Genomic DNA, 243793 nt, shown 5'->3' on the forward strand with positions numbered 1-243793 from the left:
TCTTCTATACTGACAGAGGGTGAGGGGCCTGCCATCTGAATGGGACGTGCCAGGTAAAGACAGCCCGATGCGGCATCCTTTCAGAGGGCTGGGATCTGAGGGTCCACTGGCCAGGCCCACACCTGGGTTGCTGCCACTGATTCCACCTGCCTCTGCCACCACGGCGGGCAGTCCTTCAAATGCAGGTTCCCCTCCCTGACTGGTTTCTATCAAGTGTGGCCTGGGGCTGTCCCGGAGCTATTCTTTCTCCTTAAAGCGGAGGTTGTAAATCAGTGGTCTTTGAGCAGAATTCAGTTCAAGGTCATAGCCTGTTTGGCCCACACATTAAAAAGAATAAAATTGAATTAGTTGCCCACATTCAAAAATCAGGAAATTTCAAATAAATATCCAGACTTCCCCGGTGGTCCAGTGGTTAAGACTTTGCCTTCCAATGCAGGAGGCGTGGGTTCGAACCCTGGTTGGGGAACTAAGATCCCACATGCCGTGGGGTGCGGCCAAAAACTTTAAAAAAACATCAAATAAATATCACAAGTGCATCAAGAGTCTGCCCAAGCTGCTGGCTGGCTGGGGACGTCTGGGATTCCCAGGTGGGGAAGGTGGGCAGCCTCCCACCCCCTTAGCAGGAGGCTTGGGTAATAGGGGAAGGGGCGCTCTGCAGTCTGCCTGCAGCTCCACCTGGGGCTTTGCTCCCTTGTTTTCTACTTGTAGGATCAGGGGTGTCTACGGCAGAGTTGAACCACGGGCAATCATACTTCCTTATTCCAGAGCCCCCCAAGAACCCACATCCACTTTCTAAAAGGATCGTAGTCATGTTAACAAAACACACACTACACATCGTGATAAAAGACTCTAATTTTTTAAAAAGATGTTTTTAATACCTCAAAAGGCATGCTGTCCTATTCAGTGGACACATAAAATATTGAGCACAAAGCATTGAGATTCTAGTTTGAAAGGGCTTAGCACAGTGCCTGGCTCCTAGTAAGCATTCTACGGATGCTCACCCAAAATTTTAAATGTGGTAACAAGCATTTGAACATGTGTGGCTTATAAGAGGTTTGAGGGGTGTGGGGAAGTGAGCTGAAAGCCTGGTGCTTCAAGGACGGGGAGGACTAAAGCCCGTGGGATCTCCCTCTGCCTTAAAGGGGCAGGAACCTCATGGGGGAAGTGAACCGGTGATAAAGAACTAGTCTGTGTGCCTGGACTACCCAAGTCTGCCTGCCGCTGTGAATCATGTTGTGGACCACGTGCGCTCTGGGTTCCTCTCCAAACTCCCGGGCCCAGCCTGCTTTCTTTCACTAGGGGCCAACTGTGTCTGCCACAGCAGGGAAGTCACACGTAGCCAGGAGATGCCAGCAGTCATAGGTGGGCTTCCAGGGGCCCAAGAACCCCCGAGATTGTGGGTAAAATGTGTCTGTGTGCAATCTGGGGAGATCATAGCTTTCATTAGATTGTCAAAGGACTCTGACACAAATAACCACTGGTCTCAAGGACTGTAGTAACTCTGCCAGGCTTCTGTCCAAGGGATGTCCCATTGGGAGCCCGGCCCCCAAGCCCACAAAGGAATCACTGTCTATTACGTGAAGCAAGGACTGGGCCCCATTCGTCTATTGGAGGATGGCCAGTGATGCTTACGTGTTGCTTCTAATTTATATTATGTGCAGGTTTCTAACAAGTATGTTTTATTTAAGTATTCCACCCTCTTAAGCAATGCCTAGGCAGGTGAGTGTTCAGGACGGCGCAGGTGACCGAGGGCAGCCAGGGAAGAAGGCTGAGACCCAGGTCACACGTCCTCTGAGTCCCTCAGGCCAGGCCATGCTCACGAGGCTCCTTCCACTGCCATGAGCAAGTCCCTGGTACCGTCTGCCTCCACCCCTGAATCCCTTTCCCAGCTCTCAGTTGGGAGGGAAGTTTCCAAGGGAATCTCTGTCTTGTGAGGAGAAGGGCCAGGAGGAAAGCGCTGTTTCTGGAGGGGTGGTCAGGGCAGAGGCGCTGTGTGAGCTTCCCAGGGCTGCTGGAGCAAACTAGCCCAGCCTGAGTGGCTTTGAGCAAGGGAAACCCCTTGTCTTCCTGTTCTGGAGGCCAGAGGTCTGAAATCACGGGGTCTCAGGGCCCTGCTTCCTCTGAAAGCCATCCGGGAGAATCCTTCCTTTCCTCTCCCAGCTTCCAGTGGTGGCCCTCAGTCCTTGGTGGTCCTTGGTTTGCAGCGGCACCACTCCTATCTCTGCCCAAATTTCCCTCTTCTTATAAGGATGTCAGTCACATTGGATTAGGGCCCACCCCAATGACCTTACCTTCCTTGATCACATCTGCAAAGACCTTATTTCCAGATAAGGTCACATTCACAAGTTAGGACTTGAAGGGTTAAGAGGATCTTTTGGGGGGGTCACAATCCAACCACGATGGGCACATTACCTCAGAAGGCCCTGCCACCTCAGTCCCGTGTGTTGCCCCTTTGCCCACACCCACGCCTTCCCCTGAGCTCTTGAGGTGGTGGATGCAACCCTCCCTCCTGCCACGAAAACTGAGTACTTTCCCCTTGGTACACATTCTGAAGCAGGAGTTTTTTCCTTCTGCATCTCAACTGCGCTACGTGAGTAAGTAGTGTGTGTGTCCTTGAGTATCTGTGTGTGTTTCTCTGTATGTTTCTGTGTGCACGTGTGTGCCTCTGGGTATGAGCGTGTGTTTGGGGGGTGTGTGTGTGAAGGGTGGGCATGGGGGGGAAGAGGAGGCAGGAGAGGAAGGGGAGGATAGAGCCACCATGGTGAGGGTACGAGTGAAAAGGGCGGAGTAAGTCTTGTCCCGTAGCAAGTGGGGAAGTGTGCTTGCAACGAATATGGAAACATTATGTCTTGGGTCTCAGTCCCATAAGGAAGGCGTATTCCTTAGGATTTTGATTCTGTTACTTTAACAAAAAACAAAATCACACTGGCCCAAGGAAGATCGGAGTTAGTTTCCCTTTCCTCTAAAGTCTGAGCTGGTGATTGACCAGACCCTGCCCCATGCCATGGCCCAGGGGCGCAGACTCTTATTGCTGTACCATCTGTGAATACACTGTCCGTTTCCAGAGTCAAAACTGGCTCACCACCTGATCCATGTCCCAGCCGCGGGGAAGGGGGAGAGGGGAGTGGAGGACACATCCTTTCCTTTTCAAGGCTCACTGGGAAATTGCCCTCATCATTCCCACTTCAACTGGCCATAACTTCATACAGAGGACGTTGCTAGCTGCAAGGAAGTCAGGGAAAGACAGCTGTTATTCTCAGAGCCCGTGATCTCAGGGATTTTGCTGAAATTAACGAGGCAGGCACACACACTGGGGAGTGGCTCACAGCCTATTATAGAAGGAAAGTGATTTTAGAAATATAGTGTTACTAATCCACCTTTCACCCCTTATGATAGAAAAAAAAAACCGAATCATACTCATGCAGGAAAGAATATAAGGAACATGTAATTGGAAAAATCAGATCATCAGGGAGGCTTTGTCCAATTCTGACCAGTCTCGGGGTCAGGATGACAGCTTCATCTCAGGAAGGTATGCAGTGGGTCGTTCTACAGCCAGCTGGTTTTCAATGACATAACACGCCCTGCAGCTCTCCAGAATCCGGGCCTGGAAGTACGCCTTGTCCTGCCCCTGCCAGGTGTCAGACTCGATGTACACGTTGTACGGGTCATGGGAGTGCTCCAGTTTCTTGGAGCGGATGTAACTTAGCATGATGCCCAGGGTGAAGAAGCCGAAAAAGCCAAGCACCATGAGGATGTACAGTGCCGCCAGCTTGCCGTCATCATGGCCCAGGGACCTGCGGGCCAGGTTGGATGTGTTGTTGCCCGGTTGAACAGTCCCCTGCCACAGCTTGGTCAGCAAGGGTGTCACAGCTGTGGCGTTAGACAGGATCATCCTGGGAGTCAAGGTTTCACTGTGGGAGGGTGAACTTCCCAGGCAAACTTTCTAAAAGAAAAGTGCAACCTGAAATCAAAAAATATGTATTGGCCCAACCCCCACCCCCACCCCAACAAACACACCACACAGTTTTTAAAAATCTCAGTAAGAGGGGTGCCCTACCAGAGTATGATGGGGGAGTACCCGGTCATGGTGTGTGCCACCTGGGATCTACATAATGCCCTCTCTTGACTGATCAAGTGATAAATTGATTCACTTTTATTTCTATTCACCACCCCCACTCCCTGCCTCCATAGGTGAGCGCCAGAACGAGTTCCCTTAATACACACATTGTGTCGTACGTGTGCCTTTTAATTTATACGCCATGGGCCAAATTGTTCTCTCCAGCAAGTCATATGTTCAAGCCCTAACCCCTAATGCAGTTGAACCTGGAGGTAGGGTCTTTCAGAGGTAACTAAGTTAGATGAGGTCATAAAGGTAAGGTCCTAATCTGATAGGACGGTGGCCTTATAAGAGGAGGAAGACAGACCTTGCTCTGGGTTCCTGTCTGGCATTGGGACTTTTCAAATCTTCTCAGGTGATCCTACTTTGCACTCAAGCTTGAGAACCACTGAGCTATGATGTGGGTCCTTAGCAAATTAACCAATCAGTCTTTTGTGCTACAGAGTACCCGGAAGAATTATATAAGAAGAGAAATAATAACTTCATAGCATAATTTTCCAGTCCTGTTTGTTTTTCAGATTTTCTTTTTCGGTCTTGCATGTCCCTGAGAAAATCTGAAGAGGAATTGCGGAAAGAAATTCTCAAGTCATCACCATGACCTCAGCTGTCCCTGTCCTAACTCACGATGGCACCTCAACATTATGGTAAGCCAGTCGTAACTTTATGCTGGACCAGAAAAGCCAAGTTACTTAACTGCCTTTCAAATAACAACTCTGCATTTTTAACAAAAAATCTTTTGCTGACTTTACACTTAATTTATTGTATCGCTTTTACTAAATGCCTTCTATGCCCCCAAGGCCTGCATGCTGGGTCATGTGGTGTTTTTGCGTATTGAGTCACAAAATGAGTTTGGCAACGTCCTCTAATAATCAGCATGGTGTAAACGACACAGAACCCAATCCGCACAACAGCTGTGGGTTCGTGTCCCATTCTCCAAGTTCACATCCATTATAATGCCAAAGCACTGCCCAGTGGCCACAGTTAGGACTGTTGGACTCAAATGGATGTGGAGACCGGCTGATCCAACGGTCTTAACTTCATAGAAAACTGGTTTCCACAGAGGTGAGCTGACTTGCCCAAGGTCACGTCTCCGATCAAAAATACATCTAAACTTTAATCTTTTAGCCATGGACACACATTTTATTAGCATAGAAAAAGGAGTTCTCAGGACCTTGCAGAGAGAAGGCAGATCTGTATTTAAGCTCAAAGGGACCAAGGAGCCGGCTACTTTTATCAGGTAAAACTGAGTCTACCTAATTGGGAACTGGCTTCTGACCTACATATGCCATCAGAAGAGCTCTCTGCCCCACCGGCGAGAACCACAGCTTTTTGTAGCTCGCACAGGGAATAGGGGGCTGGAGGAGGAAGAAGCAGCAGGAACCAGGGAGGTCCAGCTCCAAACACAACCAGTTTGATGCTCAGCCTGGGCTAAACATTCTCAAACTGGCTTTACTGGGCCCAGAAAGAAGGAAGTGGGGTGGGGGTCTAGAAGTTTCTGCTTCTGCCTGGGTTTGAGACTCTTCAGTAGGCATAGACACTGCCCCCAATGAAGGTTAGTGCAATTTTTTTCCGTCAAAGCTGAGTCCCAGAGCTGCTGGTCTACTGAGAATCACTCAGGATTCGGGACTGTGGACAGCCGAGCTGAGCTGCAAATGGTCAGCAAGCATGCCTCCAGCACCCCGGGATCCTGCGAACGCTCCAACTGTACCCAGGGGAGAGGGGGAAGTAGGTGATGTCACGCTGTTCCCGGCACACACGGACCCTTCTGCCTTTCTCCCAGGAGTTCCAGATCCGTCTCATATCAGCACCCATAACAGGCTTTTAGAACAGATTTCCTAGTACCGCACCTCTCATTCTTTCTTACGCATTTACTAAAAGGGCAAGGCTTTCGTGGCTGACTCCAAGCTCTCTACTGAGAGGGACAGATTCTGGGGGCAAGTCAGGGGAAGAGGAATGTCAGGGTTCCCGAGTTCCAGCCCTGGCTCAGTCCTAGCTACTCCTCGCGGCTCCCAGACGGTACCGTAGCTTGCTTATCTAGGTGGGATGGGGATGACATTCCTGCCATTCTTGTCAGCATTTCCTCGGAAGAGCATCCAGTTTTGAAATCAGCACTTTTTGTTTCAGGAAGCAGAATTAGGGTAGAAACAATTACGGATAAGCTTAATTTGGGGGAATATGATCTTACTGAGTCACGAATTCTGTGAGCCAATTTTCCTTGGAAATACCTGTCAACTGTCTTCATCTTTATCGAAACACAATGTCCAAATTCTGGAGATATATTTACCTCCTAGCAGCAAAGAGGGGCCCAGACTCTTCCAGGCAGTCAGCGGGCTTTGTCTTGGGCTTCTCACCTTCCTCTCTCCCGGGAGAGGAATAACTAAGGTGGCCAAGGTCTCAAACAGTCAGGGTGTAACCTGTACAGAGGCACCGCATTTGACTGTCCTCAAAGATCTGTAAAGGGCTTTCTGCCACCTCCCTGCTGGATGTGCAGTGTGGTTCTTGAGTCTGGTCACAGGGCTAAGAGCGTCCCAGACCTCTCCGTGGGTGGCAGAGAGGAGCTCTGGGGTGTGAAGGGTGGAAATGTGAACCAGGGAGCTGATGAGAGGGACCCGGTCAAACTCAACATGGGAAAAAGGATGAGCATTTTGGCATGGAGAATGGATGGCAGCAGGATTCCCAGACTCTGGGAAGGGAGCTGAAGTCACATAGAAGGAAGAATCTCACCCTCAGCAAATTAAATGAATTTGGGGAGCCCCAGTTTCCTCATCTGAAAACTGGGGATGATGGGATGACTGGGGAGGCATGAAACAAGCCCACAACCTTCCTATCTCTTGCTTTTGCTGCTCTCTCTGCAAAGAGAGTCATGACCACCATGTCTGCCTGCCAAAATTCTACTGGTCCTCCAAAAGCGCCCTCCTGTGCCAACCTGTGAAGCCGCTTCCAGATGTCCCGTCCCCTCCTTTGAGCCCTCATAGTACCCAGTCTGTACCGCGCAGATTCTAAGCTGTGTTGTAATCATTTATGGGCTCGTCTATGCATTTCCAGGAGCTCAGGAGGATCAGAGACCGTATCGTTCGCCTTGTCCTCACTCCAGCCCCCAGAATGGGTCCATATGGGTTTGCTGAATTAAACGGGCATGAAAAGTATTAAATTCAATACAGCTACAATGTGAATGTGAGAGCAAATAATCAACAAAGTAGAATACACTCTGGAAAGAGCTTGGTGTAACCAAATGAAAACCTCTTTCAATGTAGTCTGTTTTGATATAATAAAATTTAAATTATTTTTATGTATATTTATTTTATTAGCATTATTTATTTTGTGTATTAAATTTTATATTATTAATATAGTTATGTATAACTATATTAATAACTATATATGTCTGCAACCCACCTTATTCCTAAAAAGGTTCAAAGCCATCAATAATTGTCAATAATACAGCATAATTTTCACTCATCCTCCCCAATTCCCGTAACTCTTATCTTGCCCTCCTTTTTATCCATAGTACTTGATCACCTGCACCTAGTATAGTTTTTCTTATTTATTCTGTGCATTGTCTATTGTTTGTCTTCCCTATCAAAATGTAAGCTTTTGAGGGCAGGGATCTTTGCCTGTGTTGTTCCCACGTATCCCGAAGACCAGAACAGTGTCTGGCATGTGGCGGGAGCACAGTAAATATTCACAGATACAGGCATGCATGCATGGATGCATGAGTGAGTAAATGTCCCACTCAACTACGGGAAAGCCCGAACCACACAGAAACTGTCTCACCAGCTCTGCCTTCAGAGACTTAAGATGACAGGAGTGAATCCCTCTGATGTCTTCACAGGGTACTTTATTTTCAAAACAATCCACTTTTGAATAACCTGTCAAAAGCAAGACATACCTGAATATTCTGGAAACTGAGAATGCCTTCCTCAGACCCATCCTCAGCTCATCTCTGATGAGCAGCAGGAAACAGAGCAGAGCCAGCGGAGGGGTTTTGCCCCCTGGTTAGAAACCCATAGATCAGAGTCAACAGCGCCTTCTAGCAATTCACTCATCACATGAATTAAAGCAACGGTGTGATCACAGCAAAGTTCCCCACCATGGTGACCGTAAGTGACAACTGTGGTTATTGACAAGGCCCTTCCTCAATGGAGCTGGAAGCTCCTTCTTAACCTAAAAGTGGACTCAAACAGTTCACATACAGCAGTCTGAAAAATTGAGGGTCGGGGGCAGGGGGCGGGGATGGGGCGGGGCGGAGTAACGTGATATACTCAGCACATAACACGTGACGGCTACTGGGTCAACTTCTGAAAGTTCCACATTTTCCCCAGTTACTACAATCAAGATCAGATACCAGTAACGTTCTGCGTGTCCCATGCCTTTTCCCTGGGGAGATGCCAAGGCCCAAGAAACTTTACTGGTCCAAAGAAAACCCACAAAAGATTCCCTTTGAGGCCGGGTGCGTTTGCAAATACTGCCCCATCTGGAGGTCTTTGAAACCAAGCGGGGGGCTGGGATCATGGGCGGTTTTAGTTTTCTTTGGATGCTTTTAAGTATTTTCCCAATTTTCTCCAGGAACGACTGTAATTTAATAATAATGGGAAAATGTTGTCGTTGTTTGGTGCTGAGATGATTTTCTAGGCATGCGTTCTAGAAGTGTAGAAGGCAGAAGGGGAAGGAGGCGTGAGGCCGAGCCGCCTATTCTGTCTCCCACTAAGGGGGTCGCGGCTCCTCCTGCCTGGGGGCGCCCGCTGTGGCCCAGGGGCTGAGACTGGGTGCCTGGAGCCCGCTCAGGGTCGCCGGCCTGGGGCATCGCGCGCCGGTCGAGGAGCCGGGAGGCAGGAGCCCTTGACTTACCAGGTCTGGGGCGCGGAGAGAGCCGGGAGCGCAGCGGGGTCCAGGGCAGCCAAGCGCAGGGCACCGACAGCCGCGCCCCAGGCGGCGCGCTCCGCGGGCAAGTGCGCGGCGGGGCGGGCGGGGCCTCCGGAGCCAGAGGGCGCCCCGCCCCGTCCCCGCGCGTCCCCGCAGAGCCCGCGGCCCCCGGGCCACCCCAGGCCATCCCGGGGCGCCCCCCGGATGCTCCGCACCCTGCGTCTCCAGCAAGCGCTCTGTCACGCGGGGTAAGCGCAGAGCCGGCAGAGAGTCTGTATAAGAACTGCCAGCCAGCCAGCCAGATATACCTTCCTGAGGAGCTCGGCACTGGCAGGCGAGAAGCCTCAGTGGCCAAAAGAAGTCCGTCCCGGAGAACCCCACTGTCGGCCAAGCACTCGCCAAACACCCCTTCACACATCTCCAAACAAGAACTTCAAATCAGCTCAAAACCACAGCAGACTCCTTTTAGCTGCGTCCTGAACCCCAGCAGTGACCATGCATCTATCGGCAAGCATTTATTGAGCACCTACTGACAGGTGTCCTGTCCTGAGCTGGGGGTGCAGCTGTGGACCAGATAGACAGGGGTCCCCGTGTGCAGGTGTCAGTGGTTGGAGCCACCCATGCGTTGGCACCCCAGCTCCGAAGTTCCTGGGGCAGTGGGAACAGCCTTTCAGGCCGCCAGGAGCAAACTGAGCCTCGGCCCCAGGAACCTCCAGGGAAATTTCACAGCTGCTGCCTACCAGCTTGGGGGGGGTTGGTAGGGGGGTGGCGAGCGTGAGACGGGCAGTTCCCAAACAACAGTCCTGTGAAAGCGCTGGGCAATAAGGTCCAGGCTTGCGGTCTACAGGCAAGCAACAGAGAAATTAGATTCCTGACCTAGAGATAGAAGACATTTTCTCGGACCCCCCTAGTCTTCCTGGGCCAGTCACTTCTGCTTGAGCCTCCGCCTGGGGGTTCTCTTGGGGAGGAGGCCACTGAAGGCTCTGGGAAGGGGTCCATTGGATGTGGCACTTTAGGACGCAGCCCAGCTAGCACAGGCAGAGCTGGCACTCCCCTGCACTACGGGTGCTAGTCTAAATAAACCCACACAGCAACTCTGGAAAGTTCTAAAATGTCCATAGCCTTGATGTGTACTTATACTGTGTGACATCTATTCTATGGAGGGGATCTGAACTGTAGAAAAGCTTTATGCATAGAAAAGTTCTTTGTAGTTTTACTTAAAATAACTAGAATCTGAATGTCTCAAAATAGAAAAGTGGTTACATTATGTTACGTATGATAGAATATTATTCTACATACTGGAATGTTTTATGTGGTCATTAAGATAATGTTTACAAATAGTTTGTAATGTTAAGTGAAAAATACAAAACCCTAAATTGTACATACAAGATGCTATGCATTATTTCAAAAGACTAAGAAAACACACCATGATGTTAATACTGTGTGCTAGCGATGGGCTTACATGGTATTTATTTTCTTATTTATACATTCTATGTTTTCCTTTCCTTTTTTTGTAATAACTATATTCTTTAACATTTAGGAAAAAATACATAAACTTTATCTGAAAATTCTCTGGATTCTACCCCATCAAGGCCATGCTGTATGTATTTAGTATCTTTTTGCTCACCTTTCCACAAAAGGACTCCACCAGGAAGGAAAAAATGGATCATTGAAGCAAAAATGTTTGTCCTGTAGAATTTATGTGCTACCCTTTCAATAATAACCCATGGGCCAGGTAAACATGCATGGACAGTGTGCTCCAGACCAACTGCAGAGACCCCCCTGTCAGGGGATGGGGTGGTCGATGTCTGCCCACCTGTCACCCAGTTACTTTGCAGACTGTGTGTTTGGAAGTGTCTTCAAAAAGGTAAAGTAGGGGGCTTCCCTGGTGGCGCAGTGGTTGAGAGTTTGCCTGCCAATGCAGGGGACATGGGTTCGTGCCCCAGTCCGGGAGGATCCCACATGCCGCGGAGCGGCTGGGCTCGTGAACCATGGCCGCTGAGCCTGCACGTCCGGAGCCTGTGTTCCGCAACGGGAGAGGCCACAACAGTGAGAGGCCCCTGTACCGCAAAAAAAAAAAAAAAAAAAAAAAAAGGTAAAGTAGGGCCTTCCCTGGTGGTGCAGTGGTTAAGAATCTGCCTGCCAATGCAGGGGACACCAGTTCGAGCTCTGGTCCGGGAAGATCCCACAAGCCGCGGAGCACCTAAGCCCGTGCGTCACAACTACTGAGCCTGTGCTCCAGAGCCCGTGCTCCAGAGCCCGTGGGCCACAACTACTGAGCCCACATGCCACAACTACTGAAGCCCATGCACCTAGAGCCCGTGCTCTGCAACAAGAGAAGCCCCTGCTCATCGCAACTAGAGAAAGCCCACGTGCAGCAACGAAGACCCAACGCAGCCCCCCCACACACACAAAAAAAAGTAAAGTATTCTGGGAGTGGTGATTTGCGGCATGCGGGATCATAGTTCCCCCACCAGGGATCAAACCCATGCCCCCTGCAGTGGAAGCAAGCACAGAGTCCTAATGAGTGGTGATATTCTTATTTCTCTCCCTGGTTCTCTCCATCCCACATGTGATGAATTATTTTATTGCAGTGATACCGTTGTTGTCATTCCCTATTCGTAATGATAAAACACAATTACAGATAAGAGAGTGTATTTTGTTGCCTTTGGCGAACTTGAAATGGCTTCTTTTCTCTTTCTCTTCCTTCTCCTTTTACTCTTTCATTCTCACCTCTTCCCATCATACAGGTGTGATTGGTCTTAAACAAACATAACAACAGAGCGACAAAGTCCTTGGGTCATTTCCCTTTTTTCTCTGGCTCCTCCACCTTCTCCATTCCTCTTGGTCCCTTCACTGGGAACTGTCCCTTGGGAGAGGGGACGGCAAATGTGGGCTCTGCTCCTCTTGGTGGGTTTATCGTCATCTTCCATGAGCTCCCACCTCAATGCAGGTGACATCCAAAGCCAGAGCTCCAGCCGCTTCTCGTTCTTTCTTAGGAAGATCCCAAATCTCAACTCGCAGCTTGGAGTTCCTGCTCATGTTTCTAACCCTTTCCACACGCTGCCAGAGAAATAGCGTCCCCGTCACCAGAGAGGACTGTCTTCATTGTAACCCACCCAGGACGCACATACGGAACCCAGGATCGTGCAGATAGCTCTTTGCCGTTTTCTCTGGCTGCTGTTCCATTGGCATCCAGATGCCCCTGTGTTAGCCTGGGGAACATGCCTTTCCCTTAGGACCCCTTCCTTCTTTCTTGTTGACCCTTACTGCACAGCTTCTGGTATCCCTGGGGGCAGCCCTCACCTGTCAGTGAGAAACACCTGGAAAGCCAGCAACTTTTTCGAGCAGCCACAGAGCATAACCTGGGTGCCGTAGTGCGCGAAAATTGCAATACTTCCTCCTCATGAGACAGACAAAGAGGAGGAAGGTCATTGAAGTCCCCATCCTGCCCCCAGTGACGGGTGAGGAGGTACAGAATGATGGAAGAGAGCCCGGCCCTGCTGCCTCAGCTGTGGTCCCCCCAGTGCCGCCGCAGCTCCATCCCCATGCCACACAGATGGCTGGACATGTTTGTGTCTTCTCTACTGGCCATTCAATGCTCGCATCTTTTCTGTCCCCCTTCCTTAGCCAACAGCTCCCACCTGATTCACTTGGTCACAGGAGGCCAGCTTCAGTTTGCTCCCAGGGCTCCTCTTTAGGTGGGAGTCCTGCACACAAGATGCATCCTTCCCAAACACGGCATTCTCCTAAAACCCTCTTGAGGGCTGATCCTGTTCCAAAAAGAAACCACTCCCAGCCTGCTTGGGGCCCTACAGGCCATTCCAGCTCCCAACCTCATTTCCCGGTGCTCTGCCCCTCTGAGCTCCCGGACCAGCCAACGAGACACCTCCATCCCCTGGTCACTGCCCATCTTTTCCCCCTGCTCCAGGCCCTTATTCATGGGGTCAGCCCTCTGCTTCCAGATTAACAAACCAGAGGTTGATGACTGTCCTGCAGCTGGAGCTCAGGACTTTTTCAAATCCCAGATCTTCAGCAAAGGTCTAAGACTAGGGAATGCTAGTCTTAGACTAGCTGCACCGCACAGGATGTGGGATCTTAGTTCCCTGACCAGAGATCAAACCCGTGCCCCCTGCAGTGGAAGTGCGGCGTCTTAACCACTGGACCGCCAGAGAAGTCCCTGTTAGCTCTAATTTTGAATTGGTTTTTAGATTAAAAAAATTAAGAGCTCTTATACTAAATACCTAGACTTTGGCTTCTCTCACAAAACCCAGTGGATTTAGAAACTTATGTCCATATTTGGCAGAACAAGTGGCAGGAGCTGAGGGCACCAGCCCCTTTCCAGACAAATGCAGACTCCACATTCTCCCTGACAAGGACACTCAGCAGGCCCCGCTTACGGAATGCCCTGCCTGGTTCTGCAGTTACTGAGTTTGTCACTTTAATTCTAGGCCCTTCCCTTGCAGGAAAAAGTTCCTGCAATGCCCTTTCTCTGGCTGTTCCTTCACTTTGCACACCTGGGAACTCACTTCCTCACTGACTTGTTTTGGCCTTGCTCAGATGTCGTGTTGCACGTGCTTTTTGGCTGTTTCAGATGTGTATGTTCTGTTTGTCCTTTTAGAGCAATGGTTCTGGATTCTTCAGGATTCCTTTGGGAATCTGAGAAAAGCTATGGCTCTCCCCAACCCTTACCCCAAATGCACACGTGTGCAACGTTTGAGCTACAATTGCGCAGACTTATGGACCCCTGATGTGCTAGATGATTCTTGGCTGCTGTGTTAGGAACTGCTGATTTAGGGCAAGGACTGTCTTTCCCATAAAACAAATTCAACTCTGTGGCATCAATTCTATGGGGCTCTACAGTGCACGGTGCCACTGAGTGTTGCCTGGTGGGCGGATGGCAAGATTATCCATTAAAATAGTCATTTAAGCTGCCTCTGCCCAGGTCTCGGGGGCACTTGCACTAATTTTTGTCACCCTCGAGTCATTCAAAGAAGACGATGCAGCTGGCTATAGACCCATGGATTCAGGCATCCCAGCTGCCCTTGCATTTGACAAATAACCACAGCCTTCACCTTGTTATGAAAAGAGCACAAATCCAATTAAGAAAGTTTTTCCAAAAGAAATAACAGTGTTGATTTCTGCCCCCACGCCCCGCCTCTCTCCACCCCTTTATGTCCTGGAATAATGCTGTGCTGATAAGAACATGGATATATTAATTACAGCTTGGAATGTTATTTATGGCTAAGAAAGAACACTAAATCTACACATACAGTGTTTGACATTTGACTACAAGCACAGCCCTTATGTTTAAAAAAAAAACCCTCAATCCGTCCAGTTTACACTGACATATGTCTAATCCTTTTAAATGCTGTGGATTTGAAAATCACAAAGGTAACAATATGTTGGCTGTTCTACTCAGCCAAAGAACAAGGAGACGCAGGAGTGAGATTAGCATCTCTTCAGTTCTTTGCATGTCTGAGACTATTTCAGTGTACCTCCAATTCCTGATAACACAGAAGCACTCTTGTGGCCAAAGTGCCTGAAATGGAAATGCATTGGCAAGCCTGAATTTAAAACTAGTGCAGGCAGGCTTTCTGGGAATGTGTGTGAAGGTCACTTTTTTTTAGAAACGGACTGTCCACAGCCATTGTCATGGTTTCTGTGTTATTTCAACCAGGACCTCAGCCTGGAAGTCTGGATTCATGTGGGTTTCTGCAGGTCCTCCACGGGGATTGAAGGAAAAAGTGAAGAAATCAGGGGTGGTGTCCAGCATGACTCAAAAGGGGATGAGAGGAAAAATATTCAAAGGAAATCTTTAGAAAAGCAAATTCCAAAATACTGGGTTGGCCAAAAAGTTCGTTTTTAAGTGCAAAATTTGTTAACAGTGAGAAGATTTTGATAACAGTCTATTGTTTGTTAATTTTTAAAATTGTCGTTTATTTTATTTAAAAATTTTTTATTGAAGTAAAGTTGATTTATAATATCATGTTAGTTTCAGGTGTACAGCACACTGATTCAGTTATATTTATATGTTCTTTTTCAGATTCTTTTCCCTTATAGGTTATTACAAAATACTGAGTATAGTCCCCTGTGCTAGACAGTAGGTCCTTGTTGGTTGATAACAATCTTGATTTTTCAAACTGAATCCTTATTCTAAGTAGTGCCCTAGTTTAAACTCGGATCCCTTTCTTTACAATTTTTCCCAATAAATAAATCTTTTCCGTGGATGACTAGTCAGTTCAATTCAGTATTTATTGAGTTCCTCTATGGGTAGGTTGTAGAGCACCCAATCAAATGTATGTTCAAATTCACCCATCTTGCAGATTAGAGCTAAAATATCCTTTCTCTTGCTAACCTCCCCCATGTCCCAACCAACACACACAAAGACTTTCTGGCAGAAGTGATTTTCTCTCTCTGCTGGGGACCGCTGTGCAGGTTCCAACAGCACCAGGGTGTCACCTATGACTCTGCCCTCCACCCCCAACAGTGATCTCAGGACTTCTTTTCATTTCTGAAGCCCCTACCAAAGGCCAGTCTGTACCGACTTTTACCAGGAATCTCACAAGAGTTTCAGGGCTGATCTCCTGGCCCAGTCCCACCCTCTTCATCCATCCTTGCATGGTCCACTTCACCACTCTTAATTTTCTGCCTCACATGTCAGTAATCAATGACCGTGTCGGCTGTCCTCCAGCAGTAAGCTCTACCAAGGGACAGGCTTTACCAAGGGACTTGCCTTTCAGTCATCTACTGTGACCAGCAAGGAGCTTGGCATGTGGAAAGAGATTCCTAGATATTTCTTGAGTGGAAAACGAGTTGCTCATCTAGGCGTGATTTGGGGGACGCCCCTTCCTGGACCAGTCATGGACCAGACCATACCACCTGATGGTGTCTGAGCACGACAGAGCCTCAGTGAACATTTGCTGAATTGAACTGAATTGAATTGAATTTTGGAGCATGGAAATTTGTACTAGAAAGGTAAATGGGAGGAATAAGTGGGAATGACACTACCTAAATTAAAATCCAGTGCTGTGACAGCAGATCGGACATTTTCTCCTCTGATACTATTCTTGAAATTACAAAATGCTCAAGGTATCAAAAGCATTGAAAAATTGGTCAAGGGAATTGTCTTTAATGAATGCCATGATCATTCAGTGTTCTATTTCTCTTGGCAGCAAGAATGAGTAAAAAGTAAAATTGGGATGGGCTCTGGGGGAACAGGCTCTGCAGGTAACCAGCTATTCTCTAAACCTGAACTAAAGCAATTGAACTCTCTGTTTCTTGTTTTGCTCATTTGTCACTCGGGGTGATAGGAATACCTGCTCCATCTGACTCATTGCATTGGCATCATAAAGTAAAATAGTTTCTTTAAATCCCTGTGAGATAAGGCAGTAAATTGAAAATAAGAAAGATAGGGAAGAGTGTTTTGAACAAGGCAGCTCAATGAGTTCTTGCTTTGATCCATCCTTTAGCCTGAACACAAAGCCATGACAGATAAGGTATAAAAATAGAAAGCTAAAAAGAGATATCTGGCTCAACAGAGGCAGAAGAAAACTCCTGAAAGCCTCTGACCCAGGGGGCTCTTTGTTTAAAATCAGCGGGGAGTTTGGCTCCTATGGGATAAACCCAAGACACAAACACCCAAGATGGCAGACAAGAACTAAGTACATTGCTTAAGTCAAGAACTGGGATGGGAGCCCCATGGCTTTCCATTGCCTGGAGACCAATATTTTAGAAGAATGAGAGTCTAGGAATGTGGGGCTGGAGACCAAAGCCCCAGCGAAAAACTGAGCCTAGTCACATGCTGGTCTCATGATGGCATGGACGTCCCCACAATCACTATGGGACAGAAGCCCCAAACTGCCTTTATAAAATCTGGTCCAGGATGAGGTCACAGAGCCCAGGTGAAAGCTACCACAAAATGATCATCAGGGAAAATCTCATTGGGTGGGGTGGAGGCAGGTGAGCAGAAAAACGAAAAGAATAAAAACAAAACCCCACTCAAATTGAGCCTAAAAATCAAAACTCTAAAACATGTGAAGAAATATAATATGAAGGACAGTCAAAAATCCTTGACTCATTTTATGAAGCTAGAACACTCATACCAAACTGGATAAAAAAGGACAAAAAAGGAAAATCACAAGAAAATATCACTTCTGAAAATAGATGCAGAAATGCTAGATACATGGTATATCTCTCCATCTATTTGTATCATCTTTAATTTCTTTCATCAGTGTCTTATAATTTTCTGCATACAGGTCTTTTGTCTCCTTAGGTAGGTTTATTCCTAGATATTTTATTCTTTTTGTTGCAATGGTAAATGGGAGTGTTTTCTTGATTTCACTTTCAGATTTTTCATCATTAGTGTATAGGAATGCCAGAGATTTCTGTGCATTAATTTTGTATCCTGCTACTTTATCAAATTCATTTATTAGCTCTAGTAGTTTTCTGGTAGCATCTTTAGGATTCTCTATGTATAGTATCATGTCATCTGCAAACAGTGACAGCTTTACTTCTTTTTTTCCGATTTATATTCCTTTTATTTCTTTTCCTTCTCTGATTGCTGTGGCTAAAACTTCCACAACTATGTTGAATAAGAGTGGTGAGAGTGGGCAACCTTGTCTTGTTCCTGATCTTAGTGGAAATGCTTTCAGTTTTTCACCATTGAGGATGATGTTGGCTTGTCATATATGGCCTTTATTATGTTGAGGAAAGTTCCCTCTATGCCTACTTTCTGGAAGGTTTTTATCACAAATGGGTGTTGAATTTTATCGAAAGCTTTCTCTGCATCTAATGAGATGACCATATGGTTTTTCTCCTTCAATTTGTTAATATGCTGTATCACATTGATTGATTTGTGTATATTGAAGAATCCTTGCATTCCTGGAATAAACCCCACTTGATAATGGTGTATGATCCTTTTAATGTGCTCTTGGATTCTGTTTGCTAGTATTGTGTCGAGGATTTTTGCATCCATGTTCATCAGTGATATTGGCGTGTAGTTTTCTTTCCTTGTGATATCTTTGTCTGGTTTTGGTATCAGGGTGATGGTGGTCTCGTAGAATGAGTTTGGGAGTGTTCCTCCCTCTGCTATATTTTGGAAGAGTTTGAGAAGGATAGGTGTTAGCTCTTCTCTAAATGTTTGATAGAATTTGCCTGTGAAGCCATCTGGTCCTGGGCTTTTGTTTGTTGGAAGATTTTTAATCACAGTTTCAATTTCAGTGCTTGTGATTGGTCTGTTCATATTTTCTATTTCTTGCTGATTCAGTCTTGGCAGGTTGTGCTTTCTAAGAATTTGTCCATTTCTTCCAAGTTGTCCATTTTATTGGCATAAAGTTGCTTGTAGTAATCTCTCATGATCTTTTGTATTTCTGCAGTGACAGTTTTTACTTCTCCTTTTGCATTTCTAATTCTATGGATTTGAGTCTTCTCCCTTTTTTTCTTGATGAGTCTGGCTAATGGTTTATCAATTTTGTTTATCTTCTCAAGGAACTAGCTTTTAGTTTTGTTGATCTTTGTTATCATTTCCTTTATTTCTTTTTCATTTATTTCTGATCTGATCTTTATGATTTCTTTCCTTCTGCTAACTTTGGGGCTTTTTTGTTCTTCTTTCTCTAATTGCTTTAGGTGCAAGATTAGGTTGTTTATTCAAGATGTTTCCTGTTTCTTAAGGTAGGATTGTATTGCTATAAACTTCCCTCTTAGAACTGCTTTTGCTGCATCCCATAGGTTTTGGGTCATCGTGTCTCCATTGTCATTTGTTTCTAGGGATTTTTTTATTTCCTCTCTGATTTCTTCAGTGATCACTTCGTTATTAAGTAGTGTATTGTTTAGCCTCCATGTGTTTGTATATTTTACAGGTCTTTTCCTGTAATTGATATCTAGTCTCATAGCATTGTGGTTGGAAAAGATACTTGATACAATTTCAATTTTCTTAACTTTACCAAGGCTTGATTTGTGACCCAAGATATGATCTATCCTGGAGAATGTTCCAGGAACACTTGAGAAAAATGTGTATTCTGTTGTTTTTGGATGGAATGTCCTATAAATATCAATTAAGTCCCTCTTGTTTAATGTATCATCATTTAAAGCTTGTGTTTCCTTATTTATTTTCATTTTGGATGACGTGTCCATTGGTGAAAGTGGGGTTAAAATCCCCTACCATGAATGTGTTACTGTCCATATCCCCTTTTATGGCTGTTAGTATTTGCCTTATGTATTGAGGTGCTCCTATGTTGGGTGCATAAATCCTTACAATTGTTATATCTTCCTCCTGGATTGATCCATTGATCATTATGTAGTTTCCTTCTCTGTCTCTTCTAATTCTAGTCTTTCTTTTAAAGTCTATTTTGTCTGATATGAGAATTGTTACTCCAGTTTTCTTTTGGTTTCCATTTGCATGGAATATCTTTTTCCATCCCCTCATTTTCAGTCTGTATGTGTCTCTAGGTCTGAAGTGCGTCTCTTGTAGACAGCATATATATGGGTCTTGTTTTTGTATCCATCCAGTCAGTCTGTGTCTTTTGGTGGGAGCATTTAATCCATTCACATTTAAAGTAATTATCGATATGCATGTTCCTATTCCCATTATCTTAATATACCATGTTCTTGGATTGGAAGAGTCAACATTGTGAAAGTGACTCTACTACCCAAAGCAATCTACAGATTCAATGCAATCCCTATCAAACTACCACTGGCATTTTTCACAGAACTAGAACAAAAAATTTCACAATTTGTATGGAAGCACAAAAGACCCCGAATAGCCAAAGCAATCTTGAGAATGAAAAACGGAGCTAGAGGAATCAGGCTCCCAGACTTCAGACTATACTACAAAGCTACAGTAATCAAGACAGTATGGTACTGACACAAAAACAGAAATATAGATCAATGGAACAGGATAGAAAGCCCAGAGATAAGCCCATGCACATATGGTCACCTTATCTTTGATAAAAGAGGCAGGAATGTAGAGTGGAGAAAGGACAGCCTCTTCAATAAGTGGTGCTGGGAAAACTGGACAGGTACATGTAAAAGTATGAGATTAGATCACTCCCTAACACTATACACAAAAATAAACTCAAAATGGATTAAAGACCTAAATGTAAGGCCAGAAACTATAAAACTCTTAGAGAAAAACATAGGCAGAACACTCTATGACATAAATCACAGCAAGGTCCTTTTTGACCCACCTCCTAGAGTAATGGAAATAAAAACAAAAATAAACAAATGGGACCTAATGAAACTGCAAAGCTTTTGCACAGCAAAGGAAACCATAAACAAGACCAAAAGACAACCCTCAGAATGGGAGATAGTATTTGCAAATGAAGCAACTGACAAAGGATTAATCTCCAAAATTTACAAGCAGCTCATGCAGCTCAATAACAAGAAAACAAACAACCGAATCCAAAAATGGACAGAAGATCTAAATAGACATTTCTCCAAAGAAGATATACAGACTGCCAACAAACACATGAAAGAATGCTCAATATCATTAATCATTAGAGAAATGTAAATCAAAACTACAATGAGATATCATCTCACACCAGTCAGAATGGCTATCATCAAAAATCTACAAACAATAAATGCTGGAGAGGGTGTGGAGAAAAGGGAACACTCTTGCACTGCTGGTGGGAATGTGAACTGGTACAGCCACTATGGAGAACAGTATGGAGGTTCCTTAAAAAACTACAAATAGAACTACCATATGACCCAGCAATCCCACTACTGGTCATATACCCTGAGTAAACCATAATTCAAAAAGAGTCATGTACCAAAATGTTCATTGCAGCTCTATTTACAACAGCCCGGAGATGGAAACAACCTAAGTGTCCAGCATCGGTTGAATGGATAAAGAAGATGTGGCACATATATAGAATTGAATATTACTCAGCCATAAAAAGAAACGAAATTGAGCTATTTGTAATGAGGTGGATGGACCTAGACTCTGTCATAAAGAGTGAAGTAAGTCAGAAAGAGAAAGACAAATACCGTATGCTAACACATATATATGGAATTTAAGAAAAAAAAATGTCATGAAGAACCTAGGGGTAAGACAGGAATAAAGACACAGACCTACTAGAGAATGGACTTGAGGATATGGGGAGGGGGAAGGGTAAGCTGTGACAAAGTGAGAGAGTGGCATGGAAATATATACACTACCAAACGTAAAATAGATAGCTAGTGGGAAGCAGCCACATAGTACAGGGAGATCGGCTTGGTGCTTTGTGACCACCTAGAGGGATGGGATAGGGAGGGTGGGAGGAAGGGAGACCCAAGAGGGAAAAGATATGGGAACATATGTATATGTATAACTGATTCACTTTGTTATAAAGCAGAAACTAACACACCATTGTAAAGCAATTATACTCCAATAAAGATGTAAAAAAAATTCTTGCAATTCAATAATAAAAAGGTAAACAACCCCCCCCGCTCCAAAAAAGAAATGCTAGATACAGTATTTGCAAACTGAATCCAGTAGTTCTAAAATAAGCACTATATCACAATAGAGGTAGGTTTATCCAGGAATGCCAGGCTGGTTTAACACAGGATAATATGAGAAAATCAGTGTGTGTAATTAACATGTTAGTAGTATTAATAATAATATTATGATGTGATGGTTAATTTTATGTGTCAACTTGACTGGGCCACATGGTGTACAGATAATTGTTCAAACACTATTCTGGGTGTTTCTGTGAGTGTGTTTTGCGATGAGATTAACATTTAAATCTTTAGACTGAATAAAACAGATTGCCTTTCCCCAAGTTGGGTGGGCTTTACCCAATCAGTTGAAGACCTGAATAGAACAAAAGACTGACTCTCCCATAAGTAAGAGTAAGTGAGAATACGTCTGCCTGACAGCCTTTGAACTACGATGTCGGGTCTTCCTGGTTCTATTGCTCTTGGTTCTTCCATGGCAGCATCTGTCAGAAGAGAGCACAGCATCCATTCCCAGGGCCTGAGATCCACACCTACCAAAAGTAATCTAAGCAGAGGAGAAATTGGTTCCCTCGACTCCTAGAAAACATCCTCCTGCCACTTCAGAGGAAAACTCCTCTCCCGGCACCGTTTATGTTTCTCAGAACCAGCAGAATCACTTCCTTGTGATTTAAGAGTAGGCAGTCAAAAAAGGTCTGAAGACTTTAATTCAGAACTTTCCAGTTGCTCTTGGGGCATTATAAAGTGAAATCATACCATGGTTCCAGGCTACCAAACTATGGAGTGACATGGAGATAGGAGCGTTAGTGCAGCGACGTGGAGATAGGAGCGTTAGTGCAGCTGCAGAGCAATGATCCATGCCTCCTCTGTGCAGAATTGACAGCAGGGAGGGAACAATTGAGTACATAAACGAAGAGAGCACAGACCCATGTAATATGTGAACTTTTTCATCTGCACAAAAACATCTAGAATATTCTTTAAAAGAAAAAAATGCTGCCCTGTGCGCTCCGCGGCGGCATGGGCACCCTCCCCTTCCAGGCGTGAGGCGCTGTGAAGAAAGCAGAAGCGAGCGGACTCCACGGGTAGCGAGGCGCTGCCCCAGCCCAGCCTCCCTCGCCTTCGGCGCTCCCGTCGTGTGGGCCTGGGTTCCTCAGCACACCCAGCTCCAGCAGCCCCAGAGCCTGTCCTCAGTCCTTCGGAAGCCCCGGCGCCAGCCCCGGCCCTTGGCGGGGAGGATGACGGAGCTGCAGTCTGCACTGCTACTGCAAAGACAGCTGGCAGAACTCAACAAAAATCCAGTGGAAGGCTTTTCAGCAGGTTGAATAAATGACAACGATCTCTATCGATGGAAAGTCATTATTGGTCCTCCAGATACATTTTATGAAGGCGATGTTTTTCAGGCTCATCTCACTTTCCCAAAAGATTATCCCCTTAGGCCTCCTAAAATGAAATTCGTTACAGAAATCTGGCACCCAAATGTTGATAAAAATGGTGATGCATGCATTTCTATTCTTCATGAGCCAGGGGAAGATAAATATGGCTATGAAAAGCCAGAGGAACACTGGCTGCCTATTCACACCGTGGAAACCATCACGATTAGTGTCATTTCTATGCTTCCAGATCCTAATGGAGACTCACCTGCTAATGTTGATGCTGCAAAAGAATGGAGGGAAGACAGAAATGGAGAATTCAAAAGGAAGGTTGCCCGCTGTGTAAGAAAAAGCAAGAGACTGCTTTTGAGTGACATTTATTCAACAGCTGTAACTTCACTCATTTCAGGGTCTCCGATTGAGAAACATGGCACTGTTTTTCCTGCACTCTACCCACCTATTGCTGGACTTCTGTTGTAACAATTTGGCAAACACTGGCTGGAACTGGGCTGCAATAAAACATGTCAGTATCAATGCTGACAGGAGCCTAACAAGTGCCAACTTACAGATGATTATGCATTTTGAATTCTAAAGAACTGTTTTAACCTTCAGGAAGAATTGTAAAGACCTGTACATAGCACAACATGATCCAGAAAATATAATATACTGTTCATGTACATCCACAAACACACCTTGTACCCAATAATGCTTTCTTGTAGTAAAATAAGAATCATGTAAATTCTAAAAAGATTTTAGCAGGTTTTCTTTCCCTATTCATTGTTCTTATCAGTTTTAAAAGACTCCTTAAAGCATGTCAGATAAAAAGCAATTAGGATTAAAAGTTTCCATTTAACTTCCTTTAAACTATTGAAGCTTCATTAGATACAGTATTCATGTATCTAATGAAGATACACTTACTAAACTTTGTATCTTCTTTGTTTTGACACACTTCCCTTTGCTTTAATCTCCTCTACCAGGAAGTTTTCAAATCATTTAGTGCAAATACTGAAACACTCAATAAGCAGCTACTTGATTTTTAAAGATGACTTCAGAGGAATGGTTGTCACTAGTTGCTTTGTCCCTTTTGTATTATATTTGCATCCATCTCTTGGATTGGATATTTCAATAACATGTTTTCGTTGTTGAGAGCTCTTGAATTCAGTCATTATCCCCATGAACTAAAAAGAGTTGGTTCTGAATTCAATTCAGATTTAACATTATTGAAATGTACCCCAAACAGTAAAAAATTCTGATTTGGTTTTATTTTTGCCCTCAGTTACCTAATGTGAATATTGGATGAATTAATCATGCACAGCTATAGGTTTTCTACTTAACTTCTGGGTTTGCTATTTAAAATGCTGTTTACCCACATAACCTTTTCCTCAGCCCTTCATATTTCTTTGCCTGTATTCTCTATACTGCAGATTTTTCTCACCTATTGTACAAAGAAATTATGATGTATATTTTCATGTAATTTGATTTTGGAATTCTGTCACCTTATGTAGTGAGTTCTTCCGAAACACAATTTTTTTCCAACTAAAAAAAAAGAAAAAAATGCTTTTTTTTTTTTTTTTTTTTTTTTTGCCCTGTAGAAAGTTACAATTGTTTTTACCAAGAGTCTACATGGGGCTTGATTTACACTCCATGCATTGGCTGGAACATGGATTAGAGATTAGATAGAAAAATAAATCCTGTTTGTTATTTTTTTAAAAAGTTATGCATCCATAATAAATACATAGTCAATAAACCTTCTTATATCTGAGAACCAAAAAACCAATATATGTCTACTTAACTCATTGATTGAAGAAGTAAACACAGTGGAAACAATAAGATATTAAATGACATAGAGTGCTATATATGAAAACTTCTGGGTTCATAAAGTGTTTCTTAGAGGTAAATTTATAGCATTAAATACATTTTTAAAAAGAAAAATAATATGAATAAATGAAACTAAACTCAAAAAGCAAAAGAAGAGGGACTTCCCTGGTGGTCCAGTGGTTAAGACCCCATGCTCCCAATGCCAGCGGGACATGGGTTTGATCCTTGGTCAGGGAACTAACCCGGGGCACAGGCTTGATCCCTGTTCAGCATCCTGAATGCTGCACAGTGTGGAAAAAAAAAAACAAAAAAAACTATGCGATAAACTAAAGAAAGTAGAATAAATTAAAATTTAAGCCAAGAACAGAAATTAACAAAAAAGAGAACAAAGAAAAATAGAAAGGATCAACTAAATGAAAAGCCACTCAATAAATAAAATTTGAATATTTAGATGAAATATTTCTCCAGCAAAAAATAAATTACCAAAGTTAATTCATAAATAAATACAATTTCAGCAGAAAGCTAGAATCTATTAAAAGATATCAATTCAGTGAATACGTTTAGTAGTAGATTAGACACAGCTAAAGAAAGAGTTCATGAATTAGAAGAAGTAGGTTAAAAATACCTAGAGTGAAGCACAAGGAAAAAAAATAATGGAAAGTGCAAAAAAGGAGTATAAGAAATATAGGGAAAAGGACTAACACAAGTGCAACTGGTGTCCTAGAAGTAGAGAAGAAAGTAAATGGAGCAGAAGAAATATTTGGAGAGGTAGAGATTGAGAATTTCCCAAAACTGATTTCAAAACATCAAGCCACAGATTAAAAAAATATTAAAAATGTCAGGCAGAATTACTTCAAAGAAAGTCACCTGTAGGCACATCGTAATACAAATGCAGCAAACAAAAGACAGAGAACCTCTTAAACTGAGATGGGGGAAGAAAAAGATACATAACTTAAAGAATCACCAATAAAATATATGTCTTATTTCTCAAAAGGAATGATAGAATCTCCCCCTCCAAAAAAAAAAAGAAATGACATTTTCAAAGTGCTGAAAGAAAATAACTGCCAACCTAGAATTCTATACCCGGTGAAAATATCCTTTAAAATTGAAAGCAAAATAAAGATCTTAATAATTCAAGGAGCATGTTGTAATCTCTGGTGTTGTCACTAAAATAACAATGAAAGAATGCATAGATAATAAATTAATTATGGGGAGCATGTTGTAATCTCTGGTGTTGTCACTAAAATAATAATGAAAGAATGCATAGATAATATATTAATTATGGGGAAATATGAAATAAAAACTTCAGTAATCCAAAAAAGGAAAGAAAGTAAAGGAACATAGACAAGTGAAACTAACAGAAAATAATTATTTAGATGGTAGATTTAAACCCAAATTCATCAGTAATTATATTATACATAAAAGACAGAATACTTCAATTAAAAGGCAAGGATTATCAGGCAGGATAAAAACATAAAGCCTGCTATATGGGCTTTATAAGAGACACCTTTTAAATATAAGGGTACAGAAATGCTAAAAGCAGAAGAACAGAAAACAATATACCATGCAAACACTAAACAAAATAAAGTTGGCATAAGGATGCTAATAACTGACAAAATAGAAGAAGCGTACTAGAGATAAGGAGGAGAATTTCATAATGACAAGACTCAATTCATCAGAGAGATATAAAAATTCTATATTTGTATGTACTAAATATATCATCAGTTTATAAAGCAAAAAGTGTAGAAAAAAAAAGAAGAAAAAGACAAATCTACAAACAGGGTGGAATTTTAACACACTTTTAGCAGGAACTGATTAAACAAACAAATAAACCAAATGTGGTGCCTCCATACAATGGAATATTATTCAGCAATAAAAAGAATGACTATCAAACCATGAAAAGACATGAAGGAAACTTAAATGCATATTGCCAAGTAAAGGAAGTCTGTATGAAAAGGGTACATATAGTATGATTCCACTTATATGACACTGTGGAAAATGTAAAACTGTAGACACAGTAAAGTGATCAGTGGTTTCCAGGGTTCAGGAGGAAGGGGGGAAGGATGAATAACACAGGGGATTTTTAGGGCAGTAAAACTGTTGTAATGTAAGCTTTTAGGGCAGTAAAATTACAATAATGATGGATACAAGATACTATGCATCTGTCAAAATCTATAGAACAAAGAGTGAAATCTGATGACTGCAATTTTTTTAAAAAATCATTTAAGAAGTTGGGGGAACACAGGAAGGAATGCAGACTGTGACAAGAGAAGTTAACTAGTTAACTTTTTTTTAAATTTTATTTTTGGCTGCATTGAGTCTTTGCTGCTGCACGCAGACTTTCTCTAGTTGTGGCGAGCAGGGGCTACTCTTCGTTGCGGTGCGCGGGCTTCTCATTGCGGTGGCTTCTCTTGTTGCAGAACATGGGCTCTAGGCGTGTGGGCTTCAGTAGTTGCAGCACGCGGGCTCTACAGCGCAGGCTCAGTAGTTGTGGCACACGGGCTTAGGTGCTCCGCGGCACGTGGGATCTTCCCGGACCACGGCTCAAACCCATGTCCCCTGAATTGGCAGGCGGATTCTTAACCACTGTGCCACCAGGGAAGCCCTAACTTGTTAACTATTGCAGTTCTCAAGTTAACTATTACAAGAAACAACCTCACTGAAGGGGATGGGTAGGTGGGGTGGGGAGAGGTGTTGACCTAAGTGTCTTTGGAAATGAGTGAGATCTCTAAGACTAAAGGCAAAAGGAACTGCATACGAGCTCTGTACACTAGTGGATAAAGCTGTTTTCCTCGGGGTACTGGTTAACAATTCTGATACAGCTATATATGTATACTAGACTGGAACAATCACATCAACGTATGGCCAGTGGTGGAGCCAGGTTTCTCAGTATTAGAATGGGAGTTTATGGATAAACAAGGGTAGGATCCATGTAGTAATGGATTTGAGATATCAATACGAACTCATGCTTTGCTTAATATAGATACAGATGGTTACATATACAAGGGTTTATAGTTACACTACATACACACCACTTAGTACACATATATTTTTTGCTCTGTCATCAGAGAAGTCTAACAAGAAATGACACCCCAGGGACTTCCCTGGTGGTCCAGTGGTTGAGAATTCGCCTTCCGGTGCAGGCTGCGCGGGTTTGAGCCCTGGCCAGGGAACTAAGATCCCACATGCCGCGGGGCAACTAAGCCCGCGTGCTCTAGAGCCTGCGCGCCACACTATAGAGAAGACTGCGTGGCAATGAAGATCCCGCGTGCTGCAACTAAAGACCTGGCGCAGCCAAATAAATAAATAAAATTTAAAAAAAAAAAAAAAAAAAAAAAAAAAGAAATGACACCCCAGTATCAAGCATGGCTTAGTACCCAAATTTTGGTTTCTAACACTGCTCTCCAATAAGATGAACCAGGGCTCCTTGGAGAAATGGCTGATTCTAAGACTAGGCAGGACATATACAAGATGAGCCTGGATAACTTGGTAGTCCCTGAAAGTGAGGAAGAGCTCAACACAAAACAAAATAAAACATTGACCAGTATGTCAAAGGACAAAGGACCACAGTAGCCCATTGAAAGAGTTCCAGGGGTCAGAGGATTACAACCCAGAAAATAAAGTAAATATCCACAAGTCCATACTGATGTAAATAGATGACTGAATAAATTAGTAAACGAGGAAGAAGAGACGAATCTCCCATACAGAAGAATTCCGAGGAACTTATGTAGATACTCTGCCTCCAAGGAGAGGGAGTAAAACTGCTCACTCTGTAAGTGAGGGCTGTGCAGAATGACCTCCTTCCAAACTGTACAACACGGAAAGGGAGAGAAAAGGAGTCACTTTACAGGGGATAAACCGGACAAAGGCTACCTCCGGCAGGTGACTAAGGCCACCGTCAACAGTCATCAATAACGTTGGCAGTACATATGCTTGCTATGGTGTCATGAAAAAAGCACTTCACCTTTGTGGTCTGGCTCCCACCAACCTAAACCCAGTCTTATCATGAGAAAAACACCAGGCAGGGCTTCCCTGGTGGCACAGTGGTCGGGAGTCCGCCTGCTGATGCAGGGGACACGGGTTCGTGTCCTGGTCCAGGAAGATCCCACATGCCGCGGAGCAGCTGGGCCCGTGAGCCATGGCTGCTGAGCCTGCGCGTCCGGAGCCTGCGCTCCGCAGCGGGAGAGGCCACAGCAGTGAGAGGCCCGCGTACCGCAAAAATAAAATAAAATAAAATAAAACCCAGGCAAATCCCAATATTGGGGTACCGTACAAAATACCTGACCGGACCTCACAGAAACTCTCAAGGGCATCAAAAGAGGGAAAGTCTGAGAAGCTGCTACAGCCACCAGGAGCATAAAGAGACCTGACAACTAATGTCACGTGGGAGCCTGGAACAGAAAAAAAGAGCATTAGGTAAAGATTAAGAAAATCGAAATGAATTATGAACTTTTGATAATAAGGTATCGATATTAGTTACATTAGTATGTACCATACTAACGTAAGAGGTTAGTAATAGGGGAAACTGGATGAGGTATATAGGAACTCTCTGTACTATCTTCCCAATTTTTCTGACAGTCTACAATGGTTCTAAAAGTAAAGTCTATTAAAGGGAAAATTTTAAATGAACAGACTACCTCTATGCATAAAACATAGATGAACCTCTCGAATATAAAGTTGAGCAGGAGAAGTCAGACACAAGTCTACAAACTCTGATTCCTCCATACAGAGTTCTTGAACTGGCAACTATGGCCTGAGAAGTTAGGAAAATGTTTTCTCTGGGGTAGTGGAGCAGATGATGGCCAGGTGATGTCATGTGAGGGCTTCTGGGGTGTAATTAATATTCAATATCTTAACCCAGTTTGTGGTCACGTGGAATATATTCACTTTATGAAAATCGATCGAGCTGATGCTCATTATTTGTCTACTTTTCTGTACAACTCAATAAACCTCAGTGATGGAAAGAAAACAAGGATGCATGAAGAATGAATCAGAATGTTTCCACATGGGTAAACATAAAAAACAATGTTGAATTTTAAAAGTAATTTGCCAAATAATGCCTAAACTATACCAACTTAAAAAACATACCATCAGTAAAACAAACTATATCTTAGTTACAGACTTATAAAATTCAGTCTAAGTACAAAAACACACATGAGATTATAAATAGTGAACTCATGATAAAGTTGCCTCTGCAGAGGGAAGAACCGAAATGGAATGAAGGAGTGGGGTGTGGAGGGTCTTTATAATGTTTTATAAATATGAAATATCTGGAATACATGTTACAAGATGTCAAGTTGTGATATAGTTGGGTTCAGCTACGTGGGTAATCATGATTTTAACCTCTGCTCTTTTTCCTAGTACACTTGCATATATTTGTACATATGTATACAGAGAGAGAGAGAGAGAGAGAGAGAGAGAAAGGGGTATAAGAACATGCAACCAATACCATATAGAACAATAACAACCTAGGAGAATTAATAAGTATTTTGTGATCAATACTTGGCCTCAGTGTTTCTGAGGATGAATGGATACGTAAATCTTTTGCAATATGGAAACTTTTGGCTTTTTTTTTATGAAGAGCCTAACTCAAAGATTAATTACCTTTACATTTCACCACCCCCTTGTTAATAACATATCTTTCATGAAATGTAATTCAAATTTTCCTGGAAGATAAATTACATCTGCTGACAAGGCTCTTTAGAACCACTGGGAACAGTCAGATATTGGAGGCTGATGAGAAAGCAACCCAGCTGCTTGTTCATTCACTCTGCAGCACGGACCATGTGAGATATGATGGGGTCTGAACTCGGCTGGTAGCAGAGGAGTGGGGGAGGGGAGAACAACAAACAAATAGAAACGTTTTGAGACTGAGCTCTCAGAAGTCGCTGAATGGCTCTGAATAACGTGGCAGAGCCCAGGACTCCAACAGATTTGAAGAGGAATCTAGGACGTCAGCTAGGGTTGACAGCAAAGTTTGAGTGGCTGCATGGAGGTTGGTGTCATGAACTGAGATGGTGAAGATGAGGGAGAAATTTAGGAAGTTTTTCTTTTGAACATGGGAAATTTGGGATGCCTTTCAAAGTCCAGGTCTAGAAGTGGGCGCTTGTATATTGAATCTGAAGCTCAGAGAGGAATCAGGGAGGAGATATACACTTAGTTGTCATCAGTATACTGATGGCACTTCATGCCAGGGGACTTGATGAGACCCCCGTGGAGAAAGGGTAGCTAGGGAAGAGAGGTCTGAGGTTCAAGTCTGGAGACGCTCCAGGGATTCGAGCTTCACAGAGGAGTGTGGAACCAAAAGAGAAAAACAAAGGCTGTTCCAGAGCTTTCTGCAGCAAGGGAGTTGGCCACCATCACTTGCATTTTGGCAGAGACTCAAAGGCAGGCAGAAGAGCGGGAAAACCTCGTAGTGGAAGAAAGGGACGGCTTCAGTGTCCCTGATTCGAGGCTGTGGGCCTGGGGAAGCCGGAGGTAGGGTAATTAGAGCGGGGCATCCTACGTGAATGCTTAGGGTGCATATTTGGCTTTCTCTGTTGGCCTTAAGTTAGAAGCGGGGACAAAAATTGGGAAGCTGTCAGTTATTAAGTCCTGGCCATTTGGGGTCAGTTGCTGCAGAACTTATTGATGAACTTCCTGTATTGTTACTGGAGATGGCAGTCTAGCTGCCTACACGTCGGACTGACAGCAGGCTGGCTTCCTGGGCTGGTTACTGGAGTCAAGGGGTTGCTTTCCTGGACAGGTTGCTGCAGATTGTCGGTCAGAGTTCTCGTTTTATATATGATCTGACTATTGTCCATTTGTACATTCAGTCTCTCCGGAGAGGAAAGCAGAAGAGGAGACTAAGAGGGAACAGCACGAGGTAGGAGGAAGAGCAAAGAAAAACACCACCCTGGGAGTCAGGAAAATAAAGCGCCTCCAGAAGGAGGGAGTGGTTAACTGGCAAGGGTCGCCGAAATGTCTGGTAAGAGGAAGATGCAAAAGTAGATCGAGGTTTTCCAGATGAAAAAGAGATGCAACCATCATTCTTGCTGAATTCTCACACAGGAGAAACATTTTCCCGTGGCAATGGTTGGAAACAGGAACAAACAGGATGAATTAGGAAGAGAAGATACCAGTCAGTCCCTGCAGGTGGCACCTTACATCATTGTGGAGGACTGAGCTGCAAACACTGCCCCCTACTGGGAAGAAATACTGGCTGATTAGATCACACCTGAGATTTCCGTGAACCTCAGCCCGCTCCCAGGACTTAAGCTCCACACTAAAGGCTCTATTATTCCATTTTAGGGAATACTACTGCCAAGTAGATTGGGACCCTGGTCATTCTCCTTCACAGACTGTTAGAAACAAGGCAAAGAAAACTGAAGACAGCAGTCCCGGTTTAATCTCCAGCATTCCATCCCAGGAACTTCAAATCTGTCACAAGAATGTTAACCACGAGAAGAAATTGTTTAATGATGTTTTTCACTATCATGAATTTGGTTTTCCTATACCTACGTAATGTAACCATGTTCAAAAACACGTACAACTGAGAACAGATAAAATTATCCAGAATCTCTCTCCCTTATCATTGCTCTGTTAGAATTACCTTACACTTGAATTTGATGGGTGACATAAGCAGATGTTTCTGCCCCTTCATGAGGGGACATTTGCCTCACTTCTAGATGTGAACGCTAACTCCTGTTCTTCTGGAAACTGACTTAGAGGCTGCGGAAACCTAAGAGCAGAGAGACAGGGAAAGGACGACCTTGAGGGTCTTCTTCTTTGTCCTGCTGCCTCCACTCCAGCCCAGGCTCTCATCTGGATCACCCAACAGTCTCCTACCTGGTTCCCTGGGCTTGTTCCTCTCCTGTGCACCCTTCACACGGCTGCCAGAGCATCTTTCAAAATCCCCAATCTATCAGTACTATCCTTCTCCCTACAAAAATTCAAAGGTCTTCCCTTTCTCAAAAGGCTCCAGTCTGGACTCCCTAATAATACACAAAAGATCCCTTCACGTTCTGCCCCTGCCAGGAGTTTTCAACCTTGGCTACACTTTAGAATCCTTTAAAGATTTAGGAGCTTTAAAACCCACCCAGTTGGGACTTCCCTCCTGGTCCAGTGGTTAAGACTCTGCACTCCCAATGCAGGGGGCCTGGGTTTGATCCCTGGTCAGGGAACTAGATCCCACATCCCGCAACTAAGACCCGGCACAGCCAAATAAATAAATATTTTTAAAAAACCAAAAAACAAAATCTGCCCAGTGGTTCTGGTTTAATCAGTCTGGGGAGGGTCCCAGGTATCCAGAGTTTTAGTTCACTTCCCCAAGACCTGGTGACACCTTCTTGAACTATTTGCAGATTCCAGCAGCTCAAAAAGAAGAAAAATTGTCGTGTTTCCAAGGTCACTCCATGCAGCATATGGTAGGTTTCAGACAGAGAAATGGGGATGGGGATGCGGAAGGGAAATGTGGGAACCCGGACTTGGGAGGGTGCTTGTGAGACCTCGATAGACAGCAGCCCCAGGACTGACCAGTGGCCCGAGAAGTGAAGCAGCCAGTGAACAGGAAAAGGAGGGCCAATCCTCCTGGACTACAGGGGCACTTCCACTGGGGGGACCATCCTCCCAGGCAGCTCGGCCCCTCAGCAGATCTTCACCTGCTCCTTTTTCCCTAGGCAGTGTAAGGGTAACTACAAATAAAAAGAAAAGATTTTCCCTGGTGCCAGAAGGGAAAGAGAACTCCCTCCCTCCCTTTCTTAGGGTGTTTCCTTTACAATCCTTTCTCTGTCTCTTTGAGATGTGTGTAAGCCTTTCAATAAAACCTAATAACCCTTTACCAGTTTGACTCCCCAGAGACGTCTTTCTTGGGGGCCTTGGAGCTGTCTCTTTGAAATGTGAACATCAAGGAGGATGGTATCCTGACTCCCTGTCTCTCTGGCTCCAAGTTGTAACTTCCTGCTTTGACAAAGGCATGAGAATTTTAATTTTTCTTAACATTAGGTGTTACCTGCCAAATTCTGCTTGGGAGTGGGTGAGGGAGGTGAGAGTTTTGGGGGCATCGCTCTAGACTCAGGCACCCTCGACCCAAAGCTATAGGACTGGTTCTGGTTTGCCACTGCTGTCTCCTGCTCTAGCAAAGTGGTATAAGCTTATGTAAAGGCCAGGTAGGACCTGCACTGCCATGGAAGTTGGATTGTCCAATAAGCACACATGAGCTGACCAGTGGAGGCCAGCCCAAATCTCATGGAAGGGGGATCAGGAACTCATATACATATCACAGCAGAGAGTAAGACCAGGCAAGTCAGGGTTACCCGCTATAGTAAGTTACCGCCCAAATTAAAAGCGATGGAAAAAGGTCCCCTACATTCTTTTTTTTTTTTCTTTTTTTTTTTAAACATCTTTATTGGGGTATAATTGCTTTACAATGGTGTGTTAGTTTCTGATTTACAACAAAGTGAATCAGCTATACATATACATATGTTCCCATATGTCTTCCCTCTTGCGTCTCCCTCCCTCCCACTCTCCCCATCCCACCCTTCCAGGCTGTCACAAAGCACCGAGCTAATATCCCTGTGCCTTGCGGCTGCTTCCCCCCAGCTATCTACCTTACTACGTTTGTTAGTGTGTATATGTCCATGACTCTCTCTCGCCCTGTCAAAACTCACCCTTCCCCCTCCCCATATCCTTAAGTCCGTTCTCCAGTAGGTCTGCGTCTTTATTCCTATCTTACCCCTAGGTTCTTCATGACATTTTTTTCCCTTAAATTCCATATATATGTGTTAGCATACGGTATTTGTCTTTTTCTTTCTGACTTACTTCACTCTGTATGACAGATTCTAGGTCTATCCATCTCATTACAAATAGCTCAATTTCATTTCTTTTTAAGGCTGAGTAATATTCCATTGTGTATATGTGCCACATCTTCTTTATCCATTCATCCGATGATGGGCGCTTAGGTTGTTTCCATGTCCTGGCTATTGTAAATAGAGCTGCAATGAACATTTTGGTACATGACTCTCTTTGAATTTTGGTTTTCTCAGGGTATATGCCAAGTAGTGGGATTGCTGGGTCATATGGTAATTCTATTTGTAGTTTTTTAAGGAACCTCCATACTGTTCTCCATAGTGGCTGAACCAATTCACATTCCCACCAGCAGTGCAAGAGTGTCCCCTTTTCTCCACACCCTCTCCAGCATTTATTGTTTCTTGATTTTTTGATGATGGCCATTCTGACTGGTGTGAGATGATATCTCATTGTAGTTTTGATTTGCATTTCTCTAATGATTAATGATGTTGAGCATTCTTTCATGTGTTTGTTGGCATTCTGTATATCTTCTTTGGAGAAATGTCTATTTAGGTCTTCTGCCCATTTTTGGATGGGGTTGTTTGTATTTTTGTTATTGAGCTGCTTGTAAATTTTGGAGATTAATCCTTTGTCAGTTGCTTCATTTGCAAATGTTTTCTCCCATTCTGAGGGTTGTCTTTTGGTCTTGGTTATGGTTTCCTTTGCTGTGCAAAATCTTTGAAGTTTCATTAGGTCCCGTTTGTTTATTTTTGTTTTTATTTCCATTACTCTAGGAGGTGGGTCAGAAAGGATCTTGCTGTGATTTATGTCATAGAGTGTTCTTCCTATGTTTTCTTCTAAGAGTTTGATAGTTTCTGGCCTTACATTTAGGTCTTTAATCCATTTTGAGCTTATTTTTGTGTATGGTGTTAGGGAGTGATCTAATCTCATACTTTTACATGTACCTGTCCAGTTTTCCCAGCACCATTTATTGAAGAGGCTGTCCTTTCTCCACTGTACATTCCTGCCTCCTTTATCAAAGATAAGGTGTCCATATGTGCGTGGGTTTATCTCTGGGCTTTCTATCCTGTTCCACTGATCTATCTTTCTGTTTTTGTGCCAGTACCATACTGTCTTGATTACTGTTGCTTTGTAATATAGTCTGAAGTCAGGGAGCCTTATTCCTCCAGCTCCTTTTTTCGTTCTCAAGATTGCTCTGGCTATTCGGGGTCTTTTGTGTTTCCATACAAATTGCGAAATTTTTTGTTCTAGTTCTGTGAAAAATGTCAGTGGTAGTTTGATAGGGATTGCATTGAATCTGTAGATTGCTTTGGGTAGTAGAGTCATTTTCACAATGTTGATTCTTCCCATCCAAGAACATGGTATATCTCTCCATCTATTTGTATCATCTTTAATTTCTTTCATCAGTGTCTTATAATTTTCTGCATACAGGTCTTTCATATCCTTAGGTAGGTTTATTCCTAGATATTTTATTCTTTTTGTTGCAATGGTAAATGGGAGTGTTTTCTTGATTTCACTTTCAGATTTTTCATCATTAGTATATAGGAATGCCAGAGATTTCTGTGCATTAATTTTGTATCCTGCTACTTTACCAAATTCATTGATTAGCTCTAGTAGTTTTCTGGTAGCATCTTTAGGATTCTCTATGTATAGTATCATGTCATCTGCAAACAGTGACAGCTTTACTTCTTCTTTTCCAATTTGGATTCCTTTTATTTCCTTTTCTTCTCTGATTGCTGTGGCTAAAACTTCCAAAACTATGTTGAATAAGAGTGGTGAGAGTGGGCAACCTTGTCTTGTTCCTGATGTTAGTGGAAATGCTTTCAGTTTTTCACCATTGAGGATGATGTTTGCTGTGGGCTTGTCATATATGGCTTTTATTATGTTTAGGAAAGTTCCCTCTATGCCTACTTTCTGGAGGGTTTTTATCATAAATGGGTGTTGAATTTTGTCGAAAGCTTTCTCTGCATCTATTGAGATGATCATATGGTTTTTCTCCTTCAATTTGTTAATATAGTTTATCACATTGATAGATTTGCGTATATTGAATAATCCTTGCATTCCTGGAATAAACCCCACTTGATCATGGTGTATGATCCTTTTAATGTGCTGTTGGATTCTGTTTGCTAGTATTTTGTTGAGGATTTTTGCATCTATGTTCATCAGTGATATTGGCCTGTAGTTTTCTTTCTTTGTGACATCCTTGTCTGGTTTTGGTATCAAGGTGATGGTGGCTTCGTAGAAGGAATTTGGGAGTGTTCCTCCCTCTGCTATATTTTGGAAGAGTTTGAGAAGGATAGGTGTTAGCTCTTCTCTAAACGTTTGATAGAATTCACCTGTGAAGCCATCTGGTCCTGGGCTTTTGTTTGTTGGAAGGTTTTTAATCACAGTTTCAATTTCAGTGCTTGTGATTGGTCTGTTCATATTTTCTATTTCTTCCTGATTCAGTCTTGGCAGGTTGTGCATTTCTAAGAATTTGTCCATTTCTTCCAGATTGTCCATTTTATTGGCATAGAGTTGCTTGTAGTAATCTCTCATGATTTTTTTTATTTCTGCAGTGTCAGTTGTTACTTCTCCTTTTTCATTTCTAATTCTATTGATTTGAGTCTTCTCCCTTTTTTTCTTGATGAGTCTGGCTAGTGGTTTATCTATTTTGTTTATCTTCTCAAAGAACCAGCTTTTAGTTTTATTGATCTTTGCTATTGTTTCCTTCATTTCTTTTTCATTTATTTCTGATCTGATTTTTATGATTTCTTTCCTTCTGCTAGCTTTGGGGTTTTTTTGTTCTTCTTTCTCTAATTGCTTGCGGTGCAAGGTTAGGTTGTTTATTCGAGATGTTTCCTGCTTCTTAAGGTGGGCTTGTATTGCTATAAACTTCCCCCTTAGAACTGCTTTTGCTGCATCCCATAGGTTTTGGGTCGTTGTGTCTCCATTGTCATTTGTTTCTAGGTATTTTTTTATTTCCTCTTTGATTTCTTCAGTGATCACTTCATTATTAAGTAGTGTATTGTTTAGCCTCCATGTGTTTGTATTTTTTACAGATCTTTTCCTGTAATTGATATCTAGTCTCATGGCGTTGTGGTCGGAAAAGATACTTGATACAATTTCAGTTTTCTTAAATTTACCAAGGCTTGATTTGTGGCCCAAGATATGATCTATCCTGGAGAATGTTCCATGAGCACTTGAGAAAAATGTGTATTCTGTTGTTTTTGGATGGAGTGTCCTATAAGTATCAATTAAGTCCATCTTGTTTAATGTATCATTTAAAGCTTGTGTTTCCTTATTTATTTTCATTTTGGATGATCTGTCCATGGGTGAAAGTGGGGTGTTAAAGTCCCCTACTATGAATGTGTTACTGTTGATCTCCCCTTTTATGGTTGTTAGTATTTGCCTTATGTATTGAGGTGCTCCTATGTTGGGTGCATAAATATTTACAATTGTTATATCTTCTTCTTGGATCGATCCCTTGATCATTATGTAGTGTCCTTCTTTGTCCCTTTTAATAGTCCTTATTTTAAAGTCTATTTTGTCTGATATGAGAATTGCTACTCCAGCTTTCTTTTGGTTTCCATTTGCATGGAATATCTTTTTCCATCCCCTTACTTTCAGTCTGTATGTGTCTCTAGTTCTGAAGTGGGTCTCTTGTAGACAGCATATATAAGGGTCTTGTTTTTGTATCCATTCAGCCAATCTGTGTCTTTTGGTGGGAGCATTTAGTCCATTTACATTTAAGGTAATTATTGATATGTATGTTCCTATTTCCATTTTATATATTGTTTTGGGTTCGCTACTATAGGTCATTTCCTTCTCTTGTGTTTCGTGTCTAGAGAAGTTCCTTTAGCATTTGTTGTAAAGCTGGTTTGGTGGTGCTGAACTCTCTCAGCTTTTGCTTGTCTGTAAAGGTTTTAATTTCTCCATCAAATGTGAATGAGATCCTTGCTGGGTAGAGTAGTCTTGGTTTCAGGCTATTCTCCTTCATCACTTTCAGTATGTCCTGCCACTCCCTTCTGGCTTGTAGGGTTTCTGCTGAGAGATCCGCTGTTAACCTTATGGGGATTCCCTTGTGTGTTATTTGTTGTTTTTCCCTTGCTGCTTTTAATATGCTTTCTTTGTATTTAATTTTTGACAGTTTGATTAATATGTGTCTTGGCGTGTTTCTCCTTGTATTTATCCTGTATGGGACCCTCTGTGCTTCCTGGACTTGATTAACTATTTCCTTTCCCATATTAGGGAAGTTTTCAACTATAATTTCTTCAAATATTTTCTCAGTCCCTTTCTTTCTTTCTTCTTCTTCTGGAACCCCTATAATTCGAATGTTGGTGCGTTTCATGTTGTCCCAGAGGTCTCTGAGACTGTCCTCAGTTCTTTTCATTCTTTTTTCTTTATTCTGCTCTGCAGTAGTTATTTCCACTACTTTATCTTCCAGGTCACTTATCCGTTCTTCTGCCTCAGTTATTCTGCTATTGATCCTATCTAGAGTGATTTTAATTTCATTTATTGCATTGTTCATCGTTGCTTGTTTCATCTTTAGTTCTTGTAGGTCCTTGTTAACTGTTTCTTGCATTTTGTCCATTCTACTTCCAAGATTTCGGATCATCCTTACTATCATTATTCTGAATTCTTTTTCAGGTAGATTGCCTATTTCCTCTTCATTTGTTAGGTCTGGTGGGTTTTTATCTTGCTCCTTCATCTGCTGTGTGTTTTTCTGTCTTCTCATTTTGCTTATCTTACTGTGTTTGGGGTCTCCTTTTTGCAGGCTGCAGGTTCGTAGTTCCCGTTGTTTTTGATGTCTGTCTCCAGTGGCTAAGGTTGTTTCAGTGGGTTGTGTAGGCTTCCTGGTGGAGGGGACTAGTGCCTGTGTTGTGCTGGATGAGGCTGGATCTTGTCTCTCTAGTGGGCAGGTTCACGTCTGGTGGTGTGTTTTGGGGTGTCTGTGGCCTTATTACTGATTTTAGGCAGCCTCTCTGCTAATGGGTGGGGTTGTGTTCCTGTTTTGCTAGTTGTTTGGCATAGGTTGTCCAGCACTGTGGCTTGCTGGTCGTTGAGTGAAGCTGGGTGCTGGTGTTAAGATGGAGGTCTCTGGGAGATTTCCGCTGTTTAATATTATGTGGAGCTGGGAGGTCTCTTGTTGACCAGTGACCTGAAGTTGGCTCTTCTACCTCAGAGGCAGAGCCCTGACTCCTGGCTGGAGCACCAAGAGCCTTTCATCCACACGGCTCAGAATAAAAGGGAGAAAAAGTAGAGAGAATTAGTAGAAGTATGAGGAAAGAAAGAAGGAAAGGAGGAAAGGAAGGAAGGAAGAAAGAAGCAAAGAAGGAAAGAAAGGAGGGAGGGAGGGAGGGAGGGAGGAAGGAAGGAAGGAGGGAAAGAAGGAAAAAAAGACAGAAAGAAAGATGATACAGTAAAAATAAAATAAAGTATAATATAGTTATTGAATTAAAAAATATTTAGAAAAAAAAAAGGGACGGATAGAATCTTAGGACAAATGTTGGAAGCAAAGCTATACAGAGAAAATCTTACACAGAAGCATACACATACACCTTCACAAAAAGAGGTAAAGGGGGAAAAATCATAAATCCTGCTCCCTGAGACCACCTCCTCAATTTGGGGTGATTCGTTGTCTAAAGGAGGGAGGGAAGGAAGGAAAGAAAGAAAGAACGAAGGTAAAGTATAATAAAGTTATTACAATTAAACTTAATTATTAAGAAAAAGAATTTTTAAAAAAAAGTCATGGACGGATAGAGCCCTAGGACAAATGGTGGAAGCTAGAGTATACAGACTAGATGTCACACAGGAGCATACACGTACACCTTCACAAAAAGAGGAAAAGGGAAAAAAATCATAGATCTCGCTCCTAAATTCCACCTCTTCAATTTGGGATCATTCCTTGTCTATTCAGGTATTCCACAGATGCAGGGTATATCAAGTTGATTGTGGAGCTTTAATCCGCTGCTTCTGTGGCTGCTGGGAGAGATTTCCCTTTCTCTTCTTTGTTTTCACAGCTCACAGGAGCTCAGCTTTGGATTTGGCCCTGCCTCTGCGTGTAGGTCGCTGGAGGGCGTCTGTTTTTTCGCTCAGACAGGACGGGGTTAAAGGAGCCGCTGATTCGGGGCCTCCGGCTCACTCAGGCCGGGGGTTGGGGGATGGGGGAAGGAGGGGCACTGCGTGCGGGGCCGGCCTGCGGCGGCAGAGGCAGCGTGACGTTGCGGCAGAGGCCGGCGTGACGTTGCACCAGCCTGAGGCCCGCCGTGCGCTGTCCCGGGGAAGTTGTCCCTGGATCCCGGGAACCTGGCAGTGGCGGCCTGCACAGGCTCCGCGGAAGAGGGGTGTGGAGAGTGACCTGTGCTCGCACACAGGCCCCTTGGTGGCGGCAGCAGCAGCCTTAGCATCTCCCGCCCGTCTCTGGGGTTTGCGCTTTCAGCCGCGGCTCGCGCCCGTCTCGGGGGTTCGCGCTTTTAGCCGCGGCTCGCGCCCGTCTCTGGAGTTCCTTTAAGCAGCGCTCTTAAACCCCTCTCCTCGCGCACCAGGAAACAAAGAGGGAAGAAAAAGTCTCTTGCCTCTTCGGCCGGTGCAGGCTTTTCCCCGAACTCCCTCCCGGCTAGTCGTGGTGCACTAACCCCTTCAGGCTATGTTCAAGCCGCCAACCCCAGTCCTCTCCCTGAGCTCCGTCCAAAACCAAAACCCGAGCCTCAGCTCGCAGCCCCGCCCGCCCCGGTGGGTGAGCAGCAAGCCTCTCGGGTTGGTGAGTGCTGGTCGGCACCGATCGTCTGTGCAGGAATCTCCCCGCTTTGCCCTCCGCACCCGTCGCTGTGCACTACTCCGTGGTCCCGAAACTCCCCCCTCTGCCTCCCGCAGTCTCCGCCCGCGGAGGGGCTTCCTAGTGTGTGGAAACTTTTCCTCCTTCACAGCTCCCTCCCACTGGTGCAGGTGCCGTCCTTATTCTTTTGTCTCTGTTTTTTCTTTTGCCCTACCCAGTTACGTGGGGAGTTTCTTGCCTTTTGGGAGGTCTGAGGTCTTCTGCCAGCCTTCAGTAGGAGTTCTGTAGGAGTTGTTCCACGTGTGGATGTATTTCTGGTGTATCCGTGGGGAGGAAGGCGATCTCCGCGTCTTACTCTTCCGCCATCTTCAAGGTCCCCCCCCCCTACATTCTTAAACACAGAAGTCGTCTGCTCCAGGAAAAGATGAGAGCAACTTCCCAGGTAGAACTTGAGGATTGCTGCTCACAGCTCTACTGGGAATGGGAAAGGGGTTTCTTAGCATGGAAGTGTGGACAGGCACCCACTGGCCTGGGAGGAAATGCCCATCTCCTGGACTCCACTCTTGTTATTGTCTTAGAGGTTGATACTTAACTGTCTGAGAAAGAAGATGAGATCATGACATCTTGCAGGTTTCAGGGCCTGCAAAATAGGTTTCAGGACCCTGAGGGCCGGGTGGAGATAGATGAGAAGGGTTACAGTCTTTGGGTCTAAGAGGTGCAGTTGGTGAGAACAGGGGAGTCTTAAAGAGCCATTAGAGCCTGGGACCATACAGGTGGGTACAAGAAGAAAGATCTAGGTCCATGGGCTCCATGCTAGTGTGCCAGGATCAAGCCCAGACAGAGAACCCACCCCTGAACTATAACCTCATTCCCACAGGCCCCCACTCTGCAGTTGGAGTGTCCATGACTTCTGCAAGATAATGATGGGCAGCATCTGTTACTCTCCAGTCAAGGTACACCTCAGCTACACTCTGGACTCCAGGAGGAGTGAGCTCAATAATAATCTGGAACCTCTGTAAGCCTTGGGTAGCACTAGATCCCAAGATGGGCTTTGAGCTTGGTGTTATCACCAACCAGTGGGTGTGGACCTGGAAGTCCCATACCTTGGTGAGAGTGGGAACGTTGATGCCCTGGGAGCTGGGGACAGACGAGATAAGCACTCCATTTCTATGAGTTTGCGTTTGCGCCAACCATCTAAAGCACCTTTCCTTTCGTGATCCATGTGGCAGAGTCCTTCCTGTCCGCCAGGAGTCAACACTAGCATCACGTGGATAAGGAACCTTTCTTGGGTCCCCTTAGGTCGAATGGCCCAATCCTTCCTCTTGCATTCAGTCCTTGTTGACGAACCCAAGTTTGCATGTCTGATGCACAGTGAGGCCAAACAAACCCAAACATTAGAGTTTGGAGCTGAGCAAAGTTTACTGGAAGTCCAAGCAAGGAGCACAGGCAGCTCATGTTAAAGAAGCCCAAAGTCCCCAACGATCTGGGGGGAAGAGCTTTCTTTTGTTTTGTTTTGTTTTGGCGGTACGCAGGCCTCTCACTGCTGTGGCCTCTCCTGTTGGGGAGCACAGCCTCCGGACGCGCAGGCTCAGCGGTCATGGCTCACGGGCCCAGCCGCTCCGCAACATGCGGGATTGTCCTGGACCGGGGCACGAACCCGTGTCCCCTGCATCGGCAGGCAGACATTCAACAACTGCGCCACCAGGGAACCCTGGGGGGGAAGAGTTTTTAATGGCAAAATTTGGGGGTGGGCTGCAGTGTATGTGACCTTCCTCTGATTGGCTGGTGGTGAGGTAACAGGCTGGTGTTCAGCCTTCTGTTTCCAACCAGTCTGGGGTCCTCATGGGCGGGGGCCTTGGTTCCAATAGAAGAACCCAGAGGCATACTGCCATGTATATCCCCCAGGAGGAAGCAGGATCCTGCCCCATCCCTGCACTATTGTTTCTTGACTGCCTTTCCTTTGTTTCTGCATTGCCTCATTCCTCTAATTAGTGACTGTTTGAATCTGCCCTTTGGAACTCAGGGAAGGTCTAAGAGGCTGAAACCATTTTCCCCCACACAAGAAATGGGGGACACAGAAAGGCTTTTGTACTCGGGAGGGTCCCACAGGGTCCTGCTTGGTTTCATCCTGTCTGGATTATAAGGACTTTGACTCATCTCTAGCTCCATCATTTTGCCCTGTATTGGGCACCTAGCAGGTACTCAATAACCGTTCAGAGATGAATGAATGAACGAATTCAAGTGCAGAAACTAGTCTGAGGGTGGTTTGCCCATTTGACAAAGTCATCCAGCTTGTTAGTTTCTCATCTCTTTGAACCCACCAGGAATGAAGACCAAAACTCAGATTGGCTTTTTCATTTCAGGGCATGTCCTGTCCTTCATACAGGTGTAGACTTACCATGGAGTTTTTGTTGTTGGTCACACCTAATAATCCCTAGTGGCTACCTGGGTGGAGCTCACATTGTGCGACAATGAGGAAAACTCATGCCCCACCCAACCCCATGCCCTGTACTCACTCACCTGACCCCACCCGAAGACTTGGTCCCTCCATCAATCAACAAGAGTACATTGAGGACATCCTGTCGATTATTCTCGACCCGAGACAAGTGAAGTGCAAAGAGTTGTTAAGGGCACTGGCCTGAGACTGGAACTCAGCCAGGGCTGGTCAGATGACCACGTGATCAGAGGTCACAATACTCCTTATTAAGCCAGGCAGTTTGCCTTAAGAAAGGTGGTTCTGGAATTTCTGAGTTTTCCATACAATCTCACCATGGCTACTGTCAGGCATGGGTGAGGTTCTCATCTTCCAAAGTCTCCTCCTTTAGAAAACCACCTGCTTTACTTTAAGGGAAGTACATCCTTACAAAAAGTGAGCTCTTTGGGCATCCAGAATTTCAACATATGCCACCAAACTCTTTCCTTCGCTCTGAAATTTTGGAGTAGCTCTTCCCCTTGTGAATTTGTAACACTCCAAAGCAGGAAATGCACACATTCAAACACATGTAAATACCAAGAGTTATTTCCTAGTAAGCCCCTCCCATATTCCAGTTACACAGATGCAACAAGATAGAGAAATTTTCATCTAAGCAGCTGGTGTCAGAAGCCCAGCCTTTATCAGGTGAGCCCACGTGTGGCAGACGCTGAGCCCTGGACCTTGTGTTGACTGGTGCAGGGCCTTCAGAGGAAGAGGAAGCCACTCCATGTAGTTTGGACCTAGGTGAGCGTTTGTGGCTGGGTGGGATTCAGGAGGATACAGGGTGAGGAAGAGGGGGAGGGAGAGGGAAATGGTAGAATGTTCTGCAAGATGAGATCAGCTTCTCTCAAATCAAAATGAATGGCCAATTAAGTACAGGAAAAGATGCTCAACATCACTAGCCATCAGGGAAATGCAAACACACACCACGATGAGATGCCACTTCTGCTGCTAGGACGACCGGCGTGAAAAAATCAGATAACAATAAACAATAAGTTTTGGAGAAACAATAAGGATGTGGAGAAATCAGAACCTTCACACACTCCCGGTGGGTGTATAAAAGGGTTCCAACTGCTTTGGAAAACAGAAAGGCAGTTTCTCAAATGCTTAAACATAGAGTTACCCTATGACCCAGCCATTCTACTCTTGGTATCTACCCAAGGGAAACAAAACTTCAATTGTCCATATAGAAACTGCACATCAATGTTTGTAGCAGCATTATTCATAAAAGCCAAAACATGGAAACAGCCCAAATGTCCATCAACTGATGAATGCCCACGGTGTATCTATACAATGAAATATGATTCAACCATAAAAAGGAATGGAGTACTGATCCATGTTACAAATGCATGCTAAGTGAAAGAAGCCAGTCAGAAAAGATCACATATTATAGGATTCTGTCTGTATGAAGTTCCTGAATAGGGAAATCTATAGAAACAGGAAGTAGATTGCTGGTTGCTTAGGGCTGGGCTGGGGGCGGGGGCAGGGGAAGGACGAGGAGATAAGGGAGGTGATAATAAAGGGTTTGGGGCTTCTTTCTGAGGTGATGAAAGTGTTCTAAAATTGACTGTGGTGATGGTTGCCCATATCTGTGAATATATCAAAAACCATTGAATTGTACACATTAATGGGGTGAATGGTATGTCTGTGAATTATATCTCAATAAAGACGTTTAAAACAAACAAACAAAATCAAAGACCTTCTTTCTGTCCTTTGGATTTCTTGTGGCAGCTGGTGACTGAGGCACACTTTGTGACCTGGGAGGTGTGGGTCCCAATAGAGGCAGAGGTAGGTGAGGAGGGAGTGAGGTGGGAAGCAGCAGGCACCATACAAGGCTCAGGGCTTCCTAAGCTACGGACTTGCGGTTTGAACTCACCCAGGTCTTAGAGACCCGAGCAGTACCGGTTGACATCAGGGTGCAAACATGTCCTCTAATCCACACTGCAATCCCTAGGAGCTGGGAATGTGCTGGTTTCTTTGTACTCACTTTGTCAATGTGTCCTGAGTACCACTGAGTATCATCTTGTAGATTTCTCCTTCTCCCCTCTTGTCTGAGAAAAAGTGAAATAACGTGCATGCAAAGACTCCACTGCTTACTCCAGCTCAGAAGAGGCGAGACTACACCCCTGAAAACACCTTGGCTTGGGGTGTCTCCTAGTTACTCCCACCCCCAAGACACCTAGCTTCCACCTCGAAGGTGGTATAAATTCCCATGTGCTGAGCTTAGTGAGACAAGACAGAAGTTTCTGGGAAAAAAAACAAAAGCAAAAACTTTTTAACGGCAGTTTTCTTTTTTTTTTTAAGGAGCATTGTTTAAAAGTAATTTCAACATATACTCTTTGCCAGTGGAGTTGTATAGCACTTGTATGTTAAATGCCTCACATTCGGAGATTATTTTGTTTTCAGACCCAACAGGGATTTCCTCAGGAACGAATCACTATTGTGCATTCAGAATTATGTGGCTGCATTGTTTTTATCTTTATACATACTAGTATCCATAACCTGTTTATTCAATTCTATTTAGATGGCAACAGTAACAAGATTCTTAATGCATATCCCCCCCAACCTGTACTCTTTCCCTATGCTACCATTTTGACACTTACAAAAGAACACCTCAATTCAGCAACCGAGTTTTACAACTATTATTCCTACCCATCAAATGGCGATGCAGAAGGTCGTACTTCTCATGAGTTTTTAATATATTAAGAGTACATTGTTTATCTAGGACCGAAGGACTGTGCCTTACTTTATAAGAAACAAAGATAACCACATCAGTTGAATTCCATATATGTGATGCTACATATTCAATGTATTAAAAATTGAAATAAACATCATAATCAAACTAAGGCTCCAAACTTATGCTCTTCACGTGGGAGACAGTGCAAGAGCAGACACAATAGAGACTGCCTTGCAACAAGAAAAATGGGAAGGTGTTCGGGTCCCCTGTTGATTTTTAAGCCACTGTGTCAGATCTGATCTGCCAGTCTTTGGGCTTCTGCGTATATGTGAACAAATAAACCCTTAGCTATTTAAAATAAATACATAAATAGTTGCTTCTTAAAAAAAAAAAAAGAATTCTGTGGCTGCAGTGGTTCCATATTGCGGGTCCAGGTCAAAAACTCAGGAATGTCCCTTCTGTCCCAGCTCCTTAAGGCGGGCCCTGCAGATCCCAAGGGGACAGCCTTTCAGAAAACTGCTAGTTGTCTAGACTGATCATATCTTTGAAATGTTTTCTCATCACTGTTTTCTCATGCGTGCGTGCCATACTTCCATGTGAGAAATCACATGTTTTCTCATCAGTGATTTCTTGCTTTAGCTTAACTCCGCTGGTTGGATAGATCGGGCAGATCACGATGTGAACACAGCCGGGGGCGTGGAGGTAAGAACCAGCCCCTCTCGGATGCATCTGCGGAAAGCCAGGCCCGCGTTTCCATGTTGGTGCACAGAGTCTGCACCCAGAAAACACCGCGGTGAAATATTTGTGTGCATCCCCTGCCTTAGGTTCTAGCCTCCCACACGGACACGGCCCGCTCAACAGTGCTTGAGGGAGTTACATCCGTACAGTTAAAGAAAAAGGGATCGAGCTGGGTGGTACGCAGTTCATTCAACAAATAGCTATTGAGTGATGATTTCATTCCAAGCCTCTGCTAGGTGCTGAGAAACCAGAGACAAATAAATCAGCTGACGAACTGGCTGGGGGTTGGAAGGGAGGCCAACCACTGGGGTCTAGATCCGTGGGGTGAGAGCTGTGCTGGGAACTCGATGGGTTTGCAGGAGCCGGGGCAGGGACATGTAGTTCCCCGACCAGGGATCAAAGCCACTGCAGGGGGAGCTCGGAGTCTTAACCACTGGACCGCCAGGTAAGTCCCAGGGACACACAGCTCCATTTGATGGGACAGGCAAGTGGCAGGCACGTCATCCCAAAGGACATGATGCCTGAGAAGTTCCCTGAGAACAACTAGAAGCTGGAAAGTCAGAGAAAGGCATCGCAGGTGAAGACAGAGGTGGAAGTATGGCACGCACGTCCAGAGAAGTGCAGACGCCCACTGAGCTTGCTGTCTCTGCGGGAGGCGAGAAAGAATTCCCAGTGTAAATGGATGCACCTTAGGGGACTGAGTTTGGACTTTAGGATGAAGATGAAGGAGGTATGAAGATCAGACCTACGTGTTAGAAAGCTCACTCGAGGTGTTTGTTGTGTGGAGAATGGATGGGCGAGGCTTTGCTTATAATAAAGTGAGAGAGGGTGAGGGTCTGATGGGGTGGGAACACAGGGGGCACATCCTAAAGATAGAACAGAGAGGGACCGGGACTTGCAAGAGTGACTGAAGTCGGGGATAAGGAGACAGAGGCCACCTTCCATGGCCCTAGCTTGAGTCACTGGGTGGACAGGGCTGAGATCTGGAAATGCGGATGGGAAGTCAATGAGCCCTGCCGGACAGGCAATTCTGGAGTTCCTGAGAGAGGGCTGGGTGGAAAAGTGTGCAGGGAACAAGGGCCTGACCCACATAAGCATGTCAAGCCTTCTTTCTGAAAGAAGGAAAGCACACCTCTGATGGTGCGAGACATAAACACACATCAGCGGGTCAGCCCTGAATATCTTTCTTGGGGGGCTTAAATGATGGGGCAGGGGTAGCGTATCCCAGGCTCTCCCTTGCCCATGAGAGGACCTGAGTCGGTGATGAGATGAAACTGAGCAGGTCCTATTCAGTTTAACACAATGCTTGGCCTTAAAACTCCACTGCATCACAAACCATGTAAGAGGTGAGAGGACCACTGGTGGCCAGCAGCTTTAGCATCTGAAAAAATTTAGAGACACTTACTCTGGCTTTTAGAATGTTTTTAGACCAGGGACTGCACAATGACAGCACCATCTAGAACCACAGGCCATCTTTCTTCGGAGGCATACAAAGAGCCTAACTCATCCCCTCAGGTCTAGGTTAGCTAATCGGTTTAACTCACGATTTGGTGTTTTCTGGAAGGACATCTATGAGGTAACTCTCTCTTGAAAGGCTTCAGAATAATCAAACATTAGGACAGAATGTATTTTTTAAAACATGGGAAATATGCAAAGAGTGAGCAAGCAGTCACTGGACACCTTTATAAAAATATCCGTAGAAGTGAATATATATGATAAAAAGTGCAATACAGCTAGAGGTCCTTCTTCACCCTTTTTGTTTTGTTTTGTTTTTTGTTTTGCGGTACGCGGGCCTCTCACTGCTGCAGCCTCTCCCGTTGCGGAGCACAGGCTCCGGACGCGCAGGCTCAGCGGCCATGGCTCACGGGCCCAGCCGCTGCGCGGCATGTGGGATCTTCCCGGACCGGGGCACGAACCCGTGTCCCTGCATCGGCAGGCGGACTCTCAACCACTGCGCCACCAGGGAAGCCCTCTTCACCCTTTTTTATTGATATATGAGTAGATTCACCCAAGTGTTCTTCTCACACAGAGAGAATCAGGTCATATTCCTTACTACAGCACTGGTCTGAAGTATTTATGCTTCACTAATGGTACTGATATAAAGTTAGCTAAGAGAAGATATAAACTGGAATTTTAATTATGTAGAAGTAAAAAATCACCCCAAAACTTAGTGACTTAAAACAGCCACCATTGTATTCTCTCACACTGGGCTGTGGATTGGCTGGTGTGAGCTGGCAGGTCTTCTGCTCCATGAGGTTGGCTAGCAGTACAGTCTCCGAGGGCTCTATTTTGCTAGAACATTCCAAGATGACGTCTCGGCCATCTTGGTTCTCCTCCCTGTGGCCTTTGTCTCCACGGAGGGGGTCTTACCCTCTAGGGTCTCTCTGTGTGGCCTCTCACCACAAGAGGTAGTTGGACTTCTTACACAGCAGCTGGCTGCCAAGAGGGCAGAAGCAGAGGCCGCTAAGCCCTCTCAGGATCTGAAAAGGCACAGTGTCAGTTTCAGCATGTTCTGTTGGTTTAGTCAAGTCTTAGAGGCAATGCAGACTCAGTGCGGGAGCAGATGTCCCCAGGGCACTGATGCTGGCGGGTGTGGCTCCTTGGGGGCCATCTTTGCACACTGGCTGCCACGGTTCACAGTGCAAGAGGGATGAGCAGTGAAGTGGTTAGAACCACAGATCTGGCATCAGACTAATACAGGTTGAAATTTTGACTCAACCACTTCCTGACAATAGATGTGACCATGTGGTGGAAGACATAAAATGAGACTCAAGATTATGTGGTCTTGACATCTGGTGAAATTGGAGGCCCTCTTATGGCCCAACAGCAAGTTTCCCTCCCCACTCTGTTCCTGTGGATAAGGTCCCCCAGCTAAACACCCAGCCCCCTGACCCCTTATCAAACAGATCAGGCTCAGTTCCTGCTTACCCTTGAGTAGTGGGTTTCCGTTCCCTCCCGGCTGGTAGAATTACTCAGACAAGCCGGTCACATTCTCCCGTGGGAACCAGGGGCCACCCCACCCTCTTGTTACTACAGAGCCTGCCTTCCACTGCCCTGCTTGTTCACTCTGTTCTGAGTGTAACCCCCATGTGCCCCTGCATGGTATGCAGTATCCCCCTCTCCCGGGCTGCTTTTTATCTCATCTGTCCTGTGTTGGGTGTTGTGTGTTCATCCATCCCCATAACCCTGGGGTAGGAATCCCTCCTTCATGAAGAGGGTGAAGGGGAGGTGATTAAAACCGATGACAGAAGCAAAGGCTTGGTGTGCAAGGAAGGGGTCATGAGCCAGGGAACACAGGTGGCTTCTGGAAGCTAAAAGAGGCGAGGATTCTCCCCTAGAGCCTCCGGAATGAATGCAGTCCTGAGGGCACCTTACTTTAGAAGTCTGATTTCTAGAGCTGTAAGATAATAAATTTATGTGGTATCAAGGCCCTGCGTTTGTGGTAATCTGCTACCAGCAGCCACAGGGAATGAATGCATCTTCTTTGTCTTCTTCATGGCATCTCTCGCTATCTGAAGTTATCTCATTTATTTATTTGCATGTTGGTTGTCTAGTCCCTCTTACTAAGCTCTGTGAGAGTGGGCTCTGTGTTGGCCTCCATCACCTCATCTCCAGCTGTGCCAACAGTGCCTGGCACATCTGGATGCTGAATAAATACTTCCTGAGTGAGCCTTGAGTGAAACATGACAATAGTGCAGTGGCCTATGTGTGGCACTATCTGGGCTTCTACTCTTCCACTGGTTTTGATAATCATGGGCAGCCTGATTTTTTAAATCATAGTAACCTTACTTTGCACATTTTATTTATTTATTTATTTTGCGGTACGTGGGCCTCTCACCGTTGTGGCGTCTCCCGTTGCGGAGCACAGGCTCCGGACGCGCAGGCTCAACGGCCATGGCTCACGGGCTCAGCCGCTCCGCGGCATGTGGGATCCTCCCGGACCGGGGCACGAACCCGTGTCCCCTGCATCGGCAGGCGGACTCTCAGCCACTGCGCCACCAGGGAAGCCCTGCACATTTTATAACAATGCTTTGTACTAAGAGTATTGTATCCTTGAAAAAAAAACCCCAAAACCCACCCAAATTCAAAGCTGTATTTTGTTGCAAAATTGCTTAGGAAAGAGCTTAATGTGACTATTAAAATATGTTTATAAATGCCGCATTAAAGGGGAGAGGAGAGATCAGTGTTTGAGTCCACATGGCCTGCAGCGTGCAACAAAGGGATGGCCTGAGGAGATATCAGGTTCATTGGGGGCTGACAGCTCACAGGGCCACACGGGCCGCCCCAGAGGAGCTGGCCTTGGACAGGTCATACGGCACTGTGAGTCTGGCCCGATGAAGATGCCACACCTCCCTTCTGAGGTTACACCTTACACCTCTGTATTAGTTTTCTATCACTGCTCAATGAATTACCACCAACTTGGAAGTTTCAGAGAACACATTTATCATCTCACCGTTTCGGTGGGTCAGGATCCAGGTCTGTGATGGCTGCGTCCTCTGCTCAGGGTCTCTCCCCAGGTGAGACCCCCTTGGAGTCAAGGTGTTAGCCAGGGCTGCGATCTCACCTGAGGCTCGGAGTCCTCTTTCAAACTCACGCAGTTGTTAGCAGAAGTCATTTCCTTGCAGCTGTAGAACTGACATCCCCTTTTCTAGCTGGCTGTTGGCCAGGGACTTCTAGAAGCTGCCCCCAGGTGCCTGGCACACGGCCCTCCTCTCACAGCTTGCCTCTTCCCGGCCAGCAGGAAAACCCTGCTACGGCTCTGCTCTCCTTTGAGGACTCGCCTGATTAGGTCAGGCCCACCCAGGAGCATCTTCCTTTGGATTAACTCAAAGTCAACTGAGTCGGGTACTGCGTTCTAACTGCGAAATCCCTTTTCCCACATAAGGTGATATCATCATGGGGGTGATAGCCCGTCACAGTCACAGGGCCTGCCCACACTCAAGGGAGGGGCTTGTTCCCCAGGGATGGCGGTGGGAATCTTGGGGGTCAACCTCGTCAGTCCACCAACCACAACCCCTCGACCCCAATTCACAACTGCATTCTCACCAATCCCATCCTTTCTAACCCCGGGGAGCGCGGCCTCAGCCGGACTTCTGCTAAGCTCTGGGAACTCTCTTACGACTGGGGACAACGGGACTGTCTCATCAGACCAGGAATGGCCTCCTGCTGAGCCCCCTTGCCTGCCCAGGTCACCTGTCTGCCTCACCTCCCGTCCTCCAGAATGTCAGCCTCCACCCCAGAACTTCCGCTCCCCGCTCGCAGCTGCACGTCTCTCCTCCGTACTCCCTGAGTGTGTACAGCTCAAAACGGGCAGCAGAGGGCGCTGCCGGCCTTGGCTGGCGGGCAGTCCCAGAAGGCGGGAGCTCAACCGCATCCCAAGGCCATGCGCCTCTTCCTCGATTCCCGGCTCTCTCCCAGGAGAAGGCGGGCCGTGCCTATGCCTGAGGTCTCCTCCCTCCCAGCCTGCGTCTCTGCGGGGGAGTTAGCCCTGCCGCAGGGGAGTGGCAGTGCAAGGGTAGGGGGCTTCCATGGCCAGGTCCCTGCTGGCGGATGAGCACGCCTCCGCCTCTGCCCGTGGTCTGGCGGTGGCTGCGAGGATGGAGAGTGAAGCGCATGGTCCCTGATTGAAGAGGGGCCTGCGCTGCCTCCTTCTCCTGTCCGTTTTTTGTGTCTGGAGGCCCCCTCCCAGCCACACTGCAGTGTTCGCATCATCGGCGGTAGGTTCTTCTCATTGGGGCCGTCTCAGGCATTCTTTCTAGTCTCTTCCCCCTGAGCACAGCTCCACTGGGTGAGCTCCAGGTCACAATTTTCTGGGTCCTTCACGACAGGCCGAGCGGCTTGTCGTTTTGGTGGTAGAAGAGGGTCCCCGGGCCCTGGCCACCAACTTCCACAGGCCTGCAGGTAAGGCCCTGAGATCTGCGGGCCAGCAATGCGCCGCTGCACGCAGACCTTGCCTGGCGCCATGACCATCCTGTATTCTACCCCTTCTCTTTCCCCCCTCCAGGTCTCCGTCAGCTTCTGCAGTTGGAAGAGGCTGTGAGTGGGGCTCAGACTCACTTGGGTGAACAAAGCACGTCCCTCAAGGTGCCCTTGCCACGTGGCCTGAGTCTAAGACCCTCGGAATCGGGGGGGCGGGGGGGCAGCCCATCACCATATATGGCCTTGTACAGCTCCTGTTCTTGGCCGCCCAAACCCTTACTTTGGAGGCCTTGAGATCTTTGCTGCAGTCACCCAAGACTGGGCATTAGGACCGGGAATGTCCCCATTAATGTCCCCTTAAGCCTGAGCCCTTAAGGACATCTGTCGGTCAGTACCTTCCTGCGACCACCATCCCTGGAACGTGCCAATAGTGTATCCCAGTCAAGATCCAAACACCTTGCTTCCTGGGGAGGAAACTTCATTTCCAGAAAGTACTCTGAATTTTTGGTAATTCGTGATTTCCATTGCTGGCTCGGGGGCCCACCTGCTGCCTAGCCCATGTGGCACAACCGGGGGGGGCAGTATGGGTCATCTCCTGCCCTGGGTGTCCGGCAACATTAGTCTAGGGTGTAACTTTCTTTCGGACAGGAAATCCAGTAGTTGCTGGTATTTGGGGCCCAAGGCAAAGGCCTGAGAATCACCATCCACACTCCTTTCAGTCCTGTCCTGGGAACTTCATGGTAATTAGTGTCTTTGGCAAACTTGAATACAGGGGAGTGTGTTTAGCATGTTGGTGTGACTAGCCAGTGCTGAGCCAGGGAGAGAGTGTAGACAGGGAGGTCAGAGAAGAAGGACAAAGACCTGGATCAAGAGGGTCTCAAAGCCCGGTAAGGATTTTAAATTCTAAATTGGGGAGCGGGGGTATGTATTAGCTTCTTACTCCTGCTATAACCAATTACCACACGCACTGTAGCTTAATATAGCATTTACTCTCCTTAAGTTCTGGGGGCTGAGATCGAAAATCAGTTTCAGGGCTTCCCTGGTGGCGCCATGGTTGAGAGTCTGCCTGCCGATGCAGGGGACGCGGGTTCGTGCCCCGGTCTGGGAAGATCCCACATGCTGCGGAGCGGCTGGGCCCGTGAGCCATGGCCGCTGAGCCTGCGCGTCCGGAGCCTGTGCTCCGCAATGGGAGAGGCCACAACAGTGAGAGGCCCGTGTACTGCAAAAAAACAAAAACAAAACAAAACAAACAAAAACAAACAAACAAAATCAGTTTCACTGGGCTGAAGTCAAGGTGTGGGCAGAGCCACGTGCACCCGGAGGCTCTGGGGGAGAATCATTTTTCTTGCCTGTTCCAGCTTCAAGAGCTGTATTTCTTGCATCCCTTGGTTCATGGTCTCTTTCTCCATCTTCAAAGCCAACAGTGTAGCATCTTCAAATCTCTTTTCTGTCATCACATCTGTCTCTGCTTTTCTCTTATCAGGACTCTTGTGATTACACGTGGGGCCCACCAGGATAATCTCCCCATCTCTAAATCTTTATCTTAATCACACCTGCAAAGTTCCCGTTGCCCTGTAAGGTCACATCCACAGGTCCCAGGAATTAGAACCTGGATATCTTTGGGGTCCACCATCCAGCCCATCACACAGAAAGTCGTGGTGCGGGAGGGGGAGATGGCAGTGATGCAAGGGTGTGGCAGGATCTGATGTACTGTAACAAGGGTCCCTCTGGTTCTGTGGACAAGTGACTGGAAGAGGCGGGGGCAGAGCAGGTGACCACACAGGAAGCTCTGCAGCGCCCCAGGGCAGAGACCTCAGAGGGCTAGGTGACTTTAAGGAGGGAGATTCTGGATGTATTTTGAAGACAGAGGGGACAACATTTGCTAATGGGTTGGAGAGGAGAGTGAGACAAAGGGTTTCTCGGCTGAGCTGGGTGAATGGTGTTACCACTGATGGGAACATGCGAGGATGGGCAGGCCTAAGGGTCCTGCGTGGAAATTAAGATAAAAAAGAAATTTTGGACTTGGGCACATTTTGTCCAAATGAAAAGCAAAATAAAAACAAACAAAAAACCAAACATCCGGAGCACAGGGTAAAATGAAATTTGCTCAGGAACTCGCCTCCCGAGATTGGCCGGCAGTTCAGTGGAGGTCAATGTACGGGGCTCTTTTTATGAACACGGGGAGCCTGGGGCTGTGCCTCCTGAGCCCCCCACCATGGAGGGCCTGGTCCTTGATTGACGGGGGCTGCCTCTGGTCCTTGCTCAGGCCTGCAAGACCCAGGCCAAGAAGATGATCCTTAGTGGGAGATGCCAGTGACTCGAGCCATGCCAAGTTTGGCTTCACGCTTGGTCCTGAAACCCTCACAAGGATGAGTCAATCTCTTCCAAGGTCAGCTCTCTCCTTTTATAGCCCCGCCTTCTGTTTCTCCCACCCCAACCCGAACCTCCCAGCTCTGAGCACAGATTCTTCACTCTGTCTCTTTTCTTAGACATTGGAAGCTTGACTACCCACCAGGAAGACCTTGACCTTTCAGAGAGGGGAGCCCCAGACACCAGGATCCAAGGAGATCTTGCTGACCTCATCTGGAGGCTAATGAAGCCCAGTCTTAGAAGTACAGTATCCTGGTTCAACACTTTGGAAGGGGAAACTCTTCCCATTGTTTTCCTGATGAGCCTACAGGGGTAGAAAGAGGAAAAAAGAAAAGAAAAACATCGGTGCAGAGAATAGCCTCTCAACAGGTTATGACAGTAGACTCGGTAGAGATACTGAGTAACTTCAGGGAGAAGAGTGACACCTGTTTTGGTGAAGCCCCAAGCACTGTGAGGGTTAAATCCATCAAGAGTCTGGAACAGAGCAGCTCTCAACAAAACAGGAAGACAAATCATTTATGAAATTCAGCAGAGAAAACTTGAAGTAACTGATTTGAAGTGGAAGCAGCTCGGGGGCTGAACACTGCACAGTTAGGTTTAGGGAAACAGTAGATTGGCAGCCAGATAACAAATGAAAGCAGGTCACATGGTCTTGTGGTTTTTCTTTCTTTTTTTTTTTTTGCGGTACGCGGGCCTCTCACTGCTGTGGCCTCTCCTGTTGCGGAGCACAGGCTCCGGACGCGCAGGCTCAGCGGCCATGGCTCACGGGCCCAGCCACTCCACGGCATGTGGGATCTTCTCGGACCAGCACATGAACCCGCGTCCCCTGCATCGGCAGGCGGACTCTCAACCACTGTGCCACCAGGGAAGCCCCCTTGTTGTGGTTTTTAAGCCCCTTTTTCCCGTCTGTCTGTCTCCTGGGTCTGGCAGGACTGTGTGTAATCTGTTACATACCTACTTATTAGTACCTCTACTCACCAAAGATCTGCCACAAATACCAAAAACTAAAGCTGGGACTAATTTTACCTTATAAAAAGCATGAATTCAAGTTAACTCAGTTAAAAGAAGTTATTTGGCAACTTATCCTATAATAAAACCACATATAAATATTAGATTTGGAAGGCATAAACATGCAGATTTGATATGTCACTATTTATAATGGTTGTTGAGGATCTTCTATAGCTTCTGTAAGTTATTTGCCCAGTATTCATGGTGCTTAAATTTTTATTTCTATAAGAAAAAGATTGAGGCACATTTTGTACAATTTGCAGGAAAAATGTTTTAGAAGCTTCAGAAATAAAATTGACCTTGCAGAAACATAGTGCAATTTTGTTTGTTTCTTTTTTTTTCTTTTTCTAATAATTCACTAATTTCAAATGCAACATTGCAGATGTATTTTCCTGGTGCAGTACGTCACTGCCGCCTGAGGTCTGATGAGAGTGTGGATTGACATTAAAGAGGTGATAAGATGAATTTCATTTACCACTGATTACATGTGGATGTATATATTCTTATTTATTTATTTATTTTTGGCCACGTTGGATCTTCATTGCTGCGCACGGGCTTTCTCTAGATGCAGCGAGCGGGGGCTACTTTTTGTTGCAGCACATGGGCTTCTCATTGCAGTGCTTTCTCTTGTTGTGGAGCATGGGCTCTAGGCACACAGGCTTCAGTAGTTGTGGCACATGGGCTCAGTAGTCGTGGCTCGCGGGCTCTAGAGCACAGGCTCAGTAGTTGTGGCGCACAGGCTTAGTTGCTCCATGGCATGTGGGATCTTCCCGGACCAGGGATTGAACCCGTGTCCCCTGCATTGGCAGGCGGATTCTTAACCACTGCGCCCCCAGCGAAGTCCCATGGATGAATATATTCTTGAAGTAGTAATTGGTTGGTTCTGAACATATGAAAAATTAGTCATATATTAAACTTTAGGGAAAGAACTATGACCCAAGTTACTTTTTAAAGGTAACAGATTGTCATGGACATATCAAGGTCTTCTAGAAGAGATTAATCAGAATGCTCACACTCTAAGTTGGGAAGCTGCTTTGCCTTGCTGTATAATACTGTGTTCTAAGAATGTTATGAAAGTATTATACACTTGAAAAATGCTTTTACAAGGATAGAGTGAGAATTAAGACCTTCCCTCAACTTTTGTCCATTGTCTAAGATTTAAATTTTTCCTTTATCCTGATTTTAAAAATAAATCAACTTTACTGAGGCATACTTTACATAAAAGAAAATGCATACATTTTAAGTATGCAGACTGATCTGTTTTGGACAAATGTATAAACTTGTTTTACTACTACTGTGTTGTTGTTACTGCTGTTATTACCGTGTTGCTCCATCAAGATATAGAACATTTCCATCATTCTGAAAAATTCCATGATGCTCCTTTCTAGTCACTCATCCTCTAGCCAATCAATCTGTTCTGAAAAGAAAATTTAAAAGCAAAGTGTTTTCTTTTCTCATCTATTGCTTTACTCCAACACAATTATGTCTCCTTTTCTTTCTCTTTCATTCTTTTTTTTTTTTTCCTTATTTTTTTTGCCGTACGCGGGCCTCTCACTGCTGTGGCCTCTCCCGTTGCGGAGCACAGGCTCCGGACGCGCAGGCTCAGCGGCCATGGCTCACGGGCCCAGCCGCTCCGCGGCATGTGGGATCCTCCTGGACCGGGGCACGAAGCCATGTCCCCTGCATCGGCAGGCGGACTCTCAACCACTGCGCCACCAGGGAAGCCCTTCTTTCATTCTTGTTGCTCTAGCAGCCTGGCATTTTGTTGAATTAAAGCACTGAGCTGATTATTGGCTCTACTGACTAAGAAGAGAGAAACATGCCTTATTATTTTTCTATTTTTTCTCAGTGACCTTTTCACTCTTCATCCTCTGAAATCTGCATCCATCATCCATCCCCCACACACACACCTATCCATCCATCCATCCATCTATCCATCCATCCACCCATTTGCCCACACATCCATCCATCCATCCATTCGTCCATCCATTCACCACCCACCTATTCGTCCATCCTTCCATCCATCCATTCCATTCATCTACCAATTCACCCACCCACCTGTCCATCCATCCAACTTCTTTTGAATGTCTGCTCTGAGCCAAAGGCCACCGGGAATCCCATCTCCACTTGATTTATGTTCTAACAGCGAAGACAGACAATTTAACAATTATGCTAAAAAGGCAATGCATACTACAACAGGGAAGTATGGGACACAATGGGTGACATAGCAGGAGTAGCTGGGAGGGATTCTCAGGGGAAGTGACATTAATGGTGGAGACGTAGGACAAATATCAATGAGTCGGCTAATTATTTCAGGAACATTTATTGAGCACTGCAGGCTGGGCACCGTGGTAGCTGCTAGTGATTCAGACAGAGGTGAGTAGGGCAGACATGGGACGTTTCTCATGGTATACACATCATCGTGGAGTTCGCCCAGGCGGGGCTGGGGCAGTGGGATGTTTTAAGGAACATCTCAGTGGAGCACAGGGAAGACAGAACAGAGTGAGTTAGAAACACTGCAAATTCCACATGACCAGAATATGCATGTCAGCCAGGAGGGGCGTTCTTGATAGCCTTGCAAGATACACCTGTGAGCAGGGGCTACAGTAAGCTGTGAGCGGCTTGGCTGTCATTCGCTGTATAGAATGGTCATCGGATCCCTAATCAGAATCTTGAAAGAAGGAGAAACGGTGCATGCAGGCACCGCATCTCAGTCACTTCCAAATAATCTTCTCTGGCTTTCATAAACGTAGTCATGATTAAAATGACCTTTCACGAACAGCGGGAGGGAGTGCTGAAGAAAATGAGATATGTGAGAATAAAATCCATCTACCTGATTGCCGTGTAACTTTTGGTGAGTCACGAGAGTGAGAATTTCAGATATGAATTAGAGATTGCCAAGCGTGGCGGCATACTTGAAAAAAAATTCCCTACATGTCCTACTTTAGAATCAGAAGACACGAGACTTGGAGAAGAAAAACATGTATTTCTTATTATGTCCTAACTTCTTCTCAGATAATTTTAAGGTAAATTCTTTATGTAATTTCCATCTGAATTGTTGACCTTTAGATGAACTTTACTTGATAGGCACTTAATGCAAATATTCCACAGGATTCTTTAAATGCTGTAGAATATGACGTACCCCAACTGCCGATGCACTTTTGGTCATAACATGCCTGTATAGTATATTTAATCCTTTGCAATGGACATTTGAGAAAATCTATTTAGTTGGTAGTGAGTTCTGTACAATTTCACCTAAAATTAAAGCTCTCCAAAAACCCACATCTCCTGCGGGCACTAATTCTCACAAGATTCTGGACATGAAAAATCCTAAATGCTTGCTGACTGCAAGTCAATGTTTATAGCCCGAGTATTAATAGCCGCACGAAATGTTATAGTTCTCTCATCATTTACCTCCCTTTGCTTGGATGTAGCATACATTGAGGGGCTGATTTTCTTTTCTTGGATGGATGGCTCCAAGCTACTTATCATCAGATGAGAAATATAGTCTACGAAAATCTCTTTAAGGAACACACCCAATCAATGGCAAAGGATGCGTCCGTGTGATTCTGCCTGTCTGTGCCTGTCGTTTTGCATTTTACTGAGCCCTCTCGCTAGCAGGGCTAGCGAGATGCTTCAGTCCTGGGCACGTGAGTGATTTGGGGCCCTTCGTAATCGTCTGCCAGGTAACCAGACTGTGAGCATTATTGGCTTTGGAATTTCAGGTGAGGCTGTACCTGCCACAGAACCACTCATCAGTCATCGTCCATCAGGAGTGAGGCTGTTTGTTGACTTGTGATTTCTACTCTAGGGTCTGACGGCTTCCCGGGCAGTGGGACCAGCCACCTGTATTTCCCCAGTTGTGTAAGGGGAACTGTTGGAAATCTGCATTAACTGACAACACAATTCGACTTTATTCCAGGGTTATTAATGTTATGTTTTGTTTTGCCACATCGCATGGCTTGTGGGATCTCAGTTGCCCCACCAGGGATCGAACCTGGGCCCCGGCAGTGAAAGCCTGGAATCCTAGCCACTAGGCCGCCAGGGAACTCCCTCCAGGGTTATTTATGAAACAGGATCCTGGACCAGCGCACTTCCCAATTCAGTTCTGCTCTGCAGGGGCTCCTAGTTATTCAACGTGATGACAAATAACAGCCCTTCCCCCCACCCCCGTGGTTAATTAGTGAATCTCCTCAACAATCAGATTGTTGGAAATGTGGTGGAAATGTGGATTTTCCAACATGTTTAAACCTCAAACATGTATGAATTTAAAATATGCAAATGCTGTTGGGGAATGACAGAAAGAGGCTGCTTGTACAAGGAAAACAGACGAGCCAGTGAATTTTCACGGAAAAATGCCTGATGATTATCTCGATGAAGATTAACACCATTTGCTCTAGTTCGGCAAATAAACATGGGGTTGTTTAGGCCTTTGGGGGCTGGCCAGGAGTTCACCACTATTTGTAGTAAGAATTCCAGGTGAGATTCAAAGAGGAGGCTTACAGACAGATTTTCTGAACGTAACTGGCCTTTGTAACTTAGAATCTTCCATGGGCATCTTTTCTAACAGGAAAGAAAACTCCTTAAATGAACAATCAGAGAGATTGTCGTTTAGTGGATCTGCTGGCGAAAAGGGGTTTCATCAGAGTATCCTCTCCCTGGACAAAGGAAAGACTCAGACTTCTGATTTCAGTTTTCTCCATTTTCCCCTTTCCTAGGTGATGCAGCATTAGTGTGGTTGACCCTCTGTGAATCACAGCAAGGATCTGGGAGTTTCCAAACTCAAACTGATGAAGGGATGCGTCCTTCTGAGACTGCAGAATTCCAAGGGTGCGCAGGTTGACAATTAGAAATAAAATGACAAACAGGTAACTTTTCCGTAAAGAGCATATTGTGTTGATTTATTATAGAATGCAGTTAAAAAAAATATCTTGAGGTTAGCCTCTCCAGTTTAAAAGCACTTAACTAGGGACACTTGAACAGCTATGCAATGGTCTCTCCCTCATCTGCCCCGACCCCCCACCAAGTACTGTAAACAGGGTTTTGAGAACATTCAGTCAATGTCTTGATATGAACAGCCATCTACCTTTGCTTCTTAAAGAAAACCATCTTCCACATTTCCAAAGCATGCATTGTTACTTGGCATTAGGTATTTCAAAAGGACAAACCTTGTTATGGTATTGTAAGGCCAAAATAGAATACCTATTGACCAGACACACACGTGACAACTAGAAAAAAATTACAAACATTTAACCTAGTGTGACAATTCCGTCAGGAATGAATGGGGAAAGGCACTGCATCCTTCTCATACCACCACGCATCTACTGTCCACTTCACATGCTTTGAATTCAGGTCCTGTCAAATAGCTGAAAGGCATTTTCTATAACATACGATTCACAGGGAGGTTAATACATCTTACACTAGTCTTCCACGGCCGTATTTCTCACCCAAGGGCACAACAGGTATGAATATATGCTATCAGCTTTATTTACAAGTTTATCTTGACGTTTCAGTGGGGTTAAAAAAAAAAATCAATGATCTCAACTGAAAGTTCCCCCCCAAAAAGGGTTTTGGCTATGGTTCATATATATAAACCACCACGTAAAAGAAATAAATGAAACCCATTTATTGTCTGACCTAAAACATCTACACTAAACTTTCTCACCCACTAAAAGTTGGCAGTGAAACTGCAATTTTCTGAGTTTTATAAGCGAAACGCTACGTAGGAATTTCAGATCGACTTCTTTTGCAAAAGCACAAGCTCTAGGTGGCATCAAATAGGATGCTGAGTGGGTGTATTACCGGTAGAATTCCCCCTGTGTGTGCTGTTGCAAAGACAGTCATTGAATCTGGAAAGGTGACAGATTTTGCAAATGCTTTCCTATCTTCCCCAAAGATGTAAAACAACAATGGCATAACTCTATATACGACCAAAGGTTAGTTCTGAAAATCAGTAATACACATGCACAAACATTAGAACGTGAGGGGGAAAAATGAGACACTACAATTTCCACATTGCATTGCTGTCTTCGCAGCCTTTCTGCACCAGACACCTTACGGCTTCACGTGGTGCCTTTTCCTACTGGGAGAGAGAGTCTACCTTGTAGGCTGGTTGGAAACAGAAGGCTCTCCCTGGACCCACTGATCAATCTACCCCTGGCAAAAACAGAACCTACCAGAAAACAACGAGTACAAAACACTATCGTTATTGGTTTTCTCGAGACGTTCCCAGAAGTCCTTGTGCGATCACCCCAAACTCAGTGATTGGCTCAGGACATTCCCAGGAGCCATGGACATTGACTGATACGCAGCGTTAGAACCAGAAGACAAAGCCTCGATTCTCTTCTGAGCAACATGGAATTTCTGCCACAGCAATCACAGGCTGCCATCTCCAAAGTTGTGACTGGGCCGCTTCCACAGTAAAAGATTCCTTCTCGTGAGTATGACTCAGAGCACTTCGTCCGGGTGCCAGTTCAGCTTAAGTGGACGGGCGAGTACTCCGGCCTCCTGGTCTGGATAATTTTGGGTTTGGGTCTCTTCATTCTTTCCACCTCGTCTTCTTCCTCGTTCTCCTGGTCGCTCTCACACACGTGGACCACCACACTGGGAGTGGTGTCGGTCGCTGCATGCAATTCATACTTTTCCCCTAGGGAAAGAAAACAATTGCAGGGTAACTCAGGCAAGGACCCGAGGGTCAAAGCAAAAGAGCAAACGGATACGCACGTAGAGGTCAGCTCGGCCAGGCTTCTGTGGGCATCCAATGGGGACTGAGGGCCACAGGCAGCCACACTCTGGACTGGTGCCTCTTTGGTGGCTCATTCTATATCTCGCCACAGTAAATGACTCAGCTTTCAATCAAACACTCTGAGTCCAGGCATATGGAAGGTATGGAAGGAGTGTATTTCTTAATTACACTTAGCATGTTCACCAGGCCCTCTAAGCTACCCAGAGGACTTCCCCGGTGTGGCGCAAGGAGCACCCGTTCAGGAAAAGACGGTGCGTGAATAACGGCGTTAGGAAAGGACCTCTTGAGCCCACGATAGGGACAGGAAGCACGGGGGGGCCCTGCACAGGTGTGCTGGTTGAAACAGGTGCTCTGAAGACATTTTTGACCACACCATATCCTTTTTCACACAACTATCAACCCCTTGAACCAGGAGTGTCCTCCTGCTGTTCTCCGTCAGCCTGCACTTTATCAGGTTCAGTCAAGACGCTTTTACTCATAAAAAAGGTGTTGCCTCTTCCCTACCCCACGCGTGAGACTGGAATGCTATTGTAACTGCGGCTGAAAGGGGGAAATTCTCGGCGTTGGGGGCAACTAAGGTGGAGGGCCAGAGAGATCACTCAAACTGTGGGTCACGATCCCCTTTACAAATCCCTACCTACCTGCTGGGGAGTCGCAATCCAGAAGGCATGGGGACAGGATCATATTTGCAAAATCTTTGCAATCTTTCAACTTTTGAAAGACTATTCAAGCTCACGAGCCCTAAGTAAGGGAAGGGCAAATTGATCTTATGGCTACTTTCCAGAAGGGTTTCTCAAACAAGCCGTCTGTAAAGAAGTGGTAGGTTCTAGAGGGCGAAGAATGCTCGCTAGCATCACTCCCTGCCTCTGGAGCAGTTTGACGCCTCTCCCCAGGTGGACGTCCCCTTCCTCCCTTCTCTAACATCCCGGGAGGTTTCAGTCCTCTGCTACCTAATAATACACCTTGACCTGGAGCTGCCAGGAGGAGCGCTGGCCACTTCCGTCTTGACCTTCATGCCACGATGAGCAGTAAGTAATGTGATTCTTGCTTTCTACCACAGGGGGGATTTCCGTCAGAGCGATGTTTACAGAGATGTCATCTTTTCCATGTGAAACCGCTAATGGTCCAAGAAAATAAACCTTCCCCTCAGAGGAACACCAGATTGCTGGTCAAGGAGAAAGCTGATGGCCTCAGCATTTATTGCACTTGCTCCACGAATAAGGCAGAAGGGGGGCTCAAACCTCTTTACCCCCAAGAACCCCGCTTGCACCTGCCAGCTCACCCAAACCCTATCAGGTAGGACAGGAACCTCCAACACTGTACTGTTTCCAGAACACATGTTGTGAGCGCTGCTCATAAGCTAGGCACTGTATGAGGTGCTTTTCACACGATGATCTCGTGTACTACTCCACCCGGTAATACCCATTTTCTGGATGAGAAGCCTGAGGCCAGAGTACCTTTCTTCCTAAATGCTCACACCTTCGTTCCTTCTGAGGACCGGAACCTCTTCTTCCCTGGCAAGCTCACTAGGGGAGCACCCCTCCCTATTGGGCTTCGTGACTGGGGCTCTTTCTCCACTACGATCTATGGGTCTCTGTTCCCTCACACATTCAAAAGGTCAGGGGAGAAGCAGATCAATAGATGAAATTACCTTGACTAAAAATGAAATGTCTAAAAGTGGGGAAAGCCCGTTTTCCCTTTCCAAAATCCAATCACTCATCCCCACTTGGAGCAACAGGACGTGAGGCCGGGTCTTGAGTCCCTCACACCAGCTGTGCTCAGTGGGTGAGGGGATGGATTCACGTGATGAGGCCCAGAGGGGTCATGGTACTTGGTCCCCTGGACCAGCTCGCATGCTTTCCTAATGGATGAAGTAAGAGGCAGGCGTGCACGCTCCCACCCCAGGGCATGGGTTACTTCGATTCAGAAGAAAGCAAATAGAGACAATTCACAACACACACTGGCACTGATCACGTGAGAAGTGGAAAGAGCAATGGGGTCGTGGCCACTCCTGCTGCAGGCGTGTCTCTGCCTTGACCACAATCTCTCCACGTCTCCTTGCCCCCTCTCCACCCGAGGGCACTGCTTACCTGGCCCCAGCTTGGAGATAGCATATAAAAGGTCATAATTTATGACGGGAGTAGCGTCTTCCACTTGTTTCCAACCGACCGGCGGCGAGGCAGGAGGAGAGATCAGAAACTGCTTGTCTGGGTTTGGTGGAGCCAGGTGTGAACTTCCTATGTGTAAAGTCTGAGGAGAGAGATAAATGCAGGTGGGTGTTCCTCGGGGGAAGAACTGAAGCAGCAATCGCACTTAATGGCAGCCTACGGAAGACAGGTGTGAAGGACAAACCCATGTCCAGACAGCTGAACAGGTGCAGCCCAAGGATGAATCGCAATACGGTTTCTAAGGGCGGGGATGGGAACTTGGATTATGGTGCAAACATGATTAGAGGCCCCTCGCAGGACAGGGACTCACAGGCACTGGGACTGCAAGTAATTACGCTTGAATTAGACTGATTGAAAATATACAGAGATAATTTTAGTAAACATGGGAAAAGTAAAGCACTGTCCCTGAGGTCAAGAGGGATCTCAGCATCAACTGCTTCCAGATCCTCATATTACGGTGGCATCACATCATATCACAGAAGCTCCAAAGGCTAAGCGACATCTCTAAGATGACCCAGGACTCCCGCCCACCACGCTCTCAGGCTTCCTTCCCTCTGGGGCTCTGAATCAGATGCCAAAAGTGAGGAAGGAAAAATACATCTACCTTCCAGGATACATATTTAAAACAATAATGATAAGGAACAATGACCAAAATCCTAGTTTGGGCTTAAAAATTATACCAGTGGTTAGAGGGATGTTTGGAGAGATCTTACATCAAAATGCTACCAGTTTGGATTTTCTTTAGTATCCTCCCCCCCCCGCCAGAAAAATCACAATGAACATGCATTTACTTTAATAAACCAGAAAAAGTCGTGGAGAGACCAAGTAATTACTTATATGGAACCCCACCAAACGTAGAAGGGAATTTGCTAAGGATCCAAGGTTGAAGCCTGCGCCTCGCACTTACCACCAGGGGGCAGGGCATCCCGGCTCTCATTTACCCTGGAAGGGCAAGTTCACTTTCGCGCAAGGTCAGGAAGCCCCTCTACAGGATCTGCTCCCGTACTGGCAAGGGGAACTCAGGGCCCCAATGGGGGTCTCTTTCACCAGGGAGCAGCGTCCGAAGAGCCCCTGCCCCTCCCCCTGCCAAGATGTTAGACTCCGGTAACATCACCAAATGGAACTTTGTGAGCTACCTAGAAGGCAGTTGCTGGGGGAGGCAGGAAGGGTGAGGCAGGAGAAACAGCAAACCCGCCGCACAGCTCCCGGGAATGCCCTGGGGCCAGGACCCCCGCTTACCAGAAGTATTTCTTAGCATTTGCTACCTGCCTGGTGAACCCATTGTTTTCCTTGCAGGCCGGGTCTGGCAGCCCCGTGCTGATGCGCAGGACCGGCTTGCAGATACCAGCTCTCCAGGAGTGAGCGGGCTGCGGGGACCCAGCGCAGAGCCGAACCGCTCTGGCCCGGGGTGGGGTCAAGGGTAGCCACGCCCACGACCCTGCGGTCCTCCACCTTCCTGAGTCAGGAAAGGCTCTCTTTCTCCCCTCATCACTCAACCCGTAAGGTCATCTCTGAGGGCACTTTCAAATACACCCCGATGTCTTCTTAAAATAGGTGACATGAAAAATTTCGAGTATGACTTTTGCCCTTCTCAAGATGATTTCTTGGAGTTTTAAATCAACCTATACGTAATGGATGTCTAAGCTACTTTTAAGGGTGGGAGGGAGGAGGGAGAAGGATGGGTATCAATGAACTCGATTCACCTGAGCAAAATATAATTTCATTTCCTTTCCAAGAAATTCCGTCTTATGTAGCTGGAGTCTGGCATCCGCTGCAGATAATGGGTTGCTGAAGTTTATTCTGACTCGTTTGAAGCTCTTAAAATACTGAAAGGTGATATCTTTGTCATATGTCCTAAAGAGGGATTCAAATTTGGCCTGAAAAATAAAAATAAAAGGAGTTGAAATTTACCTGCATATGACCTTTGACTGGATGACTTCATTACATTTCTTATGGAGGAACCAAATTATTAATCATGTCAAGAACTTCCAACTTTTTTCTTAGAGAAGACAGAGAACCCACCTTTCTCCTCTGGGGAGATTCTGCCCTTTTAATATACGTGATTTTATACAAAAGCAAGAATGTACGATTTACTAAATTCATTTAATCAGCTGAACAATTACCAATACTTCAACACTTCTTACAGTCACGGAAACATTCTTTTTAAAAGTAGAAGGAACATTTTCATTTGGTCATTTGTCACCCTTCTGGCCTGCCAGACCCTATTGTCCTGTGACCTCCCCCAGTCTAGTGAGCTCCAATCCCACCACTCAGCTCAGGGCATTGCTTTGTCCATCAGATATTGCTTTGGAACTTAAAAGCACTGGAGCTAATTTCAAAAAAAAAAAAACAAACATTATTATTGAATTGGTAACCAATGAAGTTAATGAAAAGGCTTGCATTTCTTAATGTAAAGGAAGCAGTTTTTAAAAAATTCCCATTATTATTTTCCCATTCAATCTGTTACGTTTTAACTCTCTAAAATAGTAGTGGTTTCAAAAATTAACATTCTGCCAATGAACCCATTTCTGCACGCTGGCTTTAATATATGTACAGATCTAGCTCTAGTGTTGAAAGAGCTAGTGAACAGTATGAAACAGCATGAGCTCTTAGAACTGAAATGCCCAAGTTCAAGGACGAAAAGCCTAGATTCACGAGAGCGTTCATCAGCTCCTGGGAAAAGCTCTAGGGAGCGACCCCCGGCGGGGTCCTGGGTGCGGGTGCCCTTGGGGGGACCTGGGAGGCCACTGAAACCTTTCTGACCAGAGAGGGAGGTGATGGACAGTCTTGAAACTTCCAGGAAGATTATGCAGGGACTTTTAGTCACTGAACTTTCTGAATCTTTTTTCAGACTAAACTGTGAGGATGGTGAGAGGCAGATGGGGGTGGGATGGCAGACGGTGAGAGCCCAGATGGGGCAGCATGCCCTCCACCCAGGTGACTGGTGAGAAGGGGAGGCCCTGGAGCCCACAAGTACCGTGGAGACCTATGCAGAGCACGGTGCTTCTGCAGAGGGGAGAGAGGATTCCCAACAAGAAGGGAGAACATCTTCGAGGATATTCATGTCTAGAAAGCGGGGGAGGGGAGGGACCCTCCTGTCGGTCAGTGCCTGGTCCACAGGGCAGGGCTGTGGGCAGGTCCTGCATTCCCTGCTGGCTGGTGTCTCCACCGGGCAGGTGGCTCAGGGGGAGTGGGAACAGCTCACAACCGTCCTCTCTTCGAATTCGCCGGCTTCTCTTTAGTTGATGGAAATGTCTGTGACTTTCCCACGAGGGGTGTTGCAGAGGCAAAGAATGAGAAAGAATGCACAGCAGACGTTTCAGCTGCGATTTCATCTGGCTGCACGTGGCTTGTTCTCCACCCCTCCCGAGAACGGGGCAAGTCTGGGGCGTAAGGGTGTCTGCGCAGATCTGGAATTTCACACGGCCTCATCCATAGGCACTGTGACCAACTGCTTAGCTTTAAAGTTATCATTCATAATTTAAGAGAGATAACTTGGCTGAATACTTTTAGAATACAAGTCAGGGCTTAGCACCAGAACCCAAGAGAACCCACACTATCTTGTTAATTTCATATTGCTATTATATTATTAGTATTCTCTTGTAAAATAATCTTATTTGTTCCAATAACCAATACCTAGTAATTATAGTTATTGGATGGCATCTCTACTTAATTAAGTAAATCAGTGATTTTACTCATATAAGGCTAACATTAAATACATAGACTTTGTAGTACTTTTACACGCAGAACATGCTGTAATATCTAGTTCAAAAACTACAGTCCCGGCTCGCAAGCATTGTACACAGTTATGGAGTTAAATTTGATCAGAAAAACAAAAAGAAACCTTCTGATGTCTCAGTAGGGCTTTGGGTATAAAGGTATAACGTGATCACCGCCCCCCAAACAGAACATACAGAATTCATTCACATATAATATTGTTAGAGATCAATTAGATAGCTTCGTAGCTACTGATGAAAATCTTACATTTTAATCAAATGAAGGAGAAAAGCATAGTAATTAAAATTACTAATTATATTAATAACCATCAATGAGAGCTGCTTCCCAGGAGGTATACTCATCCCACACTTAAGTTATGTATCCAGTTTTATTATTTATTTGCTATGGCTGCATTTTCTCCAGCTAGAGAAATCTGGAGACTTGAAGACAGGCCCTTGTAATTCCTGCAGACATTCAAATATCTTTCCAGTACTGATTTCCTGAGAGAAAAATCAATGTATCCTGAACTCTAAATGTCAAAGTGAAACATTCTGTTCACTGTCAGAAAAGTCCTCCCTCCAAAAGTTTACTTATTGATACAACCCACACAGAATGAAAAATCACCACGCCAAACCCTCCCTTACTAACTGGTCAAGGGACACAGATGCTTTTAAATATTGAGAGCTTTAAAAATTCCTTCACAGTTAATTCCTCAGGCAGCACCTTTTGATTTTTAAGGCTCAAAGCATTCTGGATGTATTTCAAAACCCCCAAACCCACAAGACAGCCTCATACCCCACCAAGTATTTCAGCTAATAGTCCCAATTAACATAATAGTTTGAAAACTCTCAAAAATCACATTATATCAGAAGCCTTACCCTGGTTTCACTTTCGCTGAAGATCTCACTGTTTGCCACACAGGCAATCAGGGAGCTAAAACCGTAGTTAAAGTTTCTAAAGTGCATCTTGCTTTCTTACAGAGAAAGCTACAATTCCCGCGGTCAAGCCCCAAGTAAGGTTCCTTTACCAGAGGCTGTAGGTTCTTTCTCGAGCCCTCACTTATAAAGCACCGAGGTCCAGCCCCCACCGGGAAAAAAAAGCACCGCTTCCAGAGCATCCTGTTTGGACACCAAATTCCTGAGTCAAGTCCTACTTGCTCGCAGGCAGGCAGAGACAGAGTGTAAGTTTCTACTGGAAAGAGGTGACGTCAACACCTTAGTCATTTTCCCTATGCTAATTAACTTTGCTTGGGGAGGATGGAAAAAACTGCCGAGGTTTGCTGTGCAGCTGCTTTATCTACCCCTCTTGCAGCATAGTTTCCACTGGTAGTAATTCCATTCAGCCACTCAGTCACCAGGCTCCTCGGCTGAACGGGACGACCCTTCTTAAGATGGAAAATGTGACAGAGGAACAGGAGGAAGGTCTACAGCAGTAAACAGTAATTAGCCTCCAGGGAACTCTCAAGGCTTGGAGAAACCTGGAAACCGAAGTCTTGGCAAGTTGTTTGATCCCTGTAATTTCCTGAACACTTAAATCAAAGTTTCAGATGCTGGGGTATTAGAGAAAACATTTTGAAATCAGTCTTGGTCAATGAACTCTGCTTTTAAAGAAAAAGTGGACTTCATTTTGAAATATGGCCTTTTTTTTTTTTTCTGATTAAACTTTATTGGAGGAATGTCCTAATTCCCACTTGTATTCCACAATGAGAATGTGAGAAGAGATCCTAGGATTTTCATTGGAAAACTTTATTATTGTAATTTGAGAACCAGGAATATGCAGCACGTTGATCATTTTCTAACAGCTGCTAAATTCGGGAAAAAATACAAAAATATTTTAGAGGATCTAGCCTATGAAGTTGAGAAAAGAAACATTCAGAGGTTGTCTGCTTAGAGACTCATAGACTGAAGGTTTTTATTTTTACTTTAATTAGGAAAGGAAGAAGAAATAGGAAGAATGTACACTACAATTGAAAAGTTAGTTCAGTTGGCCTTTTTTCAGGTAAGATGTCTGGTCTTGGAGGAGCACACTGGGTGTCAGGAGGCCCGTTCTTTGAAAAGGCTGCAACTCTTCTTCTGCAACTTTTTACTTTTTAAATTGAAGTATAGTTGATTTACAATGTTGTGTTAGTTTCAGGTGTACAACAAAGTGATTCAGTTCTACATATCTATATCTATTCTTTTTCAGATTCTTTTCCCTTATTGGCTATTACAAGATACTGAGTGTAGTTCCCTGTGCTAAACAGTAGGTCCTTGTTGGTTCTCTCTCTTATATATAGTCGTATGTATTTGTTAATCCCATTAAAAGGCTGAAAGTCTTTGGACTTCCAAGTACTTTGCTAGTTTAGGTCCCTATGGCAGTGTGAGTCCTAGGTCCTTCCTACTCATTATCACCTAAATGCTGTCTCATTATTTATAAAAACATTCTCTAGTCTAGAGGCGGACACCTCTTAAGCTTCCAAAAGTTAAGTGGAATCCTGCTATTCACATTTAAAAATTAACTACAAAGAATCATTAAAGTCAGCCAATAATAAAAAGAATATATGCAGTGGGAAAGAACAAACCAGAGCATTTATCCCTCCATAAAAGGAAATGCGAAGTCTTCTTGCATGAGTGAGCACCGCTTAATCTCCACGGATGGTGCCCTGCTGCCAGCTGTAGGGTTGTGCAAGAGACCAGTTATGGTGTTTGCTTTGCCAAATTACCCGTAACTGCCAACCCAAGACATCTAAGTGCATGTGTTCTAGAAGAGTTTCGAACGCTGTGAGATAGCATGGCATGCATCAAATGCCAAGAGGAAACGGTCCATTGGGTGGCGCTTGGTTCCGGGAACTGTGCCCTGGGATTGGCTGCATTTCGGTGCACAGCTTGCAGCGTACCCTGGAGGCACATGCAGGCTTTGGTGGTGGCCTGGGGGTGGCAGTGGGGGTATGGGAGGCCAAGGGGAAAGGCACGGGAGGTAGAAGGCACAGAAGTGCATTCCACTCCTCCGGAGCGGCTGTCCCTCCTTTTCTCTTTCTCCTGGAGTCCACCTTGGCGAATAAGGGTTAAAAGGAGATCAGAGGAGGAAGAGGAGGTTAATTTCACCATCTCCTCCTCATCCTATTAAAACGCATGACATGAAGCTCCAACTCAGTCATGTGCGCAAATCTGGAACATTTCTGTTCATCTGAGACAACAGCACTGAACTCACCCAGATTTACAATTGTGGTTTCATTAATACAGATGGTACTAAAAAAAAAAAAAAAGAATAGTGAGGTATTTGAAGATGGTTCAACTGTCTTTGCTCCTAGAAATAAATGATAGATCTTTCATTAGGCTGTCCAGAAAGCCTCCCAAAACATGTAATTCTGTACATGCCTTTGAATTGATGGTAAGCTCTATCTGAATCATATTTAGGGAACTTGAGTGCTTCCATTTCTAGATCAGAGATAGGGGCTCAAAGTTGTGGCCGACTGTAGGGAGGCTGGATTGGAAGCTGGCAAAAACCACCGGGTCACAAAGTGTACCTGAGAGAGATGGCACCTAGGGTCCAATAACACAGGCTTCCCACAGAGTGAGAGGTACGGAGCATGGACCCTTCGTGGTGCTGCAAAGCCCCGGCTGGCCAAGGGGACAGACACCTGTCCCTGAACCCAGAGGGCCTTCCTTTTATCGGCTCACCTGACAGTTCTTGCTAGGAATGTCCACTCTTCGACTGCATGTCTATTAGATGTGAACTTGCACTTCTAAACGTCCTATGGTATTTGTCTATCCCTTGTGGTTTGAAAGGCAAGTACTTTTTTGATTCTTGTTTGCAAGTTGGATGTAAGTGATTTGAAGAAAGCAGGGCCCACAGCAACGTCTCATTAGAACTCTTGAAAAGCATACTAAAAATTGCACTTAAAATAGTAAAACAGGGGCTTCCCTGGTGGCGCGGTGGTTGGGAGTCCGCCTGCCGATGCGGGGGACGCGGGTTCGTGCCCCGGTCCGGGAAGATCCCACATGCCGCGGAGCCGCTGGGCCCGTGAGCCATGGCCGCTGAGCCTGCGCGTCCGGAGCCTGTGCTCCGCAACGGGAGAGGCCACAGCAATGAGAGGCCCGCGTACCGCAAAAAAAAAAAAAAAAAAAAGTAAAACAGAAACCAGAAGTTAGAGAAGAAATGAAATGCTTGAGTCCGCTGAAAGCTTTAGATGTTTTGCATTTCTTCCATTCGCACCATTAAAAATCTTAAATGAATCTCTTCAACCTGCATTTGCTTCCTGTGGCTCCAAGCAGTGAGAGAGCATATTTTCATTAAGAAGTTTCTATTTTCAGTGAGGAACAATTGAGGTTTATGTCGAAATCCATCATTCCCATCACAGCACTCTTAAAGCATAGTGAGGATGACCTCAGCACGCCCATTATAAACCCCAAGGAGTTTACAGCTACGCCAAGAATGTGCCACCAGTGAAGCCTTCTACAGAACGACCACAGAGAGAAACCGAGTTCTGACTTTGCTGTGCAAATCAAAGCTGAGCGAAGAAGAAATCTGCAGATCTCCTGGGAGGGAAAATGGCACACCCGATTGAGATCAAAGGTATCAGAGAGTTTATCTTGAATGCCAATTAAACTTGTGTTTTAATGGAGCTTTTAGCTTCTGAGATAATGGGATAGCTTCACTGTTATTTAATATTCGTAACCCTTCCCTTTATAATGTGGAGCATTGTTCCCCCCGACCTAAGTTACTGTACACAGGGGCCTCTGAGTCATCTTTATCACTTCCCAGTCTAAAAGGTGTTATTAACTGAGGGGACACTTCTTTTTTTTGTTTGTTTGTTTGTTTTTTTTGCGGTACGCGGGCCTCTCACTGTTGTGGGCTCTCCCGTTGCAGAGTACAGGCTCGGGACGCGCAGGCTCAGCGGCCATGGCTCACGGGCCCAGCCGCTCCACGGCACGTGGGATCCTCCCTGACCGGGGCACGAACCCATGTCCCCTGCATCGGCAGGCGGACTCTAAACCACTGCGCCACCAGGGAAGCCCGAGGGGACACTTCTTGTTCTCACTTGGAAACCAGGTTAATATCAACTTCCCAGCTGCGGTGGAGATTGAACAATCTGACATAGGCAGAGTGCCCAGTGTAGTGCTTGAAACACAATCAGTGGTTGATGCATGTTAGTTGTGTTTCTAGTTCCCATTTCGTCGGTAAGGATACTGAGGTTCAGAGGGCCTCACTGTGTTGAGGAGTCAGGACTCACCCCGATCCTCTGACTGCAGATTCCATGGAACTATGCTTGCCTCGCAGCAGTGCCCTTTGGTACTTCCCCATCTCCATTCTCTCAGTCCCTCTGGCATCCTGGATGGCTTCCTCTCCTACGTGCCCCACTGGTCAATGGAGGGGTCTCTAGCTTCTCTGTAGCATCCTCCACCTGGCACTCCTGCACACCATTTCAGGCAGCCACAGTACCTTTCTAAGTGGCCAATTTCTTACTGCTCCAAAATAGTGCGTAATTCCCACAACATAAAACTTCCCGAAGCTGAGCTTGATCGCGTTCCTCTCCTACTGTAAAGATTTCAGTGACTTCCCATTGCTCTGTAGGTTAAAGGGGAAGATTTTCACTTGGTATTCATCCATGTGTCGATCCATGCATCTATCTACCCATTTGTTCTTTCACCCAAGCACAGTTCCAGGTGTTGGGGGTTCAGAGATGAAGACAGACAAAACCCTCTGCCCTCGTGGAGCTAAACACACATGGAGTGTGTTTAGATAGTGGTAAGTGCTGGGAATAAGGCAGAGATGAGGGATAGGAAAAGCTGGGAAAAGGAGAAAGAGAGAAAGAAAGACAGAGAGAGAAAGAAAGAAAGAAAAAGGAAGGAAGGAAGGAAGGAAGACTAGCCAGGGAAGGTGTCCCTGAGAAGATGACAGGTGGGTACATCAAGACCCGAAGGAAGTGGCGGAGTGAACCGTGAGATGCTCGGAACAGCATCTCAGGCCAGGGATCAGAAGGCACAAAGGCCCCTCGCATGTCCAGGCCCAGCAGGAGGCTCAGAATGGCTGTAGAGGAAGGACGTGGAGAAAGTGGTTGGGAGCAGGGCCACGCGAGACCTTGAGCCATTGGAAGGTCTCTGGCTTGCATGCTGGTATCAGAGGGTTTTGAGCAGAGGAGAGGCATGAACTAACTTCTATGCAATAGAACCACTCCAGTGTCTGGGTTCAGAAAAGAGGGAAGGGACAGGCTGGGGGCAAGGCACCCCTAAGGCATGAGACCTTCTCTGACTACGGAGCCCATGACTCCTCTAGGCAGCCCTCAGCTCTGCCTGCTTTCCTCAGTTCCGTCAGCCAGCTCCTCCCTAGTCTCTTCTCTGCCTGCCAAACTTCTATTCATCCTTCAAAGCCCATCACCAAACATCCGGTCTCCAGGAGGCACCCCTCCGGACTTTATGTTCTCTCCCTCCTTTAACCCCTGTGACCTCTCCCCCCCACCCCCCAGCTCTCAGTGCAGTCTGCCTGGCATCCTAGTTATATTCTTGCCTGGCAATCTCCCTCCTACAGTGAGAGCTGCTTGAGGGCACCACTGCCACTCCCTGGAGATGCGGATAAATGCTTGTGCAATTCAGGGACTACACCAGGGAGGGTCCATCTGAGACGGGCAAAGAGCCAGCAGCCACCAGCCATCAAAGGGCCAAGGCCATCCGTGTTCCTAACTGGAGGGTTTCCAGTGCCTTTGGTTTGAACAAAGACCTCCTTTTCATTGCAGGGGGTGGTAAAGGTACAAGTTTGCTCAGCGGGTGCTGGTCACATTCGAGGGTGTACTTCCTCTGTCCTTGCTGCATGGTGGCTCGCAGGATGTCCAGGCACGGGACTGCACCACCAGCTCCAGACTCTGAGGCCTCACCCCTTGGACACTCCCAGAGGCCTTGTGACTCTCCTTAGGGGTCTATGGCTGGGGTCTCGACAGCGCTTTGTCATTTGGGCAGAACGTGTTCAATTTAATGTATGTTCACTTGTCTTTTTTAAATGCCTATTTTTTAGGGTGTGTTTTATAAGGTGCACAGTAGGGAGTAGAATTTGTATAGAAGTTACAAATAAAATGCTTTTATTGGCAGATGTACCAAAAATCTTTCATCCATGAGGTTCATGATCAAAAATGTTTGAAGGCCTATTGTCTCAGCAGTGGGGGGATTAAATTCCCAATTTTCTGCTTTTTTGTGACGATCACGTGTAAGAAAGAGAACAGGAAAATATTCTTCTTTCTGATTTCTAAAAGCGTTTCCATTTTTGTTCTCTCTGAAGGGTAATCAGGGAATGGGCTGGGGAGCGGGGCAGAGCCAGATGTGGGCTCGGGAATTTACTGCTCATAGAATTGCTTTATTACTGGTAAGATCTGCTCGGCCACAGGGAGGGGCCTTGTATGAAAGAAAATGTAAAACAAAGCTGATAACCTTTTTTGTGGGACTTGGAAGGTTTTAACCAGAACTCCTTAGACAAGAGAGTGCCCTTGTCTCCCACTACAGAAGGTGATGCCTATGAATTCTAAATCTGAGCTGAGAAAACCATCTTTAATGAAAATCACCTTTATGTTTAATAACCATTAATCTTCTGAATCTGTAGGATAACACAAAAGAAGTGATATTAATACTAAGCTTCAGCCTGGGTCATTTTTGATACTTTGGGGAAAAAAATGGAAAAGCCTGAGATATCATTTGATACTTTACACAGAATAGTACAAGATAGTATACAAATAATTTCTATTTCTGAGATAACGCAGAACTTCCTATTACTTAATTTTTTTTTTTAAGTGGCTTATTGGGCTTCCCTGGTGGCACAGTGGTTGAGAGTCCGCCTGACGATGCAGGGGACACGGGTTCGTGCCCCGGTCCGGGAAGATCCCACATGCCGCGTAGCGGCTGGGCCCGTGAGCCATGGCTGCTGAGCCTGCGCGTCCGGAGCCTGTGCTCCGCAACGGGAGAGGCCACAACAGTGAGAGGCCTGCGTACCGCTAAAAAAAAAAAAAAAAAAAAAAAGTGGCTTGTTGACACCAGTGCCACAAATGATGGAAGCAGTGGTGAAAATGCTAAACGCATGTTTTAGTAGAATGGCAATCATGCTCTGTTAAAGCTTGTGGTGGAAATGAAGGAAAACTGCAATCACCCTCAAAAAAAAAAAAAAAGAAAGAAAGAAATGACATAAAGTAAAATAAAACAACCAACTGATTGGGGAAAAGTAGGGAGGAAAGCATGTTCCAATCGATACCTTAAAAGAGAAGTCACAGTTCATCCAAGATTTCATCTTGTTTGTTAAATTCCGTGTGCACTTGAAATCCCATTAACTCTTTTTTTTAAAATTTATTTTTATGTATTTATTTTTTAACTTTTTAATTTTATTTTATTTTATTTACATCTTTATTGGAGTATAATTGCTTTACAATGGTGTGTTAGTTTCTGCTTTATAACAAAGTGAATCTGTTATACAAATACATATGTTCCCATATCTCTACCCTCTTGCGTCTCCCTCCCTCCCACCCTCCCCGTCCCAGCCCTTTCCTTATTACCTCAATCTTTCCCTAGTACATGAAGGTTAACCGCCCCCTCTGTCACTTCTTGGAAATGCACTATTTGCAATGCTTAAGATGGAGAAATAGCCATAGGCAAATCAAAACTATACTTAATGACTTGAAGACCAGCAGCCCCGGATTAAGGGAGGTAACATTTATTTAAAGCCAGCTGGGGCCAAAGGCCCCCTAATAATCCATCCTCAATTGTTCTCTTTATTCCTTTCCAGACCCACTTTGCTTTAATGATTGATTTTCACTTCTGCTTTGAAGCTGTTCTGAAGCCAGGGCACAATCCTGCAGTGACAAAAATGTGGACAAGAACACTGGTGCAGGGGCTTGGCTTCCCTGGTGGCGCAACGGTTAAGAATCCGCCTGCCAATGCAGGGGACACGGGTTTGAGCCCTGATCCGGGAAGATCCCACATGCCGCGGAGCAACTGAGCCCGCGTGCCACAACTACTGAGCCTGCAAGCCACAACTACTGAAGCCCACGTGCCACAGCTGCTGAAGCCCATGCGCCTAGAGCTTGTGCTCCGCAACAAGAGAAGCCCCTGCAATGAGAGGCCCACCCACACCAACAAAGAGTAGCCCCCGGTCACCACAACTAGAGAAAGCCCGCATGCGGCAACGAAGACCCAACGCAATCAAAAATAAATAAGTAAAATAAATTTATTAAAAAAAGAAAAAAACCACAGTAATGCTAAAGAAACAGAATGTTGGGGGAGACTATGGTCTAATAAAACTCAACTTTAAATTAAAGAAAAGAACACTCACGCAGGGGTGGGCTGGTGACAGGCTGCTTTTGTGTTCATCAGTCACCAGGACCTGGTTCTCTTCCATTCCAGCTACAAACAGCTTTCACAACCCCAGACCGATTCATTCCCACCCAGTAAATCCCTTTACATTCAAAGGATGAGTTCGACACTGTTGTGTGAACGCTGACGGAAAAGCCCTGTTCCTCTCATTCTATGTTCCATACTCATCTCAGAAGAACTGACACAACTAAAACCCTGGGGGGCACATGTGCTGCCTTGAGGCAGGCCCGGATCCTGTTCTGGTTCTGGTAGGTTCTCCCAGGGAACCTGGCACAGCGCTGGGGGCACGCAGACACCCCCTCAATACCAGGTGAGTGACTGGCCAAACCAGAGTCGAAGGTCAAAAAAGAGGAAGGGGAAAAGAATGAGGTCAAACCGAACTCTGTAAATCTTTAGCACCAGATGTGAAACTCAGTTTTCAATAACTTGGCTACGAAGAGTTTGTATCCACACCCAGTCTTCAATCTCAGGATCTCAGCTCAGAAATCGTTGTTTTGCCAAGTTTGGGAGAAGAGAAAAGTATTACGTGTTCTTACCTACTCTTTCCATTACCACCCCCAGGCCCCATTTCCGTGTCTGTTGTTGGGAAGTTACCGACAGCACCACTGCATATGCTGTCTTTTCACACTGACATCGCCTTCATTGAGGATTATTTAAAAGTCGCCTGAGGAACCATCTCCTGTCGCCTCCATGCGGGTAACACAGTGATTCAAAACATACTTAACAAACAATAAACTCTAAACACTGGACAAACAAGGTATCACCACAACTTGGATATCATGCTTTTCACCATGAAAAGCAAGAACAACCATGCCAACTGTGTTCATTAGGAAGATTGGGGTGTTTATGGCAAGTGACTTAAAATTTGCACATCCATCTTTGCACCAGAGCATCTGAGAAGTGAGAGCTGCCTCCTTTCCATCAAGTCTAGAATGGCCAGGTTAGTTTACTGGTTGTGAACTGGCAGCCCCCCTTCCCCCAAATAAAAATATTAGTTGTCAACATTTAAACATTGGGAGGTTTCACATAGAAATAGAATTTCTGGTTTCTTTGGGATTAAAAAAAAAAAAAAAAAAAGGAAGATGTGGCAATAACGGGCCCAGAGGTCTGCTCGGCAACGGCTGAACCCTTGGCTAAGCCCCTGCTTTTCGAATACCAGTGGCCCTGTCGCTCCCGACCCCAAAAGCATCTGAGTTTTTGGCCTCTAGCTTAATTTAGTAAGTCATCAAAAATAGATTAGTCACCTGCTTTGAGCCAGATACTGAGAGGTAGGGACACGCACAAAGCAGCTTACCCATCCATATCCCCGTGGCTCAAAATGTTGTGTGTCACATAATCTACTCCAAATAATACATTGAGAGAGTGTGTCCCTCGCTCCTTACACAGCAATTCTTTATTTTTTTTCTGGTTCAACACATCTCTACGGGTGACTACCCGGGCATTTGCAGGATGTTCTCTCTACTCCTGAAATTATACTCTCATGCAAGTGAATGGTGGGGACGTTATTATAGGGCTGACCTAGATTCCGCTCAAACCACAGTTGGTTTCTTTAGCAATCATTAGGGCGACACGATTGGGCCATACCAGGGAGGCACACAGCACGACTGAGAATCAGAACTTAACGTATTTCTATAAAACTGGCTTACAATGAATGAAGACAGAAGGGTTTTGTTACGACCAATATTCAATGACACGGTTGGAAAGATGATCTAAAAGTAGACTGAGATACAGGTATTCTCAGGGTGTGCCTTCTAAGATAGTTTTTCAAAAGATCATTTTGAGAAGACAGCATTTTAAACTGCTCTTGTAAGACTCTAGGATACAGTTTGATCAATATTCTTATGTTGGACTAACTGTCGGAAGACGGAGGCTGACTTCACCCTTGAGTCTGAGCTGCCCTGGCGCTTCCATCCCGAGGGAGGTCGTGGTGGCACTATTGGCCCTGTGGAGGAGAAATTACGTGGCACATACAGTGATCAACCGTCAGGGTCTGCTGAGCCCCACTTCTGCTCTTATAACCCCCCCAACCAACCAAAAACCCAACAGGTATCCTCTGAGACAGAGCTTCTTGTGCAGGAGGTTTATTAGGGGGTTCTTCTGGGATCAACACCCAGGGAAGGAGAGGAAAGCGGAAGGGAGGGAGGGGAGGGGAGAAAAAGAGGCTGGGTAGAGGGAGAGTAGGGCTACCATGTGGTCCCACTGGCAGCCTCGCTGGTTGGTCCTGTGGGGTGTTCTGAAGACAGGATGACCCTCATTGGAGCAGAAGGGCTGGGTCTTGATCCCCCACATTGGTCAGCTCTGGGATGGGGGCGGTACCTTGAGAAGGAGGGGACTTAGCGGGGTGGCTCTCAGCTGAAGTCATCCCCAAAGGGGGCAAGTGACAGGGCAGCTGGGGGACAAATCCATTATTCTTGAAGGGACCTGGGTGTGTCACTGTGTCCCTCAACCAACCGACCAATGAACCCATGAAACAGATCCAAAGTCAACGAACCAACAAGACCCAAATTCAAAGATCTGCACCCTAAGTCAATCATCTGAAATTTCTGACAAATAAGACAGACTTTAAACTGGACACCATGAAAATACGACTGATTCCACTCCAAATCATTAGCCCATCTCCCCAGGTAAGGAACTTCTAAAGGAATATGGCAGTGAACTGTAGAACACTCGATAGTTTAAACTTTCAGTGTAAACCAGGTCAACTAAAACCTTGAATAATGACTCAACCGTTTCCCTCCTAGGAGTTTATTCTAAGGAAATCCTCAGGGCTGTGGGCAAAGATTTAGATGCAAATACATTCCCTGTTATTTGCATATTCTTTATGCAAATAACACACTAGAACAAGCTAACCATCCTATCAGTGACCAGCTAATAAGTATGCTGAATCAATGACTATAAAGCCACTCACACCTCACAGGAAGGAAGTGAAAACTACTTAACGACATAAAACGACGTTCACAACTTGCTGTTAAGAAAAGAAATGCAGGTTTCAAAGCAGTATTTACTGTTGTGACTCCAATTTGGTGAAAAGAAAAAGCATGCACGTTAGTATTAAAGAAGATTGCAGCGTTTTCCTTCTTCGCTTCTTTGGACTTACTAGAATTTCTACAATGCACATTTATTACTTTTGCAATAACCAAACGGCTATTCTCTTTCCCCTCCCCCCACTATATGTTCTATATCAATGGTCAAGGAAACCATGGTTAACAGATACACTAAGTAAGGTGGAACGTTAGTCAGAGAGGAAATCTACTCCTTTCTTTGCATAGCAGTCTGGTGTCATGAATTTTAATTCCTTATGAAACCATTCCCAAACCTGGTATTTTTAACTCATTAATATTTTGGAGTGCCAACTGTTGGAAAAATCCCATGTCTTACTTAAATACCTGTAAAGACAGGGATTTCACCAGGAAATATTTATTTTGCTTTTCTTTTGACAAGCTCTCCTGCCAGCCATCTTTATCTGGTGAAACGCCCAACTCATCAGCTGTATGTGCTGAAGCGGTCTCCCCGGAGTCGAGGTCAAGCACTGGCCAGCACAGGGTCCCGCGTTCCGTCCGGCTCCACAGTGTGGGTCGCTAGGCTGAGCACTGCCTTAGTGTGAGCAGACCTCACACGGCTCCCGAGTGTGCTCATTGGAGAATATCTGATCTTGGGGGGAAAATCTCCCATCTGGGTCTTTCCAATGTTCCCAAGGGTGATGCCTTCTCAGAGCAAAACTATCAAGTTCTTTCCTGTCACTGCCATGTCACCACATCTACTGCTTCCTCATCTGTGTTTTCTTCCTCTGTTCTTCTGTCCCAGATCGCATCCAGGTCTTTTCTTTTTCCCTCTCCCTGGGACAGTCCTGCCCTCTGCATCTCCCTTCTAACAAGACTGGAACGTACCTAATGAACTTTTCACCGTGACTGCATTAATGATGACAGCTATTTAATGTATAAGACCTCCCAGAGAATTTGTATTTAATCAGCAACTTCTGGAGATCGAAGTCTCAGCCCCAATGGAAGGCATCACTAAGGGGGAAAGTTCCACACAGCAAGTCAGTTATAGGGAAGAATTCCTTGGACAGGTGGGCTCTTCTGGGGCCGGGTGTTGCCTACCTGGAAATGAGACACACATTTTTTGAGCATCTACATTGAGCAGATTCTTGTCTGGGCTGTTTGGAGTTAAGAACAGACTTCCATGCCTAAAGAAAATCACTCATTTGTTTCTTGTTCAACCACCATTTAACAAGGATCTACTCCGTGCCTTCTCGAACTCCACCGCTGGGTCAAATTACACCTATTACATATTCTCATAACACTGGGGACCTCTAGTTCTTAGTATTTATCATATTTTAACTGGTTTCCTCCACTAAACTGAGGGCAGACCAAGTCATGGACCCTGGAACACTTAGGATCCTCCATAAATATTTGTTGAATCAAGCATGCAGCTAAGTACGTGACTCTTCACTGCAGACACAGAGAAGAGAAGGGCATGACTCTTCCTTCAAGAACTCACAGTCAAATCAATCGTGAAATTCTTACTAAGCCATTACCAGGTGTCCCGTACTCTACGAGGGGGTTCAAAAGCCTAAGCCACAGCTCCTGACCTTACAGGGACTTAAGATTGAAGCTTGGGAGATAAGACTGCCACTCCAGTAACGTGATAACATGCATGAGCCCCATCTGTGTTGCAGGCAGTAAGAGCTCAGGATACTGGAGTTGGAGGGCGGTGATCAGTGATGATCCTATCTCAATACCCCATTAGTCCAGTTACAGAAAGTCCTGTGCATTATGGCCTTGAGAATAGGGTTAGATCTTAAATAGGTGGGGAAAGGATATATTCCTGTATTTTCTCATTACTACTTGAATAAAAGGTATTAGGAAAGTTAACATTTTCTTCATCCACTTCATCCGTGCAGAATCAAATAAGGAGCTGCTTTTATTAAAAGACATATACAGTTTGTTCATTTTGAACAAATTTCTTTGACTGCCTGCATTTTGGTGCGGCACTGGTTAAGTGTTGGTATTTGTTAATCTCATGTCCTGGATTTCTTGGGAAATCCTACTTTTGTTACTTTGTTTTATTCCTAAAATACAAACAATTCGTGCAATACATGTGGCTATGTTTTTAACATTTTGGTAAAAATACAAAAATAAATGAACATATTAGACAAAAATCTTCTGTTAGTTCACATAGCCAAACTGGGGCTTGGGGAATAACGTATCCATCAGTGTGCGGGCAGAGGAGGACGCAGGGGGCTACTCTAAAGGCAGTTCTGGTAGATGGTATTTTCTGAAGACAGCTGCCACGAACCTCCTATCCCACATGCTCTTGTAGAACCTTGCCATTCCCCCATCAAGGGGAGGGGTGTGTATCCTCCACCCTTGAACGTGGGAGGGCATTTGTGAGTGTCTCAAAAGACACTGTATGGTGGAAATGACACCATATGACTTCCGAGGCTAGGTCATAAAAAGCCATGCACTTCCGCCTTGTTCTCTTGGAACCTGGTCACCATGTTTGTGGGAAGCCCAGGCAGCCCGTGGAGGGGCCCACGTGGAGGGGAACTGAGGCCCCTGGCCCAAAGCCCTGGCTGAGCTCCCAACCGACCTGCCAACCATGTGAGTGTGACATCTTGAGTGGGTTCCCTGGCGTCCAGTTAAGCAAACCCAGCAGACGCCACATGGAGGAGGGAAGACCCATCTCCGCACGAACTGCAGATTTATGACCAAAATAAAGGATTGTTGCTGTTTTAAGCCTTTAAGTTCTGGGTGGTTTCTTTCCCAGCAATAGTAATTGGAACAACATTTCAGAGATGGCAGAAGTGACAAGGCCTCTGTAACTGATTAGACTTGGAAAGCAAGGAAGGAAAGACCAACGTGACTGACTGCTTTCCCACCCAGAGTAGGATCCTAAACAGGCAGAGTGGGAGTTAGAGGAAGGGTAGGTGAGGGGTGGAGGCTGGGACGGTGACTTTGGCTTCTTGTCATTTATATAAAGTGGCCTGCTTTTCACCCGTCCATCGACGAGAGGTACATAAGAGTGTAGACTCTGGAGCCAGCCTGTCTGGGTTGGAGCCCTGGCATTGCCGTTTCTTAGCTGTGTGACCTTGGGCAAGGTTCTGAACTCCCACGTGCTTCAGTTTCTCTGTCTGTAAAAGGAGGATCACGATAACAGAACCTACCTCATAGCGTGGTTGTGACATTAATGACCTAATGTCTAAAAAGGGCTTGGCACAGAGGAAGTTCTAGGAAAATGTCTGCCGTTGTGATCCGCAGAAATGTGGGCTGAAGAACGGCCTTACGTGGTGAGGTGGGGTGAAGAACAAATAGCCTCTCAGGCGTCCATGTCCTAACCCCTGGAACTTTGAACATGTCACCTCACATGGCAGTGGGGACTTTGCAGGCACAGGGTCCTTAAGGACCCTGAGATGGGAGACGATCCTGGATTGTCTGGGGGCAGGTCCTTATAAGAAGGAGGCAGGAGGGTCATCAGGGTTGGACCCAGACATGATGTTGGAAGCAGAGATCATGGTGATATGGGGCTGTGAAGCAACACTGTAGCCTCTAGAACCTGGAGAAAGGCAAGGAAACAGATTCTTGAGTTTAGCCCACTGAGACTGATTTTGGAGTTCTGACCTCCAGCACTGTGAGATAATAAACCTGTGTGGTTTCAGGCACTAAATCTGTGGTACTTTGCTACAGCAGCAATAGGAAACTAATCCAGATTTTAACCTTGAGGAAGGTGGCTTTATAGAACACGGAGCAGATAGAATGAAAAGAAGATGGGTTTTGGAATCAATACAACATCTCTTTATTCCTCATCTCCTGACTTAGCATTGGTGGGGCATTTTCTCTTTAATCTTAGCTTGTGGAGTAGCCGAAGCCCCGGCTCTGGTATGAGCACTGACTCCAGCCCTTGCTTGCTGGGAATCATCCATCAATGGGTACCAGCCAGCAAGACCACAGTGGTCATACATAGCCAGAATCTGGCCTGATTGGCTTGATATCCCTTCTGATTGGTTGGTGCCCACAAGCTCCTAGTTGCTATGAATTTCAAATATTGCTACCTCTAGGCTTAAAACTCTGAGTGTCTTCTTCTGTAAATTAGGCGCAATCGAAGTCAAAGGTGGTGGAATTAGTGTAGGTAAGTAGTTCTCACAATGTGATTTCCAAAGCAGCAGCATCTCATTACCTGGGAATGTGTTAGAAGTGCAAAATGTTGCCTCACCTACTGTAGCTGGTAGAATTCTAAAATGGCCCATTCCCCCCCTTCCCTGGGGGACACGGCGGGCAGGACCATGGCCCTGACGGATTTTACCCATGATTAGGTTATGTTACACAGCACAGTGTTTTGTTTTAACTTTTTTTTGGGGGGGCGGGGGGAGATGCTGTGCCGGGATCTTTGTTCCCCGACCAGGGATCGAACCCATGCCCCCTGCATTGGGAGCAAGGAGTCTTAACCACTGGACCGCCAGGGAAGCCCCACAAAGTCCCTTTGTGAAAGGGAGATTAGCTAGGCTGAGCCCTTAAAAGCTACCGGGCTCCTTCTGAAGGCAGAGATTTGACGTGTGAGACGAGAGATCCCTTGTCGCTGGCTTGAAGGAGGAGGGGGCCAAGTGGCAAGGATGTGAGTGGCCTCTCGGAGGGAGGGTAGTCCCGGAAGGAAACAGGGATCTGTTCCCAGAAGCAGATTCTTCCCCAGAGCTCCGGAAAGGAAGGCAGCCCAGCCTATGGCTCAGTTCTAGCCTTGTGTGACCCAGAGCAGAGAAGGCAACCACACCACACCCTGAGTCCCGACTACAGACCTGTCGGCTAATAGCTAATAAGCGGGTGTGGCGTTAAGCCACTCAATTTGTGGTATTTCATTATGCAGCTAAGAATTGACTTACTGAATCAGAAGCTCTGTGTTTTAGCAAGCCCTGCAGGTGACTGCCAGGCACACTCAAGTTTGAGCACCTCTGGCGTCCATCAAGGGCCCACACAGCCGGGCCTGGCGCCGTTAGGTAGCGTAAGCAACAGCTGTGGTTGTCCTATCATATAGTCTAAGGATCTTTCCGCTCCTTAGTTGCATTTGAAAAAGTTTTAAAAAGCACGAATGCACAAAATCTTCCAGGTGTGCCCTTTTCAGGTGTAAGATCAGACTGATCCCTGGACATTCTGCAAACACCAGACAAGGGGTCCATGCAAACTTCCCTTCTCCCCTTCAACCTAAGAGTCCAGGGCAGCTGGAGCTAATAGCCATAAAGCAGCGGCAGAAGGAAAGTTCGAAGGGAAGTGGGCCAGGGAAGGCAGGACCACATCCCATCTTCTGAGAAGCTGCAAGCAGGGGCAGGTTGACCAGAGTCTCTGAAACTATAAAAGCACGACCTACCTCCTTGGGTGGTTATGAAGCTGTAAAGCCATGCCCGGGACTCAGCACAGGGCCTGGCACAGGGATGGGGGGTCAGGGGAACTGGTCCTGCCTTTGTCCCCTTTATCATCTTCCTCCATTTCATCCTTCTGCATCCTTCTCACTTCTCCCAGCTTTTTTTTTTTACTCCTTTTTTTTTTTTGCGGTACGCGGACCTCTCACTGCTGTGGCCTCTCCCGTTGCGGAGCAACAGGCTCTGGACGCGCAGGCTCAGTGGCCATGGCTCACGGGCCCGGCCGCTCCGCGGCATGTGGGATCTTCCCGGACCAGGGCACGAACCCGTATCCCCTGCATCGGCAGGCGGACTCTCAACCACTGTGCCACCAGAGAAGCCTTTTGACTCTTTTTTTGATTAGTGTTAGCATGGTTTATTTTTTCTACCCACTTATTTTTAATCTATATGTACCTTTATATTTAAAGTGGGTTTCTTATGGACAATATATGGTTGGCCTTGTTTTTTGATCCACTGTCACAATCTCTGTCTTTTAATTGGTGCATTTGACTATTGACGTTCAAAGTGCTTACTGATTTAGCTGGATTCGTATCTGACATATTTGTTAGGATTTCTCTCTCCTTTTAAAATCCTTGCCAGTTTCTTACCCTGCATCATTCTTTCCATCTCTCTGGTTGGTTCCTGTGTCATCCCCCTCCCCCCACTCCCTCTACTCCTGTGAGGACTCCTTCACAGTGGGCTCTCCTGAGGGTCCTGGTGCAGGGTAACACGTGTGGATGGCCAAGGACGCTTTTGCATGAGCTTAGGGAAGCCTGTTTATCTGAAGGCATGGCTGGAAGCTCCACCCGATTCTCTGCAGGACGGTCCACAGACAGGACCTGGAGCGCAGAGAGGAGGACGCGTCTTGGGAAGGATGCTGGAAAGTGAGCCTCAGAAAACGCACTGCCACGTCCTCTCCTCTGAGACGTTCCCAACTTGGGTGTTAGAAATGGCCTGTCCTTCTCTCCATCAGCCCTTCTATGGCCTCCATTTGCTTTCAGGAGAAAACCCGGCATCATGACCACAAGTGGCTCCTGCTGCCTCTTGGTGCAGGTCCCGCCCTCGACACAGTCCAGCTCCGGCCACTGTCCTGGTTCATCGATGCTGCCCAGGCTGGTCTTCAGGTCTCAGAACCTTTATCCGGGCTGCCGTCTACCTGGAGCATCTCCCGGGCATCTGCTCTGGGCTGAGTCCTACTTGAATCACAATATAAACATCACTCCTCAGAGAAGCTGCCCCTGGCCCCACAGACACGGGGAAGCCCTCTATTAAGTACTCCTTTTCCTTCCTGGCACATATGACAACGGTAATTGGTCTGGGGTTTAGGGCTGGAAAATGACCTTCCTGCTGCTGGCCACACTGCCACATCTTACCCGGGTCCCAGCTCAGCAACTCTCTGTTGACTGAGTGACCGAATGAATTAATGACCACGCTCTCTGTCAACTCCAAAATACTGATCTAAAAAGAGGAATTTAGAAAAAAGAAAAGAAAAAGATATCTGGTAGTGCTTTTAAAAAAAAATTATTTATCTTTGGCTCGTTGGGTCTTCCCGCTGCGCGCGGGCTGTGCGCGGACTCCCTCCAATCACAGCGAGCGGGGGCCCCTCTTGCGGCAGAGCACGGGTTACAGGTGCGCAGGCCTCGGCGGCTGCGGCACACGGGCTCAGCAGTTGTGGCTCATGGACTCCAGAGCGCAGGCCCAGCAGTTGTGGCGCATGGGCCCCGCTGCTCCGCGGCACGTGGGATCCTCCCAAACCAGGGCTCGAACCCGTGTCCCCTGCACTGGCAGGCGGACTCCCAACCACTGCGCCACCAGGGAAGTCCCTGGTAGCTTTGAAGACTTGTAAATGAGTGAGTGACGGAAAATCTGATTTGGGGATTCCTTTCCTTAGTCATTCAACAAGCATCTTTCTGAGCATCTTCCCTGTCCAAGGAGCCAAGCTGGTCTCCGAGAGAGAGCAGGTGAAGCAACACCGCCTTGCTCTCGGGAAGCACCCACTTTAGGTCAGAGTAAAAGGCCGGTACTCGGAACTATCCTTTAAGTCTTAGCAAACAGCAGTAAGAGTGATGCGTGCGGAAGAAAGGGAGCCCAGGGTACCACTGGGTGCAGGTCGGCAAGCCTCGTAAGGCTGTGCTACACGAACTCCAAGATCCATCCCTGAAGGCCAGTGGGCAGTTCGATAGATGGAGGCATTTGATATGTGGACGAAGCTTCTTCTCCAGCGCTGTCAGCCGTGTGAGAGCCACTGGGACCACCTTTCCAGTGCTCTGTGCCTGCAATTGGGGGTGGGCTTACTGGCCGTCTGGGTCAGCAACCCCGGCGACTTCTCAGTGGGATATGAGCTAAACCAGGAGGCGAGAGCAAAGCAGACTCACAAGAGCAGCCCCCCTCTACCCCGGCCTTGTTTCCATGTCATGTCACTTCAAGTTTGCTTCTCGCTCTGGTCGGGAGACTACAGCATCACACAATGGGAAGTGTGGGCTGGTCAGCACGTGCCACTCACCCTTCCAAGACCCGGCCGGAGGACAATCTGAACCCCGACTTGACATTTTCCAACAGAAGCTTGTACCAGTGACGTACAGTGGATCCCCACTGAAAGCTGATCTGAGCCATGACTAAGAAGGTCATTTTGGAAATGAGGAAGTGTATTTTGGGCTCCTTGTGGTTTCTGATGAAAGCTGCTGCAATGTGGGACACGGGTGAAAGAAAACTGAGAAAAGAGATGAGTTCGCTCAGCCTGTCCCTGTGAAGAACGGGGGAGAAGAATGAATGGGAAGATCCTTTATGTCCTAAGAGTCCGTGAGCCTATGGCTTGTCTCAGCGTTTCTCAACGCTTACACTCACGACATTTTAGACAAAACAGATTTTCCTGTGGGGTCCTGTCCTTTGCATTCTAGACTGTTTCGGTGACCCCCTCCCAGATGCCAGCAGCTCTCCCCCAGTCGCTGCTGCAACCCCAGCGTCACCCACGGGTCTGCAAACGTCCCTGGGAGGAGGATTTTAGAACTCTGGGATCGAAAATCAAGCAGGTTTACTCTAACGTCCTAAGAACAGCCCCAGCGCGCCAAACACATTCACTTAACGTCTTGTTCAACAGGAAGGAATGCCCTCTTTTCATACAGAGCTCCTTTGAGACGTGTCATTTCAACTGGGTCCAAAGGAGATACTGTCCGAGTCTCAAGTGCTCAGCCGAACACATGGAAAAATGGTGGGAGAGTTCAGTGCGTCTTGAATAAGAGGAAATCCCTCAGAGATATGACATGCTCCTTGATCATTAGAAGGATGGTGAAAGAAAGTGATTTACAGAAACAAAATGGATAACGAACATTTTGGTGACTCAGAAACTGCCTAGAAATCACATCAGGCCAAAGTTCACTTTTTCCATTAAAACAACCCCAAAACTCTGCCTAATAACAACGTCCCGCTCCAAACATTTGCCAACAGGCTGAGAACTTACTACATTTTGGCTCTAAGAGGAAAGGACATAAAAATACTGACTCGATTCCTTGTTCACAGTTTCTTCCTTTCCCTTAGGTTTTGTTTTAAATGTAAAAAACATTTTCTTTGTTTCAAACTAAGCAGGCTTTAACTTAAAATCATTTACTGGGATAATTGAGCGTTAAATTATTTGAAAAATCCCAATAATGCTGCTATTATATCGTCAACAGGTGTGTAACTACTATTTATTTTCGAAGCAGATACAAAGAAGGTGCTACACCTATGGACATGAAAGAAAAATCGCCATAGCTTAAAACTGTCTTTGTAGTTTGAAGGTAAACACAGTGTTCTCAAATACTAAGTTACTGTAACTCTCCAGCTCAGAAAGTAGAAGTCGGAAGGCATTCACCACACCAGGAACCGAAGAATAGGAGGAAGCATGTTCAAAATAGCAATGGTTTTTCCCTGAGATGTATATTTTACAAGAAATGTTCAATTCCATTTTAGATATGGAAACAGTGTGTTTTTCCCACTAAAAGGGGAAACAGGAAGGGTATAAGTAGCTTCTCCCATTACTGTATCCTATCTGGAAAATTTAAAAGGTGGAGAAATGATTAGTCATAAGTGCATGACTTGTTAAAAATGACTTTCTGGATAACAGGGACATACCTGCAGGAATGAACATTTCCCACAACCTCTATATTGGGATCCTTGCTTTGGAAAGGCTTACGTAGTAAGCAAGACAGTGGATTTTGGTGGCGGTGTTTTGTTTGGAACCCAAAGGGTCACGGAAAGATTTCCACCAGGCTGCAGCCATGCCACCCCCAGAACCAAGGGGCAGTGGTGTCAGGGAAGGACTAGGGTCCCCAGCACCCAGGCATCTCAGGACCTGAGCCCAGGCATGGGGACTCTCCCAGCACACCTGAGAGATTGGGGTATTTCCAGTGGAACCAAGAGAAAAGCTTTCATGGGTGATCTATTATCTCCACAGTTCTCTCCTCACCTGCTCCCTGCCATGTAGGCAAATACCCTCTAGGAGACAGAAAATTTGGAAACAATGGTCCCAGCAGAAAAAGTAAAAACCTGTCATGAAGGGGCCAGGAGAATGAGAGAAATTAAGTACCTCTCCCAGTGCTATGGATTGAATTGGGTCCCCCCAGGTTCATATGTTGAAGCCCAAACTCCCAATGTGATGGTACTAGGAAGTGGGGCCTTCAGGAGGTGATTAGGTTTAGATGAGGTCATGAGGGTAGAGACTGCACGATGGAAACTAGGATCCTCACCAGAAGAGGGAGGAAGACCAGAGTTCACTCTCTGCCACATGAAGACACAGCAAGAAGACAGCCATCTTCAGCCTCACCAGCAAGGTGAAGAGAGTTCTCACCAGAACGTGTGTCGTGCGTGTACCTGATCCCAGACTTTCCAGAGTCCAGAACTGTGAGAAATACACGTCTATTGTTCCAGCCACCCAGACTATGGAATTTCGTTACGGCAGCCCGAACTAAAAAGACTCACTATCACTTAGCTTTGGAACAGGACTGTGAACCAAAGTCTATGGATTCTAAGCTCATGTTCTTAAGAACTGCACTTTATCACTTTGTGAGAAACACTGAATTAAAACATTCAACGTGTTTTAATTACAGGGTGCTGTTTGATTTCAAAGCTATATATGAAATTTGTTTTGCATGGTTAGATATGTGCTGGGTGATTCAGATTTCTGAAACGAACACACAACAGTCGAATCAGTTTTCTTAATAAAATGACATCTCTCTGATTTCTGCAAAAGCTCTTTAATGACCTCTTAAACTGGGAAAGCTGAGTTTTCAGATTTAAACTTGGGAAAGTGCAGGTTTCAAAAGGGTAAAAGTGATTGAAAAGGTTAAGTCAGTACCTGCTCAGGATTTAAATTCTCTGCAATATTGAAATGTGTGAAATATATGAGCATAGAATTTTTTTAAAAAATTGAAGTGTAATTGCTATACAATATTATATGTTACAGGTGTATATATAGTGATTCACAATTTTAAAGGTTATACTTCATTTATGGTTATTATAAAATATTGGTTGTATTCCCTGTGTTTTACAATATATCCTTATAGCTTATTTTATACTAATAGTTTGTACCTTTTAATCCCCTACCCCTATCTTGCCCCTCCCCCCTTCCCTCTCCCCACTGGTAACCACTCGTTTGTTCTCTATATCAGCGAGTTGAGCACAGTACTTCGGTACGTGGGCCTCTCACTGTTGTGGCCTCTCCCGTTGCGGAGCACAGGCTCCGGACGCGCAGGCTCAGCGGCCATGGCTCACGGGCCCAGCCGCTCCGCGGCACGTGGATCCTCCCGGACCAGGGTACGAACCTGTGTCCCCTGCATCGGCAGGCGGACTCTCAACCACTGCGCCACCAGGGAAGCCCGAGCATAGAACTTTTTAAATAGCTTTATGGAGATATAATTTAAATATCATTACGGTATTTTTAAAAAAACTTATTTATTTGTTTTTTTTTTTAATTTTTGGCTGTGTTGGGTCTTCGTTGCTGTGCGCGGTCTTTCTCTAGTTGCGGCAAGCGGGGGTACTCTTCATTGAGGTGCACAGGCTTCGCATCGTCGTAGCTTCTCTTGTTGCGGAGCACGGGCTGTAGGCAGGCACGCGGGCTCAGTAGTTGTGGCGCACGGGTTTAGTTGCTCTGCGGCACGTGGGATCTTCCTGGACCAGAGATCGAACCCGTGTCCCCTGCATTGGCAGGTGGATCCTTAACCACTGCGTCACCAGGGAAGCCCACCATTACGGTATTTTTTATGTCTTTGTCTTTATGTTGTGATAAAACTGATATTTGCTTAACATCACGAGGAATAATGCTTTAACTGAAAAACATTATTCGTGATCATTTAAAAGGCTCTTATGAATGTCTACATCTCTCAGTAAATCTACTCATGTCTAGTGCAAAACGGGCTGGCAGCAGAATGTCAAATTCTGTTTTTGTGCCACCTAAAGAAAACTTTCTTCCCAGTTGATATTGTAAGACTATCACGGTACAAAGCAATTACAAAGAAAGGCACGCCTTTTCTCTCTGCGCTTATCCCGTGTGCTGGTTTCTTATTTTGTGTAGGTTCCATGATGTTGCTGACTTGCGCAGCCAACAAACCGTCTTGTGGTCAACAACCAGGAGAGGGACCGTGAGATTTCGTTTGCCGGATGCCGGGATACGACCAAATAGTCGTGTCTGAAGCTCGCCTTCACTTGCCTTCCGTTGCTTCTGCTCTTTCCTGTCTCCCTCCTACATGATGAAAGGCAGCCACGTGTCTTTGGCCAATGACTAAGGCGCCGTGCCCATGCCTGCTCTGTCTGGGTCCTGGCGTCTTCCAACTCAGGCTGTCGGTGGCTCTCAAAGGTACCGGGGGAAAGTCGAGAGTCAGATGGCCAGCAGCCATGGTTATAGCAGCCTGCGTTCAAAAAGGCCAAATCTGCCCGAAGGCACTTTCTAGGACAGCCTGTAACTCCGTATAATTATTATTTTTATTTCTCCATAGCAGTGGCCATTTTTGCACCTGGTGGCTTAGGTGAGTTTGAAGATGCAGCTACTACATGATGTGCTGTGGTTGCTCGAAATCAGTATTAGTGGTGGGCGCCTAAGACCCCAAAAGGACCGATTATGGAGGTAAACTTGGAAAATTAATACTCTCTCCCGGCCAAGGTGGTGTTGGTGCCCCTCCAGTCCAGGTTAAACCCTCACCGCACAATACCGCCTTGCTTCCGATATGCCTAAAAGCAAAAAGATGAGGGTTAACTCACTAGTGGGATCTATAGCCCTAAAGGGGCTGCACAGGGTGGAGAAAATGACAGGGGACGGGAGGTCAGTAGCCTTGATGGCTGACATGCTTCTGAAATTCATCCATTCGTTGACTATCTACCATAGGCCAGGCATGGCCTAGGCCAGGTGCTAGGGTCCAGATATGACTCTACTGTGGTTCCTTGAGGAGCCGGGAGGCCCACAGGGCAGACCTGGCCACCCAATCTGACCCCAGGAGCTATGGAACACGGAATCCAGGTGTATTTCTGAGGGCCTGCCCCCAGATGCCCTGCAGGTACAGGACTGCCCCTGACTGGCGAGGTTGGCAAGTGAGAACAGGATAAGCACAGCCAAGACTCCCAGGTGGCAGGGGTCCGCGCTGTTACCTTTAGAGTATCCTAGATGTCCTCCCAAATCCATCTTCTCCCACAGTGAAAGCCTCTCCAGTGGCCGGAAATACCACTTAGAGAATGATGTTGCTGCTGCGATTCTTACTTCCACGGTAAAATTCCAGATCTGCCATCTCTCTGCTAAGATGGCGACAGAACCATTCTTGAAAAGAAATGGAAGGACTGCAAAATAATCCAAGCCTAGGAAATAATTTTGCAATTTCAAAGTGGTTTCTATGACCTTAGTTATAGGCTGAACTGCATCCCCTCCCAAATTTCCTATGTTGAAGCCCTAAACCCCCTAGAACCTCAAAATGTGACTGTATTTGGAGATGGGGCCTTCAAAGAGGTGATGAAGGTTAAATAAGGCTGTTAGGGTGGGCTCTCATCCTATAAGACTGTGTCCTTATAAGAAGAGGAAATGTGGACACACAGCGGGACACCAGGGTGCACAAGACAGAGGAAGGACCTGTGAGAACAAAGTGAGAAAGCAGCCACCAGTAAGCCAAGGAGAGAGGCCTCGGAAGAAATCAACCCTGCTGACACCTTGATCTTGAACTTCCAGCCTCCAGAGCTGTGAGAAAATGAATTTCTGTTGGACAAGCCACGCGGTTTGCTATAGCCTAGCAAACTAATACGACCTCCAACTTAAGAGTATATAACCATATAAATGATGCCCATGTTGAACTACCACTCTTACTAAAAATCCTCATATAAGGTCTCTGCAGAAGCACAAATTCCTATCTACAGTTTGCCTGAATGTTTTCAAGGAAAAGTGTCTGGAAGAAAACGATTAGACAGAGATGTCAGCACTGGAACGCGCACCCAGCTGCCCCCAGACACAATCAGTGGCGCGCGCAGAGATTTGCCACGTATCTGATGGAATTCACATTCTGCCACCATCCAGTACCAAGCTGTAAGTCAGTCATTCATGTATGCAAAACCACAGAACTCTCTGATGCTAATAAAGTAAGACAGGCAACTCTATGACAATGATTAAACTCGCCTTTGCAAACGCCACATTTTTGGCAATCATTTGGAATGGAGCTTTTTTTTTAACTAAACAAAGACCCAAGGAAAATAGCAGAAAGGCGTTCAAAGGCACCCATTACACCAAGGAAGCCATCCACGAGGATGCATGCATGCCAAGAGTGCATCCTACATTCTGAACACTGTTTTTTTTCAAATGGGCTGTGTGAAAGGTTGCTGGCTGGTTTCTAACTGGAAAAGTCACAGAAATTTACCCTTGCAGAAAATATCTATAACTGTTTCTTCCTTGGAAAAAATAATGACAAGCCCTGAATCATATTTCCTAGGATCTTAAAATAATGATGTTGATTTGCTGGTTTATTTGAAAATTCCATGGTAATAAAATAAAATAACCAATTAAAGATTTAACCTATTTCCATAGGAGCAGTCAAGGGAAAAGGAGGCGGCAGAAAGCAGCTGACACTTCGGCTTAACGATTTTTCGGCGAGTCCAAAACCCACGTTCTGACAATGGGTGGTTCTGAAATACAGCAATTGCTGGAAGTGCCTAGGCTGGGATCCTCCCTGAAGACCATTCTTTCCTCTTTCTTTCATTAAATCAGCCTTAAGGAATTCTTAAACCTCTCAAATCTCCACTTGTAGAACTTCTAGCATTTCTCCATTGGCCACTGAAGTTGAAATCCTTTCTTGTCCTTCTGAGACCAGCACATCGGAGGCTGAGGACAAGTGGGCGGTGATAAAAAGTCTTAGAATGAAGATTAAGAGTAGGGCTCGTGGGTCCCATGAGAAGACTTAGATGACCAACAGTTCTAGAAATTTTCTTCATACTAAGAAACAGTCCAGTCAATGGAGAAAAGGAAGGAATGATCAGATCTTTACAAGGCAGAGTCCGGGGCAGACAACTGTGCGTGTGCTCAGAGCATGAAGTATATAGTAAGAGATGTTAGGTGAAGAGGCCAGCAGGGGAGTCCTTCCAGGTGCCTATGAGGGTCCCTCCACCCTGGGGTGTTTCCCAATCCTGCTGGGGAGAGGTATGAATGTCACGTAAAGAGACTCGAGGTTGTGGACATACAGAGCTCTGCAGGTATTGGCATCAGGTGGTGACACCCTTTAGGGTTGGGACTTTTGCTAACTCTGCAGATATAGTTTGTTTATGCAGCTCTGGCCTGGATGATCTAGATACTCACAGGGCAGCCCTGAACCAGTAGTCCTGGCCTCACCTGTGAACTTGTAAGAAACGCAGAACATTGGGCCCCACCTGAGATCCACTGAAGCAGAGTCTTCATTTTCACACGATTCCCAGGTGATGCCCACACATGCTATCAGTCTGTTCGGGTGCTAAAACAGACTAAGACTGGGCAGCTTATAAACAACAGGTGTTTATTTCTGTCGGTTCTGGGGACTGGGAAGTCCAAGATCAAGGTGCCAGCAGGTTTGGTGTCTGGTGAGGGCCCAATTCCTGGTTCACAGAGGGCTAACTTCTCATGGTGTCTTTACATGGCAGAAGGGGCGGGGAGCTCTCTGGGGTCTCTTTTATAAGGGCACTAATCCCATTCGTGAGCGCTCTGCTGTCTGACCTAATCACCTCCCAAAGGCCCCATCTCCTAATGTCATCACACTGGGGGTTAGGATTTTAATATGTGAATTTCAGGGGAGACCAGCATTCACCTGTGGCATACAGTGAGGTCTAGGCTGGAAGGGGAGGAAGAACACGCCCATTGTTACCATCTGATTGCTCAGTGATACCATGTGACAAGGACATGAAACCATCCTGGGTTAGCTTGGGGACAGATGATTCTCTACACCTTGCCAGATGGCCACACATGGCAAACAAGGCAAACCTTGTTGGCAGGATTCTTCCAGAGGGATGTTTACCAGGTTGCCAAGGGCATCAGAGTCAACTGGACTTTCACTGTTGTTCAATGGAAAGTTGGGAATTCACATGCAGGCTTCATTCTTCATTGAATTGTTCCATTAGATATGCTGGTTAAAATATACATGCTATATTTCTATACATATATCTCTATCTCTCTCTATATCTATATGTATATATCTCTATATACATCTATCTCCCAAGCTGTAATTAGTGAATGCTATGTGTACCTATCAAGTCTAACAGACAGGGAAGAGGTGGCTTGATTACTTGATTATCTTTAACTGACTTCTATTGCCAATAAAACAACAAACTTATTTCCCTCCATGTTTAGTTTTAGTGGTTGATTATATTTTCAACATTTTCCTCTAGCAATGTAGCTTTATGAAACTTATATGATACAAACTTTTAATCCACTCCATTTCCCCAAGGTTCTCTTTTCTCTTTAACAGGATGATAGAAGGCCAGATCACACTGCCTCCTTCTCAACTTCAGAGCACCCTTCTAAAACACATGGGCTTCCCTGGTGGCAGTGGTTGAGAGTCCGCCTGCCGATGCAGGGGACGTGGGTTCGTGCCCCAGTCCGGGAAGATCCCACATGCTGCAGAGCAGCTGGAGCCGTGAGCCATGGCCGCTGAGTCTGCACGTCTGGAGCCTGTGCTCCGCAACGGGAGAGGCCACAACAGTGAGAGGCCCCCGCGTACCACAAAAAATAAAATAATAAATAAATAAATAAAACACAGCACAACACAGGGAGAAGCAACTCTCTTGCAGACTATAAGTGACATTGCCTTATAAGCAGCAACACCAGGAGTATGAAAAAAGGTATTAGAAACAAAAGGACAGATGCCACCCCTTTGCAGCAGCACCTCTGTCAAGATGAGTTGCTTTTCCGACTTGACCTAGCAGCCTCAATGGGCTTTCGGGTGAATGTCCGTATCCCCCATGGAGTGGGAGTGGAGTGGAAATGCATTCGAGTTGACAGCAGGGATCCACAAGTACTGAAAGGGCTGTGCTTTCACTCCATGGTACTTTTCAATTTTATCTCAAAACTTATGATTGAAAAAAAAAAAAAAAAGACTCCAGGTGTCTGGAGCGTTATGCCACATGATTTGCAGTACATAAAACCATGGAAAGTCACACCACTTCCTGATAGCGCACAGCTCATGTTGGCCACTGAAACCCTTCTTCTGACTAATTCATTCCATGCTGTAGTTTTCCAAGGCTGACTCATAACCATATCCTACTTTTCTCATTTCCTGAAATGATTCTGATGAAGGTTATTCCACATAAAACGTGGAATGATATATAAAATCCAGAAACCCAGGTACAATTTTAAAATCTTAACTCTAAGTCCCAAATAAACTTTTGTCATAAATTCATCAGATGGACCCATGTTTCTGGGTTTCACAAGGACATCACACACTCCAGTAGATGAGGCTGTAACACGGTACTGGGCTCGCAATCAAAATTACTGAACTCAATTCAGAATCAGATCTACTTTTAATGAAACAAATAGGCTATAAAGCAAAAATATTTTCAGGGCTTCCCTGGTGGCACAGTGGTTGAGAGTCCGCCTGCCGATGCAGGGGACATGGGTTCGTGCCCCGGTCCGGGAAGATCCCACATGCCGTGGAGCGGCTGGGCCCGTGAGCCATGGCCGCTGAGCCTGCGTGTCCGGAGCCTGTGCTCCGCAACGGGAGAGGCCACAACAGTGAGAGGTCCGCATACCGCAAACCCCCTCACCCCCCCAAAAAATATTTTCAGACCACAAAGGAGTCTGAAGTCGGAATGAAGTACGAAGAGGATGCAAAAGGGATTAGAAGCCGTATAGACCCTTCTGTTTTATAAGATGGGATCATCATCATGCTTTATTTAAAAGAACATTTCACTATTTAATCCCCCAATTTTTTACATTATTACCAAAAGGAGCATGGAATACTTTATTTTGTTTTTTATTCTTTTAACATTGAGTACTCTAAATTGCCTTGATTTGCCCGTGTTTTAAGGAAGATAAATGCTTTAAAATTACTTTTGTTCTCTAAAAAAACAAAATCCCTTAGAAGCAATGCACATTTTGACTCTTTAGTCAGAGTTTCTGGGAAAAGAGTAAACAAGCCAACTCTTTACTAATTATTTCTCATACTCATCTTCTATCTTTGAGACTTAGAATTATTTTTATTTTTCTAGTTAACATCCTGAAAAGTATGTGTTTCAATATAAAAATGTGAAATCATTTTGAATCATGCAATCATTATCTTATCAGAATCACTCAGCATTTCTAATATCCACTAAGGAACATTTTTGGAAAATCTTTCAAAATGAGTTACGCGTTGGGTGCTGAACCCCTAATGAAATGACGATTCCGGAGGCCAGGGTCAAGAATGGCAACTAAAACCATCAGGTGAAAAGCAGACGGGGAATTTTATCAGCTGGATGAGATTGACCACAGTTCAACTCAGAGATGGACTGATCTGACACACAAAAGGGGAGACAACCAGACATTATGCACCTCTCGATGGACAGCAGTAACAGGACATCTCACGTAAACAAAAACAAAACTAACAAAACACTGATCTGACCACTTTCCCAGACCTATGAGTTTATAATAAATAGAGGGATAAAGGAATGTGCTAACAGGGTGCAAATGCCAGGAAATGTCTAACAAGGGACTTTCTACCAGACAAATGACCCAGTCTTCAAACACAAATGACTATGGATGCGGAACCCAGACATTAACAGACAGAAGAGATATGTCAACCAAGTGCAATCAGTGCATCTTATTTGAACTCTGACCCAAACATGCTAAGGACAAAAATAGATTCATGAGTGAATTTGGGAAATTGGAACACGGAATCGGTATTTGATATTAAGAAAGTACTTTTATCTCTTTTTTTAAAGAAAAGAGTCCTTATCTGTTAGAGATGCATACCTTTGAAATGATGTGATGTCTGCAGGGTATGGTTAAAATTACCCCATGGTGTGAGGATGGGAAGGGGAAATTCCATGTGGCGATCAGTGCTGAGACTGGGTGATGAGTTGAGTCCATGCTGAGTTCATTAGACTATTCACTCTACTTTTGTAAGTGTTTGAAAACCTCCGTAAACAGTTATTTTTAAAAAGTAGTAAAGAATTGATAGGGGATTTAAGATAAGGTGAGCACTACCTGTGCTAATGTTAAACAGATGGTATAAGATGGCTTTCCTAATAAAATGTATAATTCACAAAAGCTGAAAGTACGTAATTTTTAAGTTTTAGCAATTTTTCAAGAGAGCGAGGTCTCTGATGAAAAACGTCATACCCTGACACAAAGTATACAACATAACTCTCTTGGACATGGCTTCTTTTTTTGCAAGTATTGTCCTACAGACAACAGGGAAAATATTTAGAACAACTTTCAAGATGCTGGAAAGTAGGTACAAAGAAACATCTCAGTCCACCTTTCAGATGAGGACCCAGTAGTATCGAAGTTTCTGTTTCTTACTGTGTAACAGACCCGGGTCAGGTCAGTCACATGACTAAGGTCTAAGGACCATGCTGAGAAGGGTGCTCTAACTACACGGTTGATGAAACACTGGATGCTTTATGGTACTTTAAAGCTGTGAGGACCACAGTGGAGCCACAGGTAAGGGTAACGTCCACTCGACCGGATACGCCACGGGGACACCTCATGCCCGCATGGCTCACTCCAGCCACCCATTGCAGAGGCACTAACTCATAACTCCCACGACAATCCAGTGAGGTGTGGAGGTGGCAACTGTCTGTTTCTATTTCATCTATGAAAAGACTGATGCAGATCACATGATCGCCCAAGTCAGAGAAAGATTCAGGACGAGGGCCAGAAATAAAACCCAATCCAACACTTGGAAAGCCCAGCATGTAGTGTTAACCATCACGATCTACTTTGTTCCAAGCCTGGGGAAGACGCTGAACTGAGTGACATATTCAGATGCATATTAGCACATATCAGGTGGTGGGTTTTTAAATTTCCAGATAATTTTTTAAAAGAAGAAACATTACAACAACTTTCACATTGAACCCACTTAGAAGATGAGAAAGGTGGTGTCCATTTTTCACAGGAGAAGATGACGTTAATAGCCTCGGCAGCCAACAATGGTAACGATGGAGAGGAGGGGAAGCAGTAGCTCTCAAATTGGCACCTACCAGGTTCGGGGGCGGGTACTCGGCATCTGTTCTCTCTCTTCCTCCTTAAACTTCTCTGTGAGAGAGGCGCTATTGCTTTTTCACAGCCGAGGAACTGTCTGCGAATTAGGCTAACTGAATTAGGCTACAGGTCATGCCGAATTCTCTTGGATGTTTGACTTGGAATGAGAATCTGAAGCAAAGTGACAATGAAACTGTACCCGGCCGAACACAAATTCTTAAAATGGTGAAGAATGATCCATCATACCCGGTGGCCAACTACGTTGACAAGATCAAGCCGTCAAGGAGACGCCTGTGGTCCCATGAACTACTAATGGAAAAAGCTTAATTCTCTTAATGCTGCCGACACTTCACGAGACATTTGGCCACTCCAGGGAAGATGCTACCCCACGCGGGCATCCTGCACTGACAGGCGGACAAAGGAACACGCTAGAGAAAGACAAAGATGAAAAGGTTTGCGAGGCCAGCGACCTTCTGTAAGAAAGCGGGCCTCAGGCTCAGGCCCTGTTCCTTACCTTATACACCACACCACCTCCGCGTACAGCAAAACACAGTGACTGAGGCTCAGAGTGATTGATGAGGTGGAATCACCTAGGAAAGGCATCATCAAGGATTACCAAGAAAGGAAATTCTCAAGAAAAATCCTTTCAGCCCTATTTAAGATTAAGGCAGGGTTGGACTGTCCATTTTAGACACTGATCCCCAAATAGTTGAACATTAAACTTCTAATGATCAGAACATTATATCCTTTTTCTACAGAAAACCTGGCTATCTAAGGATTTTGAAGAGCAGAGGTTTTACGCTGGTTTCCCAAGAAGCTATGGCATCTTAGGACACTGGTCCAGGAGTCAGTTTTGGTCTTTAGCCCCAGCTTTGGCAAAAACAAGTTGTGCTGTGCTGGGCTGAACATTTCACCTCCCTGGATCTGTCTCGTCTGTTGCAAAATCAATGGTAAAGGAGATCCAAAAGGATGACAGCAGGGACAGGAAAGCTCATAATCACCTATAACATAATCCAGCTTATACAATGGAACAAATTGTGGCAAAGCAAGGCAGAGATATCAACACTCATGTATTAATAACTATGCTAATGGAGTACTATAAACCCATTTCACCTGAATGCTAAAAATAGGCTTCCGAGTAATCATAAAAAATTTTTTTTAAAAACCATAAATTACTGTCATCCTAGCTGCATGCAATTTCTGTTAGAATCACTGGAAACTGTGAGAATGCAAAGACAGATAGATGTAGCCTACTTATTCCAGGAATTGTTGGAAAATTCATACAAGGTCAGGATAAGGGGGGAAAAAAAAGAAAGAAAACTTGCCTGAAAAATTAAGTAGTGTCAGGAAGCTTAATATAATCTGTGTTTGAGTCACAGCCCAGGATGCTTTCTGTAAGAACCCTTATCTAACCCTGTTTGTTCTGGACAGTGGCTGGTCCGCTTGTGAATGATGAGTTCCGACAAGTTCAAGTTAATAAGCTCCATGAAGACTCCTATTATGTAGGCGTTTCTATAACTTTCATAGGCAAGGGAGAAGATAAAGAACTTGTTTGTAAGGTGAACAAACGTCCTGCTGGCAATGGTCTAATCAGCCTAATAATGCTTTAGACGCTGTGCTCTCAAATATCCCCTTGTTCCACGGATTAAGTCAGTCAAAATACCCAGAACCGGGTCCCATAGAAGGTACTGACGATCTCCTGAGAACGTACCTCCCATTTTCCAGTTTATTATGCAGGCTCTGAATAATTAATAATATTTTTAAGTTACATTCAACCTACACTTTGCAGTTTACAAGTCTTTTCACATGTACTAACTCATTTGAGTTTCTGGAAATTCTCTGGAGGATATAGGGAAGGCACTCTCATCCTTACCTTTGAGAAATGAGGCTCGGTGAGCTCAGATCACTTGCCCAAGGTCATGTAGCTCCTACTGGCAACATCTACATGCATGTTCATGCCTTCTGACTGTTTATTACCCAGAATGGCTGTACCCAAATACACCTTCTTGTAAATCCTTAAGACAGTACCAAAAAAGGCATAGTTGAGGTATACACACATGCCCCCAGATTTCTGTGGTGAGTCAGTAAACATGACTTTAAAGGGAACACTGATTTGTGAGCTCATTCACGTCTTAGGCTCTGAACTGAGATAGGGTTAACCGACCAGTACAAATTTTTTTCCCCCAATTAATCTTTTAATCCAAGAAGTAAGGTTCTAGGCATTCTTGAGCACTCTAGCACAAGCCCCAAATCTGCCTAAACTATTAACAGAGGTGCGTGATTTATGACTCTGACAAGCATGCTTTAGTCTGAAGGTGTGGGCTGATCAAAGGCACATGCTGGCACAGATGCAAGCAACCCATGAAGGGGCTTAGGAAGGAAGCACCCACACTGGAAGGGGCTGGAAGTTTCTGCGAGAAGCCTAGTTTTAGAACTCCTCTGTGGAGAAATGTAAATCAAAACTACAATGAGGTATAACATCACACTGGTCAGAATGGCCATCATCAAAAAGTCTACAAATAATAAATGCTGGAGAGGGTGTGGAGAAAAGGGAATCCTCCTACACTGCTGGTGGGAATGTAAATTGGTGCAGCCACTGTGGAGAACAGTATGGAGCTTCCTTAAAGCAACTAAAAATAGGGTCACCATATGATCCAGCAATCCCACTACTGGGCATATATCTGGAGAAAACTCTAATTCGAAGAGATAAATGCACCCCAACGTTCATAGCAGCACTATTTACAATAGCCAGGATATGGAAACAACCTAAATGTCCATCAACAGAGGAATGGATAAAGAAGATGTGGTACATATATACAATGGAATATTACTCGGCCATAAAAAAGAATGAAATAATGCCGTTTGCAGCAACAAAGATGGACCTAGAGATTATCATACTAAGTGAGGTAAGTCAGACAAAGACAAATAACATGTGATATCACTTATACATGGAATCTCAAAAAATGATACAAATGAACTTATTTACAAAACAGAAATTGACTCACAGACATAGAATACAAACTTATGGTTACCAAAGGGGAAAGGGAGGGGTGGGATAAATTAGGAGTTTGTGATTAAAATATACACACTACTATATATAAAACAGATAACGAACAAGGACCTACTGTACAGCACAGGGAACTCTACTCAATGCTCTGTAATAACCTAAATGGAAAAAGAATGGATACATGTATATGTATAACTGAATCACTTTGCTGTACACCTGAAACTAACACAACACTGTTAATCAACTATACTCCAGTATAAAATAAAAATTAAAAGATAACCAACAAGGACCTACTGTATAGCACAGGAAACTATACTCAGTATCTTGTAGTAAACTATAATGGAAAAAAAGAACATATATATATATATGTATATGTGTGTTTATATATATATGTGTGTGTGTGTGTGTGTGTGTGTGTGTGTGTGTGTATATATATATATATATATATATATGAATCACTTTGCTGTATACCGGAAACTACACTATATTTATTATAGTAAATCAACTATATTTCTTTTAAAAACTCCTCTGTGAATAAAAATCTTTTAAAAACTCCTCTGTGAATTGCTCCATATAAGAATATCAACCTAGACTTCTGTAAGAACTTAACAAGCAGGATCTTCCTTTACTATTTTTCCATCTTTTACACTTAGAAGAGACAGGTACTAGCGTAAGAATAAAAACTGATGAAAAAGAACAGCCGCAGACAATGAAGGTCCATATTGATATTCATCTCAAGGTTGTTGTTTTTTTGTGGGGCAGCCATTTACTGGAAAAAATCTGTCCAAAAGGAGGGTTGTTATACAATTTTAAATAATGAAAATAGGGTTTTATAATGGAAACTATTTTGCAATTCTTTAATAATTTTAATAATTAATACGATAATTTGAAATGTACCAGAAGAAAATTTGGTTAAAGTGACAACTAAAACAGAGTATCAAAAATTGTAAACATTGACATAGTTTCACAAAGACATCAGGAGAATGATACATCTGTTTAAGGAGCACAATGAGAGCCTGGGGGAAGCTACATGGAGAATTAATGGCGAAATAAAGAAACAAAAAAAGAGTAATATCCAGCAAAGACTCTCTGAGAATACTTCAAAACTAATGCTGTGCTGAAATCATGATCCGTGTAAACACAAGATAAAAGTTCCCAATCTACGCCACTTTCTATGCACCAAAAAACTTTTTGTTAAGTGGTTACTTTAAAACTTTTAATTTTAGTACAAAAAAACTCCCCGAAGTATACTCGTAAGCCATGGTTGGACGATGTTTGATGTTGAAAATAGTGATCTAGGGAGTGCCCTGGAGGTCCAGTGGTTAAGACTCTGCGCTTCCCAGCAATCCCACTACTGGACATATACCCTGAGAAAACCATAATTCAAAAAGAGTCATGTACCAAAATGTTCATTGCAGCTCTATTTACAATAGCCCGGAGATGGAAACAATCTAAGTGCCCCATCATCGGATGAATGGATAAAAAAGATGTGGCACATATATACAATGGAATATTACTCAGCCATAAAAAGAAATGAAATTGAGCTATTTGTAATGAGGTGGATAGATCTAGAGTCTGTCATAGAGTCTGTCATACAGAGTGAAGTAAGTCAGAAAGAGAAAGACAAATACCGTATGCTAACACATATATATGGAATTTAAGAAAAAAAAATGTCATGAAGAACCTAGGGGTAAGACAGGAATAAAGACACAGACCTACTGGAGAACAGACTTGAGGATATGGGGAGGGGGAAGGGTGAGCTGTGACAAAGCGCGAGAGAGGCATGGACATATATACACTACAAAACGTAAGGTAGATAGCTAGTGGGAAGCAGCCGCATAGCACAGGGAGATCAGCTCGGTGCTTTGTGACGGCCTGGAGGGGTGGGATAGGGAGGGTGGGAGGGAGGGAGATGCAAGAGGGAAGAGATATGGGAACATATGTATATGTATAACTGAGTCACTTTGTTATAAAGCAGAAACTAACACACCATTGTAAAGCAATTATACCCCAATAAAGATGTTAATAAAATAAAATAAAATAAAATTGGAATCATTAACAACAACAACAACAAAAAGACTGCGCTTCCACTGCGGGGCCTGGGGTGAGGGTTCGATCCCTGGTGGGGGAACTAAGATCCCGCATGCCACCCGGCCAAAAAAAAAAATCAACAACAACAACAAAAAACTAAAAAAAAAAAGGAAAAGAAAATAGTGACCTGCCTGCATATCCTCTTTACTTTAAATACCATTCTGATGCTCTCTATGTAAACAAAAATACATCTGAATACTTTTCTTTTCCTCCAAGGGTTAAAAATATTGTTGTTAGTTCTACTTGGCTTGTTTGAATAGTTGACAGCAGAACTGCAAGGACGAGCTCTCTCTGGAAAATGTTTCCCTCTTTCTGGATTAGATTACGTAAAAGTTAGTTACCTGAGTCATCTGTTTATGAAAAGAAGCCAAAAAGGAATTCATACACGGTGTCAACAGCAATAAAACCTGAATTTTAACTCAGAACTGTTCTGTCAATATTGTCCCACGTCAGGGCACCACAATGGTCCTGCTGTTCAAATAGCTGATGCACCCTGGGCTGGCTCCTGGCCCACCGAATTTTCCACAGGCGCATAGGATTCGGGATTTGGCTCCTTCAAAGGCTCAAGATCCTATCTTTTCCAATTCAGGGAACTACCCAGAAAATTCCACGTCGTGCGTGACGCCAGTGCACTAGTGCTACACTCCATTACATTCTCTTAAATGTGACTGCATTAACTAAAGCGGGCCACTCCCAAATCGGCCTCATATTTTCTGTGATTTCAGGCAGAACAAGCGCTTCAAGAAAATCTGACCGAGTGCTCTGTGAATTCCATTATGAGGGCACATAAAATAATCATCTTGCTCTATTTCCCTCAGGGGTAATCTCCGAAGGTCACGTTTTGGCTGTAAATCAATAAAGACTTCCTGGAGCCCTGATTTCATCTGCAGCAATCAGTTTGGGAACATATTCTCATGGTCCTGAAAAATCAGATTACTCTATATTCCATAATGATCCCCAAATATTCTGAATATTTGGTCATCACTGGTTGAATACCTACTACAAGCCAGGCGCTCCCAGGAAGGCGTATTTTCTGGGCGGGGGCGGGGGGCAGACACACAGGGGGCACAGGAAGAAAGGCACGTGGCAACGCCCTGGGGAGGCCCCGCAAAGGGCAGAGGGATTACACCAGTGGGAGAACAGGAGGGAGGGAAGGCGGGGCCAAGGGGCCGGCATCCTCCCACTGCCTTCTTATACCTGAAGTGTGTAGGACAGCAACGTCAATATACTTAACACAGCTGAACTGTACTTAAAAAAAAAAACAAAAAAAACCCAAAGATACGAGAACTGAATCTAATCACGAGGGAGCATCCACAAAACCCAGACTGATGGCCATTCTATGAAATGACAGGTCTGGTACCCTTCAAAAGTGTCCGGGTCCTGAGAGTTCAGGAAAGACGGAGGAGCTGTTCTAAACTGAAGGACACTCAAGGGGTCAGACAGCCACTCGCCACTCGTGAGCCTCAAAGGGATCCTTTTACGCCAAAGGGTGCCATTGGGACAAATGGAGAACTTTGAACCAAGTCTCAGGATTACACGGCCGTAACGTATCAGTGCTTATGTCCTGATCCCGATAGCTGTATTGTGATTATTCGGCAGTGTGTCCTTGTTTCAGGGGATGTGCTACTGTATTCAGGGGTGGTGGGCGCGCTTGGCAACTACTTTCAAATGGCTCAGAAAAAAAGTTACTTGTATTGAACTTGCGACTTTTCTATACCAACCACCACAAAAAGAGAACTATAAGTGAGGCAAATGCAGAAGTTCAGCACGGTGCTGTCACAGGGTGGTGTCAGGGCTCCGGGCCGCCCAGGATTGAACCCCAGCTTCACTCTGTGCACTGTGTACCCGCCCCTTCGGGCAAGTTATCTCAGCTCTATGGGCTTTAGTTTCTCATCAGTAAAAAGGGATAAGAACACCCGGGTATTAGCTCATACAGTTGTGGAGGGGATTCAACAGGAAACATGTAAAGTGCTCACCGTGCTGGTCCTATTAAAACAAGCACATGTGTTAATTAGATATCCTTACCCCAAATAATCAAAGATGCTGTTCATGGCGCATCCACGTCAACCTTCCGCCACCAGCATGCCTGGCTATCCTTGTTACTCTTTAGCTCCACCTTTGCTGGGCACATCAGGAGGGACACCTTCCTTCAACAAACCTTTTATCTTCTACTCACCTCAGCGTCAGGCTGGCTGTCATCACCACCGTCGCCATCATGTATTGATTAGGTGTCCACTGTTTTCAGGGAAAAAGAATGTTGGAAGACAGGCCCTTGCCTTTGCAGGACTAACATCCAAAGCAGAGAGCCAATTCGTTTGACTGTTTACAAACCTAAGAACTCACTGTACACTCTAGTGTGAAACTTATCTTGGAGCCAATATTGGCACCATATTTCTGAGTTGAAATTCATGATTTATTGCTGTTGACACTGGAAAGTGGCTCAGCCTTTCTGGAAAACAAGTCGGCAATGTGCAACCATGTTTATAAGGTCCATAATCTTGGACTCTATGATTCCATTTGGGAGAATTAATTCCTATATCAAAAAAAAAAGACAAATAGTCTAAAGATGCTTACGTCAGTGCTGTTTATGATAGAAAAATACCTGGGGAAATGCAGCAAAACGGGAAGCTTATTATCTGCAAGAACTAGCCGCTAGCATTCACTGAGCACTGGGCGCAGAGAGCTGGTTTATTAGGGCCACAGCCCGGGAAGTGTGAAAAGGCAGGGACCTTCCAGGACCGCAAGGAACTCAGTGTGGCTGAGCACATGTGGTGCGGTGGGAAGGATGGTGGCATGGGAAATAAGAAATGAAGTCAGAGAGGCAAGTAGGGTCCAGGTCAGACTTTAGAAGGCTGTAGGTGCTGTACTATGAGAACTGTGAGCCCACTGGAAGGAACAAGACAGGGTTTGTGACTTGGGAAGACCGCTCTGGGCACCTTGTAGAGCTTGACTTGAACGCAGAACAGAGGGGAGAGGGGAGAACAGTGTGGAGGTTGGAGCAGTGACCAGGCGGGAGGTGAGGAGGGCTGGGACCCAGGCAGTGGCGCCGGGGATGCACACCTGAGAAAAGGGCCAGTGAACAGAAGCAGAATAGGGACCTCCCTGGTGGTCCAGTGGTTAAGACTCCGAACTCCCAATGCAGGGGGCCCAGGTTCGATCCCTGGTCAGGGAGCTAGGTCCCGCACGCTGCAACTAAGACCCTGTGCAGCCTAAATAATTAAATGAATATTTCAAAATAAAAAAGCAGAATAAACACCCAGTTAAGGATCATAGCTATGTAACACGTGTGTTTGTTCACTGGAAAAGATTTAAACATAAATTTTAAAGTAATGCAAATTGAATATGATGTTTATTGATTTTTTTCTAGAAACTTTATGAAAACCTTGCAATGATACATACACATATTTAGAATTTTAAGTAAGTCCAAGCTTTGACCCCTACTGTCATTTAGGGTAATGCTACCTGAGTGTGGTCTGTGGACAGTGGCCAGTCTGCAATGAGGTCAGAACAGAAACTGGGAGTGTTTTAGAAACTTTCAAAGCAGTTTATCAGAAAAATTGCGTGTCTGTTGCATCTAATAATAAAACATTAAGGCTTGTCTTTTGTACGTCTTCCTGTTCCACTTCATTCTTCTAGTAATTTATTTTTATTTTATTGTATTTATCAGTTGGCAAGAGACTGGAAATTGAAACGAAGCAGGTCATCCTCGCAGATAGTTTGAGAAATGCTGATTGAAACACACTGCACAGCTGGGGGCTCTCAGAGGCTGGCCCGGTCCACACAGGGCGGCCCGGTCCACACAGGGCTGCCCCGTCCACACAGGGCTGCCTGCTCCAACTGGCCGCTAGCAGTGCCTCTTAGCCCCTGCCCCCAAATCTGGGCTGCTGCACCATTTACATGGTGGTTGGGATGGTGAGGGCTCAGGTCTGGGGAAGAGGTCCATACAGAACTTGGAAGTGGATTTGGGTCATTTGGGGAGGGAACTGCAGGGTCCTGTACCCTGAATGTGGCGTTAATGGAGGGGTGCAGGGTCTGAGTGACATGTCTCCTTGGGGCCATGCAGGTGTGGACACAGGAGGTCTACTGTGGGGAAGCACTGGGTCCTGGGCCGGTGCCCATTGCCAGGGTCTACTGAGCTCTTGATTGCAAGACAAGCACTGCCAGGTTCCCTCCCAACCCCACCCCCAAAAGTACACAGTTCCTTTGTCCTCTAGCTTCTCAGGTACAAGGAACCAAACTCTCCTTGCCTCTTCTTCCCTGATCCTTTTCCTTTCTCCCTTCCCAATGCACGCACACATGTGCACGAAGCGCACACGTGCACAAGGCGCACACGGACACGTGCACAAGGCGCAGACGGACACGTGCGCAAGGCACACACGGACACGTGCGCAAGGCGCACACGGACACCTGCACACGTGCGCATCCCGGTTGCGCTCGCGCATGAGCGCACGCACACAGGTCTGGACCAATCACTGCTCTCCGGGTGGAGCAGGATGGGGTCAGAGCGCCTCCGACCCGGAGGGGACGCACAGGGCCAGTGAGCCTCATCCTCATCTGGAGAGGGGGCCAAGGAGAGGTCAGAATCACGCCAAGCGCTCTCACTTCAGCGTTCTTTACCTGAAGGCTTTAAACTACAAATCTGATAGATGGTATCGCTTTGCCTTCCTCCCACCCCAGGCCGCCCCCAAACCCCATTACGATTCTGCGTGTTTCTACAATTTGAGGTGGTGTGGCCACAAACCACATGCTTTCAAGTAAAAGGAAACCCTGAATACTTAAAAGATTGAGAACACAAGCTCTAAGAGTATCCCTCTGTTAGATAAAGGTAACCAGCCATTCAGACTAATCTCAAATCAACTCTGAAACTGAAAACCTCAGCCCAGTTACTGACAGGGAAAATGTTTAGGGAAATCTTTGTGAGGTTTAAACCTACAACAAAGACATCTCTAGCAAGTACAGCCTTCATTGGGATTTCCTACTCCTTGCTGTTGCTGGTGTAATGAAATAGTAACATAACAGGAAAAAGGGGGGAGGAAGCATGTCCCTCTCTTGCCATTTATATTCCAGAGTTCTGTCTGCTTCGTGGACAGAAGATAATCAGGGTGAAATAGATACTGTCCAATGTCTCTTGTGCATTTGGGTGGTTCTGCCTAAAAGCGTCTTAGCCCTGAGAACGGGGGAGGTGTTGACAGATCTGTGTGGCAATGCACTTAAAGCAGCGTCCACGGGGACGTGAGCCTTCCACTCAGGACCTGAGCTCCAGCGTTGAAAGCACACCATGGTCCTATTAACGGAAGTTTGATATGCACACTGCAAGCTGACTCCTACTTCAGCACTTCCGCTGGCTGCTGACGCTTAGCTAACGCCTCATCGCCCTCCACCCCCAAAGTCAGAATTCCATCTTGAAAGGTAGACACTTTTCTGTGCTCCCATTAGGCAGGAGAAAGGGCGAATAAAGGCACTCTATATCTGATGCAATTCCTCCCTCACCAAATCCATCGAAAGACCATTTTAACATAATCAGATCGGCGCTTAAGAGCTTGACCTTGAATAGAGGATGTTTTAACTTTTCGATTAACTTTGAGAATTCTGTTTTCCATCTTCACAAGGATGTGAAGTTGCAACTGAGTCTAAAATGTGCATTTGCTGGTGGGGAATGGCAGCGATGCCAGGGATCGAAGGTGTGCTGGTGCCACGTTAGTTCCTTGACGTCTACAGTACATGGGGCTCTTTAGATGGGTCTCCTTACATCAGTGGGAGGAATCCCATGCTGACTGCTTAAGGGTGAGAGGCTCTAAACAGAAGGGAGCTTTGCTTCTCTAAGTTGCTGTGCTCATGGACTGCTGAGGTGGAACCCACGGAATAGACATGTTTGGACCTGCGTTTCCAGGGGCACATGGGAAAATGCCTTCCAAGTCCCAAATGGCAGGTTCACAAGAGAAGGTTTTGAAATAAAACTTATTTGAGGGGACTTCCATGGTGATCCAGTGTTAAAACTCTGTGCTCCCAGTGCAGGGGGCCCGGGTTCGATCCCTGGTCGGGGAACTAGATCCTGCACGCTGCAACTAAGACCTGGCGCAGACAAATAAGCAAACAAATAACTTCTTTTTTGAAGTTGGGAGAATTGCTGTATAGGAATTGCCATAAATCCTGAAACTCAAAAAAGAGCCCATTTCCCTTCAGTCATTTTAAAATAATTTAATACAAATACTAAAAAACGAATGCTACCTTTATTTTGTGGTGATTCTTTGCACGTTAGCATATCTTAGACTAGAAACCCAACCTGACTGTGATCTGGTGGGAAAGAACTTCCAGAGCTTCAGACAGAAGGCAGGTGCCTCTCATTCCCTCCACCCTGAGAAGTGGAGCATTTCCTGTTGTGTGCCTCCTCCAGGCACTGCTTGGGCTGGGGGTGATGTCCCAAGGCAGAGCTTCTAGGATGGAACAAGTGAGTGAGTGGAAGTGGAGGGATAGCTGGAGAGAAAAGGAGAGAAAAGGAAGGGAAAGCAACTAACAATTTAAGCACATCCTACGTGCCAGCAACTGTGTGTAGGTGCTCATATATATTATCTTTTAAAATTTCTCATCTTGATACGTGTTATTTCCATTTACAGAAGAGGAAGCAATCTCAAAGAGGTTAAGGCCTTGTCTGAGTTCATCAGTTAATTCCTTTCTGGAGCCAAAGATCACTGGGCTCAGGGCAAGTTATCTCAGGGAGGGGAGAGGCCTTGGAGGAGGCTGGAGGCAGCAGGGGGGAAGGCGGGTTGGGGGGGGGGGCGTTCCCATTGTTTCCCATTGTTCCCATTGTTTCATTGTGTAACCACAGACTGAAGCTGAGGGACAGGGGACAGGGAAGGGGAGGGCCTGTGACTACAGCCGCCAGGCCCCGCATGAGAACCCCAGGCCCTCGTACGAACTGAGTCTTCAGTAAGTACGCTGCCTGTAGAGATTGTAAAGAAAACCCATCAATCTAGAAGATCCCAGACAATGAAAAAGGCCTTTTCCTCTCTAAAACTGAAGAGTTTAAAAAAAAAAAAATTGGTATAGGTAAAATATGCTCTGGAGAAAATAAAAAAGAACAAATCAAGTAAATGAATAATAACTGAAAAAAGAAACAAGAAAGAGGAAAGAAGAAAGAAAAAAAGAAGAAAGGAGGAAAGAAAGGTGGGGGAGGGAGGGAAGGAAATCAAGCAAGCTTTTTGTTTGTTTGTTTTTTTGTTTTTGTTTTTGTTTTTGCAGTACGCGGGCCTCTCACCGTTGTGGCCTCTCCCGCCGCGGAGCACAGGCTCCGGACGTGCAGGCTCAGCGGCCACGGCTCACGGACCCAGCCGCTCCGCGGCATGTGGGATCTTCCAGGACCGGGGCACAAACCCGTGTCCCCTGCATCGGCAGGCGGACTCTAAACCACTGCGCCACCAGGGAAGCCCGAGCAAGCTTTTTTGCCTCGAGTTCCCCAGAAAATGAGCTGATTTGCTTCTGCATTTAACTTCCATTAATTTAAGTACCAGTGGTGTAAGAGGCCTTGTGAATATGGAAAAAAATCCCAAGAACAGGATGTAAATGACAATTTCTTAGGCAAGAAGGTAACAGGGAAGAGCCAGATCTGACTACATGTTGCATCTGTTTCTTTTACTTTAACCTTTGCTTCCCATTGCTTTTGTTCACTAAAAGGATACTTGTCTATACACTAATAGGATACTGTCCATACACAATGGCCTGCCTCAGGAACCCTGCCCCTCTGCCTGAATGTTACACCAAAGTGCCTTTGTTCAGGGAAACATCCTGACCCTGTCCACATGTGGATGGCTGCAAGAAAGAAGAAATTAACAAATCCCCAGGGGACATTTACAAATCTTATGGCCTTTTTACTTTACTTCCTCATCTCCTCCCTCTCTCTGTGCTATAAAAGAAACTGGCACCCAAACCCCAAGAAGATGTTTTTTGGAGGCGTTAGTCTGCCATCTTCTCAGTCTGCCGGCTGGCTTTCCGAATACACTTGTACTCCCTGCCTCAACACCTCTGTCTCCGATTTACCGGCCTGTCGTGAGGCGAGCAGAGTGAGCTTGGGCTTGGTAACAATAAGAGTTTAGGCTATAGAGCAGTCTGGCTGGAGTCTTGAATTAGCACTCCACCACTGAAATATATAAAGCACGTGGTCCAAGTACTTCGTGCTTCATGGCTCAAAAGTCTTTTGGAAGTCACGTTCCATATTGCCTATATCATCTATAACACATTTTCTGTATTATCTATAGCACAGCTTTCTGATGATACATCTCTGTCCTTTGATGACGGCGGATCTGGTTTCTTTTCTTTCTTTTTTATTGAAAACTTGAAACCAAAATTTTGGTACATGAAGTACATTGTCAACCTAGTAACACTATTATAAGCCAAAAATAGCATGTGATCATAACCCCCATCTAATTTTCTCAGGTACTTAGTGAACTTGCTCCAAACACAATTTGAAAAGAAGACCTATAAATTACTTTCAGTACAGCACAAGAAAACGCTCGGTTTTAGAGATTTACATGATTTTGTATTAAAGTATATATATTTTCAGAAACCCTTTCCCCAATCACAGACTCAAGCACGTTGCAAACTTTAACAAAGACCCACAAAAACTGATCATGATTTTGAAGAGTTCTCAGAGGGAAGTTGCTTTCTAAATGACTGGAACATGTTTAAATATGCCAAAACATAGTTTGATTTTCTGACAAAATTCTCCTGAAAAAAAAAAAATCACTACTTAAAAATTAAGCTAACACCTACCTCTTAAAAACAAGTATTATTCCAAAACACAAATGCACTTTTAATTAATGAAATCACATTTCCCTAATAATGTCAATCAATTCATTTAAAATTAAAACTATACAGAGGATACAGATACAATTTTAAAATGGCTTTACAATTAATTATTAAGACACTTTATTTAATTTGGTAAATTACAACAAACTGCTTTTACTTGCATGCCTATCAAAGACCATTCCTAATTTAATGATCACTAACATAATTGGTGACCAGGAAAAGGCAGAGAACGATCACCATATTGCAAGAAGAGCCCTATTTGTCATGAAGGAAACATGTTACCCAGCAGCGCCAAGGACAGTAGGCTGGAAAATCTTCATAATGAACTTGCAGTTTATCTGAAGGGCACATACACATCTGTGGGACCAGAACACGAGCAGTTAACTCCCCTATGACCGAGGGATTTCATAAGAGGCTAAGGTAAAAAAGCCTAGGATTAAAACTCTCCTGAGTTATCCCCTTTCATCCCAACGAGGCTAGAATGTCAAAGGTCTGGATTTACCAAAGCTCTTTCGGGTCCAGAACCCGATGCTTCTCGGTGGCAGGGAGACAGCACAAGAGAACACAACACAGGGGACCTGGGTGCAGTTCTGACCTCTCCTGCCCTCTCTTGGGCTCAGTTTCATCCATTATAAAGTAAGGGGAGGGGCTTCCCTGGTGGCGCAGTGGTTAAGAATCTGCCTGCGAATGCAGGAGATGCAGGTTTGAGCCCCGGTCCGGGAGGATCCCACAGGCCGCGGAGCGGCTGGGCCCATGAGCCATGGCCGCTGAGCCTGCGTGTCCGGAACCTGTGCTCTGCAACGGGAGAGGCCACAACAGTGAGGGGCCCGCGTACCGCAAAAAAAAAAAAAAAAAAAAAAAAAAGTAAGGGGAAATCCTGTGGGTCTGTGGTGATGATGCAGGGCAGACCCCTGCTCCACAAGGGGAGAACTCTGTGGGTTGGGTTCACTCTATGGGTTGGGTTCCATGGAAGAGTTCATTTAAAAAAGGTATTTCAGGGCTTCCCTGGTGGCGCAGTGGTTGAGAGTCCGCCTGCCGGTCCCGGAAGATCCCACGTGCCGCGGAGCGGCTGGGCCCGTGAGCCATGGCCGCTGAGCCTGCGCGTCCGGAGCCTGTGCTCCGCAACGGGAGAGGCCACAACAGTGAGAGGCCCACGTACCGCAAAAAAAAAAAAAAAATGAGACCATTTCAAAAGCACTGAGCTGGACCTCTAAACAGCTTCAACATTCTAAAGTCCACGAAAGTGGGTGAATTTGGCTTATCTGTACTGCACCCCTAGATCCAAGCTGGAAATTCTGTGAGCGAGCAGAAATGCCTGGTTTTATGATGGTGACCCAAGGATCATGTTTGGACACGGACTTGATGTAAATGGAAAGATTGTGGCAGAGACCCTCAAATTTGGGGACCGAAAGCTCCCAGCTTCCTCTTGGTCTCAGTTCTTCCCGGGACACCCTTTGGCATGGTGACGGTGATCAAGGGAGAGGGGAAGGACACAGAGAACACTGCGTCACCGACTTGGATAAAGTCAAGATTACTGAGCTCATTTCTCGCATTAACATCACTGATGGAAATATTTTGCCTCGGTTGAGTCCTCTCATCCGTGTCCTGTTACCATGCTTGCCGTCAAATTTCAATCCCCCTCCTGCTCGCAGCCCCTAAATACTGGACGTTACAAAACCTGGCCAACCGGTCCCACTACAAGTACGTCTTGTGTATGTCAGATGGGTCTTCAGGGCTTCTGGGTCAAACTTCCATTCACCATCTGTCGCTCCAGCAGATGTTTCATCCCTTTTCATACCCTCCAGTCTTCAGTCTAAGTAGAGGACCTCAACTTCTACTTTATAAGATTATCAAGGCCACGAAACTTGAGTCAACCTCTCCCCTCTGTTACTATAACATTATTCTGTATCTTAACTTGACTCCTTGTCTATCTTGTCAATAAGAAGCATCCCTCCTCCTTCCCAAAGATAAAGGCTTCATTTGCTCCCTCAGTTCTGTTCCCTCCTGCCTCCCCCAAGGCCTGAATCCGTCTTGTAATTACTCCTACTTGTAATTTTTGTTGTTGCTGTTACAATATACATTATACAATATACAAGCTTCTCTAATTAGTAGAAAAATGCCAGAATTACCCGTGTCATAAAAACACAAAGACAGAAATTATGAGATATAGATGAACAATTTAGGAGACCCAACATTCAATTCCTAGGATTCCAGAAAGAAGAGAAATAAATGAAGGGGAAGAGATGAGGAATGCTTAAAAAAAAAAAAATTCCTCAGATGTCAAGGAGATGAGTCTTCAGATGGAAAGAACTTACCAAATGAAGACTACCTCTTACAAAGACCTACACACGGAAACATGAGTAGAGCATCTCAGAATATCAAAGACGAAGAGAGATGTTTGAAAAGAAAAAAGAAAGCAGTTACCTACAAAGGTGTATAAGTCAGAGTGACGTCAGCCAAACTAGACCCTAGGAGACACTGAACTTTCCCTAAAAGTTCTGGAGAAAACAGTGTTCACTAAAGAATTCTACACGCAGAGAAACTAGCACTCAGGTGCAATGTTTTAAAAAAAATACACATATTTCAAGATATCTTCAAGATATCAGACAACTTACTTTTTATTGCCTCTTTAGGGAAGGGGAGAAGTTAATGTGACAGAAGTCCAGCAAAATGAAGATGTAAACCACACAAGAGAAAGCAGGGAAGGACTGACGAAAACTCGCCGGGGGTGGCAGGTAAACCTCAGATCTTGAGAAGAGTCAGTCCAGAAGGCAAAACGAGAGAAACAGAATGTCTGTCATCATTGTGCGGATGTAGGTGCAAGACTCTTGCAAACTCAAGACTGTGATGAAGCAGCGTGACACTTAAAAACGAACAAACAAACATAGCGGGAACTCTAAGAAAAATAAAAGTCTGTCAAGAAAGTCAGGTCCAAATATGAAGTAAAGCATAGCATGACATGATTTTAAATTGGCAGCTTTCTGAGTGTATAAAAGGAGTTTGCATTTGCCTTTGACGCTAAATACATTCTCTTCAAGTGCCTCCGGGTCATGAAGTTGGACTGGCTTAGAAGGAAATGTAACCCTAACCAACTGCTTGGCCCAGCACTGAAGAATATTTTTATAGCTATAATAGCGTAAACCCTACTTACTGATGTACAGGTTTTAGAATCCAGTTATGAATAAAACACGGGCAAATGTTAACCACCTAAAAGTAAAAGTATGACTGCTAGAAGGTGGAAATAGGCAGAGAGAATTGAGAAGAAATGATGGGAAAAGGAAGGTGGAAACTCGTGATTCCAGAATTTGAGGGAATCTGCTAAAACTGGCCAATTTCTATCCAAAGAGTTTTCCAACAGCAGCATGGATCACTTGTTACCAAAATCGGTGGTGGGGCTTTGCAGAGACGCGGTCAGTGTGAGCCACTTTCTGTAACATGTACCTGGCCCCTCCTTGCCACCATGCCTGGGTGGCTCCAAATGCCTAGGCCCACCTCAGCATGGATGGCAATACTCCACAGGAAAGCAAACACGAGCTCTGCACCTCGGCCCTGCCTGGGACCACCCACTCAACTTGCTAGTGACATACTTCCCTTCTTCCCTCCTTTGCCCTCCTCTCCCTCCCTCCCCTTCTCCTCTCTGATCATGGAGCTTCTTTTTCTGCCAAACATTGTGGCTGAGATGGTCTTGCTCTCAAGGTGGGTTCATCTTAAATAAGGTCATACCTAGAGCCTGAAGACTCTATGCCTGGAGGTGACAGAGAGGAAGATGTAAAGTAGAAGTATTTTCTAAAAGGCATTTAACATAGAAAGAGCAGTGTTAGGACTTCCTAAGCATAATTCCACTAACCAAGGACATGCATAAAAATTGACCAGCTGAAACCCAGAAGAGTAGATGAAACGGCAGCCACTTTGTGACCCTCAAACACACCAGCTCAGGGCTTCCCTGGTGGCACAGTGGTTAAGAATCCACCTGCCAATGCAGAGGACATAGGTTCGAGCCCTGGTCCGGGAAGATCCCACATACTGTGGAGCAACTGAGCCCGTGCGCCACAACTGCTGAGCCCACGTGCCACAACTACTGAGCCCGCAAGCCACAGCTACTGAAGCCCACTCGCCTAGAGCCCGTGCTCTGCAACAAGAGAAGCCACTGCAATGAGAAGCCCACGCACTGCAATGAAGACCCAACGCAGCCAAAACTAAATAGATTAATAAATAAATTTTAACAAAAACAAAAACACACCAGCTCATTAATCCCTGGGACAACTCTGAGGTGTATTTTACTGATGAGGAAACAAACTCAAAGGACTTGAGTAGGCCCCAACCAGGCCTGTATAGCACCAGAGCTGGGGTTCTCTCCACCATGCTGTCTGGGATGGTTAAGTCCCGCTTACTCTGAGTGAGTGAGAGAGTGCATGAGTGAGTGGACCAGGACACTCCAGATGTTTCCAAAATGCTGCATCCCCTCGGGGACGACTAGAGGAGAAAAAAAGACAATGTGTGGGGAAGCCTGAGGAAGATTTTGATTTGCATCCAACAACTCAACAATGTAGATGGTCTCTGGGAACCACTCAAAGACAAAACTCCGTGATTCTATCAATATACGTGGCCCCCAGGTTCCTCCTTCCGTTGCCCAGCCCAGGATTGCTCTGCACCGTCGTTGTCAGAGCAGGTCAATGACCAAGTCCACGAGCTCCACAGTCTCACACCTGCACCCCCAGCCTCAGCTGAGTCCTCTCCCTGACCTGTTCTTTCCAGCAATGAGAACTGCGGCCTCTCCAAGGGCAGGGCTCTGGCCGCCTTCCAGACAAGTCTGTGACAAGGAGACAAGAGCCCCTGGGCCACCATCCAACTCAGAACAGGCGAGCAGCGGGTGGGCAGCTGTTAGGGGTTCAGCCTTTTTACTTTAAATCACTCCCTGATTGTCTTGTGTGCTCTTAAACTCAGGCTTCCTTTTTAAGGAAGAAGGATGAATTTTATTAAAAACAAACCCCAAACCAGCCAGCAAGGATCGTCTTTAGAAGAAACGAATTACAGGGGGTTGAGAATAATGCACACACACTGGAGAAATCTGCACAATTTGGTAAATACGTGCGAATGTTTCAAAGTTTAAACTGGGCAGGTTTCCAGCGGGTCTAATTGCTGCTCGGCAGGAAATCTACCGCAGTCAGATGAATTTTATCATACATGAGGGAGCAGGTGGGAGAAGACGCAAAGATGCTTAATGAATTATGCTTTCCCCTTTGGGTCAATTCTATGACTTGGTTTTTAAATGACTTGCTAACTCATTCATTCATTCACCAAACACTTGTTAATAATAAAGGACACGGCAAGCAACGGTGCTAGGCACTGGCAATACTAGACAGTTTCTTTGTTTCTTCATTTGAGAAGATCAGAAGTTAATTGGGAGGAGAAAGGCTACTTGGGAGGAACAGGCAGAGCACAGAGGTTTCTCAGGGCAGTGAAACTACTTTGTATGATACTATCATGGTGGATACATGTCCTCATCCATTTGTCCAAACTTATAGAATGTACAACACCAAGAGTGAACCCTGAAGTCAGACAGAGAAAGACAAATATCCCATGATATCTCTTTTATGTGAAATGTAAAAAAAGGATACAAATGGACTTATTCACAAAATAGAAATGGACTTACAGACTTAGAAAACAAACTCATGGTTACCAAAGGGGAAAGGTGCGGGGGAGGGATAAATTAGGAGGCTGGGATTAACATACACACACGACTACATACAAAATAATCGACAAGGACCTATTGTACAGAACAGGGAACCCCACTCGACACTCTGTGATAACCTATATGGGAAATAGAATCTGGAAAGGAATAGATACATGGATACTGAAGCACTCTGCCATACACCTGAAACTAACACAGCACTGTAGATCAAGTATACTCCAATATGAAATAAAAATTTTAAAAAAAGAGTGAACCCTAACGTGAACTGTGGACTCTGGGTGATTGTGATGTGTCAATGTCGGTTCATTGGGTATAAGAAACGCACCATTCTGGTGCGGGATGCTGATAATGGGGGAGCTTAGGCACGTGTGGAGATGGGGTACACGGGAAACCCCTCTACCTTCCACTGAATTTTGCTGTGAACATGAAACTGTTCTAAAACAGAAAGTCTGTTTGTTTGTTTGTTTTTTAAATTAAAGGCTATCAGAAGGACTGGAAAGGGTCTGCTCCATGCGGAAGGGGAGTGAGGCATCCCAGATGGAGTCAACGTCAGTTTCCAGCACACAGCGCGCTGTGTTCTGGGGACCCCTGGTGGTTCTGCACCCCTGCCTTGATGAGATGTGTTCGGGAACTGCAAGAACAGGGCAGAGGCACGAGCAGGGGCAGACAAAAGGCCGTATTTGCAAAGTAAGGATTTTGAACGTTACCTTATAGACCAGAGGGACAAGTGTGGAAGAGTTGTTAAAAGCAGCATAGTGATGAGGGACTAGGTCTTAGAAAGATCCCTCAGGAGCAGGCTAGAGGTGGACTGGAGGTCATCGGACCGGAACAGGAGGGCCAGGTAGGAGGCTGATGCAGTAACTAAGGCAAGAGGTATTGTGAGAACTGAGGCACTTACAGAGAGGATGGGAAAGTGGAAACACATGGAAAGCATGTTCAGATGTGAAATCTACAAAACTTTTGGCTGATTAAATGAGGATGAGAGAGAAGGTGGCTGCATTTTCCCTGTTTCTGGCACAAACAACTGAGTGGATGGGAGGGAACAAAAGAGGGATGGCAAGTTCAGGGGTAAAGACAACGGCCAGGGTTCCGGCACACAGAGCTTGAAACGCCTGCCAGCGTCCGAGTGGAGGGTCCCCTAGGAAGGTGGCTAGCTGGTTCCACAGCCCTGCAGAGGGGTCCGGATGTGTCAGTCAGCAGAATACCGGGAGTGGTAACAGGAGGAGGAAGCCAAGGCAGCTACGGTTAGAGTCCTGAGGACAAACCAACATGGAGGTGATGATTCAAAAAGGCAGAAGGGTAAGAGGCATGTGGAGGAGATTTAACTATCAGGAAATCTAACAGAAAAGGCTGGGTGTCTGACTTCTCTTGATGATATGGTGACTTGCATTCCTGCATGGCAACAGTAGACTGGAGCTGACAAGTTGCCCTCTGTAGACGGGGCATGTGCTCCTTGGTTCCCAAGATACGTGCTCATGGTTGGCTTCACCCATTTGCATGCAAGCCTGTCACCTGTAGACATTTGAATTTGCAACTTCTAAAAGACAACTGTAAACACATTTCTCTGCTTTTGATTTCCTACTCTTATGACTTGAACGGGCAATGTTTTTACAATCGAATGGGAGTTAAAAGTGTGGCTTTGGGGTAGGGTTGTTTGCATCATTAGAGAGATGCAACTCTCAAATGTTAGAGTCGGAGGGAGCCTTAGCAGCTATTCAGTCAGCCGTTCATTCTGCGGATGGAGAACGTAAGAAGATCCAGAGAGGGAGGGGCAGAGGCTAGCTCAGAGTCGGCAGTAAGTTCACACCATGGGGAAGGATGGAATTCAGGTCATACGGTTCCTAGACCTTGGAATCTTTAGTTTTTAACATATACTTACATGTTTGCTCTTAACTGAACAGAAAAGTTTGTATTTATATCTGAATGGGAATAAAGAAATAGAGACACCACACACACAAAGACGTGTGCAGTGGAAACAGATGATTTTACATTGCCCTTGCCCCTGTATCTCTCTGATTACCCACCTCCTGATCCCCCGACACACACCAATATGCATAATTTAGGTAAGACAGTGAGGACATCATACTGGAATCCATGTCAAATGAGTACCAAGGGTGGGTACAATATGGAAAATTTCTACCTATTTGATCTCGAAATAAGTTAGAATATTAGATTGAGAAACTCCAGGAAGGGGGAGGGGTGGAAGAGAAACATCAGGATTAACTTGCAGGAGGAAATTAACCAATGTATTACATCATAGGTTAGTAGTTCTCCTACTCCGAGTAGCAATGAGCCAGACCCCCTGGAAATCTGAGACAGGCCAAACTACACACTCTTATCACCTCTCCACTGAGCCAAATAAGTAATTAGATAGCCGGTGCCCCGTCCGAAGCTTACTGGACAATCATTTTTACATGGGCCACTTCAAGTACTAGGGATGTAATGTACAACATGATTAACGTAATTAACACTACCGTGTGTTATCTGGGAAAGTTATCAAGAGAGTAAATCCTAGGAGTTCTCATCACAAGGAAAAAATTTTTTTCTTTGACTTTGGATCTATGTGAGATGATGATGGCCACTAAACTTACCGTGGTGGTCATTTCACGAGGTATCTAAGTCAAATCATTATGCTGTACACCTGAAACTTAGACGGTGCTGTATGTCAATTATATCTCAACAAAACTGGGGAAAAAAAGTGGTTTGGGTTTTTTTTCTTTTTTAGAATAAAAGTTTTTAATAAGATTAAATGGGCCACATAACTGAAGGCACTGACAGGTGAAGTTCACTGTCTACAACAACCGAACCGGTTGTGTAACAGCAGGATTCCCAGGCAGGGTGCTGTCGCAGGGCAGAAGGTAGATTGGACACACCAGCTCTATTCCAGGGCCGAGCCCTGGCACCTGCTCCGGTCTTGGTGGGTCCAATCTGTGCCCTGGGGAGGTGGGCTTGCGCAGAGACGGAGACGGCTTTCTAGACACTCCCACAAGCAATGCTTCCAAAGCGTCGGGGTAGAATCTCCTGAACTTAGTAGGTCCTCTGAGAGGTCCATCCTGGCCAGAACAACTTTTGCAGGAGCCTGGGGCACACGTCACCAGGTGTGCAGACGGCGTCTTGGCCACCAGCCTCTGCTGGCCATGCTGTCGAGCTACGTTCACACTGATGCCCTGGGAAGAGCAGCTCTGACACTTGACTAGTCGTGTGACCCCCAGGCAAGGTCACTGAGCCTCTGGGCCCTGGGTTCCTCACCCCAAGAACAACAAAAGCAATACGCAGACAAACAAATAAAAAAAACAAGCAGATGAGAAAAAGAAAGATTTGTATTTAGTGATTCTCAAATGCGGGTCCTTTAGAGACTTTTAGGCTGGCTATTTAGGAAGCACTTGGGGAGCTCGTCAGAAATGCAATGCTAAAGACAGGCCAGGTCATTGACCCGGGGCCTGAAGTAGTTATGGGGCACCTGTATTTTAGATAAGCTCTCTAGGTGATTCTGATAAACAGCCCAGTTTGGGAGCCACTGGGTTAAATGATTACTAAGTTCCTCTCAGCTCTTACACCATATGATTCAATGCATGTATTTAATAAATGCTCACGACCAATTCAATAACCGTGACCCCAAACCTAACCCAGTGTGCTTGCATCACTCAGACATCACCTATGCTTGCTGATGAATAACTCTTTGCTTTACAGAAAACAGAATAAAACGAAATTAGTCAGGGGTCCTAAAATAGACCCGTGTCTCATTTCCCTTGAACAAATTTTCTAAAACTGAAACAGAATCAGCAACCAGCGTCCCTGAGCTCAGAGGAGGGAGGGGCAGGGTTGGCAGGTTCAGGGCCGTGAACTCTGATTCCGCTTGGGCCACTGGTTTTTCAGTGATATTCCCGAGCAGAAGAATTTTTCTTTCTTTCTTTCTTTTTTTAAAAATTGCCTTTCTACTCTGTAAACTAGAAATAACAACCTCCAATCTGTCTCCCAGGGCTCTTGGGAAGAATCCATATGGAATTTGCTATCAATCTCACTCTTTACAACTAACACCAGGGAACACAGGGGAGAATGTCATATTGCGTTACTTTCAGACTCAAAGCGTCTGCACTGCAATTACGTCGACAGCTCAGAATAAGAGAACCCGACCAAGAATTCCCAAGGAGAATTCGTTTTGCTTTCCCAGGCAAGGCGAGTCCAGCTTTAGAACAACGAGAGGCAGCTTATCTCTCCCCAAGTGTGCTGGAAAGGGAGGCCGGTCTGTATGGCCCGGTCAGCAGTTGCAACTTCCTTTGGCCAAACGTGCTGGCATTCACCCCGATAGCAAGCAGGGTCAGCAGGGATGGAAAGAATGACAGTGTGTCCTTGCATCTTCTTGAGGCTCCAGCTGATATGGAAACTGGCTGGCGCAGGCAGCAGTGGAAAGTATGAATCCATTCTTGCCTGGGGTTGAATGACTGAAGCATAATCAGATCGAGGCTCGTGTTCAAATATCAGTGCAGCTCACTTGACAGGCTATATCATCCAGGCACGTCCTTTGGGGCTGCAGGAATTATGGGCTGTGACTCGAGGCAGCTGGATGGACAGCACTTGCAAAAGCAGGAGGGGGATGGGCTCCGGACAACAGAGGTGGGGAGGTGCCGGGGCGGGGGGGGGGGGGTGGCCGCCTGCACTCCTCACCCTCCAAGTGCCCGGCAGGGCTCTGGAAGCTTCTCCAAGGCCGCTCGCGTTGGTGGGAGTCTCCCCGTGATCCTAAGAGGTGTGCGGTATTCGCCCTGCTCTATGGATGATGGAATCGAACCCCACAGAGATGAAAGGACCTGACTGATGCTGCACAGAGCAGGGACCCCAAGCCTGGGCCCTTTGGGTCTGAAGCCTGAGACCTGGGAGCTTCCCACCACTCTGCTTGTGTCCCATTCACGTGGGTATGAAAGACCATTGTGAGTCAAACGCAAAGCAGAGAAAGGCCAGCGACACAGGGGAGGCTTGGGAACAGGACAGGTAAGGAGGACAGGGAGGGGTTTTAGGCCAAAACTTCAAATATGGCCTTCATTTTTTACTTTTATTTTTTAACATTTTTATTGGAGTTGCTTTACAATGTTGTGTTAGTTTCTACTGTACAGCAAAGTGAATCAGCTATATGTATACCTATATCCCCTCTTGTTCGGATTTCCTTCTCCTTTAGGTCACCACAGAGTACTGAGGAGAGTTCCCTGTGCTATACAGTAGGTTCTCACTAGTTATCTATTTTATACATAGTAGTGTATATATACCAATCCCAATCTCCCAATGCATCCCACTCTCCCCAAATATGGCCTTTATACAAGCACAAGAAGAACCACAAAAAAACAAAAGCACTGAGCAGTGAGTTTGGAGTTCTAGGCCATTCTAGAGCCGGGCCCAGAGTCGCCCCAGATTTGTCTTCCTCTCTGTGGGAAAGAGCAACTGGACATGCATCCAACCTGGAGAGTTTAGGTAACCAACGTGTTTGAGCCTCCCTCATCATTTCGTCAGAGTGTCTTAGAATTGAAAGATGCCGTTTCTAACATCCCAGTCAAATCAAGACGCTGTTTCTAGGGTCCTGCCCGCCTCTGCTCAGATACCTTGGAACTGGGCAGAGCAAGGAAGGAGAGAGTGTAAAGCCTTCTGAAACGCAAAGCAGCACAAACATGAACACCTCCAAGATTCACAAAATGAATCAGGGCTTCCCTGGTGGCGCGGTGGTTGAGAGTCGCCTGCCGATACAGGGGACACGGGTTCGTGCCCCGGTCCAGGAAGATCCCACATGCCGCGGAGCGGCTGGGCCCGTGAGCCAACAGGAGAGGCCACAACAGTGAGAGGCCCTCGTACCGCAAAAAAAAAAAAAAAAAAAAATCTTGTCAGTCTGAGAAAGTCTTATTCATACCCGCTCTTTCCTCTTACATGAAAAGTTCCCTTGAACAGAAGAAGAAAAATAAGAGGAAGAAGGGGGAGGAGGAAGAGGAAATTCAGGAAGTTCCCTCCCCTGCAAGCCCCCAACTCTCCTGGCACCACTTGCTAAATTCTCGTCCTGGAAGCCAAGAGCCCCAAAGGAAAAGAGCGGTTATTCCCAGATGGCAATCCCATCATCTGTGACAAAACTCACTGGAGATGAAAAGTCCCTATTGCTTACAGGACCTGAAAAATTTAAACCCAATCAGGATACCTTGCATGACAGTTCCAACAGGGTATTAATAAAAAAAAAAAAAAAAAGTTAGGAAGATGGGGAAGTGGCCGGCATGCCAGCTGAGCGTGCATTCTGGGTGGCTCCTTGCGGTGGGGGGTGGGGGGGCTTGCTTCATTCCTACAAAGCAGGTGCCTCTCCACTGAGCCCCAGAATTAGGGACCAGACTGTCTGTGACCTCCCAGCTCTGAATTTGTTATCAAAATGCCAACAGGCCTGCTCTCCTTCAAGCCAGAGGGGTCATTACTCTTGCAGGTAATTTCTCAACGAATTGGCCCGGGTCCAGTGGAGTCTGGGTGGAAGGTTTCTCCCTGTGACCACTTTGGACCAGAGGGGTGGTCTGCTCACGGGCAAAGGCACTCTGCGTTCTCGGCCTTTGACCAAAGTTTCCCGTGAGCCCCAGAATTTCAGTTGTGATTTCCCACCCATTCATTAGCAGGCGCTGTTCCGGGTGCTGGGATCTAGGGGTCAACAGGACGGAAGCCTCCGGGAGGTTTACAGTCCAGCACAGACAGGAAATACGCCATTATGTACCCAGATGTGGCAGTGGAGGGACGGGGAGCCACAAGGGCTCTGAAGACAGCTGTGAGTACATATGGGAGGGGCGGGGTGCGGGACAGTGCGCTAGTTTAGCCGGGGGCTCAAGGAAGAGCTCAGAGGATGTTACACCTGGGCAGAGACCTAGAAGACAGGAAGTATACCATGTGTGCAGATTGGGAAGAACATTCCAGGATTCCAGGCCTCTGGGGCAGGGACCACACTTGGCGCGTTGGAGAAATAACGCGCCAGTGTGGTGGGTGCATGACGGAAGCAGAGACCAGGAGGAGAGGCAGACAGGGGCCAGTTCATGGACAACTTTATAGGCCCAGGAAAGCATTCTGGAGTTTGCACTAAATGTGCTGGGATGCAGCTGGGGAATTCTGAGCAAGGGCGTGACCGGATTTGATTTCTGTTTTAAAAACACCACTGGCGGGGGTTTCCCTGGTAGCGCAGTGGTTGAGAGTCCGCCTGCCGATGCAGGGGACGCAGGTTCGTGCCCCGGTCCGGGAAGATCCCACATGCCGCGGAGCGGCTGGGCCCGTGAGCCGTGGCCGCTGAGCCTGCGCGTCCGGAGCCTGTGCTCCGCGGCGGGAGAGGCCACGACGGTGAGAGGCCCATGTACCAAAAAAAACAAAAACAAAAACAAAAAACACCACTGGCTGCTACGTGGAGAGCCAGAGTTCCAGCAGGGGCAAGGGTGGAGGACAGGATTAGGAGGCCATTGCAATAATCCAGGCAATCCATGATGCTGGCTTAGATGGTGGAGAGGGAGGTGGAGTTGAAAAGTAGGTGAACTCAGAACATCTTCTGATGAGACACCCAAAGACCTTGCACCTGGGCTGGATGTGAGGCGTGGGGAAAGCAGCTGAGGATCAAAGGCGGAACACCTATTGCTTGTTTTAGGAATAACAGTGCTAATAAATTCCTGCAGATACTTTTTTTTTCTCCAGCTTTATTGAGGTCTGATTGACAATAAAAATTGTATATATTTACGGTGTACAACGTGATGAACTGATACACACATACAGTGTGATATGATTAAGCTAATTAACACATCCATCACTTCACAGAGTTACCCCCTTTTTTCGCGTGCATGGTGAGATCTACTTTCTTAGCACATTTTCAAGTATACACTACAGGAGTATCAACTACAGTCACTGTGCTGTACACTAGGTCCCCAGAACTTCTACATCTTGTACTGCCATAAGTTATAAGACCAATTTATAACTTATAAGATGTTGACCAACATCTCCCCATTTCCCCCACATCCCCCAAGTCCTGATAACCCCCATTCTACACTCTGTTTCAGCTGGAGAGCTAAGATTACACTAATAGTGTTATGGGCTGAATTGTGACCCCCCCCCCCAAATTCATATGTTGAAACCCTAACCCCCAGTACCTCAGAGTATGACTATATTTGGAGACAGGGCCTTTAAAGAGGTGATTACGGTAAAATGAGGCCTTTGGGGTGGGCCCTAATCCAATATGACTGGTGTCCTTACAAGAAGAGGAAATTAGGACACAGACACGCACAGGGCAAAGGCACAGCAAGAAGCAGCCGTCTACAAGGCCAAGGAGAAAAGCCTCAGGAGAAACCACGCCTGCCGACACCTTGATCTTGGACTTACAATCTCCAGAGCTGTGAGAAAATAAATGTATGTTGTTTAAGCTGCCCAGTCTGTGGTACTTGGATATGGCAGCCCTGGCAAATTAATACCAAGAGCCTCTATGTTGTTTTGAATATCTGTAGGTTGATAAACTTAACCACACTTTATAGAGATCCCGGGACCAGATCAGCCACTGTAGAGTCCTGAAGGCTGACCATTAAAAAACCAAACTACGTGGGGCTTCCCTGGTGGCGCAGTGGTTGAGAATCTGCCTGCTAATGCAGGGGACACGGGTTCGAGCCCTGGTCTGGGAGGATCCCACATGCCGCGGAGCAACTAGGCCCGTGAGCCACAACCACTGAGCCCGCGCGTCTGGAGCCTGTGCTCCGCAACATGAGAGGCCGTGATGGTGAGAGGCCCGCGCACCGCGATGAAGAGTGGCCCCCACTTGCCACAACTAGAGAAAGCCCTCACACAGAAACGAAGACCCAAGACAGCCAAAAATAAATAAATAAATTGATAAATTCCTACCCCCAACATCTTCTTGAAAAAAAAAAAGAAAAAACTACACACACACACGCACGCACACACGCATGCACGCAGGCACAGGCACGTGAAGTTAAACAGATTAAGAAGTCTAACCAAGAGCTACCTGTTTATTCCCAACTACCTAAGAACAACTTTTCTTTGAACTTCCTGCTGAAGGGCACAGTGGCTCCGGCCGCTGTACGGACTCCCAAGGACAGGGCTGGCCAGAGACAGCTTACAAGAGCCCTCTGGAATGCCCAGCCCGCTGCCTGCCATCAGGCAACAATTTGCTGAGCTTCACCTTTGCCCGAATTCTAGATGCAGAAAAGTCACACCTATTTCAAGAAATCTCTATTCATATCCCATCCCGGCTCTCAGAGGACATTAAGAACCCGAGGGAAATCAGAAACTCAGTTAGCCCGAAGTATCCAAAATGCCTCTCTCATTCATGATGAATGCAGCAAACAACGTCACAGCAAAATAATGATGAAAAACAAGCCTTCCAACATCAAAAGTATTTCTCTTTCCTAGTGTTTCTACCAAATCTAAGAAAACAGACATTACCATGGTGAAAAAAAAAAATTGGTCTCGGTAAAAATAAAACTTCATAATTATAGTGTGTTCTTCTGAAAAACTCCTCAAATACATCCTTCTGGCAAAAGGTTTTCTTTCACCAACCTCCTCTTCTTTCATCGCTGACTGCAGTGGAAAATTACATTCCCCTACGAAATATAATCCTGTTGATATTAACACCTACTAAGATTTTCATCAAATTGCTAGGTGAGCTGGCATAATTAGGGACAGCCGGGGGGGAAAATTACAAAGGATGCAGAGGGCATCACTCCAAAGGAGGTAAATACTGAGAAGATCCTAAGTTGTTTTTAACTTTGGATCACGTGCTTACAAATTTTAAAAAATGCTCGCAGGCCAGACTTCTTCAAACCACCGCAGAAGCAAGTAACTGCTTGCCTCCTGGGGATAGTCTCTTTGAGAGGAAACCTCTATGTTTCCTAAGTCTGACTTTCACCAGAGGATTCATAAGAGCATCCTGAATGCAGATGACAAAAATTAAATGCACACTACGTACTACTCCCTCCAGCCTCACGTAAATGTGTGACATTAGGTACTAAAGACAAGAATTATCTGTTATCTGAGGGTCATGCTTGGATGTGCATTTAGTGGATACCAGTTCCGCAAGCTGAAGGGGCAATGGTTTAGTTTTATATAGTTGTTTGAAGACAGCTGTGAGGACAGATGGGACGGGATAGGGGGACGGTGCGGCGCTTTAGCTAGAGATTCAAGGAAGCTCTCTGAGGAACTGACATCTGAGTAAGGCTCTCTATACCGATATCTATAAATATGCAAATTAGCTTCGCTTCTATACGTACACAGGCACATAGATCCACACAGATACAGGCAGACCTCGTTTTATTGCACTTCAAAGATGCTGCGTCTTTTTCACGAATCGAAGGTTTGTGGTAACATTTTCATTATGATTACATTTGTTATGGTATCTGTGATTGGGGATCTTTGATGTAACAGCTATGACTCACTGAAGGCTCAGGTGATGATTAGCATTTTTTAGCAATAAAGTATTTTTTAATTAAGGTATGTACGTCGTTTTTTTAGACACAATGCTAGTGCACACTTAACGGACTACAGTGTAGTGTGAACATTACTTTTATGTGCTCTGGGAAACCAAAAAATTCGTGTGACTTGCTTCATTGCAATCATTTGCTTTCTAGGGGGCTCTGGAACCGGACCCACACTGTGTCTGAGGTCTGCCTGTAGATACACATCTCTCCTCTGAGCTCTGCTTCTCTGGAGAATGCTGACTAATACAGAAGTCCAGCAAACACTTTTCAATACTTACCCACTTTCCCTTTGTTCCCTACTTCCTGCTCACACTGGCTTCTTGGGTGAATGCCCCGCACTCTTTCTGCTGAGGCCTCTCCGCACCAGCCATCCCCCTGCCTGGACCTTACCTGCCTCTTTGCACCCCGCAGACCTCCTCAGAGAAACTTCCGGGCCCCCACGAAATCCCTCCTGTTACTGCTCCTCGCAGCTCCCCATTGGCTTTACTTGCAGCAGTATTTAAAATGTTTAAAAATTATCTGTCTCTGCCATGAAGTGTACATTCCCTGATGGCAAAGGTATGGCTTGGTTTTCCCCTGTGTCTCAGGACATTGCCAGAAGAGTTCAGTAAATATTGGCTGGACGAACAAGTGAATGAATGAATGAATGTCCGATGAGCACGCCTCACAGGATATCAACCTCAGGGCTCTGACCTAAAAGGGGATGAGAACGGAAACCCAAGGAAAAACGTTCTGAATTCCCTTTCTAAATTGCATTCTTCAACTGAGTCTTTTCTCCACATTATCCTGACACACGTTTTTTCAGGTTAACGAACCTCCCCCTCTCAGCAACTGAAGATCCCAGGAAGATCCCACATGCTGCGAAGCATAAGCCCGTGCGCCACAATGACTGAGTCTGTGCTTTAGAGCCCGCAAGCCACAACTACTGAGCCCGCGTGCTGCATCTACTGAAGCCCGCGCGCCTAGTGCCCGTGCTCCGCAACAAGAGAAGCCATCGCAATGAGAAGCCCGCGCACCGCAACGAAGAGCAGCCCCCGCTCGCCGCAACTAGAGAAAGCCCGCGCGCAGCAACGAAGACCCAACGCAACCAAAGATAAATAAGTAAAATAAGTAAGACAAGTGGCATGTCATGTGGGGATAAGTGGCACAAAGGAAAACAAAGCCGTGGGGGGGGGTACAGAAGGTGCAGGGGAAGGGGGTACAGTTGAAATAGGATGGCCAGGGACCTGCTCTCTGAGATGGTGACATTTGAGCTAAGATCCAGAGGGTGAGGAAGCCAGCTATGGCTTTCTGGAAGAAAACTACTCCAGGAGGAGGGAAGGGCAAGCACAAAGGCCTGGGGACACGTGGAGGCAGTGGAGACGGACTGGCCACTGCAGGGATGCCGCTGGACTCCGGGGACAAGGGAAACCCTGGAGGGTATGAATAAAGCGACGGAAGTTAAAGCTGAGCTTCAAACACAACTACTTTGAGACTGAACAGAGTTTAAGTCATTTAAATGCCACTGAATCCCAATTCGGTTAACTGATCTACCTAAAGGTTCGCGATCCCCACAAGCTGGAGATCCAGCTTGATTGTCAGGCTAATACCCGAAGGGCCATCAGTTTCCAGGAGGTGGCCGGAAGAGCCGTCATCTAACCCGACCCATCCCCTCTCCTCACCTCCAGTACAACACAGCTGGTTACCTAGCAGGCTGCAGCAAGCCCGGGGTTTGAGCTGTAAAAATGCCGTCAAAAGTGGTGAAAAGTGGTGCTCTCCCACCCCCTTGCACCCTGCTAGGCTTTCAGAGCCCACCGTCTGTACCAAATCTTCCTCTCTAGATAGATGAAAAAAAACGACAGGGAGCCAAAAAACCTGAGAAGACAAACCCAATTCACCCAAATATCTGAAGTTTCATTCTGGAGAGAAGGTCTGCTTGGGGCGGAGGGGAAGCGGGGAACGCCCAGCCTCGCAGCGCACTTGGGGGTCAAGAAGAGCCAGGACGCCCCCTGCCGGGCTGGGGCCTACTCCGCAAATAGCCCCGCCTCCCTTATGTCAGCGTGACAGCACCCAAGCACATGGCCACACCCAGCTGGCACTGTCCCTGACTGACTGGCTAAAAACAGATTTGATAAAACCCAAGGATCGGTATTTAGGCTGCTGCCCTGAATACAACATCCGTCAGGTGATTAAAGTTGGGGGTGGGAGAGGGGGAGTCCCGTTTTCCCAGCACCAGGATTAGTTGGCAAGTCAACTCAGTGGGACAGTTTGTTCCCACACACACCCATCAAACCCCAGACCTCCTTTTCTATCCGAGCCACCCTTCTGGGGCCGTCGAGGGGCCTGTCATTGTCCTACACTGGGACCCACAGCCTACAGGAGCACAGACATGTATCAAGGACCACGTTGATTTGTGAGGCCTACAAAAGCACACAGGACCCAGTCGTCTGTTCCTTGTGATTTCTGATTCCAAGAAGAAACATTGCTTGTTTCAGGCCGTCTTGTCCCTGACCAGATTTTCCTATGACTTCTACTCACTCAGTGATTTATAGGAGACGTCACGCTACAATCACAGGAGAACCTCAATGGCCTGACTTAATTTGGAGAGCCGGGAGGACCTGGGAAGGCGACACGGATCATTTTAAGCGCATCTGGAGGCCTGAAGACAACAGGATCGGGCCCTGAGCTCTAAGCAGTCACAGGGGCTTTGATACACCGAGGGCCCACGAGCCCAGTCACGTGCTAGCGCTGGACAGGATCCCAAACGCATGTTGGCTGGCCTTCTCCCCAAAATGAGCTAAATCTTCCCTCACCTAGATTACAATAAAACTTAACCTGAGCGTATATAGACTAGGACTTCATATGCTGACCTCAATCCTGCTCTAGTTGAAGAAGTTCACCGTGAGATGGTCTTACACGAGAAACCTGATCACAGAGGGAGGCATGAGAGTGAAGTGCCAGTATGTGTAGGTCAAAAATACTCAGATCTTGGCAATTTCGTGTGTTTCGATATAACACTAATTAGCCCTCCCACCCGACAGCCAGGTACTTACAGCGTGCCTATCACTGTTGGACAAGGCACAGCCTATTTTTACCACGTGCAAATCTCAGCCTTGCTGGGCCGATCCCCAGATGTATCATCACAAATGGTAAAATAATTAAACTGTTAGGAATTCGATTTGGCTTGTGACATGGGCTGAGGTCCCAAGCTCACCCCCCCACCCCCGAATCACAAGCTTCCTTTTAGGGAAGTTACGAAGGGATGCTAAGTTAGCTAGTATTTCTGCTGTCTCGTCTCTTGGATTTACTGAGAATATGAAGCATTCTCCCGCATGAACCCACTCGGTTTCTCTCTTAGGCAGGGGAGGGGAGCGAGAGGCGGCCTGAATTGGAATAACTGTGTGGGTTTTATAGTCACGGACACAGAGCCTCCCAGAGACTGGGGAACTGGGCCTCAGTGAGTTCTATGATGTGCTAAGGGGCCCTCTGGCTGCAGAGCCAACTGGTACATGCAGAAAAGGTATGCATGGTTTTCAGAACAGGAAATAGGTTCAGGAAATACACATATGGGGAAATGTCTGGAAAACTAAGAAGAAAACTGCTGTGGGCATGGGAAGTTCTGGGCCAGCTTGTTTTCCTGAGTCTTCCCATTGAATACATCTGAGCTGCCCACAGCCATTCCTTTTGACAGACACTTGTGGAAGTTTCCTGCACTTCAGGCCCCAGGTTGGGGTGCAGGGTGAACTAGGCACGGCCCCGCCCTCAAGGAATGGGTGTACAGATCAGAGGACTGGCTTGTGCCCTGGACGACCACTGCCCCAGACAGACATATGCGTCTACAATATATGCAGGGAAAAGACTGCCAGTTTACACTTGGTTTATTTTATTTTTAATTAATTAACTAATTTATTTTATTTTTGCCTGCATTGGGTCTTTGTTGCTGCGTGTGGGCTTTCTCTAGTTGCGGCGAGCGGGGCTACTCTTCCTTGCGGTGCGTGGGCTTCTCATTGCAGTGGCTTCTCTTGCTGCGAAGCACGGGCTCTAGGCACACGGGCTCAGTAGTTGTGGCTCGCGGGCTCTAGAGCACAGGCTCAGTAGTTGTGGCGCAGGGGCTTAGTTGCTCCGCGGCATGTGGGATCTTCCCGGACCAGGGCTCAAACCCACGTCTCCTGCATTGGCAGGTGGATTCTTAACCACCGAGCCACCAGGGAAGCCCCTACACTTGGTTTTTATTGTGAGGCTGGATGGAGAGCTGGGGGATGAACAAGGTCTACGTTCTCATTCCCTTATTCAGCATTAGGGGCACGTGATTATTTTCAGAGTCGTCGCAGGATAGAAAAGGGACAAAGATGTTATATATCGATTGATGAACTCAGAGGAATTTCTGTCCTGACCCTTCAGCGGGACAGTGGAGCTGCCTAAAATAAACAGTCCAGCAGCTGAAGAGGCAAAGGATATGAGCCGTCCAGAGGAAATAAGCTAGAGGAAACCGAACCAGTCAACACGCATGTGGGAAGGCAGAACAGCAGAGAAAACAAAGAATACGAGAATGTTCCATAGAGAAGGAGCAGAGACGTGCCCCCTTTAGGGGAGCCTGGAGCCCCCTGAAGTCAGTTGGTTGTACTTGACAGGCAATGGGAGGAGGCGGTGAGGCCAAGTCCAGGGGCTGGGATGGTAATGCCGAAGAGGCTGCCAGGCACCTGGGGAGGAGCAGGGTTTGGAGTCAGGGCCTCGGGTGTGGCGTCTGAACCCCAGGCAGGCCACAGGCCACGAACTCTCCAGGCCTCCGCGTCTTCATGCAACAAGTGTGTACCTCCCAGGGATGCTGGCTTCAAACAAAGTGAGGGACCAGAGTGGAGAGGCAGTGGGGTGGCGGCGGTGAGCGGTTAAGAACACGGACTCCGGGATAAGACAGGCTGGGTTCAAATCCTGCTGCCACAACTCAGCTGTGCAACAATGAGCAGGTCCCTTTGCCTCAGTTACTCCAGCCATCCAATGGGGACGATAGCAGCATCTCCCTCCCAGGGTTCGTGTGAGGATCAAATCCGTCCACGTTCCTAAGCACATACGACAGCGCCTGGCACAGAACAAACACCATACACGCGTTTACTTCACTCATGTACATGAGCCCCGTGCCATGGTGACCGGCACGTAGTAGGTGCTGAGGAGATGGTGGGGAAAGTCACCACAGCCATTTCCCTTCTCTGGGTGTGCTGGGAGACAGGGAAAGAGGATCACCAGAGAGGCAGGAAAAATTACCCAGTTTTAAAGAAAGTTCTCCAAGACTCTTCCCTGAGCATGAAAAAAGAAAATGGAGCAACGTCCGCAAGAAGGAATAGAATCCTAGAAATGTTGTGTTCTGATCAAGCCGAGTTTGACCTTTTAGCAAATTACACAACCCACGGATTCATCACAAATTCCAGCATCCGGGGGGCCAGGCTCTGCAGGTGGGTGGAAGCCCGGGCTGAGAAAGAGAAACACGCGGGCTGTGATCAGGCTCCCGGGAGGTGGGTCCTGTCCACCTGAGGAGCTGACGTCTTCACTGGCAAACAGGTTCAGACGCGCGTGCGCCTTCGCTGGCCGCTTCACTGGCATGGCTGCCAACACCAACATGCTACCTGATGAGCCTCGAGCCAGCATCCCGACAGCTCCAACGCGGTCACTGGGGCTGGACAAGCTGCCCCAAGGGGCCTGGGACCCTGCTGTCAGATACACCGGCTGCCACTCTGCCGAGCCGGGACATTCGTGTGATGCAGCCAGGAAAAGGGACTCTCTGGGGCCATGGGTATAGCCATCTGCACGCACCCAGGCAGGGCTCCCCAAACCCACCTGCATCGAGAGCTCCGACGGAGGGGCAGAGGGACACCGAGCCTGGAGGTCACCTGCCCTCGGGGCAGGGAGAGCCATCACCTCTCCCGTGTGAAGAATAACCCTCTGTGGAGGTGTGCCCTCTGAACACTCTCCACCTGTGGACTCACGTACTCTTCACCGGAGCCCTGGGCGGGGGGGAGGGGGGGCGTGGTTATGCCCCCCCAACTTCCAGGCAGGCAAGCTGAGGCACAGAGTGGGTGGTGAGTCGCCCAGCCACGTGGAAGGAGCAGCAGAGCTGGGCTGGACCCCAGGCGGTCCAGCACTCTTCACTGCTAAGTGCTGACCAGTGACCTTCAGACGCGAAGGTAGGGTCTTCCTGCTGGCCGGAAAACGTGAAGAGTTCCTTCCAGGGTGGGTCACTCCTGCTTCCCCTCCAGCCAACTAGTGGCTGGGAAGGACAGCTAAGGAGGACACCAGCAGTGACCCTGAGTGACTGACCAGGGACCCCCGAGGAAAAGAAAGGGCTGGCGGGGGCAGGAAGATTCTAAATGCCTCGAGAGCAAGGCTGTGGGTGCTTCGTTACTGAGAGGCCCTCCTTCTCCGCTGCGGCCCCCGTGTGAGGGCCTTCTCAAAGGCTCTCCTTCTTTTATCCTCCTCTCTGACTCCCTAACTTGCTGGACATGAATTGTCTTAAGGTTTAGATTAGTCACAGGGGCGAGAAGCAACACCCCGCTGTCTTGCTGGAAGCGTGGATGCCTGCAATCTTTGAAGAAAAAGACTAGAAAATACATGTGAACTGAAAGGGCACAGAACTAATCTTCCCGAGGATGCTGGAACACGGTGCCTAACGATGCTTTAATCCCACCAGCAGAGAGGCCAGACGCAGAACCTGGACCAACAGCCGTGCGGCTTGGCCTCCCGGGCCCGCCGCACCTGTCCTTCCCGCGAGCAAGCCTTTGCCCTGCAGTGCGAGAAGATGCAGCGGAAAACTCTACATCTGAACCAGCCCGGGGGTCAACCCAGACACGGTGGAGAAGTCAGTGGGGTGAGACACGTTTACTGAAGGTGTATAGGTCCGTACACACCTGGACTTTGGTTGTCATTTAAAGAAGGAACGTGGGAAGAGCCTGAGACAAGAACAAGGAGCCTGGCTTCTTACTTCAGTTTAGTCATGAGCTTGCTGTGTGATCTGGGGCCAATCTCAACCTCTCTGGGCACAGAGAGCAGCCACTGCGTAGGTCCTTTCTATGCTCACGTCCTATCCTTTATTGATATGATTGAGGAACTGGTGCTGCCTGATTCTGGAGCTAAGAGTCCCACGTGGCTGTTTCAATTAAATTAAACTTACACAGAATTAAAAACTCAGTTCCTCAGTAGCACTAGCCGCATTTTAAGTGCTCAACAGCTGGTCATGATTTAAATTAATTAAAATGAAATAAAATGTAAAATTCCGCTTCACAATGGAGTACTACTCAGCCATAAAAAAGAATGAAATTTTGCCATTTGCAACAACATGGATGGACCTGGAGGGCATGATGCTAAGTGAAATAAGTCAGACAGAGAAATACTGTATGATATCACTTACACGTGGGACCTAAAAGTTACAACAAATGAGTGAATCTAACAAAAAGGAAACATCGCAGATATAGAGAACAAACTAATGCTTACCAGTGGGGAGAGGGAAAAGGGGCAGGAGCAAGAAAGTGTAGGGGATTAAGAGGTACAAACTATTATGTGTACAATAAATGAGCTACAAGGATATATTGTACAACACGGGGAATACAGCCAATATTTTATAATAACTAACTGGAGTTTAACCTTTAAAAATTGTGAATCATGGGCTTCCCTGGTGGCGCAGTGGTTGAGAGTCCGCCTGCCGATGCAGGGGACACGGGTTCGTGCCCCGGTCCGGGAAGATCCCACATGCCGCGGAGCGGCTGGGCCCGTGAGCCATGGCCGCTGAGCCTGCACGTCCAGAGCCTGTGCTCCACAATGGGAGAGGCCACAACAGTGAGAGGTCCGTGTACCGCAAAAAAAAAAAAAAAAATTGTGAATCACTACGTTGTACACCTGTAACGTATAATACTGTACATCAACTATACTTCAATTAAAAAATTGTTCTCGTGTTCTTGAAGTCACTTCTTTTTCTTTGTTTTTTTATAGTCCAGAGGTCTTTTATTTTTTTTACACCTATCATGCCATGAATTCACAGGGAATGGGTTCCAGCAGCTCAGGCTCCTTTCCATGGGTTTCTGTTATACGAAGTACGTTTCTCTGGATGGAACAGGCTGGTGCTTCAGTTGAACCCAAATACCTTTCTCTTGGCTTCCTTCTTTTTCTGATCATCTTCCTTCGCGAGTTTCAGGAAGCTGTCCTGGCTCTTAGAGTGCTTGATACTCTCAATGTGGACATTAATTGTCTTGGCAAGGATCATGTCCTTAACTTGTTTGTTTACGACAATGCCAACAGCATGCCAGGTCACACTGTAGACTCTTCCAGTCTTGCCACGGGAACACTGGGGGCACATTCCACTTTGAACGGTGCCTATTCCCTTGATGTCTACAATATCACCTTTCTTGTAGATTCACATGTATGTGGTGGCCCAAGGAACAGCTCCATGTTTTCTAGGAGGCCTACAGAACCTAAAGCAGGTGCCTCTCCTCTTTCCCTTTGTGTTGGTCATTTTGATGAATTCCTGGAAGATGACGGCTCTGGCCGAAAGGCTGAAGCCACTTCTTTAAAAGGAGGATTGAGTGCTAGGTAAGAGCCTACAAAAGAGCAATGAGAGAGCTGATGTGTCTGTTGTGTGTAACCAGGTCTAGGACAGGAAAGTATTTGTCAAAGATACCGGAAGGAAGGTGAGTTAAAATGCCACAATGCCACGCCAAGGTTAAGGTTAATGGTAGGACACTAGCACGTTTCCCTTAAAAGCTGGGTATAAGACAAGGATGCCATATGCCAACGCTATGATATACTGTCAAAGTGCCACGTGGATTAGAGAATAAAACAGGTATTGTAAAGAAGATGGCAAAATCGTCACTATTTGCAGACGATATGATTTAATACCTGCAAAATGCAGAAGAATGAATTGTAACATTATTAGCAACAGTAAGAGGCTTTAGTATGGCAGATGGTTACAAAGTTAATATGCAGGAAACAATTTCCTTTATATAAAAGTAAAAGTAAGTACAATGGGAAAGAGAGCTCATATTTTAATACATTTCTTAAGCTTACATAAAAATATTTATACTGAAATATCTAAAACAAACTAAAATATATAGGCGATCTATGTGAAGAATATATGTATATGGAAAGCGTCAATCCTGTACAGGTGGCATAAAAGATCGCTTAAATGAGTAGAACAACATTATAAGAACATAATATTTAAAGATGTCAATTCCCCTGAAGTAACTGTAAACCCGGAGCAATCTCACTCAAAATACCAACAGGTTTGGTTGTTGCATTTTGTTTTCCTTCTCTGTGGGGGGTAGAGGATACTTAGAAATGACAGAATGATTCTTAAAGTTTGCGAAGGAGATAAGGAAAGGAAACAGGCCAGGAAAATAAATTCTGAAAGAGAAAATGGGGGAGAATCAGCTCCATTGTAAATAATACAAAACTGGCTCAGAAATGGACAAAAAGATGAACAGAAGAGCCCTGATTCAAGAACACTTGACCATTTAGCTGGTATGTCAAATCTGTAGGATTTGGAACCTGCAAGTAACATGCAAAAAAGCAAATCAGAAACTGAATTTACTCCTTACACCAAAATATCCAGGGAATTAAAGGCAAACATCACAAATAAAAATGTAAAAGTACTAGAAGAAAACATACGCCTACACATCTTGGCCCAGGAAAGGACTCTCTAGGTATAAGAGCCCAGAACACAGGAAGGCAAAATTTCTACATCAGAACTACAAATAAAAAGGACAGAAATGTCTATGGGGTAAAAACACCACAGTCAAATGGCAAACTGGGGGAAATATCGGTAATATATGCGATTAAGTTACAATTTCCTTAATATACAACAAAACTCTGAAAAATTCACAAATACAGATGAAAACTTACCACAAAAATAGCAAAAGATATAAACAATCAATTTACAGGAAAACAACAACAAATGACCAATATGAATAAAAGATGGTCAACCTGAAGCAAATTAAAACAAAGAGATACTATTTTCCACTTATCAAAGATTGTGGCAATGATCCCAAATGATTTATAATCGCCTGTATTGGCAAGAATGTGGGGAAAGGGGAACTGTCATGCCACGCAGGCGGTAATATAAATTGGTATAAACAGTCAGGATAGCAAATTCACAGTATCTATCAAAATGCAAAACAGCCATACCCTTGACTCAGATATTTCACTTCTAGGAATGTATCTTGCAAGCATTTTTACACAAGTAAACAAAGATATATGCAGAGTGGGCCCTCTGGATCCTTGGGTTCCACACCTGCAGATTCAACTAACAATGGATCAAAAACATTTGGAAGAAAAAAATTCCAGAAAGTTCTGAAAAGCAAAACTTGAATTTGCTGTTTTCCAGCAACTATTTACATAGCATTTACAGCTATTTATAGAGCATTTACATTGCATAGGTTATATGCAAATATTATGTCATTTACTATAAGGGACTTGAGCATCTGCAGATTTTGGTATCCACAGGTCATGGAACTGGTCCCCCATGGATACATGGGGAGGCGTGTATAAGGATGCTGCTTGCGACATTGTTTACAATAGGAAAAAAAAAAACCACAACCTAGAAACAAACTAAATGTCTATCAGTAGGAATTGCTGGTTAAATTATGTTACATTCTTAGAATGAAATGCCAGGCAGTCATCAAAAGAACAGACTCCATTGAGTCTGTTGGAAGATGTCCACAATATTTTAAGAAGGCAAGTAGCAAAAGAGTATATGTAATATGATATTTATAAATGTATACACATGGCATATATAGAATATGTGTGAAAGAGTACACATAAAACTTAGAGGTTGGGGCTTCCCTGGTGGCACAGTGGTTGGGAGTCTGCCTGCCGATGCTGGGGACGCGGGTTCGTGCCCCGGTCTGGGGGGATCCCACATGCCGCGGAGCGGCTGAGCCTGCGCGTCCGGAGCCTGTGCTCCGCAACAGTGAGAGGCCCGCGTACCGCGAAAAAAAAAAAAAAAAAAAAAAAAAAACTTAGAGGTTATTTCTAAGAAACAGGTTGAGAGAAAAGGATGAGGAATTTTTAGTTAACACTTTAACAATCAAATATAAATTTTACAATGAATTACTCTTCAAAGCACACAGCAATCTAGACAAATGTAATAACCTATAGTTGGTACTCAGCAAATAATACTCATTATGAGTTGTGATCTTCAGAAAGTTTTCCCCAGTGACATAATATACCCATACCCCAGCACAGTGTAGACGTAATACAGTGGTGGGTAACGTCTTGCTAAAGTCAGCATGTCATGGCTCTATTCTTTGGCTAGAAGGCTGGATAAGGGCTGAGTTATCCTGGACCAAAAGCACAGAGAAATGGCTCCAAGAACGATGAGCCCAGATCACACCATGCTAAAGCCCCTTGATCCAATCTTCAGTCCTCACTGGTGCCACCCTATGATGTAACCATCTGGAATGTCTGACCTGGGGATAGACTGTGAGTGCCATGCTGCTTTGGGGATAAGACTCGAGTTTTTAAAGATTGGTTCATTTAATTAAAAGCACAGCAGGCCGCTGAGCACTAAGCAGACAGCGTGTGTTTCATTCAGGAAGGTCACCTCTCCTGGTACAACGTAGTGGAAAACAGGGCAGCATTCAGAGATAAGAAGATCACAGGTTGATTTTGCCCTCTTAGGATGAGATTTGGCAAAGAATGACCAGCCTCCTTCTATCAAGGGTGCTAGAGGCTGGCTGGTAGATGGGATTTAGCAGATGACAATGAATTTCTGAAAAGATCTGTGTATTCCCTAAAAGTCATTCTAAGAACAACAAGAGAGAATGGAAAGAGGGAAAGCAAAGAGAGAGAGAATAGGGAGGCAGGGAGGGGAAAACCTCACCAGCAAACATGACATTTATTTCTCAATTATAGATTTTTTTAAAAAAATCGTGCTTGGGAAGCCTAGGATTTCTTACCACCATAAATAATGATTTTATGTTTCAGAGCAACTTTATGTAAAAACCATTATCTTACTGAGTTTTATTTTTTTTAATTTTTTTTTTTATTTATTTATTCTTGGCTGCGTTGGGTCTTCATTGCTGCGCACGGGCTTTCTCTAGTTGTGGCAAGCGGGGGATACTCTCCGTTGCGGCACGCGGGCTTCTCATTGCGGTGGCTTCTCTTGTTGCGGAGCACGGGCTCTAGGCACACGGGCTCAGTAGTTGTGGCTCACGGGCTCTAGAGCGCAGGCTCAGTAGTTGCGGTGCAGGGGCTTAGCTGCTCCGCGGCACGTGGGATCTTCCCGGACCAGGGCTCAAACCCGTGTCCCCTGCATTGGCAGGCGGTTCTTAACCACTGTGCCACAGGGAAGCCCGAGATTTATTTTTTAAAGGGTTTAGGTTTTTAATTTGTTTCCAACTTTGTAGCAACGCTCATTCATGTTAAAACATGATTTTCTAAGCATTACAGGTGATAACAAGCCATGCTAGTCTTCCGGTATAATACAGCTCTAAATGCATTCTAAATGTTCAGCAACGTCTCAGCCTGTTAATTTCATACACACGTGTGTGCACACACGCGTGCACACACATACACACACACACACAATCACTGCCATGATTTTAAAGCTGCAGAGCCTTCTAGCCTGAGATAGTTTATGCAACTTCTGGAAGTGCCTAAAACTACTCCTGGGAAAATAAGGCTTAATATTTAATGAACTTAAAAGAGCAAGACTTTTATTTTTATGTTAGCGTTTTACTTCTACTGCTGCACAAATATTTAAGTGCCTACTATGTGGCAGGCACTGTCCTAGGCACAGGACTACAGCAGTAAGCAATACAGATACCGTAGGCCTTGCATTTTCATCATAATTTAAATAAAATTGCTAACAGTTACAAAATACTTACTACAAGCCTGGTATTATCCTTAGCCCTTTATTTATATGTTGTCTTTTCATCTTCACAACCCCATGAGGTAGGTACTTTTATTACCCCATTTTACAAAGAGACTGAAACACAGAGAAGTTAAGTTACTTGCCCAAGGTCACACAGCTAGTTGCTGGCAGAGCTGGGATTTGAATTCAGACTGACTTGGTTCAGGGGTCCACCCTCTTAACTACTGCATCTGACTGCCTTTTTAACATGCACAACTCCAGAGAAAGGTAGGTATTTGTCCACAAAGAAGGTGGGCACTCACAGGTAATATGTGCATATTCTCTTATACATTTTCACTCTCAGCTAAGCCATAAAAATGAGGTAAGTAGCAAGCAAGAAGAAAACCTACAAGTAGGTGATCTTGCCAATGTAGTCCCTGTGCAGAGAAAACAAAGGAGGAAAAGAAAGGAAATGAAATGAACAAAAATTAAATGTCTACTCAATATAAAATCTCTAGTCATATAGTCAATGACATTAAAACGAAGTCCTTGATAAAGACTAAATAAATCATTTCAGGGCATCTCCTGCCTTCAGCTTCTATCACAAACACTGTCCTGCTGTATTTAATTGTCACAGGCAACCTAGTAAGGTGAAGGACCGCCCAGCCCTTGTTTTATGATATAAGATAAAGAATGTGCTCAGAATCTCAGCCATGGCCCAGCTGCTACTGCTTCATTCCAGGCCGCGAACTGAAGCACGGATCTCCATTCTGCCCTCTGCACAGCTACCTCCCACCAAATGCAGGAGGTCATCCCCTCAGCATACAACCTCTCTATCCCCATCCACCTAACCTGTACCACCGTCTCAGGCAGGCTCGTGGTGCTGAGGACCAGGTCATTAACCTGAACATGTTGTAAATAACTGAAATACTCCGAATGTGGAGGTTACAATGTATCTGAAGATCCATTAATGGTATTGCCCAAATATACGTCAAGGAGATAACTGAATAACAGAGCACATTAGGGGCACTTATGAATCACTTCGAAGAAATACACAAATTCAGAACTGATTTTAAAAATGAAGTCCACTCTGGAAATGCTGTGTCAGGGTCAAACAGGTGGTTGAGTTTGAAAGATATATCTTGGACTGGGCTGTTCCGGAAAGAGGGATATAGATACAAACCAACCCTGATGTTGCCAAACGTTTGCAAGGGTCTCCAGGCCAGTTCATGACCTGTTTGTAACCCAGTGAGTTTCGCTGATGAGTGGTCTGTTTTTAGTAGTTTATAGACTGCTGACCCAGACCTGAGGGTTCTCCATCACCATCCAAGATCTGCAGCTTAGGCGCAAAAGTGGTTATGAGAGCAGAGCTGAGATCTACCCGAATTCCCCGAAATCCTGACTCCAGCCCAGAAGAATACTGTCACTACATGGCTTGGGCAGTAGGTAATTCATCCGAGGACAGGGGTCCACCACGCGGGGCTGACAACCTATGTAGCAGCACAAGCTTTGCCTTTTAAAAGTAATCTCCATAGCAACCTAATAGCTGAAGACAGCTCAGAAAATTCCCCTTATCTCTGAAGTGAAGTGTTTGTTTCATCTGAGTGAGCTCTCTCTTTCTCTTTCTTCCTTTCTCTCTTTCTTTCCCACACCTCTTGGCTTGTGGGATCTTAGTTCCCTGACCAGGGATTGAACCCGGGCCCCCCGGCGGTGGAAGCACTGACTCCTAACCACTGGCCTGCCAGGGAATTCCCTCTTTACATTTCTTTATGCTGATCATTTGAGTCATAGTCCGAGTAAGTCACAAAAAATCAGAGCACGGGGCAGAGAATGTCACAAATGTGTACTAGGCACAGTGAAAGAGGGTCACTCTCTGAGGCGAGCACAGCGTCCCTGTTTCCTGTTCTAACCAAAGGGGGTCCCATTGCCCAGCAGCAGGGAGAGTCCCCTCCCTTGGCTTTCTGCTGGGAGAATGGAAGAGAGGGGGTGTGTCTCCGGTTTAAAGTTCCAGCTACACACTTATCATTATAACAGCTTCTTCTGCAGCACAAGGAGTGACTTCTCCCTCCGAAAACGCACGCTCTGTCTGCGATGCCTGAAATAAAGTCGAAGGCAACCACCAGACTCCATCGCAGAACTTATGTGAGGTGACCGCCCCCTGGTGGCAGGCGCTGGTGTTTGAACACCCCTGGACTAGCTCTCGCACAGCCTCCTCTGTCGTTCCACCAGGAAGGACCATAGGTACCCTGCTCTCCAGCAGCTCCCTAACGGTGGCACAGGAGACAGTTCTGCCCGTTTCAGCTGCCGGGGCTCTAGCTGTCCTCCTCATTGCCTCATGCTCCGGATTCTTTGCACGGGGTGGGAGGTGTGGCAGGCGAGGACATCATTTCCCAGGAAATTAGATGAGCAATGTAACCAGCGGGCCGGGAGAAAATTCTAGTTCTGCCAATATCTAGTGAGCTCCCCTGAGGAAATGTGGCCACTGCTCTGAGATTCCTCCTTGGAGAAATTGAAGGCTTGAGCCTGAGGTCCTCTCTGCCACGGTTCTGTAGTTGCGCCCAGAGTCTGATGAGTTTTGCAAAGGGAGCAGAAGCCTTCCACATCTATAAAACGGGCAAATATAGCATTTATCTTAGAAAGCTGTAAGAAGGATGAAATGAAATGATGTACATAAAATATTTGACAAACAGTATGTGCTAAGTAAACAGGGTGCTTCTCATGAATTGTTTTTCTTAAATTTATTAATTTTTGGCTGTGTTGGGTCTTCGTTGCTGCGCGCGGGCTTTCTCTAGTTGTGGCGAGCGGCGGCTACTCTTCGTTGCGGTGCGTGGGCTTCTCATTGCGGTGGCTTCTCTTGCTGCAGAGCACGGGCTCTAGGCGCACGGGCTTCAGTAGTTGTGGCGCGCGGGCTCAGTAGTTGTGCCTCCCGGGCTCTAGAGCGCAGGCTCAGTAGTTGTGGTGTACGGGCTTAGTTGCCCCACGGCATGTGGGGACCTTCCCCGACCAGGGCTCGAACCCATGTCCCCTGCACTGGAAGGTGGATTCTTAACCACTGCGCCACCAGGGAAGTCCCTGAATTGTTTAATTACTAACTACATATATAATTGATGACCCAAACCTAAGAGTGAAGGAGGGGACTACTAGTAACCTTCCTGGGACAACAGGCATGAACCAGATGGACAAACTGGGACATACTGTCACCGTATCCATAAGAAATAGCTGTTGGGTGATTGGGAAAAGTTCCCAATAATGGAAAAACTTAAAAAAAGTTTCACTCAATTGTTCTGGCTTTGCGAGGTCATATATTTGGCAAACCCTCAAATGGCAACTGGACAGAATCGGCGCTGGCCTCAATTAGATGGTCTCTGACACAGGTTCCTCTCCGATGGGTGAAATTTCCGAGACCGATTGCAGACACAAGTGTAAGTGACTGAAATTTACCTCCTCTCTCCCACAAACCAGCAGACAAGCCTCCCACGGACCAGTGCAGGACAAGGCATGAGAGTGGGGATGGAGGAAACCAGAATGTCACCCCCCAAATATGCCTCTCTGACATAAAAGGTATTTGAAGCTGAATGCAATTATGAAGCACATATGCGAGAAAGCTCTATCTTGTCCCTCTTTTCTGCTTATAGGTGGGATATAAATGCCCCTTTTAATGGAGATGACTCCAGACTCTTACAGAGGAATCTGCAAACGCACCCATCAGTTTCCTCCCACGGATTTACTTCCCCAGTGTGCTGCCATGTGGAAGCCTGAAACTCCTTTCCTCCCTCCTGCCATTTCTCTATCAATTTATTCTTTGCCGAAGAGGCTACATAAGCCGAGTTCTAAGCCTCCACGTCATGATGAGGGTTCTCCCACCTGACATGTACCGCACGCATTAATGACTTCTGTTTTTCTCTTGTGACCCACCTTTTCGTTAAAGAGCCACAGCTGGAAACCTAGAATGGACAGAGGTAAACTTCCGTCTCCCCTGCAGGTAGGAGGCTGGGAAGCTGGATGGAAGAGAACTAGAGTCACACTAGGAAAGATTCTCTTCTTGAGTCAGTTGCTACTGGGAAAGGTCTGTAGGGGAGCAAGCGCTCCACTTACAGAGCTGGAAGTGACCTCGCTGAGATGATCCGGGCTCAACCCCGGTCACTTCATAGGTGAAGCAACTGAGGTCTGGGTGAATATCTTGCCCAAGGACGTGTGGTTTGTTATGGATCTGTTAAGCTCTTTGGTTATATTTACATAACACACACAATTTAAAAAGTGTGTGTCCTCCCTGCTGGCCTGTGAGCCTCACAAAGGGAGAGACAGTGTCTGTCATTCACCAAGGGCCGCAGCCCCCTCACACTGACCTCACCGTGACTGTGGGGTAGGGCTTAGTGTCCTCCTTCTGCAATGGGGGAGACCAAGCCTGGGGAGGTTGACTGACTCACCTGGGGTCCCACAGCTGGCCTTGCAACCAGCACGGTGCTCAGAACACAGGAGGCCCTCAGAAATACTTGTTGAATGAATGAATGAATGAGTGAAGTGCTGGAGCTAGGATTCAAATCCGGGTCTGCCTGACTCCATCGCCCAGGCACTGCCTTCCGCTTGAATTCGAGAATATCATCAGGGCTGCCACTGATGTACAAAACGCACTCAAATAGATCTGTTAAATATAAATAAATGGCTTAGAGAATAACAGAGTTATAACTCCGATGAACCTCAGTTTCCTGTGGATAAAAGCACTTTCTTCATAGAGATATCCTAGGGTTTAAATAAGGTGTGAAAGATATGAAAAATTCACGTGCATTACTGCATACAAGGTGATTCCAGCACAGGTTCTGTAGTTGGCTAAAACCAGGTTTGAATCATAGGGCCAGCACTTACTGGCTATGTGATCTGGGACAGGTTACTTGGCCTCCTCTGGCCTCAGTTTCCATGTCCACAGAATGGGAATAATAGTACCTATTTCTTTTTTTTCTTTTTTTTTTTTTTTTTTGCGGTACGCGGGCCTCTCACCGTCGCGGCCTCTCCCGTCACGGAGCACAGGCTCCGGACGCGCAGGCTCAGCAGCCGTGCCTCACGGGCCCAGCCGGTCTGCGGCACGTGGGATCTTTCCCGGACCGGGGCACGAACCCGTGTCCCCTGCATCGGCAGGCAGACTCTCAACCACTGCGCCACCAGGGAAGCCCAATAGTACCTATTTCATAGAGTTCTTATCAAAAGATGAAATGATACATATTACACATAAAGCACTTCACATTAATGAATAGAAACTATTTTATTATCTGTAAAGTAAAGCAGAAAAGTTAACAAAAATTATAAAGGTAATAAAGTAAAACAAGCTATTGTTATGTCACATGAAAAATATCCAAAATTAGCTTTCTGAATCAAATAACATTTTTGTCTTTTAATTCTGAATTCAGGCCAACCTCAAACACCTCTTCCTACGGTGTTAATTATGATTACACGTGGGAACTTCACATTGCACCTGCTGAAATTAGTAATGAAAGGAAAAGTACTGAACCTTCTCAACATCAAAAAGCTTTAGTTTCCAGAGCTCTTGGTTCAGAAGTGTAGTGGCTGACGGCTTTTGCTATGAACCTAGCTATAAACCTATCAATGAGGTATTTTATGTTAAGTAGTAGAGTCTAAAACTGTATTCTTTACAGAGCTGAAGCTAAAAAAATCAGATGAGAAAATACCTTCATAAACATTTCTGAACGTTAACTGCTCCAAGAAGTCAGAAAAGTTTACAAGGAAGAAAATGTCCTAATAAACAGTAACGGTCGGTGGTCGGCAGCCTGTAAGATGGGCTCAGCGATCTCCACTTACCAGGACTCACGCCCTGGTGTAAGCCCCCCACCCCCCGAGTGGGAGCTGCACTTACTGACTCACTTCTAATGAAGAGAATCCAGTAAAAGTGGTGGGATATCACTCTGAGATTATTAGGTCACAAGAAGACTGTGAACTGCATTCCATCTTGCATGTCCTTTCTCCCTTGCTCTGATGGAAGCCAGAGGTCTGTGTGGCTATGAATTGAGGGGGGCCTCTAGCCAACAGCCACTGAGGAACTGGGGCTCTCAGTCCAACAACCCACCAGAAATGCAATCCTGCCAAAGACCACGTGAGTCAATCTAGGAGCAGACGCTCCTTCAGTTGAGCCGTGAGATGAGACCGCAGCTGGTACTTTGTTGCAGATGTGGAGGCAGAGGCACCAGGATAAGCCATCCCTGGATTCCTGACCCACAGAAACTGTGAGATAATAAATGTTTATTGTTTTGAACTACTAAGTCTTGAGTTAGTTTGTTACACAGCAGTAGATAATACACAACTTACATTATGTGTTTACTATGTCCTAGTCCCTGGGACAAGCATTTTATGTACATCATAAGGTGTTAGTACTACTGGCACCTCCATTTTACAGGTAGGGAAGTGAAGGCACGGTAGGGTAAATAGCTTCCCCAGGGTCACACTGGTGTTAGTGGTAAAGGTGTGCTTCAGATTCATACCCTTAACTATCGTGCTGCATTGCCTCCGCACGGACACAATTCAAAGGGGAATGTGAGCATTTTAAAACCAAGGAAATCTTTAGAGGTTAAAAATATAAACAAAAACACTGGACACCAACTAAATCAAATAAAGGATTTCTACAGTGACTGAAATCTACATAACATGAAGCCAACCCTTTCTTCCACGTCAAAGTTTGAATTAAGGGAGTTAATATTTTCCTGATGTTCAAGTTTGAAAATGTTTCTGTTCTGCCCAAGAAGGGTAGAAGAGCTATTTTTACTTTCTACGGCCATGGTACAGCCCATCACTGCTCAGAGAATAGAGCAGAGTCACTTACTGTCTCATTAACTGTCAGCGTCCCCATGTTTGGACAGTGATTCATATTTACAAAGGAAGAAATTCTGTCACAACTGAATTGTATTTCAAATGACCGGCACTCCCCCTCAGCCCTTGAAATGGGTCCTAACAACTGTGCACAGAAAACGCACACGGAGGAGTCCCCTCCCTGCTCCTACCCCCAGCACACACACTGATACGTGCACAACGGCAGTCACTGTCACAGGAGGGATGCATTCACAGAACAGGGCAAATAGGCCCCTCAGTGGCATGTATGCAAAAGAGGGGACTGTGCCATCTGATGACATTTTTAGAAAGGAAAGAAGGAAAGAATAGAGCCTGAAATATAAACACTGGAATCAAACAGCCTCTGCTTTAGCTATTCTATCACAAAGCCTATTTTTTTTTTCTTTTTCTTTTTTTGGCTCCCTTATGTAATTGTCTTGGGAGTTGCTGGCAATAACGTTGAAAGCTATTGCTACTGAAGAAGAAATGCTTTGAGCAATGGATGGTGCTGAACAGGGGACCAAACCCTTGTTAGGGAGGGAAGCGGAGAGGAGAGATCAAAAGAACCTCACGGACGTTAAAAAATATATATATACATATGTAGATAGATAGATAGATTTAAGAGTCAGAAATTCTAAAATTAGGGAAATAGTGGATAACTTCTAAAGTAAACTTTGCACATATATAATATGAAGGTTTTTTTTTTTAAACTTACAACATTCTGAACTTTCCCAAATAAATGAAACCATACCATATTGGGTTTAATATCTCTCCACACTTGAGGAGGTTTCAGGGGACATTTTATGCTTAATTTAAATCTCAGAAACCACATCCCTGTGACACTAGGATGAAAAGTGAAAATGGCCTAGGAAGGCGGGGATGTTACACTGTAATAGAACCCCCAACTGTTACCATCCTGCTGGAATGTCACATTTTACAACACACTGTGATGGGAACAAGCAGATACACGGCCAAGCATATACAACCATACAGGCGGAAACTATGCATCTCAGCTGTGCCACCTTGGAGCTTCAAACATTTCAATCATCAAATTGCTACTGAGTGATATCTTGTCTACCGAAATACACACTTTGGGGGGACGAGCCCGGGATCTGACGTCTGGTGGAGAGCAAGCAGCAGCACGAGAGGATGTGTACAAAAGCCCCGAGGCGACCCCACGTTCAGGTATGTGTTCTTATCTCGTGTGTCACCCGCCCAAAGGCTGGGCTCTCAGGCTGACAGCCGGTCATTCTGCTTTCCAGCCACAAGGTCAAATGGCACTTAGGAGAAGGGAGGCTCCCGACTAGGGGCCTGACTCCCATTTTGGACTAGAGGAAATCAAGGCACAGATCTGGCTGAAAGCGGAACCAATGATCAATTATTCAATAATCTTTTCATGATACAACAATGACTCTGGTCAGGCTAGACCCCTTCTGGCTAGACAATGGGCCGCAACCTTGGCTCCCAATCAGACTCACCTTGGGGAGCGTTCCAGGTGGTTCCCAGCCCCTGAGACTGGAATTGGTCTGCAGAGGCCTGGGCATGAGAGTTTCTCAGGGGTCTTCACTGATACAAAGAATTTAAGGACACCCCTCAACCACCTTTCATGCCTTATCAGAATATTTCATGTTTTGAAAAGAAAGTCACGCCAGTATCATAAATCTTATGTGGGCGTTTGTTTTAAGAAAGGTGAGCCACTAGCAGAGCTGTCAATCAAATATACATTCAGGTCTCAGACAACAGAAAAATGGCCTTCGTTTCCATTACTCTATGAAATTATATCTACTGCCTGGAAACTAACAATATTATTTGAGAACTCTAACTTTCTGGTTAGCTTGGTGACAACTGAAGGAACCTTTATTCTAGGGAACCAACGAACCACTGCCAACAATCCAAAGCACATGTAATTACCGGTTCAAAGCACTGCTTTGCTTTCTCAGTAAAAAGAAAAAAGTTCACAAAAAGTACAGTAATGGAATATGCTAAGCAAATATCTGTACAACCGAAAATAACCTTATTTTAATAAAAGTTTTCATTCATTTGTAATGGTGTGAATCTCTCTAATAATATTGCTTGAAATTAATGACGATACAGTTTCAGTTATTTTTTGGATAAACATTTAATGAACATGTTAATTATAAATTATTTGTAATAATTTGATGATCCAGCTAACAAAAACAAATTTTACATATCAGATCCAACTGTTACAGTTAGAAAATGGGCTTCCAATATAAATTCCCAAATGAATTGGCAGTTCAGGTCAATTTCTTTCTTTACTTTACAATTAAGGTTAGAGACTGATATGAACACACGTAAAGAACACTGACATAGCCTTTTTCCTTCACACCATCTGCCACCATCTGAATGTCTGTTTCCCCCAAATTCATATACTGATGTCCTCACCCCCGAAGGTTATGGTGTTAGCTGTTGGGAGATGATTAGGGATCATGAGGATGAAGCCCTCATGATGGGATTAGTGCACTTATGAAAGAGACCCCACAGAGCTCTCTTATCCCTTCCACCATGGGAGGACACAGCAAGAAGTCTGCAACCCAGGAGAGGGCCCTCACCCAGCCATGCTGGCCACCAGAACTGTGAGAAATAAATTTCTATTGTTTATAAGCCACCCAATCTGTGGCATTTTGTTACAGTAGCCCTAACAGGTTAAGACACCATCACTCACCCAGACGATCCTCCAACAGACTGGTTAAACAGAGGATGTGGCCACACCACCAGCACAGGGACTTTTGTTGGCAATGCAGTCAATGGTCCGCCGACTCAAGGGTCAGATACCACTGACCTGAAGTAGAATCATGTTTTCATTACACCACCCAAAGGTGACACTCCAGCTTTAATAAGAATGGCCTTCAAAATAATAAGGCCGTCAGACTGAAATCTCAGAAGCCACATCTTCCCACCTGGAGGAATGGTTTCAGCTAAATGAGAAATTTATCTTTCTACTGGAAGGCTTACCAACGGTCTCTGCAGGACCCTGGAGATGGGCAACCAAGGCACGGAGCTCCCACTGTCCACATTCTGAGGCTCCTGACCCCCGAATGGAAAGGACAGGCACTGTCTCCCACGTCTCTACCCTAGTCCAGACACCTTCACAGCTCCCCTGACAACCAAAGTCAAGAGCCTCCTAAGGGGCCTCTTTGCTTCCTCTCCTGCCCACCCAACCTCCTTCCCCCAAAGACATTCTCCACCTAGCTTTGCAACTAGAACAGGATCCGAATCCCTCCCAGGGCCTCCAGGCTCCCATGGAACCGTTCCCCGGCTGCGTCAACCTCGGCCACCACCACTGCCCTCACTGGGCCCTCTGTACACACTCGTTCATCCCTGCACTGGAACTTCTGTATTCGCTATTCCCTCTGCCTGGACGCCAGCCACACAAAATCTACATGAGGAGCTTCTTCCTGCCAGGCAGGTCCAAGCTGTGCAGAGTGGCCTTCTGGGGCCACTCAGTCTAAAGCGGCCGCGTGCTGACCCTCTCCGCACATCCTCTTTACCTGCACTGATCCCAGAGCCATTCTCTGCTCTCTCCACTCTTCTCTGGGCCCTGGAAGGCTGACCCACCTACGGACTGCATTGGTTGGACTCCCTGGCCTCCTGGCTGCCAGCTGGGCTCTGCCAACAAGATCAGAAAGCTGGGGCAAGCTGGGGTATTTCTTACCTGCAACTCGCGGCTTCAGCATCTCAATTCGATCCCTCCACGTCTGTAGCTCCTGCCAAGAGGCTCCTCTCCTAGGGTTCCAGCAATACGACTTCCTCCCAACACTCCCTCAGTCCTGCCCCAATTAACCAGTTCTTGGTTACCACAGGGTCCCTGTTAGGTCCTTACTGATACCGTAGGGTCCCTGTTGGCCCTGACTGATACCTTAGGGTCCCTGTTAGGCCCTGACTGATATCACCGGGTCCCTGTTAGGCCCTGACTGATACCACCCAGTCTCTCTCCTCTCCCTGGTCACTCCCGATCACATCATCCTGGGTATGTCCTGCACTGCACTGACCACCATCTGAAATCACCTTGTTCACTTACTTGTTTTGACTGCCTATCTCTTCCTCAACCCCAAGTACGTAAGCAGGAAGCTCACTGTGTTCACCACTCTATCCACTGGACCTAAAACAGTACCTGGAACATGGTAAGCATTCGATAAACAGCAAAAGAATAAATGAATGAGTGAATGAATGAATGAACGCTAGCCCACTGTCTCTGCTCAAAACAGCACCTTGTAAGCCTGTCCCTGATCATTTTATGTAAAACAGCAATCTTCCCCTTCCCCCCCCATCTTCCAAGGCCAACTTTTTCCTATAGCACCAACACCTCTTAACAAATTTGCTATCTATTTGTTTACTGTCTGTTTCCCCCAACAAAAATGCCAGCTCTGAAAGCAGTAATGCTATTTTATTCACTGCTGTGCCCTCAGAGCCTAGAACAGTGCCCGGCTCACAGCAGAATCTCCACACATATTAGTTAAAATGAAGAGCAACCAAAGGGGGCAACATTTCAGACAAAGCAATTTCAGGATGGTCCCCAACACTGGGAAGACCGTAAAACTATGAATTGCTAGGCAAACAAGCAGCATCTTACATGATCTGATCTTGTTTCTTTAGCATGAGAGCCTAGGACCCTTAAGAAAGAGACTTGATATGCTGTTAGACCTTAGCCTCAAGAAGGGAAAAGGCTGGAGAGTAAAATGAGTGAGACCCTGTATTTGTGCCAATAGTTCCTTTAGAAAGCACGCATGGAACCTTAACTAAGCACACAGCCACTGTAAATCCTGAGAGTCGATGAGCCTATACATTATAAATAAATGGGTCTTAAGCACACCATTCTCTGGTCCACAGTGGTGTTCCTCTTGGCAGCCACCTTGACTACAGTTCATAGACAGTATGCAGACTCAGAGCCAAGCACTGAAAGCAGCACTTTCTTTGACAGCTGCTCTCCTAATGGGGCATCTCTCTCAAAGACAGGCTTTATTCTGCAACGCCTACGTTGTCCAAATTTTATTCTGCACACTAATTGCAGATTCCAAATAAATTCCTCCTCCCCACCGCCCTTGGTTACTCATACCTGCCCCCTCTCCCTCCAACATGTCTAAACCCTGGGGATGTAGAGGAAAAAAAAAAATCCAACTCTCCCTGTACTGAGTGTCTCCTGTCACCCCTTCAGGGAGCAAGATTCCAGACTAAATATCCTAAAGGCGTAGAAAATGGGCCCCTTCCCCCCAACACCATTCCACCAAAACTGGCCAAGTGCGAGATAATGAGCAACCGCGGATCCTCACCCAAACATTGGCTTTGCTTCCAGGCGTGCAGATTGAGAATGCCGAGACGCCGTCCTGTTTGTAACACTGAGTCACGTCGCCGCTCAACGTCTGTTTCCTCCTCCCCATGAATGAGGCGACCCCCTCCTCAAAGGAGTAAGTGCCCGGCACGGTCCGAGCCCCAAGATGACGATACGAGCTCGTCGGCCGCTCGGGCAGCTAATTCATCCTCCGATTGTCTCCTACTACGTCGCCCCCCTCCCCACCCGAGTTAACACCCGGAGACTGGAGCGTCGCTAGGAGGGGGTTACTAGCCCAGGTAAAAGGCTAGCCTCTGGGCGCGCAGCGCGCGGCCCGGCAGGTGCTGGGGACTTGGGACCTCGGGGAGAGCGCCCCCACCCCAACCGGGACAGAGGGGACCGCGGCAGGGCGGCCGGGGACGTTGCCGCGTCCCCGGGGGTGGCCTCCCGCCCCGCCGGCGGCCCGGCTGGAGAGGCTGCCCCGGGCCGGCCGGACCTCGGCGCTGCCTCCTCCCGGCAACAAGTGTCCGCCCTCCGCCCGACGGCCGCCCCGCCCGGCCCTCACCCGGCACAGGCCGTCCACGAACACGCGCGGGTCCAGGTGGCAGGCGATGGTGGCGCTGGGCAGGTCCTGCAGGTCCACCTCCTCCATCTCGCAGTCGATGAAGCTCCAGTCGCCGCCGCCCTCGTCTGCCTCGGCAGCCCCCGAGAACGGCGCGAAGGGCCGCAGCGTCACCCCGGGCTGCGCTCGCGCCTCGGCCGCCGCCCCGAGCCGGGGCCCGGCCAAACTGTCCTCCATCCCCGCGGCCGTGCGCCCCCGCCGGCTGTGCCGGGCTCGCACGGGATCCTCGCGCTCTCCCGTCCGCCGACTGGGCGGTTAACCTCCTCGGGCTTACGTCGCAGCGGGCTGCGGTCACCACGGCTCCCGGAGACGCGGCCTCGGAGTGCCCGCCCCGCCCGCCGCCGTTCCGCTCCGCGCCTGGCCCGCCCGGCAACGAGGGCGGAGCTCCGGCGGATTTAGACGTGGGCCCTTTAAGGCCGGCCCACGTGGGTCATTTCCCCCCGCCGTCCGGAAGAGAAAGCGAATAGAGGATCGGGATTCTTCTCACGTGATCATCATTCTGCCGCCCTCAGCCTGAAGCCTCAGAGCGGCCATGTTGGTTAGGGGCAAAGGTCTCTTCAGCCAGTTCCGCTTTTCTGACATCCGATGCCAGCTGAAGGCTCCAGGCAGTGTCTTGGGCGCAGGGTTAATAGCTGGAGAATCAGCGCTTCTGTGGTTCCCATGGGTGACGTTTTTGAGGCATATAGGCCAACTCTGAGGGATTTAAACGAGATATAGTCCTGGCTATGGCCTTTGGCAAGTGGTTAGATACTTACCGTATATCGTCAGATATAGCCGCAATAGTGAATTGAACGAGACCGTGGTTAACAATAGCTTACTTTTTTTACTTTTAAATTATTTTTTATTGGAGTATAGTCGCTTTACAATGTTGTGTTCGTTTCTGCTGTACAGCGAAGTGAATCAGTTATATGTATACGTACATCCACTCATCCACTCTTTTTTAGATTCTTTTCCCATGTAGGTCATTACGGAGTATTGAGTAAAGTTACCTGTGCTATACAGTAGGTTCTCATTAGTTATCTATTTTATATATAGTAGTGTATATATATCAATCCCAATCTCCCAATTCATCCCACTCCCCTGCGACAATACCTTACTTTTAGATTTTAGCTTATTAGTCATTATATCATTGTTCAAATTTTATATAATCAGAAATACTTTTATTGAATTACTACTATGTACTGTGAACAATATGAGCTAACGAAAGAAGTAAAACGTTGGTCCTTTCCTTTGGGGAGTTTATAGATAGAAAACGGAGGTCCTCTAATAAGTGTCTCTCTCTCTCCCTCTCCCCCTTCCACCTTTCCTGCAAAATAGAATTCCTTCAATGTGAAGGGCAATGTGGTTCAGTGAAAATCTGAGTCTAAATTTCCGCTTTGCTGTTAATTACTTGGACAAGTAAGCTGAATCTCAGTTTCCTCATCTGAAAAATTACGTCATATATGGTAAGAATACAGTAAGGGCCCAATAAACGGCAGTACTGTTTATGTGTAGGTGTCTTTGGAAGACATGAAATTAGACCTGTATTTTCTCCTAACGTAGGCTTCTAGTTAGGAACTGTAGTGATTATAATTAAAAGTTTATCCAACTAACAGCTGAGATTTACTCAGAACCTGCGTGTGCTGTGGTTACTATTCTGACAATCTCAGTGCAGTTCATGCACTTCAGGAGTTTAAATCCAAGGCGAGTAGTGGTATGCATGCAGAGATAGCTCATGAAAGAGAATGTGCTACAAGGATCTTGAGAAATTGGAACCATCGCATATTGCTGGTGAGAATGTAAAACTGTGCGGCCACTTCAGAAAAACAGTTTGGCCATTCCTCAGAAAGTTAAACATAGAGAGTTGTCATGACCCAGCAATTCCTCTCCCGGGTATCTACCCAAGAGAAATGAAAGCATATGTCCACACAAAAGTCTATGTAGGGGCTTCCCTGGTGGTACAGTGGTTGAGAGTCCGCCTGCTGATGCAGGGGACGCGGGTTCGTGCCCCGGTCCGGGAAGGTCCCACATGCCGCGGAGCGGCTGGGCCCGTGAGCCATGGCGGCTGAGTCTGCGCTTCCGGAGCCTGTTGCTCCGCAACGGGAGAGGCCACAACAGTGAGAGGCCCGCGTACCGCAAAAAATAAAATAAAATAAAGTCTATGTAGGAAGGTTCATAGCCCCATTATTCACAGTAGCCAAAAAAGTAGAAATAACCCAAAAGTTCATCAACTGATGAATGGGTAAACCAGATATAGATCCATACAATGGAATATTATTCAACCATAAAAAGGAATGAAGTACTGATACATACTACAACATGAAGAACGCTGAAAATGATGGTAAGTGAAAGAAGCCAGTCACAAAAGGCCACCTATTGTATGTTTCCATGAATATGAAATGTCCAGAGTAGGCAAATTCATAGAGACAGGAAGTAGTTAGTGGTTGCCAGGGACTGGGGGAATAAAGAAGGGGGAATGAGAAATGGAATATTTCCTGACATATCAGTAAACAAAGGATGGCACAGTCATCAGCGATTGCAGCTGTCCAACATGAGCTGGTAAACCCTGAGGAAACTCAGCAAGGAAAGAATACCTGCCATCTGGCAGCCATCAGACTGCAGCCACTCCCTACGGTGAGTCCTGAGGAAACTCAGGATGTGAAAACAGAGGATACTGGCCCCAGATAGGATGAGGTGCATGTCAAAGGAAAGATTTCAGTGAGCCCAGACTCTTGCATCTTCCCATACTTAGAAGAGCACTAAACTCCTTAACTTGGATTGTGGTGATGTGTGTACAACTCCGTGAATATACTACTCGTCACTGAACTGCACTTTAAGGGCGGAATTTTATGGTATGTGAACCGCATCTCAATAAAGCTGGTATTTACGGAAAAGAGAATGTAATAAAGGCCATCAGGAGTTAGATGAAGTATGGCAGGGTGGGTGACATCACGGAATATAAAACTCTCTGAAAGCTCAGCCAGAATTCTGAAAAAACTAACAAAGGGGATGAGGCACCACTTTTTCTTTTCTTTCGCGGTACGCGGGCCTCTCACTGTTGTGGCCTCTCCCGTTGCAGAGCACAGGCTCCGGATGCGCAGGCTCAGCGGCCATGGCTCACGGGCCCAGCCGCTCCGCGACATGTGGGATCTTTCCGGACCGGGGCACGAAGCCATGTCCCCTACATCGGCAGGCGGACTCTCAACCACTGCTCCACCAGGGAAGCCCCTCAGGCACCACTTTTGAAAAGTAACACCCAGCCAAACCATGGCCGGGTTGGTCTGTGTTGTCATCACCCTTAGGACAGCAATCTCTTTCAATCCCGGCTTTCCCTAGACCACTGATGCAAGCGGACTGGGCCTGGGGGACAAAAAGTACAAAGGAAAGAAACTGAGCTAAGAGAGGAAAGAGTAAGTTCCACTTCAGGCAAGTGACGAAGACAAAGTTACCTGTGATTGACTTTGGAACGCTATGAGTCATCACTAAGACACAAAATGTTCACACATTCCTTCAGTGACTTCGGAGTCCCACGTTTCTCTCTCTCCTCTTCCTCCGCAGGCAGCAAAGAGGGTAATATTGTGTAGTTGTTTGTATGTCTGCAGTAATAACATCAATTTTATTTGGGTGGCTCTTAAAGAGTTAATGGGGGTACACCTAAACTAGCTCACCTCGTTCTCACAAACAGTTAATATGACTCCAGATCCTTAGAACTGAGGCTCCAGGAAATGGAGTGACCTCCCCATAAGCAAACACACAGCAAATGGCGAAGCAGGACAACAGCTTTCTTTCTCTCATCCCAGCACTGCCTCTGCCCTTTGGGACTATAGGAAACAGAAAAGGGGAAGGAACCAAAGCAAAATGGTGGAGGAGAGGGAAAATAAAGCAGAGACAAAGAAGGGGAAAGGGAGAGGTAAGGGGATTGAGAGCAGAAAGTAAGATGTTCGTTCAGGCAGTTCAAAGTGATGATGCCTGGAAGAGCCGGCCAGGCAGGGCCCACTCTCACACATACAGGGCCAGTGCTGCGTGAGCTGTTTGAGACAGAGAGAGCTCTCAAAATATCAGAGCGAAATCATGGAAGCTCTTGTCTACTGAAAAAATAATGCACAACCTAAAAGTTGAGAATTGTGTTTTATTCGGTGGACATACTGAGGACTTAAGCCAAGGATTTGCTCTGAAGGACAGTTCCAAAGAGGTAAGGGAGGATCCAGGATATAAAGGGGTCTTTGCAAAAAAGACCAGGTAGTTGGAACATCAAAAGATTACTCTTAAATCAAGAAAACCAGACGTGTCAAGTTAAAGAATTGATCACTTTTCTCTGTGTGGGAAGATGCAAGAATCTGGGCTCAGTGCAATCATTCCTTTGCTATGCACCTTAGCTATCTGGGGCCGGTATACTGTGCTTTCCCATCGTGAGTCTCCTCAGGGGGCACTGTTGGGGTGGCTGCAGGCTGATGGCTTGATGGTGGGCATCCTGTTTCTATTATGCGTTCCCTCAGGGCTCACCTTTGGGGAGGCTGTAATGTGATGGCTTGATGGCTGCAACATTCTTCGTTTACTGATACGACAGGCAACATTTTTCCATTGACACTCTCAATAAATAGGATTACCATCATGCCTTCCACATCTGGGTGCCCAAGGTTCTTGCCCTACCGCAGAAGACATCTTTAGTAATAAAATGTCAGATTCTCCTTTCCATCTAGAAAATAAAATTTGATAGTAACTTCTGTCTTTAAGAATAGCAGACGCTGTGTCTTATGCCTTCACCCACTGACTCTAACAATTAACATCAGCAATCAGTGGTCTCTCCCAAGGAGGAAAAAAACAGAAAATATGAGCTGTCAACAGCACAGGCAGAAACGAAGCAAAACATGCTACTTAAGTATGAGTGTAGACATTTCTATTTTTTCTTTTAGGGGTCTTCTTTTTGGCCACACCTCTTTGCATGTGGGGATCTTAGTTCCCCAACCAGGGATCAAACCTGCGCCCCCTGCAATGGGAGCTCGGGGTCTTAACCACTGGTTCACCAGGGAATTTCCCAAGTGCAGACATTTTTAAGGATGAAATCAATTAAACTTGAGAGGGTAATCTTTTAAGAGTTATTTCACCATAACACAGATACAAAATTCCCGAAGCATCCTTTGGGAATTCTTAGCTGTCCCTCTTCTTCTAACAGTGGCAGTGGAATCTAAGATTTGCCCTTGCTTCCTGCTTTGGCCTCTATCCAGCGAGCCTTTCCTCCTCATTGGCTTGAAGGAGCAGATTTGATCCACATCTTTAGATACCCAGAAAAGAGGGGAACCCAACATGGGTAAAGAGCTGCTCTCAGTGATTCTCTCTTTTTTTTTTTTTTGGAATGAGGGAAGGGATGCACATTTCAATTAGTGTATCCTACTACCACCTCCCATTCACGTTCCTCCCCTCACACTTCCTTCGTGTCAGCCATCACAAATACAGAATGCAGAAGGCGAAGAGGTGCTGAGAAAGTCACATTTGGTTATTTCTGTTCTCAGCACCTGTCTCTTGCATCTAACGCAGCCCAGTTATGCAAACATGCCTGTGCGAAGATACACCAGTCTATTCATTTGCCAGGTGGGAAAGTTTCGCTGTTGGACACTTTCAATCTCTTCCTATTTTGTTCTGGAAATGGAAGGGGGCTGTGTGCAGGAGGCACCCGCTGAATGCTTATTAAATGAACCAAAGGCATTTCTGCACATTCCGGGAAATTATAGACATTTAAAAACTTAAGATAGAAGGCAAATAGCTGTCTTTGAGTGTTTGCTTTTACGAAGAATAAACTTTTCCAAAGACTGCTCAAACCAGTAAACCCTTTAAATAACCCAACTGAAAATTTCCATTTTATTACCTCCTGTCAAATGAATGAAAATATGTCCTATGTTGTTGCTGTTTTCGTTTGTTTTAGAGAAAGGAATGATTTTCCCTACTCAAGTTTCATTCTTACAATCCCCTCTTAAAAATCCCTGTAATTTTTTAAATTATTGGTTATATACCTTGGGTTGTACAGTATATCCATGTAGCTTATTTTATACAGAAGAGTTTGTACCTCTCAATCCCCTAAAAATCCCTGTTATTTTTAATGGTCTTCTGGTGCTTTTTAAATCAGAAAGCCAGAATTATAAATTAGGTTTGGGGGGAAATATTGGAATTTGGTTACTTTGCCTTTCCGAGTTTAGAAAGAAAATTCACTGACTTTTACATTTTACTCTAAGTTCTCTTTCAAAATTGCTGACACTTGTGTGGCTTTTACTTGAGTTAGGATTCTTCTGGTTGCAAGTAACCAAAACCCCTGGAGCTGGTTTAAATTAAAGATGTCAGGCATCTCATGGTAGCCAAAGGCAGGAATGCAGCCAGGCCTTGGGAAGGTCCTAGAAACCAGACCTCAATGGCTGTCCAGAAGCCAGGCTGTCATTTGGAGCATCTTGAGACCGTTGGAGAAGGGGGATGGGTGTGTATGCAAATGGGTGTCCATTTCTGAAAGTTCGTAGCCCGTGCATTTTCAGTGAGCGCTTATGGTTCAAAATGTCTCCCTTTGTTTTGACATAAAATGATCACTCCTGTGATAGTATCACACAATCTCCTGTATAGCTCCAGAAGCCAGGTAGATCTGGTCTAAATTCCAGTTCTGTCCTTTATTTATTATCTCTGTGGCCTTGGGGAACACTTGACGTGTTGGAGTCTCCAAATGCTCTCGTATAGATAGGTGATAGAAATATAGCTTCCTTTCAGAAGTGTTGCCGGGGTTAGAAACCTTGTCGAGCCGCTTCCTGGCACAGAGGAGGGGCTCAGAATGGAAGGATTGGAATTCTACTTGTGGTCTTCCACTTGGACCCCCTTCTCCTCTATGTTAAAGTTTTTTAACATAGGAATAACAGGTAAATCAATCTTCCCCTCTGGCCAGCTTCTAGGGAATGAAACCAGGGCAGGGGCTGGGTCTAGGGACGAGTTACTTATTGTAATTGTTATGAGTTCTTCTTTAGACTGTGAGATGGATGGTACATTAATGATTTGTCCTACTTCACACCCAGTCTATTGACAGTCTGTCCTTGGAAGCCACCTGTGTGTGCTGGGCGAGCCTGTCCTGATATCTAGCTGATGTCATCATTATTCGTTTTAGGGGTCAGGGTAGGACATCATTGGTGCCTCTCCCAGTGCCCTTGCTCAGGGATGGTTTTAACCACTGCGATGGGTTCCTTCTTTGATTTTACCCTATAGCATAGGAGCCGCATGTGACTTGCCTGTGACACCTAACAGTGCCTGGTGTTTTGCATAATGTGACTTGGTGCTGGAGAACTCACCAGGAGCAGGGCTAAAGTGACAACACCAAGCCAGCCGCATTCAAGCCCAAACCCACCCTGGCTCTGACTCTGGGGACTCCCCTTTTCATTGGAATACTAGGGATATGGTGGTACACAAAACAGACAGAAACCCCTGCCCTCATGAAATGTACTTGGGTGATTGCTGGGGGTGGACGGGTGGGGGGGCAATAAAGAAGATAAATAAAGACAACGTGTAGTTGTTGGTTATAAATAAATATGACATGTAGATGTACATTGATAAGTACTGAGGAGCAAAAAATAAAGCAGGGAAGAGTGATTGGAAATTGTTTGTGTGGGGTGGGAGACGGATGTCAGTTAGGTCAGCCAGGGAAGACCATGAGTAAATACCTGAGGAAGGGAGAGGGTAACATGCCCACTTCTAGGAAAGAGCATTCCAGGGAGAGGAGCAAGTGCAAAGGCCCTGAGGCAGCACCTACGTAGCCTGTTGAAGGGATCATTTGAAGGCCAGCATGGCTGGGGTGAGTGATCAGGGCATGAGTAACGTTGAGGTCCGAGAGGTGGTAGGATCTGATCTTAAAGGGCTTTGTAAGGTGCAGTGAATACTTTAGCTTTCACCCCCATTGAGACGGGGAGCCAACGGAAGGTCTGATCAGAAAACAACTAACATGCTCTGACTTTTTATGACTATCAGGAGGGCTCGCTCAGGAGCTATGTGCCCAGTTCTCTGCGTGGGGACAAGGGTGGAAGCTGGGGACCAGTCAGGAGGCTACTGCAATAATCCAGGTGAGAAGTGATGGGGATTCAGATCAGGATGGAAGACCTGAAGTGGTGAGAAAGTGCTAAGAGTCTCTCTATATTTTGAAGGTCAGCCAACAGGATTTCCTTAGTGTATTCTTTTCCTATTGATGCTGCAACAAAACACCACAAAGTTAGTGGTTAAAACAACACCCCCAAATTCTTTTATTGTTCTGGAGGTCAGAAGTCTAAAATGGGTCAGCAGAGCTGTGCTCCTGTGTGTCACTCCAACCTCTGAATCCACCGTCACATGTCCTGCTCTGACCTTGACCCTTTCGTCTCTCTCTTATAAGGACCCTTGGGATTACACTGTGGTGTCCACCTGGATGGTCTAGATCCTCTCCCAATTCTCCAGATTCTTACCTTAATCACATCGGCAAAGTCCTGTCGCCTGAAAGGTAGCATAGTCACAGGTTCCAGGTCTTTGCATGTGGGAATCTTCTGGGGGGACCGTTATTGTATATGTCACACTAAGAGAAAGATGGGGGTCAAGGTTAACTACAAGGCTTGTGATCTGCGCAGCTGCCAGGAAGAAGCTGCCTCTACCCTTGGAGAGGAACACGTGGGGAGAGAGCATTTATCAAGAGCTCACAGAGGGGCAACTTAGCCTTGAGAGACCACTTAGACTTGAAAGGGGAGCTGTCAGGGAGACCACTGGATAGTGAATCTGGAGTTCAGGGGAGAAGGCTGGGATCATGCATTGGGGGATGCAGCTCTAGGTGGGATTTAAAGGCATGAGGCTGTCGAGAGGGATCCCCTTGGAGGGAGTGAGGAGTATAAGCTCAGTCAGCAGGTGCCTGAGCAGGTGGGGTGTCCTAGAAACCAAGCCAGAGAGGGCTTCACGGAGGAGAGAAAGGTCCTCTGTGTCCAATGCTGCTGAAAGGCTGGCTTTGAGGACCCTTGGAAAGTGAGTTTCGGATTTCACAGTTTGGAAGTCATTACTGACCTCGGCAAGAGAAATTTTGGAGAAATAGTGGGAGGTAAATGCGCCACTGGGATAAGAAGAATTGGAGGCGATGACTTTAAGTGACTGAAGAAGTTGTGCTGTAGAGGAGCACAGAGAAATGGGACAGTAGCTGGAAGAAGTGGGAGGAAGGGAAGAGTTTTGTAGGTTTTGGGGGTTTTTTTTTGGTGTTTACAGATGGGAGAAGAAACCCCAGGTTTGCACGCTGATGAGGATGACCCAGTAGAGAGGGAAAGCCTGATGACTGTGTGGGGTGGGGGGGATTTCTGGAGCCATCTCTTTGCAGATAGGAGGGGAGGGCACCTGGTACATGAGTGGAGAGGCGGGCCCCAGATAGAAGACTGGCATCCATTCACTGTCATGGAAAGAAGGTAGCAAGTTCAGCACAGGTGCTGGTGGCTGGGTGATGGGAGAGCGAGGCGGGGATAGTGACGGTTGCCTGTGGCTGCTTCGATCTCCTCAGTGAAATAGGAAGCAACGCTGTCAGCCGAGGGTGAGGATGAGAGGCAGGGCATTGAGAGTTTAAGGCGTGTTAAGAAAATGTGAAGAAGTCCTCCAAGAATGCGGGAGAGTGAATGGTGAATGGACTAGGAAAATGTAGGGTTACATATACACACAAATGTAGTGTGACATATGTAAATTACAATATGTGAATACATTTATATAATTATAATATATACATATATTAATAGGTATAAACAAGTACAATATTTATATATATGTATAATATAACACATACTACAAAATAATTATCAATAGCATCTAATATATATGAATTTAATACGGTATATGAATATATGTTCATCCATCATATGTGCATATAGAAATACATGCAGATAATGTACATGATAGCACATTAGTAAGCTGTGTATATTATATACAATTAAAACATTTATTTGTGAGTTATCTGTCTCCCCAGCTCTATTCAGAATACATGTGATGCATATTATAAAACATACACAGAAATAGAAAATTTTAAAGTGTAAGGAAAGAGAAATAAACACAAATTTAAATGTTTATTGTGTGTTTAAAAATTTTTTTATTTTTAATTTTTTTTACTGGGGTATAGTTGTCTTACAATGTTGTGTTAGTTTCTACTGAACAGTGAAGTGAATCAGCCATGTGCATACATATATCCCCTCTTTTTTGGACTTCCTTTCCATTTAGGTCACCCCAGAGCAATATGTAGAGTTCCTTGCGCTATACAGCAGGTTCTCTTTAGTTATCTGTTTTATACATAGTAGTGTTGATATGTCAATCCCAATTTCCCCATTCAACTGTGTTTTTATCTTCATCTCCTCTAGTTTGGAAGATCAATGAAGGCAAAGTCTTTATCAACAATCAAAAACATTCTGTTTTGTCAAAAATCTTCTGTTACTCTCAGTTACTTTTAACAATGCCTTAGTGAGAGTGATGTGATTGAACTTGTTTCATCCTTTTGGAAAAATCATAGTGGGTATTGTGTGCACTGCTTATTAAATCAGAATACTCATTTTTCAGTCCCGTCTGCCAAATATGCAAAAGTTTATTATAAGTTATTTTTATTATTGGTGAGGTGCGGTTAGTACTTCTCCATGCTCCTTGATGTCAGAGAGGGGTTCCTGCAAATTAATTGGAAGTTATTTGTTTTTATATGCTTCACAAATGAGTTTTAAACCCCAGAGAATCCCTTGGAAGCTTTTTAATGGGTTAGAAAATGGTGTTTCCAAGTTTTAAAATGTGAGCTATGAGATTCACATGTCTTTTGTTGGCAATAACATCACTTAATGATAGAAACCTTTCCAAACTTCTGTTTTCAAAATGTTCTCTCCCTAGCACACATCCCTGACAGTGGTTACTCTCTCACTCATTGTTAGTTGTTGCCTTGACCATGAAGGTGCAGGTTAAGTTTGTTGATTGATTTATTTAAAACTCCCGCCAAGGCTCAGACTTCATAAATTGGCTGGTGGTTGCTCATACCTGGAGTGGAGAAGTGCCAGCCCACCCCCTTCTGGTCCACCTCTGCTTACTTCCTTGGAAATATCTTCATGCCATTGTGTAGTGGGCACCTTTGTCCATTTTCACGAGGATTTGTTTAGTTAAAAACTGGATGAGATAGTCTGCAAATTCTCTTAATGGGAATTTGGGATCTTCAATAACAGCAAAATTCTGGAACAAGGAAGGTGTGAGGAGTGGCATCAACCCATGCCACCTGGAGCCCCAGATGTCCCATCGGGGTGCCTGGTGCACCCCCGTGACACCTGCCAGTCTGGCTTCTGCAGTGAGAGTGAGCTGGGTCAACCCACATAGCAGATCGACAGACCATAATTTCCTTTCTTTCTTCCTTCCTTTTTCCTTCCTTCCTTCCTTCCTCCCTCCCTCCCTCCCTCCCTTCCTTCCTTCCTCTCTTTCTTTCTTGATAGAAACTAATAAAACAGAAGTCCTAATATTTTTCACGCACCCCAGTGAGTGCCTTGAACCAGAAGGGCAAATAAACAGAAATGGACAAGACTCACCCAGAACAGCTCTCTCCACCTGGACTCTCTCTCTTTGACCCAGGATTGTGACCTTTGACCATGGGGCTTACTGGGCTTTACTGAGTTCTTCCCCCTTCACCCTCCCAGCTCATCACTGGGGTCCGAAACACAGGTTAGTATCCAAAGATCACTTCAAATTCAAAAGGCCGAAATAGAAGTCCTCACCTTTCTCAACGAACCTGCTCATCCTACTCTGCTCTCTTTTAATTTGTACCCTGCAGTCTGCCCGGTCAGCAGGGAAGAAACCAGGAATCCCACAGACTGCTCCCTCTGCCTTACACACGCACACACACACACACACACCAACTGACCCGTCCCCCACTCCAGACCACCAATCACCAAGTCCTGTTCACTCTTCTGCTGAATCGTCATGCCATATGATTAAAGTATTATGAACTTTAGTCAATAATAATGCATCAATATTGATTCATCAATAGTAACAAATGTACCTCACCAACACAAGATGTTAGCAAGAGGGGAAACTGCTGTTGGAGGGGCTGGGGTGATGAAGTGATAAAAGGGAACTGTCTGTGCTTTCTGCTCAACTTTTCTGTAAACCTAAAACTCGTCTGAAAAAATATTAATTAAAATAATGCCTAATAATACGGCCACAAAACACCTGATTTAAAGCAAGAAAGCCAAGCAAACTTGACGGAACACAAGTTGCAAATTGTACCTCTCTGGGATAATATTGGAGAACATACGTCAAAGGAATGATTCGGTCTTAGAGTAGCTAATGGTGAGGGGGTTTCTCCCTCCTTAAACAGTGAGAGAACAAATTCCTCTGTCTATGGGGGCCGCTCCTAGCAAGTTGCAGGGTAAGGGAGGGGCAGCAAGCCGTGGAAACACTGCCACCTAGTGCTAGAAGACAGACTTTCAAAAACTTGGATTATGGCTTTGCACTGGTCAGACTCTGTGATGTTATCACTAACACTGGGAAAGGGCCCACATCCCTTTATAAAAGCTGGGAGAGAGAAGAAATGAGAGAAGGGTAAAAGAACATGAGAAGGAGAGGGAGGGATGGGATGCCCACGTGGTCAGATCCCTAGCATTTTCCATCAAACAGACTGACATTGGCAGAAGGATCAGATCTGGAGAACCCAGAAGGCTCCTACACAGATAAGAGTGATGGCAAAGGCACTGCAGAATCTGTCTGCTTAAAAACATCTCTGCCACGTAATGCTGCCCATATGCTCCTATCGATGTCGATTCCCACAGGATGCAGAAGGTACAGTCAAAAGGCACGGCTACCCTTCATTCAGTGGGTCTCTAGTGAGCACCCATTGTGCACCAGGCAATCCTGGGGGCGCTTGGGGGTATGTTATACCCAGAGACTTCCCATGTCATCTGGAAATAGGCAGCCTTCTAGCCCTCCTTCCTGGGTACCAAGAGATGTTTCCCTTTGACTTTAAAAGGGGGAGCAGGAATGGAGACTTTGGTGGGAGGTTCTGGAGCTCGAGGCGGGGACCCCAGGGCTCCTGGCTGAGAGAAAGTGCAGAGCGACGCCAATTACCAGGTGCAGGAGAGACCCGCGGAGTAAGAAGCAGGGAGGCTGCGCGGACAAGCGTTAGCCACGCCCTGACTTTGCTTCGGGCTGCCAGCAGCCCCTGGTGAAACATTTTAGCTGGTGAATGGTTGGCCCATTCTAGGCCGCTTGGCTTTAACGGAGGAAACTTCCTATGATGAAGGGACTCCAGGCAGTGTTTCAGCCTCTGATGCTCCTTCCCAGATTAGCCCGTATATCAGTTTCCAAGGGCTGCTGAAATAAGATACCACATACTGGTAGGCTTACAAAGTCACAGATGTACTTTCTCACAGTTCTGGAGGCCAGAAATCAAGGTGTCAGCAGGGCCGTGCTCCTTCTGAAAGCTCTAGGGGAACATTCTTCCTTGCCTCTTCCAGCTTCTGGTGACCCCAGGCATTCCTTGGCTTGTGGCAGCATCACTCCAATCTCCATCTCCATCTTTACATGGCCTTCTCTTCTGTGTGTCTCTGTCTCTAAATCTCCCTCTCCTACAAAAACACCAGTCATTGGATTAGGGGGCCCCTAATCCAATACTCCCTCACCTTAACTTGATTACATCTGCAAAGACCCTGTTTCCAAGTAGGGTCACATTCACAGGGACTGGGATTTAGGACTTCAACATGCATTTTTTGGGAGGGGGGGTCACCCACAACACCCTGCCTGAGTTGCTTTTCAGAATAATCCACCAGGAACGACATCCTTTCCCTTTGTGCCAGAGCTGCATTTGGTTTGGTGTGTCTGTGACTTTGGGCTCCTTTTAGTTAAGGGGGGTCTCTGCTCTGCTGTTTCTGCCCCAATAAAGGGCCAGCTGTTGGAAGTCTGCTTGTCTGCAGCCTGTTCTATAGCTTTCCTGATACATCATTGATAACCAGAATGGCTATCCCCCTCAGTCTGGGGAAAAAAGAGAAGGCTGGGTCACCCTATCTGAATCTAGAAGATTAGAACTCCACTCTTATGACCTCATTTTACTTTATCTCCTAAAAGACCTATCTTCAAACGCAGTCACCTTGCAGGTAAGGGCTTCAATATATGAATTTTGGGGTGGGACACAGTTCAGTCCAGAGCATCGACTGTAAGCTTTTTGAGGGCTGGGACTGTGCCTCATTCATCACTGAGCTCCTGGTACAATAAATGGCAATAAATACTGACTGACGTACTTACTTACTGAATGAATGAGTGAATGAAATGAGGAGAATGTCCGACGGTGCTGGCTAGATTCCTCCTAATGCCTCTGTGAGGTGGTGTGGCTGTTGTGATAGATCTCATTCATCTATTCCAACCTGCTTCCATTGGGTTTTCCTTTTCTGCAGAGGCTGGAGAGGCTAAAACTGAATTTGCCAGCCTGCCTTGCAAACAAGGCTCTAGACATGATTCCGGAGCTGCAGAGGAGCTACAGCCAGGAGAGACTTGAGTTTGGAATGGGATTAGATGCACAGAGAGGCACAGTCGGGGGCATCTATTTATTTCTCTCTTTATTTGCCCGGGCAGATCTAATAGGTGTGGAGGGACCACTTCAGGTGTTCTGTCACTGCAAGCAGAGGTTCCCGGGCTGCGCAGCCTCCTGATTCCGGAGCTTTCTGCTGGATGTAGAAGAGGCAGCTCCCCTGGTGGGTTAGTTCTCTGAGTCATTCCTGGGAGCCTCATCTGCCGCCTGCTTCTCCGGCCCTTCTGAAGGTTTTGTAAGCACATAGATCTGATATTAAATCTATTTCTGCTTAAAATAACTAGACTGGTTCCTACAGCTGCAAGGGGATGCTGAAAGAGATGGGAACACTCACACCCCTTCCACAGGTGAGACCTGGAAAGATGAACAGCTATACAAGGCTTAGAGGTTGTAAGGGCCTCCCCTGGTGTCTGAACCCAGGTATGACCCCAGTGAAGAAGAGGCAGGACAGTGTAGGGGAGCATGTTTACACAGTGCTGTGGTCCCTGAAGACACAGTAGACGGGAGGATAAGTCAGTGAAGGGAAGACAACAGCATGAGGATGAGAAACCGTCAGAGGATAAGTGACCACAGGGCCTTTCAGGTTAGCAAGCTGACTTAGTAGGGATGGAATGTGAGGGCTTGCAGTATCACAGGCACCAGGGCTTGGAATGAAGCATCCCTCTGGGCCAGGCAGAGGCCTTGGGTTTTGGTGAAAGGCCTGGTGACATTTGCTCTGGCTTTCAGTTGGAATACTGGTGTAAAGTATTTTGTGTTTCTGAGTTTCCCCAGGAGCTGGTGGGTGGGAGTGGTATGATCTTGCTGGAATATGGGGCCTGGCAGCCCTCTTTCAGAGACACACAGCTTGGAAATTCCCAGAGGCCTGCAGCTGTGGGCTGAAGAGCACCGACCGCTACCCAGACCTTGGAAGAATTCACGGTGCTCTACCTGCAGGTTCAAGGACATAGAGAATGGATTCTGAAGCAGAACATTCAAACCACCAGCACCAACTGGGAGCTGATGTAATAGGTCACAACACCTGAGGGCAGGTGTACTTGACTCTTCCCCTGATGGGGGAAGCTCAGGAGTTTTGTCACCCTCTGATGGCCCTAGGCCAGAAACCTCAGTTACACCTGCAACAGAACTCAAATGACCCTGAGTGTGAGAAGGGAGATGACCCCGGTTACGGTGCATCAGTGATTGGTGAAGGTAACCTCCTACAACACTCTACTGAGTTACTGGGGCCACCATGAGATTTCCAAGACTATGGTGATCATAGCGTTAACGCTGATGAAACTGGTGTTGTGATGCAAGTTTGAAAAAAATGAAGTAATAGCTTTTGACAAAGCACAATTTCTTCCCATCAGAAAATGAGTACCTAAGACAGGACTTATTGAACTGGATCCAGTGACCACATATGCCTGACTTACTGGACATACATGCTAAACATTCTGACGCCTGGGCTTAACCGGACTTACTGAGTTGGAATTTCTGGGGATATGCATTTATAAGAATCTAAGATGATTTGAATCACACTAAAATCTGGAAGTCACCAGTCTTAGGCATTCCGGTCACCAGAATAATACGATGACCAGATACTTTAATACCCGTCTCAAGCTGTTTTCCAAGGGATCTGAGGAATGATGGAATGGGCCCGGGCAGTCTTAACTAACTGCTTCCTCCAGGTTCTCCAGTGGGTCAGCTGTGTAGGACGGGAAGCACATCGGTCCTTACAGCCACACACCTGTCCACGAGCAACAGTACACCTTACGCTATCAGAGATCTTAGGGGAAGTACGCATGCATGTACTCGTACCCCGCCTTATTCCAATGGGATTTAAGATGTTGGGTTTATCACAGTAGATTGTATAAACTTCATTTAAAAAGAATAAAATCTCTGACCTACCTTTCTTTCCTTCTTTTTTCTCCCAATACCTTCATTTTGGATTTCTAGCTCCAGAATTCTGAGAAAATACATTTCTGTGTTTCTTTTAACAGCAGTCACATATACCTAATATGTATCATTTTAACCACGGGTAAGTATACAGTCCACTGGCAGTAACTGCTTGCACAGTCATCACCATCGTCTACACCTAAGTCTTTTCCCTCATCCCCAGCATAAACTCTGTTACCATTAAACAATAAATCTCTCTCTCCCTCTTCCCCCAGCCCCTGATAACAGCTATTGTCCTTCCTGTCTCTGTGAATTTGACTATTCTAGATCCCTCATATAAGTGGAATCACACAATATTTCCAGCTGAAGCAACCAGGCACGATTCGTCCTTCCTCCACCTTCTGTTCCATTCAGGCCCTCAGTGGATTGGGAGACATCCGCCCCCACTGGGGAGAGCCATTTTCGTTAAGAGTCCACCAATTCAAACGCTAAGCATCTGGAAAGCCCCTCACAGACACACCCGGAAATAACATTTAATCTGAGCAGCGCATGGCGAGTCTACCCACACATAAGATTAACCATCACAAGGACTCAAATTCTCTAACACTTAAAACAATTTTTTTTTATTGAAGTATAGTTGATTGACAGTGTTTCAGGTGTACAGCAAAGTGATTCAGTTATATATGCATACGTATATATTCTTTTCCATGATCGGTTATTACAAGATACTAAATATAGTTCCCTGTGCTATACAGTAGGTCTTTGTTGTTTATCTACTTTATATACAGCAGTGTGTATCTGTTAATCCCAAATCCTTGACTGTCACATCCAACCCGTTGCTCTGTCCTGCCAATCCTTCCTTTGTCTGATTCCTTCCCACTGAGAGCACGCATTATTTAAGTCTGTGTAAGGGGGTTACCATAGGTAGCCTGGATGCCGGGGGTGACAATGCACTCTTGGGGGTCTACATTGTAAACTCACCACGTAACAGATGAGGGGGCTGTCTGTAGGTCCTCTATGGGGACAGGATCACTTCCCTCTTGAGACCTGTGTAAACCTTGGGGTTTCAGAATTTAAGAGAAAGCTGTGTAATATTTAAAACAGCCATAGAAACAGACTGTGACCAGTATGGAGTCTAGGGGAAAAAAGAGAGGTGGTCAGGAATTGGAAGGTGCAAGCGTCTCGGCACCCAGGGCTGTGCAGCCAATGCCATGTCATCAGATGCCCCTCACGACCCGTGTTAAACGCCTGTCTGTGCTCTGGTCCATGTTCACCAAGCAACCTGCTGACTCCTAGTCAGCACCCCAAGTACCTGGATGGAAGAAAAGCGGTGCCTAGAATGGTAGCCTGGAGTGTCCCAGGATGCTGCTACAAAAGTCCATTGCTGAGATGATGATTCGAGATAAAAAGGCACCCCAAGGGCTGGAGAGCAGCTGTGGGACTTGCAGCAGGGCGTGGTCCCTGCCCACGATGGGCAGAGCTCGTTGATGTGATCCCAAAGCCATCAGCCACCTGCCTGCTCAGCCACAGTATTCACCCACATGGCGGTATTCGATGACTCGAATCCCCACTTGCCCTGCATTAGGTCCTGATTCCTCATAAAGTCCAAGGGCCTCCAAGCCTCGGCCTGAACTGGGATTGAACCCGAAGACCCACAGACCTGAACTTAGTATTAAAGTCACAGAATCAACGATCTTTCTGTCTCTGCTGCAAGTCCTGGGAGTCAGAGGCAGTCACTAGAGCCACTGGCCTTAGGTCTTTCCCTGCCCTCACCCCTTACCCCCGTCTTCCCTCAGCTGCGGCTGCCTATTCGCCTTGCCTGTGAGTGCAGTTTTCTGGGCAACCCAGAGGGTTACCGACGCCCTGGTTGGTCCCCAGCTGGGAGGGAGCCCTGGGGTAGAGCCCATCACCTGTGCTGCAGGAAATGGACGTGGCTGGCTGCACGGGGAACACAAATTGTGCAATGACACCCCAACCGTGGTCCGGAGAGCCCAGAGCCCTCAGGCCCATTCTGGGCGGGGATCTGCAGGGGCGGAGGGGATCTGCAGTGGCAACGGGGTGTCGGGGGAGGCTGAAGGCCATGGTGAGTGAGGAGTTTCAGAAGAAACTCCAGCAATGGAAGATGAAGGCCTGGAAAGGCAGGTGGATGGAGAACAGGAGGCCTGAGGTTGAGGGCTTTGGATTTCCTTCTGCAGGCGCAGAGGAGCTGGGCAGGTCTCCGAGGGGGAGGCACTGAGTGTGGCTCCCCCAGCTCTGAACCGTGGTCTCTGCTGTGGTTGTTTCTTCCCCATCTCATCTCCCAGCTGCCTCTTGAATTTGTTTTGTTGTGAGATGCATCTTAGACGTGAGAGAGCATAAAAGATCTATGTCTGGATTCATGAGTAATCAAACAGATATCCATGTAGCTACCACCCAAGCTAGAAGCTTAGAAGCTCCAGGGTACCCTCCTGTGTATACCTACCTCCTACCCCAGAGGTGACTCTATTCACAAGGCATAGACAAGGGGTGGGGACTGGACAGCATGGGGGAGGGTGGGGGCATGTGTAGCTAAAGGCCATCCTAGGAAAAGGATGACTTTCTTTTAGGCTTTATGCTGATGGTCCCAGCATAAACCTGGCCGGGCACACCCAAACCTTCGGCCCCTGGGTGCTCACTTGTCCGGGGTGGCAGATGTGGGAGGTGTGTTCTGTGCCTGCCCCGCACGGGTCAGCGGAAAAGAAGAACCGCCAATGGATGATTTCAAGACTTTAGGGGGGACAGGAATAGGAAGCAGAGTGCCCTGTGTCAGGATGCCGTTGGCCGTAAATAACAGAAAGCCCAACTCAGACTGGCTTAGACAAGTGGCTTACTTACTGGCTCACCTAACTGCAAGTCAGACCTCCATGTCCCATGGTTCTCTTGGTTCTGCCCTTCTGTGCGATGGATGCCACGTTCTAGGTCTCACCTCCAGGCGCAACAGCATTCGGAGGACCAGAAGGGCGTTTCCTCCTGTGGTTTTTCTCTAAGAGCAAAGGAATTTCCCCAGAGGCACCCCCCACCTCCCCCGGCAAAATGGGTCTAATGGGTCCACCGCTGAACTAATCTTTGATGCTTGAGTTCCAGAATTCAACTTTAATGGGGGGATGGGACCACCATGACCAGCTTAGATGAATGAGACTCTGCCTTGGACTGGAGGCCGCCATAACCATAGCCTGACTGTTACCCCTGGGAATTTATCCAGATGTTGGTGAGCACACTGGACTTCCCTTCAGACGCAAGATAGGGGGTTCAGGTCCATTTTAGGTTGCAAATGCTACTACAAAAGAATTGTGCATACATTCATTTATTTATCCTCGAAGACCATTTCCATGGAGGAGCTTATAAAATGTCCCAAGCAAACAAAGCTGGTTGATAGGACAGATCAGCCTCTCATACCCTTTTCTTTGAAGAGCTCTTCCTGTGATAGTTTGATAATACTCAAAGGAAAGCAGCATGTTACCGTGATATCCATAACTAGATGGTTGCCCCAGGTGTTGGAATCCAGAGATAATGGTCAAAGTACACTACCACTGAGAAATTCAGGGGTTTAGAAATAGACTAGGAAAAGAGGAATCTCTTGGGGAATCCTAGAAGTCCTCTTCTCACTTGCAGGTCTTGCCCAGCGTGAGGAACATGTGTTATCTATTAAAAAATATGAGTGTATTTTACTATTTTCTCCCTCTTGCTTTTTTCATTTAATATGATTTCCTGGAACATTCCATAGCGGTATAGGAACTATTCCTCTTTCATTTCCACGTCGTGTACCTGGGCCCCAGTTTATTCAACCGGTTTCTAACTTATTCAACCACCTCCCTATCGATGGACATTCGGGTTGTTTCCAGCCTTTTGCTCTTAAAAGCAATGCTTCTGTGAATGGCTGTGTGCGTGTATCTCAGTTGCATTTTGTCAGTATACCTTTGGGAAAGATTCCTAGAAGTGGGATGGCTGGGCATATATATGCATATATATATTTGCGTACATAAATTTGCTAGGTAATGCCAAATCCTCCTCTGTAGAGTTAGACCATTTGAATCACATGGTTATATCTCTCTCTCTCTCGTGCTGTTAAACCATGTTGAAGCTCTATGTTGAACTTATTGTCAAAGCGTCCCACTGAGTTAGAAAAACAAAACAACCCATCTCCTCCTGCTCTTCCCCCTTCCCCGCCAATGTGTCTCCTTTACTTTCACACAGAACACATCACTTCTGACACTTCTGGTCACCAAGTAGGTGGGTTTTTTCTCCCACACCAAGCATTTCTGTGACGCCAGCTGTGTCCTACAATTGAACTCAGTCCTGACACTACTTGAGAGAGTGTCAGATCCCACAGATTAGGGGCTCAGTCCCACAAAACTCCCCTCCGCCCACTTCAGATGCCAATAGCAAGACCACGTTGTCACCTGCGCTAGTGACTTATCGGCTATGAATCAGAGGTTCCCACGACCACCTCCTCAGGTTCACTTAATTTGTTAGAGCAGCTCACAGAACTCAGGAAACCAGTTTACTTAGGTTTACTGATTTATTATAAAAGGATATGATAAAGGACACAGATGAGCATCCAGAGGGAAGAGATGTGTAGGGCCAGGTGTCGGGGGAGGGGCACAGAGCTTCCACCCCTCTCCCTGGCACCTCCACACGCTCGCCAGCTCGGAAGCTCTCCGAACCCCTTACTGCTGGGATTTTATGGAGGCTTCATCATGTGGGCATGATTAACCATTAACTCCATTTTCAGCCCTTCTCCCTTCTGAAGAGAATGGAAGGCAGGGCTGAAAATTCCAAGCGTCTCATTATGGCTTGTTCTTTGTGGTGCCCAGCCCCCATGCAGGAGCTGTCCAGGAGCCCACCTATAGTTGCTTCCTTAGAACAAAAGACACTCCTATCACCCAGGAAATGGCAAGGATTTCAGGAGCTCTGAGCCAGGAGACCAGTATGTATATATACAGGTATTTTTTCCCCTATTATCTCACACCCACTTAAGAAAAAAATTACACTGACAGAACTAAGCTTTTAGTTCCCGTTACAGGTTCTATTCAATGTGTCTGTGTATTGGAGTCTTTATTAAGCATGAAAACAAGCCAATTTGGCTATTTAGTGATTAGGCACTTACAAAGGTACCCTAATGCCCTATTTCCAGTATTGATGGCTGTCTATTTCAGCATCATTAAAACTATCACACTTTGAAATTATTTCAATGAAAAAAGTTCATGCTGTCTGCTGGGGGAAGGATTCTGGTGTTAGAGTATCCCCTGATGGCATCACATGTCCCTCAGGTCTTCTAGAAAAGGGAAACTCCCTCTTGCACTGGACGTTGAATCTCCTGCAGCAAGTCCACTTTTTGTTTACTCCCATGGGTCCGGCCAGGACTCTGGATCCTCTTTGCCTCACAACACCTCCAAAGAGAGCCCGCCGAGGTGCAGCCCCTGGAAATGTGGGAAGTGTTTTGATTCCATTTATCTGGGCGTGGTGGAGGCATGCCAGCCTGTCTGATAACAGACAGGTGCGTCATAAATTCCATGCGCTGACCCCCTAATTGGGGGAATCTGGGCCCCATGATCTAGGGCTTTTGGTAGCAAGTCGAGGCTTCCAATTCCTTTGATTGATCACCTGCCAAAAATCCCCTTACAAGTGAACGTGTCCCAAAAGGAGGGCTTGCACACCTCAGATACATGATCCACCTCCTTCATGAGCCGGTGGCCTCTAAAAAGGCTTGTGAAGGGATGGGGTGGCAGCAGTGGAAGAAAACAGGAACCTTGAGCTCTCAGAGCCTATGGGTACCAGGGAGGGATCAGGTGATCGAGTCATTCAAAAGCTTCCCTGTAGAAATAAACGCAGGTCAGTTCTGGAACAAAACAAGATTCACTGAAACCAGACCACTGTTTGGCTTCAGGAAAGATTAAAGGGAAGGTTGAGTCTTTTCAAAGAAATAGGGTGCACATCTGCTGTGTAAATTTCACAGGAAGGGAGGAACAGCCCCTATGATGTTTTGAGAAAGATGCCACTGATTTATTAAGAAGAAAGGTCATCAGGAAAATCCAGCCTTTGCAAATAAAGTTCAGAAAGGATAGGCATTTGGAAATCTGAATTGCTAACCTCTTTTGAAAATAATTAATTAAATATTAGTTTTAAAGTGGCAACAATAATTTTTAATATTATCAGTTTTAAACATAATAAATTGAATGCAGAGGAATCAATAGTCAAAGCCATACTAAGAAAGTATTCAGAGAAACGACTCACTCCCACCCTCACTCCCTCCCCTAGTAACTATATATTGTTATTTTTCCTGCCTTGAGACTACAGACAGCCCTGGGAATGTGGGAAAGGAAAGAAGAGAAGGGCCTGATGAACAGACAATCCTTTGCAGCTCTGGCCAGGAGGCGGCACCTTTAATCTGGGCTCCTTTCCCCCTGAGGGGGCAGAGGGGTCCCCTTAATTAAGTGCAGAGCAGAGCCTCCAGGCAAAGCAGAGGGAGGCCCTGGGACCGAGATGGAGCCAGACCCAGGCCAACTGTTGAAAACCAACCTCATTTGTACACTTGCTTCAAGTCCACATTTGCTGAAAAAGTTCCTAAGGGAAGAAGTTCAATTTGGGGAGGGTAGAAACCTTTGGTCTAAAAAAACCTTTAATGCGTCGGAAGAAAATAAGCAACCTCCCAAATCATCCCATTTCAGAGCTCACACTATCAAATGGGCTATCGCCAAAGCCAACAGTTTTTGATGGAACAGCCCCTATTAGCACAAAACAAGTTTTTTGAGCCTGTACTCCCGATATCCTAATTTATGTAAATATATTAATTTAAAGATTTAACCACAAATTTGCATATTTATTTTATTCATAGATTTTATATATTAGTTACAGAATGTTACATTATAAGACATACACAAAAAGCAGGTATTACGAGCATTAAGGGAATTCCCTGGCGGTCCAGTGGTTAGGACTCGGGGCTTTCATTTTGGAAGGCTCAGTTTCAATCCCTGGTCAGGGAACTAAGATCCCTGCAAGCCGGAAGAGTGTTAATACCCCAAAAAAGTCTCAATATGTGCTTGTATTTACTTCCTTTGCCTCTAGGGTGTGGACACCCCACCCCCTTTGGGACCCCTTGACCCCCGGAGGTGGGGGGATGGTGAGACACGCCTTCATCTCTCTGTTCCAGACTCACAGGGAGGAGGGAGAAGGGGGGAGAGGGCTTATGTTGATTGACAGTCTATCATGAGTCAGCACATCATAAACTCATTTTTATCCTGGATCCAGGGATTGGTGTCTCACTTATCAGACGAGGCTCCCAGGTGGGTTCTGTGTCATGCAGCCTCCACAGGCTGGACCAGGGTGCGACCCCCGAGCAAACGTACTCTAGGGAGTCCGGAAGCTGAAACCAGGACTTAGAGTCCAGCACAGGGACATGCTAACTTATTTTATTTTGTTTATTTTTCTGCTGGGAGGTTCTTAAAAGCATTGTTTTATTTCTTTTGCTTTTTGAAGGTAGCCACTTCAGATAGCAATATTCCTCCATCTTTGTCCCACGGGACACTTGTTGTGAATTGTTCACAAGTTGCTTTGTTTGGGTCATCTGTTTAGCACATGGTTTCCCATCGTGAGCACCGCTGGCATTTGGGGCTGGATCAGTCTTTGATGTAGGGGGCTCTTGTTCCTTGTAGGATGTTTAGCAGCATCCCTGGTCTCTACCCACTAGATGCCAGTGGTACCCCCGCAAGCTGGGACAACCAAAAATGCCTCCAGATTTGACCAGATGTCCCCCTCAGTTGAGAACTACTGGTGGAAAGTCAGCCCCACAATTGGGTTCTTCCTTTCCAGACACCCCTACCCCGCTACCCTTTGTTATGGAACCCAGTGCAACCGTCCTACCCTTCGAGGTTGGAGCCCCCACTTTCCAGGAAGCAGTTGCATGAGATCTAAGAGACTGGTGGCCAGTGCCCTCTCCTGGGCCACAGCCACATCCTCCTAACCCTCCTGCAAGTGCTTGCTCCAGATGCATAGCAGTTCTTATCACCCCTCAGTGGACAACGCTTTGGGGAGCCTCAGTGCTCTTCACATAGCCCAGACTTTCTGACTGGCTCATGGGGTTCTTCTTCGCTTGGTCTTTGCCTGCACCTAAAGGGTGATCCCCCTTTATAGCCCGCCTCCCTGAGCCCGTCCACGCTTTGCTCCATCCTCCCTGAGATGACTTTTTCCTGACATAGCTCTTGCCCTGGGATTTTTCCATGCTCTTTCCTCTACTGAATACTATCTCCCACTTTTTTTTTTTTCTCTTCTTTTCTCTCCTTTCCTTTCCTTTCCTTTTTGCCAGCTAAACTTCTATTCTTTTTTCAGGTGTTCCTTAGACCTGACCAAGACTCACTCCACATCTATCCAGCCCCATGTCAGGGCAGGGCGCTGCTCCTATGTGTTCCTAGCAGGCGACCCTCTCCTAACAGAACATTTGCTGTTCCCGTGTTGTAATTGCTTGGCTAATTGTTTGAGGCCTCCTGGGAGTGTGGCTCCATTAGGGCAAAGGCTATATGCCTTTGTCGCCCCTGTATCCCCGTGCCCAGCACAGTGGCTGGCGCACCAGCAGGTCTTAGGGCATGCATGCACTGGACGGTGGCTGGCACCAGGTCCATGCCTCCCAAATATTAGGAAGGGTTAAGTTCATAGGATTAAGTTTACAGACTCTGGAGCCAGGCTGTCTAGGTGTGTCGCTGGACTGCGCTGCTTTCCAACTGGGTGCCCTTGGGCAAAGTACTTACCCTCTCTATTCCACAGCGCCTTCACCTTTCATGTAGGGTGGTAATAACAGTATTTACCTTAAGAATTATTATAAGCACCATATGAGTTAATATAAGTTATATGCTTAAAACAGTGTCTGGCTTCAGCGCTAAATAAGAGTTTGCTGTTAGAGTTTCTGAACACTTATTATAAGTCACCCACACTAAGGGGATAAGAGTTTTGATCTGAGGGAGACAGTAGGTGATTGGGAGGAAGATGGGGGTAGAGACAGGGTAGGCTCCGGAGTCCTCATGTTGGAAAAGGAGGAAACCAAGAGCCTGGAATTCTCAAGAGTAACATTAGGACCTCGGAGAGGAGGGAGAAGAGGGGGGAAGGATTCCAGAAACTCACTCATTTTACAAGAATTTATGGTCTGTTAATTTTGGGTCCAGGAAAGAAGACTGAAACTCTCTTTGCTGATTCCTCGCTGTTTGGCCCTCCCTCCCCCGGACTCACATGAGGAAGCATCTCCGGATACCTAATCACCATTTATCACAATGTTTCCATGAGAAAAATGCCTCTCAAGTTCCTCCCTTCTGACTTGTCAACACATCCATTAGAAAAGAGGGGGCTGCAGGTTATATAAAACCAGGGTGGTTTCTTGTTATCAAGCATTTGGCTGAAATGGAAAATTTAAATCTGCCTTGGGGGGTATTTCTAACTCTCCATATTTATGCCATTGGAGAGTTAACCAAAATCTGAAATCGTTTTATTTTTTTAATTGAAATGTAGTTGTACAATATTACAAAACCCAAATCCTTCATCCACATTTTCAGTTTTGCGGTCACAGGTCTGGAGCCATAGAGAAATCACCTGGTGCGGTGTCAAGTCTGGGCTTTGGTGTCTAGAGGGGAAACGACTTCAAACTCCTGAACAAGGTTATCACCACTTGAGGGGAAGCCGAGAATAGGAACATGTTCTTGATTCTTGATCCTGCGTCCATCAGCTCACACTGGCATTTACTGATTATTTGAACTCAAGCAGTTGGGAATGCAATGGAAACAGCTAGATTATTTGGAAGCTGTTGAGTTAATTTGGCTGTTTCAACAATTACATCAGGCAGGCAGCTGGGCAGGCAGATTGGAAATATTTGCATGACAACTGTGCAAGGCACCTGGGACAAGGCAAGGGCGAAGGTGGCCTGTTGTAGAGGTTCCGAGGGTCACCTGTGCTGTCTGAGAGACCTGGGTTGGACCACTGACTCTGCTGCTTTCCAGAGTTATTCGATACCCTGAATCTCAATCTGCTTATCTTTAAAATGGGGATGATAGTTTCAGGTGCCTTGTAGAGCTCTGAAAGGATGGAGCGAGATAAGCCACCTGCAGAGTTGAGCACATTCATGCATTAGTTATTAACGTTACTGCCTCTGTTTTGTTCTCCAGCAGAAGGAATGATCCTATCAGGGGAGAGAACTGATTAGCAAAAGCCCCCCTGATGAGCCATTTTGGTTGGAACAATAGCTCTCAGGGAATAGGCAGATTGGGTGAGGAATGAACAGGGAGATGGCTAAATTGCTTTGCAGGATAGATTAACAGGGACTTGGGAGTTAAGTGTAAGCCAGCTAAGGTGGATAGGAGAGTGGGACCCCCGTTACAGGTATAACCAGTGAAAATTCTTGGGGCCAGGAATGGACTAAGGTCCTTAAGAATTTGTACATCTACTGTTCAAGATTTTGGCACTTTTTTCTTGTCGTGGTTCTGATGTAACTAACCCCCAATCCACTACCCATCGTTAGCCCTAAATCTTAAGTAGACACCTCCCACACCATGGAGCCATGTGTTCTAGATTGCCAGGACAATCTCGTGGTTTACACTTGTAGCATCAGCATAATACTTTCACTTTCAAAAGTGTCCAAGTTTGGACTATCGATTATGTCCCAATTATGCCAACTAAATACCTTCTGTGAGGAGGTATGTTTGAAAAAACAAGGCAAAGAGGCTGGGCTCACCTGGGCTGAGATGAGGAAGAGAGTGGGGAGAAGCAGGTAGAGATGGGACGGGGGTGGGGCAGACACAGGGGCTCGGAGCCAGAGGGGACCACGTGAGATGGGGCAGAGGCAAAGGGAGAGATGCTGAGTTGCCCTCCATGCTCAGATGGGGCTTCCAGCCACCTACCTCTTTGGGGAGAACTGGAAGACAGGGGATATTCATGAAACTAGCATATGGGTTATTTTTGCAGCATTTTTAGGTAAATTAACATACACACTGAAATACAAAAATTCTATCAGCGCTCGAAAATCTCCCATGCCCTTTGTTGGCAATTCCCGACTCTACTCCCTGCCCTTAGCCAACCACTCTCTGTTTTCTGTCTGTCTGTTTTTGGCTTGGAAAAATAGTGTTGTATAAATATAAATGGAATCATGCAGTTTGTAGCCTTTTGAGTCTGGCTTCTTCCAGTTTTCATCATGCATTTGAGATTCATCCACGTTGTTGCATATTTCAGTAGCTTATGTCTTTCTATTACCGAGAAGTGTTTCATGGTATGTATGTGCTGATTTCTTTACCCATTCCTCAGTTCAAGGACATTTAGGCTGTTTCCATTAACTGTATAATTTTTAGAAATCAATACACCTGTGTAACTCATATCCCTGTTGAGAAAAAGCCAAGAATAGGAACATTTTAAGATAGACATATAGGTTTCATTTAAAATACCACTGCGAAACAAAGTCTAGTTCAAGGGTTCTTAACCATTTCTGAGCTATGTATCCCTTTGCTAGTCTGGCAAACTCTTCTCTGAATACTCTTTTTAATGTATAAAATAAAATGCAGGGCTTCCCTGGTGGCACAGTGGTTGAGAATCCACCTGCTAATGCAGGGGACACGGGTTCGAGCCCTGGTCTGGGAAGATGCCACATGCCGCGGAGCAACTAGGCCGGTGAGCCACAACTATTGAGCCTGCACGTCTGGAGCCTGTGCTCCGCAACAAAAGAGGCCGCGACAGTGAGAGGCCCGCGCACCGCGATGAAGAGTGGCCCCCGCTTGCCGCAACTGGAGACAGCCCTCACGCAGAAACGAAGACCCACAGCAGCCAAAAATAAATAAATAAATTTATTAATAAATAAATAAAATAAAATGCATAGGATTATCAAAGAAAGCCAATTACACTGAAATTCAGTTATCAATTATTAAGAAGAAATGTGTGCTTAAGAAGAAATACAGGAAGCAATGCAGGAATATATATGTATTTCTTTATGAACACATCAAATAAAATCCAGAGGCAGATCTAATAACTAGTGAAATTTTGAAGTGAGGAGCACATGTGACACTTTAAGTCACGTCTGGCATGAGATCTAAAAATATCTGTGATTTTAATTGGGGACAGAGTCACAGATACAATTATTGCCATTTCCCTCTCCTTCATAATTGAAGGAAATGCTAAATTTCAATTTGATTTTCGTGAATATAACAATAGGAATTTTCCCTAGGAACCTCCTGCATTGTATCTTTGGGGACTTGGATTATGGCATCATGCTATAATTAGATCATCCAACTCATTTTGCTGCTACCACCTTAGAAAGGGGAGGAGGGCAACTCCTTTTTGCCAACTTCCACGTCCACAGAGATAGAGCCCAGTCTTTCTCTGCTGACTCAACTCTGCTGTTGATTAGTGTATAATCTGCTTATTTCCAGCAGGTACATGATCCCTGGTCTTTTCTGTGACTTCAGAAACTGTTCAGCTTACTAACAGCCATCTAACAATTATGCCTTCAAATCCCATGACAGAAACTTGAACAAAGCCCCCAAAGTCCTCAGGTAGGTGAAACATCTAACTTTATCTCGACCTAGGAGAACTGCATTTATAGCCGTGTACACACACTTAGAGTAAAGCAGGGAAAAAAAGGCAAGAAAAGTTTAGCCGGAGTAGAAAAATACAACCCATATTTTGTGAGCTCTGAGTTTCTATTGAAACATGAGCCGGTTTGATTCTGGGAAAATTCAACTTCCTGGTTTCAAGACAGGCTTACAAAAGAGCTTTCAAGTTTTACATGTATCAAATGCTTCTGCACTCACCCAACAGGATTTTTTAAAAATGTAATGAATATAAGTGCACCAGAGACATACAGACCAGTAATGCCTTAAAAAACCAATTAGACTTATAAGGAGAAATAAATATATATGAAAAAATCTCCAAATAAGTTTGCTTTGAAGTCTTTTTCTCAATCCTCCAAAAAAATCTAGGAATTTTCCCCCTGGCTACCATGTACCTAAATTACTTTAGGCCTACCAAGTTCCTTATTTACTCCTTCACTATAAAAGCTCACATGGTTCAAATATACCTTATTGTATTCTTTAGACAAAAGTCCCACCTAGGTTAACTTCAAGGAACTGTCAAAGATTCTCCACCTGAAAAATAGCTTTCTCACCCGATCTTGGGTACCTGTAAAATTTTCATGGGTGCAAAGCTTTTATTTCTCAAATAGAAATAGGACTTAGTGTGCAAAAATTCTTTGGAGTGGTAGTTCATTGATCCAAGTTCCCTTGAAGGTATAGATGTTTGAGCCTTAGAGCAGTCTTTCTAAACCTGAAAGAGCATGAGACATTCCTGCAGAATCTATGGAACAGACACCAGGGAGTCAAGTCTGACCGATTGGAAAAATCATTTCTGGAGATGGGACTTAGGGAGTCTTTCTTTCTGACCTACTCCCCTGTCATTCTGATGCACAGCTGGGGTTGGACACCATCGCCTTCGTGGACTGAAGGTCTAACGAAGATGCCTTACCTTTGTGTGTCCACAGTTTATGGGTTCTGTTCACACAGATGTCTTTTTTAGTCCCAAATAACCTTGCAAGAGCAGGACAGCAATCACTTCCCAAAAGTACAGGTTGGGAAGCCAAGGACTGAAAATGTTAAGGGTTGCATCCAAAGACACACAGATGCCCAGTGCAAGGAAAAGAGGGGGAAGGAAGGGTTGGGTCTGCCTTTGGATTGTTTTGAAATTTTGTTTAAAGGCAATCCTATATATTCATAAATGTCATGAGTGGCATCTGTGAAATCAGGGACTTAAATATGAAATGCAGTTTTTAAAAAAGCTGGCTTTCGCTTACACACGTAGTTGGGAGCCTTCCAGAGGGGTGCCGCGCTGGATGTTAAGGGTGTGTTTCTTTTATTTTTCTTGGTGAGAGAAGCTGCCATCTACGTGTCAGCAGAGGAAGGGCTGGTCACTTATCTTGGACTCACCGAAAGACAGGTGCAGGTGGGGTTGCCCTGGGTTACTGAGGAAGGGTAGAGTTGGGCTGTTTTTGTTTTGAGGGTAAAGAAGAATTTAGCCCACCCTAGGGGATGTAGAGTGGTGCTGGACTGTGCCCTAACCTCAGGCTCTCGGGACCAGCTTGGGCCCCGGGTAGGGGAAGGGAGTGAAACCCGTTTGGGGTGGAACCGAGGGGGGACTTGCCGAGAGCTGTGATGTGGGAACTCCCTTGGGGGGAACTTGGAGTCTAGGAATGGGGTTGTTGACCTGCGAACCTTTAGCCCCTGGGGCTGTGTGGGGACTGGTATCAGGCGTCCCTGCAGAGGGGAGAAGGGCCCCTGGCTTGAGCATCAGCATTTGGTGAAGGTGGGAAACCAGAAGAGTATCTCGCGCCTTTGGCATGAGGAAACTTCCGGGGTTCTCGGGCAAATCAAATGAGGGAGAGAGGCCCAAGAGGAAGATACCCGACTTCCTTTCAATGAGGCAAGTGAGTCTGTGAAAAGAAAAAAGAGGTGGCTGCATTTCAATGTTGACTTTATAGACAGTTCACATCCACCTGGGCAGGAACTACAGAGTAACATTGCTAGTTAAAACATATTTGATGGCTCACCGACTGACCGAGGAGGACATTTGCTCCCTAAGAAAAAGCACTGGCTGTGCAAACAACCTGAAAACATTCGGTTGACTTGGATGGCAAGTCAAGTCAGTTCAGTCAAAATAGCATTCATTCATATAACACACCACTATCAAGAGTCTCCTGCACGCCAGGAGCTGTTCTAGGTGCTGACGAGGCACCAGGAGATGAGAGGTAGGCTCCCTGCCCTCCTGGAGCTTCCTGTCTAGGGCGGAGACAGAAGTCCAACAAATAGAACAGAGCTGAGTAAGAGAATGAGAGAGGGAGGGAAGGGGGGGGAGCTGTTTTGCACAGGACAATCAGGGAAGGTGACCTTGAGGAGGTGACTTCAGCAGGGATGTAAAAGAAGTCAGAGAGTGAGCTATGGAGAGACGGGCGTAGAGAGTTTCAGGCAGGGGGCCTGGTTTAGACCGTGTGGAACAGTGATGGGGCACAGTGAGGCAGGAGACAGAGGTCGTAGAAAGACTGGGAGATGACACCAGTTTACATAGACCTTCAGAGCCTGTAGAAGAGCTTCAGATTTAGTTCTATGAGTAAAGTGAAGCCATTGGAGGGATTTGAGGGGAGTGGTATTATCCAGTTAACATTTTAAAAGGGTGACTCAAATTGCCAAGTTGAGAACTCACCTGAGAGACAATCCTGGAATCAGGGAGAAGTGTTAGGAGGCTACTGTAGTGGTCCACGCTAGAGATGGAGGTGGCCCGAGCTATCATGTGTTGAAGGTGAGCCCAATTCATTCTTTCGTTGACATACAGACAACAAATTTCCATGGGGCTCCTACAACTAACAATCTCTGTTAACACCAAAACACTGACTATAAGAATTTACAAATAATAATTAATTTTTAATTATTTAAAATTAATTTGCAAATATTAATTTTCAAATAATAATGGTTAAGTGGAGATGTTCCTGAGGCTTTAGTCTGTGTCGGGCATCCTTCTAAGTGCAGTTGATTCTTGTTATTCACGGTAGTTCTATAAAGTTGCTGTGAGCACTGAATTAGCAAATACAAAGCTGTTGATCCTGGAGAAACACAGGGTTAGGTCCCTGCAAGTCTTTGGTCACAGCTCTTTCGTCAACTGATCAATATATAACCTTGTTTACTGTGTGTTTCTTTCTAAAGCACATAATTGTGTCTGAGCAAATCTTATTTAACGCATATATTTTCTCCAGCACATCTGTAGCCTTCTTGCAAGTAAGGACACTAGACAGCACGTCAGCACTGCGCTGGGGGGCCATTTTAAACAGTGACGTCAGCAAAAAAGTGCAAAAACTTTGGCATTGAATAGACTGTGAAAAAGACGCTTGTTTACAGCATGGGAGCTGAAATAAGAAGGCAGAGTGCAGCCTTTTTCAACTTCAGATGGATGTGTATTAGATCATTGTAAGTGTACACCTTAAACTTACACAATGTTATATGTCAATGATATCTCAGTAAAGCAGGGAAAAGAAGTGGAGCACACAATCTTACGTCATGACTGTCATGACATGGGAACCTACGCGTTGGGCGACTCTTCTTTTTTTGTTTTTTTGCTGCTCAGCACATGTCTGCAGATGCCCACAAAAACCCCTGGAGTATTGATTTTGGGGTTACCTATTTACAATGTAAATGGGGTTACAAATGCATACCAATAAAAAGATCTTTATCAAATCTTTGAATCTTCAAAGAATGCAGGTTGACTATGCTTTATACCCATTGACTCATAACATCCCTGCTAGTGGGAAAGAGGAGTCCAAGGCACAGAGGGGTGAAGTAACTTGCCCCAGTTACTCAGCAGCTCGTAAAAAAGAAGCCAGATTACACCCAGGTGCCCTGTGCTCCGCAAAACTCCACCTGCTCTTTTGACATGTTAAGAGCGCCAGGCACCACGGAGGCCTCCCCATCACTTGTTCTTCAAATTCTCCTGCCAAGGATCTCTCTGGCATTGGCATCTTTCCAGAACATCTCTTTATTGTTTTTAGGGCTGCAGTGCGGGGTCTGGGGAAGGCACCGTGGTCTCTCATCACTGCTCACGGTGGGACAATTGTTAACAAGATGAAGAACAGGACCTCAGATTCTGGGGCTACCAGTGGAAATAAATAAACAACAATAAAAGGAAAGCCAATTGAAAAGAGAACAAAATTTAGCAGCAGTATTTGGGAGGCTGGCCGCGGCGGGGCTGGGATTTGGGCGGTAGCCGTCATGGTCAACCTGCGTGATGGCTGTGACCCAAAGCCAGCCGTCTGCACAGAGACGGAAGCAGGCTCCCAAGATAGAGTTCGAGGTAAAAGTGGAGCCCAATCTCACTTATATGAGGAATCTAAAAAAGCGAACTCAGAGAAACAGAGAGTAGGTTGGTGGTTGCCAGGGGCTGGGGGTGAGGGAAATGGGGAGGTGTTGGTCAAAGGGTACTTTCAGTTATAAGATGAAAATGTTCTTCAGAGCTAATGTACAGCGTGGTGATTATAATTAACAATACCGTATTGTTATACTTCAAAGTTGCTAAAAGAGTAGATCTTAAATGTTCCCACCATACCAGAAAACAGTAGTTATATGAGAGAATAGCAGGGTTAAGTAACCTCGTTGTTGTAATCATTTCACAATATGGATGTGTATTAGATCATTGTAAGTGTACACCTTAAACTTACACAATGTTATATGTCAATGATATCTCAATAAAGCAGGGAAAAGAAGTGGACCACACAATCTTACGTCATGACTGTCAGGGATTATTATCATGATTTTTTTTTTGGCTGTGCTGGCAGCTTGCGGGATCTAAGTTCTCTGACCAGGGCTCGAACCAGTGCCGCCTGCAGTGGAAGCACGGAGTCCTAACCACTGGACTGCCAGGGAAGTCCCATGACTGTTATTTTTCTACAAGGTCCAAAAGTGATCAAGCTGCCCTCATGGGAAATATTTCAGAAAAAAAGCCATATTACAGAGTCAGTTTTTCACAACTCTTAATTTAATCCAGTTCAATTCCATGTTATTTCACTCTGTGGCATCCCCTGTTTCTACTGCAGGACAGTGACCACCTCCCAGGGTTGTTGAGAGTGTTAAATGATTTAAAAAAATAATACCTAAGTGTTGAGAGCTTTCTTTATAGTGGCAAAATGCAAAACATTCTATTTACAAGAGGGAGCTGGACAGAACAACCTTTAAGGTCCTTTCAATATTTAATATTCTAAGAGAGGTGAGATCTTTACTGAGCACTTGTTGTGGATATGACATGTGCTTATCCAGCAGACACACCTGCCTAGAAAGTGGCAGGTGAAAGTTTAAATGCTATCCCCAGGGAGAGGGGATCTCTTCCCTTCCAGTGCCCTTTTGTCTCAGCGTTGGGATCTACTCATTGCCTTTCTTCTGTTTGACTCCATCGACAAGGAGTCTGCTCCCTGCCATTCCTGAGAAAAAAACTTTAAATGAACAAGAACTTTGATCTTATTTCTGGCAACCACACCAGCAATAGACTCATGGAAGGATTTGAAACCTAATTTAGACTGCAGTAAAGAAAGTATAAAGAGGATAAATTATTGGGCCACGTAAATTTCTAATCTATGCAATTATGCCTTATTTTCAAGATGGGTTATTATAATATATAAGAAATAGTTATGTATAATTTGTTTACGTTAGGTTACTCTACCTGAAATATTTACATTTGGGGTTTTGCCTCAATAATATTGTGTTAATTAGTAAGTAAATATGATAAAATAAAGCCAAATATCTTTATTGTTTTTTCCCCAACATGCATAGTCACCAGTCTGCTTTTAAGATTTTTGTTCCTTGTTTCCAGGCATATAGGGCTCTTTATTTTCTTTCTTTCTTTCCTCCCTCCCTCCTTCCCTCCTTCCTCCCCTCCCTCCATCTCTCTGTCTTCCTTCCTTCCTTCCTTTTTCCTTTCTTTCAATCAATAAGTCATTTTCTTGGTTTGTTTGAGATGAAGAAGTAAACCTTATCAATAACTGAAGCTTGACTTCCCTCTTTGCTTTTAATGTAAGCATTTGTTTCTAATGTATTCTGGATTAAGACACCAGAAAATAGGTTAGATTGAATTTAGAATAAAGTCGTGGACTCTGAATGAGAGTCCTGTTGCTCATCCTTGAGGAAAACACTCACGCTTTAAGAGGCCAACTCAGATACATTGTTTTTGGCTCTGGGAGACCTTTGCTCAATTCCTGCTTCCAAGCTTTGTTCTGCTCTGATTAGTGACTTCCAAATACGTGAGATGTTAGGTCATAGATTATAGAGCTTGAGTGCTGAAGGAACCCCAAGATCATTTCATCCAAGATGATGCCCATCAAATGAAAGGGATCTCCCAAGGTCACTGAACCCGTAACTCACCCATTAAACATATGCATCCCCAGGGAGAATATGCCAACAGGGCTGAGGCTCTCACCCAGGCAGACCCTCCTTTTCAGCCCTTATCTCCTTCAAGTCCAATCAGATTAAACCCAACCAAATTATAAAGGAAAATCCAGATGTTAGCAGTATTTTGGAGTGTAAAAATCATGAGCTAGATGATTTTTTTAAACTGTGTTAAATCAACAAATTTCAAACATTTGACTCCAAGTTTCTAAGAAATGTATTTCAATATATAAGCAGCAAAAATATTTTTACAAAGCATGACCTTGGCATATTTGGGCTTAGAGGGTGTAGTTAAGGATCTTCAGAGTAAACAAATGTATAATCAAAGTTATTGATGAAACATGGCATGGTACACCAGCACGAACCAGCGTGAATGTGAAAAACTTTACAGTTTAGTAAGCTTTTTCCACTCTGCAGAATTACACAGCAGGGAAGGAACCTTGTTTTGTTTACGTTTATTTTTACAACACTAGCTGAGGCTGTGTCACAAGAAATGTCTTTGGAAAAAGTTTGTGTGGTGGTGGATGAATGGATAAATGATGGGTGGGTGGATAGAAGGATGATGGATGGATAGATTTGGTGATGGATAGGAGGATGGATGTGTAGATTTTCTCAGTTCTGTGAGTAAAATAGAGATAGCTTTTCTAGATGACAGTTTTCATGACTACATCACATAGAGATGATAACCCAATTTTGAGATGTGGTACGTGCTTTCTTTGTGGACCTGTAGTTACAGGTAGAAGGAAAAAAACAAAGGATTGGAAAGTCTAACAATGGCCATCTTGTGCTTCTCCTGGCTGCTTAGAACTTACCAAGCTCCTGGCAGGTGACAGGTATTTTCTGGGTATTTAGGAACAAGATATACTCCAGTGCATCCTTTCTCTTTAGCTTCACCTATCATTTTCTTTTCTTTTTTTTTTTTTTTTTTTTTTTTTTTGCGGTACGCGGGCCTCTCACCGTTGTGGCCTCTCCCGCCGCGGAGCACAGGTTCCGGATGCGCAGGCTCAGCGGCCACAGCTCACAGGCCTAGCCGCTCCGCGGCATGTGGGATCCTCCCGGACCGGGGCACAAACCTGTGTCCCCAGCATCGGCAGGCGGACTCTCAACCACTGCGCCACCAGGGAAGCCCCATTTTCATTTTTAAAAAATTGAAGTATAGATGATTTGCAATGTTGTGTCAGTTTCTGGTGTACAGCAGAGTTGTTTCAGTTATATATATATATATATACGTATATGTATACATATATATTCTTTTTCATATTCTTTTCCATTATGGTTTGTTACAGAATATTGAATATAGTTCCCTGTGCTATACAGTAGGACCTTGTTGTTCATCTATATCTATTTTATTTACAGTAGCTTGTATCTGCTAATCCCAAACTCCTAATTTATCCCTCCCCCCCATTTCCCCCTTGGTAACCATAAGTTTGTTTTCTATGTCTGTGAGTCTGTTTCTGTTTTGTAAATAAGTTCATTTGTACCATATTTTAGATTCCACATATAAGTGATATCATATGATATTTGTCTTTCTCTTCTGACTTACTTCACTTAGTATGATAATCTCTAGGTCCATCCATGTTGCTGCAAATGGCATTATTTCCTTCTTTTTTATGGCTGAATATCTTTTTTGTTCTGATAAATTTTTTCCGTCTCTGGTAAGGAATAGACGTTTAGAAAGTTGAATTTCCTAAATTCAGTCAATGTATAATGGATGCCCAGGGCCATGAAAGCTGGCTTCCTGTCAAGTGCCAAGGGATTAACATTTTAGAAAAATGTCCTGTGTTCTGGAAGAGTGAGGTGGATTCCAACATCTGGGCAGGACAAAACAATAGGACCCGTCATTACCTGAAGGCAAATTAATAATATTAGTTGACTATTGTGCAGAAATTTCATGGCTTATGAAACACTTTACATATTATCCCTTTCAATGCTCAGAAGAATCCAGTGCAGTAAGTGTATCACCAATGGCCAGTAAGCAGCAGAATTATGATTTGAAGCTAGATTTCTAGACACAAATCTTATAACCTCTCCGTCATTTCAAAAAGCTTCTCATCAGGACTCAGTAAAATGTAGGAGATGCTTTAAGGGGTGGAAGCCCACCCCAACACAGCATAGACCCCCTCATCCACTGCTCCAAGTTCCTGGTGGAGTCAACATATTGGATTAAGGCATTTTCTATGGCAGATCTTGTAATTAGGGGGCTGGAGGGAGGCTGGATTTCCTCTAACACAACGATTGACATTATGGGCTGGTTAATTCTTTGTTGTGGCGACTGTCCCGCGTGTTGGAGGAGGTTTAGTAGCAGCCCTCACCTCTACCCACTAGACGCCAGTAGCACCCTCCCATCATGACAACCAGAAAATATGTCCCACACATTATCAAATATCCCACGACAAAATTGCCCCTAGCCGAAACCCAGTGTTCAAGATTAAGCTCTGTTCGGTCAGGTCAGCATCCATCACTATAGATTACAGGGTTCAGGAGGACTGGAAAGAAGAGATCACAAACTCAGGGTTTAAAAGACTTAAAAGAAACCCAAGTTTCTAAAACTTGTAGGGAGCAAATACAGGAGATCGGACATTTTTAGAAAAACACCAACATGCTAAGAAAAAACTTTACAGATAGAGGTGAAAGGTTTAAAATTGACTCTCAGTCTTAATTTCTGGTACTGTTTCCATCTCCACCAGGATTGTTACTGATGCTGCTGGTGTCAGAAGGAAAGGAAACAGAATAAGAAGCTCAAAATACAGTCTCCAGCACCCAGAAACCAGCTTGGCAGGAGGGTTCCATACCCTTCCTCCCCTGCCCTTCTCCCTGGGCTGAACGTGTTCTATCAACACTCCTTCCAGATTATGGGCTACCTTTCCAGAAAGGCTTTCAGCAGGTGGTTTGTCATAAAAATTTGGGGACTCGTCCCTCTGCCCCTCCTCCTCCTTCACCTCTCCCTCCTCCTCTTTTTCTTGCTTTTTAAAATCCCTTCTAATATCCAAAAAGCATTTGTTCAAAATCTAGTTTGTTTTGAGAACAGTGCAAAATCACATGGAAAGAAAACACGAAACTCTCACTAGCTAGATGAGTTCGTGGTGGAGTGACCATATAATTCACTGTCCAAACTGGGACACTTTCGAGAGCGGCAGGGGATGCTCTTATGATCATGCTGCCGAGACAGAAGGCATAACCTGGACCATCCCATGCTAAGTGGGACAAAGTGTCACCCTAGTTCTCCATGGCTCTTCCAGCCCTGTAATACACCATTCTGTCAATATGTGACCGCTCTGTCCTCTGGGACAAGTACAACAGGGAGGCTGTAATGTTAACAAGAAGCGGCGCTGTGCTGAGTATGACACATACGTTCTCTGATTTAAAACACACAATTACAATGATCCTATTATAACACTCACTGTTCCAGATGAAAATCTTACTCAAGATCACACAGCTAATACGTGATAAAGTGGGATTTAAGTCAGGCAATCTGACCAGAGAACCTCCTCGTTTCACACGACATTATTTGTGTTGGTTTGTGTGATGTTCTTATCGGCTTGCAAGATGCTCTATCCATACACAATCCCTGCCTCCTAGTTGAGGACTATTCTGTGCCGATATCCTTCTCTTAACTGAACTATACCTTTACAGATAACAGAGCAAAGCCAGGTTTGGGGCCATTCTTAGGTGGGGAGGAAGAGCTTGAAGAGAAATCAGTGCAAGGGGGACTTCTGTTTGGCCATAAGTGCAGCCAGTGATCTGAATGTTCTAGACACATCATCATCCCAAGGGCTCTTCTGAAAGGAGCAGAGATCTGCCAGAGAAAGAGGGGATCTCTGTGGAAATGAGTCTGTTTGTTCTGGGAAAACAGCAAAAACAACAAACCTTTAAAACATTTATTTATAAGCCTTTTAGAGATTTTCTTTGTAATCCTCGAGTTACCCTGCTTCATGCTTCCTCGTAAAATATGGTACCGACTAAATCATCAGCAGTTTTGACTCCCATCCCTGAATTTGTCACCTCTGTTTAACCCTCCTTGGTATTTAAGTAGCTAATCTGGTGCTGGCTGCCGAGTCAACACTGTGCAAATCTCCAAGTGACTTCACAGTGACCTTCGCAACTCGATTTATTTGGTATTTCCTTTGTGTTCCTTTATAGCAATTGACCGGCCTTTGCTAATTATTAAAAGTATTTGCTGAAGTATTCACCACCGTCAGTAGATAAGAATTTCTGGGAACAGCCTGTCTTGTGACTTTAGCTTGTCTCCCAAAGTATAAAACCAACTGAGAAAAGTCTTTTTGAAAACTGGTTCAGGTTGATATATACATATATGAAAGTACACATGCATTCATTCATTCAGCATGTATTTATTGAGTGCCTACTATGTGCCTGGTCCTGTTCTAGGCAGTAACACACAAAAACTCCTGGCTTCACAGAACTGCCATCCTAGTGGGGTGGGATGAGGGAGACAGATAATGAGTATGTAGAATATATTACATGTCAGATGGAGATACCTGCTATGGAGAAAAGTGAGGCAGAAGACGGTGACTGAGAATAGAAGCTGTGTTTTAAAATAGAGTGCCATCCATGTTCATTGCAGCTTTACTCACATGTGTCCCCTACATTGGAAGGCGGACTCTTAACCACTGAACCACCAGCAAAGCCCGCCCCCCCCCCTTTCTAAGGCTGAATAATATTCCATTGTAAGTACTGGGTTGGCCAAAAAGATTGTTCGGGTTTTTCGTAAGATGTTGGGAAAAACCCAAACAAACTTTTTGGCCAACCCAATACCTACCATGTTTGTTTCATCCACTCCTCCATGGAAGAACATTCAGGTTGTTTCCATGTCTTGAGACATCCTGGTGACTGGCCAAATGTGTGACTCACACACTGTGATTGGCCCTATCACAGATGCTCCCTGATTTTTTAGTGATAATAGAACCCTCTGTGGACATGATAGACAAATGAGTCTCAGGGCAGTATCAAAGCTTTTGAGATCCTGACAAGTTTAATCAGTCTTGATTTGGGAACCCTGCTCACTCACATTTAGGCTGTGCCATCCTGGGCAACCAGCCCCTTACTGTCACCCACAAGATCCAGCCTGACACATAAACTGACTACATAATTTTCATCATAACTTCTTCTCCTTCTCGTTTCCCTTCTCCCCCCTCCCCTCCCCTCCCCTTCTTCTCCTCCTTCTTCTCCTCCTTCTCCTTCTTCTTCTCCTTCTTCTCCTTCTTCTTCTTTCTTCTTCTTCTCCTTCTTCTTCTAAGAGGAAAGGTCTGTGAGCCTGGGAGATTTATAATCCAGTGATTTCCATAGCTCCCTTTCTTCAAATCTTCCATTTTCATCTCCCCACCTTCAGCTCCCCAAGCCCTTAACACACAACTTTAAGGCGAAAGCCTTGAACATGGGTTTAGACAATCTAGGAGAATCAGAAAGATAAACAGGTTCTTGGCATCTTCAGGGACCAGGGAGATGCAGAATATAACCCCAGAGGGCAGAACCCCCAGTACTTGTCATGGAGAGAGTACAGGACCCATCTCTGGTCCAAGAAGATCAGCTGGCTCCAGTTGCTCCTATATCGGGGCCTCTGGAACTTCTCAGCAGGGCCCTGGAGAAATTGGAAGGAGGCGATGTGGCCTCCCCTTCTTTGTTTCAGGATTTACCCCTCTTGCTCTAGGACACTGAGGCACTACAGGGACATCTACAGTTGCACAGCTGCTGAGCTTAACGCCTGAGCCCTGGGAAGGTGGGAATTAGGTGTCTGGGTGTCGTGTGTGTTTGGGGGTGATTTTAATGGCTCTGGAACTTGAAGCTGTTCCAGAAAACACCGAAGCGGTCAGTAGAATCAGGATCTTTTCACTGAAACCCACAAAGGTCACAAGAAAGACTGTCATTGGCCAGGCTCTCAGGCCACTCAAATAGGCAGAGAAGAGGGGATGCAAACCCCGCCCAAACCCTAGGGGGGATGGAGTTGGCACCGGGGACTTCTGGTCAACCCCTGGACAGAGGGCCAGGCATTTCAAAGGGTGCAGCAGCTAAGTGCTCTCCCCAGCAGCGCACTGCACCTCCGCGAGCGCGTTTCCAGGGAACCAAGGTCGGAATTAGGGTCCAGGTGGGAATCAGGCGCGCAACCAGCGAGAAGCAAGAGCGGTGGAGGAATAGCCCAGAGAGCTTAAGCCCGGGAGAAGGGGCGCAGCGTTTTGGAGCGGGAGGATTTCGCCCCGCCCGCACAGCGTACCGCCCAGGTGCCTCCAGAGTCCCGGGCAGGGGGTCCTCTCGCAGCTGGCGCAGCGGCCCCTGGCACCGCGCCCTTCGCCCAGCGCCACCTGGCTCCTCAGCAGCGTCCAGGAAGGGTCTCTGGTCAAAGACAGGGTTCTGCGGCCATGACCGAGGTCGCGGAGCCGGACGGGGGCTCCCCGGGTCCCCAGAGCCAGCCCGAGGGCTTAGCGCTTCAGGCGGAGAGACGGGGCGAGCCGGGGGCTTCCGGCCCTGAGGCGCAGAGGCAGGAGGCGAGAGAGGGCGCCGTGGAGGCGCCGAGGGGTGGGGGGCCGGGCGCAGCCGCGACGGCCGAGGTGACGGAAGGAGAAGGGCCGGGGCCGGACGGAGGGCGCGCGGGCGAGGTAGCGCCGGACGCAGGCGGTGGCCTGGGGGTTGAGACGCGGGGCGCGAGCGGAGAGCAGGACGAGGCCGAGGCGGAGGAGGGCTCCCGGGAGGGAGAGGAGCGGGCGAGCGGCGCGGAGTTGGCGGAGGAGGCGAGCCCGGGGTGCGGCGCGCAGGGCGAGGCCCCGGGGGAGGCTCAGGTGGAGCCTGGGGATCCCGCGGCCCCCGGGGCGAAGGAAGAGGCGGAGAGCGGGCCGGAGGAGCCGGGAGGCAGCGCGCCTGGGTCGGCGGGGGCCCGCATGGACGCCGACGGGCTGACGGGGGATAGCACGGCCGCCGAGGCGCCGGCGGGGGACAGCACGGTCACCGAGGGGCCGGCGGGGGACAGCACGGTCACCGAGGGGCCAGCGGGGGACAGCACGGTCGCCGAGGGGCCGGCGGGGGACAGCATGGTCCCCGAAGGACCGGCGGGGCTCCGCGTGGACGCCGAGGGGCCGACGGGGGTCAGCACGGTCGCCGAGGGGCCGGCGGGGGTCAGCACGGATGTCGGGGGGCCGGCGGGAGAGGCGCACAGGGCCCAGGGTGAGCCCCGGGATGGAGGGGACAGCAGCCCGCAGACCCAGGCCGAGGCGACTGAGGCCGCAGCGTCGGAGATCGCGGAGTGCAGCCCTGGAGAGCTTGCGGGGGAGCCTCCGGGTGCAGCGGCGGGGGCCGCGGAAGAGACAGGGGGCCGGGAGGGAGAGGAGTCGCAGAAAGCGGCCCCCGGGGGCGCGAGGGCAGATGCTGGCGAGGACGAGGACCAGGGTGCGCCCCTGGGGCAGAGAGAGGAGGCAGAGGAGGAGAGGCGAGAGCGGGGTCCAGAGGGGCCAGGCGAGGAGGCCACAGCCGGGGGCGCGGACGAGCCCCTCGACGGCAGCGCGGATGGGGAGGCGGCCCAGCCGACGGATGCCCGGGAACCCGAGGCCGAGCTGAGCAACCACCTGGCGGAGGGGGGCAGCACCGAGCGCGGCGACGAGACCGCGCCGGTGAACGGTGGCCAGGAGGACGGCGAGGTGCCCGAGGAGGGGGCCCCGGGACAGGAGCACGACATCACCCTCTTCGTGAAGGTAAATCTGGCTTCTTGCAACTCCCAGGACGCCCCCTCCCATCCTTAGTCTTGGTCTGTTGAGATCTGATCCCAAAGGGACGCGCAGGGATGAAGCTCTTGGCGCCCTGATGGTCACCCAGCACTTCTATCCGCGGGGTGGGGGTGGGGGCTGGGGGTGGGGGGTGCGGGTGTGGGGAGAGGCGGGACAGCTTGGGTTTCAGGGAGAAGAGGTAAAGGAGCGTTACAAAGAAGAACTGAGGGTTTGGAAGCAAAAAGGTTGAGGTGAGAGTGGTGGGAGATGGGGATGCGGGTCCAGCGTCCCCCTGTCCTTTGTACTGAAAATCCTAACTAGCCCTTCTAGTCAGGAGGTTATTAAAGAATTCACTTAAAAAAACAAAAACAAAACCCCACCCAGCCCTGCTGATGTTCAAAGCAATTTCTGCCAAAGGAAACGTTAATACCTAAAGTGAATAAATGCAAACAGGTAGGTTGTCATGTGAGAAGTATCTCCGGACTCAAACCTCAGAGACCCAGAGTGGGCCCAAATTTTCAGCTCCAAAAAGGTCTTCCATTTCTGTAGAATTGATAAGGTATGTTTGGGAGGAAAGTGGAAGTTTATTTAAATACTGTAATATATATTGAACATTTAACATTTACTTTGGAAGATGCTGACGACTTGAACATCGTCTGCCTTTATGTCCTAGTTTCAGCCTTACTTCAAAGATTCAAAGAGGACAAGGATTCTGTAGAGACACAAGTGAGGAAGTTTTAGGTTTAAATAGACATTCCCACAAGACATCACAAATGAGGAACTAGGTTCCGGGGGCAGCTCACAGGAGGATCTTTGTTGAAAAAGCCCTTCCCAAAGACCTTTGGCCAGATGGGGAAAACAGCAGATAATAAGGTCAAGAATGTGCATTGTATGTTGAATCATAATCCTTCCAAAATACTTTCAGGCTTATAGAGGCCGGTTATGACCTAAACCTCCTTGGGAGAGAAATATAAGCAAATTTTAATAAGCCAAAAAAAAAAAAAAAAAAAAACAGTTCCCAAAGTGATTAAGATCAGAATTTCAGGAATTCTTTGGGTGGCAAGAGAGTTTGGGAAGAACAGCCTTGCGTTTCTTCACTGTGCTGTTCTGAGCAAATTTTTTTTTTTTTTTTTTTTTTTTTTTTTTTGCGGTATGCGGGCCTCTCACTGCTGTGGCCTCTCCCATTGCGGAGCACAGGCTCCGGGCGCGCAGGCCCAGCGGCCATGGCTCACGGGCCCAGCCACTCCGCGGCATGCGGGATCCTCCCGGACCGGGGCACGAACCGGTATCCCCTGCATCGGCAGGCGGACTCTCAACCACTGCGCCACCAGGGAAGCCCCTGAGCAAATTTTAAGATGCTGAGACATTTTAAGTTTATGTATTGGGACATAAGCTAGGGTGCAATCCCTAGGAGGGTCACTCGGAGCCAGAAGACTTCAGGGAAGTTAGGGGAGGGGGAAATCCGAGCACAGTGTTGCTGTGTGTGCCCCAAATCTGCTCCTTGGTTTAAGAAATTTCCCCTTGTTCTGGTCGTCTGACTACATAATTCCAGCCTCTTGTTACAGCTTGGAAACACAGCTTCCTAATAGTCTTTCTGCTTCCATCCTCGGCTCCCTCGAATCTAGTCCCTTTGTCATAGCCAGTGAGCTAAGAAAGAAAAGATCTGATCATTTTGTTTCCTAGTATAATCTTCAGTTGTTTATTACAGGCTTTCAGATAAATCCACACTCCTTAGCCAGGTCACAAGGCTATCCGCGATGTGATTCCTGTCTCCTTGGCACTGCCTGAGTATCCCTCCCACCCAGCTTTGCTACCCATGGTACCGCTCTGCCGGCCTTGTTAGACTACTTACTGGTCCTAGAGGGAACCACATTCCTTTCTGCCTGGAAATTTTGCATGTGCTGTACCTGAATCGAGTTTCCTTCCCTTCACCCCTCCCGGTCTTCCCTGCCTGGCTATCTGCTATGTGTCCAAGATTCAGCGTGGCCATCATCTCCTTTGGCGAGACTTTTCCAACCCCAATTTGGGTTGGGTATCCCTCTGTCTGAGCTCCACTCACACATGGCACTACCTTCTGCGTGCTGTCTCCAACGTGGAGCACAGGTCTGGAACGTGAAGGTGTGTGTGAACGGGTGGCTGCCTGTGTGAGATAGTAGACTGTAGTGATCAACAGCACAGAGTTTAGAGCCAGTGGGTCTGGGACCAAATCCTGGCTCTGCTCCTTTCTTGCTGTGTGACCTTGGGCAAGTTACTTGATCTTTCTGTGCCTTTGTTGCTTATGGATAAAACAGGAACAATCATAGTTCCTACTCCATGAGTTTGAGGGACATTCAAAATTAGGATTGTATAAAACACTCAGAACAGTACCTGACTTGAAATAAGCCTGCTATAAATGTGACTTCTTATTGTTACATCTGCTCAGCTCTGATAAACCTTCATTGATTTTGCACAGGAATAATCCCTTTCCCATTCCATCCCTGCCATTTTATTTATCTATTTATTTCTGGCAAATATCTCTAGTTTCCTAATTACCTCCATTTTCTGGGGAAAAGAATATTATGAAAGGTAAAAACAAGTTGTTTTCTCAGACTCTGCTCAGTAGTTTGTGAAGGCAGAGGCAAGGGGGCATGTCGTGGACTGCTTAACCAGAATGTTTGATGATTGGCTTGGTGCTCAGTTGTTGTTTTCCTTTCTTTAAGGAAACAAATGGATCTCCAGACAGTGAAATTGGTTTTCAAGCAACTACTGCTTGATACAGCTTCTGAGGGTCACCTAGGATGTGCCCCGTAGGATTGTTAAGGCATATCTCACTTTCTTCTTTTTCTTGTTTTTTGGCCATGCCACACTGCATGCGGGATCTTAGTTCCCTGACCAGGGATCGAACCCGTGCCCCCTGCATTGGAAGCATGGGGTCTTAACCACTGGACTGCCAGGGAAGTCCTTACTTTCTTCTTATCCTTCTAATCATTCTCTTGAAAAACAAAAGCTCCCAAAGAACAAATCAAGCAAAAACCCTTTAGACTATTTTAGCTCTGGAGTTTGTAATACTCGATTTAAAATCCTTAAATTAGTTCAGAATAGGATTTCTTTGCCAGATTTAACCTTCTCTAGGTTCCTTCTTTGGGCTCCACTTTATCTGGACGCTGTATTCCATAATGGACGTCTGACCTCCTGGGTTTTGTAAACATGTCAGGCAAGTGTGTCTTGGTGGGTTTTTGATTCCGTGATTGATGTGTAAAACTGTTCTTTAAGGAGAGAACATTCTCCCAGGCTTCATGTGACAGCCTGCTAAACACAATTTTTAAAATTAACTAGCCCTCATTCTATTTGGGAACTTTTAACTTTTACATTTCTTCCTGTTTAAAAAAATAAGTGTATTGGTTACCAGAAAGTAATGACATACGACCCAGTAAAATGGAATAATAAAATCTGCTTCTAATTTTAGCCACCTGGTGGTTTATGTTCCCCATCTTTGTGAGAATTGTCATTTTATTAGTCATTTTGTTTTATTCTCTACGTATGCAAGAATGTATTCTTGGATGTAAAAGAGCCAGGAATGTATAGAACAGGCCACAGGAAAGCCTCCTTGAATTATTGTATGGTAAATGAATTGCTGACCATTGCTAATTTTTAGTTCTGTTTTCTCAAAGCAGTGTTCATTATTTACCATCTAATTATACGGCAACCCTGCAATATATTTAGTAAGAAAGATTCTTTTCTTCTTTGTTCGTGCAAAGGAAGGAGGACCACATAATAACACACCAACATAGTAACAACAAACGACAAACAAAATTCTAACACCATAGCGTAAGGTCAGGACTTCAGCAGCTGTGGCGGTTTAGTCGCTAAGGAAGTCTCACTTACAGGTTCGGTTCGTCTAATACTTTGAGGCAGTATCTAGGGATGGGATAGTCTGAGATATGGATTTTCTGGCAAATTCACATGACTTAAAAAATCTTAATGTGACCAGTGAATAATACTGGGCCAGAGTCTAAGAATTTCTTAAATTACGTTTCGGAGATCATTCATATAACCACTAATACACAGCTAACACTGAGCTAGAAAACTTGCATTTGTCATCACATTTGGGTTCTCCAGGGAGGTGAAACTGAGGACGGAACAAAGTAGAACTTGAGAAAGGCATGGCCTTTGAGGATAACCAACAAGGACTTACTGTACAGCACAGGGAACTCTGCTCAATGTTATGTGGCAGCCTGGATGGGACGGGAGTCTGGGGGAGAATGGATACATGTATATGTATGGCTGAGTCGCTTTGCGGTGCACTTGAAACTATCACAGCGTTGTTAATCGACTATAATATAAAATAAAAAGTTAAAAAAAAAAGACAAGCCTTTGAATGAGCACTGTCACCTGGAGATACCTCCCCTCCCCAAATAAATAAGTAAATAAATCAAGCCTCCCAAGCATTGTCATATCACATGGGGGGATGAGAGTGGGCGGGGGTCTGTAGGGACCAACATCTGATGCACTCCTGGTGGGTCAGAAGGCTGTAGCTGTCTGTGCATCTTTAGCCATGTGTGAGCAGGCTGAGACCTGCTCTGTGGGGTTTGGTCTCTGAAGAGCTTGAAAGGGAGATGTTATTTTCATAACTAAGTATGAATTATGTGTTTAGAAGGGAAATGAGCAAAAATGCACTTCAGGGACTTTAATTTTTCCCCCCAAATGACATTTTTTGGTCATTTGTTTTCTGAGTGTCAACGCCACTTACTTACAGATTACATCTGTGAAATCATACAAGGTTAGTTGGGGTGGAAACCAAGGTGGAACATCGTGCTTTGCTAACTTCTTATGCACACGTGTGTACACAGTGCATGCACATGAGATCCACAGGGCGTCCTTACTGCCTGGCGTGGTGATGGGCTCGTGGGAGGTCCTCAATCAGTGATTTTTGGTAATTGTAGGTAAATAACCAGATGGATGGATGATTGGTTCAAGGTGACTTGGCTAGTGAGAAGCTGGACTCAAGCCCCGTTCCCCACTGCCCCAGTCTAGTGTCCCTCGTGGAAGAGCCAGAGACACTCTTCTCCCTGAAGATGTCATAGTCTGGCACAGGGTCTGGTACATAATGGGCACCCTGGTAATGCTGGTAGGAAGAGAAGATGGGATCAAGGATGAGTAGGAAGCTATGAGAGTATATATAGGACGACCTGCACATACAGTGGTGGTCACTAAAGAGTTATTGATTCAGTTGTACTTGGGGAGACACAGAGAGTGGGACCCTTTGATAATCCCTAGCACAAATTCTTCAAGATTTTCTAAAATCAGCTGGCTTTGCACTAGCCATCCTCTGAGCTCCTTTGATATTCAGCAAAGAGAAGTTTTCTCTGAGAGTTGGGGAGGTAGATGCTTAAATCTCCTAAGCGTCTCCTTTTCCATCATCGATTTTCTCTGCTCTTTTTCTGACAGAGTGATGATTTGTAAACTGGGCTGTGTATCTGGGCAAAGTTGAGGGAGATATCTTCTAAAATATTTCAACTTTTATTTTACTATTTTCTTCTACTTTATTTCAAAAGTTGAGTAAATTAAATTTTTTAAAAATTGAAATAAAATAGAGGTTAAAGATATTTATGCACAGTTTGGTCATTCATGTAATCCATGAGATTCTTTTGTAAAATGTACTTTTTTAAAAGAAAAAACAATATATTAGGATAAGGAAAACTTATAAAACAATACAATGTGATGAAAAATAAATCTTCTTCCATGCCTGAGGCCCATGCTCTCAGTTTCCTCCCTAGAGATATTCTGTGCATATTCAAACATATACGTAAGTATCCTCACTGTTTTAGTTACTTACTGCTGTGTAACAAATTACTCTGAGACTTAGCATCTTAAAACAATAAACGTTTATTATTCACAGTTTCTCTGCATCAGGAATTTGGGAGCAGCTTAGTTGGGTAGTTCTGGTTCCTGAAGTTGTAGCCAAGATGTTTGCAGGGCTGTGGTCTCATCTGAAAGATTGATTGTGGCTGGATCCACTTCCACAGTGGTTGACTCACATGGCTGTTGGCAAGAGGTTCAATTGCTCATCACTTGGACCCTCCCCATAGGGCTGCTTTAGTGTCCTCAAACATGACATCTGGCTTTCCCCAGAGCAGGGGGATCCAAGAGAGAAGAATGCCTTTTATGACCTTGTCTCAGAAGTCACACAGTCATTTCTGTCTTATTCTCTTAACTAAGTCCAGCCTTCAGGAAAATTGGAATTCCATTCCACCTTTTAAAGAGAAAGTCAAAGAATTTGTGGACATATTTTTAAAAAACCACACCTACTTTTTTTTTCATAAAAGTAGTACACTGGAAATACATTCGGTTATATCGTACATTCTTTACTTAACATCACATCTTAGAAATCATTCCCTATCAGTGCCTGTAGCTCTCTCACATTCTTGTTAAAAATTTTGCATTTTTCTAGTAATGGGTGTATTCTACAATCAGTTTCCTACTGATGGATGTTTAGGTAGTTACCTCTTTTTGATACGTTAAGCAATGCTATAGTGAAAAATCCCTCCACGGATGTACAATCATATATGGAACCTAAATTCTTAGCAATGGTATTGCTAGGAGGAAGGATATGCATATTTAAGATTTTTATAACTTTTATTAAATTTCCTCTTCAAAGAGGTTATACCAAATAATGCTCCCCTGACACCATACGAGTGCTGTGTTTGCTTCCCCACTCAGTGTATTCCCCAACTTTTTTGAATCGGAGAGGTGAAAAATGATGTCCATTGTCATTTAATTCACATCTCTTTTAGTATGTGTGAGATTGAGTTTAATTTTATGTATTTAAAAACCATTAGTATCTATTTTTCTGTGATCTGGCCACTTATGTCCTTTGCCTATTTTCAAATTGCCTTTGGGTCTTGTTCTTCCCGATTTTTATATTAAGGAAATTAGATCTCTGTCATATGTTGCATATGTTTTTATGGGACCGTTTTGACTATTTGTACTGGCGTAATTTATCCTTTTAGTCTTAGTAATTTCTTATAATTGATACTTGGGAAAACAAAGCATAGGCTGTGATAGCACTCTTAGAAACTTCAACTTCATTTCCTAGAATCTTTAAATGCTCTCTTTTACTTTTTATCCTATAACTTCTTTTTTTTTTTTTTTTTTTTTTTTTTTTTTTTTTTTTTTTTGCCGTACGCGGGCCTCTCACTGCCGTGGCGTCTACCGTTGCGGAGCACAGGCCTCGGGCGCGCAGGCTCAGCCGCTCTGTGGCATGTGGGATCTTCCTGGGCCGAGGCACGAACCCGCGTCCCCTGCATCGGCAGGCGGACTCTCAACCACTGCACCACCAGGGAAGCCCCCTATAACTTCTTAAATCCTGAGGGATTAGGTATTTTAAATCTTGCCTCCCTACCTTTGTTCTTTGTTCTAATTAGCAGGTTACATTTTATCAAGCACACACCCTTCCAGGATCAAACTCTTTCTTACCTTGTATGAATTCCTGTTCAAAACAGAGCTTAAAATGTATAGATAGCAGCGTCATTTCATGCCCAACCCTGCTCCATCTGAAAATGGAAGGTATATCACTTTGATCTTGGCTTGCCATCTTCCGAAGTGGATTCGTGATCAGTAATCATCTGCGATAAAGCGATATCAGTACTGTTTCCAAGGTTGTGTCTCCTAGCCAGATGTTCTTTTTGGATTCCATGCGTTGAAAGAATTGACCAAAATGTGTACAGATTGATCACAAATCCTATCTGTAGAGGACCAGTGAATTGTGGAAGCCTACCCTTAGCTTGTGTTTGATGAGAGGGAGGATGGAAATATACAAATATCAAAGATTGTTTGGAAAGGTAATTTTGAAGCTTCTGGAAGGGTAGCTTTATGGAGAAACACAGACCATGTTGATATATATTTATTCAGTCTGTGAGGGAAAGTCTGATTTTATATATGCATGCAAGATCATCAGATTAAAAAAATTCTCCATTTTTACTCGTTTGATGGACTCTACCCCAACTTACTCTTTCTCGTTCCTTCTTTACTTGGTCATCCATCTGAAAGTTGAGTCTTGATATGGGGCAAAGAAAAGCTGCTTCTCAGTCTTTCAAACTACCAAGTGGTATTTTGGACCCAAGTAGGCTATTGAAAGTGAATGTTTATTGAGTACCCACCACGTACCAGGCACTCTGCATGGGGCTGGGGGTACTACAGTGACAAACAGTGATGAACACAGCTCCTGCTTTTCTGCAGCCTCAGCCTTAGAGAGTGATCCGGAAGGAGATAATTACGATGCTGTGTGAGGGAGGAGAACGTGGCGTGGGGGAGGGGTTGGTGGGACAGGTGGGCAGAGCGGGATGGCAGCCTGGGTGCCGACGGACAGAAAGGAGAGATTTGGCCTCTAGATCTCTGACCGCAAGGGCTCTGCCCTTCTGCTGTACTCCCCTCTCTCTGGAAGGCTGTGCTGTGTACAGCGCATGGATCAACGAATGATGGCAGTGAACAAACGGGGCTACTATATCAGATGGACTGAAATGCGTGGTCAGCTGTGATTTTTATTTTTGATTTACAGTGTTGTGTTAGTTTCTGGTGTACAGCAAAGTGATTCCGTTATACACACACACACACACACACACACACACACACACACATTTTTGCATTCTTTTCCAGTGTGGTTTAGTACAGGATATTGAATATAGCTCCCTGCACTATGCAGTAGGTCCTTGGTCCTTGTTGTTTATCTATTTTATACGTAGTAGCTTGTATCTGTTCATCCCAAACACCTAATTTATCCCTCCTTCCTGCTTTCCCCTTTGTTAACCATAAGTTCGTTTTCTATGCCGGGAGGGGGTGGTCAGCTTTTAATGGCACATTTTACAGAATGTAAATTTTATGATTTCGTAGATTCTTTCCATCTAAGCCAGCGATGCCTCAACTGTCAGATTGCATTTACAGACGTTGGCTTTTGTCTGAGCACGGTAACTGACCAACTATTAAAGTACTAGGCCTGTTAAAAATAATTTTTACCTTTCTAATTCCATGGCAGGAGACTATGGTAAGGAATACAGGTGACGACCAAAATGGAGGAGTGATGCAGGTCACTCAGCGGTGTTCAGCTGGTGAATGGGCTGGTCCCACGGGTTCAAGACAGCTTCACACACTTGCCTGGTGTCTTGGCAGGTTGGCTGGAAGGCTGTGCGGCTGGGATGGTCAACTGGAGCGCCTACAGGCAGCCACTCCAGTATGCTGGCCTCAGGGAGGGTCAGTGGACAAGGCAGAAGCTACATGGCCTTTCCCACCATAGTCTAGTGGTTACCAAGTAGTCACAGAGGTCAGGCCACATTCAGAGGGAGGAGAATCAGACCACTTCCCAATGGGAGGAGAGTCAAAGGATCTGTAGCCTTTTTTAACTCACCACACTATCTGATTTCAGGGTATGCCGAAATGCTCACATCATTTATTTAGATCCAGGTCTTTGCTAACTTGAACTGGTTTAAGAAAATTTTAGCAGTGCGTAAAGCACTGGAGTTATTATTATTTTTTATATTTAGTGATGAGCAGAGCAATGTAGCTGTAGTATTTACCACAACAAATCTCAATTCCATAACTATAATGCACAAGCAAAGAGGGTCTCGAGCCCCGAGATGGGCCACTCCATAAGCCCTTTTTACAGTCATTTCTCTGTCATATCTAAGAGACAGCCACTTATTCTTATTGATATAAAGGAGGAGCAGTATGTGCTGGTTAAGTAGCTACTAGTCTCAGTGCCCCCTTTTTGTTTCGAGTGTGCAAGCTTAGAGCTGTTCTGGAGAAGCGAGAGACTGGGTTCCCTTTTAAACCTGTGAGATTCTGCCTTCCGGCCAGTGAGACTCTTTGCTGGTGAGGGTGGCCAGTAGGAAGACCCTCATTCTGCACACCTATCCATCCCCCTATGGTGCCGCTGGCCCACCTCCAGCCACAGTGGGCTGTGGGGATGAGGATCAGGGTAGGGAGGCACCTGTTCTCTTCCCTGGCTGGGGGCACACGAGGGGTTCTGATGGCGCCCTTAGGACAGTGGCCACAAGCATGACCAAGACATGCACATCTCAGCTGTCATGTGCTATGAAGATCACCCAGCATAAAGGTGTTATTGGAGATCTAGAGACATAAGGCTTTCTTCCTAAATGAGGATGATTAACACATTTTTTTTTTGGTACCTTTGGTGTCAGGCCGTTGGACACGGTGAGTTCAAAGAATCTTGGAAAGATTTAATCTCTCCCCAACTTTGTTCCTTTTGCTTGAACTCCATCCAGGCTGGATGCCTTCAACTCTCTTCCCATAAATGGTCAGACGAGATGAAGTGTGGGTTGCACTCAATGGCTTTTTGGTGTCATTTAACTCTCTGAACAGAGAATTCCGTGCTTAAGAAAACTCAGAGGTATTGACACATCAGATATGGAGGGAGACTTTTTTTGTTAATGCCATTTTAACCAATATATTATGATTATTTGCATCGTGAACAGCAGCGATAAAGTAAGATTACTCTGTTACTCTCCAGCTAGTGGGATACGCTCTAGTAAGTACTGCAGATACAGTGCTCTGCTCATCACTGGGTAATACAAAACAACACCATTGCTTTTAGGCACTGCTAAAAAATTTTTAAACCAGTTCAAGTTAGTCAAGACTTGGATCTATAAGTAAATGATTTGAGCGTTTCAGCACACCCTGAAATCGGATAGTGTGGTGGATTAAAGAAGGCTACAGATCCTTTGACCCTCCTGCCATTGGGAAGTGGGGTCTGGTTCTCCTCCCTCTGAATGTGGCCTGACCTCTGTGACCACTTGGTAACCAGTAGCCTATGGTGGGAGTGGTGCTGTGTGGTTTTCATTACAAAAGGCCGTGCAGCTTCTGCCTTGTTCAGTGAGGCCCCTGAGGCCAGTGTACTGGAGGGGCTGCCTATAGGTGCTCCAGTTGACCATCCCAGCCGCACAGCCTTCCAGCCAACCTGCCAAGACACCAGACAAGTGTGTGAAGCTGTCTTGAACCCCTGGGACCAGCCCATTCACCAGCTGAACACCGCTGAGTGACCTTGTCAACGTCACATGGAATAGTAGGATCATTTAGGCAAGTCTTACCCTACCCAAATTCCTAACTCACAAATCATGATATATAATAAAGCACACAACTTAGGCTGTTAAATGTGGAGTGATTTGTTACCGGGCGAAAGGTAACTGGGACATGTGACTTATGACACTTCTAAGCCAGTGAAATCTGAGTGGGCGGAAAGATGGCCAAGGTGAGAGGTGCAGAGCGGGTTAAAGTAGTTCCAAGCGGGGTGGGGGGCAGTGCAGGTAAAAGGAGGGCTCCGTATGGCCAGTTCTTCTGTTTGGTGCGTGCGTTTTCCCCTTTGGAGTCACTCTAAGAAATGGAACACGCTCAGTCATTCAAGAACATAAACCACCAGGCTATAGAGAAACAGGCTGCGTTATTAAGCTGGTCTTCCAGAACAAGGTGTTCCTTTGTTGTAATAATTCCTTGTGAGAATTTTACAAGGAAATAAGCTTTTCATCTCTGTGTAAAAGCTTCAGTTGGTATCAGGCCATATTATTAAATAAGGATTAAAAATAGGCCCAGAGTTTTTAAAGCATAATTCATATAGGAGGATAAATAGCCAGTTTCATTTTGTTCGTCCGTGTACTTCTTATGAGTTGATTCCACCCACTGTGACAATGAACACCGACATAACTAAGCCTTTGGCCAGAATTTAAAGCTAAGAGCAATTGGGTTCAGTGATTAAGTTTGTGGGTCAAGGGTGGTCACCCACCTAATCCACCTAATAAGACATTGTTACGACAGTCGAAAAGAATAAATACTATACATTCTTGGCAATGAATTTAGGTTTCATAGGCTTTTTGAAAAGCTCAGATCTGTTTCAAAGTTTTAAGATCTAAGATATATTCCTTAGGATCCAGGTGTAATGAGGAATGAAATCGTCCCTAAGTTCTAAGGTTATGGAGGAGTGAGAAGTAAGCAAAGCTTTCCCCTCCTTGGGTGTGCAAAGTCAGTCTAGAAAATGATATCAACTGTGTAGTCATTTATTTCTTTAAGAAGAAAAACAATACTCACTGCACTTATACATTTCTCCTTTATAAGCTTACAAGAAGTGTGATGCGTAATGTTTGTGTCATGGGATGAGCTAGTATGATAACAATAAACAACACCAACAAAGGTATGAAAATGAGGGCCACGATTCTTACCTGCAAGGAGCCTTGTTTCTGGTGCTGGGTTTTATTGGTTGTTGCTGTCCTCGCTGGCTCCACCAGAGGGCAGAAGAGGAACCAGGAGGGGCGCAAGTCCAGGGAGCCAACTGGGCAGTTTCCTCTCCAGTTCGCGTTCCTTCTGCCTTGCAGAAAAGTTAAAGAAACCGAGAAGACCTTCAGATGGTTTATGCTACACAGTAGTCATGGTGATGGTACAGCTGGAACCGCTGGCCTTTTACGGGCAAGCAGCCTCCTACAGCCCTTCCTGTTGACCGTGGCAGGATGATGGGTGGTGATATGGGAGCCCAGCTGCGTGGTCCAGCTCTCTGCTCACCTGCCCACGGACCCTCGTCCCTCCTAACTGCAGAGTGTTCTGCTCTCTGGCGCCACCCCACGTGGCTCCTTCCTGCCCTAACCAAGAGGTGGGGATAAGACCAGTGGGGACTTTGCTGGCACAGACTATAGAGGAAGAAGGGAGATGATGATGCATAGCTGAGAAAAGCCTGGGCAGAGGGTGCCGGAGGAGAGCTTATCGGACCTCAGTAAGTGGTGTGTCTCATGAATGTGGGTGTCCTTCAGTCTCTAAGGGAGACTCGCAAGTAGGAATTCCAGAATTTGAGCTAGGATATCAAATTCCGATGACTGCCATGTCAGAATCTCCCCAAAGAAAGAAGCTTTCCTGCATTCCTTGCCCCTAACAGAAATTGTGAAATTAGTTAAGAATTTAGTACTTTAAGGGACTCTATCACTTTTCTATTGATTTCTCCTCATGTCATCTCTGTCACCCACTTAAAGGGCTTATATACCCTTCAGAACACTTTGTCTTTCATTGGACACTCCTCTCCCAATTTTGTAGTTTATTGGGCATTTCTACAAAAGTTGTTCCTTTAGTTCTTGGCAAAGAAAATAATCTTCTCTTGTATCATTGTTTCCTTGGGAACATCAGTGAATATATCAGTTGAACTCCGTCATCTTTCCCAGGGCCACTTATTATGCACGTCTTTCCACCAAAAGGTAGCAGCGGGTGATATCTCAGTAACAGAATTATGTTTTAATCTTCAGTCCAGATTTTCAGAACTATACCTTATTCTGGCAAATTAGGTGAATTGGCTTTTCGAGGTTTGTAGAGTATGACTTATTAAGTTCTTACTTCCTGCGCCAATAACGTCAGAATAAAAATGGAAAGGGTTAAAAATCCCCTGAAGTTATTAAACTGATTCACAGAGAATAGTAATGTGAAGTGAGTTTACGGCTTTAAACTGTATCCACTGTAGGTGGGATTTCGGAATGCTCTCAACACAATGGGTTCCCCAAACTGGGTCAGGAATAGAGTAAAGCATGGGAATTCTGGAAGCTGACTCTTCTCTGGGGGGTGGGGTCTCTCCTTCTGCCACATCGTCGCCGTCCTGTCCACCTTGAGGATGTGTTACGCATCAGACACTGAGTATTTCTGTTCACAGTGCGGTGGAGTGCTGACCATCAATGTGTTTTGAGGGGGTCATTGATTGATTGATTGACTCATGGATTCATCGATTCAGCAAACATTCTCAAGCATTCTTAAACATCCCAAATTCCATAAAAGGAAATCTTTTCTTTTATTATTTTTGCACAATTTTGTCTTTCAGAACGAGGTTTTGTTTCCTGCTTTGGGGCACCCAGTGTTTTGTGCCATTTTTACCCTCGTGCCAAACAAGATAGTGCCAAACCAAGCCCCCTCAGCTGCCTCTTCTCCTGGTGTTGTCGGAAGGTCTCTATGACCAGGGTCTTGCAGCTCATTATCGGTTAGTGTGGATTTGAACACAGATGGGGTGCAGGGAACCAGAGCAGGTCTGGTTTACATGGTGCCCATGGATGGACAAGCATGGCATGTAGCCCACTTAGGATATCTAAGACCTAATAAGTCCTTTCCCTGGCCCAGTAAATCTCCTTGACTCTCTCATTTTCATATCTGGGTGGATGCCTTTATTTTGGCAACATAAATGAGAACCCTCACAAAATCTTCACATTCTATTTTCTTCCTGGAATACAGAGCACATGTCTTTTCCTACTTAGTTAATTACCTACAGGCACCCTAGTATACAGTATTTTCAAGTTATTCTACATAAAAAGTAATATTTTGTTGTTTGATCTCTGAATCCCAGTTTTCCAAGCCTTATAAAACTGAAATAAGACACTCCCGTAAGAAACTGGCCTTGCCCAGATTGGATTTAGGATAATAAATGAACATCTTGAGAAATCCCCAGCCTCTTCTCCTGTGGTGTCGGTGTGTCCTTCTCCACAAGGCAGATGAAGGGATCCATTGCCCTGGAACTGGATTGCTGGGGCCACAGTAAGATTTGCAACAAATTAGGGACACCAGTTCCTAGCCACTTAGCATAAATGTCGGTTTTGAAAACAGGAGCCCTTGAACTGTTTGCTCATTGGCTGGTTTGTGAACCACTGCAAAGCTGGCCCCAGGGTCACTGTTTTTTTTTTGACCTAATAGGTCAGGGTTAGGGAATCTTGAAACAGGATAGCACTCCCTCTTTTTTCTTCCTCAGGGGTGAGGGTGGGGAAAGAGTTCACCAAAAAAAGCTTGTGGCACAGAAAAGACTTCTGTATAATAAAGCCAGGGCATTAGCCTTGGCCTTGGTCAGCCAGTTAGGTGTTTCTCCTAATTTGGAACTTGGCTGGTCCCTTTTGGTCTGAGACCACAGACCTTCCCTGTTGCGTGGGTCAAGCCAGGCCAGAGAATATAGTCATATAACTAACAGTGGGAAAGGGAGGAAGGTAAAGCTTCCAGATAATTCTGTAACGTCTGAAGTCTTCTAAAATCTCTCCGTTCAAATTGCTAACATCAAGGTTAACATCAAGGTTAGCACCTTGTAGTACCACTACAAGGTGGTACTGTGTACCTCTGCTCACTGACAAGGACCTTTCAAGTTCAGCAAGTTAATTATCCATGATCTAGGAACCCCTGACCTTGTAAGAATTCTCAGATTACAAGGAAATACAAAATGAAATCTAATTGTTAAAATGGGACTAGTTACCCTGTCGAGCACAGTTCCAGGACAATTGTGTGGTTTTCCTAAACTCCATATGTTTTTTGGGGGGGTTCTGACTCTGACTTTCCTGGTTTTGAAGCATAAAGCCAACTTTTCCTATTTTATACACAATGTGATTTTATGTACTCCTGGTTGATTTTTTTGTCTCTTTTCACTGATACAAGATGACAGGTTGGTTTGAACCTAAACTTGTGAAACCTGAGGTTTCTGGTTAGTAATGCAGGCTTACCTTCAACTCAGTGGCCAGGAGAAAAGGGAGCAGCAGGGAAAATTAGCAAGTTGATGTAGCTTAGGTTTCTTAAACATGAAGATATAGGTCTGAACTGAATAAAGTTGCATTTAAATTAAAAAGTGCCTTCCCACTATACCATTGATCTGGCATCTCCCATTGTGCATTACATAATTGCCCCTCTCCTTTACGAGAAGTTTTGTTTGTGCTGGGAGCTGTTCATTTGTTTGCTCTTCTTGTTGAAGTTGCAAAAACCATTTAGGGATAATTCCATTATTTCATTAAACAAGACACTGGCAGGAGAAACTAATTACCTGATCGACTAGGCATTTCTCTTTGTTCTTTAAAATGAAGCAAAAATTTTCAGTGAATATGTCATCCATGAGATCTACTACGAACTTTAATTTAGAAAACCAAATCTATTTAGTACCTAAGGTTGCTACTTTTCAGTATACCTGATTTAATTAATTAATTAGTTTTTATTGAGGTATAATTGACATACACCATTATATTAGTTTCAGATGTACATAATGATTTGATATTTGTATTTATTGCAAAATGATCACCACAGTAAGTGTAGTTAACATCCATCATCACACAGAGTTACAAATATTTTTCTTTCTTGTGATGAGAACTTTTAAGATCTACTTTCTTACCAACTTTCAAGTCTGCAGTATGGTATTATTAATTATAGTCACCATGCTGTATGTTACCTCCTCATGAATTATTTATTTTATAATTGGAAACTTATACCTTTCGGCCCCCTTAACCCATTTCACCCCCATCCCCACCTCTGGCAGCCATCAGTCCATTCTCTGTATCTCTAAGCTTGTTTTGCTTTTCTTTTTTTTAAGATTCCACATATAAATGAGATCATATGGTATTTGTCTTTCTTTGTCTGACTTATTTCACTTAACGTAATGCCCTCAAAATCCATACATCTTGTCACTAACGGCAATATTTCAATCTTTTTTAATAGCTGAATAATATTCCTTTGTGTGTGTGTGTATATATATGTATGTATGTGTGTGTATATATATATACACACATATACATATACCACATTTTCTTTATCCATTCATCTATTGATGGACACTTAGTTAGTTTCCATATCTTGGCTATTGTAAATAGTGCTGCAATGAACACGGGGGTGCATGTATCTTTTTGAGTTAGTGTTTTCATTTTCTTTGGATAAATACCCAGGAATGGAATTGCTGAATCAAATGGTAGGTCTATTTTTAATTTTTTGAGGAACTTCTATACTGTTTTCCACAGTGGCTGCACCAATTTACAGTCCCACCAACAGTGCGTGAGGGTTCCCTTCTCTCCACACCATCTGCGACACTTGTTATTTTTTGTCTTCTTGATAATAGCTATTCTGAAACAGGTGATGTCTCACTGTGGTTTTGATTTGCATGTCCCTGATGATGAGTGATGCTGAGCATCTTTTCATGTGCCTGTTGGCCATCCGCATGTCTTTGGAAAAATGTCTGTTCAGATCCTCTGCTCATTTTAAAATCGGATTGTTTGAGGGTTTTTTGCTGTTGAGTTGTACAAGTTCTTTATATGTTTTGGATATTAGCCCCTTATCGGATATATGATTTGAAAATACTTTCTGCCATTCAGTAAATTGCCTTTTCATTTTGGTGATGGTTTCCTTCGCTGTGCAGAAGCTTTTTAGTTTGATGTAGTCCCACTTGTTTATTTTTTCTTTTGTTGCCTTTTCTTTTGGTGTCAAATACAAAAATTGTCACCAAGACTGACGTCAAGGAGCTTTCTGCGTGTGTTTTCTTCTAGGAGTTTTGTGGTTTCAGGTCTTGGATTCAAGTCTTTAATCCATTTTGAATGAATTTTTGTGTATGATGTAACACAGTGGTCCAGTTTCATTCTTTTGTATGTTGCTGTCCAGTTTTCTTAACACTATTTATTGAAGAGACTGTCCTTTCCCCATTGTATATCCTTGCCTCCTCTGTTGTAAGTTAATTGACTATACATGCGTGGGTTTATTTCTGGGCTCTCAGTTCTGTTTCCACTAATCTATGTGTCTGGTTTTATGCCAATACCATATTATTTTGATTACTATAGATTTGTAATGTAGTTTGAAATCAGGAAGTGTGAGCTTCCAGCTTTGGCCTTCGTTCTCAAGATTGCTTTGGTTATTCAAGGTCTTTGGGATTTAATTTTATATTTTGAATACCTTTCATAGCTATCGTGACCAGCTGTAGTAATTAATATGGCTTCTTAAAAGTGCCTTGAACTTTTTGAAATGAGATCTGACAAGCGTACCTTTACAAAAGGAACTTAAATGACTTTGCCACTTCACCAAACACCTGTAGGAAGGCGTAGAAAGTGTTGCCAAAATGGACCCTTTCATGCTGTGTATGAGGAAATGGACAAACAGTGCCAGCCTGTGGGAAGGTTAGAAGTTTCTGGGACTGGTGTCCTCCCCTGGGTTGGCCCTGGGGAAGACAAGAGTAACCAGCACCATTTCTTAACAGGCAGTGGCTTTTTTTCTAGACAGTTCTCTGAGATTCAGGCTTTTGTGGAAGGATGATGTGGGCGTTTTTAGACAGGTGGATTCTCCCAACACTCACATATCACACCATACAGGTGATCCCTGCCTTCTACCTGGAAAGTTAATCACAAAGCCTCTGATTTCTGCCATCTTTCAACGTTAAAATGAAAGCATTCTAAAATCCACAATGAGAATTCCCTCAAAAACCTTTAAGATATTTCTGATTAACTGACTAGTTTCAGATTGAACAAAAAATATTATAAAATTCCCAGTGTCCTCCTTCCCTGACCCAGATCTGTACAACTTTCATAAGTTGGCTATCGAAACCAACATGAGTGTCTTTAAGGCACTAGACTTTCATCTTTGTAAATAGATAGTTTCAGACCTCTGGCCTCCTTAAAACTTATGAACATTACAAAGAAAAATAGAGAGGGAGTTTGTTTGTTTTTCAGGAAACTACATGTTTCTAAAGAATTTTGCGAAAGAGCTAGAGAATTCTGAACAAACTGAATCTGAACACGTTTAGAGAAAGTCAGAATTTCTTTTTCATGGTCTGCTCTGCCCAGAATATGGGGTGACCCTACTCTCCCACCCACCACGATGAGAGTCCAGAAATAATTTGCAGATCTTCAGCTGTTATTTTCCTATCATGAGCAACGTGTGTTCAAGTCAGCTGCTGTTCTCACAGAGAGTTGCATTAGTAAAGGCATTACCGTTTGGGTCCCAATTGTGTTTGGTACCCAGTTATTGCAGTGCCAAGGACAGGAAGACAATGCCCTCTTTGGGTAGTTTTCCTGTGGGGTCTCCAGGGGGTCATGGGTATGGAGACCAAGGCACTCTAGTCTTTCCAGGTCTTTCCTGGTTTGAAAACTGACAATCCTGGGTAGCAGGAAACCTGAGTCCCAGGCAAATTGGGAAGGTTTAGCCTCCTACCGGGCCTAAAAACTTATTTGTGACATTTTCCACCAGACCCTAATGAGGAATGGGTGTGTTTAAAGGGAAAGTGAGAAGTCGGAAAGTGCATCTCAAGACCACTAGGAGGCGCTAATAACTTCTTGAAGACCTTGCACACCTGATGCCAGAGTCTTTTTGAGAAGGCAGGTTCTAAAAACCATAGTAAGGAGCCAAGATTAAAAAGAGCAAAATGTCATCTTGAGAGGATGATCTGTAACTGTGCCTTGTTAGATTTTTGGCCAGACGTATCCTCAGATCGGTTTTACCCAATTAAAAAATTGGGGGGAATATACAGCCTGCTGAGTCAAGTAGTCAAGCCCCCTGTGTTAGGGGCTTGTCTGCCAGACTCTGTGGCCCCATAGGTGACGTGGAGGAATGGGCAGGCGTCCCCATAATTCAGATCAAAAAGGCTATTGTAATTCACAAGTCCACACAGAGGAGCTGTGGTCTTGGCTTGGCTATTGGTGGGCTCAATACAGAGCTTCTTCAAACGACAACATTGCAAATCCCTGGCAAATGAGGAGAGGCTCATGCAGGAAGTTTCTAGAAATAGGCTAAGTGCTGCCTACTTCAGGGTTCACCCTTCTGTGTGACTGATGTGTGGTTGATCCACTGAATTGTCTTAGGAAAAGGTTTAGGATTCCCATATGGAATCATTAGCTATATTAGTTTTCTATTGCTGTTGTAACAAATTACCACACACTTGGTGGCTTAAACCAGCTCAGATTTATTATTTGACAGTTCCATTGGTCAGAAGTTTGACACAGGTCTCACTGGGCTAAAACTAAGGCAAGAGTGGTCCTCCATTTCTTTCTGGAGGCTCTAGGGGAGATCCATGTCGTTGCCTTTTCCAGCTTCTACAGGGCACCTACATTCCTTGGCTTGGGGCCCCCTTTTCTCCGTCTGCAAAGCCAGCAACATTCATCTCTCTGACCGTTGTTCTCTAGTCAAATCTTCTCTGACCACAGCTGGGAAAGGTCCTCACTTTTGAGGATGCCTGTGACCAGACTGGGCCCACCTGACAACCCAGGGTAGCCTCCCTATCTCAAATCCATAACCTCCGTCACATCTGCAAAGTCCTTTTTTGCCATTAAGGTAACATATTCACGGGTTCTGAGTATTAGGATGTGGGCCTCTGAGGGGCCATTATTCTGCCTATTGCACTGGCAAATAGACTCTGAACTTGTTCTTTCACATTCTGTCATTGTCACCCCAGGCCACGGCTAGAATGAGTTGAGGTCAAGCATGGACCTACTTGGAAAGTTAATTGGTGGCTATTTTCCTGGCGGCTTCTAAGATCGCCCACCGGTCCTTAACCAGTGCCTTCTCGGACTCTGAAATGAGAAGGGCGAGTCCTAAAAGTCCTTTTTCTACAGCAGGCAGTGGTCTTGCTCTGTACTCAGCACTCCGCTGTTTTTATTGAAAGCTGTTTATGGCCAAGATTAGGCATTTGGTTCTACCTGCCTTAAAAATCCCAGACCCGAACTCTTTTGGCCACATGACAAGGAACAGGCTACGTGGGCTGTGATGGACTGGATTAGAGCGTTTTTGACAGGGTCTTCAAGGAGTACCTTGACGCTGCCTGCCCTGCTGGAAGAAGAAGTGGGCTGTCTGCACAGCTTTGCTGGACTCCCCAGTTCTCACAGGGGGATGCCAGCCCTGCATGGCTGTGTGTGTCCGGGAAGGGGGTGCTCTGTTGCTAACCTGGCAGGAAGACTGTTTGCCTCCAAGTGCGGGGCTAGGGGAGGCAAGACAAGCTCACTGTCGTCTTGACCTCTAGCACAGGTTTCCTAGGGAGGGAACAGAATATGTAGCACCCAGCCAGAGGCTCCCTCCACGCCCCCAGCCCACTTGGCTACCAAAGTTGTCCCCCAGGACTGTGAAATGTCCCAAGCACTATTTGTCCTTTGCACTTTTCACTTGCTTCTGCTGTGTGTTTTATTATCATGGATTCCTGCAAGTCGCCTCCAAGTCACCTTACTGAAAGGAGGTGGGGTAAAACAAACAAGCAGACTACCCAGCCAGTGCCCTTTGTGCTGAGGAGGGGCCCTGCTGGAGCTGGAGCCTCTCCATTTGGACATGGGTCAGGGTCCAGAGTGGGATGAAGAGGACAGCCTCTAGATGATTCCTGGGCTCAAATCCGACTGTGAGACCTTCTCACCTGCATAATGAGATAATAATGGTACCTACATCTAATAGGGTTGCTCTCAGGATTCATTGAGTTAATAAAAGCAGAGTGTTTAGAACTACGGCTTGCAAAGAGCAAAGGCTATGTAAGTGTTAGTTGCTATTATCATCATCATTTCATAAAATAGCCATTTTATTTCTAATGACATTTGTAAGAGACAGATCTGAAATCTGTGAACTTCTTAAGCCCTTAGGTAAGCTATTTTGAGAAGATGAATCTACTTATGTGTCTTCTCTTTTAGAATGAGAGGTGGGAGCTGAATTCCAAGCTGATACTAATCACACTGATCTTTCCAGCCCCAAGTTCCCCAGAGGAGGTGTACACTCAAGTCTGCCAGGTTTTCTCCCAGCCGATGACCTAGGGGATACCTGGAAGGTTTTCCTATTTGACTGGGACAGAAGTTCTTGCTGTTCTTTTTGACCCGAAGGGTAATATGGAGGATCAAACAGAAATCGTGGTCTTTGTTGAGATCAAATTAAGGATTTAAGGATGAGCAGGTCATGGTTTCTGGCCCACTAGTGCGGTGCCCTTTGGTCCGGAGTGTCTGTTGCACCCGGAGACGGACTATTCTGGGGTGGGTTTGCCGCCTGAATTGCTCCACCAATTTGTAAAAGTTTTTCATTATTTTATTTCTCAGATCTCAGTGATACTCTGCCCTCTTCCCTCTCTTTGTGCATCTCATGGTTATGATTGTTAATCTTAAGAAAGCGCTATGCAAATATACGTATATCCGCATTACAGTTTTTAAAATCTCAGCTCTTTATTGCCGATACTCAAATAAGGTAGGTAATCTGATAAGGAAAAAAAAAACCAGAAACAAACCCCAAATCAAGCAAGAATACCGAAAAGAATTCAAGGTTTGCATCCTCTAACTTAAGAGGAAGGGGAAGGCACTTAGTCGGTCTTTCCTTTTGCTGGTGTCCAGTCTCTCAGGGCCCCCTCAGTTTTCTGAACCAAGCGCCACTAGAGGGAAACAGGAAGTTGACACATATTAATACGTGAAAGTGTGGAAAGGTGAGTCTCAGCCTCCCCATGTGGATGTGTTCTGATTTCATTTCAGTTTGCTTATTTTCTTTCTTACCTAGAGCTTCAGAGGCTGAACCTAACAGTGTAGAATCGATCTTGACTGAAATACTAAACGATTCTTCCAGTGGCTGTGGTTTAACATGGGCTGGTACTCAGCCTCCAGAGTATCCACAAGGGAGGACAGTTTCTTTATTTATCTGTTAATTTAATTTAAATTAGTTTTTTTTTTTTTTTTTTTTTTTTTTTGGCGGTACGCGGGCCTCTCACTGTTGTGGCCTCTCCCGTTGCGGAGCACAGGCTCCAGACGCGCAGGCTCAGCGGCCATGGCTCACGGGCCCAGCCGCTCCGCGGCATGTGGGATCCTCCCGGACGGGGGCACGAACCCGCGTCCCCTGCATCGGCAGGCGGACTCTCAACCACTGCGCCACCAGGAAGGCCCTTAAATTAGTTTTTATTTTTATTTATTTTTAAAATGTTTAATTGAGGTATACTTTACATACGTTATATTAGCTTTAGGTATACAACATAAAGATTCAATATTTGTGTATATTTTGAAAAGATCATCTCAAGAAAGTGGAGCTAACATCCCTTACCACACATACTTAGGACATTTTCTTCTTTCTTGTGGTGAGAACTTTGAAGATCTACTCTCTTAGCAACTTTCAAGTATAAAATACACTTTTATTAACTATAGTCACCATGCTGTACCTTACATCCCCAGGACTTATTTATTTATAAATGGAAGTTTGTACCTTTTGACCCCCTTCACCCATTTCACCTCCCCCTGCCCCGCTGGCAACCACCCATCTGTTCTCTGTAACTCTGAGCTTTGTTTTGTTTTAGATTCCACATATAAATGAGATCATATGGTATTTGTCTTTTTCTGTCCTCAAATACCCTCAGAGTCTATCCATCTTGTCACTAAGGGCAGGATTTCAATTTTTTAATAGCTTAACTGTATTCCATTGTGTATATATATACACCACATTTTCATTATCTATTCATCCATCCGTAGACACTTGGTTGTTTCCATATCTTGGTCATTATTGATAATGCTGCCGTGAACATGGGGGTGCATATATCTTTTCCAGTTAGTGTTTTTGGGTCTGTCACCCCCAGAGCTGGGCAATTCTGGGGTACAGTTGCTACCTGAACTGTACCACCGATTTTAACTGCTTCTCTTTCCTGAAGGTGGCCTGACAGCCGGGAGGGGAAATGCCGTTCCTGTATTAGCTGGCTCTGTGCAATCTGGGGAGTTTGCCAGGCTTGTCTTAAATTCCCGCCTCCTCTCCTTGCCCCAGAAGGCCTCAGCCTCTGTTCATCTGTTCTCCCTCCCGGGGAGCTGAGAGTCTCAACTCCTCAGCATTCAAGAGATCAACTACCCAATGTGATCAATTGGTTATGTTCATCTGTGCTGTTGGTCTTCTGATGAAGGAGGAACAAAGCCCCACTTCTAGCTTGCTAGGAGGTCGTTACTAATGTTTTTGACCCTCACAAAAAACAAAGCTGTCATCTGTGTGGACAGTAGGGTGACCAGCCGTCCCACCTTGCCTGAGACTTACAGGGGGGGATGAGGGATTTCCGACTTTAAAAATCACGGTCTCAGGCAAACCGGGTCACCCAGCAATTGTCCTTTTGGGTGGGTGAAGAAAGCAGCCCCAGGACAGGCAGGCTGGGGAGGGGATGGGGCTGATAAGGCTGGGCTTGCTGATATCATCCTCAGGGGTGAGGCGTGGTTTCTCTGTGTTTAAAGGAACTCCCCGTGACAAGGAGCTTCTTAGAACTTTTGAGAACAGTGACCATTGGCTCCACAAGGTGAGTTTTCCTGGAGTGACTTCCGTGGGCCTGACTGTGCTCCGTGACGCTGCCAGGGGAGCTGGAGGAAAATGAATGTGTCATGGGCACTGCCGGGGAAACTACAGTTCATCACCGGCTCTACAGAGGCTGATGCGGTCCTCCCTGAAGGGATGGAACCAACAGAAAATAATTAGGAGACAGTTTGGTACTAAACCAGGCAGAGCCGACTGTATTGTCAGTGAACTTCAGAAAAAGCAAAAAGAAATGCCGACCAGAGAGTCATAGAAAAGGATACAGAGCTGGAAAAAGTCACTGACCTGACCTGAGCAGGAGTGAGGTGGTAGCAGGTGGATAAGGGGGATTTCAGGAAGGTGACGTGGCATATTTAAGGACAGCACTTAAGGGGAGTAACTAACTGGCTTGACAGGCCCGCATCTATTAGATGGTGGAGAGGAGGGGAGTGGGAGGGGGGGTAAGGCAGAGGAGGGAAGGAGGGAGTCAGAAAGGAAGGGAAGGGAGAGGCAGGTGGGGGGAGGGAGGAAGGAGGGAGGGTGTAACAATGCCTCCGCATGTCAGGCATCGGTTCTGTGTGTTTTCTCTTAACGTCTAATTCATTCTCACCCAACATGGAGGGGCAGGTAAAATTAACCCTATGGTGTAAATGAGCAAAGGGCTGCGCTGGAAGGTTAGGTACTCTGCCCTGGCCACACTGCTTGATGGCAATGTAGTTGGAATTTGCACTTAAGCAGTATTCCAGCAGAATGAGCTAAGGACAGTGGCATCCGGGTTAACCTTATCCAGGATACAGGGAAAGATCGGAGGGGCTAGGAAGCCCAGGCAGAGAGAGCCGGCAGGAGGCTGCTGCCGGAATCTGGGTGGGAGGCTCGGAGACCCGGGCAAGAAGGATTTCAAAGGAGGAAGGCTGTGCTGGGGTCTGAGTGAAGTTCAGGAAAAGGGTGAGAGATCTGGTTTTCGTCGTGAGGACGTGGAAAGAAGCTGGGGCCATTAACTGGATCCAGTTTACAAGAACTCGAGTGATCTTTGTTCACCTAATCCAGTTTGGGTTTTGGGGGCAGGTTATTTATTAGTCTCTCTGTGCCTCAGTGATCTCCTCTGTAAAATGGAAGTTGAAATAGGACATCTCACTCTCCAATGGAGTTGGAGAGGATTGACTCTGATCCCGTCCATAAATAGTTTGGAAGGGTACTTGAAATCAGAGTTGGTCTTCAAGAGGTGTTAGTTTTTAAAAATCACCTTCAAAATTGCTGATTTGGGAGGACATTTTCTTCGAAAGCATTCTTATTGGACAAGGAAGAGATGGGATGGCTTGTTTCTCCCCCAGTTAGTTAGCATAGCCTTTCTCCATGTGGATCTGCAATTCCAGCGTGTTGAACGCCAAGTCCTGATGGAAGAGTGGTTGCTTTCTTCTCTCATTACACGGAACCCACTCTCCCCCAGGGGATCACAGACAAAAGACAGAGGCCTTTGGTGTCACTTCTTGAAAAGTAAGCAGTTTCCCTGGGCTTGTCAACCCTGCCATCGGTCAGGTGCACCCAGTTCTCCTGATGCCCTTTCCTCTGGACTTTTCCCCAAGAGGTCTGTGTAACTCCCAGACACGAATGCCAGGCCAGGGCCCTCCTATTTTGCCTCCTGGCTAAAGATCTGTTTGCTTTTGCAATTAAGAAAAAGTTGTTAATTTTCACTTGGAATAGATATAGGAGGTGTTAGGTTTTTGGGGGAAAAAGAATCAGTGCTCCTTTAAGGCCTATACGGTTTGGCATGAAAGTCACACTAATTAAGCCTTGTTAAAAAGTACCCTAAGTCCCATAATTGTCTGTTCTGGGGCTCTCAGATTTGGAAGAGTAATGATGATGATGGAATAGCTGCCTTTATTGGGTGCCCAGGAGACTCAAGCATATCACACAGAGATCTTGCAAGGCATAGGGATTTTTATCCCTATTTTTTAAATGGAGAAACTGAGGCTCAGGGAGAACAAATGAATTGCCCGAGGCCACTCGATTAGTAAGTAGTGGGGCCCAAGTTCACACTGGCTCTCCCTGGCCCCCATTCCCCTGGACCATGTTGTCTCCAAGAGACCTCATGTTGCTCAAAATGGAAACTTCAATGTGTCTGGCAAATGGAAAGAATTATACGTTTTTTTCAACTTACAGATTATTCAAAATCAGGAAGTCTCTGGGGCTTCCCTGGTGGCGCAGTAGTTAAGAGTCCGCCTGCAGATGCAGGGGACACGGGTTCGTGCCCTGGTCCGGGAAGATCCCACGTGCCGCGGAGCGGCTGGGCCCGTGAGCCATGGCCGCTGAGCCTGCGCGTCCGGAGCCTGTGCTCCGCAACGGGAGAGGCCACAACAGTGAGAGACCTGCGAACCGCAAAAAAAAAAAATCAGGAAGTGTCTGACTGATTTAAATACTGCATTTTAAGTCAAACCGCTAGTCCAGAAGGCTTGGGGGAGACTTTGCTGCCCATGACTTGGGCCCTTTGGGCTCTCTCAACCATCCCCCCCTCCCTCTCTCCTCTCCTCTCCTTCTCCATCTCCATCCCCCTCCCCTCCCCTCCCCTGCCTCCGCCTCTTCCCCTCCCCCTCCCTCCTGCCCACCTTCTGTTCTTTTCCCTCCAGTTGGATGCCACTCTCCTTGGGTGATCTCTTAGTAGTGAGAAGTTGTGAGCTTCTAAAAGGGAAAAGTTCATGGACATTGGCCCAGCAAAGAAAGAGAAGAGAGGCCCAGGGAGGCACTTTCTGAAGTGGACCAGGCTCCAGGCGCATGGGAGCAATGGGATTCAGGCCCTTGGTCATTCTTGGAGTGTTTACTGTGTGCCAGGAACTCCTCCAGGGCCGGCAGGAGCCGCCCGGATGAAGGAAGATGGGTCCCGGGCTCCAGACCCGTGTCGAGGGTTAGGGACATCCTGGCTCTCCTGCCTGCTTCCACATGGGAGCAAGAAAAGACCCAGGAAGAGTGTCCCCCACCTGTCCCACAGGCCTGGTCGCTGGGTTGGGACAATTTCCCTGGTCCTGACCTGCTCCAAATGGCAGGCGGACATGGTGGGTGCAGGCTGGGGGGTACGTGCGCGGACACTGCACCCACATTTCTCTTTACAAGCACTAGCTACTTCAGTGCCCTGAGCTCATGGTGGTCCCCCTCCCGTCCTCCTGGGGTTGAGTTTAGAGCACACACATTCCACGAGAGGTGCTCATGCAACCCTGACGTCATCTGTAAAGAGGTGTGTGCATGGGAAGGACAGCATCTGTGGACCGGGGGTGCTGACTGCCCAGCTTGGAGGCCGGATCTTTGTGGTTGGCCATGCTGGGCAGGTTCGATCGCCAGGCCCCAAAGCACGCGAGGCTGTCGTGCTTTCTGCAAAGGACCCAGGAGGAATTCAGGGAAATGTGTAGGTGGGGCTCGGAGGGCGGGAGTCGGTCCCACCTGGTTGGCTGCAGCTGTTTCTCTCTGGCTGTGCTGTGTCCCGCCTTCAGCCGGACCAGCTGCCAACAGAGGAGCATTCTGGCCGGCCCTTTGGACCACATTGTTCTTCCTGGGGGAGGACTGATTCTGGTGGCTGCCCGTGGCCTCCCACGTCAAACTGTCTTCTGACTCTGGCCTCCTCAGATCAGCTACTGATTTTATTCAGCCTCAAGTCCCTCCAGATCATTGGAAACACACGGCCCACTATTACTCACCAGTTTTCGCTGGGTCCCTGGGAAGGAGCCAGCCAAATTAGCTGTTTGCCCCCAGATCCCTCCTGCTTTTCTGCAGGGACAGGAACACTCCCCCACACACAGGATGGACATCCTACCTCCTTGGTTGAAAGCCAGTTCTCAGAAAGGGGACAATTAGAATATTTCCAATTTATTGCCTCTTCCTTTTTCTTCCCTCCATCCGCAAATCACTTTTTCATGACATTTACATAGAGTAGGGACAAATGCTTCCTTCTCAGAATGTGTTTACCATTTAGGCCCTCATGGAATTTTCTAGAGAGAAGGTAGGGACCAGAAAGAAGGTGGGGAATCAGGTGGTGGGTGCATGACCTGTTCTGGTGGGAAGGTCAGGGAGAGGTGCTAGGGAGCCACCAGGAATATCTTGAGGGGGTCATCACCCCTTCGTCAGGTCTGGCGGGGGGGTGGGGGTGGGCGGGTCCCTCAAAGGGAGTGGCGAGTGGGAGTCATTTTAGTGGAAGATGTAGTGGGTGGTCTCCTTCCATGTAACTACAGACCAGCCCTGTATAGGTCGTCTGGCGGAAACCAAAAGCACTGAGAGGAAATTTTTAAAAAATGCTGCCCACAGATTCTAAATGGAGTGAGCGTGCAAAGAGTAGGTGGGAGAGGCTCTGATCTGAAGAGGATCTGCTGACCTTTGTAGCGACATTTGGACCTTTACACCTCAGGCTGTGAGGGGGGGACCCAGCAGAATTACCAACGTTCTTGAACGCCGCTGCTGGGCTCAGTGGCGAACGGAATTTCTCAGAACTTTCTCAGAACGTGTCAGAGGCACCAGTGTTTTTCTTTTGAGAATGACCGTCGTCGTAGGCGCTCAACAAAGTTGCATCTGAAAGGCAGACCTCCAAATCCAGGTTATCCAAGTGCCTGGGTCTTCACTGGAAACAAAAGACACTCTGATCTCTTAAACTGCCTAATTTGATTTTAATCAGAAATGTATATATACAAAATTTCCCCGTAGGTTGAGAGCGCTGCTGAGAAATCTTAGCCCAGAGTGTAGTTAGCCTGAGAGAATTATCAGCATCAGAAAATAAAACTGCATACGATAAAACGTCCCGATTATGGCAACGGTGTTGGGTATTCACCCCTAATGTCTTATGTGTTTACCCCATCATCTTGTCTGGTGACGACTGTGACCAGAGCGATGCTCTCCCATTGTTGCCCAGTAATGGGCAGTGGAGATGGTATATCCTTGTCTTTCGCTGGCACATCCCAGCACTGAAGCACATTAAAGTAATACAATCAGGTAGCGAGGCGTCCTAGTCACTCCCACCATGTTCCCATAACCCCCACGTGTACAACGGGCTGAGACAGAAAAGAAATTTATTTTAGAGCAATTTCAGATGAGGCAACGCTGGTTCTGTAAATCCTGTTTTATGGGCAGTCGTAGCAGCGGGCTAATTCTAAACTGCCCAACAGCCTTTAGTCCAGCAGCTGCGCTGGCTTGGAACAATTCCGTTTGAAGGCCACACGAAATGGACAATCACGGCTTTTATCACGAGCTTCTGGGCTGTGGGCGCTATGGCCGTGCAGACCGTTGTCCCACCTTCCTGACACCCGTGTTAAGTGCCAGTTGCAGTTCTGGGAAGGAGCCTGTTAAGAAAGCTAAGTTTTGACGGAGTGGATGACACAGGCCATCGGTATATTTTAAAATATGAATTGCTCCTACCCCCTTTTGATTTCTCCTAAAGAAGTAGCTGCCAGGATTCAGGAAAAGGCGAGAGCAATTTCCAGGGAAAACACTGGCTTGAGTTTGAGACCGTGAAAGAGACAGAGTGAGGCAGAGAGACCCGTGCAGGGTCATTATTCTCCAGATGCTGCTGTCCCAGGCACAGGGTTCTTGGTCAAGGTGAGTTTCATCAAGAAGCCCGGTGAAGAACGCCTGGGCTCAGCGGGGATCTTGCTGCATTCAGAATGAGTTATTACAGGATTTCCAAGGTCAGAGACACAAGGCAGAAGGAGAAGAACAGTTGCCCCACTCTGAAGAACTTATCTCAGACTTTGCTGAGCTTAGTGTAACTACTATAAAAATAAGAGGTTTAAAAGCTGCAGAACAAGTCAGGACTGGCCAAAATATGTGCCTTTGTGTCCCAGCGCTTTCATCCCCCCTTGGCCCCCTTCTTTGGCATGACTCTGCCCAAACCTACAGTGGTTAAGAAGGCACCATGATTTAGGGGGGATCCCCAGCGGCAAGCCGCTGGGACTTTTATGTAACTCAGCTCTGCGCTGTTTCTTTTTCCAGGACAGAGCCGAGGACGAGACGGGGTAGCCTTCAAAATGGCCATAAGGCCATGGGACCAGGTGGCCAGGGGGCCGCCTGCAGGGCAGTTGTTATGACTACTTGGATGCTTGGGTCCTAGCTATGCACCTCCCCCACCCCTCAAGCTCCAGCAACTTCAGACTCCAGCTGGGGGAATTCTCAGCCCTTCCCTCTACTAGGGGGGAAGGGAGAGCTGGAGGGGTTGGAGGGGGTGAAGCAAGTACCCAGAGCTTAGGGGTCTCTGAAGTCACTTATCTGAATCTGTTGGTGCCCCTTCAGGTGTATTAAATTCACCCTTTATCTTTACACTTATGCAGCTGTATTTATCAGCTAGGAGGTCTTGCAAGTCTTCTTATCAACAGATCATCCAACTGGGGGGTTTGAACCGTTCTGTCCTATGCATTGATCATAACACTGGGCCAGCCTTCCCTCTTGTCCAAGGTGGGGCTGAGACCACTGACCACAAGCATCACATCACTTTGGGGGAGCTTGTTAAAAATTCAGATCCCTGGACCCCATGCAAGACCCACTGAATCTGACTCTGTATTTTTAAAATTAATATTTCTGCTTCTTTTTTGTATTAAAATATAACATGCAGCAAAGGAAACAAACCTTAACTAAGACTTAGTCAATTTAGTATACCCACCATGTAGCCACCACACAGCTCAAGCTATAGAATGTTGCCACCACCCAGAAGCCTCCCTCTCAGCCTTTCCAGACAATACCTAGCTTCCAAAGGCAACTGCTCTTCTGATTCCCATCACATAGAGAAGTTTGCCTGTGTTTGAACTTCACCTGCGTTGAATTATGCAGGACTCTTTTGAGTCTGGTTTCTTTCCCTCCACATTATATATGTGAGATTCATCCACATTGTGGCTTGTAGTAATAGCTAACTTTTTCCACTGTGGCGTCTTGTCCTACCATATGAATGTGCTATCATTTATTCATTCATTCTATTCTTCATGGTGTCTGAGTTGTTTTCAGGTTTTGGTTATTACACTAAAGCTGCTAAGAACATTCATATAAATGCTTTTTGTGCTCCTAAGTACTCATTTCTGTTGGGAATGGAATAGCTGTGTCATAGCATAAATGCTTATTTATCTTGGGTAGATAATTGCCAAACAGTTTTCCAGAGTAGTTGTAGCAGTTTGCACTCTCACTGGCAATGGATGGGAATTCAGTTGCTCTGCATTCCTGTCCGCACTTGATATTGTCCGATCTTTTCACTTTAGCCATTCTGGTAGGTGTGTAGTGGAATCTATTTGTGGTTGTAATGTGCATTACCCTACTGGCTAGTGACGCTAAGAGTGTTTTCATGTGCTTAATGGCCATTTGGATTTTGGCTCTTGTGAAGAGGCTGATCAAGTCTTTTTAACATTGGGTCTGGGGTCTCTTATACTCTTCTTTTATAGGGACATCTTGTTATTAACAACCTCTCCGGGTGACTTCGGAACCTAATGCCAGAGAACCATCTCTGAAGTTCTCTTTAAGTTGTCCAGTTTTCTTAAGGCATCATTTTCCTTTCTTCAATTCCCAAACCACAGCTCACTTTCTGCCTTGTGTCCTTCTGTTATTCAGGTTATAGATTCACTGCTTTCCTCTCAACTTTCCTTGAACTGCATGTGGCAGAAATGGACTTCCTGGGTTGAATATGGCTGTGTTTCTGTCATCGCAGTCTGGCTGAGTCTCCTGGTCTTTCTGTCAGCATTTTGTTATCACTGTAACCTTGCCAGAGACGCATGGGGTAGAGAAAGATGGGAAGAAAAAGAAGAGTGTGGGAACTCCCCCAGGAGGATGAAGCCCCACGGTTCCCCTCTCTCCTCCAACGCCCGCCTTTCTCCTCTGCCAGGAGCCCACAGGAAGGAGGATGTCTGTTCAGTAATTTTCTGTGCCTGTGTCTCAGGGATGTGTGTGTGGATGTGACCTGCTTAGGTCATCAGGGAGGCACTGTTTCCTATCCTTCTGCCCTCAATGTCTACTGTGCAACAATCTATCTAAGTACAAATGCTCCCCAACGGATGAAGGGACCTAAAAATTTTTACCGTGTCCCGGGGGTCTAAGAACTTGTATAATCCAGCCTTCATTCTAGAGATGAAAATAGTAGAGAATACTGGGGATGGTGTCTCCGTGGGAGAACCTGCTGGTCTGTTTTTACGCCTGGAAAGAGAGGTGTGTTCCTTCTAAAGAGCATCAAGAGATGGAGGGAGGGAAAGAGCATGTTTTCCTTTTTTGCCTTTAGTAGCAAAGGGGGTTCCCTCTTGCCACTCTTTGCCTCTGTGTACTGCTATTCAGAGGCCCAGCGTGGCAGGAAGTGGTGAGGTGTGGGAAGGAGAACAGAAAATGCTCAGCGAGTGCATGTGTGTCCTCCCTTCCCCTCCCCGGCTCCCGCTTGGGGGCTGGTGGAGGGGGCCTCAGAAGGCTATTTACAGTATCATCACCATTAACGAAAATTCATCATGATTTTGTGTGCGTGCGTAGCAGAGTCTGGCATTTATAACTGTGAGACTGGCTCTGATAAGGGTTTCTTTTTCCATTTGTAGGCTGGTTGTGATGGTGAGAGTATTGGAAATTGCCCATTTTCTCAGCGTATCTTTATGATTCTCTGGCTAAAGGGCGTTATATTTAATGTGACAACGGTGGACTTGAAAAGGTACGACAGGGTTTCTGCAGTATTGAAATAACTGTACCTAATTCCCTATACACACACACACACACACACACACACACACACACACAGAGAGACAGACACACACACAGAGACAGACACACACACACTTCTAGGACCCATGGGCGATATTGCAGGCACATCCACCCCAGGTCAGGACCCTGGATTGAAGTGGGAGTAGTGTGGGCCACACAGTAATTACAGAACGGGATCAGACGTAATCCAAAAGGAGTGGGGGTTGAGGGTGCGCCATGAAGAGCCTGCTCTGCCAGTTACCGGTCGGCTGTGAACCTCTCAAAAGCCTGTCCGAGGGCTTCCCTGGTGGCGCAGTGGTTAAGAGTCCACCTGCCGATGCAGGGGACGCGGGTTCGTGCCCCGGTCCGGGAAGATCCCACGTGCCGCGGAGCGGCTGGGCCCGTGAGCCATGGCCACTGAGCCTGCGCGTCCGGAGCCTGTGCTCCGCAACGGGAGAGACCACAACAGTGAGAGGCCCGCGTACCGCAAACAAACAAACAAAAAACACCAGCCTGTCCGAGCACCACTCCTGGCTGATAACACTGGGGAGAGTTAACGTTTCACCTCTGTCTCCAGATAAAGGGCCACACTTTCCTCACCAGTAGGACAGTTTGTAAACCCACAATCGCCTTTGAAATTCTCAAGGGTGGTTTCTCTTAAACCGGGGAGGACACAGTTCAGCCTTGGAAATGATCCAAACAGTGGAGCTACCGACGCTGCCCTTCCCTCCCACCCAGGAAACCCGCGGACCTGCAGAACCTGGCTCCCGGCACCAACCCGCCTTTCATGACTTTTGATGGTGAGGTCAAGACGGACGTGAATAAGATCGAGGAGTTCCTAGAGGAGAAGTTAGCCCCCCCAAGGTGGGCCTCACCAAAACCCGTGTTCACCACTCGCTTGTCACTTCTCCCCGTTCACAGACAATTCCGTGTGTTGGTTTTCTCTGGCCATGGTACCTACTTCCCGAGTTGTACCTGTGATGTGCCACAGAAAGCACAGCGAGATTAGAAACGCTGAGCTTAGGTGGCTCGGATTTCTTTGCTCCACACCTGCAGTTTGGCGAATAGGGGTTGACGGCAGGAAGTGGGGAGGAAGTAGCCTGATGTCACGTGGGTGGGTCGCTTCTGCTAGAAGGTAAGGAGCGGGTGTTAGCACGCAACATCACAGCGGGCTGGACCTGGAAGGGAACATTCTAGTCCATTACCTCTATTTCAGGAGGGAGGGAACTAGACCAGTAAGGCCAGGTGGGGCCCCGCATTCCAAGGTGAGAACAGTCCGTCCAGTGCTTTTCCCCTGGACGGCGTTGCTCTCAACTTTGAAGATGGAAAGATTAGGCAAACATTCAAGGGGCAGTTTTCATGTTTATATCCACTCAGAGAATGTCACTTCCTCCCCCTGCCTCACATCGTATTCTCCTAACTCAAACGTGGCTGATCTGTGATACTCTCATTTTGAATTTTTCAAGGTACCCTAAGCTGGGGACCCAACACGCTGAATCTAACTCTGCTGGAAATGATGTGTTTGCCAAGTTCTCGGCATTTATCAAAAACACCAAGAAGGATGCAAACGAGAGTGAGTCCCTCCCATCTTCCTGCTTTCTGCTTTCTACTTGGACCTCCGCTCCACCTCTAGTGTGGCTTCTTATAAGATGTTGGGAATTCTGACTCGTTTCACAGTGGGGAGGGACCTGTACGTAGAAATGAGGAAAAAGTACCTCTGACCTTGACATGTGGGTTTCAAGAGATTGAGTGCTTCTTCTAGAGGTGGGGAGCCCAGAAAACCACATGTTTAGGGGAAAATAATCACCACCAGGGATTCCTTGCCGCACCATGGGACTCAGTATGAATGAAGCTTCTACTGGTGCTTACTTCATTATGTGATTTCCATAGAGATTTTTGAAGAAATGAATGAGTTCTAGAAGTAGCAGTGTTGTGTAGATGGCAGAGTTACTTTCCAGGCAGAAGTGAGTCCTTTATTCAGATCTCGTAAATCCACTTCTCTCTCTCCCAAGTCTCCAATGTCACCGGCCATGTCTCGGGAAGGAAGGGACAAACTCCTTCTTCGGTATCTAGAGAGAGGTGACCCTAACTCCCATGGCTCACGTTAGTCATTTTTTGCCCTTCTGTTTTAGTTTACGAAAGGAACCTCTTAAAGGCCCTGAAGAAGCTGGATAATTATCTAAATAGTCCTCTGCCTGATGAAATAGATGCTTACAGCACCGAGGAAGTTACTGTTTCTGGAAGGAAGTTCCTGGATGGGGATGAACTCACGCTAGCCGACTGTAACCTCTTACCCAAGCTCCACATTATTAAGGTTTGTCCTTCCTCTTACCTCAGGTGCTGAATACATGAATGGGGCTTTGTTTCATTTTGTTTTCACTTGTGTTTTTGCCAGACATCGAAACGATCTAAAATGCGGACTCCTGAATTTAAAAATCTAGCTTGTTTCTGTTTGAGGCAGGCAAGCCCCAAGTTTCAGATCTGTGGATGACATTCTCAGGTGGTCCTCAGAGGTTCTCAAGAAGCATCTGAGAACGAGGCTCCCATCCTTCCATCCTCACTGCTTCTCTTTTCGAGTCTCACCCCCAGAGCCTAAAGAAAAGCTATGTGAAAGCAACTTGAGGGAATACATTGATTATACCTGGTGTTTCATGCTCCAGGCTTGGAGATGGTGTGTGGAATCTGCTAGTATTAAAATGTGAACTTGGGGAATTCCCTGGCTGTCCAGTGGTTAGAACTTGGTGCCCTCACTGCGGTGGCCCAGGTTCAGTCCCTGGTTGGGGAACTAAGATCCTGCAAGCCAAGTGGCCAAAACAAAAGAAACAAATAAACAAACAAAACAGAACAAAACAAAAAAACCCTGAGCCAACCTGGAAAATAAAAAAAGTGAATTCAGTCAATTGTTGGTGATGGGCAGGGTAAGTCTAGCCCTGTCTAGGGACAAGAGGGGGTTGGTTCCTATCACTGACCCCTACAGCTGGGGAGCATCTGACAACTCCTTGGCTGGACCTCTGCCAGGTTTGGCATCCTGTCTTCCCAGGTGGTTGACTTGGACTTGTGACAAGTCCACACTTGGACTCCTTAGTTATGGCTGCTCTCAGAAGTGCCCCAGCCTGTCTATCACTTACAGGTGTTAGTTGTTATTATCATTATCACTGTTGCTACGTCCTTGGTCCTCAGTAGCCTCAGATTCCCCAGGAAGAAACTCAACCCCTGTTCTGGGGCATCTTTATTATTCAAATCCTACCAGCTCCAGAGCTAGGTCCTTGGTATAAGGATAGGGCAGATGGGAGAGAAGACACAGGGAAATACAAGCCAAGGACCCTGTGTTCTAATAACACATTTAATTAGCACTTAGAAATTTACAAATTAGGTTCACACAGTCTGTGGCATTGATGTCCTGGGGGCTACTAGCCACCCCTGGTTACTGCAAGTCATTCCCTTGCCTTTCTCTTCCTTCCCTACTCCATCCCAGTCCTTGCTACATTTTTCTTCTTTCTTCTGTCTTCCTTGTTGCACCCAGAGGGTACCAACTTGAAATTCCAGCCTTGAAGACACAGTTGATCCTGTAAGTGAATGTTCGTTTCCGTAGCTGTGCCAGTCCTCTGACACTTAAAATTAGCGAAAGCATCTCAACCTCTCAAACCTGCTACATTGGGGATATTCTAAATTGGACATCTGGGAGCCATTTTCCAACAAGTTATTTATGTAGTTGTGTTTGGTTTAGTCCCTTTACTGAATGTATTCTAATCATTGCTATGACCAGTGCGACATGACAGAAGCACATGGAGGTTAGGGAAGGCAAGAGAAATACACACACACACACACACACACACACACACACACACAATTGCCACTTATTTAGCCCCTATAAAAAAAGAGAGTTTAGGGCTTCCCTGGTGGCGCAGTGGTTGAGAGTCTGCCTGCCGGTGCGGGGTACACGGGTTCGTGCCCTGGTCTGGGAAGATCCCACATGCCGCGGAGCGGCTGGGCCCGTGAGCCATGGCCGCTGAGCCTGCGCGTCCGGAGCCTGTGCTCAGCAACGGGAGAGGCCACAGCAGTGAGAGGCCCGCGTACCGCAAAAAAAAAAAAAAAAAAAAAAAAAAAAGAGAGTTTAAAATGTCAGTAGAGGGGGTAAACTTCAGAGTAAAATAAAGCAGTCCATGGCTCCAATATAAGACCTAACTGCAAAATCTTCAAAGCCAGTTAGCACTCAAAATACCAAGAAGCTTAGTAATCTTCCAGGATGGAGCATTTCTGAAAGGAAATGAGAATCAGTGTAAAGGAATTTATGGTAAAAAGATGAGAGAATAGAGGAATTTATCATATATTCCCTTCCTGAAACCCAGCAAAAACATTATGAAGGACTAAAGCATTATCTCCACCTTTTATAAAACTAGACTTAGAAACTTCAGCCAGTGTGAGGGGTCACAGAGCCTAGGCATGCTTCTCTAGATCCTCAGCAAGGTTCAGATGTCTCTAAAAGTAAATATTACAGCCCTGAAATGCCCAACCCAGACTTCTTTGTTTGAGGACAGGGCATGGAGTGGGCCACGAGAGAGGCAGGACCATCCCTACAGAGCTGAGATCTCTGTGGAGGCAGAGTTGAAGGCGGAACTGTTCAGAGGCACCATCTGTATGCTCACCACCGTCCTCTAATGCAAAGGTACAGGGAGGGGAGGTGAAGGGGAGGAGAGAAGACAAGTGGCATTCTGCTTTGTGACTGCTGAGAGGAGAAAAGAAACAAGCTCTGAACGAGTCAAAAGAGAGACTGTAAATTATTTGAGCTCCACCTTTAGCCATGGTGACTGCTTCCTAATCTGTGAACCTCAGAGTGGAGGATGCACTAACCTTGACTTTGACCCTGACTCTAGCCCTAACCCTAATGTGTCCCTGGGACAGAGTATAGAGCAGTGTTTGATGAGCGGGTGTTTGAGGGTAAAATCCATATTGGTCTACCTGCTGCCCTGCCTCACTCCCTTTGCCCACCACACTGTTTTTAAACAAATGGTAGGTCCAATAGATCCGCCCATTAAAAGATGGTTAATAACCAGAAAGAATCCAAGTGGGATTTCTATGTGGACAGAGACGATCCAAAAGGAGGGGGGAAAGGTTAAAGAAAGAACAAAAGAGGAAAAGGCAGATGAGAAACACGTATCTGATAAAGATTGCTCCAGTAAACCAAAGAATTTTTCAGACAGATACTTCTCTGTGGCCTCAAAAAAGTGAAGGAGAACCTTTGGTGAAAACGCTCAAAGACAAGTCACAAGATACCAAAAAATATAATGTCACAAGGAAGATGAGAATTAAGCTGGTAGAACTAAAAAGCACCCTTAAAGAAAATAATTTCAGAAACAAAAGTGATGTTAGAAGTAGCAAGAAGTGGAAAAAGACATTGCAGAAATTCATCAGACATCGGAGGATGGGACTGAGAAAATTATCCCAAATCAGATGGAGAAGAAGCACGAGGTAAAGGGTAATTAGCAAGACCCCATAATCAGAAAAAAGAGAACAGGAAAGAAAAAAGAGAGAAAAAGAAGGCTCAAAGTTAAATTATTTTGAACTAAAAGATGACCTGAACCTTTAGTTTAACATGTCATGATTAGAAAAATATTGCCCAGAACAAATCAACACACTATCACATATTTGGTAAATTACTGAAATTTGAGGATAAAAAAGAACCCTTTGGGGTGTCTAGATGATGATGATGATGATAATGGTGTTGATGGTAATAATAATAATAGTAGTAATAACAGTAGTAAAAGATAAAGCCACCTACACAAGGAGGGAATTCAGACTAGCCTCATATGTCTCTAGGACCACATTAAAACCCAGGAAACAGTGGTTTAATAGTTAAAGGATTAGAAGAAAGGATGTGTGATGTAAGAATTTTATATCCTTGTAAATTGTTGTTTTTACCTAGACTTCTGGTCTCAATGAAATAAGCACTCCTGAGCCATTTTTAAAAATAAAATTGCTATATGATGAAATAATAAAAAATGATAATAAAATAAGAATCCAGGAACAGAGAAGGTGTGTGGTATAGAAGGATTAATGCTAAACATAGAACCTATTTAAGTCTAAAACCAGAACTAAGTCTAAACAGCAGTGGGAATTCTAGCTACTGGCAAGAAACAGAATACAGTAAACTTGAATGTTTTACACCATTGGAAGGAGGGTAAGGGAGCAGAAAAGAAAAGAAGTAGGTATACTAATTTCCTCATTTGTCATTATCAGGAGTAAGTAGAGATCACCTAAAGTTGATAAATCAAGAAATCAAGAATTCTTATTATTTAAAGTTATATAAGAAACCACTGGAAGAGTTAAAACAGACCATAAACCTTCCAAACCACCAGGAAGGGAAACACATACACACACATGAACACAAAAATATTCACAGAAAGTTGGAAAACAAAGTATTACATTCATGAGATATAATACAAATACAAGCTTACGTCTACGAAAGGCATATAGATGACAAACTTACTCAGAAATGCTAAAATAAAAGGAGGGGCAAAGCTAAGCCAGGCAAATGCAAACAAAAGGAAAGCAGAATTCTTGACATCAACATCAGTAAGTTTGAATTCAAGCAAAAGATGTTAATTTAGGAGGCTCTCTGAAAGTTCTGTGGTCTTGTTTTATTGCATCAATAACTCCTGGCCTCCGAAATCTGAGAAATAAGTCCCAAAGATCTTCTAATTGGTGATCCATTCCATGCTCACGCCATCCAAATGTCCCAGGAGCCAATACAATGGAAAGGAACAAAGCAGAACGGGCCGTTGTAACCCTGGGTCCTTGTTATGTGATGAATCATGTCCCCCCAAATTTATATGTTCAAGTCCTAACTCCCAGTACCTCAGAACGTGACCTTATTTGGAAATAAGGTCTTTGCAGATGTTATTAGTTAGGGTGGGTAGGGTGGGTAGGATGGGCCCCCTAACCCAACATGACTGGTGTCCTTATAAAAGGGAATTTGGACACAGACACACCAGCACAGGGAAAACGCCATGTGAAGATTGGAGCTGTGCTCCCACAAGCCAGAACCTGGGGAAGGGACCTGGAACAGGTCCTTCCCCAGAGCCTTCAGAGGGAGCCTGGCTCTCCTGACACCTTGATCTTGGACTTCTGGCCTCCAGGACTGTGAGAGAAGAAATTTCTGTTGTTCCAAGCCACCCAAGCTTGTAGTGCTTTGTTAAGGCAACTCCAGGAAACTCATACTCTCTCCAACGGTATACACCCTCCTTTGTGATGAATTCCCCAACGGTACCCTTCCAGCGAGAGGAAACATCTCACATCACTGTGTTTTCACGATGTTCATTCTCAGCTACCCTGTCCGTACATCCACTATTTCCACAAGAATAAGAATAAGGACTTTTTGCACACGGTAGACCCACAGTGAAATGATCCTGTCAGGGGCAGAATGATAGGAATCCACAGGAGTAACATACACAGGTATTTGGGATTTCAGGAGGTGAGGCTCGGCAAATAGGAAAAAGATAGGGCACTTCACAGTGATCCTGGCACAATCTAAACTGAAGATCCAACATGAACCTCAGGCACCAAATAACACAGCAGCAGAACACAGGGAGAGAAAACTTCCAGCAACACAAAGAGAAATCCACTGGAGTACGGAGCAGATTCATGCCAGTGCATCACAAGGATTGTCTGTGATAAATTGGTGGGCACGGTTGTGTAGAGCCTCTGTTTTGAGTCCCACGCTCAGTATGCCCCGTGCAAACTCAAAATGCAACTCAGAGCAGCCCAAATGGCTATAGGATGACATGGCAACTTGAGAAGCAGAATATATTACACGCATCAAAAGGATGGATTGTCTGATCTATCTGCCTATGTTAGTGGGTTGTCCCTTTCTGACTATTTCCTCTTCATTTTCAGATCGTGGCCAAGAGATACAGAGATTTTGAATTTCCTTCTGAAATGACTGGCATCTGGAGATACTTGAACAATGCGTATGCTAGGGATGAGTTCACAAACACGTGTCCAGCCAACCAGGAGATAGAACACGCATATTCGGATGTTGCAAAAAGAATGAAGTGAAGTCGGGGTGTTTTCTGTCTCATCTCAGTCGTATGAGCTAGACTATGAAAAGAGTGTGCCCTTTGTGTTTCCCTCCCAATAACCATCCTTTGCAAAACAATGCCCATATTTTAACAGTGCACAGGCCATAGCGTGATCCACTCAACACCAAATGATACATAGTCTTGTAATTTGTCAACTCGTGTATCTGAATAATACCAGTATCTGTTGTTATACACACCGATTATCCAGTTTATATTCATTTATGTCTTTAACATTCTGGGACCTGCAACACATGCCCTAAATATCTGTAATCCACAATATTTAGGGTGTGTGTTTTGCAGTTTAAGTTTCAAAGCAAACAAGGTTCGGTTCAATTCCGCCTTTATTTAAAAAATTGTATCTGTCTCTGATAGTTTTTAATCATGCATAGCCTATTTTTTTCTGCTCTAAAATAGTAGTTTAATTTTTTTCAGAACGAAAACTTTGTAATTACAAATTACACGCTTATTTTAATATTTTAAAACAATGTCAGAGGGTATAAAGAAGAAAGAAAAAAAATCACCTAAACTTTCACTACACTTAGATAACTACTGATAACTTACTGGTGAACATCTTCCAAACCCTCAGACTCTCTCTTTCTCACACACACATTCACACCGCACATAATTTCATGCCTCCGTGGTATTGTGTTAGTTTCTTTTCAAGGACCGGTGAGGGGACCCTTGGTAACGCCTTGATGGTCAGCCATAGAGGACCTAAAACAACAGATTCAGCAATGCAGAGCTCAAGAGGGCGCTTGTGGCCAAGTTTCACAGGGATGGAGAACTGTAGGAACACAGACCCACAGGGACTTGCAGGGACAAGCGGGGACCGGAAGCCATGGAGGGTCCCCACCTGCCTTGTTCCTGCCTCTGTGATGCCACTGCCCCTGGTTCCAGGGAGGGGATGGAGGAGGGTGCCTGTTGGGGGCCTTCTCTTGCTCCCCCCACCTCATAGAGACCATGCCTTCAGGAGGACTCGACATCAGCCATGTGTTGCAGAACCTCCGTGCCCTGTGTTGGAATGTGGACCAAGCACACCTTGATCCCTTCTGATGGCCGCTCTCTCCAAGACATAACAACACTGCGGCTCTTCGGCCATGATGCCGTGTAGGGCTAGCCCGGATCTGCTTGCTTCTCTGCTCTCTCTAGTGTCATTTCGAGGTCAAGCAAGGAAAATCCAGAGAGATTAGATTCATGGCGACTCCTCTTGGGCATGCTGGGGAGGAAGTGGAAACTGCTGAGTCAAAAGAGTTTCTGGTTCATCTGTGACTTGCCCTGCCCCATCCGTGAGCCAGCCCCTCAGGCGCAGCTCCCTGTGGGCTGGGGCCCGGCTCCTAATCAGGCCTTGGAGCACAGAATGGGAGGCTGTTTCCACATTCATCAAGACTCATTGGGTTTGAGTGTTATCTGCCAGGCTGTGTCCCTTTGACATTTGTACACACCTTCCGGAAGACCTGCTTGTCCGGTAGGTGACAAACCTACCTATTTTTTTTCGTTAGAAAAAAAATACATACACCTGCTCACCAGGCGATTCATTTGGAAGAGAGGAAAATGCATTAACAGTAACCGTTCTGGGATTTAGTGAAAGATGTCTAGTGAGAGAAACAAAGTCCTTGAGATGGTGGCCACTTTCTCTCCCCTCTTGCTGGGTGCTACAGTTTTACTGGGGGCGGCCGGCCCCAGCCCTCCACTTGCTTTGTTAGCCATGTATTTTTGGAGGTTGTGTCTAGCGTGTGCCACCATGATTCCTGTTTCACATCTGTTTAGGAGTCAGATTTTTAAGGTGACTTTTACCGTGTTACATTTAAACTTAGTAAATGAGTTGACTACCCGATGTTACTAGTGCAAACTTTGTATTTTTAGAGGTTAAAGTAATCTCCATAAACTCCGTGATGCCTTAAAAATTAAATGAATTATGAAAGTGTTTACATGGAACCAATATCTTTGATTTTTCTTTTTTTTACTTTGCATTCTCCACTGAGATGTTGTGTGTGTGTGTGTGTGTGTGTGTGTATATCATTTCACCTGATCCCTTGCCTGATGGGAAAAGGTGTGGAGTGAGTCACAGGATATGATTTGCCCCAGGACACACATCACTAAAATCACCCTGATCCACACCATCCTAGGGATAGTCCTGTACTATAATTCTCTTTTAAAAAGGTAGGATGGGATAGGAGTTAATACTTACAGGAACTTTAGAAGGGGGACCCCACTGAGACTTAAAGAAATAAAATGAATGGGAATGAGCTTCCTTTAAAATGGCAAGAGCAACTTTGAACCAGAGATAATCAGTAATTGAATTCGAGATTATCTGTATTTGAATCGTGACCCACAAAGACATTCTAATGGAGCCTTAAAGAGGTCTGAAAAAACACGTGTGACCTTTCCTTGTCCAGGTGGCTGAAATAGAAGCCCTGCGGACTGTTCCATTTTTAAGTGTATTTGTAGGAAATCGGCTGGTTCCTGGCAGCCTTCCCCTCCCGGGGGCCCTGCCCTGCACACCCCCTTCAGAGGCCCCTAAAAACCTATTCATATGTGGGAAGGTGGGAAATATTCCAGGGCTGTTCAGCTAGCTTAAAGTCTTTATTAGGTGTGGTTTTTTTCCAAACGACATGCATTTGTTCTTCCAAACATACCATGCAGAGTGCAAATACAAGCTGTGAGTGCAGCACTCCTTTGAGGCTGATCGTGGGAAGGTTCTCAGGCTGAGGGGATTCCGTTCTTGCTTTCAGTTGCCCAAGAGGCTGGACAATTCAGAAAAAATTCGCTTTAATTCTGAACATAGAATCTCCAAATGTAGGCTGAAAAAGAATATGTGTCACAAAGTTGTGCTTTCTGGACACGGTCCAGCAAGTAGGGATGGAACGATAGAATTTAGCTCAGGAAAGAACTTTCAGAGACCAGAGTTCTCATTAGGTCTCCTGTGATCAACAGGACTATCCCCAGGAATTCAATGTACGCCCAAGCCCTCCTGTCCAGATGGACAGACAGACACTCGTGCACATACTACATACATGAACACTCACATACATACACACAGACATACTCTCATACACTCACAGTCACAGAGACACACATTCACATATACACACAGTGACCACACGGCCACAGCACTTTCACACATGTCCAAACGTGTAGATATACATTC

General features: G+C 45.7%; 3 protein-coding genes, 2 long non-coding RNA genes and 2 pseudogenes across 9 annotated transcripts; 3 read left to right on the plus strand and 4 right to left on the minus strand.

Annotated features, from left to right (window-relative positions):
* Positions 1 to 3311: 3311 nt before the first annotated feature.
* KCNE1 (potassium voltage-gated channel subfamily E regulatory subunit 1) lies at positions 3312 to 9028 on the minus strand. Of its 2 annotated transcripts, XM_032630971.1 has the most exons (3): positions 8963 to 9028; positions 7889 to 7983; positions 3312 to 3943 (listed from the first exon to the last, which is right to left on the minus strand). In XM_032630971.1, exon 3 carries the CDS (start codon positions 3890 to 3892, stop codon positions 3503 to 3505), a length of 390 nt encoding a protein of 129 aa, XP_032486862.1. In that variant the 5' UTR covers positions 3893 to 3943; positions 7889 to 7983; positions 8963 to 9028; the 3' UTR covers positions 3312 to 3502. The 2 variants fall into 2 exon arrangements, with proteins under 2 accessions (XP_032486862.1, XP_032486863.1); XM_032630972.1 differs by lacking the exon at positions 8963 to 9028 and having other exon boundaries at positions 3447 to 3939; positions 7889 to 7977.
* A 13556-nt stretch (positions 9029 to 22584) lies between these two features.
* Positions 22585 to 23328, plus strand: LOC116753527 (annotated as a pseudogene).
* Positions 23329 to 61198: 37870 nt separating this feature from the next.
* RCAN1 (regulator of calcineurin 1) lies at positions 61199 to 157227 on the minus strand. 3 transcript variants are annotated; one of them, XM_032630141.1, is made up of 4 exons: positions 156846 to 157227; positions 66942 to 67115; positions 65161 to 65320; positions 61199 to 62971 (listed from the first exon to the last, which is right to left on the minus strand). In XM_032630141.1, exons 1-4 carry the CDS (start codon positions 157077 to 157079, stop codon positions 62799 to 62801), a joined length of 741 nt encoding a protein of 246 aa, XP_032486032.1. In that variant the 5' UTR covers positions 157080 to 157227; the 3' UTR covers positions 61199 to 62798. The 3 variants fall into 3 exon arrangements, with proteins under 3 accessions (XP_032486032.1, XP_032486034.1, XP_032486033.1); XM_032630143.1 differs by lacking the exon at positions 156846 to 157227 and adding an exon at positions 69834 to 70172; XM_032630142.1 differs by lacking the exon at positions 156846 to 157227 and adding an exon at positions 69983 to 70111.
* LOC116752932 lies at positions 70870 to 77889 on the plus strand. The gene is made up of 3 exons (XR_004349651.1): positions 70870 to 70953; positions 73295 to 73509; positions 77692 to 77889. It is a non-coding gene; the product is annotated as an uncharacterized LOC116752932 (long non-coding RNA).
* On the minus strand, positions 139278 to 140011 carry LOC116752930 (annotated as a pseudogene).
* Positions 153097 to 156829, minus strand: LOC116752931. Its single transcript, XR_004349650.1, has 2 exons — positions 153677 to 156829; positions 153097 to 153417 (listed from the first exon to the last, which is right to left on the minus strand). It is a non-coding gene; the product is annotated as an uncharacterized LOC116752931 (long non-coding RNA).
* Positions 157228 to 198210: 40983 nt separating the features above from the next.
* Positions 198211 to 242580, plus strand: CLIC6 (chloride intracellular channel 6). Of its 2 annotated transcripts, XM_032631123.1 has the most exons (6): positions 198211 to 199930; positions 232429 to 232538; positions 233306 to 233431; positions 234034 to 234140; positions 234700 to 234881; positions 240461 to 242580. In XM_032631123.1, exons 1-6 carry the CDS (start codon positions 198608 to 198610, stop codon positions 240620 to 240622), a joined length of 2010 nt encoding a protein of 669 aa, XP_032487014.1. In that variant the 5' UTR covers positions 198211 to 198607; the 3' UTR covers positions 240623 to 242580. The 2 variants fall into 2 exon arrangements, with proteins under 2 accessions (XP_032487014.1, XP_032487015.1); XM_032631124.1 differs by lacking the exon at positions 233306 to 233431.
* Positions 242581 to 243793: the final 1213 nt, after the last annotated feature.

This window comes from Phocoena sinus, chromosome 4 (genome assembly GCF_008692025.1).
Source record: "Phocoena sinus isolate mPhoSin1 chromosome 4, mPhoSin1.pri, whole genome shotgun sequence".
Taxonomy (NCBI): Eukaryota; Metazoa; Chordata; class Mammalia; order Artiodactyla; family Phocoenidae; genus Phocoena; species Phocoena sinus.

What these genes read in the sequence shown, in the direction of transcription:
- KCNE1 (XM_032630971.1), bottom strand. Translation starts at nt 3,892, where the DNA reads ATGATCCTGTCTAACGCCACAGCTGTGACACCCTTGCTGACCAAGCTG.
- RCAN1 (XM_032630141.1), bottom strand. Translation starts at nt 157,079, where the DNA reads ATGGAGGACAGTTTGGCCGGGCCCCGGCTCGGGGCGGCGGCCGAGGCG. An exon ending in TCGTGGACGGCCTGTGCCGG is followed by an intron (nt 67,116 to 156,845) that starts GTGAGGGCCGGG and finishes TTTATTTTTCAG; the next exon opens with GCCAAATTTGAATCCCTCTT. An exon ending in TATCTCCAAGCTGGGGCCAG is followed by an intron (nt 62,972 to 65,160) that starts GTAAGCAGTGCC and finishes TTCTTTCCCTAG; the next exon opens with GGGAAAAGTATGAATTGCAT.
- CLIC6 (XM_032631123.1), top strand. Translation starts at nt 198,608, where the DNA reads ATGACCGAGGTCGCGGAGCCGGACGGGGGCTCCCCGGGTCCCCAGAGC. An exon ending in ACATCACCCTCTTCGTGAAG is followed by an intron (nt 199,931 to 232,428) that starts GTAAATCTGGCT and finishes TTCCATTTGTAG; the next exon opens with GCTGGTTGTGATGGTGAGAG. An exon ending in CAAGAAGGATGCAAACGAGA is followed by an intron (nt 234,141 to 234,699) that starts GTGAGTCCCTCC and finishes CTTCTGTTTTAG; the next exon opens with TTTACGAAAGGAACCTCTTA.